Source organism: Anomaloglossus baeobatrachus, chromosome 5 (assembly GCF_048569485.1).
Source record: "Anomaloglossus baeobatrachus isolate aAnoBae1 chromosome 5, aAnoBae1.hap1, whole genome shotgun sequence".
Taxonomy (NCBI): Eukaryota; Metazoa; Chordata; class Amphibia; order Anura; family Aromobatidae; genus Anomaloglossus; species Anomaloglossus baeobatrachus.
In genome coordinates, this window is record NC_134357.1 from 528,715,619 (window position 1) to 528,998,815 (window position 283,197).

The window sequence follows — 283,197 nt, forward strand, 5'->3', positions numbered from 1 at the left end:
TGGGTGACATATATCCTGTGCTCTCCATGGTGCATTACATTGAGGTTTCGGTGTAGATCCCGAGAAAACACGATTTAGACAAAACGCCCTTTGGAACTACTCACTATAATGAGGAAGATGGAGACACTTTGGACTCCGTCTGGTCTCTGTTCCGGCATTGTCCCATCATTTTTGGTGTCTTTTTAGCGCACAAATGTAGACAACCACAGCTCTGCGCACACCTAAAAATGGACAGCAGCAAAATAGACGCCAAACAGAATCCAAGGTATGTCCATCTGCCTCATTAGAGTGAGTGACTCTGTCTGGAGTTTTATCTGAATCACATTTTTGGGGGATTGACATGGAAACCCTGATGTAAGTTCTCAGTGCAGAACACAATGTAATCCCAGCCTTATACTGAAATGTTCTGTAGTGTTATCAATAAAACCCCTAACTTATCCCACACAAACCAAGCTCCCATTCAGATCCCCCATCTGTCACTGGAAATTTACAGGGTTTCCATGTTACTTTACGAAGACTGTGAAAGCAAGATGGCTCCCACCCCGCAAAATAAAATCCAGTGACATCTGCGCTCCCTTATCCAAATGTCCACCTCCTTCTGAGCCCCCGTGGGAATAAACTGCAGTAGTCGGCCACATATATGGCATTATTGTAATGTGGAGATCACACTTAATTTATGAGGTCTCCAGAAGCACAAGCTGGTCACAATCTATGGGGGCGCTGCAATATATGGGGGCACAATGTATGGGCACCAAACTGGCATATTTGTAATTCGCCAGAAAAACAGTGTGGTGTGGATGCTACAACATAGTCGCTGCAGCCAGAGAAAATGTCAAAAAGTTGCCGTTTCTACAATGGGGTCACTTTGGGGGGTTTTCTGCTGTTTTGGCACTTTAGGGGTCTGAAAATGTCACCCGCAAACAATTCTTCCATAATCTGTGCTCTAAAAGCCATATAGTTCCATCCTGTTCAACCCTGTCGTGTTTCCAAACAGTAGTTTCTCATGACATATAGGGCATCACTGCGTTCGGGAGAAATTGTATAAAATTGTGGGGTCATCTTTTAACCCTTTTGTAACTGACAAATTAGCAACAACAAAAAAAAATACATTTTTTACCACTAACATGTTATATTTCCACATCCCAATGTTATAAAATTCTGTGAGGCACCTGTGGGTTCAAAATACTCACTATATCCCTAGATGAATTCCTTACATAATGACATTTTGACATTTCTAATATGGGGTCACTTGTGGGAGTTTCTGGCACCTCAGGGGCTTAGGTAATGGAGACCACAATCTATGCAAACCAAATCTGCTCTATAAGTACCAAGTTGCGCTCCTTCACATCTGATCCCTTCCGTGTACTCAGTAGTGTAAAACCACATATGGAGTAATGCCATGTTCAGTAAAAATTGGATAATAAATTATCCTGTCCATTATCTTCTGTTACCTTCTGTGTGAATTAAAATGTTCAGGCTAAAGTAACATTTTAGTGGAAAAATCCTATTTTTTTTTTTTCATTTTCACTGCACAATCTTATATAATTCGGTGTAATTTGTGGGTTAAAATATTCACCACACTGTTAAAAATAGGATTGGCGTGAATAATTAGCCCAGTACGTAAGGATTATTAGGAGAGGAAAAATGAGGTAAAACAAATGGATTTATCTAAAAGTCCAAAATCATTAAAAATGATACAGAAAAATAATGCTTTGTTAGTGAAAGATTGAGTATTTTAAAGAGTCCATTGTATCTTACATATAGCTGTGATGTCACGGCAGTGGTGCTTCTTAGCAGTGTTCCATCAGTTCTTTGTGAGAATGGTAGAGCATTCTGACCCCATGAGCCGTGGCCCAGCTTATATACTATTTTGCCATTTGCTCTACTCACCACTCGTGACTAAACATGGTTCTTCAATGAGCTTCAGAACACACCTGTGGCGTTTCTGCTGCTTAGATATCTTAGGGGCCCTGCAAATGCGACAGGGTGCCTGCAATCTATTTCAGACAACTTTGCTTTATAACATTCAAATATTGCTCTTTGCAAATTTTTGTTAAATTGTAAACTTTCAATACGACGACCTACTGTTATCAAATTCTGTGAAGTACCTGAGGGTTTAAAATGCTCACTATACTCCTGGATATAAACCTTGAAGAGTCTAGTTTCCAAAATGGGGTCACTTGTGGGGGTTTCTGCTGTTTAGGTACCTTAGGGGCCTGGCAAATGCGACATGGTGCCCGCAATCTATTTAAACCAAATTTGTGTTCCAAAATTCAAATATTGCTCCTTCCCTGAAGAGCCCGGCCGTTTGTCCAAAAAGAGGTTTCTGACCACATGTTGGGTATCAGTACGCCTAAATGAAACTGGGTAACAAATTTGGGGGGCCATTTTGTTAAGATATTTCTTGTAAAAGTGAATAAATTGGGGCTGAAGCAACATTTTTAGTTTAAAATATCATTTTTTTCATTCCACTTTGCACTAATTCCTTTGAAGCACTTCTTGGATGTGGTTTTGAGCACTTTGGCAGGTTCAGTTTTTAGAATAATGTCACTTTTGGGTATTTTCTGTCACCTAGGCCTCTCGGAGTCACTTCAGATATGATGTGGTCCCTAAAACAAATGATTTTGTAAATTTTGTTGGGAAATTACTGATAAACTTTGAAACCTTCTAACTTCATAACAAAAAAAAAATATGCTTCAAAAATTGCGCTGATGTAAAGTAGACATGTGGGAAATGTTATTTATTAAGTATCTTGTGGGACCTAACTCTGGTTTAAGGGCATAAAAAAATCATATTTTGAAATTGCAAAATTTTCGACAAACTTTGGATTTTTTTCACAAGTAAACGCAAAAAAAATCTGCTAATTTTACCACTAACATGAAGTACAATATGTCACGAAAAAATGTTCTTAGAATCACTAGGATCCGTTCAAACATTCTAGAGTTATAGCCTTATAAAGGGACACTGGTCAGATTTCTACAATTTGGCCTAGTCCTTAAAGGGAACCTATCAAATGTAATATGCACCCAGAACCACAAGCTGTCTTGGGTGCAGATTGCTAATCCCTACTTAACTGTCCCAGCATCTAGTAGCATACATAAAGATATCTTTAGAATATGCTAATAGGCACAGGAACTAGTTGCAAGGGTGTCAGTTGCCTATGCTAGTTGACCCCCTTAGTATGTTAGCACGCTCCTGTGGATGTGCTACCATGCTAATGAATGCACAGGGTCAGATCTCACCACTCTCTGCTAACACTGTGCCCAACGCTGGATTTTGGCTCAGTGCGCATGATCAGAAGTCCCGGACTTCTGGTCATGTGTTCTATGATGCCAGGTGTACGAATCCCAGCTTCAGACTGGTGTAGCGCGCTTGACCGGAAGTCCGGGGACGTTGTCGTCATGTGCCCTGAGCTGAAAACCAGCAGTTACAGCAGAGGTGAGAACGACCGTGCCTCTGATGCTGCGCATTCATTAGCATGTTAGCGTGCTCACAGGGGCGGGCTAACATGCAAGGGGAGCGACTAGCCAAGGGAACTAACACCCTTGTGACTAGTCCCCTTGATCATTAGCATATTCTAAAGAATCTATAGAAATAGTTTTTCTAAAGATCTCTTTATCTATGCTACTAGATGCTGGGACAGTTAGGCAGGGATTAGCACTATGCACCCAGAACTGCTCGTGGTTCAGAGTGCATATTGCACCTGATAGGTTCCCATTAAGGTCAAAGTTGTCTTCTTCACTAAAGCATTTAGGGTATATGCACACCAATTTGTTTTTAGGCAAGCTGCTTCAAGAAACCCCCGAAAGTCTTTTGCCTGAAGAGGCTTTATTAGTGGCTTTGCTGTCATTTTTTTCAGCGCCGCTGGTGTCTTTTCTCTGTCCTTTCTTGTACAATGACAAGCGGCTTCCTAACAAAAGGCACCAGAAGAATAAACATCCAAACCAGAAAAAGGGAAAAATCCAGTGTCCATGAAATTAGACTTTTTATTCAAAAATCTTTAAACACTTTCAATCCATAGTAAAAGGCAAACTACAATGATCAAGAAGGTTCCTAAGTTCACTCATACGCCTTTCGTATCATCTATCCTTATTTGTTGTATAGCAGTAAACATGTGTCCTTGGCATTTTATCTCATATCCTGTCTGTCACATGTCAATTGACAGCCAATCATCTCGATCCAACAGGTCCTGCATAAGTCTCAAAACATATTCACAGAATATATAAAGAACATGCAGACTATCCAAAATATTCTTATATACAAATATATCATGAGCAAGAGAAACATACATAAGAAAAAATATGCCAACTAGTGTTGAGTGAGTAGTTAGCTATTCGTACTCAGTATGCTGTTAGCGAGTGCTGTCCGCTATTCGCTTCTTCGTTACGAGTAGCGGGCACAATGCAAGTCAATGGGAAATACTCGCTAAGTAACGAGTAATACGAAAGCTGTACTTTTCGTGCGAGTAGCGAATAGTATGGCTTTCGGGTTACTCGCTACTTAGCGAGTATTTCCCACTGAATTACATTGTGCCCGCTATTCGTAACAAATATGCAAGTAGTGGACAGTACTAACTAAAAGCATAGCGAGTACGAATAGCTAACTACTCGCTCAACACTAATGCCAACCTATTCAATTATAATAATATATGAGCTCATGCCGTTTATTGAGTCCTTGTAGAGCTTGGGTCTGTAGGCAGTAAATCCACCATGACTCCCTATTAAATTGGATCCTCCTATGATCTCCTCCACGGGTAGGCATTTTAATCCTCTCTATTTCTTTAATATTACACATACTTGTATCCCCATTATGTACCTCCGAGAACTGTCTCGTGGCTGCCGAACATTTCACCATCAACTTCTTAGCGGCATCCGATAGATGTCTGCAGATACATACTTTTAATGGGCCCACGGTACATCCTACATATTGTAAATTACATTGTTCAAATGTCAGCAAATAAACTACAAATTGACTTACAATTAATGTAACTTTTAATTTTATATGTTTCTGATGTAACAGACGACCAAAAAAAAATCAGATTTCTCTGCATGCTGGCAACAAATACATTTTGAAAACCCGCATTTGTAAAATCCTACAGTATGCAGCCAGTTATCCCTGTTAGAGGAAAATTATAGGAAATATTATCTCCATATAAAAAAGGCCCGGTTTGCACTGACTGAATCCATTGCATGGTTCCATGAATGGGTGAGCAGACTTTCCTTCCTTGATTATATGAAGAATAAACATGTTACTACTTTTAACCTCTTTGCAGTTTCCGAACCATGAAGCAGATAAAAGAAGTGACATAAGGCTGAACGTGTGCACAGTAATCTTGTTTATACATTGCTGTGCACTATGTTCTTTTTGTGTGGCTTCTTGTAGAATATCCACCTGAAAATGACGTTGTGTGCACATACATAAACTTATACTATATTTATTTGCTTTCTTTACCATATTAATTAGTTCCTTGAGAGGACCTGAACATATGATCTTTTGATTGCTGAGATAATTGACCCTTCCAAGATGGATACGGACAGGGACAAGATGGCGGAGAGGATATTACATCTCACCTTAGAGATCCTCTTCCGGCTTACTGGAGAGGTGAGAGATTCTGATGACATCACATTACATCATTCTTATCTATGGGAATAACAGATGGACAGAACTGGAGAGGTGAGGACTCTGGAAATGTCTCTAGTGAGATTTATTAATGTGTCTCTCCATAACCAGGATTACACAGTAGTGAAGAAGACCTCTAGTGAGCGCTTTCAGGCCCCTGTGTTTGACGGATGGGGAAGACCCTTGAGCCCAATTACGGGATCTTCACCCCACTCCCTGACACATGAGGACATCAATGACCAGAAGATCCTAGAACTCACCTACAAGATGGTTGAGCTGCTGACTGGAGAGGTGACACTGCTGGGAATGCTGGTACATTTTAAAGTAAAGGCCACTTTACACACAGAGATAAATCTTTGGCAGATCTGTGGTTGCAGTGAAATCATGGACATATTGTTCCATTTGTACACAGCCACAAACCTGGCACTGATTGTCCACAATTTTACTGCAACTACAGATCTGCCACAGATTTATCTCTGTGTGTAAAGTGGCCTTAACACTATGAAGGGATTGGGGGATGACGGTATCATTGTATTTGTCAGGTTCCTATAAGGTGTCAGGATATCACTGTCTATTTCTCTATGGAGGAGTGGGAGTATTTAGAAGGGCACAAAGATCTGTACAAGGATGTCATGATGGAGGATCCCCAGCCCCTCACATCACCAGGTAATAGACAGGACTGAATACACACTGCCTATATTTATCTGTATGTAAGGAATGAATTCAGTCCCTGTATGTGTTTCCTCCAGTTTTATGCAATAAGAGGACAACACCAGAGAGATGTCCCCGTCCTCTTCTTCCACAGGACTGTAAACAAGAAAATCCCAGTGTTCCTGAGGATCATCAGGTAGATGGAGAAAAGGTGTCATGAAATCTCCCTATGATGTGTAGATGGCTGTGCAGGTCTTGGGCTCAGTCTTGTTTTATCTACCAGTATTACCGTATTTTTCGCTTTATAAGACGCACCTGCTTATAAGACGCACCCCCAAATTTGGTGAAGGAAAAGAGAATTATTTTTTTTAATGTTAAATGGGGTCCATCTTATAATGCCAGTGCCCCTCTAACAAATCATATAGGGTATATGTCCCTCATAGCCCCCATCCTAAAATTAGCCCCCCTTAATCTGGATATGGCCCCCTTATATTGAATATAGCCCCCTTGTGATGGCACACGTTCCCCTGTGCTGCCCATGGCCCCTATAGATCGCACAAGTCCCCCTGTGTTAGATATCACCCCCATAGTGCTGCCCATGGCCCCTATAGATCGCACAAGTCCCCCTGTGTTAGATATCACCCCCATAGTGCTGCCCATGGCCCCTATAGATTGCACAAGTCCCCCTGTGTTAGATATCGCCCCCAGGCTGCTGCCCATAGTAAAATAAAACACTCTTTCCTTACCTCCTCCAGCGCTGAGCTCCCTCCTGTCTCCCTCCGTGCTTCTCTTCCTTACTTCCTGGTTCTCAGTGCGGTCATGTGATCGGCACAGCAGACTGAGATCTCTGCGTGCCTGATCACAGTGGAAGCAGGGACACCAGGGAGAAACGCTGGAGGGGGCAAGTAAAGCTTTTTTATTTTAGTATGAGTAGCAGTGAAGCGACCGGTGGTAGGGCCACGGGTGTGTGTGTATGCTCTATTCCAACAAAATCCCCATACTCAGATTTTACCGGTAGTCACATTTCTTTACTAGGAAACATATTTATAATACAATCAACCGAACTATCTGCGCACATGAGTATAGTGGAGTCCCTGGATTTTCACTCCTTCCGGGTACGCAGCAAGAAGAAAGGAAAAACAACAACAAAGAAATGGCGGCAACTTTCCCTAACTTTCCCTACAATCACGTACCAGTCTATCCCAGAAGAAGATGCCGCTCCCACGTCGCAGGCCTGGAGTCTCACGATGCTGGGTCCCGGTGCAGCGCTGAAGGGATGCAGCTCCTCGGTCTTTTCCTTTGATCTTCCCCCGCTGGTAACGGATTCTAATCAGTCTTTTAGTCCCGGGGCACACCGGGCAGAAGAAGGGAGGTCACGGCCCCTGCACTTACACTCTGGTTGCGATGCTCTGCAGTCCGGTTAGATCCTTGGTGAAAACAAAGTCCTGCAGACCGGGAATGGCAGAAACCACTTCCACAGGGTGATTTCTCCAAGACTCCGGTGGCAAAAGAGCCCTCTGTTCAGGGAGACCACACGCAGCTCTCCTCTGGCTGAGCTCTGGAGCTGAACAACCTTCCCGCACTTTTTTTTCTTCCTGGTTTTCACACACAAGCTGCAGTAGGGGATTTCCCAGCTCTGTGTTTGTGATTGCACAGTCTGACACTGCCCCCTTGTGGGCAATTGCTGAAACAGTATTCAAATCCATTTCTACATTAATGATGCAGTCTGAATTGTTGATCCCATTACATACCCCCCCACTTAAAGGTTGGCAGTCCCTGTCAACTACCGTCGGTTCCCAGGCAGCGATGACTGCAGATGTCACAGGGGTTGGTTGAGAAGTGGGCCATACATACTGGTCCCTGTAAGACCGCCCGGGCGGGATCCCAGCAGTGGTGCGGTCAGTGCGTCTCAAGGGTCGGTTGTTCCCCTCCCTGTCACTGTCTTTACGCCCCACTTCAGTCAGCACTCCGGGGGAAGAACTGGGTTGTGTAGGTGGGTCACCGATCTCAGAGTCAATGTGATCACTATGCTGGGAAACGTCCGTGACGTCAGTCGTGTTGGTAGCGTCACCCCCTCCGGGTACTGTGGTAGGGGAGTCAGGCTGGGATCGGCAGGGTCGCAACATATTTCAGTGCACAGTGCGGATGCTGCGACTGTCTTCACCCCGCACTCGGTATACATGCCCGTTGGGGTAGGGGCGTTCGATTACCCGGTAGACCTCAGTCTCCCACTTGGCTCGAAGTTTCCCTTGGGGCTTCTTGATACGGAGCAGGACTAGCTGTCCCAACTTCAAGGGCTGCTCTTGCACGGGGAGTGGGTCAGCATGTATCTGGCCCCGGATTTGTTGGCTCACCAGCCGGTGTACAGTCTCCATCTTCTGTCGGTGAGCATTTAGCCAGGAGGGGTAGTTATGGCAGACATCATCTCCAGGGCGGAATAGGTTCAGGTCATGGACCCCTTTTCCGGGGCGGCCAAAGAGAAGGGTGTGTGGATTGTAGCCAGTCACAGAGTGGACCTGGTTGTTGTAGGCCCATACTAGATCAGGAAGGAATTGGGGCCATTGGTCTTTCTTATCATCGGCCAAGGTGCGGATCAGCTGGAGTAGGGTCCGGTTGAAGCGTTCACATGCACCGTTCCCTTGTGGGTGGTAAGGAGTGGTCCTCGACTTCTGGATCCCATACATCCGATGCAGCTCTTCAATGACTCGGCCTTCGAAACAAGCCCCCTGGTCGGAGTGCAACCTCTCCGGGCACCCGTAGACGTGGATGAACTGTCGACAGATGGCCCGAGCAGCCGATTCAGCCGTCTGGTCTTTGGTAGCGACAGCGACAGCGAATTTTGTGAAGTGATCCACCATGACTAGACAGTACTGATAGCCACTGCTCGCCGTCCCAATCAGCAGATAGTCCACCATCAACAGCTCAAGGGGCCTGGATGTTTTAATTGTCTGAACAGGTGCACGCTGCTCAGGGGACTTGTGTAGTTCGCAGGTGCGACAGGTCTGGCAGACGTCTTCAACCAGCTTGCGGAGCCCCGGACAATAGATGGACTGTTGAATCCACCGAAAGGTCTTGTCTATTCCGAAGTGTCCATTCCTTTTGTGGGCTTGGGCCACCATCTCACGGGCCAATTGATCAGGCACCACAACTTGTGTGCATTCCTCCAGCATGTGCGACAAGAGAACCTTCCGGTATAGCACTCCTTCTCTCAGAATCAGCCGGTCCCACTGACTGAGCAGGGTCAAGGTCCCGGTAGACAGTCGTGCCCGTATATCGGCGGGAGGCTTCTGCTGCCGCTTCACCCATTGTTTGAGTAGAGCCCATTCAGGGTTCTGGTCCTGGATCCTGCACCACTCCTGGGGTGGCAAGGCGACTCCCACTGGAGTTCCAGCTTCGCCCACAACGAACTGGCGGTAATCCACCATCTGTTGGGCGAGCTTTGCAAAGTCAGGCGTCTCGTCCCCTTCTAATTCTTCATCCCGGTCTCGGTTGAGTAAGGGGTATGACACTCTAGACAGGCTGTCCGCATTTTGATTCTCAGCTCCAGTCCTATATTTGATCTTGTAATTGAACTTGGAGAGCCGAGCCATCCAACGCTGCTCCATGACTCCGAGCTTCGCATTTTCTAAGTGGGCCAACGGGTTGTTATCGGTCAGGACTAGTACTTCGGTCCCCGTGAGGTACCCTGCAAATTTCTCCGCCATAGCCCACGTTAGGGCCAACAGCTCCAGCCGGAACGAGCTATAATTGGTGGGGTTCTTCTCGCCCTCATGTAGGGACCGACTGGCATAGGCTATGACCCGTTCCTTGCCTTCTTGTACCTGTGAGAGTACTGCCCCTAGACCCTGTAGACTGGCATCGGTGTGTAGTTGAAAGGGCAGGTTGTAGTCCGCATATGCCAGGATGGGGGGAGACGTTAAGACACCCTTTAGGGCTTGGAAGGACTCTTCCTGGCTGGGTCCCCAGCTGATGGGTCGTCCTCTGGGGCTGTTGGTGGTCCCTCGAAGCAGGTCATGCAAGGGTGCAGCAAGTCGGGCGAAGTTTTTGACGAACCGGCGGTAGTAGCCGGCCAACCCCAGGAAAGCCCTGACCTCCTTGACGTTTGTGGGCTGCGGCCAATCCCGTACGGCGGCTATCTTCTCTGAAGATGGCTGGACACCTTCGGCTGAGATCCGGTGGCCCAGGTAATTGATCTCGGGCTGCAGAAGACGGCACTTGCTGGGTTTCAACTTCAGGCCATGTTCTCTCAACCTACTGAACACACGGCCCAGCTGCTGCAGGTGTTCTTCAAATGTGGCCGAATAGACTACAATGTCGTCCAGGTAGATGAGGGTGAAGTCGAAGTTGAAGTCTCCCAAGCAGCGCTCCATCAGCCGCTGGAAAGTCCCCGGCGCGTTGTTCAGACCAAAGGGCATCCGGTCGAACTCGTACAGGCCCATGGGTAAGATGAAAGCAGTCTTCTCTCTATCTTTCTCATGCATAGGTACCTGCCAATATCCGCTGGCCAGATCCAACGAAGAGAAGTATTTGGCTTTCCTCAGGGCTGTCAGGGATTCTTCGATCCTTGGCAAAGGGTACGAGTCCCGGATGGTGCAAGCATTCAAACGGCGGTAGTCCACACAGAATCTCAGGGATCCGTCCTTCTTCTTGACTAACACTACCGGAGCCGCCCAGGGGCTCTGGCTTTCTCGTACCACTCCCGCGTGTAACATGGAATTCAGGAGATTTTTCACTTCTTGGTATTGCTGGGGAGGAATTTGGCGGTACCTTTCACGGATAGGAGCAGTGTCACCGGTGGGGATTTCGTGCTTGATACTGGTGGTGCACCCAAAGTCGGTGTCATGCCGGGCAAAGGACGCCTGATGCTCTTGAAGTAGCTCTTCCACCTGGGACACCTCCCGTTTGGAGTATTGGGATACGTCCAACTGACACTTCTCTCGTAGTTCTCGCCCCGCGTTGGTGTCACCCGCGACAGCGGCCATGGCAGAGACCGTCACTGTCCAATCTCCCTCTGTAGACGGTACAAACTGGAGGGGGCTCATAGGGTTCACCTCTTCGGTTAGAGCGTAGACTCGGGCGAGCTGTGTCCCGGCTTCTAGGTCAACGCTCACGTTAGCCGTGTTGCCCAGCCTGACAGGAATTCTTCCCTTTCTCACTACTGCTAGAGTTCGAGCGACTAGTGGATTCAGCTTCCCTTCCTTCGGGGAGCGCGGCTCAATCAGCACCTCCACGCCTTCAAGCTGTCTCATTGTGCTAAGGGGTAGTGAGATAACTGTCTCTTTCCCAGCTGGTAAGGTGATCCTAGTATGGCGGGGTACGGTGACCGTGGCCAGCGGCAGTTGTTCTTCTGTCATTCGCTGGAGGTTGCAGGTCCGGACCACTTGCTGAAAGGCACGGCGGGTGGCCCTATGTGCAGTCACTTCTTGCCAGTACTTGGGCCCCTTCTTGGTAAACAACACCAGATTCAGGTCTTTCAAGATGTTCATCCCAATAATCATGGGCGTTTCTGATCCAAAGCCTTCCCTGACCACGATTATCCCTCTCTTCCCGAGATCTTGGCCACAGATTTCGGTGTTCATCCAGGCAACTCCCGTCACCGGAATGGGTAGATTATTGGCTGCTTTGATCTTGATGGCGGTATCAGGGTCATAGGCAACCCGCGGCTTTAGACATTCTTCGTAGAACTGCTCGGAGATGGTGGATACCTGAGACCCAGTATCCATTAACCCTTGTACGGCGATCCCTTCCAGGAATACTTCCAGGGTGGGGCTATTTGATGCAAGTTTGTTCCGTGGCTGGCTCTGTTTTCCTACACCCCTCTCTTTGGCATCCCCTGCCGAGTGAGCCTCTTTGGCAGGGGCGTCTAGTTTAAAGGCGGCCACTGATGTGGGACATGACTTGCTGGTTCTGGTAGATCGGACTGTGGAGGAGCTTGAAAGTTCTGGGGGCAACGGTTGGCTCTATGGCGGGGATCGCCGCATGTCCAGCATCTTCCCATCGGCCGGCTGGGTTGTTGTCTCGCTTGCCGGCCCGCCTGTTGGTCTAAGGTGAGCTGTAACACCTGTTTCTGCAACTCTGCCACCATCTGTTTCAGTTCTTCCGTGTTGCTGTTCGGAGTCCCGATACCAGATATGGACCTGCAAGCCGCGGTATATGTCTGTGTCTCCACGACAGGTCCCCTTGAACGTTCTATAGCTTCTTGTTTGGCCTCAGCGAACGTAAAGGCCGGATTTATCCGGAGTAGATCTTGCAATGAGCGGTTAAGGTACGGGTCTCTCAATCCGGTCACGAACTGATCTCTCAACACCAGGTCACGGGTACCCATACTAGCTATCTGTTCTTCGTTTCTACCGATTTGTTCTAGTAGCACTTGAAGGGCATTTGCATATTGAGGAATGTCCTCCGACTCGAGTTGAGTACGCCGGAAGAACATATAGCGCAATGTTCCCGCATATGTGGTCGGCCCATAGGTGTTCTCCAGCACCCGCACCAAGTCATCCAACGTACGCTGGCCCCTAACCGTCTCCAGCCTGACTGTCGTCCACGCTTCCCCTTCTAATGTTAGCATGGCCATTTCTGCTAAGGTCTTAGGATCAGTGTTATACATTTCCCCCACTATCTTAAGTTGTTCAGTCCATTCAGTTACAGGATAGTTCCGTCCGTCAAACTTCCTCACCTGATTGACAATAGACGGCGGAGGAGCTGTCCGGTTATAAGTTACTACCGGGGGATGATTTTGTTGGTCACACATCCTGCCGACTACGCCACATGAAGCGACCGGTGGTAGGGCCGCGGGTGTGTGTGTATGCTCTATTCCAACAAAATCCCCATGCTCAGATTTTACCGGTAGTAACATTTCTTTACTAGGAAACATATTTATAATACAATCAACCGAACTATCTGCGCACATGAGTATAGTGGAGTCCCTGGATTTTCACTCCTTCCGGGTACGCAGCAAGAAGAAAGGAAAAACAACAACAAAGAAATGGCGGCAACTTTCCCTAACTTTCCCTACAATCACGTACCAGTCTATCCCAGAAGAAGATGCCGCTCCCACGTCGCAGGCCTGGAGTCTCACGATGCTGGGTCCCGGTGCAGCGCTTAAGGGATGCAGCTCCTCGGTCTTTTCCTTTGATCTTCCCCCGCTGGTAACGGATTCTAATCAGTCTTTTAGTCCCGGGGCACACCGGGCAGAAGAAGGGAGGTCACGGCCCCTGCACTTACACTCTGGTTGCGATGCTCTGCAGTCCGGTTAGATCCTTGGTGAAAACAAAGTCCTGCAGACCGGGAATGGCAGAAACCACTTCCACAGGGTGATTTCTCCAAGACTCCGGTGGCAAAAGAGCCCTCTGTTCAGGGAGACCACACGCAGCTCTCCTCTGGCTGAGCTCTGGAGCTGAACAACCTTCCTGCACTTTTTTTTCTTCCTGGTTTTCACACACAAGCTGCAGTAGGGGATTTCCCAGCTCTGTGTTTGTGATTGCACAGTCTGACACTGCCCCCTTGTGGGCAATTGCTGAAACAGTATTCAAATCCATTTCTACATTAATGATGCAGTCTGAATTGTTGATCCCATTACAGCAGCATGGGGGCCATATCTAACACAGGGGGGGGCATGTGCCATCACAGGGGGTTGCAGGGACAAATAATATGCACCGCTCCCCCAGCCCGTCACTGCGGTGCGATTTCAGCACCACCGGAGATGGACAGCGGCTGTGCATATTATATGAGCGGGAGCAGGAGATCTAACGCTACAGCCCACAGCATTCACCTGCCCAAAATTTGGGGGAACAAAAGTGCGTTTTATAAAGCGAAAAATACGGTATATGTTTTATACTTGTATAATGAGAATGGTGGAGATGGCAGGATTAGAGCTGATCATAAATGCAACTTCTCCATCTGTCTGTGACTTTTACCATATTTGTTTCAGGGTGAAGATCTGACTCATAATAATACTACAGAGACATATGTGAGGGGTCATGAGCAGTGTAAAGAGGAGATTCCAACATATGGATACCCAGGTGAGGAGGAACCACTTAATGTCGATAAGTCACAGGTCCTTATTATACACTGGCTGTAGTTGCTTATCGGTGATGCCAAGATATTCTGATTTAACCTCTTCCCAGTGCAGTCAGTTTTGGTGGTCCTAACTAGAGATGAGCAAGCCCCCTAGTGTTCGAGTTCGGTTTGTCGAACGGCGGGTGTGTTTGGCGAACGTTCGACGAACACCTTCGAACCCCATTGAAGACAATGGCAGGAAAACACAAACACATTATACATATACACATACAGTTAATAAACATTGCCGTTATACTTACAGGTCCCCGCGACGCGTCCTGCAGTCTGTCTCCCGCCACTTCTCCTTCCAATCATCGCTGCATCCTCCCGGTAACCAGCACTGATAGGACCTTCCGTGACGTCATAGCATGTGACCAGTCACGTGTGTATTATCTCATTGGCTACAGACTGCTCACATGGCTATGATGTCATGCTAGGTCCTGTCAGTGCATCTCTCCGGTACGTGGTGCTCGTTTGAGCATCTCCGTGTACCGGTGAGATGCTCTGGCACATGGTCGGCTCCCCGTCCCTGCATGTCGGCGCTCTTTACAGAGTTAGCCCACATGCAGGGACTGGATGCCACAGCTGGTGAATAGCGGCGCTGGGAATCAGGTGATCGGAGATCACCGTTGCTATAGTAACCCGCCTGTCAGGTTACTATTGTGACGTCATCGCCTACCAACCCACAGCCTCTGCTCACTCATTGAGTGATTAGACTTGCCGGGGAGCAGCAGCGTTCTTCCTCCCATGCAGTGCTGTCTGATGTAGCAGAGCTGCATGGGTTGAAGGAGAAAGAAGACAGAAGACCAGGATCGTATAGGGGTGAGAGGGAGTAATAAACATGTAGTCTCTAAGTTTGTCTGTGTATTTATTTCTAATAAAGTTTTTTTTCTCTGTGTGGTGTCTTTTTTAACCCTTTATTGGAGATTCTTAATGGCTGGGTCAAACTTGCCTGACATTAAGAATCTCTGACTTAATACTAGCTAGTAAAACAAAGCTAGTATTAACCCTTATTACCCAGCGAGCCACTGGGCATCAGGGCCGCTGGAAGAGTTAAATACAGCGCCAGAAGATGGCGCTTCTATGAAAGCGCCATTTTCTGGGACGGCTGCGGACTGCAATTTGCAGCGGAGGGGCCCAGAAAGCTCGGGCCAACCTGTGCTGCGGATTCCAATCCCCAGCTGCCTTGTTGTACCTGGCTGGACACAAAAATTGGGCGAAGGCCACGTCATTTTTTTTTTTATTATTTCATGAAATTTGTGAAATAATTAAAAAAAAAAAAGGGCTTCCCTATATTTTTGGTTCTTAGCCAGGTACAAATAGGCAGCTGGGGGTTGGGGGCAGCCCGCAGGTGCCTGTGTACCTGGCTAGCATACAAAAATATGGCGAAGCCCGTCATTTTTTGGGGGCAAACAACTCCTGCATACAGTTCTGGATGGTTTATGCTGAGCCTTGTAGTTCTGCAGCTGCTGTCTGCTCTTCTGCATACACTAGTGAATGGAGCATGATGAGCCTTGTAGTTCTGCTCCCCCTGTCTCTCCCTCCAGCATACAGTCCTGGATGGAGGATGCTGAGCCTTGTAGTTCTGCAGCTGCTGTCTGCTCTCCATACAGACAGACAGCAGCTTCAGAACTCAAAGGCTCAGCAGGCACCTATGGGCTGCCCCCAACCCCCAGGTGCCTATTTGCACCCAGCTGGGAACCAAAAAATATAGGGAAGCCCTTTTTTTTTTTTTTTTTTTAATTATTTCACGAATTTCATGAAATAATTTTAAAAAAAAATGACGTGGGCTTTGCCCAATTTTTGTGTCCAGCCAGGTACAACTAGGCAGCTGAGGATTGGAATCTGCAGCGCAGGGTGCCCAAGCTTTCTGGGCACCCCCACTGCAAATTGCAGTCCGCAGCCGCCCCAGAAAATGGCGCTTTCATAGAAGCGCCATCTTCTGGCACTGTATTCAACTCTTCCAGCTGCCCTGGTGACGGGTGGCTCACTGGGTAATAATGGGGTTAGGGCTAGCTGTATATTATCAACTGGCCCTAAGCCCGAAATTCATGGTGTCACGCCAATATTAGACATGGCCACCATGAATTTCTAGTACAGATAAAAAAACACAACACATAGAAAAATATTTTTATTAGAAATAAAACAATACAAATAGTGACTCCATCTTTCTTGAAATAAAGAACCCCACTCCGCAGTAATCCTGGGTCAAGGGTCCCGCGCCGTCCAATCCAGATCCAATATCATCTGATCGGTTTGCTGGAAGGCAAAACTACACACTTCTGTGCAGACACCTGTCCGACGGCATCAGCAGATAGTTTAGCCGGGCGGTAAAAAGCCGGCCTCACCGCTTGACTTATAGTGTTGAGCTGATTCCGTCAGGTGACCGCATCAGCTGATCATCGCTAGGTCTGAGAGAGAGAGAGAGAACAGAGAGGAGAGAGAGGAGAGAGAGAAGAGGGAAGAGAGAGTGAGAGAGAGAGACACACGCAGGCACTACTGCCCCCATCATCATCCCCGCACACACCCCGACACTACCGCACTCATCAACACCGCACACACCCCGACACTACTGCACACATCATCATCCCCGCACACACCCTGACACTACCGCACTCATCTTCATCACCACACACACCCCGTCACTACCGCCCCCATCATCATCCCCGCACACACCCCCGACACTACCGCACACATCATCATCCCCGGAACTACCGCACTCATCATCATCCTCGCACACACCCCGGCACTAGTGCACACATCATCATCCCCGCACACATCCTGACACTACCGCACTCATCTTCATCACCACACACACCCCGTCACTACCGCCCCCATCATCATCCCCGCACACACCCCCGACACTACCGCACACATCATCATCCCCGGAACTACCGCACTCATCATCATCCTCGCACACACCCCGGCACTAGTGCACACATCATCATCCCCGCACACACTCCGGCACTACCGCACTCAACATCATCCTCGCACACACCCCGGCACTTCTGCACACATCATCATCCCCGCACACATGCAGGCACTACTGCACTCATCATCATTTTTGCACACACACCGGCACTACTGCCCACATCATGATCCCCACACACACGCAGGCACTACCTGAGTGAAGTCTCCGGTGACAGCGCGGCTCACTTCAGTTGCTGCGTGGAGCTGACACAGAGCGCTCGTGTTTTACGGCGCTCCCTGTCAGCTTCATGTAGCAAAGCTGAAAGCGTCGTGTGGATTACTTCGGACCTGGATGGGTGTTTGGGGATTAATAAAGAGGTAAATGAGGAGGGTTTTTTTTGTCTTTTATTCCAAATAAAGGATTTTTTTTTGTGTGTTTTTATTTACTTTCACTTACAGGTTAATCATGGAAGGTATCTCGGGGAGACGCCTGTCATGATTAACCTAACTTTATTACCCCGATTGCCACCGCACCAGGGCAATTCGGGATGAGCCGGGTAGAGTCCCAAGACTGTTGCATCTAATGGATGCGGCAATTCCGGGCGTCTGCTGGCTGATAATGTTAGGGTGGTGGGCTCCCCATAACGTGGTGCTCCCCATCCTGACAATACCAGCCTCCAGCCATGTGGCTTTATCTTGGCTGGTACCAAAATTGGGGGGAACCGCAGGTTTTTTGTTTTTTTTTATTATTTATTTATTTTACTGCACAATATAGACCCGCCTGCCGGCGGCTGTGATTGGTTGCAGTGAGACAGCTGTCACTCATCATGGGGGCGTGTCTGACTACAACCAATCATGGGCACCGGTGGGCGGGGAAAGCAGGGAATGCCAGATTGAATAATGATCGGCAGCCATTTTCAAAAGAGGAAAAGCCGCCGGAGCTTTGTGACAGCTGTGCAGCTGATCGGTGAGTAGGAAAGAGAGAGGGATTTTGCTGGGGACCCAGGATGCATGCAAATATGCAACGTGCGCACATAGCCTTACTGTGAAAAGCCACGCTTTTGGTGATCGAACCGTTATCGGACGGTAACTCGAACTGTCGAACATGAAGCAAATCGTTCGAGTTCGTTGAACGACTCGAACACCGCCCAAAACAACTCGAATTTGAAATTGGCGAACGGTTCGATTCGAACATCGCTCATCTCTAGTCCTAACTTCCCTATTTCTCAAATCTGCTAAGGTTGTTTTTTCTTTTCCGTGACACATTGTACTTTTTCTTTGCTTCCTGACAGCTTAGTCCTGGTTCTTACAGCCAGGGACAGAGCAGGGACCGTCCCTGGCCATTTAACCCGCTAAATGCAGCAATCGATATCAAGCGCAGCATTTAGGGGATTGGGAGAGGGATCTCGCTCCTTATACTCTCCGATCACTGCCCCCGCGATGTAATCGTGAGGGTCCGATCATTGCCAGGGTGACTTGAGGTCATCATAACGATCTCTGAATCATCCAAGCTATGGCAAGCACTTGGGATCATGCCAGGACCATGATCCCAGGTGCTTGTGTCATTATGAAACTGAAAGTATAATGTATTGCAATGCAAGTAATGTCCCATATAGGGACTAAGTGAAAAAAAAAGTGTAAAAATATTTTTTTGAAAAATACATACAGTACAGACCAAAAGTTTGGACACACCTCATTCAAGGAGTTTTTATTATTTTCATGACTCTGAAAATTGTAGATTCACATTGAAGGCATCAAAACTATGAATTAACATATGTGGAATTAAATACCTAACAAAAAAGTGTGAAACAACTGAAAATATGTCTTATATTCTAGGTTCTTCAAAGTAGCCACCTTTTGCTTTGATTACTGCTTTGCACACTCTTGGCATTCTCTTGATAGGCCTCAAGAGGTAGTCACCGGAAATGGTCTTTCAACAGTCTTGAAGGAATTCCCAGAGATGCTTAGCACCTATTGGCCTTTTTGCCTTCACTCTGCGGTCCAGCTCACCCCAAACCAACTCGATTGGGTTCAGGTCTGGTTACTGTGGAGTCCAGGTCATCTGGCGTAGCACCCCATCTCTCTCCTTCTTAGTCAAATAGCTCTTATCCAGCCTGGAGGTGTGTTTGGGGTCTTTGTTCTGTTGAAAAATAAATGATGGTCCAACTAAACACAAACCGGATGGAATAGCATGCCGCTGCAAGATGCTGTGGTAGCCATGCTGGTTCAGTATGCCTTCAATTTTGAATAAATCCCCAACAGTGACACCAGCAAAGCACCCCCACACCATCACACCTCCTCCTCCATGCTTCACGGTGGGAACCAGGCTTGTAGAGTACATTTGTTCACCTTTTCTGCGTCGCACAAAGACACGGTGGTTGGATCCAAAGATCTCAAATTTGGACTCATCAGACCAAAGCACAGATTTCCACTGGTCTAATGTCCATTCCTTGTGTTCTTTAGCCCAAACAAGTCTCTGCTGCTTGTTGCCTGTCCTTAGCAGTGGTTTCCTAGCAGCTATTTTACCATGAAGGCCTGCTGCACAAAGTTTCTTAACAGTTGTTCTAGAGATGTGTCTGCTGCTAGAACTCTGTGTGGCATTGACCTGGTCTCTAATCTGAGCTGCTGTTAACCTGCAATTTCTGAGGCTGGTGATTCGGATAAATTTGTCCTCCGCAGCAGAGGTGAATCTTGGTCTTCCTTTCCTGGGGCGGTCCTCATGTGAGCCAGTTTCTTTGTAGCGTTTGATGGTTTTTGCCTCTGCACTTGGGGACACTTTCAAAATTTTCCCAATTTTTCGGACTGACTGACCTTCATTTCTTAAAGTAACGATGGACACTCATTTTTCTTTACTTAGAATTTGTATTATGGCAAGAAAAAAGCAGCTAACAGTCTATTCAGTAGGACTATCAGCTGTGTATCCACCAGACTTCTGCACAACACAACTGATGGTCCCAACCCCATTTATAAGGCAAGAAATACCACTTATTAAACCTGACAGGGCACACCTGTGAAGTGAAAACCATTTCCGGTGACTACCTCTTGAAGCTCATCAAGAGAATGCTAAGAGAGTGCAAAGCAGTAATCAAAGCAAAAGGTGGCTACTTTGAAGAACCTAGAATATAAGACATTTTCAGTTGTTTCACACTTTTTTGTAAGGTATTTCATTCTACATGTGTTAATTCATAATTGTGATGCTTTCAATGTGAATCTACAATTTTCAGAGTCATGAAAATAAAGAACACTCTTTGAATGAGAAGGTGTGTCCAAACTTTTGGTCTGTACTGTATGTATAAAAAAAAGTATACATATTTGGTATCACCACATCTGTAACAACCCAATCTATAAAACTGTCACATTAGTTGACCCCTTCAGTAGGTCAACTAATGTGGTAGCAAAGGTAGCAAAAAATGTCTTTTCTTCATACAGCTGCCAAAAAAGTGGAATAAAAAGCAATAAACAAAAAAAAAAAATCATAAATAAAAATGGAACCGCTAAAAATGTCATCTTGACCTGCAAGAAAAGAAACCGCCTTAAAGCTCCATCAGCGGAAAAATAACAATGTAAAAGCAGCAACAACGTTAAAAAAAAACCCTATAGAAATATGACCGCTGTTATCGTACTTACCCAAAGAATAAAGCTGGCTTATCAGTTTTACAACACGGTGAACAGCATTAAAAAAAATAAATCCTGATTTGCTGTTTCTTCTTGATTCTTTGATTCTTGATTCGGCCTTACAAAAAGCAGAATAGAAAGCGATCACAACATATTACCGTATTTTTCGGACCATAAGACGCACTTTTTTTCCCCCAAATGTTGGGGGAAAGTTGGGGGTGCGTCTTATGGTCTGACTATAGGGCTGCGGCCGGGAACGAGGGTGCTGCGATGGAGCGGGTCATCGGGGGCACGAGCAGGCAGCAGCAGCGCCTGCCGTGACCACGTGGGCCCGCTCATTACATATGCACGCCCATCCTCCCGCCCATCTCTCAGCGCTGAAGCCGGCGCTACAGGTGGGCGGGAGGATGAGCTGGGACACGCGCATAGTAAAGAGCCGGTCCGCATGATCACCCCTGGCAATTACAGCCTGGAGTGATCATGTGCGGCTGTATTCACTGCCCCCCGCGCGTCATCATCAGCGCGGGGTGCAGTGAATCAGTACACTCACCCGTCCCCGTGTGTGGAGCCGTCCCCCTGCAGCACGCGATGTCTTCCTGTCTGTGCCGGTCAGCTGATCTGTGCTGATCAGCTGATCGGCACAGACAGGAAGACATCGCGTGCTGCAGGGGAACGACTCCACACACACAGGTCATTGCCGCTGAGAGGAAGATGATCGGTGCTGGAGGGAGTGAGGAAAAGGTGAGTATAAACATTTGTTTTTTTTTCTCTGTGCTATAGGATACAGGCTATATACCAGGATGGTATATGAGCACGATGGGGGCATATAGCAGGATGGGAGTATATGAGCAGGATGGATGGGGGGTATATGAACAGGATGGGGGTATATGAACAGGATGGGAGTATATGAACAGGATGGGGGTATATGAGCAGGATGGGGGTTTATAGCAGGATCATATACAAGGCAGGAGGATCATTACCAGGATGGGGTACCTTAGTAGAGAATTTGGGGACATTACCCCCATAACAGTGTCAGCAGCAGATCCTCGCCCCATAACAGTGTGTCATGACCACATTTTTTTGCTTAAAGTTTTATTTTCCTATTTTCCTCCTCTAAAACCAAGGTGCGTCTTATAGTCCGGTGCGTCTTATAGTCCGAAAAATACGGTATTCGCCGAAAATGGTACCAATCAAACTTTCAATTCATCCTACAAAAAACAAGCCCTCACATGACTCTGTTGGCAGAAAAATGAAAAAAACAAAAAAAAACAAAAACCTATGGCCTTCAAAAGTCACTGATTAAAAAAAACACAAAAACTCATGGTTCGGTAGGATCAGTGCCCTCAGGATGACAGCCCTGCCCAGACTGCTCTACTTACTCCAGACGGTCCCGGTATATGTCCCGGCGTCGTATTGGGTAAAGTTACAGCGCCTGTTTAATCAATTTGTGTGGTCCAAGGGACGGTCCCGACTCGGGAGGAATGTCCTAACTAGGACCAAGGGGGCGGGAGGGGTGGGGCTGCCTGACTGTCGGCGTTATTATCTGGCTGCTGCCCATGCAAGGGTCTTAGACCTCTTACATAACTCTGGATCGAAGCTCTGGGTCCGCCTGGCACACGACCTGTGCCCCTTATCTATTCTATCCATGCCATGGAACTGGCCACTTCTTACCAAACATAAGATAGGAATGTCCTACACCACTAAACAAACATTACAATCAGTACACTCAATGCCACGGATTAAGCGCCTGCTCCAGACTCAGGGACCCCTCATGCCACTGACGGATAACCCTGACTTTTTACCAGGGGCATCGTCTAATAACTTTTTGGGAAGCTCAAAACAGAACCCCCTGAGACTGGGACAGGTGGCACCAGAAGGGGTTCTTCTCCCACTTCCGGACATTGTGGGGCAGAGAGACTTCAAAATGCGGTTCTACTTTGAATATGCCCAACTTAAACACTTCATAACCACGCAGGGGCTAGACCTAACTTGTCCCTCATCCCCAACCCCTTTTGAACTTATCTGTACAGGGATACCCGACACTAGACATGCAATATCAAGGATTTATGGGATCTTGACAGCAGCAGCAGAAACACCACTTCCTCGCTTCTGTACTGCTTGGGAGGCAGAGCTCGGCCAGACATTCTCCAGGGATCAATGGGAACGATGCTTCCGCCTGACCCACAAGTCAGCGGTTGCAACGAGAATGCAAGAGACTTGCTACAAAATTCTCTCCAGGTGGTACAAGGTCCCGTCATCCCTTCATAAGTGGTGCCCCGAAATCCCTGACACATGCTGGCGGTGCGGAGCACAGGGAGGTACCATGGCCCATATCTGGTGGTACTGTCCGAGCTTGGCGGCCTTCTGGAGCAAGGTGCTGGTGGGCATCCAGGAGGTCACAGGGATCTTAGTCCCCAGTCGCCCCGAGGCAGCCCTATTGTTTATGTTTAAAATACCAGAAAAGGTGTATAAAAAGTCTCTTACCGGACATCTACTCCAGGCCGCCAAGACAGTAATCCCACGACATTGGAAAGACCCTACCCCCCCGTCCATAGAGGAATGGGCGACAGAAGTAAATGTAGTACACCGCATGGAGATGGTAATGGCTCAATCACGAGGCCAGCTAGTGGAAGCCTCCTCTAAATGGTATCAGTGGGAATCTTTTCTCTCTGACCCAAGGTTTCTTGCCCTCGTTGACCCTCAGTAAATAAGACTCTCAGCTAGCCACACCTTCCATAGTCATTTGCATTCTTTTCAGGTTCACGCCCAATAGACGGGACGCCAGCCTCGGCCAACATACTCCTATCCACATCTTTCCCCCTACGGTTCTCCCCCTCTTGTCTCCCCCACCCACTTCTGATCTACTCTTTTCCTTGTTCATCCTTCTTTACCTTTACTTTGGTTTCTTGTTCTCTATTAGTAAGTCATGTTGTTTGATTATTTCCTCAACGACAGTTGTAAAGATTACTGAGCCTGTGGCCTTTAGCCGCCGTGATGGCTCCTTGTTTATCAAAATTGTATTCAATGGTTTGCAATGTTGTTGTACTCTTTCCTTTGAAAACCAATAAAACTTTAAATTGGAAAAAAAAAAAAAAAACACAAAAAAAACAACCAAACCCTTTATTTTGTAAAAAAGTGTGATAGTAGGCAGGTTTAAAAAATTGCCATAAATCGTACTGCCCAGAGGAATAAAGCTACCTAATCACTAATACTGCAAGGTGAACGGCGTAAAAAATGTAAGTAATTTTTTCAACTGCTGTTGATTTGTTCATTCTGCCTCCCAAACATCGCAGTACAGCACAGGTGATATTTAGCCTGCACTCTACGCTGAGTGCTTATGCCAGGGATTACGTGTAAGTCTCTGAAAAATTTGATTCAGACAAGATTCCCAATGGAAAATTCATTAATGAGACAGAGGGAGTCGCTTTGAACTCCCTTGTGGCCTATAGATCTGCGGTGTCCATCGTTTTACGGAACTTTTTAGGCGTGCACAAAAGGGCTGTCAACAACAGTTTGTTCACCTTTGAAAAGACTAACACCACTGAACAGAGACCAAATGGAGTACGGAGTAACTCTGCTGCCTCATTATAGTCAATGTATCAGCCTGTGGTTTCACCTGAATCACTTATTTAGAGAATAAATATAAACTGATCTGAAATGTTCTGTACCAAAATTGACACATTCAACTCAACTCACAAAGAAAAGTCCCCACTCAGGTCCATCATCTGTTCATGGAAATATAGGGGCTTTCATGTTATTGGTAGGCTCTGAAAAAAAACTCTATGCCCCCCCCACAAAAAAAAGAAAAACAGCAAAATCTGCTCTCCCAAATCCAAATACCCCCCTCCTCTCTGAGCCCCACAATGTGCTTAAACCACAGTTAACATCCCCATGTTTGGCATTACGGTAGTGAGGAGAGCCCACTTAATTTGCGGGGTGTGTGTCTCCAGAAGCACAAGCTGGGCACAATGTACGGACACTACAATGTACTGGGCACTACAAGGGATTATTTGCAATTTTAAATTCTACAACATTCATCACATTTGGTTCCATGGGTGTTTTCCAAATGACTAAATCATCGCTACAACCGTAGATGAACTCCCAGAGGGGTGTAATTACCAAACTGTGGACACTTGAGAGAGTTTTTCTTGTTCTGACACTTAGGGGCTCTGCAAATGGAGTCAGTCCACAAACTATTCTAGGAAAATCTGTGCTCCAAAAATCAAATGGCGCTCCTTCCCTCCTGAGCCCTGCAGCACAGTCAAACAGTACTGTAAAGTCACATGTGGGATATTGCCAGATTCAGGAGATATTGTATAACACATTATTGGGCATTTATACCTATTTCCCTTGTAAAAATTGGAAATATGGGGTTAAAACAACATCTTAGTGGTAAAAATGTAATTATGTTTTCTTCACCACCCAATAGTATAAAATTTTGTGAAACACCTGTATAATCAAGAAGCTCATTGCACCCCTGAATAAATACATTGAGGCGTGCAGTTTATAAAATGGGGTTAGTTGTGGGGGTGCTCCACTGTTTAGGCACCTTAGGGGCTCAGACGTTCAACCTGCAAACTATTCCAACTAAATCAGAACTCCAATATGGCGCTCCTTCCCTTTTTCACTTTGTATTGTGCCTCAAAAGTAGTTTTCCACCACATATGGGGTATTGGCATACTCAAAAGAAATTGCACAGAAAATTGTATGGTACATTATCTACTGTTACCCTAGTGAAGTTGAAAAATTTGGGGTTAAAGTAACATTTTTGTGGTTACTAGGAACCGGTCATGTCATTTTTTGATATTAAACCACCCTCAATGTATTTTAAATGATACCTTGGGTTTTGGTCATATGGGCGGCCAAATATGGATATTGGAAAACTCATGAGAAATTGCACAAAAAAAATGGATGGTGCATTATCTCCTGTTAGCCTTATGAAAATGAAAGATTTGGGGTTAAAGCAACAATTTTGCAGTTAAAAATGTACTTTTTTGTTTTGCAGCTCAATGCTATAAAATTCTGTGAAGCACATGGGTGTTCAAGGTGCTCACCAAACATCTAGATAAATTCTTTGTGAAGTCTAGTTTCCAAAATTGGATGACTTGTGGTGAAGCTCCACTATTTAGGCACAACAGGGGCTCTCCAAATCTGACATAGCGTCCACTAATGATTCTTGACAATTTTGTGTTCAAAACGTCGAATGGCGCTCCTTTCTTTCTGAGCCCTGACGTGCACCCACAAAGTCAATTTCTACCACATATATGGTATTGGCATACTCTGCAGAAATTGCACAGCAAACTGTACTTTGCATTTTCTCCTGTTACCCTTGTGAAAATGAAAGATTTGGGGTTGAAGCAACATTAATTGTGGTAAAAGTGTATTTTTTTATTTTTACTGCTCACTGTTATAAAATTCCTTAAAGCACCTGGGGGGGTTCAAGGTTACATAGTTAGTTACATAGTTACATAGGTTGAAAAAAAAGACCTTAAGTCCATCTAGTTCAACCTTCCTCCACCAGTTCTACATTTTGTCCCTAAGTCACTTATAACCAACAATGTTGTGTGTAGTGAGGAAATAATCCAGCCCTTTTTTAAAAGCTGTTATAGTATCTGCCATTACTACCTCTTGTGGTAGGGCATTCCACAGTCTTACTGCTCTAACTGTAAAGAACCCTTTCCTATTTAGCTGTCGGAATCGCTTTTCTTCCATTCGCAGTGAGTGCCCCCTGCTCCTTAGTACTGTCTTTGGAAGGAATAAGTCATGTGCCAGTCCTTTTATATTGACCACACATGTATTTATACATATAAATGAGATCTCCTCTGAGACGTTTTTTTTCTAAGCTAAACATATCTAACTTTTTCAACCTCTCATCATATGGGAGGTCTTCCATTCCCTGTAGTATTCTAGTTAGCCGCCTTTGAACTGATTCTAACTTTTATATGTCCTTCTTAAAATGCGGAGCCCAAAACTGGATCCCATATTCCAGATGTGGCCTTACAAGTGATTTATAGATGGGTAACAATACATTGGGATCCCAGGATCTAATCTCTTTTTATACACCCTAAAATCTTGTTTGCTTTAGCAGCTGCTGCTTGACATTGAGAGCTGCTGCTCAGCTTATTTGTAATGAGAATACCCAAGTCCTTCTCCTGTTCTGTAGTCCCGAGTTTACTTCCATTTAATGTATTTTTTTTTAAATCAGGTTCATTTTTATTTAACAGCAAAATTATACAACACATAAAATAATTCCCTCCATAGAAATATCACAGAAAGGGAAAAAACCTTTAGTCAATAAGAAAAACCACACAAATAACATAATAAACAATGCACCCGCAGTCCACGTCTCATTTCAATATGGGTCTCAAAGTGCATATTATTTCCCAATATATTCTCCATAGTATAGCTTACCCAGCATCATTATGACATTATATATATACACATATACATACACGCACGCACACACATATACATGCACACACATATACATACACACCCATTCCAGCAGTACGCATATCACCCTATTTGAGGAAATTTGTTAACCGGTCAGAAGGAGAAGGACCTGGTCGCTCGCACTGTCCTGCAGTAACGCCGAGGAGGGAAGGCCTGGAGTATCCAACCATGCCCCCCAGATCTTATAGAACTTTTTCAATGCATTTCTTTTAAGGTATACTCCTCTCTCCAGTCGAAGTATAGCGTTTACTCTTTCCCTAAAATCCCCGATGACCGGAGGCGCTGGGTCCAACCAGTGGTAGGCCAACAGTTTCCTAGCCTGGTACAGGAGACGTGTAATACCGACCATTACCGGCGAACTCAAGTCCACCCCCCCTTCCAGTAGACCCAGGATACATATAATAGGTCTTGGCTGTAGACGGATATTGAAAACTTGTCTAACCAATTCTAGTACTGCCCTCCAGTAATCTTCAATGTTCCCACAGGACCACATCATATGCATCAGATTAGCACCCTCCTGTCCGCACCTAGGACACAGATCATCCATCCTAACTCCCATCTTATGCAATAGACTAGGTGTCCTATATACTCTATGTAACAGGAATAGCTGTGACAGTCGTTGGCCTTCAGATACAGCAAGGCTTGAAGTCTGAGACAGGACCTCACCCCACTGTTCCTCTGTCATAGGGCCTAGGTCCCTCTCCCACTTTTCTCTAGCCTGCAAAGGGAATTTGTCGAGGTGTCTAGATAACATCACTGTATACAACCTAGAAATAATACCATAGGAGCGATCAGATGTCAACAAATCAGTAAGGGTGTGATTCCGCTCTATCCTAATGTCCATACGACGTGTCTGTGTCTCATAGGCATGACGGAGCTGCAGGTATTGGTAAAAGGAACTGTGCGGTATCCCAAACTCAGCTTGAAGCTGGTCAAATCTTTTAAGTATATTATTCTGAAGAATCTGAGACACCTGATGCAACCCCCTGTTCACCCACATTCTCCAACCCGGGAGTCTCTGCAGTTCCGCCAGTCCACGATTATGCCATAAGGGCCAATACTCAGTCATTCCTGATATTCCCAGCAACTGCTTCCCTCTATCCCACACCTTGTACATCAATGATAATGTTGGATATAATGTTCCTCCTCTGGGTGAGTATCCTGCGTCCAAAAAAGCCACTGGGTATCCCCATTCTGCAAGGCCCCTCACCAATTTGCCCCCAGCGTCATATGCCTCATCCTTTCCCCACCCTCTGAAGTGCTGCATCTGTGCCGCAATATAATAAACCCACGGGTTGGGGACTGCCAGACCCCCATCCTCCTTCCCTCTCTGCAGGGTCTCAAGGCGGATTCTAGCCTGCTGCTTTTTCCACAAGAGTTCCCGAAACAAAGTGCTGATTTTACGGAAAAATTTCCAGTGGATCCATATTGGGGCGTTGTGGAGAAGATACAGAAGTTTGGGCATCAGTACCATTTTTAGTAGATTAGCACGGCCAATAAGGGACAGTGGGAGTCGACACCAGGCATCTATCTTGTTCCTAAACTGAGCCAACACTGGTTCCAGATTTTGAGAGTAGTAATCACGCGGTCGGGCACTAACCACAATCCCCAGGTATTTAAATTTATCCACCGTCGGAATTGGCAGCCCCAGAGTACTAAAATTAGATGGGAGTGGATCTATAGGGAGCAGGGCCGATTTCTTCCAGTTTATTAGGAGTCCCGAGCGCCTACCAAATTCTTTAATAATATTCATTGCTGGGCCCACCGATGTCCCCACCTCCCTGAGATACAGCAACAAATCGTCCGCATAGAGGGAAACCTTATGCTCCAGACCGCCTATCTCAAACCCCTTTACGCCAGCGGATGCACGAAGCATAGCCGCCAATGGTTCGATTGCCGCTGCAAATAGTAATGGAGAGAGAGGACAGCCCTGTCTCGTGCCCCTGGCCAAATTAAAAGACGAGGAGGTACAACGATTAACTCGAATCCTGGCCCTCGGAGAGGCATATAACAATTTGACCCAGCCAATAAATCTGGAGCCAAGACCCAATTTCTCCAAAACTACCCATAGGAAATTCCATTCAATACTGGCAAAGGCTTTGGCTGTATCTAATGACAGGACTGCTATCTCCTTGTTTCTCCCCTCAGAACTTAGCTGTATCCCCAGGAATAAACGTCGCAAATTAATGGAAGTAGATTTATAGGGGATGAATCCAGTCTGATCCTCGTGGATCACTGACGTGATCACCCGGGACAATCTGTTAGCTAGAATTTTAGCGATTAATTTAATATCTAATGTAAGCAGCGAGATTGGGCGATAGGAGTCAGGCGCGGTCGGATCTTTCCCGGGTTTTAAAATCAGAACAATAATAGCCTCCCTCATGGATGCAGGGAGGGACCCCTGCTCCTCAGCATCTCTGAATACATCCAAGAGTCTTGGCAGCAGCAGATGGGTATATAATTTGTAGAATTCACCCGGGAGTCCGTCCGCACCTGGGGCCTTTTCATTTTGGATTTGACCGAGCGCCTCCTCCAGCTCCTCCAGGTCTATATCTCTATTCAGGGATTCTCTCTCACTATCTGACAGACTGGGGAGAGTGATCTCCTCCACAAAGTCCCGCAGTTCCTCATCCCCATAATGCGATTTAGAGGAGTATAATTGGGTGTAATACTGTTGCATGACCTCCACAATCCTCCCGCTGTCCCTCACCTCCTCTCCAGTGTCAAGTTTCAATTTGGTGATATAGGTCAATCCCTCCTGCGCCCTAGCAATTGTAGCCAAGAGATGTCCCACACTCTCCCCCTCCGTAAAGTACCGCTGCTTAAGGAAAAAGCGTTTGTTAGTGGCCAAGGAAGTCATATGGTCTCTCAGAGCTCTCTGTGCCCTCTCTAAGTCCCGCTTGGCATCATCTGTAGGGTTAGATATAAGAAGTCGTTCTGCATCACCTAAAGTGTCCGTCAGATACTTAGTGCGCTCCCTTGTTTTCGCCTTTCGGGTGCAAATTTCCCTAATATATGTCCCACGAACATACGCCTTCATTGCGTCCCACACTATATGTTTAGATGCAGTACCGTCATTTGTCACAAAATATTCCCGTATAGTGTCAGTCAGAGTGCCCCCTATCAGTTGTATCCAAAAAGGGTTGAGCCGCCACGGTATCCCCGCCAGCCGGTCTGGGTCCCCAAGCCTTAGACGGACCTGTAGTGGGGAGTGGTCAGACACCCCCTGGCCAGGTACGTGACTGAAGCTACACAAGGCAGCAGCTGAGCATTTCCAATGGCCAGGTCAATCCGGGACAGTGAATGATGAGAACTAGAATAGCATGAATACTGCCGGACCTGCGGGTTTCTAATACGCCAAATATCTACATATCCCACCTCCTCCATCAGTCTGGCAAGGGATGTAGCTGCCGCCCCCACTGAGATATTCCCTGTATGTAACTTATCCCAATACGGGTGCAAGTAATTATTATAGTCTCCTACTAATAGGGTGGGGACCTCAGGGAGGGAAGCAACAAAATTGAGGATACGTTTCAATGGTTCCCCTGTGTATGGCGGCGGAATATAAATTGCAACTAGAACACAGCGCACATTATGAAGGACACAGTAAAGACATACAAATCTACCCTCCTGATCCACAGAAGATTTAAGACACTCAAACGGCACTATAGTAAGCGAATATGTCTGGCTCACAATGATGTAAGTAGGTGCCCAGAAAAAATCGTAGACAACCAATATAGTAATAATTCTGGCACACTGGAAAAATTCATGACATGTGGAACACTTCTTTGAATGCTAAATCAGTTTATTCGTGCACAAAGTTGACGATAATTCATCCAACGTTTCGACCGTACAATAATGGTCGTTATCAAGGATCAATTTATTTAAGATTCACAGAAAATATGTACAGAAAAAAGAAATTAATACAAGGTATAACATAGAAAATGTGATTTCATACACAACATGCATCATAAATCTAGTCATGTAATGCACATAATAAACATGAGGATATGCGAAAAAGAAAAAATACATAAGGTATACAGAAACCTATCCGGCTGAGGAAATGCATAATGATAATAATACGAGTACAGCAAGCACCCACCTATATCAACAATGTGAGGGTATACGTTCAGTGATAAATGGTCATCGCCAATAAGTATAATGGGATCAAACAATTGTGATCCTAAGTATAAAAATACAAAAGAAAACTACGTGAGACAGTCATCCAGGAACAATATCTTTTCATTACATAACATCTCCACAAGATGATTACAAAAAATATGTATGTACCTCATGAATATGTCAGTCGACAATGAAAAGGGTGGTAATTACCACAGGACTTGAAATGACATATATCAATGGTTGTTTCTAAATGAAAATCAATGATAACATTATAATAAGGGTGTGCAAAAAAGGCATAAAATAGTTTTGACTAAGAGAAGCACACTACCTGGATTAATGAACAGTGACCATTGGAACAAATGTTTGGATTATTCTGAGTCCCTCACTGAGAGATTCTCAGTTGCCTCCAACAAGATAAATGCTAGAGATGAGAGATATGCAAGAACAAGATCATATATGAGATTATACCATCAGTATAAGATACAATGATCAAGGGATACTAAGAATGAAATCTCCATATTACCTTTTTGCAGCGTTTTTAGACATTAGCTATTAGGCACTATTTTCATAGGGAAAAGATGCGCATGTCTCTTTAAATTCTGTGAAAGACCATATAAAGAGTGTAACTCAATGAAAAGGAAGTGTAGGTAAAAGAGCACTAGTAGACACACATACCTGAGGTATATGAAACAACATGCAACAAGTTCCCAGTTGGAGTGAGGGAGAGAAAATCTGGGAGGAAGCATAGATCGGAATCAGTGGAGATATTATGAAGTGCCAGTCAGAGTGAACCGTAATCTAACACATACCTGTAAGGTGTTGGCATAGGGTATAGGCCCCTGGACAGTGCGCAACCTACCCTGGCAGGGCAGCCTTATATAGTGCATACCGATCAGCACCATCAGTCCCACTTCCTGGACGTGGAACGCAGCGTGCTGCCCGTGGAGCGCACGCCGCGGTAGGTTGCGCACTGTCCAGGGGCCTATACCCTATGCCAACACCTTAGGGTACCTTCACACTTAGCGATGCAGCAGCGATCCGACCAGCGATCTGACCTGGTCAGGATCGCTGCTGCATCGCTACATGGTCGCTGGTGAGCTGTCAAACAGGCAGATCTCACCAGCGACCAGTGAACAGCCCCCAGCCAGCAGCGACGTGCAAGCGACGTTGCGCTTGCACGGAGCCGCCGTCTGGAAGCTGCGGAGACTGGTAACTAAGGTAAACATCGGGTATGGTTACCCGATGTTTACATTAGTTACCAGTGTGAGCAGGGAGCAGGGAGCCGCGCACACTAAGCGCTGGCTCCTTGCTCTCCTAGCTACAGTACACATCGGGTTAATTAACCCGATGTGTAATGCAGCTACATGTGCAGAGAGCAGGGAGCCGCGCACACTGAGCGCTGGCTCCTTGCTCTCCTAGCTGCTGTACACATCGGGTTAATTAACCCGATGTGTACAGCAGCTACATGTGCAGAGAGCCGGAGCCGGCAGCACAGGCAGCGTGAGAGCTGCGGAGGCTGGTAACTAAGGTAAATATCGGGTAACCACCTTGGTTACCCGATGTTTATCTTGGATACAGCTTACCGCAGCTGTCAGACGCCGGCTCCTGCTCCCTGCTCGCTTCATTTGTCGCTCTCTTGCTGTCACACACAGCGATCTGTGTGTCACAGCAGGAGAGCGGCTTTGAAGAAAACGAACCAGGGCTGTGTGTAACGAGCAGCGATCTCGCAGCAGGGGCCAGATCGCTGCTCAGTGTCACACACAGCGAGATCGCTAATGAGGTCACTGCTGCGTCACAAAAAGCGTGACTCAGCAGCGATCTCGGCAGCGAGCTCGCTGTGTGTGAAGCACCCCTTACAGGTATGTGTTAGATTACGGTTCACTCTGACTGGCACTTCATAATATCTTCACTGATTCCGATCTATGCTTCCTCCCAGATTTTCTCTCCCTTACTCCAACTGGGAACTTGTTGCATGTTGTTTCATATACCTCAGGTATGTGTGTCTACTAGTGCTCTTTTACCTACACTTCCTTTTCATTGAGTTACACTCTTTATATGGTCTTTCACAGAATTTAAAGAGACATGCGCATCTTTTCCCTATGAAAATAGTGCCTAATAGCTAATGTCTAAAAACGCTGCAAAAAGGTAATATGGAGATTTCATTCTTAGTATCCCTTGATCATTGTATCTTATACTGATGGTATAATCTCATATATGATCTTGTTCTTGCATATCTCTCATCTCTAGCATTTATCTTGTTGGAGGCAACTGAGAATCTCTCAGTGAGGGACTCAGAATAATCCAAACATTTGTTCCAATGGTCACTGTTCATTAATCCAGGTAGTGTGCTTCTCTTAAGCGGGCTTTACACGCTACGACATCGCTAATGCGGAGTCGTTGGGGTCACGGAATTCGTGACGCACATCCGGCCGCATTAGCGATGCCGTTGCGTGTGACATCGATTAGCGATTTTGCATCGTTGCAAAACAGTGAAAAATCGCTAATCGGCGACACGGGGGTCCATTCCCAATTATCGTTACTTCAGCAGTAACGAGGTTGTTCCTCGTTCCTGCGGCAGCACACATCGCTGCGTGTGACGCCGCAGGAGCGAGGAAGCTCTCCCTACCTGCCTCCCGGCCGCTATGCGGAAGGAAGGAGGTGGGCGGGATGTTACGTCCCGCTCATCTCCGCCCCTCCGCTGCGATTGGGCGGCGGTTCAGTGACGTTTCAGTGACGTCGCTGTGACGCCGCATGGACCGCCCCCTTAGAAAGGAGGCGGTTCGCCCGTCACAGCGACGTCGCCGGACAGGTAAGTATGTGTGACGGCTGTGGGCGATGTTGTGCGGCACGGGCAGCGATATGCCCGTGTCGCGCAACAGATGGGGGCGGGTACCCACACTAGCGATATCGGGACCGATATCGCAGTGTGTAAAGTAGCCTTTAGTCAAAACTATTTTATGCCTTTTTTGCACACCCTTATTATAATGTTATCATTGATTTTCATTTAGAAACAACCATTGATATATGTCATTTCAAGTCCTGTGGTAATTACCACCCTTTTCATTGTCGACTGACATATTCATGAGGTACATACATATTTTTTGTAATCATCTTGTGGAGATGTTATGTAATGAAAAGATATTGTTCCTGGATGACTGTCTCACGTAGTTTTCTTTTGTATTTTTATACTTAGGATCACAATTGTTTGATCCCATTATACTTATTGGCGATGACCATTTATCACTGAACGTATACCCTCACATTGTTGATATAGGTGGGTGCTTGCTGTACTCGTATTATTATCATTATGCATTTCCTCAGCCGGATAGGTTTCTGTATACCTTATGTATTTTTTTTCTTTTTCGCATATCCTCATGTTTATTATGTGCATTACATGACTAGATTTATGATGCATGTTGTGTATGAAATCACATTTTCTATGTTATACCTTGTATTAATTTCTTTTTTCTGTACATATTTTCTGTGAATCTTAGATAAATTGATCCTTGATAACGACCATTATTGTACGGTCGAAACGTTGGATGAATTATCGTCAACTTTGTGCACGAATAAACTGATTTAGCATTCAAAGAAGTGTTCCACATGTCATGAACTCAAACGGCACTGTCCTGTGTATCAGGACACTCACCCCCCTGGAATGTGTGGTATATACAGAGTGATACTCATGGGCTATCCATTTTTTGTGGAGCAAGTGGAGCCGCTCCTTCACCAAGTGCGTTTCTGATAAGAATATTATGTCTGGCTTAAGCTGCTGTAGAAACAGAAAAACTGCACATCTTTTAGTGGCTTCACCCAATCCTCGCACATTCCAGGCCACTATATTAACCTCCTTCGCCATAAGGGTGAGTGCACATATGCAACAGCAGGGGGCAGCAAGCAGGGACCCCCGGACCCATCTGCAGCAGTTCCCATAGATGAGCATAGACCAAACAGGTGCATAAAACAAAAAGGTCAAACAACATAAAAACATACACAGTAAACCAGGACATTCCTCTCAAACAGAGGGAAGTGGGGCTAAACGTAACCCAAAGAGCACCTAACGGTTTAAATTCCTGAACAGTCATCAACTGCATAGTAACCTATCTGGGTGGCTCCTGCCAACCGTCCATAAGTGTTCCAGCTGGGAAACATAGCAAGTTCACCTCAGCAAGTCCAACAGCAAGGAATCCGCAATAATCGTCAGCGGTGATTTCTGCGCAGTCCTTTTTCATTGGTATCGAGCCATGCGGCTGCATCCTTTGGAGTGTCAAAAAACTTTGTCCCACCATCCGCCACCACTCGCAGCCTGGTAGGGTATAACATTGAGTAAGAGATCTGCAGCTGCCTCAGGCGTTTTTTGACATCAATAAATTGCGCTCTCCTCTGCTGGATTTCAGTGGAAAAATCCGGGTACAATGAGACCTTATGGCCGTCAATAGCCAGATCCTTAATCTCCCGGGCTCTGCGGAGCGCAGTGTCCCTGTCCCTGAAGTGCAGTAGCTTGAGGAGGATAGGACGAGGGGGTGCCCCTGGTGGTGGGGGTCTAGTGGGGACCCTATGTGCCCGCTCAATAGTGAAGAAAGGAGAAAACAGATCCATGCCCAAAGTCTTAGGGAGCCACATTTCAAAAAAGGCTACTGGATTATTGCCTTCTGCCTTTTCTGGTACCCCAACCAGACGGAGATTGCTTCTGCGGGATCTGTTTTCTAGATCGTCCACCTTAGCCCTAAGCAATGAGATATTGTGGATTGCTCTGCCAAGGTCCCGAGTCAGAGGGGGAAGCTTATCCTCTGTGGCACTGACCCAGTCTTCCAGGGCCCCCACCCGTACATTGACCCCCTGCAGCTCGCGCCTGATAGATGAAATGTCCATTTTAATTCCTCCCATCTGTATGTTCAAAGTGGCTAGCATATTGTTGCAGGTGTTTACTGCTGCAAGCACATCACTGAGGGTGGGCTCTGCTCTCCCAGGATCTGTGTTTTCATCTGCAGCTCTAAGGTTGTCCCCCTGCTCCACATTATTGGCAGCAGCCAACATACTCACAGCTCCCTGCTGCTCTTCCTCCTCCATCAGTTCTTGTCCTGGGATCTGCAGCTCCTCCACGCTGAAGTCAGACTGCTTAACAGCTCCAGGTATCTCAGGCTGATCTCGTGCAAACTTGCTGAGGCGAGCTATTGCATCAGACGCCCTGCCCCCACATGAAGCTCCAGCGTCCATGAGTGTGGCCTGTGTCCCACGCTTCTTATCAGCCCGAGTTCTGGTCATATCACTCAGGTCTTTGAAGCCCCCTCCTCAGTCTAGGAGAGGTCACCACTCCAGGAAAGCAGTAAAACAAACTTTAACCCCAGCTGGACAGGATTATACAGGAGTTTTTTGCAGGAGCTCTCTCTGCACAGGTCTTCCTCACATGCTGCTCAGGCCACGCCCCCCACTTACATTTAATGTATACACAACTATTGGATTACTCCGTCCTAGGTGCATTACTTTACATTTATCAACATTAATCTCATTTGCCAAGTATCTGTCCATTCTGACATCTTATCCAGATCCTTTTGTAATATTGTACTATCAAGGTCAGTTTTTAATATTCTACATAGTTTGGTGTCATCAGCAAAGACTGACACTTTACTATCAATCCCATCCACAAGGTCATTAATAAGGAGATTAAAAAGAATCGGTCCTAGCACAGATCCCTGCAGTCCCCACTACTGACTATACCCCATTTAAAGAATGTACCATTTATGACTACTCTTTGTTTCCTATCTTTTAGCAAATTCCTTACCCAAAGTAACCACCAAAAAAGGAAAATGCAGGCCATATTATATATAGCAATTCATCTTTATTATCAACAATAATTATTAAAACCACATAACAATTAATGGATCAGCCCAAGAGGGACGAATGGAATAATGTGGACACCGGGCACTTGTTGTTATACTGTCATCAATGGAATCCATACATATGGATGGTATGAAATGTTATTCTGTTCCAACAATCATAAATAGCTGCAACCTTTTCCCAGTAATAGATATCAAATAATGTATAGGAAATAACAAAGGTATGGTTTACAGTACAGTAGGTAGATTAGTACAACACAACATTAAGTTAGGCAACATAGGCCTCATATGGTTGTTGTGGCTATTGGCCTCATATGGTTGTTGTGGCTATTGGTGTATTTGGGCCTCATATGGTTGTTGTGGCTATTGGTGTATTTGGGCCTCATATGGTTGTTGTGGCTATTGGTGTATTTGGGCCTCATATGGTTGTTGTGGCTATTGGTGTATTTGATGGCCTCATATGGTTGTTGTGGCTATTGGTGTATTTGATTGGCCTCATATGGTTGTTGTGGCTATTGGTGTATTTGATAAATTCCTTACCCAGTTGCATATAGTTTCCCCTAGTCCTTGCTTCTGGAGTTTTAGTATAAGGCTATTATGTGGTACAGTATCAAATGCCTTTGCAAACTCCAAATAAATCACATCAGCTGCATTACCAATATCCAGGTTTGCACTTACCCCCTCATAGAACCCCAACAGGTTGGTTAGACACGATTTATCTTTCATGAATCCATGCTGTCTGTCACTTATTATATTATTTTCTGCAATATATTTTTGCATGTCATCCCTTAAAATAACCCCCAAAAACTTTGCATACTACTGATGTCAGGCTTACTGGACGATAGTTGCCTGGATTCACCCTCTTACCTTTCTTAAATATCGGTACTGTTACGGGGGGCTGTCTGATAATAAAACCCAAAGGAATATCAGACAGTCAGGGTCCACCGTGCAAAGACTCTGCTGCAGACTATGGCAGAGGATAAGGGGTATATAAGTCTGCCACTGTAAATAGTAATAGCATAAGTGCAGAGTGCAATACCTCTGTTAAACTCACAGAGGAATATAATTAGAAAATAAAACAATTCCTCCCTTACTTGGAGGGTGTGTGGTATGGTCTCTGTTAATGGTCACAGAGACAAAAGCAGTGAGTGTGAAATGGCACCTACCTAGGTCCGTTCCTCTAGCGGTGCCAGGAGACGGACAGCAGCGTAAGCCGCACAAAGCTCCTACCTGCGTTCACTCCACTAGTGTGCGAGGACACGAACCACTAGATATGGCACCTGCCTAGGTCCGCTCCACTAGTGGTGCAAAAGAGACGGACAGCAGCATAAGCCGCACAAAGCTCCTACCTATGTTCGCTCCCCTAGTGTGCGAGGATACGAACAACTGCCAGACGCAGTATAAGGAACATTACCCTAGCGGCAACGTCCACCTACGAGTAGAATCACAAGGCCCAGCCGGACCATGTGCCTCAGGCACCTGCCTATGTCCGCTCCACTAAGAGGTAAGGATACGGACCGCAGCCGAAGCTGTAAGGTATAAGAACGCTACCCTGCCGGTAGCGCTCACCTAACATAGACAGAGAGATGCCTAGAGGGACGTGCACAGAGCGTCTACTCTCATGCATGAACCAAGAGGACTGAGCGCCGGGCGGCGTGCGTCAGGGTCTTATATAGACTCTGTGCCTCATCCAAGATGGAGGACACCAGAGCCAATCCGCTGCCAGAAAGGCCAGCGTGACGTCATTGCTGTCAATCACCGAGCAAAGCGTCACAAGCACATGACCAGCGACCAATCGGCATAGAAGGTGTCAGAGACATGTGACTACGTGTCACAAGCACATGACCAGCGGCCAATCAGCTTAGAAGGTGTCAGAGACATGTGACCTCGTGTCAGCGATGATGTCACCCGCACATGTGCAATGGCTCCAAGATAGGACTTAGTCTCCAGCGCTTGCACGTGCAGTAGCAAGGAATCCAAACATAGTCTCCAGTGCTCGCACATGTGCAGTTGCAAGAAATCCGAACATAGTCTCCAGTGCCACAGCAACCGTAACAGGTACCACATCAGCAATCTTCCAATCCTGAGGCACCAACCCTGTGACAAGCGAGTCTAAAAAGATGAGATACAGCGTTCTGTCGATTACGGAACTCAATTCCCTCAATATTCGTGGATGAATGCCATCTGGCCTGGGGGATTTGTCAATGTTTAATTTACTCAGACGCAGGCATACTTCTTCTTGTGTTAAATTAATTATATCGGGTGGTGAACTTTGATTTTTCACTTGTTGAATGATCCCTGGAACAGTCTGCTCCTTGGTGAACACTGATGAGAAGTGCCTATTTAATATCTCAGTCTTTTGTTTGTCCGCTATAACTAACTTGTTATTATATTTTAAGGGACCGATACTATCCTTTATTTTCCTTTTTGCATTAATGTATTTATAAAAGATTTTTGGATTTATTTGGTGCTCAACAAATATTCCTTTAGGGGGTCTAGTTTCCAAAATGGTGTCATTTATGAGGGAATTCTGCTGTTTAGGCACATCAGGGCCTCTCCAAACACGACATGGCATCTACTATCTATTCCAGACAATTTTGCTCTCTAAAATACAAATAGGGCACTTTCCCTTCCAAGCCCTTTCGTGCACCCAAACAGTAAATTTCTGTGTTCTCAGGAATAATTGCACAACAATTTTTACTGTGCATTTTCTCTTGTTGCCTTTGTGAAAATGCTAAATTTGAGGCTAAAGTAACATTTTTCAGGGAAAAAACAAACATTTTTATTTTTTCATTCCTCATTGCTTTAGTTCATCTGAGGTACCTAAAGAGTTAATAAACTTGTTGGATGTGGTTTTGAGCAGTATGAGGGGTGCAGTTTTTAGATTGGTGTCATGTTTGGGTATTTTCTGTCACCTGGGCCTCTCAAAGTCACTTGAAATGTGATGTGGTCTCTAAAAAAATGTTTTTGTGTGTAAATTTTGTTGGAAAAATTAGAAACCGCAGATAAACTTTGAACCCTTCTACCTTCCTAGCCAAAAAAAAAAGTTAGTTTTCAAATATTTTTCAAATATTGCACTGATGTAAAGTAGACATGTGGGAAATGTTGCTTATGAACTATTTTGTGAGACATAACTTTAAGGTGTAAGGGTATAAAAATTAAAAGTTTGTAAAGTGGAAATTTTTTGCCAAGTTTCTAATTTTTTCCCATATAAAACACAAAAGTAATCATCCAATGAAGTCCAATATGTCATGAAATAACAGTCTCAAAATCACTGGGATCTGTTGAGCGTTTCAGAGTTATTAGCTCATAAAGTGACACTAGTCAGATTTCTAAAAGTTGGCCTAGTCATTAAAGTTAGAATTTGCTTGGACACCAAGGGGTCAAGGATATGTGCACTTTTTAATTTTTTTTCTAGGCAAGCTACTTAAGAAAATTCCCGGTTGTCTTTTTCCTTAGGTGGCATTACGGATGGTTTTCCGTCATTTTTTTTTAAAGCGTTCCAGAGTCATAACCTCACAAAGTGACACTGACACTGGTCAGAATTGAAAAAAAATGGCCTGGTCGTAAAGGTGGAAATAGGCTGAGTTGTGAAGGGGTTAAACAACATTTTTCTTTTGGACCAAAGCATTTTTAAAGTGACTGATGGCTCTACAATACCAGTCAAATGTGTGGACACACCTGTTCATACAACGCTTTATTATAATATGCACATTGTAGATCCTGAAGATGGCAAACAAAACCCCACAAAGATCAGCATATGGAAACAATGAGTAAAGAATCGGGTGTGAACCAGTCCAGAACATGTGTTATACCATAAAGTTCTAAATGTACTTTTCTTTTACTCTGATGATCACTTTACATCCCCTTGTCATTCTCACAAGTAGCTTCATCAGGTGTCACCAGAAATTACTTTACAACAGTCTTGAATGAGTTCCTGGAGATGCTGAGCACTTTTTGGTTACTTTACCTTCACTCTGTATCCAACTCATCCCAAACCAACTCAGTTGGGTTGAGATTGGGTGATTGTGGAGGTCATGTTATCTGATGCAGCCTCTCACCCACTCCTTCTTGGTCACATAGCCATTAGAAAGCCTGGAGTATTTTTTATTTCATTCTTTTATTTCAAAACAGATAATGGTCACACTAAGTGCAAATGCAGTGCATTAAATAAGTATTGAAAACAGCACCAATTTTCTAAGTAAATATATTGGTATTAATTTCTAACCAGATGTCGGTAACATCCCATCCAATCCACACAGGCAAAGAAATAAAGCTATAAATGTTCATAAGTTTAGTGATTTGTAATAATGAGAAATGACTCATTTGAAATGAAAAAGTATTGAATAAGCTTACTAAAATGTATTTAATACTTAGTTCAAAAGCCTTTTTTGGAGATGACTGCTTTAATCTGCCTTGTATATGGAGAAGCTAGTTGCATGCATTGCTCAGGGGTGATTTTCGTCCATTCTTCCACACAAACACTCTTCAAATCCTGAACGTTCCATGGGCTCCTTCTATGAACTATGAGCTTTAGTTGATTCTATACATTTTCTATTGGATTCAGGTCAGGTAATTGGCTGGCCCATTCTACCATTCTAGCTGCTTTATTTTTTTTCTCTGAAACTGAGAGTTTCCTTGGCTGTGTGTTTGGGATCATTGTCTTGCTGAAATGGCCACTGTTGTTTTATCTTCATAATCCTGGTAGATGGCAGTAGATTTTTATCAAGAATGTCTTGGTATATTTGTCCATTCATATTTCTTTCAGTGATACAAAGCTTGCCGATGCCATATGCTGAAAAACAGCCCCACACCATGATGTGTCCACCTCTAAAATTTACTTTTGGTATGGTGTTTTGGGGGTGATGTGCAGTGCCCTTTGTCCTCCAAACATGGTTTATATTAAGAGATCCAAAGAGTTCAATTTTGGTCTCATTTGACTATAGTCTCCCAGTATTTCACAGGCTTGTCTAAATGTTGTTGAACAAACTTCAAATGCGATTCAACATGCTTTTTGTTCAGCAATAGAATCTTGTGTAACGAGGGTACATACAGGCCATGGAGGTTGAGTGCATTTCTTTTTTATATTTTGAAATAATTGTACCTGCTTTTTCCAGGTTTTTCTATAGCTCTTCACAGGTGTTGCTTGGCTCTTTGACAGCTCTTCTGATAATTCTGTTCACTCCCCTGTCTGACCTCTTAAGGGAAGCACCTGGTTGTGGCTGGTTTATCGTGAAATGATGTTCTTTACAGTTCTGGATTATGGCCCCAACAGTGTGCACTGGAACCTTCGGTAGTTTAGAAATTCTTCTGCAACCAATGCCATCAGTATGTTTTGGCAACAATAAGGTTGTGAAGGTCTTGAGACTACTCATTGGTTTTACCCATCATGAGAGGTTTCTTGTATGGCACCTTAGTAAAGAGACACCTTTTATATAGGCCATCACTTGAACCAGTCAATATTATTTTCACTAAGTGGCAGAATTGCTTTGATAGATTTCAGCTGGCATCATGACTTTCCACGGTTTTTGCACTTCTCTTTCTTGTGTTCAGTACTTTTTATCTGTGTAATTTTTCATTATTACAAATACCTGAATTTCTGAATATCTATGGTTTGATTTTTTTTTTAATTTGTGTGTATTGAATGGGTTGTTATTAACATCTCGTGAGAAATGTCAATGCCACCTTTAGAAATATATTTACTTAGAAAATGTATCTATGCGTGGGTTTAAATTTATTGTTTGTACTTTTGGTAATAATTTTGTATTGTTCCGTATTATTTTTATATAGGAGATTTTGTTTCTTTTTTTTTTTTACATGCTTATTGAATGTAAATATTATATGTCTATCTGAGCTTCGAGTGAGGAGCAATACGCATGCCTGAGGACGTGGTGTGTCCCTGAAACGTTGTATTAAGTTGGCGTTTTGTTCTACACATTAAAACTTTTTCCGCTATCTGCAGTATTCACCGATATTACAGAGTTATGGCGCTTGTAAGAATCGTTTTCAAAAAAGCTATTATGATTGCCTGTTTTGGGTGAATATAAAATATTCAATTTTTTACACTTACGTAATGTCTGCACTCAGAAGATAGACATAGAGTATTGATTAAAAAATATTTACCGCTTGGTGGTGTTCTTGTTGGTGACTAACTTGAAACCATAGGCACTTTCTAGAAATTAGCACGTAGTGTATGTTGCACAGTGAAAATTGAAAATATGCCATGTTAGTGGCCAATACGTAGTGACCAGATTACGGGAGACACATACACCGTAATTTAAGTGGGTTATTCCTGCTTTAGCAATGCCAAAAATGTGGACACCAACTGTGATTGGGCACACTGCAAAGCTCAGAGAAGGAGGGACATTTGGCCTTAAGAGTGCAGATTTTGTTGTGTTGGTTTATGGAAGATATGTTGCTTTTCATGAGCTATTGGGCAACAGATTTATGTGGACACCCTCTATTTTTGTTTGATAAATGAATGTCTTTAAATGGAACAAGTAGCGTCTGTGCTGCATTCTATAAAGGTGCATGTTAGCCCCATACTCGCCCTGTACACCCCTCAAATATTGAAAATCTCCCACGCTGTGGGTCCGGTCCAATGGGCATCCTTGGTTGCGGCTCCTGTTCCTCCTCTCCATGCTGATCTCCATCATCTGCTGATGATTAACGGGATGACGCCTCCTGCTCGATACATGGCGCCGGGCAAAATCTCTCTCCTGTGCACAGATATTGCTGGCTCACCCGGGTGCACATCATGCTGCCCTACTGCCGGCAGAGCCGGATACATAGGTGCACCTGCACAAACTGATGAAGTCTCTGCGCAGGCTCGAGACGTAGCCTGCGCAGAGACTTTCCCAGTTTCCTCATGCGCACCTATGTATTCGGCACTGCCTGCAGAGCAAAGTGTGCCTGCATGAGCCTGCAATGTCTCTGCGCAGGTGCGAGATTTAGCCCAGGTACGCGGATGACACAGGAAGTGTCATCCACATCAATCATGAGCAGAGGACGGCGATCTGCAGGAGGAACAGGAACCACAACCGAGGACACCTATCGGACCAGACCCAAGGATTGCCATACAGAGAGGGAGATTTTCAAAAGGTATTTGTGAGGTGTACAGGGGGAATCAGGGGATAATATCATGTACATGTAAAGAGGAAAGTTCCCCTAGCCAAGAAAGCTCCTCTATAAATATTGAACAAAATTAGGAGATAATAAATCCCCTAAGGAACCAAAAACTTGCAATAAAATAATGTTACTGATATAATAAAATGTATAGAATAAAAAAGTACAGAAATAACATATAAGGAACCTGAGGAACTGTAAAAATATTGTAGTCTGCCAGACTGTCAAATATAACACCATTCAAGTTGAAGAACAAACTTCATCAAATCTCCACAAAACAAGAGGGTAAGGTGACTGTTAATAAAGTGACCAATAAATATGCACAAAATACAATACTGGGTACATAAACTACCCTATAAAGTGCTAGATGCTGCAGCAACACAACTTTATAAAAATAAAGAAATTTTACAGGTTGCACTATCACATTATGGCCACAGGGTGGCAGCATTACTCTCTTAACATGACTCACAATGAGAGCTGAATTACATACCGTAGTACATACACCACCATTAAGATGAAGGTAGAGACTACGTGGGCATAACCTAGTCAGTTATACAATTTATGCATCTCATCAATAGGTAAATGGGACATGGTAAGGAGTAGAACTTACTTAGGTACTGCCAGAGTGATGAATAAACCTCAGATCCCTCCAACCTGACGTACGTTTCACTTCCTGCTTTTTCAGGGGTGTGTAGTTTTTTTTCCTATACATTTTATTATGATAGCAATAAAATTATTTTATTCCAAATTTTTGGTTCCTTTTCTTAAGAGATATATTATCTCTAATTTTGTTGAAAAAACTGGTGACAGGTTCCCTTTAATGGAGGCTTGTATTTTTGTGAGATGATTAGGCTTTTATTGATCTAATTTGGGGTTCTTTATTTCTTTATGAATTTTTATTCCAATATTTTGTAGGCAGAATGAACAAAACAACTCAAACATCTTGCTTTACTGGTCCTTGCTTTGAATGGAAGTCTACTGCTGTGTTTTCTAACTGTTTTTTTTGCTTAAAAAAAAATTGAATTGTTACAGAACTTGCATTTTCTAAGTACATTTTATATAGAAAAATTGTAAGAATATAATTTTTAAGGATTATTTATTCAAAATAGTAATTGGTTTTATTCTTGGCAGATGACTGTACCAGGAGATCAGAGGGACAGCCGACATCTTCTATTTTTAAATCAGATGACTTTAATATCACACAACATACAATTGAGATGAATGCCATTATTCCAGATTTACCATCATCCCTTCACAGCAAAGATCTATCATCTGATCCTTTTAAACAGGTCCTACCTTCTGATTTTTTAGAGGTTATTAAGAAAAATAAAAGTCACAATGGGGTAGAGAGTGGGAAAAATTTCAACCAGAAAATGGATCTTGTTAAACATGAAAGAATTCACCCAGTGGAAAAGCCATTTTTTTCAGTATCTGGACAATGTTTTGAAAAGAAATCCACTATGGTTAAACACCAGAGTACTCCTGAAGGGGAAAAGCCATTTTTATGTTCCGAATGCGGGAAATGTTTTACACAGAAATCATATCTTTCTTCACATCATAAAACTCACACAGGGGAGAAGCCATTTTCATGTTCAGTATGTGGGAAATGTTATGTACATAAATCAAATCTTGTACTACACCAGAGAAGTCACACAGGGGAGAAACCATATTCATGTTCAGAATGTGGGAAACGTTTTGCAGATAAACCACATCTTGTTTTACACCAGAGAACTCACACAGGGGAGAAGCCATTTTCATGTTTAGAATGTGGAAAATGTTTTTCAGACAAATCAAATCTTGTTAGACACCAGAAAATACATACAAGGGAGACCTCTTTTCCTTGTTCAGTATGTGGTAAATGTTTTGCACATAAATTTCATCTTGTTACACATCTGAGAAGACACAGAGGGGAGAAGCCATATTCATGTTCAGAATGTGGGAAATGTTTTGCAGACAAATCAAATCTTGTTAGACATCAGAAAGTTCACACGGTGGAGTAACCATTTGAATGTTCAGAATGTTGGAAATGTTTTAAATGTTATCTTCTTGAGCATTAAAAATCTCACAGGATAAACCATTATACCTAGAAAGTGAGCAGGTTTACCTTAAATATCATATTTTGTTGATCTTTAAACACAAATTCACATGGAGAGAAGCAATGTATTTAAATTAGAAATTGTACAAGAAACCATGTAACAGAGATAATCAAAATATAGACAAATAAATTACAAACTGAAAGTAATTTAGAAATTGTGTAATGAGTGTATCAGGGGTACTTCTCACATAGCGAGATCGCTGCTGAGTCACAGGTTTTGTGACGTACCAGTGACCTCCATCAGCGATCTCGCTGTGTGTGACACTGAAGGGGGCTTTACATGCAACGATATCGCTAAGAATATGTCGTCGGGGTCACGGAATTCGTGACGCACATCCGGCATCGTTAGCGACGTCGTTGCGTGTCACACCTAGAGCGAGCGTTAACGATCATAAATACTCACCTAATCGTTGATCGTTGACACGTCGTTCATTTTCAAAAAAATCGTTGCTGGATGCAGGTTGTTCGTCGTTCCTGAGGCAGCACACATCACTACGTGTGACACCCCAGGAACGACGAACAACAACGTACCTGCGTTCTGCCGGCAACGAGGTGGGCGTGTCGTTAATGCGGCTGGTCTCCGCCCCTCCGCTTCTATTGGACGCCTGCTGTGTTACGTCGCTGTGACGCCGCACAAACCGCCCCCTTAGAAAAGAGGCTGTTCGCCGGCCACAGCGACGTCGTTAGGAAGGTATGTGTGACGGTTACTAGCGATTTTGTTCGCCACGAGCAGCGTTTTGCCCGTGACGCACAAACGACGGGGTCAGGTGCTTTCACGAGCGACATCGCTAGCGATGTCATTGTGTGTAAAGCCCCCTCTAGCAGCAACCTGGCCCCTGCTGTGAAATCGCTGATCGTTACACACTGTTCTGGTTCATTTTTAGGTCGTCGGGCTCCCGCAGGGCAGCACGCATCGGTGTGTTTGACACCTTAACCAACCACCTCGTTCGCGACTCACATAGGCGTGCATCTTCGTTGTTTTCCGCGCCCTCTCTGTTCCGATTGGTGATTGCTACTGCATTCGAATTGGCCGCTTCCATGCTCTGTTCTGGCTTGTAGATCGTAGTACATTTAGAGGGCCGAATTCAGTTGTCCCGGACCGCGTGTAGCAGCAGATCGTAATACAGTCCATTCTGCATCGGGACTCTAGGCTGGACAAGGATGGAAGCGCTATTATATTGTCTTCTCTAAAGGCAAGGCCACCCAGTCACAACGCAGTTACGACCACCAGTCGGAGCAGAGGGGGCGCTTAAAAGGCAATGTAGATGCACGCCTATGTTACTAATCAAGATTTGAATCGTGCTGTGTGACAGGGTCCCAGCGACCGCTGTATCATTTCTGCGTCGTTGGGAAGATCTGACTGTTTGACTTGACAGCTCACTAGCGACCCTGTAGCGACGTACCAGCGATCCTGACCAGGTCATATCGTGGTCGGAATCACTGGTACGTTGTTTAGTGTGACGGTAACCTCACGGCCTGATGGGATCTTGGGGTTATCTGGGATCAGAAGGTCACACTGTATAATTGATTTCAGATCCTCTTAGTGCCCATTCATCATTTACCCTGAGTTGGAGCTTATTTAATTAGATCCGGTGCTGAAGGGGGGGGTTCAGCCATGGGTAGTGACTGGATGAGATTGCCACTAGTCAACACCACTAAAGGCCCAGTCACACTAAACAACTTACCAGCGATCCCAACAACGATACAACCTGATAGGGATCGCTGGTAAGTTGCTAGGAGGTTGCTGGTGAGCTGTCACACTAAGCAACGCTCCAGCGATCCCACCAGCAACCTGACCTGGCAGGGATCACTGGAGCGTCGCTACATGGGTTGCTGTCACACAGGCTGGTGAGCTGTCACACAGGCAGATCTCACCAGCAACCTGTGACCAGCCCCCAGCCAGCAGCGCCGCTGCGCTTGGTAACTAAGGTAAATATCGGGTAACCAACCCGATATTTACCTTGGTTACCAGCGCACACCGCTTAGCGCTGGCTCCCTGCACACCTAGCCACAGTACACATCGGTTAATTACCCGATGTGTACTCTGCTACGTGTGCAGGCAGCAGGAGCCGGCTTCTGCGGACGTTGGTAACCACGGTAAACATCGGGTAACCAAGAAGCCCTTACCTTGGTTACCGGATATTTACCTTCGTTACCAGCGTTCGCCACTCTCACACTGCCAGTGCCGGCTCCCTGTTCCCTGCACTCCTAGCCACAGTACACATCGGGTTAATTAGCCAATGTGTACTTCAGCTACGTGTGCAGAGAGCAGGAAGCCTGCACTGGCAGTGTGAGAGCGGCAGACACTGGTAACGAAGGTAAATATCGGGTAGCCAAGGTAAGGGCTTCTTGGTTACCCGATGTTTACCGTGGTTACCAGCGTCCGCAGAAGCCGGCTCCTGCTGCCTGCACTTTTAGTTGTTGCTCTGTCGCTGTCACACACAGCGATGTGTGCTTCACAGCGGGAGAGCAACAACTAAAAAATGGTCCAGGACATTCAGGAACAACCAGCGACCTCACAGCAGGGGCCAGGTTGTTGCTGGATGTCACACACAGCAACATCGCTAGCAAAATCGCTCCTACGTCACAAAAGTTGTTCCTTTGCAGCGATGTTGCTAGCGATGTTGCTTAGTGTGACGTGGCCTTAAGACCTAAAGAACACACAGGGAAAACAAACAGGGGAGTGCAAACAGACAGCTTATCTGCAAGATGAATTTGAGAGAATAACAGCATCATACAGCAATGTGTTATGACAGGAGATTTCAAGCCGACTGCTTGCTGCCTAGACAGCATAGGCGTAAACTCTATCACTGGCAACAAACCAAGGGGAAATGCAGGTATATATAGACATCGGGAGTGGGAGTGAGCTGAACTGCCAAGATATCTGCTGGGTTCAAAAGGTAAGGAGTCAACCCTAACAAGGAAGATGCATATAACTCCTTTCACACTAAGAAAGAAGGAATAGAATATCAAGGAGCAGTTTGTGCACCACAGGGTTGTCTGTCAACTGTTGGATGGGATGCATGAAACGAACAACCAACCTTGTGGCATTCACATCCAATGCATATTGGACGCACATCGCATCCTCTCCTCTAGTCCGTAACTTCTCCAGTGTTCCATGTATTGAAGGGAACAACGTAGAAAGCAAGAATCAATAATCTTAACTATTTGGAATTCCAAATTACCATCAACCATGACCAGGGACGACTTCAAAGGTACAACATACTTCTTGAGCAGTAATCTGTAGAAGACATGATGGATCTTAAGAGCCTAAGGTAACTCCAGACAAAACGCCACTGGGTTAGTGATGGCGATAACTTTATAATGACCAATATACCTAGGGCCCAGCTTCCTGGAAGGAACTTTCAACTTAATATTCCTAGTAGATAACCACACTCAGTCATTCACGCCTAGGTCTGGACCTGGCAAGTGTCTTCTATCAGCCATACATTTGTATCTGTCCCTCATAAGCTTCAAATTATTCTGAACCCCTTGCCATACAGAAGAGAGCAATGAGGCAAAGCGCTCCTCTTTAGGAAACCCCAAAGCCAGCCTGCCACTAAAGGTGCCAAACTGCGGATGAAAACATATCCCTTGTAGACTGTGAGCTCTCGCGGGCAGGGACCTCTATCCTCCTGTACCAGTCTGTTCCTTGTATTGTTTATGATTATTGTACTTGTGCCTATTATGTATACCCCTTTCACATGTAAAGCGCCATGGAATAAATGGCGCTATAATAATAATAAATAATAATAATAACATGGACCAAAAAATGGTGACTTACTAGTAGACTCTTGGTGACAATTGTTTATAGCGTATTCGGCCAACGATAAATAAGATGCCCAAATTTTTCTAGTTCTCAACAAAACACCTATGGTAAGTTTCCAAAATTTTGATTGATAGATTTGGTCTGGCCATTCAACTGAGGAGAAAAACAACTGAACCCTCAGACAAGCACAAAAATCTTTCCAAAATATGGAAGTAAACTGGGTTCTTCGATCTAAGACCACACCAGAAGGAACCCCTTGAAACTTCAGAATTTTATTGATTAACACCTGAGCTAGAGTCTTGGCTTTCAGTAGTGCTGGTAATGCGATGAAATATACTGAACCTATCCATAACTACCAAAACCATAGTCTTCCCTGAAGACAAAGGTAGGTCAGTAATGGAATCCATAGATAAATGCAACCATGGTCTACTAGTGGTAGCCAAAGGTAGGAGAGATCCAGATGGACAAGTATGCATCCCTTTGGAACGTGTGCAAGTACTGCAAGCAGACAGTCCATCACATCTTGATACAACCTCGGCCACCAAAAACGACGAGAAAGAAGGCCCAAGGTTGCTTTACTACCTCGATGGCCAGTAAGTGCGGTATTGTGATGCTTCCGAAATGAGGAGACATAAATAACCCCCCTGAAGGGCAGGAGCCCGGGGTGTTTTCCTGAGCCTCCAACACCTGCCCCTCCTAGATTTGGGTACAAGGCAAAACCAGATGAAAATGCAGGTAAGGTCTCTGTAGAGACCGCAGAGAGGGATGTGTTCAGGCAGTAGTGGAAACAGTAATCTTCCCACTCCACAATTTCCATGAATTGCTAATCCATTACATGATTATGGTTCACCAACAAGGATAGCCTCAGTGCAATAGGAGTGGGAAGGCCCTACAAGACATAACAGGAAATGATCTCATAATGCAGGGTTCTTACCCTCAGTCTTATATCGTGTACAATCTGCTTAAAGGTAAGGTGTCAGTTTTTTATTTTTGTATTAATAATAGTGATTATGAAATAAAGTATTTTTAATACAAAATTAAACTCAATGTTTATTTAGTTTTTATTTAATTCTAGTTTTTCTGAAGAACTGAGGGCTGCCATCATGGATTTGGTGTTACCTCCTTTATGGCAGCCCCCTGGGCATAGAGGACAGTGGTTGGAATCCGACCCCATTTAGTAACATTAGACAAGGCGTCTGCTGTGAAATGGACGCGCCCCCTGGGCTGTCCAGATCACAGCAGAGGGAGGAGATCAGTACCATCTTTGTGGAGCACACAACGTGTGCACTTTCCCCCTGTCACCCGCCGGGATGGATGGGGTGAGTGTCGGCGCCGGGCAACGGTGATTGCACCGTTACTGATCCTGGCGCGCTGCTCCCCACTCTGCTGTTCACCCCCCGCACTCGTCGCGACCCCCAGTCCCACACTCTGCCGCGGACCCCCTCCCCTGCACTCGACCGCGACCCCCGCCCCCGCACACTGCCACGGACCCCCCTCCCCGCATGTGCTCACCTCAGGTCTCCGCTGCTCGTACTGTGATGTCTTACAGGACAGGCTGCCGAGGCGCAGGTCTGAGGTGAGTGCATGCGACATTGGAATACAGTCAGCGAGCTGAGCGAGGTATTGGGAAACCAGTCAATAGGCAGTGTGAGGCATTGGGAAACAGTCAGTAGGCAGTGTGGGGGCATTTGGGATACAATGTGGCCTGGGATACAGTGGAACACTATGCAGCTGTCCTTGGTGACACTTTAGACATATTAGGATCACTCTGTGGCCACCAACAAAATGGCTCTGCACTGTGATCCTAAACTTCTTTCTCTTATCCTTTTGGAAACACCCAGATTGGGAGGGGAAGGTGACATCACACACAGGAGAGCAGATTCTGCCCACTTTTACTGCAGCTGTAATGTGAGCTGTTTCTACAGTACTTCTACAGTCGGATTTCAGCAGCTGCTCGCCCTAGTGTTTAAGAGTGGAATATATCAAACTCTAAAAAAAAAAGTCATATTTTTCTCAATTAAAAACAAATATTATTATTTAAACATAACATTAAAACATTAATACTTTAAATTTTTTCAGTTATTGAATTTTTTTTTAACAAAACCTTCCCTATAAGGCATCCCTGAGCAAGTGGCGCTGAGTTGATGGCAAAATGGATATTGGTTTAGTGAAACGGAACTGACCATCAGGATTTGCACCTATAAATTAAAAACACACCCCGCCTGTTCACCCAACCAAGGGTGAGTCCCAGATGCACCTCTTTGCTTAGGAACCGAGGTTTTACCTCAGTTCTTTCTTACCAAAAAATAAACACTTTTTTTTTTACGACGGATATCAGTGGAATCATACAAACGAGTAGCTCTCCCTAAATGGGCTCCTCCAAACCCATGAGTGATGGTTCACATGACAAAAGGTTCTAAGAGTTATGTCATTTCATTTGCTATAAGTTGCCCATCTATGAAATTCCAATACAATAAAGGCGGCGTCACACGCAACGATATATCGTGCGATCGCATTAGCAATCGCCCCCGTCGTTTGTGCATCACTGGCAATTAGTTGCCCGTGGCGCACAAAATCGTCAACCCCCGTCACACGTACTTACCTCCCTAAAGACGTCGCTGTGGGCGGCGAACATCCTCTTCCTGAAGGGGGTGGGACGTTCCGCGTCACAACGACGTCACAGCAGCCGCCCAATAGAAGCGGAGGGGCGGAGATGAGCGGGACGTAACATCCTGCCCACCTCCCTCCTTCCGCATTGTCGGCGGCCACAGGTAAGCTGCAGGTCGTCGTTTCCGAGGTGTCACACGTAGTGATGTGTGCTGCCTCGGGAACAATGAACAACCTGCGTCCTCTACAATCAATGATATTTTAAAAAGGAGCGACGTGTCAACGATGGACGATAAGGTGAGTATTTTCCATCGTTAACGGTTGTTCCTTGCTGTCACACGCAACGACGTCGCTAACGATGCCGGATGTGCGTCACGTAATCCGTGACCCCGGCGATATATCGTAGATCCGTCGTTGCATGTGACGGGGCCTTAAGTATCTGCTGACCGATCTCCCTGTTAAAAGTAACGCAGCCTGGACAGAATGTCAAAAATTGTCTCTTTCCTCAAAAAAACCTGTCTGGGAGAGCAATCTTGGACTCAAGCTGGACCTGCTTGCCTGTAGAATCTCCGAAGGCTGGAGTATGTGATTGTTGCTGCTGCTCAACAGCTGGCCGAAGGTCTGCTACCTCCAGAGACAGACCCAAAAAGCTGTTCAGTCAGAACAGTGACAGGATTTTTTTTTGTTTTTTTGGGGGGGGCTGGTCAGTGGCCTAGCACCTGCTTTTGCCGATCGGGGCGGTTGTCAAATTTGCCGTCCTCCTCCGTTGGCCATCGATAATCCAGAAACCTTCAAAAAGCCGGAAAGCCATCAAAATATTTATTTTTCATAGAACTACAATCAAATTTGGATTTCTTTGTGCGACGCGAACCCAGCTCGCATTGGGCGTGGTTAACCTCTTACTATGAATGGAATTTAAAGATGTTAAAGAATGCAACTGCAGATGGCCCTTTTCTATAAACTAATATGTAAATTATATGCAGCCCAAGGTCAAGCATGGGTGGCAAATCTTACTTAGCCTTTTATTACTTAGCTCTTTATTTCTTCTATATTTTTCTATTTTCTATTTTTTACCTCCAAAAAGCCGCTTCCCTGACACGTGCCGACCGGGGTGGACCGCCCCCTCCACCCCCCCTTTGCTACGCCACTGGGGCCTGTGATAATGTCACACTAGGTATGGGGGGGACACCAGATGAATGGCAAAAGCAGTGGGGGAGGGAAACCCTGTCTCTAGGAAGATGGGGACAACCTTGTAAAATCTACCTCTGTCCCCTGGCTCCCTGACATACCTAGATAGGTTTCGCACCTACAGTTGAATTCAGAATTTTACATACATTATTTAAAAAGATACAAATGCATGTTTTTCTCACTATCTGACATGAAATCAGTATAAATATTTCCTGTTTTAGGTCAATTAGGATTACCAAAATTATTTATATTTGCCAAATGGAGAGCGGGAGAGAGAGAGGGAGAGAGAGAGAATATGTTATAAGGCATCTTTATTAATTTCTGCAAAGTCAAAACAATATGGATGCTTCTGATAGGTTTACTGGCAACATCTGAGTTAATTAGAGACACACCTGTGGATGTATTTTAATGCACACCTGAAACGCACTGCTTCTTTGAGTAGTATCATGATAAAGTCAAAAGAAATCAGCCAATATCTCAGGAAGGGAATTGTGGATTTGCACAAGTCTGGTTCATCCTTGGGTGCAATATGTGCAAATAGGCCCTTGGTAGTGACCGTAAGGGATGAGCACTAGTCAACCCCACTTAGGCTATGTGCCCACGGGAGATTGCACCTGCGGATACAGGTTTCCCGCAGCTGCTGGCCGGAATCCGCAGTTATTCATTGCTGCGGGATTCCAGCGAAATATCTGCAGTAAACCTGCGGACATTTGTGCGACTTACCTGTGGAATTCCCACCCCGTATCTTCATAGTGGAGGACCGGGAATTCCGCAGATATTTCCGCATGAATAATTGACATGCAGTTACGTGCGGCTGCATATTCCGCAGCCGCACATACCGCACCATTGATACAGCACTCCCCAAATCCCGTAGGATAACGTGGGGAGTGTCTGTACTTGCTAGAGCCTGTTTCACCAACAAGAGATACATATATAAAGGCAAAATATTACTATGACCATTTTTTCTACACTGTAGATGCAGGCAATGAGATTAGTACTCTGATAAACCATCCAAAATTATATCAAATGTGTTTAGAAATAAAGAAAAAACATACATAATTTACAAATTTGTTGTGCCATTTTTGCCCACTCTCTTTTTTAAGGCAATGAATAGATTAAAATCTGCAAAACAAAAAAAAAAAACAACATGTAAAAAGCAGCAAATCTGCACATATCCTAACATCACACTGAGCTATTAGGAAATCTGAGTACAGGTTGTAATTTGTAGTTTATTGGTTGTAATTTGTAGTTTACAAGTAGAAAAAGATCTTTACACCTCCAGGAGCAAAAAGTAACAATGCACTGACATGTGTACTCATTTATACTTAGCACTGAACCTTCTGCAATCCAAAGTGCATATACTCAAGAATAAAAGTCTCCCAGTTATTTTTCATATTTTAAAATTCCCATACTTATATTTACCTATTTGTAACGCCCGTACCGGTGTCCCCACACTGTCCTGCCAATATCCCCTGGTGGGGATGACTCACCCACCCCAGGGCTATGGGACACCCGGTGCCGGGCCGGACTAGTCCGGAGGGTCGTCAGTGGTGGCTGGGCCCGACTCCGTACCCTGGTGGGGTCAATTAATATGACTGGTGACTTGGGGGTGATTAAAGTTAGTATTCGTGACGCCACCTGTGGTTTGCGGCTATTAAGCCGCCGCTGCTGTATGAGGCCTCCGGGGTGATGGAACGGCAGCAATGGTGTTACTGCTCCCCACAGGTGGAGCGGTGCCCCGGGGCAACAGTTGGTGCTTGTAAGTGTCGATGTAGTTGCGGTGTAGTGCAGGGCCGACAGGGCGGTGAAAGGACCGGACACAAACAACAGTCTTTTTACCTTCTTTTCTTTTACTGGCAGCCAGTCGTCCTGGGAGACCGTTACAGGTGGTAAGGTGATCCGGCCGGCCTGGAAGTAGCTGGGGGGGTGATCCCTTGGCCACTTGAGTATTGAGGCCTACTCCCTGTTCTTCCTTTGTTTTTACAGGAACCTGCACTCTGGATGTAGCAACGTCCCTCTTCCTGCTGGGACCGGTGGTTCGTCCCTTTTTCTTAGGATAGGCTGCGCAGATCCTCTCTGATGTTTCCCCTCCGTGGTCCGCATCGGGCCCTGGTGATGCAGCTGCACCTTAGGTTCGTTTTGGGGCCAGGAGACCTGCAGTCCTCCTGCCCTTCGGATTCGGCTACCAGGTAGGATTTTAGGCCCTGGCGGCCACAGACTCCGATGTCTAGTTCTCCTCTGCGCCTCTCTGCCAATCGTGCTTCACTGGGCCAAGCTATTCCAGCTCCAGGCCACAGTCCACAGGACAGCACTACTCTGCGTCTTCACACTCCAAACTTTCCTCTCAGACTGAACACTAACTCCTCCCTCAGGTCAGGCTTGAGGAATGCTCCCTGGAACTCCAGGTTCAGAGCTCCCTCTGCTGGCCTGAAGGAGAAACTGCGTTGGATGTTGGTACCTACTGGCCAATGATTTCCCCAATTACCTCCAGGCTCAGCATTAACCCTTTGGAGGGGCAATGCTGTTGTGGCGACCAGGTCCTGGGGCGCCACAGGGACGCCGCCACCTCACCCTGCCGACCTCGCTGCTCCATTTCCAGACCCTGCTGCTGTCCCCCGGGGCTTGGGCATGCTGCACAGACCTCCTGGAAGTGTCCTTAGGCTGTGGGCATGTACACGCCCCTTTTGTTAAAGGGCCAGTATGCCCCAACCGGATGCATCTCTCAGCCTATGGCTGAGAGGCATCTGGTATTTAAGGCATCGTCCCCTTTAGGGAGGTGCCTGGGAAACTTGTTAATAACGTTGCTAGTTCTCAGGTCCCTTTGTGCTGCCATTGCAGTTATTGTGCTGTGTGCTATATTGCTGATGCTTTTCTGTGTTCCAGTGCATGACTACTCCGTTGCTGGTGCACAATCCGTAACTACTATTGCTGCTGCAATTGTCCACACCGGTCGCTCCTATGATGCCAGTCGCCGCTGCTGCTCCTACCCATCTGAGCTTCCGCAACTACCCATCTCAGCAGCTGCTGCATCTACCCGTCTCGGCAAAACCTACAGTATGTGCTGCTGCCGCCCCTACTATCAAAAACTATTTGTGTATAGTCTAAGCGTCTACGGGATATTTGCCAGTGCCTCAGATGGAGAGGATGGGCTTGGCTGCCAACAGACTCCAGGTGCCTCTCCGAAAGACATGTCTGGGGCTGTGATATCTGACTCTCGGGGGTCACAAATGCAGGTATGGACTCAGGTGCAGATAGATACAGCCAGGATGGCTGATGCTGACTGGATGGCTGGTTGAAGCAGGTATGGAGAGTAGGGGAGGTACTGACAGGTATAGTAGGGACTAGGTGTAACGTCTGCCCGTGACCACAGACTCAGGATGGCTGTCACGGACAGACTAGGGGCTAGCCGTCAACTCAGCAGGATCCCAAGAACCCAGAAATCCTTTAAGTCCTGCACAGTGATTTGGAATTATACAAGGTCCAGGAGATCGCTGCCTATGGAAGGCTGCAATCCAGGAAAGAGTAGTCGTCAGACAGGGTCCAAACCAGGATGTACAAAAGGAACAAAATTGGTAGGCAGGAGCGTAGTCAGGAAATCAGATTGAGGTCAAAACCGGAGATGGCAGCGAGGTACAAAAACGGCAGGCAGGAGAGTAGTCAGAGAGCTCAGAGGTCAAAACACAGGGATCAATAGTCAGAACAGAGCGGGAACCAGACACAAGCAGGAATACAAAACTATATCTGGTAGTGACCAGCAGAAAGGAGGGGGAATTATAAGGGTGTGGTGTCTTCCTATTGGCTATAGCTGAATGGTGGTAACGTCAGCTGGAAAACACACGCCACCTACAGTCAGTCAGTGGTACTGCAGGTAACAGGGAAACTCAGCTTAGTGGATGAGGAGAGCCTGTGTACACCGGAGCCTGTGTACACCAGAGCCACTGGCACCGAATCATCTCCTATCACCAGCACAGTCCTTGGCGAGAATACGGCAGCATCTGGTGACCAAAGCAGAAGTCGCGAGAGTGGACTCCGGTGAGGACGTGACACTAGAAAACAGGGTGATGGGACCTGACAATTAGCTAGAAAGCAAGCAAGGACCCAACTAAACACAATGTTCAGGCACATCCACTAGGGGGAGGATGCTTAAACCCCTTCACCCCAGGTCACTACAACACCCTAATGACCAGGCCATTTTTTGCAATTCTGACCAGTGTCACTTTGACAGGTATAGCTCTGGAACACTTCAGAACCACTTGCAGTGGTGTGGTACTACAAATACCAGCAGGGGCACGGTGCAGAGATGCTGGGGGAGGGCTCTCCAGGCCAAAACAAGCCTGGGGTGGGCAGTCACCGCCAGGTCAGACCGCTCCCACTGCACGTTGATTGGAGCGTTTGCGCATCATAGTACGATCGCTCCAATTAGTGCTGCTGGAGGGGGGGTGCTGTGTTTTTGCTGGCTTCCAACCTATGATCTGCTGCAGCAAATCATAGCTGGATGTCACCGGATTGCACTGTTTGGGCATTTTTTTAGCCGAAAACAGTGAGATCTCTGTGATTGGTGGATCAGATTTGAACAGCCAATGACAGCGATCGTGAATGATCAAGCTGGGGCATCATTGGAAAGCCGTTGCTAAGGCCATGGCAATCAAATGAATTTTAGGCAGTAGAATTACGTCCCTGGTCGTTAAGCCACGTAAATAGGGATTAAATACCTAGTGCCTCTCAGCCGTAGGGTTGTTTACCACTTGCAAACCGCTTTCTGAAGCGAGAGCATCGGAAGCGATATGCTAATGACCCTCTGCTGCGGTGTCAGCCAAGGGTCATGCACCTGTGATGCGATCTTGCGATCGTATCACAGGAGCGGAGAAGATGGAGGGAGCACTTTCTCCCCATTTCATCCGCTGTCTGTCTCTGCATGCACCGCACTGCAGTCACATAACATGCGAGTGCAGTGCGATGTTGGGGTGCGTGAGCTGAGTCTCGCTGCAAAACGCAGCATGCTGCGATTGCTCTGAGAGCACGATTCATGTGAAGAAATAACAGGAAAGAGGAAACTGGCTCATTGATAAACACTGGTGTGAGTGCAATCCGATTTTTTATCGGATTGCACATGCAAATCGCAGGTGGAAAAGAGCCCATAGGCTGAGAATTACTTCTGGGTAGCTGTGCACTCCTTGAGAACTTGTGCAGCGTGCGCAGTAAGCAACAGAGGAACACATGGACATTCGTGGAGAGGCGGTGGTACTCATGGTGATGAGTAAGGCGGCTGAAGGGGAGAGGCAAGACAGTGCAGGGACGCCGATGCTACTTCACTCCACACGTTATACAGACGACTTTGCATGTACACATTGTACACAACTCTCTGCTCCGTACACCTCATACATACACGGCTCCGCTCCATACACCTCGTACACACATGGCTCCCTCCGTACACCTCATACACACACGGATCCACTCCGTACACCTCATAGACACACAACTCCGCTCTATACACACACGGTTCTGCACCGTCCCCGTCGTACACACACTGTTCCGTACCATTCCCGTCGTACACATACAGTTCCGCTCCATACACCTCGTACACACATGGCTCTGCTCCATACACCTCATACACACATGGCTCTGCTCCGTACACCTCGTCCACACACGGCTCTGCACCGTCCCCGTCGTAAACACACGGTTCCGCTCCGCACATATCGTACACACACGGCTAGAGTTATGATTCAGGGACCGAGGAGAATCAAAAAATGCGGAATCCCAAAAAAGGTAACAGAGTTGCTGGAAACTTAACGGACTGCAGACCTCATCCTGACACACAAACAGTAGCCGTGGGGCGAGCCTACGATGACCTGGACGCCTCAACAAAGCCGAAGAACTAAATAATCTCACAGATAGAAATATAAGAAAGCTACATTATCTCAGAGTAGTTCTCAAAGATAGATAGCCCCCCACATGTAAAGGCTACGGTGATATAGAAAAAAAAAACAATACAAAGCCAGAAAAGACAGATTCAGCAAAGGTGAGGCCCAAACTATCTTTATAGGAAAGGATAGGAAAAAGCAACTGTCTGCAGCTGTAAAAACCCTAATATAAACTAGCACTTCTGATATGGAAAAATCCTGAGGTCACACAACCTCTCCCCCACTGTATCAGCACTGATGTTACTGGGATCCAAAAACACTAATACAGATGAGGGACTGAATTAATACCAAGCATGACAAACACAAACCTTGCAGAATCATGGGGCTAAGTATACAGACAGTCTCAACAGGGAATGATCCCATTCCACCAAGAACTCCACACAGACAAAATAGGAATCATGCATTAGTATCAAAGCAGAAAAAGCAACAAGAGAGTGGAAAACAAACAGCAGAGGTACAAAGACCACTTATCTGAGAGGAGTTCTGGCTGTGAGCAGAGCTGGTTACAGAATGTCCTTAAGACCTAACACACACTTCTGCATAAAAAAACGTCCGTGTGACACGGTCCGTTTTTCGGGTCCGTGTTCCGTTTTTTTTGGGCGTTTCTCCGGTACGTATGGCATCCGTGTGATGGCGTATGCGAGCCGTGTGTACGTGTAAAATGTCCTTGTTTGTGTGTAAAATGCCTGTGTATGTGTACGTGGAATGTCCGTGTGGAATGTCCGTGTGGAATGTCCGTTTGTGTGTTGCACAATGTCGTTGATACATATCGGCTGACAGCAGACAGAGTTGCGCGATGAGAATGAACTCGGGTGAACTTCACCCAACTTCATTGTCATGCCGCGGCTCTGTCTGTGTGCCTCGTACTGATTAGCGGTCACCTGTGAAGGATTCACCATTTTACTGCACAGTATAGACACGCCCACCGGCTGCTGTGATTGGGTGCAGTGAGACACCTGTCACTCAGCGTGGGGGGCGTGTCTGACTGCAACCAATCACAGGCGTCTGTGGGTGGGGAAAGCAGGGAATACGAGATTGATTATTGAGCGGCCGGCATATTCAAAGTAATTGTTGCCGCGTATTCTCTGCACAGCTGTTCTTCGCAGCGCTGGTGATCGGGGAGCGGTATGCGCCGGGGGAAGAAAAAAACAAGCGCCAATGTAAGTATGACTGAGAACAGCAGAAAAAAAGGTAAGTATACTGAATTTAATTTAAAAAAAAATAAAAATAAGATCGCTAGTGTAAAAACGCACACGCACGAAACGTGCTGAACACGGACATACTCCGTGTGCAGTACGTGCAGGCACGGACCCATAGACTTTAGCGGGTCCGTGCCTGCGTGCTGCCGGCCAAAAACGGACATGTCCGTGCATAAAAGCGCACACACGTACTTACGATACGGACACACGTTCCGTGTGATTTTACGTGTGTGTGCCATCTACCATTGAATAACATGGGTGCAAATACGTACCGCACACGTACAAAAAAAACGGATGTGTGTTGCGGGTCTAACACACAGGAGACCATTGAGCACCGGCAAGTAACAAGAGAAAGCTATTAAGTTAAATAGCCCAATCTGACCCACCAGTCCTCCACAGGTGTGTGGCTTTCATTCCACACATCAACTACACTGCCAGCACTGATCACAAGAGGGAGCCCCAAACTGGAAAACGTATTCACAACAGGCTCTGCTCCATACACCTCATACACACACGTCTCCGCTCCGTACACCTCGTACATACGCGGCTCCGCTCCGTACACCTCGTACACACGCGGCTCCGCTCCGTACACCTCGCACACACGGCTCTGCTCCATACACCTCATACACACACGTCTCCGCTCCGTACACCTCGTACACACGCGGCTCCGCTCCGTACACCTCGTACACACGCGGCTCCGCTCCGTACACCTCGTACACACGCGGCTCCGCTCCGTACACCTCGTACACACACGGCTCCGCTCCGTACACCTCATACACACGCGGCGCCGCTCCGTTCACGTCATACACACACGGCTCCGCTACGTACACCTCGTACACACATGGCTCCGCTCCGTACACCTCGTACACACGCGGCTCTGCTCCGTACACCTCGTACACATGCGGCTCCGCTCCGTACACCTCGTACACACGCGTCTCTGCTCCGTACACCTCGTACACACGCGGCTCCGCTCCGTACACCTCGTACACACGCGGCTCCGCTCCGTACACCTCATATACACGCGGCTCCGCTCCGTACACCTCGTACACACATGGCTCCGCTCCGTACACCTCGTACACACACGGTTCTGCTCTGTACACGTCATACACACACGGCTCCGCTACATACACCTCATACACACACGGCTCTGCTCCGTACACCTCGTACACACGCGCCTCCGCTCCGCACACCTCGTACACACACGGCTCTGCTCCGTACACCTCGTACACACACGGCTCTGCTCCGTACACCTCATACACACACGGCTCCGCTACATACACCTCATACACACACGGCTCTGCTCCATCCACACTGTAAATCCCTCCTGACCCCACACATAGCCTTCCCCTCAGCTCCATGACACCCAGCACAGCACAGTCCTGCACACACTGAGGAGCTGATCATGTGACCCCTGACTCCTCCCCTCCATGTGACATCATCACAGGTCCTGTAAGCACAGAGCAGCCATATCTCTAGTGTGCGGCTCTGCAGGTGGAGGTATGTGGAGATTCCCCATCACCTGGCGCAGGCGGCATTAACCCATTGAGTGTGGAGAATATTTCAATGCGTTTGGTGTCACTTTCAAAGAATAATGACATTTTTTGTTCCTTTTCCTCTTATAGATACAGACGACCCAACTATGAAAGACCGGGAACATGGAAACATGCATCTATACATATATATAGCAGAAAATCTGTGCGTGGTAGTCCGTTGAATAAAAAAACCACAGATTTCACCCTATGTAAGTGAAATTTTGCACTGCCTGTCTTTAACACCAGACTAAAAATACTGTGAACAATAAAACTCGTAATCTCCCCCCTTCACAAGATTTGACCCCATTCATTTAGACTCTATAGAAATAAAGGAAAAGCTGGGTGTCTGTGGGTTAAATGTAAAACTACAGTTTTTGCCCAAAAGCTCTTAATTTCCTACAGCCACTGCAGAAGTAACTGGGGCCTCATTTATGAGAATTGCCTCACAGTAAGCTTGTTCTGGTTACCTATAGCCATTACAAAAGTAACTGGGGCCTCATTTACGAGAATTGCCTCACAGTAAGATCATCTGGTTGCCTATAGCTACTATAAAAGTAACTGGGGCCTCATTTACGAGAATTGCCTCACAGTAAGATCATCTGGTTGCCTATAGCTACTATAGAAGTAACTGTGGCCTCATTTATGAGAACTGCCTCACAGTAAGATCATCTGGTTGCCTATAGCTACTATAGAAGTAACTGTGGCCTCATTTATGAGAACTGCCTCACAGTAAGATCATCTGGTTGCCTATAGCTACTATAGAAGTAACTGTTGCCTCATTTATGAGAACTGCCTCACAGTAAGATCATCTGGTTGCCTATAGCTCTTATAGAAGTAACTGTGGCCTCATTTTTGAGAATTGCCTCACAGTAAACTTGTTCTGGTTGCCTATAGCTGCTACAGAAGTAACTATGGCCTCATTTGAGTATTGCCTCACAGTAAGCTCGTTCTGGTTGCCTATAGCCACTGCAGAAGTAACTGGGGCCTCATTTATAAAAATTGCATTACCGTAAGATTGTTCTGGATGACTATAGCAACCAGAGTGCAGCTTTCAGCATTGAAGCTGCTGAGGTAAAGTGAAAGCTGTGTTCTGATTGGTTGTAATGCACTACTAGAACAGTCTGACTGTGAGGCACTTTTCATAACACACATTTTTTGCTTTATATCTATATAGACTGTATTTTAAAATGCTGCTCAAAAAACTATTGACTATTGGGCAAGTTAATTCATTAAGCTAAGAAAGCAAAACTGTCTCAAACAGCTGAGACAAGTGAACAACCAACGTTATTGAAGCCACTATTCTTATGGGGACTCTGAAATGGGAGACAATGGTTACATTCTGCGTATCCCCTTGCTACCAAACAACATGCCCTTCCATTTTAACCCCTTAAGGACGAAGCCAGTTTTGTACTTAATGCCCAGGCCATTTTTTGCAATTTTGACCAGTGTCACTTTATAGGGCTATAACTCTGGAACGCTTCAATGGATCCCGGTGATTCTGAGACTGTTTTTTCGTGACATATTGGGCTTCATGTTAGAGGTAAATTTAGGATATTTTTTTATTTTATTTGTGAAAAAATCTGAAATTTGACAAAAAAATTAAAAATGTTGCAATTTTCAAACTTTTAATTTTTATGCCCATAAACCGGAGAGTTATGTCACACAAAATAGTTAATAAATAACATTTCCCACTTGTCTACTTTAGATCAGCGCAATTTTTGAAACATTATATTTTGGGGTTAGGAAGTTAGAAGGGTTCAAAGTTCATCAGCAATTTCCCATTTTTTCAACAAAATTTACAAAACCATTTTTTTAGGGACCACATCACATTTGAAGTGACTTTGAGAGGCCTGGGTGACAGAAAATACCCAAAATTGACACCATTCTAAAACCTGCACTCCTCAAGGTACTCAAAACCAGATTCAAGAAGTTTATTAACCCTTCAGGTGCTTCACAGGAACTAAAGTAATGTGGAATGAAAAAAAATAAAAATTAACATTTTACCTAAAAATGTTACTTTAGCACTAATTTTCTTACTTTTTCAAGAGGTAACACCAAAAATTGGACCTCACACTTTGTTACCCACTTTCTTATGAGCGCGCCGATACCCCACATGTGGTCAGAAACCTTTGTTTGGGTAAATGGGAGAGCTCGGAATGAAAGGAGCAATATTTGAATTTTGGAAAGCAAAGTTGGCTGAAACAGATTGCGGGCACCATGTTGCTTTTACAGATCCCCTAAGGTACCTAAACAGCAGGAACCCCCCTCAAGTGACCCCATTTTGGAAACTAGACCCCTTAAGGCTTCTATAGAGGGGTATACTGAGCATTTTGGACCCACAGGTACTTCACAGATTTTGATAACGTTACTTTATTGAAAATTGTAATTTTTTTCTCAAAAATGTTGCTTTAGCATCAATTCTCTCACTTTTTCAAGAGGTAATTCCAAAAATGTGACCCAAATGTTTGTTACCCACTTTTTTATGAGCACGGTGATACCTCACATGTGGTCTGAAACCTTTGTATGGACAAATGGGAGGGCTTGGAACGAAAGGAGCAATATTTGAATTTTGGAAAGGAAATTTGGCTGAAAAAGCTTGCGGGCACCATGTTGCATTTGGAGGACCCCTAAGGTACGTAAACAGCAAAAAAACCCACCACAAGTGACCCCATATTGGAAACTAGGCCTCTCAAGGAATTTATCTAGATGTTTGGTGAGTACCCTGAACCCCCAGGTGCTTCACAGAAGTTTATAACGTTGAGCCATGAAAATAAAAAAATAAAATTTTACCACAAAATTGTTACTTCAACCAGGTAGCTTTTTTTTATCACAAGGGTAACAGGAAAAAAATCACCATGAAATTTATTGTGCAATTTCTCCTGAGTTTGGTGATATCTTATATGTGGTGGAAATCAACTGTTTGGGCACACGGCAGGTCTTGGAAGGGAAGGAGTGCAATTTGACTGAACATTTGGCTGGAATAATTAGTGGGCGCTATGTCGCATTTGGAAAGCCCCTAAAGTGCCTAAACAGTGGAGGCCCCCCACAAGTGACCCCATTCTGGAATCAAGACACCTCAAGGCTTTTATCTAGGTGTATATTGAGCATTTTGAATCCACGAATACTTCACAGAATTTGATAAGCTTAGGTTGCCATATTGAAAATTTTCATTTTTTTCACAAAAATGTTTCTTTAGCATCACATTTCTCACTTTTTCAAGAGGCAACAACAAAACGTGGACCCCACAGGTTGTTATCCAATTTCTTGTGAGCGCAGGGATACCCCATATGTGGCCAAAAACCTCTGTTTGGATATATGGGAGGGCTTGGAATGGAAGGAGCAAGATTTGAATTTTGGAAAAGTTGAAATAAATTGCGCGCACCATGTCACATTAGCAGGGCCTCTTGGGTACCTATACGTTAGAAACCCCCCACAAGTGACTCCATTTTGGAAACTGGACCCCTCAAGGATTTTATTCAGGAGTATAGTAAGCATTTTGAATCCACAGGTACTTCACAAAAATGTTGCTATAGCAACAAATTTCTCACTTTTAGGCTATGTGGCCATGATCCAGCGACACGGCGTCTAGTACACAGTGTCAGCCTTCCTGCAGAGATGTGAGTGTTGTCCACGGGAGAACGCAGCTGCCCATGCCCACGATTTGGGTTCAGGCTGCTGTGGACTTTAGTTCTATGCTACCTGCAGAGCACACTCATCTCCGCAGCATAAATTGACATGCTGAGGCTCGGGAAGCTGCGCAACAGGTTGGTTTATGCTGCGGAGAAAAGAAGCACAGTGGGCACGGGATTTCTAAAAATCCTTCCACTGTGCTTCTACTGCACAACGCAGCGTTATGGACGCAGGGAAAACACTCTGCGCCCAAAACGCTGCAAACCCTGATTGTTTGTACATAGCCTAAAATGCTACAATGGATGAATGGATAGATGTCAAACATATATAACGTCCCATCCCCCTGCATATTCTAAGCTGGCGCCCTTTAGTGCCTTTCATGTGGCACTAAAGGGTGCCTAGCCTTGTATTTAGCCCAAAAAGAAAAAAAAATAATTAAAATAAATGACGTGAGGTCCCCCCTATTTTTGATAGCCAGCTAGGGTAAAGCAGACAGCTGTAGCCTGCAAACCACAGCTGACAGCTTCACCTTGGCTGGTGATCAATTTGGAGGGCTCCCCAAGCTGTTTTTTTTTTTTTAAATTATTTATAAATAAATAATTAAAAAAAAAAAACCAAACATAGGGTCCCCCCAAATTAGATCACCAGCCAAGGTGAAGCTGACAGCTGGGGTCTGGTATTCTCAGGGTGGGAAGAGCCATGGTTATTGAACTCTTCCCAGCCTAAAAATAGCAGGCCGCAGCCGCCCCAGAAGTGGCGCATCCATTAGATGCGCCAATCCTGGCGCTTCGCCCCAACTCATCCCGCGCCCTGGTGCGTTGGCAAACGGGGTAATAAATGGGGTTGATACCAGATGTGTAATGTCACCTGGCATCAAACCCAGCAATTAGTTATGTCACGGCGTCTATTTGATACCAGACATAACTAATTGACAGTAATAATAAAAAAAAATTGACAACAAAAAAAAATTTATTTGAAAAAACACTCCCCAAAAACATTCCCTCTTTTGGCCAATTTATTGAAAAGAAAAAAAAAAATCTGGTCCCTGCTGTAATCCATTGTGAAAGTCCCGCGGCGATTCTGGACCTTCTAGAATATGGGGGGCATGTTCAGGGAACGTATCCCCCATTTTCTAGGAGGGCAGACCATCCATTTGAGGAGAGTGGGTGCAAAGAATTTGCACCCACCCTCCCCGGGTCACAGCTGCAGACTCTGTGCAAGCAGCAGCAGCAGCCAGCGTCTGAGTCAGACACAGGAAGCTGACAGCCGCACTCTGCACGTGTGACCGGCGTGCACTGTGAAGGAGGAGGGGGCCGCGGGGGATCAGAGCTGACAGGTACGGGGGACACCGGGGTGGGAATAGGGGGTGACCTGGCAGGGCCTGGGGAGAAGGTTTCTGTTGTATGTGTCATAGCACATGCGACAGAAACCATAGGAAAGGGGGAAATGCGGCCAGCGCGCTGCTGTGCGCGCCTGTATGTGCAGCGCCATGTTAGATTTTCGGGAGGGAGGGGGGTGGGGGGACACTTTGGGGATACCGGGGGACCCGAAAGGACCGGGGGAGGAGATTTATCTCCCATCTGACATGTTTGTTTATGCCAGATGGGAGATAAATGATTTTTTACCGGCGCGGTCATTTACTGTAACCTCATCATCGGTATACGGTGTATACCGGTCATCAGGTGAGCGGGGACCGGAAAAACCGGCCAGAATCATGATCTCCAGGGTCTCAGCTACCCCCGGCAGCTGAGACCCCGGAAATTTTCTGACTCTGGGGGGCGCTAGACCCTTTTTTCCGACCGCCGTTAAAAAGCGGCGGATCGGAAGAAGTACCCTAATTTGTCGCCGTTAAAAGGCGTATCGGCGGTCGTTAAGGGGTTAAGTGTATACAGTTCCAAATCTGGCTTCCATTTCCTATGACTATGAACAAAGCGCAATCATCAGGGTCCTTCACTTAAGGTAGTCAGCATTTGTTTGAAGAACCCGTGTTTTTCACATGGTCAATTCTACGTTGCTTTCTCTAGTGCGGTTAATCCCAAAAATCTTTTTCGTATACGGTATGCACTTGAAGGTAAAATGAAAAACGTTGTTTACCAAAAAGTCCTACAATGGCCAGTTGGGTATCTGTAAATGAGTCTTACTCCTTTGTCTGTTAACCACTCATAGGTTACACTGGGGAGGGAGGTGAAGGATAGTGCTATGCTGTCCCCTTTATAATTTTTGTTATGTGTTTGTAAAAAGAGAGTAAATTTGAATAAATTTAATAAAAATGTATTAAAAAAAGTAGTTGTTCCCCGACTGACTTCCTTCCCTCCTCTTTACCTACTCCACTTTGTTCTTCCTTTCCTCTCTTCTGTATATTTCTTGCTGCTCTTTACTCTTTCTTATCTCCTTTCTTCTTGAAGTCATTAACCTTTCTTGAAGATACAAATAATATAATATTTTATAAGCTATTTTGTCCTAGTGAACCAATTCAACCAAATGTTGATATTTTCTGCTACATTCCTAACTTTGGACGGACTCACCTAAACAAGGTCATGTTGAATCTTTTGTGAGGTTCGGAATGGGTGGAAGTGATTCGTGTCTTAGGACACAAAAGGACATAACTAAACAGTTCGTTACATTTCTTTGTTGAAAATGTGTAAATGTTTTCAATATACGCTCATGTTTATTATTGTAATTCTGAAAATATACTTAATAAAATAGATTGAACATAAAAAAGTAGTTGTTCGCCTCAGTTACGACAAATTTGTAAAAATAAACAACTGTTAATGCCAAAACTAAAAAAAAAAATAATAAATTTTAAGATGTCAACTGCATGGTGAAACTGAAAATTTAACCTTAGCAAGATAAACCAATAATTTAACATAATTTTCCGTGATCTAAGCTAGCTTTGCTAGTTGCTCATATAGTACAGTGGTCCTTTCTTGGCCTTACACAGTGTATTGCCCCGTCAGTACTACCATTCCCCCCCACACAATATAATGTTCTCATAGTTGCGCCATTGAGAGCATGGAGGAGGTGTCTTAGTAAGATATTCAACTTATGTCCTGAGAATATGAGAGAATACAACATCTACATTTTTTATCTTTTGATATATTTCCTGCCACGCTGTACTGAGAATTTACTGAAGAAGGTGGAGATACAGCTTCAGTGTGCAGTAAGCAGACAAACCACTAGAGACTGACAGAGTAGTCAGCAAGCCAGGTATGTAACAGGAGGTCTCATTAATAGCACAGGAGAAAGCAGAACGGGGTCAGGTGATAGCCAGGGGTCAGAATCTGGGCGGTCACGTAAACAGGAGAACGGAGAGATGGTGCCGAGGTCAGGAACGAAAATACAGAGGCCGGGAAATCAAAGTAACGTACAAGGGAGGAGGAGTGACGAGTTGGTACTGGGGTAAGACAGACAGGACTTGGGTAAACAGCAGGCAGGAATGTGGAGTCAGTGAGCGCGATGGACGAACAGAAAGGAAGACGCAGGTCAGGACAAGGTAGCAGGGAGGCAGGACAGATCAAAGTTAACTCACGAGAGCCAGGCACGCACACTGCAGAGCAGGAACTATTACTGGTGATTTTCCGGAGGAGCAGCGCTAGGATATAGCAGCCTGTCCTCCGGAACGAGGTAGAATGGAATTAACCCCTCCAATGACCTGTTACCCTATGATAGGATACAAGCAGCAGCTGAGCCAGATATGGATCATGACATTTCTCTTATTATCTCTAGTGACTATTACATGGGATTATTTATGATGTTACATCGTCATCTTTTTCCCATTCAGGTCCGTACAATATCAGATCCTCCCAGTGGAAACCTTCTATATAAGAGAATTTTTCTGATGGAGTCATCAAGGATGGATAAGGACAGGGACAAGATGGCAAAGAGGATATTACACCTTGCCCTAGAGATCCTCTTCCGGCTTACTGGAGAGGTGAGAGATTCTGATGACGTTACATTACATCATTCCTATCAATGGGAATAACAGATGGACAGAACTTGAGTGATAAGGAGTAATGATGAGCGAGACTGCTTGCCACTGCTTGATACTCGATCGAGTATCGGAGTGATCGAGTAAGGTCGATTGAGTAACGCGGGTGCTCGGATGTGTCCATCATGAACAACCTGGCACAAAGAGCCGTCTCCCCTCAGTCAATGATGGTAGCTGGCACCCCAATGATAACCGCTTACAGTTTCTGAATGGCTCTCACTGGGCGTAAAAACAATGTGCTCGGATGCTGACCTTCCTCCCCTGGAAATGCTCTGTTTATGGCTGGCTGTATGTGGACAGAGAGCCGAACTGCCCAATAATTGACTTCTATTACATTTGTTACTCGTGTCAAGACAGTCAGAGCGTCCAACCTACTTGACTCGAGTAAAGAGCACTTATGAGCTTGCGCATCACTAGTGAGGACTCTGGAAATGTCTGTAGTGAGATTTATTAATGTGTCTCTCCATAACTAGGATTACACAGTAGTGAAGAAGACCTCTAGTGAGCGCTGTCAGGACACTGTGTCTGAGAGATTGGGAAGATCCCTGAACCCAATCACAGGGCCTTCACGCCACCCCCTGATACATAAGGACATCAATGATCAGAAGATCCTAGAACTCACCTACAAGATGATTGAGCTGCTGACTGGAGAGGTGACACTGCTGGGACATTATACAGTAACGCTATGAAGGGATCGGGGGATGACTGTATCATTGTATGTGTCAGGTTCCTATAAGGTGTCAGGACGTCACCATCTATTTCTCCATGGAGGAGTGGGAGTATTTAGAAGGAAACAAAGATCTGTACAAGGCCATCATGATGGAGGTTCCCCAGCCTCTCATATCACCAGGTAATGGACATAACTAAATACACACGGCCTATAATTATCTATATGTAAGGAATGAATTCAGTCTCTGTATGTGTTTCTTCCAGATCTTTTCAGTAAGAGGACAACACCAGAGAGATGTCCCCATCCTCTTCTTCCACAGGAATGTAAACAAGAAAATCCCAATGTTCCTCAGGATCATCAGGTAGATGGAGAGAAGGTGTCATGAAATCTCCCTATGATGTGTAGACGGCTGTGAAGGTCTTGTGTTAAGTCTTGTTTTATCCAATCAATATTATATGTTTTATACTTGTGTAATGAGAACGGTGGAGATGGCAGGATTAGAGCTGATCATAGATGTGACTTCTCCATCTGTCTGTGACTTGCCCAATATTTGTTTCAGGGTGAAGATCTGACCCATATTACTACAGAGACATATGTCAGGGGTGATGAGCAGAGTATAGAGGAGGTTACTGCAGATAACAGCCCTGGTGAGTAACAACCATTAAATCAAGTTTCACAGGTGCTCAAGCGCCATGTTCAAGTCCCCGCCCTGCATGTTTCGCATCTGTTAGACTTTCATACATATTATACACTTGCATCCTTTTTTTTCACATGGCACTGAAGGGTGTTTTTAGTCTACCTAATAAATAAATCATTTATAAAAACAGCATGGGGTGCCCCCTATTTTTGATAACCAGTTAAAGTAAATCAGACAGTGGCAGCAGATATTTCAGGCTGGGAAGGTCCATGTTATTTGGCCCTTCCCAGCCTAAAAATATCAGCCCACAGCCTCCCCAGAAGTGGCGTATCACATTAGATGTGCCAATTCTGGCGCTTCTCCTTGGCTCTTCCCGATTGCCCTGGTGCCTTGTCAATCAGGGTAATGGTTTATGGGGTTGATGTCAGCTGTGTAGCGTCTGCTGGCATCAAGCCCTGATATTAGTAATGGGGAGGCACCTATCAGACACCCGCATTACTAACCCAGTCAGTAAAAAGAGAAACAATTCACACAAAAATACTTTGTTTTAAAAAACACCTACCGAGCCTTGGCCTGGTTCACCAATTTCTTTAAAAAAAGCCATGAAGGTCCAAACTAGTCCACCGAATCTGACGTAGTCCACAAATGGGAACATGAAAGGCATAAAAAGAGAGTGGTAAAAAAATAAAAACAAAACAGTCCCTTGTTCACCAATTTATTATTAAAAAATTTCCCCACTGCTCCGATGTAGTTCAAGGCATTCTCACAATGTCCACCGATTCTGTAGCACAACCTACAGTGCCTCTTTTTGGGAATGATGCGTCCTAGGTTACCTCCAGTCAGGCTGCGCTGTGCTATACACAGCAACTGTGACTAACGGTGATGACAAAAGTAATATTACCGGTCATGACCGGTCCCGCTAAGTCACACAGAGGGCAGCGCAAGACCCAGACTGTCTCACGAGCAGTGACTTCACTAACTCCGTAACATCCCCGCTCACCAGACATTCCAGGTCTCACACTGCCCTCTGTGTGACTATGCGACAGTTACTCACGTCATCATTGCTTGTCACAGATTCAGGGGAAATTGTGGGAATTCCATGGACTACGTCGGAGCTGCGGGGGTGTTTTTTTAATAATAAATTGGTGACAAGGGACAGTGTTTTGCTTTTATTTCCTTATTTCTCTTTTTATGTCTTTCAAGTTCCCATTTGTGAACGTCAGATTTGGAAGACCTCTTCGGACATTTATGACTTATTTTTGTTATAAATTGGCAAATCAGGACAAGAGTCGAGGGTATTTTGTGTTTTTTTGTTTTTTTTTAAATAAAATATTTTTGTGTATATTTATTTTCACTTACTGGGTTAGTAATGAGGGTGTCTCTACATTACTAACACCAGTGCTTGATGCCAGCTGACACTACTCAAATGACATCAACCCCTAAACCATTACCCCGATTGCCAATGTACCAGGGCCATTGGAAAGAGCCGAGGTGAAGCACCAGAACTGGCACAACTATCGTGATGTGCCACTTTCTGGGGTGACTGTGGGCTGCTTTTTTTAAGCTGAATTAGTACTACATTCATGAGACCAGCTATCAAAGTAAAAAAAAAATCATGTGCCACAGTGAGTCTAAGGCTGGAATCACACTTGCGAGTGTAAAATCGGTCCGATTCTCATGCTGGAAAGTCGGACGATTTTAGTTCACTTTTCATCAGTGTGCTGTCAGTGTGCAATCAGTTTTTACCCTCAGCAGCTGCTATTCATGTACTGTTATGTACAGGAGTATTTACATTGTTCTCTGCTACATGCGTGAAATGTATTGAGAAAAACGGATGTCACTAGGATGGTGTATGTGCCGTCTGTGTGACATCCGTTTTTTTCACGCACCCATAGACTTGCATTGAAGAGACTTGTGCGAGAAACTCACCAAAACGCAGCATGCTGCGATTTTATTTTTTTTTTCTCAATCCGATTTGGACTGAAAAAAAAATAGCAGATGGGAGCTGCCTCATTGATTAACATTGGTCCGAGGGCAATGCGAGATTTTCTCGCATTGCACTCGTGCGAGTTAATCGCAAGTGTGAAGCTGGCCTAAGTGAAAAAGTAAAAAAAAAGTTAATTAAAATATGTAATAAAGTATGGGGATTCGGCCTACCCCTGAGCTTGCCCTTTTGTCTCTAAGTGAGCTCTCCATTGTTAAATACAAGAAGAGCATCCTTAGGCATTTTCTGGCAGCCACCAGCAGGCTGATCCCCAGATGGTGGAAACAGGTAGAGACACCTTCTAAATCTGATCTGGTTTCAGAACTCAATGAGATTTTTAGGATGGAGGAACTTATAGGACAGGCAACAGACACTTCGGAAAGGGTGCTTAAAGTGTGGACCCCTGGATTATGTACAGAGAATCTGTGGAATTTGGACTGTGGATTGCAAGTTAGTGAACCATGTCTAGTATGGGGTGACCGAGAGAAGTGAGGCTTGAACCTCTAATGCAGGGCTCTGTTTTCTTTTTCCCTTTTTCCTCTTACTTAACGTTTTTAATCTATTCTATTCTTTTTCTTCTTTTCGCTATTCCTACTAGCTCTTCGATAATGCTTTAATTTGAAAATAGATCAATATCACTGTTTTTACTCATATATTGAGATCCATGTATGGTTTTACCTGCTAGATATGTCATTCTCGGTTTCCTTTTTCTTGGATCTCTTTAATAGTCTTATGTAGTCACTTAAAAAATGTTTTGTATTGACTACATTTTCTTCAATAAATCTTGATTTGAACAAAATATGTAATAAAGTAAAAAAAAAAAAAAATCACATACAAAAGCGCAGAAAAATCTCAAAAAGCCATTTTGCTACTAAAAACACAGCTTTTGAGTTAAAACCAAAATAAGCAATGAAACGTACACCTAATTGATAATGCCGTGTCCCAAACGAACCGATCTGTAAAACTGTCATGTTATTTATTCCGTACGGCAAATACTGTAAAAAAAAATTTGAAGAACACCTTTAAAATGTCAATTTTTCATCATACTAACACACAAAAAAATGTAATAAGTGATCAAAAAGCCATGTGTAAAAAAGAAACCGGGAAAAAGGTATGAAATGCCAAATCGTCTTGCAAAAAAAGCCCTAATATCGCTCAATCAGAAAAAAATAAAGTTACAGTTTTTTGAATATGGCGATGCAAAAACAAATTCATTTTTGCAAAATTTAGTTTTTAGGGAGTAAAAGTAGCAAAACATAAAAACTATATAAATCTGGTATCGCTGTAATCCTATTGACCCAAAAAAATAAATTGGTCTCATCACTTTTAAAAAATATATATAAAAAAAAATAACTGGATTGGTAGTTTGTCCATTTTGCATCTGAAGAAAATGTGATCAAAAACGTTATATACAACAAAATTGTACCCAAGAAATCTCCAACTTGTTGTACAAAATAATAAACACTCATAGAGCTCTTTTCGCTAAAAAATAAAAAAAGTTACATCACTCTGAATTTTGCGATGGAAAACTATTATAAAAAAAAAACAAACCATTTTTGCCGTGTGATAGTAATGAAATAAAAAATAAATATATATAAATCTGGTATCGCTGTAATCGCATCAACTTCAAGAATAAATCTGTCCTATCACTAATACTGTGTAGCTCAATAATAAAAATAAGAACTATTCTTGCACTGCTGTCTATTTGTTCATTCTACCTCCCAAAAATCGGAATAAGGCTTGGCTGAAATTTATCCTGCGCTCACCACTGAACACTTACATCGTGGTTTCCATGTAGATCCCAAAAACTGCAAATCAGACAAAACCCCCAACAGAATCACTCACTATAAGGCCGGGGCCACACGGGGACTACTGCGATCCCCTTGCATGAGACTCGGCTCGTGCTGGCAGTACAGCAGAGCCGAGTCTCATGCTTGTGTCCTTGCAACTGAGGTCCGTTCGTGCGAGCAGACCTCAGCTGCGGGGGGCGGGCCGGCACTCAGGAGGGGAGGGAGGGATTTCTCTCCCTCTCGCCTGTGTAGCCGGCTATAGACATTCTCGCTCTGCACGCACGGTACACCGGTGTACCGCGAGTGCAGTGCGATTTTTCTCTCGCCCCATTCACTTGAATGGGTGCGAGAGAAAGAGTCTCGGATTACAATCGCAGCATGCTGCGATTGTTTTCTCGGTCCGATTAGGGCTGAGAAAATAATCGCTCATGTGTGCTGTCACACAGGCTAGAATTGGTCCGAGGGGAATGCGATGTTTTATCGCACTTAACTCGCACCGATTTTCTCGCCGTGTGGCTTAGGCCTAACGATGCAGATGGGGACACTTTCCTTGATGCATCTAGTTTACAAATTGAGACAGGAGAAGAAGAGTTGCTGCATATTTGGATCAACCAATGCGTTTTTGTTCAATTCAAAAAATTATTTTATTGGTACAAAAATTTGTGCATACATAGAATCCACACAAGACAGTGATGGGGTTAAAAACATTTAAAATATGTATAATCAACGAACACCCCAATACATGGTTCCATGTCAGGAACCGGACACCAAAATTCCGAATACCACTATACTAGATGTACCATACAATAATAAATCCAGGTGGGATACAGAGCATAAATGTCATCAGTTACTGCAATCATATACCCAATAGTACATAAAAGTATAGCATACTATCTGACACCACCATTGTTAAATACAATGTAATAATTATAGACCACCAGCAGGACAAAAAAAAAACCCTTATGTAAAGGAAATCAGCGTACAACAGACACCGATTTAAGTAAGGTAAAACACCAGCTAACCAAAGGCATCCGAGATGAAACACCAGGTTATATTACCACCTGCTGAGGTCCAGATTTAAAGCAGTGCAAGGTCCCAGGATCGGTGTGGGTATGGGGTGTTGCCCCACGCGTATCGCCACAGAGAATGTGGCTTCCTCAAGGGCCAAAAAATAAAAAGGTTTACAAATTGGGATAATTTGTGGGGGTTTCTAATGTTTGGTACCTCAGGGGCCTCTTCAGTTTAAGGCTATGTGTCCACGTTGCTTTTTACCTGCTTTTTTGCTGCTTTTTCAACTGCAGCGTTTAATGCCGAAATGGATGTGTTCTGCTTTTCAAGCAAAGTCTATGGGAATTTGGGTTTCTTGTGCCCACTATGCAGTTCAAACTGCAGCCTTTTTCTGGCAGAAATTTGGGCAAAAACTCAGCTTTGCAGTGCAAAACTCAAATGGCAAAAACAATTGACATGTCAATTGTTTTTGCCATTTGCGTTTTGAACTGCAAAGCAGAGTTTTTGCCCAAATTTCTGCCAGAAAAAGGCTGCAGTTTGAACTGCATAGTGGGCACAAGAAACCCAAATTCCCATAGACTTTGCTTGAAAAGCAGAACACATCCATTTCGGCATTAAACGCTGCAGTTGAAAAAGCAGCAAAAAAGCAGGTAAAAAGCAACGTGGACACATAGCCTGACATGGTGACCACAGATGGGGTATCAGCGCACTCAGAAGGCACTGGGTAACAAACTGTGGGGTCCATTTTGTCGTGCTAACGCAACATTTTAGAGTGAAAATTACAATGTATTTAGTTTCTTTTATATTCCAATTTGCATCCATACAGTCAGGGCCAGAAATATTTGGACAGTGACACAAGTTTTGTTATTTTAGCTGTTTACAAAAACATGTTCAGAAATACAATTATATATATAATATGGGCTGAAAGTGCACACTCCCAGCTGCAATATGAGAGTTTTCACATCCAAATCGGAGAAAGGGTTTAGGAATCATAGCTCTGTAATGCATAGCCTCCTCTTTTTCAAGGGACCAAAAGTAATTGGACAAGGGACTCTAAGGGCTGCAATTAACTCTGAAGGCGTCTCCCTCGTTAACCTGTAATCAATGAAGTAGTTAAAAGGTCTGGGGTTGATTACAGGTGTGTGGTTTTGCATTTGGAAGCTGTTGCTGTGACCAGACAACATGCGGTCTAAGGAACTCTCAATTGAGGTGAAGCAGAACATCCTGAGGCTGAAAAAAAAGAAAAAATCCATCAGAGAGATAGCAGACATGCTTGGAGTAGCAAAATCAACAGTCGGGTACATTCTGAGAAAAAAGGAATTGACTGGTGAGCTTGGGAACTCAAAAAGGCCTGGGCGTCCACGGATGACAACAGTGGTGGATGATCACCGCATACTTTCTTTGGTGAAGAAGAACCCGTTCACAACATCAACTGAAGTCCAGAACACTCTCAGTGAAGTAGGTGTATCTGTCTCTAAGTCAACAGTAAAGAGAAGACTCCATGAAAGTAAATACAAAGGGTTCACATCTAGATGCAAACCATTCATCAATTCCAAAAATAGACAGGCCAGAGTTAAATTTGCTGAAAAACACCTCATGAAGCCAGCTCAGTTCTGGAAAAGTATTCTATGGACAGATGAGACAAAGATCAACCTGTACCAGAATGATGGGAAGAAAAAAGTTTGGAGAAGAAAGGGAACGGCACATGATCCAAGGCACACCACATCCTCTGTAAAACATGGTGGAGGCAACGTGATGGCATGGGCATGCATGGCTTTCAATGACACTGGGGCACTTGTGTTTAATGATGACATAACAGCAGACAAGAGTAGCCGGATGAATTCTGAAGTGTACCGGGATATACTTTCAGCCCAGATTCAGTCAAATGCCGCAAAGTTGATCGGACGGCGCTTCATAGTACAGATGGACAATGACCCCAAGCATACAGCCAAAGCTACCCAGGAGTTCATGAGTGCAAAAAAGTGGAACATTCTGCAATGGCCAAGTCAATCCCCAGATCTTAACCCAATTGAGCATGCATTTCACTTGCTCAAATCCAGACTTAAGACGGAAAGACCAACAAACAAGCAAGACCTGAAAGCTGCGGCTGTAAAGGCCTGGCAAAGCATTAAGAAGGAGGAAACCCAGCGTTTGGTGATGTCCATGGGTTCCAGACTTAAGGCAGTGATTGCCTCCAAAGGATTCGCAACAAAATATTGAAAATAAAAATATTTTGTTTGGGTTTGGTTTATTTGTCCAATTGCTTTTGACCTCCTAAAATGTGGAGTGTTTGTAAAGAAATGTGTACAATTCCTACAATTTCTATCAGATATTTTTGTTCAAACCTTCAAATTAAACGTTAGAATCTGCACTTGAATTCTGTTGTATAGGTTTCATTTCAAATCCAATGTGGTGGCATGCAGAGCCCAACTCGCGAAAATTGTGTCACTGTCCAAATATTTCTGGACCTAACTGTACATGAGTAGCACTTAAGGGTTGAAATTCTTACTGACAGCAGTTTTGAAGTACGAGGAGTGTGTTGGTTTTTTTTTTAAAATATCACTTTTGGGAGTTTCCAATATATCAGCCCCTCAAAGTCTATTTAAATCTGAATAGGTCTCTAAAGAAATAGCTTTTGTAAATTTCTTGAAAAACAAAGAGCGAATTTGCTGCTAAAATTTAAACTGCTTTTAACATCCTAAAAAAATAAAATAACATTTGGAAAATGATGCAGATGTAAAGTAAACGTATGGGAAATGTTATTTATTGATTTATTTTGTTAAACAGTCAGATACCCTTGGTCCGCACCAGTTCTAAGGGCATGTGCGCACATGTGCTTTTTTCCTGCGTTTTGAACTGCACCGTGTCAATGACAAAATGCATGCGTTGTGCTTCCTCAGCAAAGTCTATGAGAAGTCAGAAAATTCCATGCGCACGTTGCTTTTTTTAGGCAGCGTTTTGTTTGTCAAATATTTGTCAAAATAGTTGCATAAAAAAAGCAGCATGTCACTTCTTCATTGCGTTTTGTTGCTTTTTCCATCCATTGAAATGAATGAGGTATGTCTCTCTCACTCTCTGTGTCTGTCTCTCTCTTATCAGTATTGGTCTCTCTCAGTCCCGGTCTGTCGGTGTTGGTCGGTTTCTCTCTGTGGGTCGGTCGGTCTCTCCCTCTCTTTTTCATACTCACCGATCACTGGCGCGGCGCTGCACAGCTGTCACACTGCTCCGGCTGCTTCTGAAAGTGCCTGCCGCTCATTAGGCCACCTCATATTCACTGCTTCCCCCGCCCACCGGCGCCTATGATTGGTTGCAGTCAGACGAGCACCCACGCTGAATGACAGCTGTCTCACTGCAACCAATCACAGCCGCCGGTGGGTGGGTCTATATCGTGCAGTAAAATAAATAAATAATGAAAAAAAAAACGATGTGCAGTCCCCCCCAATTGATACCCAGCCAAGATAAAGCCACACAGATTCTGGCTGGTATTCTCAGACTGGGGAGACCTATCATTTTTAGGCTTCCCCCCAGCCTAAAATTATCAGCAGCTGCCTGGAATTGCCACATCCATTAGCTGTGACAGTCCCGGGACCTTAATCGGCTCTTCCCGAATTGCCTTGGTGTGGTGGCAATAATAGCCCATAGGTGCCACTAAGTCCTAAGTTAATCATGGCAGGCGTCTGAGACACCCCCCATGATTAATCTGTAATGGAAAGTAAATAAACACATACACCCAAAAAATCCTTTATTTGGAATAAAAGACAAAAAAAACACCCTCTTTCACGACTTTATTAATCCCCAGACACCCCTCCAGGTCCGACGTTGTCCACATAAGGTCCCACGATGCTTTCAGCTCTGCCACATCGGAAGCTGACATCGAGCGGCCATAGAGCACGATCGCTCCCTGTGAGCTCCACGCAGCAACTGAAGTGAGTTGCACGATCAGCGGTGCCCTCACTCAGGTGATGTTACGGTTGCTGCGAGCACTGGAGACTAAGTCCAGATTTCTTGCTACTGCACATGTGCGAGCGCTGGAGACTAAGTCCAGATTTCTTGCTACTGCACATGTGCGAGCGCCGGAGACTAAAGCCTGCTTTACACGGTACGACCGATTGTGCGATTTCACAATCGATCGTACCCGCCCCCGTCCTTTTTGCGTCACGGGCAAATCGCTGCCCGTGTCGCACAAAGGTAGTAACCCCCGTCACACATACTTACCTCTCGTGCGACCTCGCTGCGGGCGGCGAACGTCCACTTCCTGGAGTGGGAGGGACGTTCGGCGTCACAGTGACGTCACACGGCCGCCGGCCAATCAGAGCGGAGGGGCGGAGATGAGCAGGATGTAAACATCCCGCCCACCTCCTTCCTTCCACATAGAGCCGGCGGCGGCCGCGGGAGGCAGGTGAGCTGCTCATCGTTCCCGTGGTGTCACACGGAGCGGCGTGTGCTACCACGGAAACGATGGTCAACTAAATTAAACGATTTTATGGAACCTAACGAGCAGTACCCGACTCACGATTTGTGAGCGATACTGCGTCGCTAGGAGGTGTCACACAGGCCGGCATCGCCAGCGATGCCGGATGTGCGTCACAAAAACCGTGACCCCGACGATCTATCGCACGATAGATTGCCTGGTGTAAAGCAGGCTTTAGTCCTATCTTGGAGCCATTGCACATGTGCGGGTGACATCATCGCTGACACGAGGTCACATGTCTCTGACACCTTCTATGCCGATTGGTCGCTGGTCATGTGCTTGTGATGCCTTGCTCGGTGATAGGCCAGCATGACGTCACTCCTGTCGTTCTGGCAGCGGATTGGCTCTGGTGTCCTCCATCTTGGATGAGGCACAGAGTCTATATAAGACCCTGACACACGCCGCATGGCGCTCAGTCCTCTTGGTTCATGCATAAGAGTAGACGCTCTGTGCGCGTTCCTCTAGGCATTCCTCTGTCTATGCTAGGTGAGCGCTACCGGCAGGGTAGCGTTCTTATACCTTACAGCTTCGGCTGCTGTCCGTATCCTTACCTCTTAGGGGAGCGGACATAGGCAGGTGCCTGAGGCACATGGTCTGGCTGGGCCTTGTGGTTCGACTCGTAGGTGGACGTTGCCGCTAGGGTAACGTTCCTTATACTGCATCTGGCAGTTGTTCGTATCCTCGCACACTAGGGGAGCGAACAGAGGTAGGAGCTTTGTGCGGCTTACGCTGCTGTTCGTCTCTTTTGCACCACTAGAAGAGCGGACCTAGGCAGGTGCCATATCTAGTGGTTCGTGTCCTCGCACACTAGTGGAGCGAACGCAGGTAGGAGCTTTGTGCGGCATACGCTGCTGTTCGTCTCTTTTGCACCACTAGAAGAGCGGACCTAGGTAGGTGCCATTTCGCACACATTGCCTTTGTCTCTGTGATTATTAACAGAGATGATTCCACACACCCTCCAAGTAAGGGAGGAATTGCTTTACTTACTTATTATATCCTTCTGTGAGTTAACAGAGGTATTGCACTCTGCCATAGTCTGCAGCAGAGTCTTTGCACGGTGGACCCTGACTGTCTGATACTCCTTTAGGTTATCAGACAGCCCCCCCGTAACAGGTGATTTGCGGTCTCAGATGGAGGACTCCAACTGTGGCCGCAGGTAACCTGAGTGACGGCACCGCTGATCTCGCGGCTCACTCAGGTAATTTGCGGTCACAGGTGAGTCCTCACCTGTGACCGCAAATCAAGCTGGGACAGAGCCGTGCAATGACAGTGAACTCGGGTCACTGCTGCAGACCCTGCACTGACCTCAGAGGTTCACCTGAGTTTACTATCATTGCGCGGCTCTGCCTCTGTGTGCTGTCAGGAATCATGACAGCACACAGAGACAGAGCCGCGCGATGATAGTGGACTCGGGTCACTGCTTTGGACCTCGCACTGACTTCAGGGGTTCACCCAAGTTCACTATCATCGCACAGCTCTGTGTCTGTGTGCTGTCATGAATCATGACAGCACACAAAGACAGAGTCTCGCGATGACAGTGAACTCGGGTGTAGCTCTGAAGTCACAGCTGCGGGGCCCCGCAGTACTGCTTGTGTCCTGGCACTGACCTCAGAAGCTCATCTGAGTTCATTCTCATCTCGCTGCTCTGTCTCGGTCTGCTGACCGCACTGTCAAAATGCATCCAAAACGCATAGAAAACACATGCAAAATGCATCCAAAACGCATGCGTTTTGGATGCATTTTTTTTGTCAAACACAGTGTTTACAGTTGTTAAAGTCTGCCAGAGGGTGCATTATTTTGTCAAATCAAGAACGTAGTGTGCGGACATACCCTACGTCAGCTGCTAGGCGGGGCGAACCTGGTGGGACGGGAAGGAGGCGGCGGAGAGGTGCCCGCCGTAGCCAGGGCGATCCACGGGAAGGGCCCGACGCGTGTCCATAGTTGCCGCTGCCGCCTGCCAGTACCCCCCGCCCAGCTACTCGTCCCCGTGACTCCCGTGGGCCTTGTGGGGATGGGGACGGTGGCTTAGAGCAGGCCAGAGGTTGATTATTTTATACAGCATGACTGACTGGTTTGCGGATTTAAAAATTGAAAGTTTAAAAATTGCAACATTTTCTAAATTTTTACCAAACCAAACTTACAATATTTTCACACATAAAGGGAAAAAATACGGACTTAAATTTACCATTAACATAAAGCACTATGTGTCACGAAGAAACAATCTTAGAATTACTGGAATTCGTTGAAGCGTTCCAGAGTTATTACATCATAAAGTGACTCTAGTCAGACAGCAGCCATCGAAAAGATAAATGGATTCCAAAGCCAACTCTGCAAGCAGGCTGATGAGCTAATCTCGGTGGGATTTCCTACGAAAATTGATGAGTTAGACAAACTTCTCAGTTCTCCAGAACTGAATGTTTCTGATTTGACAACATTAAAAGCTGAACTAGATATACCAATCCTAGACCCTGGGAAAGAAAAACAAAAGGAGAAAGAGAAGAAAGAAAAAGATGAAAAAAAGAAAGATGATGACGAGAAGAAATGCCCTCCTTGTGGCCCAATTTCCAGTAATGAGAAAATCACATGGCGTGTTGTGCTACACATTGAAACTTTTCACTAGCTACACTATTCACCAATTTTATAGGGTTATGGAGCTTGTAAGGATCCTCTTGTCTTTGGTGTATGCGTGCCGGTGTGCACACCACCGTGGAGTGCACCAACCTATTTTTTTTACCATCCTCACTCAGGTTTCATGTTTTCCTCTCTTCGGCGTGCATTCCATAGTGGAATTAACATTATGTGCCCTGTCATTTGTGTCCTGTGGCTATTTTCACTTTGGCATTCATTCCACTGTGAAATGCACGCCTGTCTTCATTGGTACACGCAGTGATACATATGGTTTCTTTCCCTATTATCTGTTAAATCTCTATTTTATATCTCATGGTCTGGTCTCCATGTGAAACACATCTCCCATTTCTTTGTCCAATCAAAAGTTATCTATACATCTGCACTTTATCTATCAAAATTGCTAAATGCCTATTGGATAAGACAGCATTTGTAAGATCTGTAAATCTGTATCCTATTTACTCCTTGAGAAAGCCTTGAGTGAAACGCATGTCCGAGTCTCTGGGCTCTTTACTTCTGTGGTGTTTACTATTTTATGGTCTGTTCTTTGTTTGATATTGCAATTTATGCTAGATTTCATATCTACCATATTTTTCATTTTATAAGACACACTCCAAATTTAGAGATAAAAAAGGTAAAAAAAAATAAAAATGGGGTCCGTCTTATACTCCAGTGTTGTCTTACCGGAGGGGGCAGCAGTGGTGGTGAAGCGGGGTCACAGGAGGCAGAGGCTGGGCTAGCCTCGGCGGCGGCTCAGTGGCGTCAGCAGTGGCGGCTCAGTGGTGGAGCAGGCCGGTGCGGTGAGCGTCACAGTCTGTTCGCGGTTCCGTTCAAATGATGGCGCCTGGAGCGACGCATGCGCAGATGGATCTCTCATCCAAGGGCTTAATCTGCGCACGCGCTGACTCCCGGCGCCATCATTTGAAACTGGGACCGCGGACACACTGGGACACCTGCTGTGCAGCCGCCCGCCCGCACGCACAGAGTGGCAGCCAGCAGGCCGCCCACCTGCACAGAGAGGCAGCCGACATCCAGGACAGAGAGGCACTCGGCTGCCCACACGCAGCCACAGGCACCTGGCTGCCCGCAATCAGCCACGCAGCCGCCCGAACGCACCCGGTCACTGCACAGACAGCCCCCCGGTAAGCTACTGTATATTCGGATTTTAAGATGCACCCCTCATTTTCCTCCCAAATTTTTGGGAGGAAAAGTACGTCTTATAATACAAAAAATACAGTATATATACAATTTATGTGATATACCTAATTATTATTTTATGCTATATTTTACTCATTCTGACTACTATATGTATATTCATTACAATACCACTGTGCCCCGTTTCTGATACATCCTTTTCATGAACTTACTTCTGTGTATCTGCCCCATACTATTTTAATATATATTTTTATAACAATTTCCTTTGTGGTTCTTCACCCTCCTTTCTACTGTTATATTGTAAAACGTTTTTTTTTTTTTCCCTTAGGGAATTATTTAATTACTTTACAGAATTTGCAATTTCTCAATACATATTATATGGAAATGATATAAGAATATAATTTTTAAGGATATTTTGTTCAAAATAATTGCTTTTATTTTTGGCAGATAACTGTACCAGGAGATTAGAGGGACAGCTGACATCTTCTGTTTTTAAATCAGATAACTTTGATATCACACAAGATACAATTGAGGAGAATGCCATTATTCCAGATTTACCATCATCCCTTCACAGCAAAGAACAATCATTACATCCTTTTAAACAAGTAATATCTTCTGATTCATCACAGACTATTAAGAAAACTAAAAGTCACAAAGGTGTAAAGAGTGGGGAAATAATTAACCGTAAATCAGATCTTGTTAAATTTGAAAGAATTCACACAGGGAAGAAGCGATTTTCATGTTCAGAATGTGAGAAATGTTTTGCACATAAATCAAATCTTGTTCTACACCAAAGAACTCACACAGGAGAGAAGCTTTTGTCATGTTTAGAGTGTGGGAAATGTTTTGTAAAGAAATCATATCTTGATAAACATAAGAGAAGTCACACAGGGGAGCAGCCATATTCATGTTTAGAATGTGGGAAATGTTTTGCAGAGAAATCAAATTTTATTAGACACCAGAAAATGCACACGGGGGAGAAGCCATTTTCATGTTCAGTATGTGGGAAATGTTTTGCACATAAAATGCATTTTGTTACACACCAGAGACGGCACACAGGGGAGAAGCCATATTCTTGTTCAGATTGTGGGAAATGTTTTACAGACAAATCAAATGTTGTTAGACATAAGAAAATTCACACAGGAGAGAAGCCGTACTCATGTTCAGAATGCGGAAAATGTTTTCCTCACAAACGGTCTCTTCTTGAACATCAAAAATATCATACAGGGGGGGCGTGGCCTGCTTGCTAATGGCACCGGTCACCTAGCTGCTGAGCTCCAGCCACCTCGACTCCTAACCGGCTCACTGCGGCTCACCAGTGGCACCAATCTCTCTGCACACGGGGGGAAAGTGCTGCGGAGGTACCCAGGAACGTGGCATGCCAAGGGGAAAGTCCCAGAAGAAGCCGTCCCCGGCGAAAGTTACAGACTTCTTCTCCAGCACGGGAAGAGGGAAAATGGCAGCAGCATCCTCCTCCACAGCTTCCTCACGCTCATCCAGGAGGGGATCCACAGCAGGCCCAGACTTGGACACAGACGCTGCAGATATACCGCTTACCAAAGGTACCATGCAGAAACTGCTCAGTGCCCTCCGCTCATCACTGCAGCAGGATTGGAAAGATATGGTGGCTGAGCTGAGGGGAGATATCACTGCCATAGGCAGTCGCACAGCACACATTGAAACTAAAATGCAGGAGCTGACAAAGTCACACAATAGCCTCATTGATGCCAATGCAGCACTGGAGGAACAAGTGCAAAAGCTCCATACCAAGGTCTTGGATTTAGAGGACAGGTCCCGCAGAAACAACATAAGAATCAGAGGAATTCCAGAGGCCATACCAGACAAGGGGCTGCAGAGCTTTCTAGGCTCCTTGCTGCAGGAGCTGCTCCCAGACCTGTCTGCAACTGATTTCCTGGTGGACAGAATACACAGAGTCCCTAAGCCTAAATCCCTCAGTGCTGATGCCCCCCGGGACACTTTGGCTCGCCTGCACTTTTACAAGACCAAAGAAGCCCTGCTGCGAGCCCTGAGAAGGAGGCCGCCTCTGTCTGAGCAATTCCGGCACCTGTCCATTTTTCCGGATCTGTCTGCAGGAACCCTGGCAAAAAGGAGGGAATTTGCCCCTTATACCAAAATTCTCAGGGATGAAGCTATATCCTATAGATGGGGTTTCCCTGTAAAGATCCTGCTTTTCCGTGCAGGAAACACCCACGTCTGCCATTCCCCACAACAGTTGGCAAAGCTCCTATCCTCATGGAACATGGCAAATCTCCCGGCCAGATCTCCAAGAGCCACAGGATCATCCCAAAGGGATAAAGTGAATGAAGATTGGTCCGTCGCGTGAGTTATGTGATATGTCTGAGTCGCGGCTGAGACTTAGTTGCTACTTTTAAGGTCCGCTGGTTCTGTTCAACCAGGACCCTGAGCCCCCATGGCGGTACATTTCCACCATACCGCAGGCCCCCTTTTTGGGCTTTTTTCTATGTGGACTGATGCTCCCTACATCAGTAATGTTAGTGATGTTAATGTTGTCAGTGTTACCTCTTTCCTGCCTAACCTTCCTTTCTCCCCCCGCAGCTCTAGGCAAGAGACTTTTTTTCATGTACAATGGTACTGAACTGTATGTCTATAAATGTTAGGGGCCTGAACTCGCCGGCCAAGAGATCCATGTTTTGGCGAGAAGTGGTTAAATCCAAATGTGACGTGATTTGTGGTCAAGAGTCTCATCTCCTCCAGGGGGACTCGCACAGGTTAAATAATGCTAAATTTCCTTTCATACTGCTGGCTTGTGGGAAAAAAAAAAAGGCTGGAGTATTCATTTGTGTAAAAAATACTGTTGCGTTCACACTACATTCCCAACATTTAGACCCTGAAGGTAGATACGCCATTATTAATTGCTCCATAAATGGCTCTAAGTATACTATTGCAACCCTTTACGCCCCCAACTCTGGTCAGATCAGCTTTCTGCGGAGGTTTCTTTCCAAGCTTTCATCCGTTACAGAGGGTAAGCAAATAATCTGCGGGGATTTTAACATGTTAATGTCCAGCACTCTGGATTGCTCCAATACTGCTGTAAAGAGGAAGGAAATGAGCACAATAATTTCAGAAAGGCATCTCCATGATATATGGAGATACCAACATGCAAATGAGAGGGACTACACATTCTTCTCACCTCGGTTCACCTCATACAGCAGATTGGACTACTTTCTGGTTGAAAGCTCACTTATTTTGGATTGCTCAGATTCAAAAATTGGACTTATAGCTTGGTCGGACCATGCCCCCATATACCTGACAGTCCAGGAGCAAAGCCGCACGCCCGTTTTTACCCGGTGGCGCATGAATGACTCCCTCCTGGCCTGTAGACAACTCTCTGAGGAGTTGCAGGCCGACCTCGCAGAGTTTTTTAAATTTAATGACAACAAGGAGGTGACAGAGGAAACGCTATGGTCTGCACACAAGGCCTTTATTAGGGGGTCATTCATCAAAATTGCCACTAGGGAGAAAAGGAGGCGTCAGGCAACTTCCAAAGCTCTACTGTCCCACATAGCGCTTTTAGAAGCCCACAATAAATCTGCCCCAAACATGTCAACATCTGACGAACTCAGGAAACTAAGAACACAGCTCCGCCAATTGCTGATGGTAGACTATGAGAAAAATTTAAGATCCCTCAAACAGCGGTACTATATGATGGGTGACAGGGCGGGTGCCTTACTAGCCAGGAGGGTTAAAAAACGAGAAATGCAAAACAAAATTGAATACCTCGTGACGGGTTCTAATGCCACAATACGCAACCCAACGGAAATAGCCAATGCATTCGCTGATTTTTATCAGTCTCTCTACAACCTTAAAAATGACCCCAATGCCCCAAAGCCTACCCAATCGGCAATTAATTCCTTCTTAAACAATATTAATCTTCCTCGGTTATCTACAGTACATCTAGAGCAACTAAATTCCCCTTTCTCCCTGGAAGAGGTTCGCCAGGCGGTGAGCACAGCCAAAAGAAATTCAGCTCCAGGCCCAGACGGCCTCACTAACTCCTATTATAGGCAATTCACTGAAACCCTGTCTCCTTTCCTCCTGAGACTTTTCTCCTCTTGGCGAGCCACAGCAGATATTTCACCAAATAATCTAGAGGCCATTATAACTACCCTGCCAAAGCCAGGAAAACCCCCTATTTCACCAGGAAACTTCAGGCCAATATCCCTCCTAAACTGCGACTTAAAATTATACGCCAAAATAATCTCAGCTAGAATACATAAAGTCCTTCCATCACTGATTTCCCCGGATCAAGTGGGGTTTGTGGCGGGGAGGCAGGCGAAAGATGGGACGAGACGTATGCTGGACCTGATTGCGGTGGCTGAGGGGAGGAAAATCCCCAGTGTATTCCTGTCCTTGGACGCAGAGAAGGCGTTTGACAGGGTGCACTGGGGATATCTGAAATCTGTACTGGCCAAGTTTGGATTTGAAGGCCCCATACTTACCGCCATAATGGCACTATACTCTAACCCTAACGCCAAAGTTCTGGCATCCGGATTTATATCTCGGAGTTTTGAATTATCCAATGGGACACGCCAGGGGTGTCCGCTCTCCCCTATCATCTATGCCCTTGCTATAGAGCCTCTGGCGCAGACTATCCGTGAATGCCCTCGGATCTCGGGGATTCGAGTGGGGAGTACAAACCATGTGATCAGTCTATATGCGGATGATGTGATTTTATCCTGCACTAATGTAGAGGTGTCCCTAAAACATGTAATGGAGATCCTGTCCTCCTTCGCTCAAGTCTCGTATTACAAGCTTAATATTACCAAGTCCTTAATTTTTCCGCTCTTCCTGCCCGCCTCAACTAGAGCCACTCTTTCTCATCTTTACCCCTTCAAATGGGAAGACGAGGGTATCCCCTACCTGGGTATTATACTGGCCCCGCTACACTCCGTGATCCGGAAAAATCTGCTGACCCTGCACACCTCACTGGATAGAGAACTTACTCGCCTTTCTCTTCTCCCGCTCTCTTGGGTGGCGAGAATGCAGACCTTTAAAATGATCTGCCTCCCAAAAATTATCTACTTACTTCGGTGCCTGCCCCTAACAATTCCGCAATGGTATCTCACCAAAATTCATTCGATAATGAGTAAATTTATATGGGCTGGGAAAAAACCTAGAATAGCCCTGAGATGCATGCATGCCCCGTTAAGTGGTGGAGGAATGGGTATTCCTAATATTCTAACATACCACAGAGCCGCTATCCTGGAACCGGCTCGAGATTGGTGGAGGAATGATTCAGACTTAAGATGGTTACAGATTGAGTACACCTGGGCACAGGTCCACTCCCCTAAACAATTCATAGACTCCCTGCTCCTAACCCCTTCGCCCCCCGGCGATCTTCTACCCACCACAGCAGCTCTAAAGAAAGCTTGGTCCTTGTGGAGCAAGCCAGTGTCACATGCTTTAGGTCCCAGCATTCCCCTTAGATCGCTAGAAGCCTTCATTCCGAACTTGAATCTTGCCGCCTGGACACGTGGAGGTCCAATCACCCTAGCAGATCTCTATAGAGAAGGCGTCCTACTCCCGTACTCAGAAATGTGTGATAAATTTAACCTTCCCCGACACAGTCTATTCCAGTTTTTTCAAATACGTCACTTTCTTCAGTCCGCTCCTCATCTCCCGGCTCCCACGACAGCTGACCACGCCTCAATTAAAAAATTCTTTCAAAATAGCAAAATCAAAGGCCTTTCATATATCCATAATATGCTAAACTCCCCACAACCGGACAAACAATTGCCGTATATGCTCAAATGGGAAAAAGATCTAGCTTCTCCGCTTCCGCCGCAAGAATGGTTCGCGGCCTCAAAATGGATCCACAAGTTCTCTTCTTGTCTCAATCATATAGAGCAATTAAAAAAGGTTCATCTGAGGTGGTACAACTCCCCTACTAAACTGGCTTCTTTTTCCCCACATGTGTCACCACTGTGCTGGAGGGGCTGCAACCACAGGGGCACCTTATGTCATATGTGGTGGTTTTGCCCTAAGTTATCTAACTTCTGGCAGGAGGTGTTCAATCTAATCCATGAGGTTACTAGTCTCCGCCTTTCTCCAAACCCAACCTTAGCGGTGCTACACATTGGCTTAGATGGGATCCCGGATCTTTTAAAAAACATCATTTCTCACATTCTCATAGCTGGCAGGTACTGTGTGGCATACAAGTGGAGGTCGGTGAGCCCCCCTACAAAAAGAGATCTAATTGAGAGGATCAACCTACACTGGCTATACGAAACCAACTTGGCCCCCAACCTAGAGAAGAGAACGGTGAGACTTAAACAATGGCACCCGTGGGCCACTTCCCTTTATGCAACGGCCCTCCCCCAGATACCGACACCTACACCATAAATAAATTGATTATGCCTAAGAATGTCTTGTAGAGCTGCTTCCCCCACCCCCTCTCTTTCCCCCCTCCCTCCCTGCTCCTATGTTCAGGTTGTTGTTGTAAGGGGTATTTAATGTCCCAGATTGATATTCTGATAATGGCTCGAGGCTATTCCACCTCTTGCTACTCAATGCTCCTGTTCTTGATGTTGTTGTATGAGAAGTTTGTATTTTTCTGAAAACTCAATAAAAACCTTTATGATAAAAAAAAAAAAATATCATACAGGATAAGTTGTTATCTTACCTAGAAAGTGAGAGGGTTTACTTTAATATCATATATCATATTTTGTTGACTATTCCCAGAAAAATTCACATGAGGAGAAGCTACAAATTGTACAAGAAACAATGTATAGACAAGTAAATGACAAAATAAAGTAATTTAGAAATTGTGAGTTAAAAATGTGTCGTTACTAACAGACATCAGTTATCCAAAAGGCAAATAAAAACCAATATTCCACTCTTATATTTCTGTATACAATATGTAGCAAAAGGAATGCACCAATCACAGACAGCAGGACTGGCGGTGGGCAGGGGAAGCAGTGAATATGCATGAAGGTAAAAGAATGTCTCCAGAAGAAGAGTGAGCGGCCCTAAAGCAGCTACAGCCGCACCAGAAACTCGTTAATATGGTGTTAGGATTTTTTTTGCTGCTGCGCCGTTTACTAATCAGATTAATTGATTTTATATATAAAATTTTATATATAGATTTTTGAACGCGGCAATACCAAATGTGTGTATATTTTTAACCCTTTAATTTTCAATGGGGTGAAAAGGGGGTGATTTGAACATTTAGTATTTTGTTTGTTTTTTTTACTTTACTAGTCTGTTGATCACAGCTACACAGCTCAGATCAGCTGAAATGTTCATCTCTTGTAACAGGCAGCACTCTGCCAGCTGTTACAGTCATGATAGCTACAGGAGTCCTCACATGAACGTGTGCTACCATGGCAATCATCGGCTCCACGTGATCACATCTCGTGACTTCCGATGGCAGCAGGTAAGTAAACATTTACCACGGCAGGCATTTAAATTGTGCTGTCACATTTTGACAGCATGATTTAAGGGGTTAACAGGTGCAGGTGGATCGCGGATGCAGCTACGTCTGGGAGGTACAGATATCAGCTGTTCAAATCAGATGACATGTGCAGGACTCACCTCTGGCTGTCTGCAGCAGCCGCAGGTGATTACACCTTGATGGTTTAAGGCGTACGGCCTGTGGTCATTAAGGGGTTAAAAAGATGTATTAATTTCCTTAATTATCTGACAAACCCTGTTTAAGAACATTTGTTGTGAAAGCCTATTGCAGTGATCAAACCTCATTAGCAGAAAGAATCAAAAGGCTAGAACAGAGAAGTGGTCCACAGTTCATTTTAGTAATAAAAGCAAGTTTAATTTGTTTGGGTCTAATGGGAAACACTATGTTCATTGACAAACTGGGGAAAGACAACCCAAAGTGTGTTAAGAAGTCAGTGAAAGGTGGTGGAGACAGTGTCATGCATGGTTTGGGGAATGTATTCTGCAGCAGGAGTTGAACCTCTCATACAGCTACATGGCAGAGTGAATGCAATTCTGTATTGGAACCTTCTTCAACCCACATAGTTCGTTACTTGCGTTCATTAGTCAGCCAGCAATTTTCATGCAGGACAGTGCACCCTGTCACCCAGCAAAACTGGTAAAGCAGTTCCTTGAAACAGAAAACACTGAACAATGAAATGGCCAGCCCAGAGTCCTGATCTAAACCCAATAGAAAACCTCTGGAAAATCCTTGGTGACAAAGTTATGGCCAAGAAACCCACAACAGTCAGAGAACTGTGGAAGAGACTGGAGGAAGAGTGGGCTAAAATCACACCAGAGCAGTGTGAGAGACTAGTGATGTTCTGTGGCCACAGATGTGCTGAAGTCATTCACAGCAAAGGCCTGTACACTTCCTACTGAATGGTGATTGTTGTTACGTTCAGAAAATTGAGTTACAATCTTTCTCTGTGCTACAGTCATTGTTGATCTCTAATTCTGATCATCATGTTTTGGACAAAATAAAAGTTTAATGCTGATAAAGTTTGGATCTTCTGTAAAACACTGTTCTAGTGGCATGGTGCACCCCTTACAAAAAAAACCCTTCAGATGGTGATCAATGTAGATTACGTTATTTCTGAAAAAAGCAAGTGATCATACATTGTCCTCTAATTTTGATCTGCAGTGTATATTATATTCCGTGTGCTTTTTAGGTAGGGAATGAACATGTAATATACACCGCGTGTAGAATTATTAGGCAAGTTGTATTTTAGAGGATTTTTTTTATTATTGATCAACAACTATGTTCTCAATCAACCCAAAAATTCATAAATATCAAAGCTTAATATTTTTGGAAGTTGGAGTGGGGTTTCTTTAGATTTGGCTATCTTAGGAGGATATCTGTTTGTGCAGGTAACTATTACTGTGCAGAATTATTGAGCAACTTAATAAAAACCAGATATATTCCCATCTCACTTGTTTATTTTCACCAGGTAAACCAATATAACCACAAAATTTAGAAATAAATATTTCTGACATGCAAAAACAAAGCCCAAAAAAATTAGTGACCAATATAGCCACTTTTCTTTATGATGACACTCAACAGCCTACCATCCATAGATTCTGTCAGTTGCTTGATCAGTTTACGATCAACATTGCGTGCAACAGCCACCACAGCCTCCCAGACACTGTTCCGAGAGGGAGGTGTCCTGTTTTCCATCCCTGTAGATCTCACATTTTATGAGGGACCACAGGTTCTCTATGGGGTTCAGATCAGGTGAACAAGGGGGCCATGTCATTATTTCTTCATCTTTTAGACCTTTACTGGCCAGCCACATTGTGAAGTAGTTAGATGCATGTGATGGAGCATTGTCCTGCATGAAAATCATATTTTTTCTTTAACGATACCGACTTCTTCCTGTACCACTGCTTAAAGAAGTTGTCTTCCAGAAACTGGCAGTAGGTCTGGGAGTTGAGCTTCACTCCATCCTCAACCTGAAAAGGTCCCACAAGTTCATCTTTGATGATACCAGCCCATACCAGTACCCTACCTCCATCTTGCTGGCGTCTGAGTCGGAGTGGAGCTCTCTGCCTTTTACTAATCTAGCCTATGGTCCATCCATCTGGCCTATCAAGAGTTACTCTCATTTCATCAGTCCATAAACCTTTGAAAAATCAGTCTTAATATGTTTCTTGGCCCAGTCTTGACGTTTTCTCTTATGTTTCTTGTTCAAAGGTGGTCGTTTTTCAGCCTTCCTTACCTCGGCCATGTCCCCGAGTATGGCACACCTTGTGCTTTTTGACACTCCAGTAACATTGCAGCTCTGAAATATGGCCACACTGGTGGCAAATGGCATCTTGGCAGCTTCACGCTTGATTTTCCTCAATTTATGGGCAGTTATTTTGTGCCTTTTTTACCCAACACGCTTCTTGCGACCCTGTTGGTTATTTGCCATGAAACGCTTGATTGTTCGGTGATCACGATTCAAATGTTTGGCGATTTCAAGACTGCTCTATCCCTCTGCAAGACATCTCACAATTTTTGACTTTTCAGAGCCCATAAAATCTCTCTTCTGACCCATTTTGCCAAAGGAAAGGAAGTTTCCTAATAATTAAGCACACCTTTTATAGGGTGTTGATGTCATTACACCACACCCCTCCTTATTACAGAGATGCACATCACATGATTTACTTAAATGGTAGTTGGCTCTCAAGCCTGTACAGCTTGGAGCAGGACAACATGTATAAAAAGTATCATGTGATCAAAATACTCATCTGCCTAATAATTCTGCACACAGTGTACAGTGTGTCTAGCCATATCCTGTCCACCGCCATTAACTTGAGAACGGCGGCAGCTATAGGCATAGAAGTGGTGTCTAGGTATAGTAAAGTAGCCATGCGCTACGCAATGAAACCACCTATAGCGCCACCTTGTGGAAAACAATGGAGTTAGCATTTTTATCTCAAACGGAATGAGAGAGAAAAAAAGTGAATTCAAAAATTGTAGGGCATCATCAATTCAATACGAATCGACACCTTGCATACAGAAATGCTTATGACATGAAACCCATGACCCCCCAAAAACATTGAATGCTAGTTACCCATATGGCACTCATTTAACTTTGATGCTGAAAGTGGCCACCGTCAGCTGCAATGCACATCTGGACTCTGGTCAGCATACTGTATCTTGCTGCACGTTGTGCAATATGGTAGGTGACACTTTTGCACAAGCATCTGTGATACGTCGTCATAGGTCCTGCAATGTTGGTGGAGGGGTCGCATACACCTGCTGTTTGATGTGACCTCACAAAAAGAACTCCAATGGGGCCAGGTCAGGTGAGCGTGGAGGTCACTCCACGCAGCCACCATACCCAATGACTTGTAGGAATGTCTCCATGAGGTATCGCTTCACGTTCGCAGTCTTGTGAGTTTTACATGTTCTAATCATAGCATTTCTGTATGCAAGGTGTCGATTCGTATTGAATTGATGATGCCCTACAATTTTGTAATTCACTTTTGTTCTATATCTCGTTCCATTTTCGAGATAAAAATGCTAACTCCATTGTTTTCCACCAGGTGGCGCTATAGGTGGTTTCATTGCGTAGCGCATCGCTACTTTACTATACCTAGACACCAGTTCTATGCCTATAGCCGCCGTTCTCAAGTTGATGGCGGCGGACAGGATATGGGTGGACACACTGTATGTAGATTACAGGGGAAAGAACAAATATCCTACACAAACAGGTGTATATTTTATTCCCTGTCTTAGGTGGGGAGTGAACATGGAATATACAGTATATATATATAATAGGGAAATTAACACATATCCCATATAAACAGGTGTATATTATATTCCCTGAGCTTGTTAGGTGGGGAACAAACATGGAACATATGTAGATAATAAGGAAATGAACACATATCCCATATTAACAGGTGTCTATGTATTTTATTTCCTGTGTTAGAGAGGTGGGGAATGAACATAGACTATAAGTACAGTGAGGGAAATAATTATTTGATTCCTTGCTTATTTTGTAGGTTTGCCCATTGACAAAGACATGAACAGTCTTTAATTTTAAGGGTAGGTTAATTTTAAGGGTAAGCAAACACGGCAAGTAAAACGGAGCAAGTGGAATGCGATTAAAAAAAAATAAAAATATTGCATTCCATCTGGACCCATGTTACTTTATGGGGCAGCTCCCATGAGCAATTTTTTTTTTCTCAGCCCTAATCGGACCTAGAAAACAGTCACAGCATACTGTGGGTAGAAGCCGATTCAGTTTCACTCGCACCCATACAAGTTTATGGATGCGAGAGAAACATCGCATTGCACTCGCATTACAGCGGTATAATGTGAGTGCGGTGCGAGAATCGCATCAGCTGATAATGGAGGAGATGGGGAGATAAATCCCTCCCCTTCGCAGCATCCGCCCCTCTCCTCCACAGCTGTGTTGTGATCGCAGCACAGTGGCATGACAATCGCATGACACTCTGCTTACACTCCAGCAGAGCGGGAACCGAGATTTATACGATTGTGTTGCATTAATGCTCGGGTGGCCCCAGCCTTACACTGAGAGATAGAATATCAAAAATAAAATCCAGAAAGTCACATTGTATAAATTATATACATTTATTTGCATTTTGCAGAGAGAAATTATATTTGATCCCTCTGGCAAACAAGACTTAATACTTAGTGGCAAAACCCTTGTTGGCAAGCACAGCAGTCAGATGTTTTTTGTAGTTAATGATGAGGTTTGTGCACATTTCAGGAGGAATTTTGGTCCACTCCTCTTTGCAAATCATCTCTAAAACATTAAGATTTTAAGGCTGTCTTTTGGCAACTTGGAGCTTCAGCTCCCTCCATAAGTTTTCTATGGGATTAAGGCCTGGAGACTGTGTAGGCCACTCCATGACTTTAATTTGTTTTTTGAGCCACTCCTTTGTTGCCTTAACTGTATGTTTTGGGTCACTGTTGTGCTGGAAGACCCAGCCATGACCTATTTTAATGTCCTGGTGGAGGGAAGGAGGTTGTAACTCAGGATTTTACGGTAAATGACTCCATCCATTGATGCGGTGAAGTAGGTCTGTGTCCTTAGCAGAGAAACACCCCCAAAACATGTTTCCACCTCCATGCTTGCAGTGGGGACGGTGCTCTTTGGGTCATAGGCAACATTTCTCTTCCTCCAAACATGGCGAGTTGAGCTAATGCCAAAGAGCTCAATGTTTGTCTCATCTGACCACAGCACCTTCTCCCAATCACTCTCAGAATCATCCAAGTGTTCACTGGCAAGCTTCAGATGGGCTGCACATGGGCCTTCTTGGGCAGTGGGACTTTGTGGAAACTGTAGGATTTTAAGCCATTGCGGTGTAATGTGTTAGCAATGGTTTTATTGGTGACAGTGGTCCCAGCTGCATTAAGATCATTAACAAGTTCTCCCCGTGTAGTTTTAGGCTATCTCACCTTCCTCATGATCCTGGATAGGTGAGATTTTGCATGGCGCCCCAGATTGATGTCGATTGACAGTCATTTTGTATTTCTTCCATTTTCTTACTATTGCACCAACAGTTGTCTCCTTCTCAGCCAGCATCTTACTTATGGTTTTGTGGCCCATTCCAGCCTTGTACAGGTCTATTATCTTGTCCCTGACATCCTTAGAGAGCTCTTTGGTCTTGCCCATGTTGTAGAGGTTAGAGTCTAAATAATTGAGTCTGTGGACAGGAGACTTTTATACAGGGGATAATTTAACACAGCTATCTGTAAGGCCTAAAACACACTTCCGCAAAAAAACCGTCAATGTGACACGGTCCGTTTTTCGGGTCTGTGTTCCGTTTTTTCGGGGCGTTTCTCCGGTACGTATGGCATCCGTGTGATGGCGTATGCGAGACGTGTGTACGTGTAAAATGTCCGTGTTTGTGTGTAAAATGCCCGTGTATGTGTACGTGGAATGTCCGTTTGTGTGTTACACAATGTCGTTGATACATGTCGGCTGACAGCAGACAGAGTTGCGCGATGAGAATGAACTCGGGTGAACTTCACCCGACTTCATTGTCATGCCGCGGCTCTGTGTGCTGCGTACTGATTAGCGGTCACCTGTGAAGGATTCACCAGTGACCGCTAATCCCCCGAGTGACTGAAGTGAGCAGCCCTCTCTCATACTTACCGCTCCCCGATCACCAGCGCGGCGAGGAATCTAGGACTTATTAGCAGCTATGGGCTGCCAAAAACTCCTTATTACCCCGATTTGCCAACGCACCAGGGCAAATCGGGAAGAGCCGGGTACAGTCCCAGAACTGTCGCATCTAATGTATGCGGCAATTCTGGGCGGCTGCTGACTGATATTGTTAGGCTGGGGCGCTCCTCATAACGTGGAGCTCCCCATCCTGAGAATACCAGCCTTCAGCCGTATGGCTTTATCTGGCTGGTATTAAAATTGGGGGGGACCGCACGCGGGTTTTTTTAATTATTTATTTTACTGCACAGTATAGACACGCCCACCGGCTGCTGTGATTGGGTGCAGTGAGACAGCTGTCACTCAGCGTGGGGGGGCGTGTCTGACTGCAACCAATCACAGGCGCCTGTGGGTGGGGAAAGCAGGGAATACGAGATTGATTAATGAGCGGCCGGCATATTCAAAGTAATTGTTGCCGCGTATTCTCTGCACAGCTGTTCCTCGCCGCGCTGATGATCGGGGAGCGGTATGAGCCGGGGGAAGAAAAAAACGAGCACCAATGTAAGTATGACTGAGAACTGCAGAAAAAAAGGTAAGTATACTGAATTTAATTTAAAAAAAACAAAAAATAAGATCGCTAGTGTAAAAACGCACACGCACAAAACGTGCTGAACACGGACATACTCCGTGTGCGGTACGTGCAGGCATGGACCCATAGACTAAAGCGGGTCCGTGCCTGCGTGCTGCCGGCCAAAAACGGACATGTTGTCCGTGTAGAAAAGCGCACACACATACTTACCACACGGACACACGTTCCGTGTGATTTTACGTGTGTGTGCCATCTACCATAGAATAACATGGGTCTCCGTGTGTACGTGTCTCCGGTACGTGAAAATACGTACCGCAGACGTACAAATTAAACGGATGTGTGTTGCGGGTCTAAGGCAGGTAACGAGTTGATTAGGAGCATCTAACTGGTCTGTAGGAGCCAGAACTCTTAATGGTTGGTAGGGGATCAAATACTTATTTCTCTCTGCAAAATGCAAATAAATGTATATAATTTATACAATGGGATTTTCTGGATTTTATTTGGATATTCTACCTATCTCACTGTTAAAATTAACCTACCCTAAAAATTATAGACAGTTCATGTCTTTGTCAGTGGCAAACTTACAAAATCAGCAAGGAATCAAATAAGTACTTCCTTCACTGTAAAAGGGATATGTGTTCATTTCCCTGTAATCTACATATATTCCATGTTTAAGATGTCTAACAAACCTAGTATACATCTCCATATTTTTGACCAATAAGTTACTATGTTCATTATTTTAATTTATTTTCTTCATTCTTTTTAGTATGCTCCCTCCGCTCCGTACACACACGGCTCCTCTCTATGCCTCGTACACACACACGGCTCCTCTATGCCTCGTACACACACACGGCTCCTCTCTATGCCTCGTACACACACACGGCTCCTCTCTATGCCTCGTACACACACACGGCTCCTCTCTATGCCTCGTACACACACACGGCTCCTCTCTATGCCTCGTACACACACACGGATCCTCTCTATGCCTCGTACACACACGGCTCCGCTCCGTAAACACACGGCTCCTCTCTATGCCTCGTACACACATGGCTCCGCTCCGTACACACACGGCTCCTCTCTATGCCTCGTACACACACGGCTCTGCTCCGTACACCTCGTACACACACGGCTCCTCTCTATGCCTCGTACACACACGGCTCTGCTCCGTACGCCTCGTACACACACGGCTCTGCTCCGTACGCCTCGTACACACACGGCTCTGCTCCGTACGCCTCGTACACACGGCTCTGCTCCGTACACCTCGTACACACACGGCTCTGCTCCGTACACCTCGTACACACACTTCTCTGCTCCGTACACCTCATACACACACGGCTCTGCTCCATACACCTCGTACACACACGGCTCCGCTCCATACACACATGGCTCTGCTCCGTACGCCTCGTACACACACTGCTCCTCTCTATGCCTCGTACACACACGGCTCCGCTCCGTACGCCTTGTACACACACGACTCCGCTCCGTACACACACGGCTTTGCTCCATACGCCTCGTACACACACGGCTACGCTCCGTACGCCTCGTACACACACGGCTACGCTCCATACACACACACACGGCTCTGCTCCGTATGCCTCGTACACACACGGCTCCGATCCATACACACACGGCTCTGCTCCGTACGCCTCGTACACACACGGCTCCTCTCTATGCCTCGTACATACACGGCTCCGCTCCGTACGCCTTGTACACACACGGCTCCGCTCCGTACACACACGGCTTTGCTCCGTACGCCTCGTACACACACGGCTACGCTCCGTACGCCTCGTACACACACGGCTACGCTCCATACACACACGGCTACGCTCCGTACACACACGGCTACGCTCCGTATGCCTCGTACACACACGGCTCCGCTCCGTACGCCTTGTACACACACAGCTCGGCTCCGTACACCTCGTACACACACAGCTCGGCTCCGTACGCCTCGTACACACACGGCTCTGCTCCGTACGCCTCGTACACACACGGCTCTGCTCCGTACGCCTCGTACACACACGGCTCTGCTCCGTACGCCTCGTACACACACGGCTCTGCTCCGTACGCCTCGTACACACACGGCTCTGCTCCGTACGCCTCGTACACACACGGCTCCTCTCTATGCCTCGTACACACACGGCTCCGCTCCGTACGCCTTGTACACACACGGCTCCGCTCCGTACACACACGGCTTTGCTCCGTACGCCTCGTACACACACGGCTACGCTCCATACTCCTCGTACACACACGGCTACGCTCCATACACACACACGGCTCTGCTCCGTATACCTCGTACACACACGGCTCCGCTCCATACACACACGGCTCTGCTCCGTACGCCTCGTACACACACGGCTCCTCTCTATGCCTCGTACACACACGGCTCCGCTCCGTACGCCTTGTACACACACGGCTCCGCTCCGTACACCTCGTACACACATGGCTCTGCTACGTACACCTCGTACACACACGGCTTTGCTCCGTACGCCTCGTACACACACGGCTACGCTCCGTACGCCTCGTACACACACGGCTACGCTCCGTACGCCTCGTACACACACGGCTCCGCTCCGTACGCCTCGTACACACACGGCTTTGCTCCGTACGCCTCGTACACACACGGCTCTGCTCCGTACGCCTCGTACACACACGGCTCTGCTCCGTACGCCTCGTACACACACGGCTCCTCTCTATGCCTCGTACACACACGGCTCCGCTCCGTACGCCTTGTACACACACGGCTCCGCTCCGTACACACACGGCTTTGCTCCGTACGCCTCGTACACACACGGCTACGCTCCATACTCCTCGTACACACACGGCTACGCTCCATACACACACACGGCTCTGCTCCGTATACCTCGTACACACACGGCTCCGCTCCATACACACACGGCTCTGCTCCGTACGCCTCGTACACACACGGCTCTGCTCCGTACGCCTCGTACACACACGGCTCTGCTCCGTACGCCTCGTACACACACGGCTCTGCTCCGTACGCCTCGTACACACACGGCTCCTCTCTATGCCTCGTACACACACGGCTCCGCTCCGTACGCCTTGTACACACACGGCTCCGCTCCGTACACACACGGCTTTGCTCCGTACGCCTCGTACACACACGGCTACGCTCCATACTCCTCGTACACACACGGCTACGCTCCATACACACACACGGCTCTGCTCCGTATACCTCGTACACACACGGCTCCGCTCCATACACACACGGCTCTGCTCCGTACGCCTCGTACACACACGGCTCCTCTCTATGCCTCGTACACACACGGCTCCGCTCCGTACGCCTTGTACACACACGGCTCCGCTCCGTACACCTCGTACACACATGGCTCTGCTACGTACACCTCGTACACACACGGCTTTGCTCCGTACGCCTCGTACACACACGGCTACGCTCCGTACGCCTCGTACACACACGGCTACGCTCCGTACGCCTCGTACACACACGGCTCCGCTCCGTACGCCTCGTACACACACGGCTTTGCTCCGTACGCCTCGTACACACGCGGCTCTGCTCCGTACACACGCGGCTCTGCTCCGTACGCCTCGTACACACGCGGCTCTGCTACATTCACACTGTAAACCCCTCCTGACCCCACACATAACCTTCCCCTCATCCAGCACCATGACATCCAGCACAGCAGAGTCCTGCATACACTGAGGAGCTGACCATGTGACCCCTGACTCCTCCCCTCCATGTGACATCATCACAGGTCCTGTAAGCACAGAACAGCCATATATCTATCGTAGATGATAGAATGTATGGGCTTCTTCCAGGTAAAGAAGCCTCTCTTGTATGATTAGTGTGGCAGGAGGAAAATTGCCACGCCCATTAACATGGAAGGAGCCCATATATTCTAGGTTTAACCGCTCTGCAGGTGGAGGTATGTGGAGATCCCCCATTACTTTTGGCAGGGGACAGCAGCCCCTTCAGTGCTGAAACTATTTCAGTGGTTTTTGGTGCCACTGTGTTTAAGCATTATAAGGTTTTGTTCTTTTTACCTCTGATAGTTACAAATGACCACCTAGCTATGAAAGGCAGGGAACTTGGAAACCTGTATTGCTTGTATAGTATACTGCTCATATGTTGGCCTCACACACAGTATAATGTTCCCACAGTACTGCCATCTCTCCACACACAGTATAATGTTCCCACAGTACCACCATCCCCCCACACACAGTATAATGTTCCCACAGCACCGCCATCCCCCCCCACAGAGTATAATGTTCCCACAGTACCGCCATCACCTCCACACACAGTATAATGTTCCCACAGTACCGCCATCCCCCCCACAGAGTATAATGTTCCCACAGTACCGCCATCCCCCCCACACAGTATAATGTTCCCACAGTACCGCCATCACCTCCACACACAGTGTAATGTTCCCACAGTACCGCCATCCCCTCCACACAGTATAATGTTCCCACAGCACCGCCATCCCCACCCACAGAGTATAATGTTCCCACAGTACCGCCATCACCTCCACACACAGTGTAATGTTCCCACAGTACCGCCATCCCCTCCACACAGTGTAATGTTCCCACAGTACCGCCATCCCCCCACACACAGTATAATGTCCCCACAGTACCGCCATCCCCCCACACACAGTATAATGTCCCCACAGTACCACCATCCCCACACACACAGTGTAATGTTCCTACAGCAATGCCATCCCCCCCACACACAGTATAATGTTCTCATAGTACCGCCATCCCCCTCCACACAGTGTAATGTTCCCACAGTACTACCATCCACACATACAGTATAATGTTCCCACAGTACCACCATCCCCTCACACACAGTATAATGTTCTCACAGTATCACCATCCCCCCCACACACAGTATAATGTTCTCACAGTACCACCATCCCCCCACACACAGTATAATGTTCTCACAGTACCACCATCCCCCCCACACACGGTATAATGTTCCCACAGTACCACCATCCCCCCACACACAGTATAATGTCCGCACAGTACCGCCATCCCCCCACACACAGTATAATGTCCCCACAGTGCCACCATCCCCCCACACAGTATAATGTCCCCACAGTACTTCCATCCCCCCCACACACAGTATAATATCCCCACAGTACCACCATCCCCCCACACAGTGTAATGTTCCCAAAGTACCGCCATACCCCCCCACACACAGTGTAATGTTCCCACAGTAACGCCATCCCCCCACACAGAGTATAATGTTCTCACAATACTGCCATCCCCCCACCACACAGTATAATGTTCCCCCAGTACCACCATCACCCCACACACAGTATAATGTTCCCACAGTACCATCACCCCCCCCCACACAGTATAATGTTCTCACAGTACCACCATCCCCACACACACAGTGTAATGTTCCTACAGCAACGCCATCCCCCCACACACAGTATAATGTTCTCATAGTACCGCCATCCCCCTCCACACAGTGTAATGTTCCCACAGTACTACCATCCACACATACAGTATAATGTTCCCACAGTACCGCCATCCCCTCACACACAGTATAATGTTCTCACAGTACCAACATCCCCCCCACACACAGTATAATGTTCTCACAGTACCACCATCCCCCCACACACAGTATAATGTTCTCACAGTACCACCATCCCCCCACACACGGTATAATGTTCCCACAGTACCACCATCCCCCCACACACAGTATAATGTTCCCACAGTATCACCATCACCCCACACACAGTATAATGTTCCCAAAGTACCACCATTCCCCCCACAGACAGTATAATGTTCCCACAGTACCACCATCCACCCCCACACACAGTATAATGTTCCCACAGTACTGCCATCCCCCCCACACAGTATAATGTTTGCGCAGTACTGTAATCCCCCACAGTATAATGTTCCCACAGTACTGCCATCCCCCCACACACAGTATAATGTTCCCACAGTACTGCCATCCCCCCACACACAGTATAATGTTCCCACAGTACCATCATCCCCCCCCACACAGTATAATGTTCCCACAGTACCGCCATCCACCCACACACAGTATAATATTTTCACAGTACCGCTATCCTCCCACACAGTGCTGTCATCCCCCACAGTATAATGTGCCCACAGTACCGCCATCCCCCCACACACAGTATAATGTTCCCACAATACTGCCATCACCCACACACACAGTAAAATTTTCTCATAGTAACGTCCTGTCACACACAAACAAGGACCAACCAACCACCTCCTAGACCAGTTTCCCCAGTGTGAAATGTGGATCCGGCCTGTCGGCAGGGGCTATAGATGAATGAGGAGCCGATATCTGCGGTCTGAGCTATACATTGCATTTTAGGGTCGTATTATTAGAGAAGTAGAATATTGCATCTCAGAAGTTCACAAAAGCAATTTGATCGACGCTATTCTCAAAAAGGAAATAGTTATCTAGTTGTGCTCAAAACTGGTGTGCTGGAACCATTCACAGTGGAGTTACACTATATGAAACCTGTGAAATTCATGCATAACAAACATCTGGCTTTTTTTTTTTTTTGAGCACTCTTTTTTTAAGTTTTTTATTGTTAAAATTGGTATTTTTTTTTAACTTAAAAGGGAACTGATCATCAGGATTTACCTATATGAAGTAAAGACAATGCCGTACTGGCAGTAGTATGGACAAATCATACCTTCAGTTTCCAGACTGAATGTTTGATAGCTGAAAAAAAAAGGGTTCTCAAAGGTCCAGAAGAGAGTGCATTGCTTGACTGGCCTGTGCATCTGGGCGGGATTTTGTGGGTCGGGTACTCTGTATAGATTCCTCCTCCTGAGTCCTCCTGGCTTGTTGTCTTCATTAAAATGGTGCCGGAGTCCGCACATGCGTGTGCAGACAAATATAAGTGGCATCGGCGCATGCGTAGATTGTTTTTTTTTTCATCTGCGTATACGCCCCTGACACTCATGGTCATCTTCAATAAAATGGCGCCGGAGATCATGGTACATACACGCTCTGACTCCGGCACCATGTCAATGACGACAACATCACAATAGCAATACGCACGTGCCGCCAGCATCAGCAATGACGGAGCAAAATTTAAATAAAGAAAAGGGAGCAAGCCACAAGGAGGAATATATACAGAAGACTCGACCCACAAAGACCCGCCCTGCTGCAGATGTTAATCAATCAATGCACTAATTTCTGGATCTTTAAGATATTATTTGAAAAAATAATGTAAAAAAAAAAAAACAGCGTAGTATCCCCCCAATTTTTTTTAAAATAAGCCAAGGGACAGCAGACAACTGTGGGCTGATATTATTAGGATGGGAAGGGCCATGGTTATTTGGCCCTTCCCAGTCTAAAAATAGCAGCCCACAGCCCTCCCAGAAGTAGCACATCTATTCGATACGCTAAATCTGGCACTGTACTCTGTTCGTTCCGTTGCCCTGGTACTTTGGCAAACAGGGTAATATATATTGTTGATGCCAGCTGTGAATTGACAGCTGGCATCAAGTCTTGGTATTCGTAATGGGTTGGTCTTAAGCAGTCACCAAATTACCAATCCAGTAGTTGGAAACAGATTTTTTTTTTATATATTATTTGAATAAACACCTCCCAACTTCAGCTTTCGTACACCAATTTATTTAAAATTTTAGTAAAAAAATTTCCACCGTAATCCATATGACAGTCTCACGACGCTCCCTAAAAGTGAACCTAAAAGATCTATAAAGAGAAAATTAATAAAGAAATAAAGACAATAGATATCCTCATTCACCATTTTTTTTCCCTGCAAAATCCCTTATCCAGGTTCACCATAATCCATAGCGAGGTCCGACGACTTTCCTAGGCTCCATGTCCCAGGTAATGAAGAACAGAATTTTCCCCTTTGGCTGGGACAGCAACCACTACAGCCTCAAACACTGCTGTGTGAAAACCACGGCAGTGACCTGCTGTAATCTTATGAGGTCACCACAGGTCACAGCATGTGGGTCACACAGTAACGTCTGACCTGCCGCCGGCAGTGATGAGCGGTGACTTCATCAGTTGAACTCAGCTCATTGGCCGTTGCGGTTCTTGCACAATGTATCTCAACAGCCAGCAGCATTGAACTGTGGTGAACTTATGTCACCGCACGGCACAGCAACCGGCTGAGCTCACTTCCTGTTGATTAACTCATTTGGTCCAAAGGCAGAGAGAAGCTGGCGCTGATTTGTCACGGGGCTCGCATGACGTCACAACCCCATGTGAGCCGCGGTACCCCTGCAACTGCCCCAGTACAGTAGAAGAGTATAGTCTTTATTATTTTTCCTGGAACAAACATATTGAATGAGAAAGAGATATCCTAGTAGTGGACAACACCTTTAATTGACGATTTTGATAGAGCATGGTTCTCCAAACATTCAATAACAATATGTTCCTAGCTAGAATATTAATTATTTGTTATCCTGTGAATATCTTAATAATGTTGCTTCTTTTACCCCATTCAATTTTTCCAAACCATGAAGCAGTTAAAAGAAGTGACTGAACATGTGCACAGTAATGTCATTTTTACATTGCTGTGCACTGTTTTTATTTGTGACACTTCTTGAGGTGGATTCTTCGAGAATATCTGCCTGAAAAAGATGTTGTGTGCTCATAACCTTAAACATTAATAATTAGTTCGTTGAGAGGACTTGAACATTTGATCTTTTGATTCTGAGATGATATACTGAACTTCTTAAGTAGTAGGTTATTGTCCAACCTGTCAGGCTACATGTTAGTGAAACACTATCTCACCCCACCTCCGGTAGGATCTAATAAGCTGCCAGACATAAAGGCCATTGCCAGTCTCTGTATTTCCTGGTCAGTACCGACAACATGATCCATAAAACCAATCAATGGATGAAGCCGTGATTAAAGTGACTGCCAGCACTTAATGACGGTTCGAACCAAGCGCAGGCGCTTGTGCATCGTGGTGGGGCTAATCATTTAAATATACCTTCCCACCTGCTAATTTTTCATCTACCCCCTCATTTCTCTGGCTATATGAAGTCAAGGCTGTCAATCAAAGAAGAGAGGAGGGTAGAGATAGGTGGATAACAAGAAGGTGCGAAGGTGTATATACGGTAAATGATTTACCCCTCCGTGATGTATGAGTTCCTGTACTTGGTTTGAGCAGTCGTTCTGTGCTCAAAGAGTCCCCTAAACATAACAGTTAGTGAAAGCATGGAGGAGCTGTCTTCGTAAGATATTCAACTTGGGGGGCGTGTCCTGACATGGAAGCGTGAGGACGCTGGATCCCAGAGCTCCTGCGCCCACAGCCTAAATATACTAAATCCTGCAGCCCCCACTTACCCAGGATGGCCCCCAAGAAGAGACCGGGGGTAGCGCCCGCTTCTGCCTCCCCGGGGACGAGTCAGAGACCCCAGGGGAGCCTCACAAAGTTTCTGACGGCGCCGGGCTCTGAACCTCCGCAGGCGGCCCGAAGCAAGATGGCGCCGGCTGGCGCGCGGCGTCCTCCAGCGGGGGATTCCCCAGGTGCCGCTCGGCATTCTCCCACAGCCTGTGCAGCGGAGCAGGGGACCAGCAGTGCAGAGAAACGGAGGTCGGAGGCGGCGGTGGCATTGGACGGAGCGGGCCCAGGTACAGAGGACTGGAGGAGGGGGGAGGCTGCTCAGCCTGCCTTGCAGCACGCTGCTGTGGATAGTGGGGGGGCCCTGAGGGGATCATCAGACCCGGGGATACCGGCCATGCTCTGCACACAGGAGCCCCCCCCGCCCACGGGGCACACAGAACCTCAGGTGTTACTAAGCAATATGCATGCTGGCCCCCCACTGGGGGACATACAAGCCCTGAGAGAGCTCATTTTGGCCCTCCCCAGCAAGAAAGATTTGGAGGATGTTGTGGCTAGAATTGAATCCTCCCAGCAGATGGCGCTGTCTGCCCTGAGGGAGGAAATGGTGGTACTGGAGGACAGAATTGAAGCCACAGAGCAGGCTCAGGAGTCCCTGGAGAGCAGAATGGAGAGGATTGAGAGAGACTGTGAGTCATCCAATGCCCGCATCAGAGATCTTGCCCTGCTCTTGGATGATCAAGAGAACAGGGGCAGAAGAAATAACATCAGACTCAAGGGTATACCGGAGGACTGGCCCCAGGAACTTCTGCGTACTAAGGTCTTAAACATCTTTAACCGGGTCACTGATCGCCCCTTGGAGGCTACCTACCTCTTCGACAGAATTCACAGAGTCGCAAGGTCGGGCCCTAGATCTGCCCCCTCCTCTAGAGATGTACTATGTCGTTTGCACTATTATGGAGACAGAGAAAGGATCCTACAGGGAGCTTGGTCATACGGTCCGGTGGAGATGGATGGGGCCATGGTGAAGCTATTCCCTGATGTCTCCGGCCGCACACTATATATGAGACGCCTGCTTCATCCTCTCCTGCTCGGCATCAAAGAAGTAAACGCCTCATATAGATGGGGCCATCCCTTCCATTTGATAGTACGCAAGGGGGACTCCGTGTTTTTGCTGAAGAGGCACTCAGAGCTTCCTGATCTTTTTGCATTCCTGGGAATACCAGACTGCTCAATTCCGGACTGGTTGGAGTGGGAACCCCAGGCACCCCCGAGGTCGCGGAGGAGGAAGGGAGGCACCCGTCCTGCTCAAAGCGGCGATCCTTGAGGGTTTTGGCATGTATTGGATGCTGCTGGGAGGAGGGAGTGGTCCAAGTTGTGAGACGACGGTGATTTCGATGAGAGACGGAGTCAAAGTACGGGGAGCTGGGAGGCTCTCTCTTGTCTCTACGACTCCTGAGCAGGAGTCCTGGCCTTGGGCTAGTTTTTTCTGGACATAGTTTACTGCCTAAAGTTTTTGAAAATTCTATTTCTTTGGCAATGTCTAGTTTAAGATTGGGGGGAGGGGGTGGGGGGGGATGTTTTTCTTTACCGCGTTCATCCTGGGTGGTGGGGTGTGTGGGTGGTTAATCGGCTGACCCTTCTTCTCCGTCGGAGAGAGGGGTCATTTAGTGCTAATAAGAGGGGCGCGGGTCTGCGCTCTGGCCGCATGTCAGTTCTTGTCCCTATCCTTTTCTTAGTAGTCCCTGGGCTGGTCCCTGGTGCTGCGAGCGGCAGTCTCGCTGCTTTTCCTCTCTCTTGTTCTCTTCTCTGATCTTCTTGCCTCTCTCTTTTCCCCCTGCTAAAGGGTCTCAGCTACTTCCCTCTTTGTCAATACTTTTTCTACCCCTCCTCTCTTTTCACCAGCTTTCCCTCTCTTTTTTTTTTTTTTTTTTTCTCTCCCCTTCCCCTCCTTTCTTTTGATTTGCTCCTCTAGGACCTCGCGACAGAAAATGGTGAAACAGAGGCAGGCCAATCTGCGGGTGGGCTCATTGAATGTCAAGGGCCTTCATAGCCCGGAGAAAAGATCTATCCTGCTGAACCTTCTTTGGAGAAATCGAATTCAGGTAGCCTTCCTCCAGGAGACACACTACTGTGAAGCTAAGCCTTACAGACTCTCGGACAGAAGGTACCCCACTGTGCACCACTCACCCTCCCCTGATCCTAGATCTAGGGGAACGAGCATCCTCATGTCCAGCACGCTCCCGTGGGAATTGTTAGACTCTCAGACAGACGATCTGGGTAGGCTTATGATGCTCAAGGGACGCATAGCTACTCAGATGTTCACATTTGTGGCAGTATACTTGCCTAATGCGGGCCAATGTCCCACCTTGTTGCGGTACCTTGAGAAGATAGAGGAATTCTCGGAGGGCACTTTGGTTCTCGGGGGTGACTTTAACGTAGTCTTGGAACCGTTGAGAGACAGTTCAAAAGGGGTGTCTGGTATGCCACACATGACGCTGCGCCGGATGAGACGGGGATTACATGACCACCAACTGATAGACACTTGGCGATTGCTGCACCCATCAGACAAAGACTTTTCATTTTATTCTGCAGCGCACAACTGCTATTCTAGGTTGGACCTCTTTTTTATTAAACATGGGGACCTACACTCTCTGGTGGATGCGTCAATTGAGTGCATATCTTTTTCTGATCACGCACTGATTACGGTCACTCTGTCCCTTGAATGTCCCATCGGGAGGCAGGGTCAGTGGCTATTGAACACCTCGTTACTCAATGAGCCGGTGACAATGCAAGAAATAAGGGAGGCCCTGAGGGAATACTTTGACTGTAGTGGGGGGGAGGGGATGTCCCCCAACATTGTGTGGGAAGCTCACAAATGTGTCGTGAGGGGATTATTCATCAAACATGGGGCCCGTCTGAAAAGGGAACGGGAAGCTGAGGTTACATCTCTACTAGCAGACATAAGGGAGTTGGAAGCAGTACATAAGGGGTCTTTGGGAGGGAACGTGGGCGCCAATCTGGCCAGGAAGAGGGAGGAACTCAGGTCCTTGCTATATCAAAAGGCCAAGGGAGTGCTAGCTAAATGCAGGCGGCATTTTTATGAATATGGCAATAAAAGTGGGAGGACCCTGGCTAGAGCCCTCCGGAACCAGAGGGCGAGGGGATATGTTCCTAGAGTGCACATGTCTGGCGACAGGTGGGCCACTCTTCCGAAAGACATTGCCTCCGCCTTTAAAGACTTTTACGCCTCTCTCTACTCAATAGATGGGGGGCGGTCGGAGAGGGCCAGGACGGAACTACGGCAGCGTATCCAGAAGTACATTTCTAACTCCGGGTTGAAACATCTTAAACCTGAGGATGCGGACGCCCTGGAAAGACCCATCTCAGAGGAGGAGTACTTGGCTGCAATTAAAAATTCCCCTACTGGTAAGGCCCCTGGTCCGGATGGATTTCCCCTGCTTTACTACAAAAAGATGGGCTCCATGTTGCTTCCCCCATTTCTCTCGGCCTTTAACAATATCTCACTCTCTGAAAAAGTTCACTTGCCGAGAGACTCTCTGGCCGCTAATATAGTAGTCATCCCTAAAGAGGGTAAAGACCCTACCTCTTGTTCTAGTTACCGACCCATCTCCCTCCTCAACACAGATTTGAAGCTCTTCGCCAGAATATTATCAGAGAGACTCTCTCCATTGCTGGGGGAGATTGTCCACCCTGACCAGGCTGGGTTCATGATGGGAAGGGAAGCGAGAGACAACACCACTAAGGCGTTGAACTTAATCCACAGGGCTAATTCGGAAGGGTTGCCCCTGATACTCTTGTCGACCGATGCAGAAAAAGCGTTCGACAGAGTCAATTGGATATTCATGGAGGAGGTTCTGCGGGAGGTGGGGTTGGGGAGGATGATGTTCAGGTGGATTTGCTCTCTGTATAGCAATCCCTCTGCTGCGGTCAGGGTGAACGGTCTCCTTTCAGATAGATTTTCCATTCTTAACGGCACAAGGCAGGGATGTCCCCTCTCACCCCTGATCTTTATCCTGACCCTGGAACCCCTGCTTTGCCGAATTAGAGGTAACATTGACATTTCCGGCCCTACAGTTGCGGGTTCCACCTACAAAATCGCGGCGTACGCGGATGATTTACTTTTCTTTATTACTAACCCTCGGGTCTCCCTGCCCAATTTACTGAGAGAGCTGGAAACATACTCCTCTCTTTCTAATTTTAGAATTAACATGTCAAAATCGGAGGCTATGAATGTATCTTTACCCCAAGATCTTGTTATTGCGCTTCAATCTGCGTTTGGGTTTAAGTGGGCTAATCATTCTTTGAGGTATCTGGGGGTCCAGCTGGCAGCGGACAATAGCCAACTATATAAGCTGAACTATCTCCCTCTCCTGCAGTCCATTAGAACAGATTGCGCAAACTGGGCGAGGGGTCTTTTCACATGGTTTGGGAGGTGTGCAATATTGAAGATGAACATATTACCACGGCTTCTCTATCTCTTTCAGGCCCTGCCAATTAAGATCCCGAGCTCTTTTTTCAAGGAAGTGGCCTCACTATATACTAAATTTATTTGGGCAAATAAGCCGGCGAGGCTTTCCCGTTCCCTACTGTGCAGACCTAAGCGTAGGGGTGGGCTGGGAATACCTGATATGAAAAAATATTACTGGGCCACACATATGGTTAGGATTCTGGATTGGTGCCGTCACTCCAGGATGAAACCTTGGGTCGCCCTGGAACAGAGCTTCTCGGAGGTACATTTACCAGCCATGCCTTGGGTCGGGAGCCTGTTCCCGGCCTCTGTGAGATCTCATCCCACCATTGGCGCTACTCTGGAATGCTGTTCGAGGGTAGAGGTTCGGCGCCTTCTCCTGCCGTTGCCTTCTCCCATGTCACCAATTATAGGAGATCCGGATTTCCGTCCCGGCCTCTCAGATCCAGTTTTTCGGAGCTGGGTACAGGGGGGCAGATTCAGAGCTTACCAGATGGGAGGAGAGGGTGACTGGTTGTCTCTTTCGGATATTTGTGGTCTCCTGCCGCCGGACCCCATGGGGAGATGGAGGGCAATGCAGTTGAGACACTTCTTGAGCTCCCTTCCCTGCTTCGCCCGGTATGCTGGGCCTCTCACTAGATTCGAAAAATTGTGCTTGGGAGAGGGGGCCCTGCGGCACTCACTTTCCCTGGCATACAATCTGCTATCAGACCCGGGTGATTTGCCCACCCCGGTTTATTTGCGGCAGTGGGAAAGGGACCTTGGGACGACCTTGTCAGACACGCAGCGAAACAACGTCCTAATGTTGGCACATAAAACCTCGGTCAGTTCCAGAATGTTGGAGGCCAACTTCAAACTTCTGACCAGGTGGTATAGAGTCCCGACCAGGCTTCATAGGATATTCCCCTCAGTCGATCCCGTTTGCTGGAGGTGTGGTTCGGGGGAGGGTGACTACGTGCACATCTTTTGGTCTTGCCCTTCTTTACAACGGTTTTGGTCAGGAGTGAGGGAGGTAACTAGACTGGTGACCGGCACGGCTGAGACATTGGGTCCGGAACTGTATATCTTACAGCTTTCGGAACTCCCGGCTCATAGATACAAGCGCTCTTTGCTTAGGTTTATGGTAATGGCCGCCAGGTCTTGTATCCCGCTTGGCTGGAAGTCTACTACCCCCCCTACACTGGCACAGTGGGTTGCAAGGGTTAATGACCTAAGGCACATGGAGGACCTGACATCCTCTCTCAATGACAGTCAGGAAGGTTTTCGCAGGACCTGGCTCCCATGGTTGGAGTTCACTTACTCGGCGGATTACGCCAGATTACTCGCTCCTCCACGGCTGCTGTGAGGCTCTGGTGGAGCATTCCCTCACCCCCCCCCTTTTTTTTTTTTTTTTTTTTTTTTTTTTTCTCCTCTCTCTTCTCCTCTTTTCTCGCTTTCCCTTTCTCTCACCTCTCTGCCCACTATCTTCTCCTACTCTCCCCTCCCCTTTAATCTCTCTCTACCTTTTTCTCTTATCCTGGTTCTAAATTCTTTTCGGGCTTTGCCCTCTCTTTCTATGTTCTGTATTCTACCCATGTTGGGTTGGTTCATAAAAGGATTAAAATGGGACTGACTCGAGCAGTTGCAGTTATTAGATATGTACAGGAGAGCGGAAGGGTGGGATATATGTCAATGTTAAATATTTGAAATCTGTTTTTCTGCTTTTTGTGGAACAGTGGTTATTTTGTATGTTCTCGTGTCGGTCTTTAAAATAAAGAATTTAAAAAAAAAAAAAGATATTCAACTTGTGTTCCTGTCCATACGAGATGAGAGAATAAAACACCAGGACATTATATCTCATCATATGTTTCCCCTTATTATCTCCAGTACTTGTATTATTACAGTAGACTCTTTATGATTTTCCATCGTCCTCTTCTCCCCATTCAGGTCGCTATAATGAATTCTCTCAGTGGAGATCTTCTATGTAAGAGAATTTTCCTGATTGAGCTGTTAAGGATGGGTAGAAACAAGGACAAGATGGCGGAGAGAATATTACACCTCACCCTAGAGATCCTCTTCCGGCTTACTGGAGAGGTGAGAGATTCTGATGACGTCACATTACATCATTCTTATCTATGGGAATAACAGATGGACAGAACTGGAGAGGTGAGAACTCTGGAAATGTCTGTAGTGAGATTTATTAATGTGTCTCCATAACCAGGATTACACAGTAGTGAAGAAGACCTCTAGTGAGCGCTGTCAGGACCCTGTGTCTGAGGGATGGGGAAGACCCCTGAGCACAATCACAGGGCCTCCACCTCACCCCCCGATACATGAGGACATCAATGACCAGAAGATCCTAGAACTCACCTACAAGATGATTGAGCTGCTGACTGGAGAGGTGACACTGCTGGGAATGCTGGGACATTATACAGTAACGCTATGAAGGGATCGGGGGATGACAGTATCATTGTATGTGTCAGGTTCCTATAAGGTGTGAGGATGTCACCATCTATTTTTCCATGGAGGAGTGGGAATATTTAGAAGAACACAAAGATCTGTACAATGAGGTCCTGATGGTGGTTCCCCAGCCCCTCAAATCAGCAGGTAATAGACAGGACTAAATACACACGGCCTATAATTAGCTGTATGTAAGGAATGAATTCAGTTTTTGCATGTGTTTCCTCCAGTTCTATCCAGTAAGAGAACAACACCAGAGAGAGGTCCCCAGCGTCTTCTTCCACAGAACTGTAAACAAGAAAATCCCAATGTTCCTCTGGATCATCAGGTAGATGGAGAGAAGGTGTCATGAAATCTCCCTATGATGTGTAGACGGCTGTGAAGGTCTTGTGCTCAGTCTTGTTTTATCTTCGAGTATTATATTTTTATACTTTCAGGGTGAAGATCTGAGCAATATTAACCCCTTAACGACCTTTGACGTACTGGGTACGTCACGGTGACATGGTGCTAAACGACCCATGACGTACCCAGTACGTCATGGCGAAATCGCGGTCCCGGAGCCCCGGGGAGTCCAATTTCTTTGATTACACGGTAGATTCGGGAAGGAGGAGACCTCTGCCTGACCTCAGGAGGGGTGGTGCCTCCTCCCCGAACCTACAGAGGCTGTGATTGGCTGACAAACGCCGCTCAGCCAATTACAGTCACTGTAATGTTCCAGCCATTGAAAATGGCTGGAACATTTAAATCCAGCCCTGATCAGTGCTGCTGTAGCACTGGCCATTGGCTGGAGCTGGGTGATCGGTGCTTCACCCGCCCCCAGCTCTGATTGGAGAGACCGGTCTTGTGACCGATTTCTCCAATCAATGTGGATCTGGGGCCTGTGACCGTCCCTGGAAGCCGAGGAGAGCGGTCTCTGCGGGTGCCCATCGGTAAGTTACTGCCCCCGCCGCCCGCCCCTGTCCCCGATCGCCCTGCCACCCCCGCCCGCCACCGCCGCTGTCTCCGATCGCCCCCGCCAGCCCCGTCCGCCACCGCCGCTGTCTCCGATCGCCCCGCCAGCCCCGCCCGCCACCGCCGCTGTCTCCGATCGCCCCGCCCGCAGCGCCCGCCACCGCCAGCCCCTCCGCGGGTCTGATCGCCACCACCAGCCCCGCCACTGTCTCCAATCGCCACCGCCAGCCCCGCCGCTGTCTCCGATCGCCCCGCCACTGCTACCGATCCACCGCTGTCCCCGCCGCCACGCTCGCCACTGTCCCAGCCGCTGCTCACGATCCACCGCTGTCCCCGCCGCCATGCTCGCCACTGTCCCCGCCGCCACGCTCGCCACTGTCCCCGCCGCTGCTCCCGATCCACCGCTGTCCCCGCCGCCACGCTCGCCACTGTCCCCGCCGCCACGCTCGCCACTGTCCCCGCCGCCACGCTCGCCACTGTCCCCGCCGCCTTGCTCTCCACTGTCACCGCCACCGCTCCCGATCCACCGCTGTCCCCGCCGCCACTGTCCCCGCCGCCGCGCTCGCCACTGTCCCCGCCGCCTTGCTCTCCACTGTCCCTGCCGCCACGCTCGCCACTGTCCCCGCCGCCGCTCCCGATCCACTGCTGCCACTGTCCCCGCCGCCGCTCTCGCCACTGTCCCCGCCGCCGCTCTCGCCACTGTCCCCGCCGCCACTGTCACCGCCGCCGCTCTCGCCACTGTCCCCCGCCGCCGCTCTCGCCACTGTCCCCGCCGCCACGCTCGCCACTGTCCCTGCCGCCGTCGCACCCACCTTTTTCAGCCGCTGCTGCTCCCGAATCGGCCCCCACTGTTCCCGATCGGCGGCCGCCGCCTCCTTCATCGGCTGCCCCTTCTCCATCGCCACTACACCTCCTATCCCTCCATGTGCTGCAAGCCACCCTCCCCCCACATGTGCTGCAAGCCACCCTCCCCCCTCCATGTTCTGGGGGCCACCCTCCCCCTGGGGCCCCCCTTCCTCCATGTGCCATCTCTCTCTCCCATCAGACTCTGCCCCCCTCCCCGATCTGCTGCCTGCTCTCTCCCATCCTCTTCATCTACTGCCCCCTCTCACCCTCCTCAATCTGTTGCCTCCTTCATCTGCTGCCTCTTCTGTCTGCTGTGATCCTGCTGCCTAGATCCATCCTGTAAGGTAGGTATCCCCATCTCACCTCCCTCCCCCCCATCCTCCGCCGCTCCTCCATCCGCTGCGCCATTTCCCATCATCCATCCGCTGCGCCCTTTCCCATCCTCTGCCGCTCCTCCACCCGCTGCGCCCTTTCCCATCTTCCATCCGCTGCGCCCTTTCTCATCTGCCGCCCCGCCCTCTCGCATCGCATTATCCAGCGCAGTTGCTCGCTTCCAGACTGGAGTGGATGATGCGATGCGAGACTCGTGCATTGCTCTCACGTTTGGCACTGGTCTTAGTGGCAGGCGCTCATATTTTTTTTTCTTTTCTATTCATTTTTTTTTTTTTTACTGATGTCTGTATTTTTTATTTCGCCAAACTAATTTTTTTGTATGGGGGGGGGGGGGTCTAGTTTCCAAAATGGGATCACATGTGGGGGAGCTCCATTGTTTAGGCACCTCAGGGGGGCTCCAAATGCAACATGGCGTCTGCTAATAATTCCAATCAATTTTACTGTGAAATGGCGCTCCTTCTCTTCTGAGCCCCGCCGTACGCCCAAACAATTGATTTCCACCACATATGAGGTACCTGTGTACTCAGGAGAAGTTGCACAATACATTTTATGGTGCATTTTTTCCTGATACCCTTGTGAAAAAAAAGCTACCTGTTTGAAAAAACAATTTTGTGGTAAAAAAAAGAATAAAATATTTTCACGGCTGAACATTACAAACGTTTGTGAAGCCTCCAGGGGTTCAAAGTGCTCACTAAACAGCTAGATTAATTCCATGAGGGGTCTAGTTTCCAAAATGGGGTCAATTGTGGGGGAGCTCCATTGTTTAGGCACTTCAGGGGGGTCTCCAAAAGCAACATGGCGTCCGCTAATAATTCCAACCAATTTTGCTGTGAAATGGCGCTCCTTGCCTTCCCAGTCCTGCTGTGTGCCCAAACATTTGATTTCCACCACATATGAGGTATCTGCGTACTCAGGAGAAAATGCACAATACATTTTATGGTGCATTTTTTCCTGATACCCTTGTGATAAAAAAAGCTACCTGGTTGAAGCAACAGTTTTGTGGTAAAAAAAAATGTTTTTCTTTTCACGGCTCAACGTTATAAACTTCTGTGAAGCCCCCAGGGGTTCAAAGTGCACATCAAACATCTAGAAAAATTATTTGAGGGCTCTAGTTTCCAAAATGGGGTCACTTATGGGGGAGCTCCATTGTTTAGCACCTCAGGGAGTCTTCAAACCCGACATGGCGTCCGCTAATGAGTGCAGCTAATTTTGCACTCAAAAATTCAAATGGCGCTCCTTGCCTTCCGAGTCCTGCCGTGTGCCCAAACATTTGATTTCCACCACATATGAGGTATCTGCGTACGCAGGAGAAAATGCACGATACATTTTATGATGCATTTTTTCCTGATACCCTTGTGAAAATACTAATTTTTATGGCTAAAGTAACATTTTTGTGTTAAAAAAGTAAAATTTTCATTTTTTCTTCTACATTGCTTTGGTTGCTGTGAAGCTCCTAAAGGGTTAATAAACTTCTTGGATGTGGTTTTGAGCAGAGTGAGGGGTGCAGATTTTAGAATGGGGTCACTTTTGGGTATTTTCTGTCGCCTAGGTTTCTCAAATCACTCCAAATGTGATGTGGTACCTAAAAGTTTTTTTTTTGTAACTTTTGTTGGAAAAATGAGAAATTGCTGATGAACTTTGAACCCTTCTAACTTCCTAACGGAAATTTTTTTTTTCAAAAATTGCGCTGGTGTAAAGCAGACAAGTGGGAAATGTTGTTTAGTAACTATTTTGTGTGACATATCTCTCAGATTTATGGGCATAAAATTTCAAATTTTCAAAATTGCAAAAGTTTCGACAAATTTCCGAAATTTTCACAAATAAACGCAAAACATATCGGCCTAAATTTACCACTGACATGAAGTACAATATGTCACGAAAAAACAATGTCAGAATCGCCAGGATCCGTTGAAGTGTTCCAGAGTTATAACCTGTCAAAAGTGACACTGGTCAAAATTGCAAAAAATGGCCGGGTCTTTAAGGTGAAAACAGGCTGGGGGCTGAAGGGGTTAATACTACAGAGACATATGTGAGGGGTGATGAGTGGTGTAAAGAGGAGATTCCTACATATGACTACCCAGGTGAGTAGTGACCACTAAATGCAGAGAAGTCACAGATTCTTCTCAGTCACTGGCTGTGGATGCTTTATCGTTTGTGATGTCCCCCTTTATCACTATGAGATGGTCACCATATTGCCACTAGACCACTGCATACTCCTCCACCCAAATCTGTTCTCATTACTCTGGCACTTCTCAGGTTTAATATTCTTGGTAGTGATAAAATATGTTGTATTTGTTTACTACATTTTTATCTACAGGTTTGCTGTGTATGACGTGATTGTGAGGTTATGGTCTGCAAATCCACCGTAGACTTTTAAAATCTATTTACTCTGCCCTAAGAAGTAGAAACTCATCTGACAGAAAATATTGGCCCTCAACCCCTTCACCACTTGGCAATTTTCCGTTTTTCCTCTCTTCCTTCTAAGAGCCATAACTTTTTTTTCCCCCCGCCAATATAGCCATATGAGGGATTGTTTTTTTGCTTCACAAGTTGTACTTTTGGACTTTTGAATGACACCATTCATTCTGTCACATATTGTACTGGAAAACAAGCAAAAGGAAAGCTGTTTTTTAGGTTTTTAAAATTATGATGGTTAGTAAATTGTAAAACTGACCTGGCATTATGATTCTTCAGGTCAGTACGAGTTCGTAGATACCAAAAATGTATATATTTTTTTTTTATTTAAGTGGTGAAAAAAATAATTGACAAAAAAAAAAAAGAATTACGCTTTTGTTGTCATTTTGTAAAACCCGTAGCGTTCTCATTTTTTGGGATTAAATCCCTTTGTCAGAGATTGACAGGGGGATTTAACTAGTTAACAAGCGTGGGTGGATCTCTGATCCACTTGCATCTGTTAGATGCACATGTCGGCTGATAAGACCAGCTGATGTGCTGGGAAACATGGGCTTGTCACACATTAAAGGGACACATATGACCTTTGACACCGGTACGTCATAGGTCGTGAAGGTGTTAACATAGTTTGGATTGCCAAGAACTACCATCTCACATACTCCAAGGATGTTTCACCACTAGTTACTAAATCATTCACAATAAAGACTGTCACAGTTGGATGTGATAACTGTTATTTTTGTTGTCTACAGTAGTTGGTGTCCAAGATGTTCTGATTTAACCCCTCTCATGGTGGCTAATTTTTGTGGTGCTAACCAGGCCTCATTTCTCAAAGGAAAACTAACAAAGAACACAAGGGAAACATGGCGTAAAGAAACTCTCGTGAAACAAATGAATTTGTTTTACATTTCTAAAAGTACCCCCATTTTACTCTGATTACAGCTGTACACCCCCTTGTCATTCTGACAGGCAACTTTATCAGGTGTCACCTGAAATGGTTTTACAATGGTCTTGAAGGAGTTCCCGGAGATGTTGAGCACTTAATGGCTGCTTTACCTTCACTCTGTATCCAATTCAATGTATCCAAAACCAACTCAGTTGGGTTGAAGTTGGGTGATTGTGGAGGTCAAATAATCAGACGCAGCCTCTATCCCATCCCTTATTGGTTACATAGCCCTTACAAAACCTGGAGTGTGTTGGATCACTGTCCTGTTGCAATACAAATGTTGGGCCCACTAAGTGCAAACCTATTTGACTGGCACAGTCACTGCAGAACACTGTGGTAGGCACACCACGCCATCTCATCTCACCCTCCATTCTTCACGGTGGGCACTACACATATAAAAATGAATGACTAATATTTTCTGCACCTCACACAAAACTAAAATTTTGACTCTACAATTCACAGTACAGATTTTCACTGATACAATGTCCAGTCTTTGTGTTGCTTGACCCAGTCCGCAGTAGTAGCCTCTTTGCAGAAATTTGTATATATAAGCCTGTCGTCACGATTCCGTTATGCAGAACATTCTGTATTGTTCTGCCATGCTCTCCTGCAGAGCCGGTATATGTTGCCTATGATGCAGAGTGTTTTGCAGGATGCATGCTCTGCTGGTTGTTTCACAGTACTGGGTTTCACGCTGTCCTGGGATGTGCCCTTGCAGATGTTTCTCGTTCCCAGTGATTGCTCTGCTTCTTTAGGGAGCGTGTTAGCTCAGGACGCTGACTGTCATACTTCCTGTTTACAGCTGTGCTGTTGGCTCTCTTGATTCTCAGTGTTCAGATCTTGGTCTCTCGACTCTGGACTGCTGTTTACTAAGTATGATCGAATATCACAAATATTCGGCTTCACGAATATTCGACAAATAGGTCGCCGCTATGCGAATATTTGATGCCAATGTAAGTCTATGGGAAGCCCGAATAGTTGCTATTCGGCAACAATTCGGGTTTCCCATAGACTTACATTGCACACCGCATATTCGCAAATAGTCGAATAGCAGCGACCTATTTGTCGAATATGGGTGTAGTCGAATATTTGAGGTATTTGATCATCCCTACTGTTTACCCGTCTCTGCCTGTCCTCCCCTGTTTCTGTTGAGACTTCCCGGCTACTGACCTCGGACTTCCTCCTGACCGCATCCTCACCTGCTCCCTGTATCTTGTATGTACTCTCCTGGGACCCTGACCTTCGGCTTGTATCTCAACCTCGTCTCAGTTTGCCACCCCCCCCCCCCTCCTGTGCACTGTCGTGATTTCCTGGTTTATGATCTCGGCCTGTCTGTCTGACTGACTACCTTTCCATTTACTGCATACTAGTGTGTCTAGCACCACCTTGTGACAGTCATCGCATTACGACTGGCCTAGACTTGTTTTTTTCACTTATTGATCCTATGCACACGCTCTGCAAGTAGGTTTCAAGCCTGACGCAGCTCGTTTAGGACCTTGCAGTGGAACATCAGAAGTTGGCCTCCTCTCAAACACAGTTGCTGGGACAATTTTCCTCTGCTTTAGGAACCTCCCAGAACCCCTCTCCTCTGACTACAGGTAGCGTATCTGAACTGACTGACATAAAATTGAACAATCCTGACACCATGGTAGCGCTGCCAGATAAGTTCTTGGGAGAAAAGGATCAGTTTATAACTTTCAGGGAGAGCTGTAAACTGTTCTTTAACCTACAACCCCGGTCTTCAGGGAATGCGTCCCTACGGGTGGGAATTGTTATGTCCCTGTTAAGGGGTGGGGGATCATCAGACGTGGGCTTTTTCCTTACCTCTTGCTGAGTTTGCCTTTAATAGTCGGATCAATCAGTCTACTGGGACCTCAATTTTTTTTTTCCTGCAACTACGGTTTTCATTCCCATTTTGAAGAATTTTCTAGATTAAACTCTAGGTGTCCTGTGGCAGATGTAGCTGTAGATGTCTGGAGGGAGGTGCAGAGGAATATGGATTTGGCCCAATGTCGCCAGAAACGGACGGCTGATAGGAAACACTCTTCAGGACCCATTTTTAAAGAAGGAGATAAGGTGCGGTTGTCCGCCAGGAATATCAAACTTAGGACCTAATTTAGCAGAAGGTACCCTAAGTTTATTGGGCCATATGAGATTTTGGAGGCGGCCAATCCCGTGGCTTTTAGAGTAAATCTTTCTCAGTCCCTACATATCCCTAATGTTTTTCATAAGTCCTTGCTCAAGCCCTTCGTTACTTTTGTCTTATCTTCCTTGTCCCCACTTCCTCCTGCTTCCATTGATAGAGGGTTAGAGTATGAGGTACAGAGGATTCTGGACCCTCGGAGGGTCGAGAATTCTCTCCAGTATCTAGTTCATAGGAAGGGATACGGATCCGAGGAGCGATCATGGGTGCCAGCCTGTTCTGTGAGGGCCAATCGATGTGAGGGCCTTCCATCTGAGGTTTCTTGGGAAATCTGGGGGTCCGGTGGATCCCCCTTGCAGAGGGGGTATTGTCACAATTCCATTGTGCAGAACATTCTGTATTGTTCTGCCATGCTCTCCTGCAGAGCCAGTATATGTTGCCTATGGTGCAGAGTGTTTTGTAGGATGAATGCTCTGCTGGTTGTTTCACAGCACTGAGTTTCACGCTGTCTTGGGATGTGCTCTTGCATAGCTTCTCATTCTTGGTGATTGCTTTGCTTTTTAGGGAGCATGTTAGCCTAGGACGCTGCCAGTCATACTTCCTGTTTACAGTTGTTCTGTTTGCTCCCGTGCTGCTCAGTGTTCAGATCTTGGTCTCTCGACTCCAGACTGCTGTTTACCCGTCTCTACCTGTCCTCCCCTGTTTCTGTTGTGACTTCCCAGCTTCTGACCCCGTACTTCCTCCTGATCGTCCTCGCCTGCTCCCTGAATTTTGTATGTACTCTCCTGGGACCCTAACCTTCGGCTTGTATCTCGACTTCGTCTCTGTCTGCCCCCCAGTGTACTGTCGTGCGCTTCTGTTTTATGATCTTGACCTGTCTACCTCTCCATTTACTGCATACTAGTAGTATCTAGTGCCACCTTGTGACTGTCATCACACCTGTTTTTCGCAGTCTCCCCGGGATAGTTGATGTTGAGATGTGTCTGCTACTTGATTTCTATGCATCATTTATAAGGGTTGTTAGCTGAGGCATAGTCATTTTGCATTTCTGAGGCTGGTAACGGTTATAAAGTTATCCTCTGCAGCAGCAGTAATTCTTCTTCTTCCAATCCCTGGGGGTCCTTCTAACAGCCAGTTTCATTATAGTAATTAATGGGTTTCACAACCGCATTTGAAGATGCCTTCAAAGTTGTTGCAATTTTATGGATACTATATACAGCAACGACAGTGTTTAATATGTGCTGTATATATACCAATCCCAGGGTCTCCTATGTGATGTATACACAGCAGTTTGGAATAGATTCTGGAATCTCGGAGAAGGTTAAAAGATTCTGATTTAAGAGGCAGCAGATATTTATTATTGAATGTAATCTGATTGAGATCCTTATAGTCTATACATGGCCAGAGAATTAAGCTCCAGCCAGAGAAGAGAATTTCTGGATAAATCCTCTTGCCAGATTCTCCTTGATATAGTCGGACATGGCTTGCGTCTCCACATGGGACAGAGGGTAGATTCGACCACGAGAAGGTAAGAAACCCAGAACAGTCATATGGCCTATGTTGGGGTCACGTCCCTGCTTACTTTTTGTCAAAGATGTCCTCGTAGGACCAATAGGCGGTTGGCCGAGCTGGAAGACTAGATGGAGTGGCTGGTCGGGCAGAATGGACAGGAACTATACATTTCTCTTGACAGAACTAACCCCATATGAGCACCTCACCATATCTCCAGTCCAACACAAGCTCATGGTATTGAAGCCATGGCAGGCCCAGTAGCAGTGGATGTGACAGACGTGGTAGCATGTGGAAGGCAATCTTTTTTTGAGTGCAGCATTTTTACCTGAAGCGCCACTTGCTTAGTGATTAACTGGGCGGCCATGGTTAGGGCTTTTTCGTCAACGGATGACACCACTTAAAGTCGCTGAATGGAAGCCTGATAACGATCCACTATAACCTGTTGCACAAAGCTCCCTGATGAACTGGAGTCCAGATAGGCTGACTTAGTGAATAGCGTGTTGTCATAGGATATGGATATTGACAGAGTCAAAGGCGGAGAGGAGTTGTTCTCACCCAGAGTGACCCCTCCACCTGACCCAAGGCTCGAGTTTCCCGGCTTCTCAAGACAGGTGTGGATGACATGTTCGGGACCGCCACAGTAGAAGCACCTCCCTTTGTTGCGATGGACCTTCTGACGATGTTCAGCCAGCTTCACTCGGTCAACTTGCATTTGTTCAATTGAAACTGTCTAAGAGGGGGGTGGTGGAACAATTGGCCTCAGGAATGTGGATCCAGACACATCGACCTTCTCTCTCTGTTCACCTCTCTTATACATACCTGAAATCTGAGGTCGAATCAGATAGCCAAGGAAACCAGGTCATCTAAGGAGGTGAGGATATCACGACAGTCCCTTCCAGAATGCCACTACCAGCGCTTCAGTGTTCCAACTAAGCTCTGGGAACTGGATGTGGAAAAGGATGGCATACTGTATGACTTCCCTGATGCAGTCCAAGGAGAGAAGATGCAGCAGAGGTGACACAACCTGGCTCATCAAAAACTTAGAGTAGAAATTGGCATAAATATCTGCATATCGTAAATTCAAATAAAGTAATATACATAGACCTACATAGATCATATATATAGCGCAGAAGGACTATGATGCATGAACCAAATCGCTAAAGGAGCAACCAAAACAAGGAGAGAGGAGGCGATCAACAGTTCAATAATATTTTTATTTTATATTAATATTCATAGAACATGTGGACAAGTGAAGGGAGGAAACAACGGTATACATCACCGCAAACAATCTAGGTATAAGATAATAGTGTGCCAATTATATCCAAAATACAAGATATAAAGTCATATCCAACAAGGGTAGGGGTCCCATAATTAGGAGAAGGGACCACATCAGGTCGACCCCTCAATCCACTCCTGCTAGAATATTTTTTATATAAGCAAAATCTGCTATATCTATAACAGTCTATATAGGTTTTCAAGCAGGAGGGGATGAGACAAGACCTAGGATGTGGAGAGAACTCCAAGATGTTATAAATTTAATATGCTGTAAATTACATAGTAATAATATGTAGTAATAGTAATAATATACATCCATATATTCACGCATCACATAGGAATTTTACTCATGTAATAGTCCGTAGGAAAATGTGTTCCATGTAAGCTCTGTTCTAAGGCCATAACATACAGGCCCCATATGTGACAATAGAACATCAAAAGATGGTTTATATATGTGTAAAAATAAATTTCACACAGAATCAATACATATGGAGGAACAGCGGCACGAGCAGTGATATGGGGATACCTCACAGAATGATAATAGACATACCAGTGCACAAACGCGCTATAAATCCCATATGTTAGTGTACATCCATATGTTTACGCATCGCAACAGGAAATACCATGTATTAATCCATAGGAAAATATATTCCATGCGAGCTCTGCTCTAAAGGCCACAGCATACAAACCCCGTATGTAATAATTTATATGTATGTAGAACGAATTTCACACGAGATTAATGTATATGAAGGAACAGTGGCACGAGCAGCAATATGGGGATACCTCACATGATGATTGAAAGCATGCAAGTGCACAAATACACATTGAATCCCATATGGAAATCAATAATTAAGTCCTTCATGGAAGTCAATGCGTGTATCATACAGCATAAAACACGGAAGTTAATAGTATATACCTATGTATATGGATGTGTTTAAAGGTGAAGCTGTAGCAAGAGGACACACACAGGCCATAGTATCACGACATTGTGTAAGCAGAACCGCATACACATGACCTCACAATAATTACCAATCGTGTGCTCCCCTCGCGGTGACGGTGATACTCAGCAGACCACAAACCACAGCATGTGCAAGTGTTAGTGCAAGAAAGACATATAGCACCACGGGGCACTAGGGCCAATAGTGCCACCGGGTAGCAGAAATTAAAGCACCGACACTACACACGTGCTAATGGCTGGCGACCGCGACCATGAGAATACAGCCAGAAAAAATAGGGAAGTAAATTCCCACTAGGGACAAAACATACTCTCTGGACCAACCAAATAGAGAATAAGGCATTACCTAAGATATGTGGTTTGCAAATGGAATGCGCCCGATGCGCATTTCGGAGTGCACCTTCGTCAGGGGGCGTGACCGGAACATACGGGGGTGCCGTTAAAATAGGCCTTCATCCCCCAGCTGATTGGGCAGACCATCAGACGCATCCGCCGCCGGCCGACCGGAAGTCCTGCCCCACAAGCGCGTCATGGCCCCACAGGACGCCGGGTAGTAACACCCGGCGTCCCCGTTGCCATAGAGACGCACCTGCGGGAACAAGAATCCCAGGCAAGCGGCGCATGCGTCAACCACCCAGTCAGGAGGGGGATAAAAATAGAAATAGAAGATATAGTCTATCGAGACTGCTGTGCGGGGAAAAGAATACGGAAGGAGGCCCACATAGTAACCTCAGCAAAACATGGATATAACACCAGTCCCATCTCAACAGAAGTTATATAGTAATAATATCATTACAACAATTGCCATACAAGATAAAACATACACATAATATACAGCACATCTATAAAGGCAATTACACAATGTACAAGTTACATATATGCACATAATGCATGGATAAGAGTAGGTGTATGTTTACCATAGCAAATATTAGAAGAAAAAAAGGAAATATGTAACAAGACTAATGGAAGAGACATGAGGAATATCCAGATGATACGCTGCAGTCAGAGGAAGTCCATCCACGTCAGCATCCCATATACACAGCAATGATGACCAAGAAATCAATCGTCAATACAGATGACACGTACCAATGCATATACTACCAATAGGCCTAAAAAAATAATAAAATTAAAAACAATTAAAATCAAAAGAAACACCACAACAGTTACAAAAATGAAATAAAACTCATGTTTTCATTAAGGCCTTGGGGCTGCACCGTACGAAGACGCCAAATCCATTACGTCTCCAACTGTGCCAGTCGCTGACTAACTCTACCTCCACGAACATCCACTTCCAAGGTATCAATTCCACGGACTAAAAACCCCCTCGAATCGCACTCATGGAAGAGCTTGAAGTGCCGTGGAATTGTCTTAAGAGTGGAGATGTCAGCATGTTCTCGTGCGGCTTCTATTCCCAGCACGTGTTCACGAACCCGAGTTTTCAACTGTCGGGTCGTGAGCCCGATGTAAATCTTGGGACAAGGACAAACTCCATAATAGATTACAGATTTGGACTCACACGTGATCCTCTTCCTGATTGTATAATTCTTCATGGAAGAAGAATCACAAAAAGTATTTGTCCGCAATACGTTAGGACAAGCCACGCATTTACCGCACGGAGAACAACCAGTCCTGATGGCTGGCACATTGGAGAACATTGAAGGTGGACTATTTTCATGAAGGCTGTGAACAAAATAGTCCTTTAAATTTTTGGCTCTGCGTAAGGTGATCTGTGGTCTTGAGGGTAAGATTTTGGCCAGTATGGAATCAGCCTGTAAAATCGGCCAAGATTTTAACAAAATTTCACGGATGCCAGAATGTGCGGAGCAGTAGTTGGTAATAAACCTAATAGTTGAGTCACTGTTCCGCACCTTCTTGGAATACAGCAAATCATTCCTCACAGAATATTTGGCTCTATGGTACGCACGTTTAATCGTGCGTTTGCTGTACCCCCTTTCAGAAAAACGTTTAGGTAATTCGGCCGCCTGAAATTCAAAATCGCAGTCACTAGAACAGAGACGGCGGATACGGAGAAATTGTCCAACAGGTATAGAACGGATCATATGTGGGGGATGAAAAGATGACGCATGAAGTAACGTATTAGTCGCTGTAGATTTACGATGTAAATTGGACTGTAAACAGTCCTCAGAATCCCTGTACACCAGCACATCCAAAAACGCCACGGAATCAGCAGAGCTTTGATACGTAAGGCGGATGTTGCGGGTGTTGGAGTTCAAATCGTCAACAAACAATAAAAATAAATCTAAAGACCCCTGCCAGATAAGGAAAATGTCGTCGATGTACCGAGTCCAAAAAAGGACTCGGCCCATCGACGACTCCAAATCCGACAGGGGGAGGTCCCTCTCCCACAGCCCCAGGAACAGATTTGCGTACGCTGGCGCAAAAGAAGCGCCCATCGCTGTACCCTGGAGCTGGAGATAAAAGTACCCCTTAAAAATAAAAAAGTTATGTGTCAACGAGAACTCCAACAGCCGCAACACCAGATCCACAAAGCTAGATGACAAATTACTCATACTTAGATAAAATCTTGCTGCTCTGATTCCGTCAGCATGTCGGATACTGGTGTACAGGGATTCAACGTCACAAGATACTAGAAGAGAATCCTTACCCACATATAATCCGTCTCAGAAAATCACCCGTGTCTTGAATAAATGAGGGAAGATTCCTAACAAGTGGCTGAAGTTGGTCATCAAGCCACTTATTGATGTTCTCAAGGAAGTTCCCATTTCCTGAAATGATCGGGCGACCCGGAGGAGAGGAGGAATTTTTGTGTATTTTTGGTAATAGGTACAATGTAGCAATCCTAGGCTCAGGTACAATTAAGGCCGACGCCAACTCAGGGGAAATAATACAGTCATCTTTAGCAGCATATATAATCTGCTTGAGTTCCTCAGCATACTTATTGAGGGGGTTGAATGTTAGTTTCTTATAACATACATTGTCCCTTAATTGGCGGAACGCCTCTTTCTCATATGCAGATATCGGCCAGATGACTATATTTCCCCCTTTATCCGCAGGCTTCATTGTAACATCTGGTAGCCGTTGCAACTCCTGAAGACGAATGCGTTCATCCTTAAGCTGGGTTTACACACTGCAACATCTCAAACGACATCGCTGTAACGTCACCGGTTTTGTGACGCAATAGCGATGTTGTTTGCGATGTTGCAGTGTGTGAAACCTATCAGCGACCCGGCCCCTGCTGTGAAGTTGCTGGAAGTTGCTGATCACTACAAGTCGTTCAGGACCATTCCTAGGTCCTTTGTTTCCCGCTGTGCAGCATGAAGTTTCAGTGTGTGAATCCTTTTCAGCGACTTTGTTAGCAACTTCCCTTTCAAAAGGCTGCTTATCAACGTCCCCAACAACCAGCTAGGTCGCTCTGCAGGTCCGGATCGCTGGTAAGTTGTTGGCCAGGTTTGCCGGGTTGAACGCTCACCAGAGACTTAGCAGAGACTTATGGAGATCGCTATTGCGTCACCAAACCGGTGACGTTACAGCGATGTCCTTTGCGATGTTGCAGCGTGTAAACCCAGCTTTAGATAAGTTGTCAACCCTGACCCGGCTAGACAAATTTTCGAGGTCTTTAGATACCACCTGTACAAACAAATCAATATTTGCACAGGAAGATAATGGTAGAGATCTTTTAGAAGAAGGTTTAATACAAGATGGTACCTTACCTCCCTCACCAGCTCTATGTTCAGATTCTAACTCAGATAGTATGGCTAGTGCCGCTTGTTCTTTTTCTGTGGGAAACAAAATTCGAGATGTATCATCGAAAAAGTACCTTTTAAATAAAAGGGATCGAGCAAAAAGATGTAAGTCTTTAGTCAGTGTAAACAAATTTAGCCCTGCCACTGGTGAAAAGGATAAACCTCTAGACAATAGGGATAAATCGGATTTACTAAGTATATGTGAACTTAAGTTAATCACCTTATTGTCAGTGTTGATGTTCGGTCCTTTAGGTTTTTTATACCAGGGAGGCTGATGTCTAGGGAAACCACCACCGCCATATGTCGCTCCCGATCTAGTACTGGAATCAGATGTTTCAGATACTTCACTCAAAGAGGATGCATTGGAATGGGCAGAGGGGCGTCTCATTCCCTCCTGCATGGCATATGGTTTACGCCAGAAGTAAACCTTATTTTCAGAAAAATCCTTCTGGTCTCGTCTAAACTTCCTCAGATGAACATCTCGAATTTGTTTCACAAGGGAGTCAACCTTCTTCGTAGCCTCAGAGTCATATTTGTCAGCCTTGTCAGGGGGACAAATAGACCGAAAAGAGGTCTGTTTTTGATCAATAACAGAATCCATCTTGGCAATATTAGAAGTGTTTAAGTCTATCAGGAGTTGCATAAGATTGAAGGAACAACTATTGCACATATCCTCCCATTTTGATATAAAATCTTGATCTTCAACCACAAAGGTTGGTGTTAATCTCACCCTAAGACCACGTGGTATTAATTTTTTATCAATATATTTAGTCAGGAGTAACCTGCTCCACCAAAGGCGTGTACGTTTGCTTAGAAGAGAGGTAATCTCAGAGAACATGAGATCTAAATCCGGTCCACAGCTAGTCTCATTATCCGTAGAGACCTCACCAAACACTTGGTCCACTTGATTCAGCCATGAAGATTCCATGGCCTTATAGTCCATTATAAATATACCTAAATCTGTGCATAACACAGTGAAGAGAACAAGAGTAGAAATTGGCATAAATATCTGCATATCGTAAATTCAAATAAAGTAATATACATAGACCTACATAGATCATATATATAGCGCAGAAGGACTATGATGCATGAACCAAATCGCTAAAGGAGCAACCAAAACAAGGAGAGAGGAGGCGATCAACAGTTCAATAATATTTTTATTTTATATTAATATTCATAGAACATGTGGACAAGTGAAGGGAGGAAACAACGGTATACATCACCGCAAACAATCTAGGTATAAGATAATAGTGTGCCAATTATATCCAAAATACAAGATATAAAGTCATATCCAACAAGGGTAGGGGTCCCATAATTAGGAGAAGGGACCACATCAGGTCGACCCCTCAATCCACTCCTGCTAGAATATTTTTTATATAAGCAAAATCTGCTATATCTATAACAGTCTATATAGGTTTTCAAGCAGGAGGGGATGAGACAAGACCTAGGATGTGGAGAGAACTCCAAGATGTTATAAATTTAATATGCTGTAAATTACATAGTAATAATATACATCCATATATTCACGCATCACATAGGAATTTTACTCATGTAATAGTCCGTAGGAAAATGTGTTCCATGTAAGCTCTGTTCTAAGGCCATAACATACAGGCCCCATATGTGACAATAGAACATCAAAAGATGGTTTATATATGTGAAGATGTAATTTACCCTCTCACTGTATATGCTGTGATACTATGTCATGCCCTGGTTGTATTAGTTGTAATTCATGTATTTCCTTGGGGGAGCTACTGGTCTCAATGTGTCTCTCTCATACAATTGTAGTCTTGGCATCTAATGTGATTATGTAAATAGCCTGTCCTCTTCTATCCAGAGTTGTGCATCTAATCTGTAATTGCATTGGCCAGTGAAGGAATAGTCATTGTGCTGCACAGCAGGGGATCCCTTCATCTACTGTGGCTGGCAGACATATTGGAGCCCTGTGATGGACCAAGCCATTGATGATAGGATGTGTGACCCCTACCCCCTGAACAAACATGGTGGGCTGGTCAAGGAGCACAGACAATGCATTTCCCTTTTTTGTAACTTCAGAGTGAGCTGAAACTTGAAGAGAGCAGGAGCCCCAGCCTGGGTGGCTGTGGACACGGACGGAGATAGGCCTGTGTGGCGGCCCGTGGGATTGTGTGGAACTCTTTGGACTACTGTAAGGACGATTGCTTTGTTATCCGGTCCGAGGATTGTCGGGAAGGGCCCCCGAATCTGTTTTACGTGGACTTATCGTGTGCTGTTCCAGTGTTCTTGTGAATAAACCTGTTGGATCATCCCTCGGCCTCGTCCATCCTTTGCTCTGATGTACACCCCGTCACAAACTGGTGGCAGCGGCGGGATCAGAGCAGAAAGAATGGAGGACAACGGCCCATTAACATCTGGAATCAGAACCTCAGAGTACAAGAACTGGACTGTGGTGAGCCTACAAACAATGGCCCGTGAATTAGGAGTCGGTTACAAAGGACTCTCTAAGGAGCAACTAATTGAGGCATTGGAAAACGCTTGCCTGCAAGATGGCACCGATGAAGGATTTCCACAGCAAGGGGAGGAAAGACGGGAGCTGGAGGTAAATACCCAAAAAAGTCAATGGATTGTGTGGTATGAGGAGGAAATGGCACTGCTTGGAGATGAGGCCACCATAGAAGATAAGAGGGAGGCCATGCGTGGAGCTAAAGAGAAGGAGCGCAGGATGGAGGAGATGGCATTGCTGGATAAGCAGCTCGCTGTGGAAGCAGCTAGAGGCTCCAGACAGACTGTAACCCCAGCACCCACCATGAGGGAACTTCCCAGGGTGTCCCGCAAAGACTTTAAGCCGTTTAATGAGGCTGCAGGCGACATTGAGGGCTTCTTCCAGGACTTTGAGCATCAGTGTCGATTAATGGAAGTCCCGGACAGGGAGCGTGTCCGGCATCTGGTTGGGCTCCTAGAGGGGGGAGCTGCTGAAGCCTATAGAGCTCTGGACCCTCGGTGGAACTGTGAGTATGAGGATATTAAACAGACTATTCTAGAACATTATGCTGTGACCCCAGACACTTACAGGACTCAGTTCCGTGCTTTAGCCTGTGATGGGGAAGTGTCTTTTAAGATATATGCTCATAGACTCAAACAAATATGTAATCGCTGGCTGGAGGCAGAGGAGGCCTTATCTTGGGGGACCTTCCTGCAGGTCATCCTAAAAGAGCAGTTCTATGCCAGGTGCCCAGCGGAAATCAGAGAATGGGTGCGTGAGAGAAAGCCGTCAACTGTGGAACAAGCTGCTGCTCTCGCTGATGAGGTGCTCACCATCAAGCCTCAGTGGAGGGTTCTGTTGGAGGATGGAGAGACGCCTAACAGCTCCACAACACCGGATGCCCCCAGTTATTCTGTCCCCATTGTTCCCCGTTCCTCTAAGCCACCACATGTTGATACCCGTGTTAATGTGCCTCCAGTTGCTTCTACTGCACTTTCTGGAATACGCCGGGGAGAGGAAGTAACAGAGCGCAGGTGTTATGTTTGTAGGCATCCCGGGCATTTGCAGGCCTCATGCCCAGCCAGCCCATGGAGGAATCATCCTCAAACCCCTACAGCACCTTCAGGTGGGAGCCGGCCTCCAAGTTCCCCTACCCCTTACCCAAGAGGACGCCTTGGATGGAGGGAGACCCAGCTCAGATGCTATCAATGTGGACAGCCAGGGCATCGGCAAGTCTCCTGCCCAGCTGTTCAAATGAGGACTGATCCTGCACCCAATCGGATTGTTAATTATTTACAGCCCAGTGCCATGGAGGAAGATGTGGCACCGCTATGTGAGGACTGGGCTAGTGACTCAGCCCCCCATGTTGCACCACCAGGAGTTTACGGGGTGCGACCCGCAGTTATGACGACTTCTGCTCATCGAGGTAAGCACTTGCAGGAGGTTGTGCTGGATGGACAGAGACTTGTTGGATTTTGTGACTCGGGTGCTTTCCTCACACTGGCTGATCCCCGAGTGGTTCGGCCTGAGGCAATCCATAGAGGACCTGGAATTGTTATTGAACTGGCTGGTGGACAATGGAGGACTATTCCCACAGCCACTGTGGATCTGAACTTTGGTTTTGGGGTCAGGCGATGTGTGGTTGGGGTGATGGGTGGTCTGCCTGCAGCTGTTCTCCTGGGCAATAATGTGGGAGAGCTACGATGCCAATTCGTGGCTGCATGAAGCCACATGTAAGTAACGCTCTGCTTGTGTGTACTTAACCAGTGACCTGTAGAGGTCCCTAGTACGTACACAAGTTGGGAGGGGGAGGGATTGTGAAGATGTAATTTACCCTCTCACTGTATATGCTGTGATACTATGTCATGCCCTGGTTGTATTAGTTGTAATTCATGTATTTCCTTGGGGGAGCTAATGGTCTCAATGTGTCTCTCTCATACAATTGTAGTCTTGGCATCTAATGTGATTATGTAAATAGCCTGTCCTCTTCTATCCAGAGTTGTGCATCTAATCTGTAATTGCATTGGCCAGTGAAGGAATAGTCATTGTGCTGCACAGCAGGGGATCCCTTCATCTACTGTGGCTGGCAGACATATTGGAGCCCTGTGATGGACCAAGCCATTGATGATAGGATGTGTGACCCCTACCCCCTGAACAAACATGGTGGGCTGGTCAAGGAGCACAGACAATGCATTTCCCTTTTTTGTAACTTCAGAGTGAGCTGAAACTTGAAGAGAGCAGGAGCCCCAGCCTGGGTGGCTGTGGACACGGACGGAGCTAGGCCTGTGTGGCGGCCCGTGGGATTGTGTGGAACTCTTTGGACTACTGTAAGGACGATTGCTTTGTTATCCGGTCCGAGGATTGTCGGGAAGGGCCCCCGAATCTGTTTTACGTGGACTTATCGTGTGCTGTTCCAGTGTTCTTGTGAATAAACCTGTTGGATCATCCCTCGGCCTCGTCCATCCTTTGCTCTGATGTACACCCCGTCACAATATATGTGTAAAAATAAATTTCACACAGAATCAATACATATGGAGGAACAGCGGCACGAGCAGTGATATGGGGATACCTCACAGAATGATAATAGACATACCAGTGCACAAACGCGCTATAAATCCCATATGTTAGTGTACATCCATATGTTTACGCATCGCAACAGGAAATACCATGTATTAATCCATAGGAAAATATATTCCATGCGAGCTCTGCTCTAAAGGCCACAGCATACAAACCCCGTATGTAATAATTTATATGTATGTAGAACGAATTTCACACGAGATTAATGTATATGAAGGAACAGTGGCACGAGCAGCAATATGGGGATACCTCACATGATGATTGAAAGCATGCAAGTGCACAAATACACATTGAATCCCATATGGAAGTCAATAATTAAGTCCTTCATGGAAGTCAATGCGTGTATCATACAGCATAAAACACGGAAGTTAATAGTATATACCTATGTATATGGATGTGTTTAAAGGTGAAGCTGTAGCAAGAGGACACACACAGGCCATAGTATCACGACATTGTGTAAGCAGAACCGCATACACATGACCTCACAATAATTACCAATCGTGTGCTCCCCTCGCGGTGACGGTGATACTCAGCAGACCACAAACCACAGCATGTGCAAGTGTTAGTGCAAGAAAGACATATAGCACCACGGGGCACTAGGGCCAATAGTGCCACCGGGTAGCAGAAATTAAAGCACCGACACTACACACGTGCTAATGGCTGGCGACCGCGACCATGAGAATACAGCCAGAAAAAAACTTAGCAGAATGCCTCCAGGAAGGTTTGCAGGTTCAAGGTCACCTCTCTCCCATAAGGGGTTGAGCCACGCAAGGGCCTCTACTCCCAGGTGGGACATAATGAATGCTAACTTGCCCCAGTCCAAGGGAAAGTTCAAAGTGCACTGTGACTGATTCATGAATCTATGGCATTACTTGTGGTCTCTGTCAAACTGTGGAGGAGCAGACAAACTGGGTAAAGAGCTAGGAACTGGATTTACTGGCTGTGCTGGAACCAAAGCAGATGAAGCACCTTGCAGCATAGCATTCAACGAGGTATTCACGAACTGCAGGTAGACAGAATTTGATCCTGCTGTTCTCGCTGGTGGGTCATCTCCTGATGCAACGCATGAAGTATAGAGGAGGTGAGATCAGCGGGTCCATGGCCTGAGAGAACTGTTACGCTGGTGTGTTTGGACCCACCGTACCATGGGACCAAGTCACCCTGGAGAGTCGTGACTAAGCAACTACCTCGTCTTCACTAGAGCCTCTGATGGTGAGGATAAGCTTGTGCTGAAAGGTAGCCACCAGGGCCTACTCCACTGCATCTGTCAGTACAATAGCAACTGACTCCAGGGGTCAGGCAGGCACGAGCGGACTGCTGAAGAGCAGACTGGACGGCTGGTGCAGACTGGACGGCGGGAGCAGGCGTGCAGTTACTGGCAGGCAGGTACAGTTGCACAGGTACAGGAGCACACGTACTGGCAGGAAGGTGCAGGTACAGGTGCGCAGGTACTGGCAGGCAAACACAGGGAGACTGGTTCAGACAGGTAGGTCCTGCAGGCTACAGGTATGAGTTAGCAGCCACAGGATAAGGGACCTGACAACTAGCAAACAGGCAACTGAATGAGCAATTGCTTAGGCACCTCATATAGGGGGAGGATGCCTTAAACACCTAGTGCCTCTCAGCCGTTGACTGAAAAGGCACTTCCGGGATAGGGCACCCTGGTCTTTTAACACTAGAACTACTGGACTCGTGACACCTATATAGAAATATCATGCAAAGTAGTCAAAATGACTACCTCAGTAGTTCTAGTGTTAAGAGTGAGGAGGAGCGCCCTCCCAGAAGACCTGTGCAGCGTGTGCAGTCCTGACCTGTGCAGTCCGCAGGTGCAGGTGGCAGTAATGGGAGCATAAGCCACTGCTGAATGGTCGGGTGGGTGAGTGCACAGTCGTCCCTGCTGGGAGGAGGAAGTGGGACAATGCGGGGGTAACGGAGTTAATCTGCACTTAGATGTAAAGTATTGAAGAAATAAGATTTACCTCTTGGTGATAACTATTTGTATAGGCACTTTCCAGAAATATGCCATGTTAGTGGCCAATACATAGTGCCTACTTCTGCTCCAGGGAACACACACACACACACACACCGTAAATTAAGTGGGTTGCTACAGGAATGCTAAATATATCTCACACAGGACAAACGATTATCATACCTTAAAAGTGAGAGGGTTTACTTTAAGATCATATTTTCTTGACCATCAGAAAAAACCTCCCATGGGTAGAAGCAATATACTTAAAGGGAAACAATCACCAGGATTTTCGTATCTAACCTACAGCCGTAACCTAAAGCCAGTGCTAAGCTGGCACTATCAGGCTGATTCTATACACACATTTAGTGGTCAGCTCGGATATATAGGTTTTGAAATCCAAGAAAGTAAAGTTTATAAAGTCATCAGCTTCTTGAGTGACAGCAGGTGAGGAACAGATAATATCGATTTAATTTTTCACTAGCAGGACCTGTGGTGAGGTCATAACCATGTGACTAGAAGGGGCAGGGCCTCAGCCAACAGCTGATAGCAGGAAGTAACATTTTTCTGTTGGCTGAGGCCTCACCTCTTCTGGTCACATGGGTATGACCTTACACAGGTCCTGGTAGCGAAAAAGTAAGTCAATGGTATAATACTTATGCTATTGCTAACAGAGGCAGGGGATAACTATGAATCCCACCCACCCACTCCCCCCCCCCCGATATTATCTGATCCTCAGCTGCTGTCACTCAGGAAGGTGCTGATTTTAGAAACCTTACTTTCTTGGATTTCAAAACCTATACATCCGAGCTGACCACTAAAGGTATGTAGAGAATCAGCCTGATGGTGCCAGTATAGAACTGGCTTTAGGTTATATAGTAAAATCCTGGTGATTGGTTCCCTTTAAATCACAAATTGTATAAGGATCCATGTAACAGAGAAAGTCATCGTATAGACAATTAAATGTCCAAAGGAAAGCAATTTAGAACTTATGAGAAGCAAAAATAAATGTAAATATAACCAGACATAAGTTATCCAAAAATCAAATAAACAGCAATACTTTGTCTATTGCATATTTCACTCTGTTATATATTTATCTATATACATTATATGGACAAAAGTAGTACATCTCCCAACTTAAAAAATAAAAGAAATATTAAACTATACAACCCCCCCCCCCACCACCACCAATATATCCCCCTTTCTCTTTGTACTTCCAATCTCACCCATTTGCCATTCATTAAAGGGGTTTTTCCAATAACAAAGTTAATTTTAAAGTTAATTTTAATCAATAGATCTTGGAACATGTTCCAAAATTGGATGTGTTTCAAAACATGTTCCTGTGCTGAGATAATGTTATAAATGTGCCCCTGCTATGTACTTTTCAATAAATGTTGAACAACTGGAGAGAAGGGGGTAATCCACGCTGCCATAGGAATGGAGAAGGAGTTGTTTATACTCCAAAACGCATTTGCAATAAATCACTATCCAGAATCTGTCCTTCTTGGTCTCCATTCTTATGGAAACGTGGATTACTCCCTTCTCTCCAGCTGTTCAGCACTTATTTCACTGTACGGCTGTTAAAAATATACTCTTAAATATATTTTTCTTCAAATACGTAAAAGCGCATGAAAGAAAGGACTTCAAAAATGTAAAAAATAAATGTATTTTATCTATTTAAAAATGGTTGCCAGGGTTCAGTTACAGAAAGGAAAAATAATATACTTTGTTAGCTTACGTAAAAAGAGTTCATTTAGTCCATACTGATCAATGGGAAATCTTCATCCATCTCTCCTTGGGTTCTGAATGGCAAAGCAGGGGTTTTATCCCCTAGGCTGGACAGCATGTGTTCATCTTGCAGCCTCGGAGCCTTCTGGGCAGCTGACAACGTGTAGGAGCGAGCCAGTAGCCCCCTCCATCGTGTGTTATATACCAACTGTTCAGTCCATATAGGGTGTTTTAGTTGAACATAGTTCCATATGACATAATCTTCTAGAAGCTTCTAGAAGATTTATATATATCCTTCCATGTCAGTACTCAAGTATATTCAATATGGATATTTTAATACTTATTCCTTATAAAAACTTTATTAATAAACTATGCCCTCCAACATAAACAGAACTGTGAACATATATGTCCTACTATAAAATATTTGATAACTAGATGTATTAATTTTAATGTTTTTACAATCCCCCCTTGAAGCGGGCGAAGTAACCCCGAAAATTAATTAATACATCATTAAAATAACAAATCTTCTTTCCTTATTTGGCGATAACGGATTAATATCGATAATAATGATGAATAATAATTAATTTGCATTATTCATGTTGTAAGTTCAATAATATAATAATGTGGATTCATGTTATGGTAGGCCGTGACTGATCAATCATATAAAAATATATATCTATACTTTGCTAGACCTAAAAAGAAATGCAAAAACAAATCCGGTCACCATATGATGTCCTCTGAGTTGATGTCTTCTTATCTCCGATGTAATCTGGCATAAACACAGTCTCTTAGAAATAAATCCTTTGATAAAAAAAATGAATGGTTACCAATTTAATACAGTCCCGTATTGCGTTTATCATCATTAGATCAAAGTCCATAAACTTTATTCTTTATTACAAAGTCCATAGCCAATGTTGATAAACCACAGTTCATGAGTGTAGAAGAATAGCAGAAGTCTTTGATGTCTGTGCAGTGTAATTTACATTAGTCACCTTTATCCTCCATGCTGCCTGTTGTCAAATCCTGGAACAGATGTTAAGACGTTTTTGGTCAGCACGACAGGGGTTAACTTTAACACGTCATTGCTCTTCTTAGTAACTTTGGTGAGGTCTTAATGCACAGACCATGTGTCATTGTCCATCCTTGAACCATAGGATCACTGTGTTTCTGAGGTGCAAACGCGGTAAGTGTATTTTGTATGTTTCACAGTCTTATTTGAGACGTTACCTTTTGGACCTTTTTGCAGAATCCCTTTTAACTTTAGGAAAATTATAAAGTCTTTTTTATCTTCTGTAATCTTGATTGAAGACTTCATTCCCTAATCTAGATACCAAATATGGCAATAACTATCACTAATAAATGTCACAGCGTATCATAACTCTAATACTATAATACCATGTCATTATTATTATCGTAGAAGTATTAATATAATTGATACTTAGAATGATAAAATACTGCATAATGGTATAGACAATAGTATTCTCATGTAATGACCTTTATTATCATTGGTGTATTACCCTTCCAAACCCATAGGTGGCAATGTGTTGAATGTAACCAAAATATAATATAAAATATGAAACAATATAATGTGTACCTATAACATGTATCATATTATAAATATGAAAGGCAACAATGTAGCTTATTTAGTTAGATCATTTGTAAAATTATAAACCAAAGCAAATAACCTTTTAGGAAAGACTGGATGATTCCATCAAAACACAATAATACCCATTATAAATTATTTTTGATTAAAAATATAATATATATTATTTGTAAATATAGGAAGGTAAACCTAGATGTACCTCGATCTTCCATCTTTATTACTCTAATTTAATTTATTTGATTTGTCTATTATTTATTAAATAACCTACTATAAGAAAATGTGTAACTATAAGTAATATTTCATCCTTATTGTGTTAACATACTAATATAAAAATAATGTATTACTAAAAGTAAACAATTGTATATATTGATGAAGGAAGTATCTTTTCTTCCAAAAAAAGTGGAACTTTTCCCTTTTAATATGATTCATATTTAATAAAGTAATATTCTTATATTAGATATTACTGAACTAAATATTGAAGTGTTTTCTCAATTGAGATATTTAAAATTTGAAGGAAAAATAAAAAATTGTGGAATTAAAATTTTGATTAAAAATGTGAATATTAAATAATAATTAATATAAAAAATAGGAATAAAAGGAAAAATGAAAATCGGAATAAAAATAAAAATTGAAATAACAATAAAGCCTTCTATGTATATAACCCCTATGTCTTTAATAATACATAACCTTAATGTTACCAGTATCTTATAGGATTTCCATACCTATCATATCAGTAACCTATAAAAATAATTAAGTCATGTAACCTTGCAAATAATACTCTTCTCTTAGTATATAAATGCATTATGATATACTTCAAATATATTTTTTTTTATTCCCAATTCTTCCTTTGTACTTGAAATATTAATTATTAAAGTATCCTGTGAACACATATATTTATCAAATATAAATGTGTGATTGAGACCAAACCTTTCCCTTTCAATATCATGAAATATGATATTATAAAAATTAATATGTCAAGATTAAATTAAATTAAAATTTATGTTGTATATCTTCAAGACCATATTATAAATATCACTTCCATATTTGAAAAGAAAAATGATTACCAATCTATGTATCAATAAAAGAAGTGACTAACACAAAAGATCCTAACATCTCTATATTAAAGAAATATGTCTAAGAATAAGATATATTCAGTATAAATTCCTCCATTTATACTTATGTACTATAACTTATTTATTCTAATAGTATACATACATATATTATAACCTCGAAGTTAAAACAAAAATTCCCTTTTTTTTTTTTCCTGGATCCAAGTACTTGACATTGGCAGCTGCTCAGACAATCAATCATTCATAGACACATCTATGCACACAAGACTGTCATGGTTCTTTAACATATACTTCTACATAGAAACATTGACAGACACATATCCCTTTTTTCCAATATTCTATGCGCATTTCAAAAATTATGTTACTAATTTGAAGTACTTCTTGAAAAAAATACAAATTCCAATGTATTACATACTGTACATTTGACCATAGAACAAACATTTATTATTTGCTTTAGTAATTCAAGTCACACACACATGCTCTGGTTACGTGCAAAGAACACCATTCCAAAACAGCAAGCAGTTTTACTACACTCCAAAGCTCAGATTACATTTCTAATAACTCTAAAGAAGATATATATATATTCATAAAAGAAACGTTAAAGTAATAGTTCTCTGGCAATTGGTACCTGAGAAAATAATGATTATTATTAATCATGCTTTCGCGATTAACCTTACACAATAAGATATATGTTACCTGATTGAGGACAAGAACAAATGTATAAATAAAAAATTAATACTTCATCAATCTGCTTTACTGATAAATTCTGAGGGAAATAAAAGAATAAAATTATCATATTTATGATAAAAATGAAACACTTAGAATCTGTTACTTTCTCTTATTATTTCATTTTAAATATTATTATTCATATACAGAGATCAAATTATTAATTTATGACATAAAACTATCATTTTACTAAATGAAAATATGACCTTGATTTACTATCACTACCTTTAATATATATATATGCATAGATTCACTGTATATGAATAATCATATTTATCAAACAATAAAATTAATTTACCCAGAAATCCACTTTATTTAGCTGAAGACCAAACCTAAATTTTTCTTCAAAGATTCGATTTATTAGATTCATTTTAAACTTATAGGAATCTCTGAACTTATGTAACTCAAGTTTTTTTCTTAAATGAGAAAGACTGTCTCTCTCTGAAAGACCACCCAGCTGTTGCTGGCTGTCAAATTCTAACCCAGGGAAAGAATCTGCACAAGACACCTGTTTCTGTCTTTCAAAGTTTTTACTCATCATTTGTCTGAGATCCTCAATCCCAGTGACCAATCCCTCTACTGGAGACAAGGGTTTTTCCTGTGGAAAAAGATTTTTAGATGATAATAATTGGGATGGATTGTATGGTTTATAACACGTATGCATTTTCCTGCGAATTTCATATATCCTGTCACAGAAATATCTGGATCTGGGAGACACTGTTGGTTTTTCACAGAAACTCTCCCTTTTTTGTGTTGGTTTTTCAGAATTAATTAATTTCTGTTTTGATTGACTTTGGTGATTTCTAACAAAATCGATAAATGTCGTACATTCGAATAGGGACTTTTTATTAAATGCCACCGCACAAGCTGCATTATCAAGGAAATTAAATTTCTTGATGAATAAATGTACCATTCCATCCAATCTGACATTTGGAATGACCGCCCTATACAAACGTTCAAAAACGGACATAAATGAGAACGTACTCTCATTCTGTTCAATTTGTAATTCCTTTAACATCTCATAATTTGGATCAGATTCATTCCTTGCACAGAAGATGAGATTTTTCAGCCTTATGATATCATTATCATTTGAACAATCAAATGTCTCATTGTCAGAAGACTTTTTTAATGCCAATTGTCTAAAGAAATGCTGAGGTATCCACATACGGAATAACTGATTCGTCTCACTATTGGTTAATTTTAATATCTCAACGGAACTTTCAAATATCTCTGAATTTCTGCAAACATGTATTTTAGGATTATATGCGGGAATTAATTTGCATATGTCCAATAGACTCTTTCTAAGTTTAATTCCTAACAGTCTGTTCTATTTCTTTAAACTGATCGTCGCCATTTTCTCTCTGCACGTGTCCTTTCTGCACGTGTCCCACTCTGGCTCCTCCCCCTTCTGGCTTCACTACGTCATTTCCTGCTTCTTTCCCAGTATGCTGAAAATCACCTTGAATACACAGCACATGTCTGCCGCCATTATCAAGATTCTGATTTGAATTACAGTCTAAATCTGACTTATCATTTCCAACATTACAGTCAGAATTCACAATATTACTGACTGACATTCCAAGTTCTAAGCAGTCTTTGGATTTCTCTATCACTGACTTTCCTGACAATTCAGGTTGTCTATTTCCACCATTTTTTACATTTTTCTACGATTAACTTGTGAAAATCATAGACTAAATGACAGACATTTCTGATTTTCTGTTTCTCTCTATTAAAAGACCTTGCACATTCTATACGTGAATTCTCAAGTTCACACTCCCCATAAAAGCGTAACCAAATCTCTTCCACATTAGAAATATCTGAATAAGTGAACTGAAGTTTACTTTGCTTAACATATGAAGAGATAAAATCCATTTTCTTACCTGAACTGATCAGATGATCTGATGGATGATCCTCTAAGACTTGATTCACCTTGCTCAGCACGTCCAATACTTCTTATGGACTGACTTTATCTTTCTTGCTCAAAAAATACGTCAAAAGTTAACTTCTGTGGCTTTCTAAAGTCTTTAAAGTTCATTTAAAAAAAACTTTCATGCAACTTGACTTATACGTATTTCCTAGGTTCTGCGTGATTTTTATAAATTGTCGATTCCCTATCACTTTGCAGGAGGCATATGTCTCTGATGTCTCTGACTGTCCCCCCTTATGCAAAGTGAAGGAAGAAGCACAAAAATGAAAAAAAAAAACACGAATGACTGAGCTCACCAAAATGTTAAAAATATACTCTTAAATATATTTTTCTTCAAATACGTAAAAGCGCATGAAAGAAAGGACTTCAAAAATGTAAAAAATAAATGTATTTTATCTATTTAAAAATGGTTGCCAGGGTTCAGTTACAGAAAGGAAAAATAATATACTTTGTTAGCTTACGTAAAAATAGTTCATTTAGTCCATACTGATCAATGGGAAATCTTCATCCATCCTTGGGTTCTGAATGGCAAAGCAGGGGTTTTATCCCCTAGGCTGGACAGCATGTGTTCATCTTGCAGCCTCGGAGGCTTCTGGGCAGCTGACAACGTGTAGTGATAAGGCCGTAATTTAGGTTGATGCAATCTAATCATGCATCCCTCTTAAACTGTCTGCAGTCCAAATTATGAGTCACTCGTGGTAGCATGCATAACCACTATCTTTCACACACACCAGAGAGACGTGCTCAGATATGAATAGAAAGTAAGACTGATTTATTTCCGGAAGTTGTACAAATATATATAACCTTATTGGCTAGGTGCCAAGAATACGTAACACGTCTCCTATTGGATAAAGTAGAACAGCTTATTCTGTGATATACAATTTACTGTAATGTGCTTGGTTCCTCATTTATATTAAGCAATGTCAGCATGATTCACTGGTCACAAGAATAGCCCAGACTGTCTGTCTGAGTCTTATGCCAAGAGATATGTGGGGTACAGTTCAAACAACATCTTAAATCTTGTTCTTTATGGATATCTCCATGTAACTCCTATATACTCATAATAATGATAATCTTGTCTATAACAGTCCCCCCTTTGGAGATAGCCAAAAAGTCTTTCCTTACTTTTCCCGAGTCTATTGATCTGTCCTAATGCCGATGGTTACCTCACTCACATACGAGATACCCCATCCCTTGTGGATGAACCTTCCCACCCAACAGACTATGCATAGGAAGCCAGATCCTGACCGTATTCTCTAGACTGTCCTCATGGCTATGTTCCGCTGGCACACGTTATTCAGGAAGGGGGAACGTGGCAGTAGTCCTTTAATCGACTAATATTTATCAAGGTTGGGTTCACTCAGAGTCTCATGCTCCTCAGTCCTCAGGCGGTAATGGTGGGACATCAAAGGTGGGATGTAGAGTCGTCTTCCAGTCCACATGCTTAGATATCATCATCCTGGCACAAAGTATCGGGTAGAAGAGGGAAGACAGCCATCTCCTGGTCTCAGGCAGGTCCGACATCTCTTTGTAGTGGAATGCATGGATCTTCGTCCGAAAGAAAAAGAGTGAGAGAAGAGAGAGAGAAAGAGAGAGAGAAAGATTGAGAAGAGAGGGAGAGAGAGAGAGGAAAAGAGAAAAGAGAGAGGAAAAGAGAGAGGAAAAGAGGAGAGAGAAAAAGAAAAGAGAGAGAAATCTAGATCTGGTTGGATCTGGAGGAGAAAACTCAAAAACGTGTATTAGGCACATGTTTAAACAAACAACAAGCTTAGTTGAAGTATCTGGGGGTACTTCTAAACAGGATTTCATAGGGTCTCAACCTAGTGATCCCTGCTGGGGTGTGTCTGACACTGAACAATGCAAGCGAAGACTCTCATGCCCTTGCCTTCTACACTGCCCCATCCTCCCAACCTTCCCTCTATTCTGTGGCTGGTATGGGGTGTGTAGAGTCAGTTCTGTGTCTAAGGCCTGCCATATCTCTTTGGATGGCAGTGAAAGCAGGTCACTAGCCACTTTCTATGGTCTCCGGGAGCCCGCAGCTGCACCCTATCTCAGTCCTCTTCTTCTTCTGGGACTTGCTCTTGTAGGGTCAGGACAACGTTTTCTCAAGACTTTCCATCCTTCCTTTCTTCTTCACATCTGGGTCATTCGAAAAGCACAGATTGACTGACTGTTTCTCTCGTAAGTGGTCTTGGGGCTTCTTTGGATGTTCTGTCAGTGAGGGCACTTCTTACTGCTTCCCTTGACTCCTCCAATGTAGGCCTCAACCCTGCTCACCGCGACTCTGTCTGGCAATAGCAAAGCTTCCATCCGTTCTTCTATGGCCTCATGGCGGCGTACAGTTCCATTGGCAGTGATCAAGTCTCTTGTCTTCCATACAGAGTAGATGCTGGCTGCCATCTTGCAGGCTTCAGCGAGAGCACATACATCTGCTTCTTTACAGACAGGCATGCGGGTAGCGACTGCTCTATCAGCACAGCGTCTTCTGCTACCAGCACCATACCCATGTTGAACCGTCTTCTTGATGCACATCTTGATCCATCCGCAAAGATGTTAAGTCAGGGTCCAAAGGTGTTAAGTCAGGGTATCGAATCCAGAGTTTCAGCTATGCCAGAGTCGACTACCTCTTCCACCAAGGTGTCAGAGGTGGGACACTCCCCCCTTGGAAGAGGGAGAAGTTCAGCAGGATTAAGGACCCCACACCGGGAGATGGTGACTTTGTCAGGGAGCAGTGATGTCATACGGGCACTGATCTTCAACTGGTGCTTTAGGTAGGTGTTCAATCTGGCTGAGTAGTGTTCAAAGGGCTGCTGTCTTACTCCATGGCAAACATGTAGAATGACTTCTGGGCTGGAGATAACGTGATGATACTCTTCAGGTGACTGTGACTGTAACTCAGGTGACTGTGACTGTAACTCAGGTGACTGTGACTGTAACTCAGGTGTTACCAGCTGTAGTTTGCATGTGGGCTCTCGGAGACCTGATACAAAGGACTATACCCAGGTTTGTAAGAAAGAGCAATGGGTGTAACTTTGGGGTCAGGAGAACACTGAAATTCTAAAAACTAAAATCCCCTAAAATCCCGGGGAAAGAGAAAAGAGCACAAGAGGGTTTGGAAACTACCAAGCAGCACCCCCTGACTACATCTACACAACTAGGAAAAAGCAGTGGAGCGTATCTACTCTACCTCTCCCGTGCTGACCCTGTAACTCGGGGCCCTGCACTCTCCCTCATCCCGACGGTAGACCTGATGGTGGTCAGGGTCGAGCCTCCAGCGTATCCCTCTCTCCTGTCAGACCCTGTAAACTAAGACACAAAGGATTACTGGGTGCTGCCAACGAAAAACTCTAATATATGTCAACTCCTGATGATCAATGTCCCCTTGGGACCACATGAACCTCCACCCTCTCTATCAGGGAACTGAGATTGTGCAAGATATCAGGCAGGATAACATACAAGTGAGAATATCTCAAACCAGGCTAAGCAGCAACTGCCATAGGCAGAAAAATATTCACTGTCCACCAGGACTAATAGTGAGCAGTCTATATGGTCTATTAAACACTGTATACTAGATACAGCAAAAACAAACATGCAAAAGTGAAGGGAAAAGTTTCCACAGGACTATCAGCAATAACCTCTGCTAAGGTTCATTAGTGGGAACACAATGGGGAACAACTGCATATATGACCAAAAACGGAGTGTGTGTTTCAGGTCCCTGTCTCCCCCCTCTGCAGTCCCTGCTATGTCAGCAATAAACAGAGCAGTGGCTGTGGCTGCTAAAACAAAAATGGGGAACTGGGTGTCGGCTGGACTAAAATGGCGTCCTAAAATGAACTATGTAGTGTCTGAGTTAAAACGTCCACTAAAGATAATTACCGATAAGAAACAGCCGCTAAAAGAGGAAGTAGGTGTTGGCCAAAAATGGCGTCTGAAGAGTCCTGGGAGGGAGTGACATGTATTGTGACATCTACATTCAGGAGGTATTCAATCTGTCACTGGGAATACGGATTATATAGGGACCCCTGGGCTGACCCTGTAACTAGGGACCCTGTACTCGCCCTCATCTCGACGGTAGACCTGATGGTGGTCAGGGCCGAGCCTCCAGCGTATCCCTATCTCCTGTCAGACCCTGCAATAATATCCCCATACCATACCCCACCCAGGGCTGAGTAAAACACTGAGTGACAGAAAGAAATCTACATTCAGAACAGAAAATAATGGGGTGGGCTTACGTGGACACAGTGCTCCACAGACAGGTAAAATACACATAGTGCAGTTGCTAGATTCAGAATTACTCATCAATTCTCATCTAGAATTCTCCATTTCAACATACGTGTGTCATTTACAACTAAACTTCACAGAATTTCATTCACAGGACTGAAATGGAAACTAACACTTCCCTGGTTTTTTTTTTTTTTTTCTTTCCTTTCAACTCTCCTACGGTGTTTCACACCAAAAACTGCGTACATTATACATAAAACATCTTCCAGTGTCACTTGGGTGATAAGGTACACGCACCCTCACTGTAAACCTGCAAACCTGGCTTCATTACTTGCCAGAAAGAATCCCCAGCTTTAATCTGGGTGAAAACATCTTTCAGGGAAAACTATATATGAGATATTATGTCAGAGAGAGAATTCACGATATACATACACCTCCATGAGAACGGTCTATCGACTACTCAATAATTCCGATTAAGACCAAAGTTTAGGGGTCTTCCCCAATGTATTCAATTCTAGGTAAGAATACATTGACATCCACTAAAACAAGACCAGTGAGTACGCATACAACGTTCAACTCACTGCTTAGCAGGAAAACCGTACCAGGTAACAGTCTAACAGTCAGGGCTCTTTCACCCACTTTTTCCTTAACACTGCACCTGTACATCAGGTCCAAGGTATCAAACATCAATTATTGATGACACGTCACTCATAGGTGTATATATCTCAGTGTTCCTTCACAAGGACTGCAGCCTCTTGGGGCTTCCATGTCACATATTTAGGGCGTTCTTGTCTGGGACTATCGGAATAATGGTGCGATGCCATGTGTGGCCTGACGTCCTCAAATAAGGACAGCACCTGTGGTTTACCTCTACTAGGGACAGTGTTGGTGGTGGGGTGGATCATTGTTAAATCATTGTCATCTTCCTGCCCCCCCTCGGTGGCTTCTGTTGCTCCAGCAACAAATAGGCCAGTGGCCTTGGGACTGAAGATGGCTGGAAAAGGGAACTAGGTGCGGCCCAACCTGAAATGACGTCTGGGCAGGCTAGGGAGGGCGTTTGGTGGGCAGGGGGACAAACTACACAAGTCCAACCCTCTGAGGATGACATATAGGGTGGTGGGCATTGCTTTCTAATGGGCTTGGCCACTTCCTGAGGAGCCATTTTCTGAGCTGGTGCAATATAGAAATATCTACCATCTCTATCCCATTCCTCTTTCCAGGCCAATCTTTTAACGTCCTTTGACGTTCTATACCATGCTTCAGCATCCATAAGGAGATCTTTATCTTTCAAGATCCCTCGCTTGTTTAACAAAACATCTTTCCATTCCTTCTCGTTCGCTTACTAATTCTTCTGCCGTTAACTTGACAGGTGTGGACTGATTAGACCCCATGCTTCAAGGGTATACGACCCAAAACTAACACGTCAATCTGGATGTCTGCTATGCCGTAATCCACTTCCTCTTCTGGACCATAGACTATACACATCCACAGAATACACAGAATTTCTACCTCAGTCCACAAACCACAAACACAAACGGGCTGTCCTACCAGGAAGTGTCACGTGGGTGATAGATACTAAATTCACCCTCACTATCTCTTACTTCATGTACTAGTAACCTCTGTTCACACTATATACACCTTCTTTGAACAAATCCGTCCAGAACATCAATACTCAATGATTAAGCCTGACATCAAGGGTTTTCCCCAGTATATTCAATTCCTAGGTAAGAATACACTGACATCCACTAAAACAAGACCAATGAGTACAACTTAAACTCACTGCTTAGCAGGAACACCGTACCAGGTAACAGTCAGGGTCAGTCCCCCACTTTTGTAACTTTATACAAGACTGCACCCGTACATAGAAAACCCTTCCAAATCTATCCCCGAAGATCAGGTCCGTCCAAGGCCTTATCAAACATCAACTATCGAGCGAACTTGCCACACATCAGTATCAGTGTATCTCATAGAAGAAACCAGATTCAATATATCAAATTATATCAAATATATTCCCGTGACACAACTTCCTCTTTTTTCCCGTAAACCAGCAAGTACGAGCGAACAAAGCACATAGAACTTCACGGTTCTCGTAACCAGCAAGTATTCCACCTGCTGCAAATAGACAGACATCTCAACAGGTAGACACAGGTCAACACAATGACATAACAATAAGGACACTATATACACCATCCAGGTGGCTGATCTCACCTGGAGATATAACCATATATATTCATATATGCAGCGTATATAACAACTTCCTCTTTTTCCCTTGCAGTTGTCAGAGAAAAATAAAACATAGAACTTCTGCTTTTCTCCTAGAGCAGACAAAAACCACATTACATTTCATGTGATTTACAATTACATTACATAAATTACAGACAGCTTAAGGTGAACCTGACCACCTTGGTGTGAGATCTCTTAGGACGGCTTATCTCATGCGAGATGGCGGTCATTAGGTGTCTAGACTGGGACAGCCCAACCCCCCCTTCGAAATGCAAGTACACGCATGAGGTTGCAAGGCGAGATCATACAAATGTGCTCACCTGCAGCTGGAGTTGCGCAATTCTCCACCTCTCGCGTAGTTGCCTTTCGACTGAAGGTGTCAGCACGGCCGTCCGCCATCCAGAGCTCCGTCCTAAGGTTCGTTGGGCGCCAAATGATAAGGCCGTAATTTAGGTTGATGCAATCTAATCATGCATCCCTCTTAAACTGTCTGCAGTCCAAATTATGAGTCACTCGTGGTAGCATGCATAACCACTATCTTTCACACACACCAGAGAGACGTGCTCAGATATGAATAGAAAGTAAGACTGATTTATTTCCGGAAGTTGTACAAATATATATAACCTTATTGGCTAGGTGCCAAGAATACGTAACACGTCTCCTATTGGATAAAGTAGAACAGCTTATTCTGTGATATACAATTTACTGTAATGTGCTTGGTTCCTCATTTATATTAAGCAATGTCAGCATGATTCACTGGTCACAAGAATAGCCCAGACTGTCTGTCTGAGTCTTATGCCAAGAGATATGTGGGGTACAGTTCAAACAACATCTTAAATCTTGTTCTTTATGGATATCTCCATGTAACTCCTATATACTCATAATAATGATAATCTTGTCTATAACAGTAGGAGCGAGCCAGTAGCCCCCTCCATCGTGTGTTATATACCAACTGTTCAGTCCATATAGGGTGTTTTAGTTGAACATAGTTCCATATGACATAATCTTCTAGAAGCTTCTAGAAGATTTATATATATCCTTCCATGTCAGTACTCAAGTATATTCAATATGGATATTTTAATACTTATTCCTTATAAAAACTTTATTAATAAACTATGCCCTCCAACATAAACAGAACTGTGAACATATATGTCCTACTATAAAATATTTGATAACTAGATGTATTAATTTTAATGTTTTTACAACGGCTAATGCAGCCATATCATGCTTCTTCAGTAGTTGTGATTTTCACACCTTTTACAGGTGAGCATGTTTCCTAAGGTTTTTCACCTTTTCTATCATAGATAAGACCATATTTTGTGCTATTTGTCTCCCCAGTTGCTCTACATTATGTACTGTGTAATAATTGTCTATTCGTACAGGGACATGGTCTGATCATAGCAAATGTCCTGGGCTGGGATTAGTTAAATGCTTATACAAACAAGCCCCCCGAGGAAGATAGCGAAACGTGCGCGTCGGGGCACGTTTAATATCACCCAGTGCATCCATCATGGGTAAGTCTAGTCAAAGTGCTCCGTTTTGACTTCTTATTATTGATATATGGAGCACTTCTCCCAGTGACCTTCAGTGCCATCTAGTGGTCCTGGATGGTATTGGAGGCCTCATCTATTAGTGCTTGCTGGAAAACGTTAGATCTATATTAAAGATTTGTTGCATGATTTTTATTTGGGCTGCACCTTTCACCATGGGGTTCACTGACTGGTAATTTTCTTAGGATTCCCTGTTCACTTGGTTCTCCGCTTCATTGTATTATTTTTGGTTATTTATTCCTCTTGCTAAATAAATTGTATTGTTAATAAAAATATTTCTACTTTTGCAAAGAGGCTTTTTTGGTGTGTATTATTTTTCTGATTATTATGGCCTTCATTACATTTCCACTTTTCCTCTGTGGTTGGTATCTTTTGAATCTTTGGGAGTAGTTTTTGGCTATTTTTTAATATGGTCCCCACATTGCCCTTGTTCGTGTTACTTATACAAACATTACAGCATGGGATAATAGCTGATCCTTTTTGTAAGATAAAACATTTCCCTGCCTGTTTTAAGAAATGTTTTTAACTCAAAGAAATAATTATTAGTGATCCGTGTTGTAATGTTACCATACTATTTTACTTCCTCTATGGTCCAGGTTATGTGGTATGATGAGACCATGTACCTGTACGGTCAGACATGACCATTTGTAGCGTTGGCGTCTCTGCAGAGACGCCGACTTACTCACCACCCTGGCCGAGTCGTACCCTCCCCGCTGCCATCCACGTGCTCTACTGCTTCCTTCCCATCCCGGGAGTGTTCCTAAGACATGCGCACACACACTGGCCCTCCTTTTAAAGGTCCAGCATGCCATTTCCAAGAAATTCCTCTCAGCCTATGGGTGAGGCGCTGTGTATTAAAGGCTGCTTCCCATTATGGGAGATGCCTGCACAATGAATCTAATTAGTCAGTCAGTCTCCAGTCTGCTACCTAGCTAGTTCTCAGATCCAGAGTTTCTGTCCTGTTAACCCTGTATTCGCCTCCTTTACCTGCCTTCCCATACCAGTGTACCCCTGCCGTGCCCACCATTCCTGTCCGTACTCGCCCGTCCAGCCTGCCTCAGTCAGTCTACCTATACCTGAGTCCGTCACCTGTCCTGGGTGTCAGCTGCCACAGTCATGGCCACTTCCCTAGGAGTGATATCTGAGGTATACCTCGCGGTGGGCGCTTAGTTAGGCATCTCCCACTAAAAGGTTAATCCCGAGGTCCCCCTGTAGTCCAGTGAGTCCACTAACCCCGCTCACTGCCTCTACACCGGCTACGAGCTTGACACCATATGTATGGTAGCAGGGACACCTAGAATCATAGAATATTAGAGTTAGAAGAAACCTTCAGGGTCATCTGGTCCAACCCCCCAGCAGGATTCGCTTTATCATCCCACACAGATTTCTGTCCAGTCTCTGAATACTTCCATATGAGTAGAACTTACCACCTCTCATGGCAGCCTGTTCCACTCGTTGATCATCCTCACCGTCAAAACGTTTTTCTAATATCTAATCTGTGTCTCCTCTTAATGACAGCTCTTGAGATATTTGTAGACCACTATTAAGTTTCCTCTCCGTCTTCTTTTTTTTTGCAAGTTAAACATTCCCAAATTCTGTAACTGTTCTTCATAGGACATTGGTTTGTAGATCGTTCACCATTCGGGTTGCTCTTCTCTGAACTTGTTCCAGTTTGTTTATGTTTATCTTTTTTAAAATGTGGTGCCCAGAATTGGAAACCGTATTCCAGCTGAGATCTGACCAAAGAAGAGTACAGGGTAATAATAATTTCACGTGATCTAGAATGTATGCTTCTGTTAATACATTCCAGAATTGTGTTTGCCTTTTTTGCTGCTGCATCACACTGTTGACTCATGTTTGGTCTGGAATCTATTTGTATACCCAAGTCTTTTTCACATGTGCTGTTGCTTAGCCCTAATCCTCCCATTCTGTATATGCCTATTCTTTTTTTTTTGCCCAGATGTAGGACTTTGAATTTCTTCCGTTTTAAAAACCCTTCTGTTAGTTATTGCCCATTGTTCCAGTTTGTTTAGATCTTTTTGAATCCTCGCTCTCTCCTCGAGCATTAGCTATCCTTCCTAAATTTGTGTCATCAGCAAATTTAATCAGTTTACTTTAAATTCCTTCATCTAAATCATTGATAAAGATTTTGAACAACACAGGTCCCAGGACAGAGCCCTGTGGTACCCCACTTGAGGTATTCTTCCAATTGTATTGTAATTCCAATCGCTTTGCAGTCACCAATAAAATGGCTCCGCACTATGATCCTAAACTTCATCCTCCCTTATGTTTTTGCAAAAGCCCAAAAGGGAAGGAAAGAAGTGACATCCCACACCTGGAGCAGACCCCGCCCACATTTACTGCAGTCGTAATACATGCTAGTTGTACACTGTTTCGTGGCAAATTTCAGCAGCTGCACCCCCTAGTGTACACGTAGGGCTCTCCTCCATACAAGTCGTATGCAAGCAGCTTCGCTCCATAGACCTTGTACACACATGGCTCCGCTCCGCACACCTCGTACACACACGGCTCCGCTCCGTACACCTCGTACACACACGGCTCCGCTCCGTACACCTCGTACACACACGGCTCCCCTCCGTACACCTCGTACACACACGGCTCCGCTCCGTACACCTCGTACACACGCACGGCTCCATCTCCATACACCTTGTACACACACGGCTCTGCTCCATCTCCATACACCTTGTACACACACAGCTCTGCTCCGTACACCTCGTACACACACGGCTCTGCTCCGTACACCTCGTACACACACGGCTCTGCTCCGTACACCTCGTACACACACGGCTCTGCTCCGTACACCTCGTACACACACGGCTCTGCTCCGTACACCTCGTACACACACGGCTCCGCTCCGTACACCTCGTACACACACGGCTCCGCTCCGTACACCTCGTACACACACGGCTCCGCTCCGTACACCTCGTACACACGCACGGCTCCATCTCCATACACCTTGTACACACACGGCTCTGCTCCATCTCCATACACCTTGTACACACACAGCTCTGCTCCGTACACCTCGTACACACACGGCTCTGCTCCGTACACCTCGTACACACACGGCTCTGCTCCGTACACCTCGTACACACACGGCTCTGCTCCGTACACCTCGTACACACACGGCTCCGCTCCGTACATGTCGTACACACACTGCTCCGCTCCGTACACCTCGTACACACACGGCTGTGCTCCGTACACCTCGTACACACACTGCTCCGCTCCGTACACCTCGTACACACACGGCTGTGCTCCGTACACCTCGTACACACACTGCTCTGCTCCGTACACCTCGTACACACACGGCTCTGCTACATCCACACTGTAAACCCCTCCTGACCCCACACATAACCTTCCCCTCATCCAGCCCCATGACACCCAGCACAGCAGAGTCTTGCATACACTGAGGAGCTGACCATGTGACCCCCTGACTCCTCCCCTCCATGTGACATCATCACAGGTCCTGTAAGCACAGAGCAGCCATATATCTAGTGAGCGGCTCTGCAGGTGGAGGTATGTAGTCATTAACCCTTTCAGCACTGAGACTATTCAGGTAATTTCATGTTGCCATCATCCAAGAATCATTGGCATGTTTGTTCCTTTTCCTCTGATAGATACGACCCAACAAAGAAAGGCAGGGAACATGGAAACCCGTATTGCTCACACAGTACTGTGCTCTTTTCTTGCCCTCATACACTGAGAAGCCCCTCATGCACTATAATGCTCACACAGTACTGTCACCCCTCCCCCACACATTGTTCCCATAGTTCCGCCCCTCCCCAAACACACATTTTGACTGGAAACAATAGGCTCCGCACACCTTTAGTATTGAATAATGTACAGGTGCACAAATCCGCTATGTGGCCAATATAAAGACATATAATGAATACATGGACTCCAATATTGCTATAAACGTTAAAAATGTAAGGTTCTTAGTTAGCATATTTGATCAGAGAGCGCAAAAGCCTCCTTCAACCACATCAAGGTGTACCTAAATATGGATGGTCCATAAACTACATTGTCCTACCTCTCCATGTGCCAAACCAGCCTCATCTGAATGGGGCGGTGAAAAGTGAACCAGGCAGTGCTCACAATTAAACCCTTGTGTGGGACGGATGGGTTAATCCCTTATCGACATAGGACGTATTATGGCTTGTAAACACTTTTTGTAGCCGCCAAGAGTCTTTCAATTCTTGTTTTAGGGATTTTCATCCATTCTTCCTTAGAAATATCTTCCAGTTGTGTGAGATTCCTGGCTCGTCCTGCATGCTCTGCTCTTTTGAGGTCTAGCTACAGATTTTCAAAAATGTTCAGATCAGGGGACCGTGAGGGCCATTGTAAAACCTTCAGCTTGCGCCTTTTCAGGTCGTCTATTGTGGATTTTGACTTATGTTTAGAATCATTATCCATTTGTTGAAGCCATCCGCTTTTTCACCTTAGCTTTTTTACAGATGGTATCTTTGCATCAAGAATTTGTTGAAATTACATTTAATCCATTCTTCACTCAACCCGTGAAATGTTCCCCGTGCCATTGGCTGCAACACAAACCCAAAGTATGATTAATCCACGCCCATGCTTAATGGTTGGCGAGATATTCTTTTCTTAAAATTCAGTGCCCTTTTTTCTCCACACATACCTTTGATCATTGTGGACTAGGAGTTCTATTTTAACCTCATCGGTCTTGTCTTATCAGAACTTGTTTCCACAATGCATTAGATTTGTTTAAATGTTCTTTCGCACACTTCTGATGCTGAATTTTATGGTGAGGACAAAGGAGAAGTTTTCTTCTGATGACTCTTCCATAAAGGCTTTATTTGTGCAGGTGTTTCTGAACAGTAGGACAATGTACCACAACTCCAGAGTCTGATAAATCTTCCTGATAGTCTTTTGCAGTAAGCGCGGTTTTGATTTGCTTCTCTAGCAATCCTATGAGTAGCTCACAGAAATTTTGCTTGGTCTTACAAGTTCCTTCAACTTCTCGATCCGTTAACTCCTTTTTCCCTTGTTTCCTTCAAACCCATGTGCACCCATCAGAGCCTATTGACTCTTGACTCTCCTATTGACTCATTGCTTCAAATTACCTGTTTCCAATCTTCTATTGTCCACTTTTCTGCAAACGCTTCTTATGATACTGAAGTCACTACAGTTCTGGCACCCCAATTTAAGAAAGACATCGATATATTGGAGCAAGTCCAGAAAAGAGCAACCAAGAGGGTAGAAGGTCTGCAAACCATGTCTTATAAAAAACGGCCAAAAGAACTAGGGATGTTTAGTTTGAAAAAGAGAAGGCTGAGAGGAGACTTAATAGCGGTCTACAAATATCTGAAAGGTAGTCACAGTGCAGAGGGAATTACCCTCTTCTAATTAGCACAAGGAAGTACAAGAAGCATTGGGCTGAAACTTAAAGGAAGGAGATTCAGATTAGACATTAGGAAAAACTTTCTGACAGTGAGGGTAGTCAGGGAGTGGAACAGGCTACCACGGGAGGTGATGAGCTCTCCATTAATGGAAATCTTTAAGTGGAAACTGGAGAAATATATAGCTACTATGATTTAGGAAAGCCTGCACTCGCAGGGGATTGGACCTTGAGGTTCCTTCCAACTCTACCATTCTATGATTTTATGATTCTAAGTGGAGGCTTCTTCACCTTTTTTGAGGCCACCATTCCAGACTTGTGTAATGTGCATCGCACAGTGCTTTCATAGTGATTTTAATATTACAAAGCATACGAGCCCCCTCCATTGCTGTATTTGTTGCACCAGAAATGATAAACTTTGATGAGCTGACTTTTAGACTTCAATATTTTGCCTGGACGTGCACCTCTTGGCTTTTGAATGGGTGGACAGACTTCATTTCTTATTCTTCTAACTGTCATAGCACTCATATGATGCAGTTTGTTAATTTTCTTGACTGAGAGACCTCTATCGATGAGCCGGATGATGCTATTCTTTGGAAATCTTCTTCATGGCTGCTCCTTGATTTGAAGCAGTGATTTTCGCTTGGAAATCAACTTAATAACGCACTGAGCTATTAGGGAATGTGAGAAAAGGTTGTAATTTGTAGTAGACAGGACCCAAACTGTAACAATGGAGTGACATGACAAGAATCTGCATAACTAATTATATACTAAATAGCTGCAAGTCAAATTTATGTATGAGATAGATAAGATGATTGTTTACAAAATGATAGTCTCACGCTCAAAGCTGTAGTGGATGGTGAGATATGGAGCCTGAAAATCAAAGGTTAAAAACAGTGTTACCCTTTTGCTTGTCACTCTATACAGTATGTGTTTAACATATTTGTTGAAAAGGAGTACTATATGCTTTACTTTATGTTGATATACAACTCTGTGGGTACCAATTTTATTTTGTAATATTTTAACACTTTTTTCTTTAGTTTTTAATATAATGTATGAAATATGAAAGAAAAAAAAGACATCATACCAGAGTAAATAAAAAAAGAAACCAACACAAAATAAAATGTATAAGTCTGTATATTTAGATTGGGGCATCAAAAAACTCCTGTCCGCTGTGTTTTTGCAAATAAAACTTGGAAAAATGCCTCAAAGGTATGTGAATCAGACGATATGTAACGTGATAGGAGATTACAGCCCAAGGAAGATGGGAAACTTTCATATAGGCGGCTTGTGGGGATGGAGTCAGTGATGGACTCTGGCCAAACATGTTTATAGAGACATAGTAGGAAATGAAGATGTCGACCTCACGATGAAGTCGTTATTTCTCATTTCCCCTGTAATGAATACCTCCTGCAGTATTGCTAATGCCGATTCCAGTGTCGGTAAATGAGACGAAAATTAGCATTATGGAAGATGAGTCTATGAGAAATGTCTCCAGCTGCCGACTACGAGGAAGAAACTGCTTGTTGTGAGTGTGTGTGTGTGTGTGTACTGTATACTGTATACTGTAAAATAATATAAAGTTGATATTAAAGGGAACCTGTCAGGTCCCTTATGCGTTCTAACCAGGGTGTTGTGTGGCCTAGTAACCCCTTCCTACCCATCCCTGCGTTTTTTTTATGCTGAACTGCAATAAATAATATAGATAATAGATAGATAATCGATAGACAGATAATGGATAGAGGGAAAGATGGATCGATAGATAGAAGAGAAAGACCTATATAATGTCCCACCTCCCTGCATATTCTAAGCTGGCACCCTTTAGTGACTTTCATGTGGCACTAAAGGGTGCCTAGCCTTGTATTTAGCCAAAAAATAAATAAATAATTAAAAAAAAAACGACGTGAGGTCCCCCCATCGTTTGTAGCCAGCTAGGGTAAATCAGACGGCTGCAGCCTGCAGACCACAGATGGCAGCTTCACCTTGGCTGGTAATCCAAAACAGAGGGCACCCCACGCTGTTATTTTACATTAAATAAATAATTTAAAACAAAAAACGTGGGGTCCCCCCCAAATTGCATCACCAGCCAAGGTAAAGCGGACAGCTGGGGTCTGATATTCTCAGACTAGGGAGGTTGACTGTTATTGGACACTCCCCAGCCTAAAAATACCAGAAGTGGCGCATCCATTAGGCGGGCCAATCCTCGCGCTTCGCCCCAACTCATCCCATTGCCCTGGTGCGGTGGCAAACGGGGTAATATATGGGGTTGATGCCAGATGTGTAATGTCACCTGGCATCAGGCCCTGGGGTTAGTGATGTCACGCATCTATCAGGTACCCGACATCACCAACCCAGTCAGTAAGAAAAAAAAAATAGACAACAAAAGTTTTATTTGAAAAAACACTCCCCACATTCCCTCTTTCACCAATTTACTGACAAGACAATCAAATTCGGGTCCGGCGTAATCCATACCATAGTCACTGTCCCAGTCAATGAAGAACAGAATGTTCCCCATTGGCTGGGAGAGCAATGCAGTGACCTGAGCTAACATCAATAGGTCAGCCCAGGTCACTGCAGGGGATGCCGTGCGCTGCCATCAGGAGGCTAGATGAGTCCATTACCTGCTGTGATGATCTCCTGCACTGCTGACGTCAGCGCTGACATCCTTCTATGCCCGCCGCGTTCTCGGCAGTATCGCGAGAGCCCGTGACGTCACCGCTAGTGACAGTCTCGTGCCGCCCGCGAGACGGGCATAAATGGCAGTGACAGCGGTGACGTCAGCAGAACAGGAGATCGTCACAGCAGGTAATGACTTCATCTAACCTGACAGCAGCGCTCGGCATCCCCGCGGCTGCACGCATTGCAGGGTGACAAGCTTCTGACACTGCGGGCAGACACTGACACTGCAGGGCGGGCAGCCGCGGGGCTGCAGCAGGACACAGACTGCACGGGCACCTGGAGGTCACACGGAGGTGCTTCTGTGCGGCGTCCAGGGAGTGTGATCTGTGTGTTTACTCTGCTCCGCTTCCTCTTCTGTCATAATGGCATCACTTCCTGCAAAACCGCAGGCAGCGATGAACATTACCGCGGTAAATCGCGGCTATACCGGGGGTGTACCGCACATCATTTGCTACCTGCGGTATACCCCCGGTATTTCGCGATTGCATTACAGTGAATGGAGTGAAATACCGGGGGTATACCGCAGCTACCTGCGGAAAAGAAGTGACATGCACATTTTCTCAAGAAATTTTCTCAAGAAAATCTTCAGAAAGAATTTTCTTGAGAAAAAAACGCAGTGTGCGCACAGCTATTTTTTTTTCTCAAGAAATTTCCGCAGCAAAACCGCGGGTTAATCCGCGGGTAAAAACGCCTAGTGCGCACAGGGACTAAGTGTGAAAAGTGGAGTTGCACTTTGCAGTCTCACGAGTGCAGTGAGTGTGTGGTGTATGATCCAAGAATGCAACATCTACACATTATATCTCCTCATATGGTTCTCCTCATTATCTCCAGCAATTGTATTATTACATGGGCTCTTTATAATGTTACATCGTCATCTTCTCCCCATCCAGGTCCCTACAATATCGGATCCTCTCAGTGGAGATCTTCTATATAAGAGAATTCTCCTGATTTACCCGTAAACATGGATATGGACAGGGACAAGATGGCGGAGAGGATATTACACCTCACCCTAGAGATCCTCTCCCGGCTTACTGGAGAGGTGAGAGATTCTGATGACGTCACATTACATCATTCTTATCTATGGGAATAACTGATGGACAGAACTGGAGAGGTGAGGACTCTGGAAATGTCTGTAGTGAGATTTATTACTGTGTCTCTCCATATCCAGGATTACACAGTAGTGAAGAAGACCTCTAGTGAGCGCTGTCAGGACCCTGTGTCTGAGGGATGGAGAAGACCCCTGAGCCCAATCACGAGGCCTCCACCTCACCCCCTGACACATGAGGACATCAATGACCAGAAGATCCTAGAACTCACCTACAAGATGATTGAGCTGCTGACTGGAGAGGTGACACTGCTGGGAATGCTGGGACATTATACAGTAATGCTGTGAAGGGATCGGGAGATGACGGTATTATTGTATGTGTCAGGTTCCTATAAGAAGTCAGGATGCCACCATCTATTTCTCCATGGAGGAGTGGGAATATTTAGAAGAACACAAAGATCTGTACATGGACATCATGATGGAGGTTCCCCAGCCCCTCATATCACCAGGTAATAGACAGGACTAAATACACATGGCCTATAATTATCTGTATGTAATAAATTAATTAATTCCCTGTATGTGTTTCCTCCAGTTCTATTCAGTGAAAGGACAACACCAGAGAGATGTTCCCATCCTCTTCTTCCACAGGACTGTAACCAAGAAGATCCCAATGTTCCTCTGGATCATCAGGTAGATGGAGATAAGGATTCATGAAATCTCCCTATGATGTGTAGATGGCTGTGAAGGTCTTGTGTTCAGTCTTGTTTTATTTTTTTTTTAATCGAACATAAACATGTGTCCATTGGATGTTCTATTATTCATGTATATGTACACAGGGTGAAATAATAATTGAACATATCACCAGTTTTCTCAGTAAATATATTTCTAAAGGTGCTATTGACATTAATTTTTCACAAGAAGTTGGTAATAGGCCAGCCAATCCACAAGGGCAAGAAATAAAACCATAGATGTCCATTAATTTAGTGATGTGTATTAATGATAAATGACAAAAGAAAAAAGTATTGAACACCTGAAGAAACAGATGTGCAAAAAGCCATGGAAATTCATGACACCAGCTGAAATCTGTCAGTATCTTTAAAAAAGCAATCCTTCCACTTAGTGAAAATAATATCAGCTGGTTCAACTGATGGCCTAAAAAAAGGTTTCTCATTACTAAGATGCCACACAAGAAACATCTTATGATGGGTAAAACTAGTGAGCTGTCTCAAGACCTTTGCAACCTTATTATTACAAAACATACTGATGGGATTGGTTACAGAAGAATTTCTAAACTATTAAAGATTCCAGCAAGCCCTATTGAGGCCATAGCCCGGAAGTGAAAGAACATAATTTCACCATTAACCAGGTGCCCCCCGTAAGATTTCAGACAGAAAAGTGAAAAGAATTTTCTGAAGAGTTGTCAAAGAGCCAAGAACCACCTGTCAAGAGATACAGAAAGACCTGGAATCAGCAGGTACAATTGTGTCAAAGAAAACAATAAGTAATGCACTCACCCTCCATGGCCTGTATGCACGCTCACCATGCAAGACTCCATTGCTGAACAAAAAGCATGTTGAATCACATTTAGTGTTCCCTCAACAACACTTAGACAAGCCTGTGAAATACTGGGAGAATATAGTCTGGTCAGATGAGACTAAAATTGAACTCTTTGGATGCCAGAATACACATCATGTTTGGAGGTCATTAACACCATAAAACAGTGAAGTTTGGAAGTGGGATCATCATGGTGTGGGGCTGTTTTTCAGCATACGGCACTGGCAAACTTCATGTAATTGGAGGAAGGATGAATGGACAAAAGGTCAGAGACATTCTTGATAAAAATCTGCTGCTATCTATCAGGATGATGAAGATAAAATGATGATGGATGTTTCAGCGATACAATGATGCCAGACACACAGCCAAGGAAACTCTTAAGTGGTTTCAGAGAATATAAAGCTGCTAGAATCGCCCACCTCAGTGGTTAGCACTACAGCCCTGAGGTCCTGGTTTCAAATCCCACCAATGACGATATCTACAAGGAGTTTATATCTTCTCCCCATTTTTGTGTGGTTTTCCTCAGATTAGGGATAGGGAATTTAGACTGGCGCCCCAATGATAGTATTAATGATGTCTGTAAAGCGCTGTGGAATTAATGGCACTATGTAAGTGAATCAATAAATAAGTAAAAATAAATCACTTGATCTGAAACCAATGGAAATTTTATGGAGGGAACTATGAAGCTCAGAGTTCATAAAAGTACCCCACGGGACCTTCAGGATTGAAAAAGTGTTTGTGTGGAAGAATGGTCCAAAATCACACCTGAGCAATGCAGGCAACCAGTTTTTCCATGCAGAAGGCATCTTGAAGCTTCATCACCAACAAGTATTACATACATTTCAGTAAGGATGCTCAATGCTTTTGCCCGGTGTTATTTCTCATTATTACACATCATTTAATTTATGGATAAATTGTTTGATTTCTTTGTCTGTGTAGATAAGATGGGTTGTTACCGACATCTTGTGAGAATTTCATGTCAATAGCACCTTTTTTAGGATAGGGTTCCAGCAAAAAGAGGTACACCTTGTCGTTGGCTGTCGGGCTTACACGAGTTGGCCAATTTATAAACCAGGTATCTCATTTTTTCCAATAGCAGTAGTGTAAAAATTTCTATTTTCAGTGTTAACATATTTTAGCTTTTCTGAGTGCTGCTCTGGATATTTTTTGTAAAATTTTCAGCGTGCAACTGTTCAAACCTAGTGGATGTGCTGGTCAGTCATTTTATATTAATACCACTTTTTAGAGATATATTTAGTTACAAAATCGATGATTTGTTCAATACTTATTTCCTTATTTCACCTACTGTATTCTGAATGACCTATTTTGTCATTAATGGTTGGAGGTGTATGCCATGTGGAGTTTAATTTTTATGCCTGTAGGAATATATTTTACAGTCTGATTTATCATTATCACTATGTGACAGTAGCTATTCCCAGTCAATGTTCTGAAGTGCAGCCTTCAACCTCGGAAAATTTGTCATTTTTTTTTTTAAAAAATGAAGTATTTTTGCTCACCACATCTAAGTATACCCCTTTGCCAGCAAGCGCTAAAAGCTACTGACAGAGATTGACAGCGGCATTTAACAGGCTAACAACCACCGGCAGAGCGCTACACCCAAGGCACTTGTCAGTGATTAAATCAACCGACGTGCAGGAAAGGATGCGGGCTCGGCAAAAGCAGGGAGACGTCGGATGACATGACATGTATAGCACGTCATTCATCATTAAGGTGTTAAATGCCTAAGGCATCACAATTCCTTGTCCTGACTTTGACAGGATGAGTTGTATTTTTTCACCATTTTGGGGTATATATATAATGCTCTGACCGACCTTTAGTAACAAATTTTGTAAAATAGAAGCGACAGTAATTACTTGATTATTTTTGTATTTTACATGTACAACTACTTTATCAAATATGCATAAAGACTTTTATCACATACAATTTTCCACATTTTCTGAAGACAAAAAAAATGAATTTTTAAGTCAATGCTTTGAAAAAGCAGAAACTGTTATATTTTTTCTGGCTACAATGGCAACAATTAATACAGTCACCACATAAAGATTTACCAATGCTCTGTTTAATCGTCTATATGTGACAGTCGCTATTGATCACAGCATTTTAGAAAAAAAAAAATACACATTTTGCATCCCTTCAATACATGTCATGTAATCAAGGTGTGCAAACTGCCTGAGTATTGGCTCATCTTCTTCCCATTCAGGTCCCTATAATATCGGATCCTCTCAGTGGAGAACTTCTATGTAAGAGAATTTTCCAGACTGACTTGTCAAGGTTGGATAGGGACAGGGACAAGATGGTGGAGAAGATATTACACCTCACCCTAGAGATCCTCTTCCAGCTTACTGGAGAGGTAAGAGATTCTGATGACATCACATTACATCATTGTTATCTATGGGAATAACAGATGGACAGAACTGGAGAGGTGAGGACTCTGGAAATGTCTGTAGTGAGATTTATTACTGTGTCTCTCCATAACCAGGATTACACAGTAGTGAAGATCTCTAGTGAGCGCTGTCAGGACCCTGTGTCTGAGGGATGGGGAAGACCCCTGAGCCCAATCACAGGGCCTCCACCTCATCCCCTGATATATGAGGACATCAATGACCAGAAGATCCTGGAACTCATCTACAAGATGATTGAGCTGCTGACTGGAGAGGTGACACTGCTGGGAATGCTGGGACATTATACAGTAACGCTATGAAGGGATTGGGGGATGACGGTATCATTGTATGTGTCAGGTTCCTATAAGATGTCAGGACGTCGCCATCTATTTCTCCATGGAAGAGTGGGAGTATTTAGAAGGACACAAAGATCTGTACAAGGACGTCATGATGGAGGATCCCCAGCCCCTAACATCACCAGGTAATAGACAGAACCAAATACACACGGCTTATAATTATCTGTATGTAAAGATTTTATTCAGTCCCTGTATGTGTTTCCTCCAGTTCTATCCAGTAAGAGGACAACACCAGAGAGGTGTCCCCGTCCTCTTCTTCCACAGGACTGTAAACGAGAAGATCTCATTGTTCCTCAGAATCATCAGGTAGATGGAGAGAAGGTGTCAAGAAATCTCCCTATGATGTGTAGACGGCTGTGAAGCAGGGGTGGGATTCAAATTTTTAACAACAGGTTCTCTGTAAACCCCGCCTATTTGAAAACCCACGCCCATTCTGTAACCACACCCATTTTGTTAGCCACACCCACTTTCACACAGTTTCCTCAACCAAAAAATACAAGTAATTTAAAGTAAAATCTCCTTCCCCTCCTATACCGTCACTCTCCTGTCCAGTACCAGTTGTTCCAGTCATATTGTATTAAATGGTTTTTCTATAGTTTTTAAAAATTATTACTAAAGGAGCCCTGCTAAAATTGGAATTGGCGGCCTTCCCCATACAGATCCCATCCCATGTGACCTCTTTCCCCAGCAGATCCCATCCCATTATGGCCTCTTTCCCCTGCAGATCCCATCCCATTATGGCCTCCTTCCCCCTGCAGATCCCATCCCATCATGGCCTCTTTCCCCCTGCAGATCCCATCCCATCATGGCCTCTTTCCCCCTGCAGATCCCATCCCATCATGGCCTCTTTCCCCCTGCAGATCCCATCCCATCATGGCCTCATTCCCCTGCAGATCCCATCCCATCATGGCCTCTTTCCCCTGCAGATTCCATCCCATCATGGCCTCTTTCCCCCTGCAGATCGCATCCCATTATGGCCTCTTTCCCCCTGCAGATCCCATTCCATCATGGCCTCTTTCCCCCTGCGGATCCCATCCCATCATGGCCTCTTTCCCCCTGCAGATCCCATCCCATAATGGCCTCTTTCACCCTGCAGATCCCATCCCATCATGGCCTCTTTCCCCTGCAGATCTCATCCCATGTGCTCCTTTTCCCCTGCAGATCCTGTCCCATATGGCTCCTTTTCCCGTATAGCTCCCATCTTATGTGGCCCCTCTCCCCATATAGCGCTCCCACCTTATGTGGCCCCTCTCCCCATATGGTTCCCATCTTATGTGGCACCTCTCCCCATATAGCACTGCCATCTTATGTGGCCTCTCCCCATATAGCCACATATAGCTGCCATCTTATGCGGCTCCTCTCCCTGCATCTTCGGCTCACTGAGCGCTTACCTGCTGCAAGCACCTGCAGCTTCTCCTCTGTCCTCCGTCCTCCTCCGCGGCTCGTCTCTGCACGCTGACAGACGGCAGGAGGAGGAGCTTCCTCCCCACGCTGCTGTGACCTCTGTAGCGTCAGCGCGTCGCTGCACGCCGTGTCAGGGAGCAGACAGGCTCCACTGTACCCGGAAGTGTGGCGCGGAGGTGCGGGGATTTATCTGTGTCAGTGTCTTAAAGAGACACTAACACAAATGAATACAGGGAACCGGGTCGCCGCAGCTGTTTCTTGCCGGTTCTGGGAACCGGCTGCTATTTTAACAACCGGTTCTCCAGAACTGGACAGAACCGGCTGAATCCCACCCCTGCTGTGAAGGTCTTGTGTTCAGTCTTGTTTTATCCTCCAGTATTATATGTATTATACTTGTGTAATGAGAGCGGTGGAGATGGCAGTATTAGAGCTGATCATAGATGAGACTTCTCCATCTGTCTGTGACTTATACAATCTTTGTTTCAGGGTGAAGATCTGACCCATATTAATACTACAGAGACACATGTGATCGGTGATGAGCGGTGTAAAGAGGAGATTGATACATTTGACTACCCAGGTGAGTAGTAACCAGTAATTGCAGAGAAGTCACAGATTATTCATGGTTACTGGCTGTGTCTGGATTACTTGCGGTGTAGTCCGGCAATGTCACAATCATGCAGTCACTATTCTGCTGCTAAACCAACTCTTCCAACCAATACTGTCCCCATTGCTTTGGGCATTGTAAGTCCTTCTGCTGGAGTGAGACCTGTTCTGGCGAGAAATTAGAGCCTTTACTAACTTATTTTTTCCCTTGAAATTAGAAGATCTTAACCTTTAGATGCCCAGATCTCTAAACTGTAAAGCCAATGACAGCGTACGTAGAATGTGCTGACAAATTAGAAAATCATGTGAAGAAAAATATAATCCATATGGTAGGCCTTGCTTTTATGACAAATCACCATTCATTGTGCAGTGGGAGCATAGTGTGAATTTCTTTTTTTCCATTATTTTCTTTTTCTTTATATTCTTAAATATGAACAGTAGACACATAAACACAATAAAGAGAATACAATGAAATATATTTTTTTCTATTTAAACCCTTCCCTGACATCCACTCACTTAGAAGAGAATATTTCTAGAAGTTATCCAGCTCCTAACCATAATTTGCCTTGCAAATAATAATAGGGAAGTAATTAGCTCCTTAGTAGGACAGTCCATCTTTGCTCCTATAGAGTAAAGGCCGCTTTACATACTGCGATATCAGTACCGCCCCCATCGGTTGTGCGACACTGTCAAATCTCTGCCTGTGTCGCACAACATCTCCCGGACCCGTCACACGGACTTACCTTCCCTGCGACGTCGCTGTGACCGGCGAACCGCCTCCTTTCTAAGGGGGCGGTTCGTTCAGCGTCACAGCGACGTCACAGCAGCGTCACTGAACCGCCGCCCAATAGAAGCGGAAGGGCGGAGATGAGCGGGACGAACATCCCGCCCACCTCTTTCCTTCCGCATTGTGGCCGGGAGGCAGGTAAGGAGAGCTTCCTCGTTCCTGCGGTGTCACACGGAGCGATGTGTGCTGCCGCAGGAACGAGGAACAACTTCGTTACTTCTGCAGTAACGATATTTGAGAATGGACCCCCATGTCACCGATGAGCGATTTTGCACGTTTTTGCGACGATGCAAAATCGCTCATAGGTGTCACACGCAACGGCATCGCTACAGCGGCTGGATGTGCGTCACAAAATCCGTGACCCTAACGAGATCGCTGTAGCGTGTAAAGCCCGCTTAAGGAAATAAAAAAAGAATGAAATGACAAAATAATATTCAGCCTCTCAGCAACAAAGGCAATAACCTTTTCCCAAAATGCTCTAATTTTCTGGCAGTCTCAAAACATATGAAATAGATCTGTACACTTGGGACATTTATAACTTTTAATATATCTGATCTTATGCATAAAATCCAGGGACGGTATAACCTGTGAATAACCATAAATTGAAATGTTCTCTCAAGTGACGCAGAGTTATGAAAATTAGCAAAATTTAGAATTATTTCCCATTGTTTGCGGTAAATCTAAGTTTTTATTTCCAGAATTTATTCTCTTTTTTTTTTTAAACCAAAGATTTTTATGGTTTTCAAACAAGAAGAAAGACATTACAGAAAAGAAAGGCATAACATCATACAATGCCGAGACATCAACGCCCTAACGGGCGAGTCAGGGCCACATGAATCTTGAACACTGGAAAAGGGGGGGGGAAGGTATGGGTGGGAGAGGGGGGGGGAAGGTAACGTACAACAATACACGAAGTTAACTTATTGCATAAGGAAACAGAATTGGTCTGAACGACACGTTATATGACTTCCCGTCCAACCTACTACACAAGCAGGTTGTTACAATTTTAGAGGGGGTGAGGCCCTGGGAGAGGCTGACCACATCGCTTAACGCTTTTGAATTTTTAAGGACAAGGAGGCGTTACTGGCTAACAGAGTTTCATAATGGAAGTGCGTGTTGATTCTAGCTATCACTTCCTCCATAACCGGTATCTCAGGGGATTTCCACCTAGCTGCGATACACTGTCTGGCTGAGATTAGGATATGAGAGATGCACTGAGCAATGGGGGCTGGAAAGGCGTCTAAACCCATATGTAGAATCCCCATTTGAGGTGAGGGAGGGAGTCTAGTCTCACACACTTCTGCTATTAGGTCGAAGACCCGATTCCAAAAGCTGAAAATTTCCGAGCAAGACCACCAGAGGTGCCCCAGTGTCCCAGTCATGCCACAACCCTTCCAACAAAGGGGAGAGTAATTTTCCGCAAACCTAGCTATCTGAGCAGGACACCTATACCATCCCATGTGTACTTTCTTAATCTGCTCCAAATGGTTGAGGCAGGCGGAGGACCAAAGCACCACCCGGAAGGCCGCATGACACTGATGGGCTGGCAAGGAGAGGGATAACTCTCTTTCCCACTTTGTCATGTATGGTAGAGTCTGTCCTACCGATCGAGAGGTGAAGTGGCGGTATAATAAGGACATGCCTCTGACAGATGTCGAGTCCTTCAGAAGAAAGTCTGCCAAAAACTGATGTCTTGATGTTGATGAACAAAGGCGGAAAGTGCTTAACAAATGCCTAATTTGAAGATATTGGTGGAAGACCTGCCTGGGAATGTTGAATTTAGACAACAGCTCAGAAAAAGGTAAGAAGGACCCAATGTCAAATAAATTTGACACTCGAAGGGACTCAATTTGTCCCCAAGCCCTAATGTCGACATCAGGAACAAAAGCTTTAATGTCCTTAAAGGGTAGCCTCCATATTAAACCGGCCATCCGAGGACCAATCCCTCCAGCGCCACTTCACCGCCTCAATCTTGCCCAGAAAGTAATGTGGGACTGCCTGATTTTGAATCAATGCCCCCAGCAGCTTTTTTTGTGGATCCAAATGGATTGAGGTATCCCTCAATCTGCAGCCATCTATGATCCTCCGCCTCTCTCCACCAGTCCCTGACTGACTCCAAAACAGCCGCCCTGTGATATGACACCACATCAGGCACACCCATTCCGCCTTCTCTAAATGGGGGGTGAAGTGATTGTAAGGGTATTCTTGATTTCTTACCAGCCCAAATATATTTGCGGATGAGGCTTTGTAGACCTGTCAGGGAGTATCCCGGAATTTTCAAAGGGAGGCATTTAAAAAGATATATCAACTTTGGAAGGTATAGCATTTTAAAAGAGTGTATTCTGGCCAACCACGACAGGGGCAGTGCAGAAAAGCACGAGAGCTCTTTTCCTAGTTCTTTACTCAGCTCTGAAATATTTTTCCTTACCAATTGTTTAGTTGTTGTGAGATGGATTCCTAAATAAGGAATACTGTGGTCCTCCCATCTAAATGGCAATGTTGTGGCGAGCCTCTCCCTTTCGACCCGGGGAACAAAGAAGGGAAGAATTAAGGATTTATTTGCATTAAGTTTGCAGAATGAAACAGCAGAGAATTCCTTAAGAACCGATAAAACATTATTTAAAGAACCTTGTACTTCTGAACAGGAGCATATCATCAGCATACAATCCCACAACATGCTCAACTTTACCTACTGACACCCCCACAATACCTTTATGCATCCGGATGTACTCCGCCAGGGGCTCCACCACCATAGCAAAAATTACCGGGGAAAGGGGACACCCCTGGCGGGTACCATTGGATATAGAGAAGCTGCAAGAGGCGAGAACCTTGGCGTTAGGGTTAGAGTACAGGGACAGAATTGCTGTTAAAATTGGCCCCTGAAATCCAAATTTCTCCAAAACACTCCTTAGGAGCCCCCAGTGCACCCTGTCGAACGCTTTTTCCGCGTCTAGGGACAGGAGAACACTGGGGACCTTTCTATTCTCTATCACAGCTATAAGGGTCTATCAACCGTCTGGTCCCATCCTTAGCCTGCTTTCCGGCTACAAACCCCACCTGATCTGGAGCTATGAAGGAGGGAAGGACCCCATATAGACGGGAGGCCAAAATTTTTGCATAGATTTTAAGATCACAGTTGAGCAGCAAGATAGGGTGGAAGTTACCTGGAGGAGTGGGGGGCTTCCCCGGCTTAGGGAGAGTAGTAATTATGGCTTCTAAGTTGGAAGGGGCGACCGAGGAGTTATTTTGCCAAAATGTAAATGTCCTGCGCATATAAGGGCCCAGGATATCCACAAACTGTCTATAATATGAATTAGAAAAGCCGTCTGGGCCTGGAGCAGAATGCGTTTTAGTAGATCTGACGGTTTTTTGGATTTCTTCTAGAGAAAATGGGGCATTTAGAACCTCCAAATCCGCTTGAGACAGGCTTGGCAGCTGTAATTTTCCCAGGAAGGCATTAATAGCTGCCTCTGTTGGCTGCGGGATGTTCGGGTCATCTTATAAATTGTAAAGCCTTGGTAGTAATATGCAAAGGCATTCTGGATAGGATTTTTGATTATGGAGCCCTCCGGGGTTTGCAAAAATTAAATTCTGGACTTAATTTCCCGGCTTTTAACCCTCCTTGCTAAAATGGATCCGGCTATATCTCCCAAGGAGTAATGTTTGATTTTTAAAGCTCTTAAGATTTTTTTCATATTTAGAGCTAAGAATTTGCCTTAGCTGTGACCTCAGCTCTTTTAATTGGGCCGAACACGAGGGTAAGGGGGCAGTTTTATTTAGACATTCTAAGGTTTGGATCTGGGCAAGGATATTCGCTGTCAACTGTTCTCTTTTCTTTTTTTTCCATAGCAGCAATTTTAATACAAATTCCCCTAATTACCGCCTTATGAGAGGACCAAAGGATCACATCCGAGACTGAATTGTTATCATTCAGGAGGAAATACTCTGATAACCCCTCAGTTATTTCTTGTATAACATGCTGTTTGGAGAGTAAGAAATCATTTATTTTCCATCTATGAAAGATTGGGGAATTATGGCGCTCATTAATTGTTAGGGAGACGGGCGCATGGTCGGACCATGATATGACTCCTATTTGAGATTCTGTGCATTCTGCAAGGAGGCTACTATCCACCAAAAAATAGTCTATGCGGCTGTAAGAGGTGTATCTAGTTGAATAATACGTGTAGTCCCTTTGTTCAGCATGGGTGTATCTCCAAATATCATGTAAGTAATGCTGTGTTATAAGCTGGCCAATTTCTTTTCTGTGGGCAGTACTAGTGGAACAGTCTAGCTGTTTTGAAACAGGGACTTTGAAATCTCCACAAATCACTTTATGGCCCACTGCTATTTGGTCTACGTTTTTCAGGAATTTCCGCAAAAAACTGCTTTGTCTTATATTAGGAGCATAAACCCAGGCCAGTGTATACTTCACATTGTTCAGGGAGCACACTAAAATCAGGAACCTGCCTTCTGAGTCAGAATGCACAGAATCTAGCTTAAACGCCACCGTATGTTTTATAAAAATACTAAACCCAGCCCGCTTTTTACTAAAGTTAGCATGAAAACTATGAGGGAACAACCGATTGTTGAGCCTGAAATTGTCTGCTGCAACAAGATGAGTCTCCTGGATGCATAGTATATCACAATGTGTCTTGTGGACCTCTTTCCATAACATGTTACGCTTGGCCGAGGAGTTTAACCCTTTAGTGTTCAATGACAAGAATTTTAACCCCATTACAGTTTGTTTAGAATATTCATGTTATCGGAAGGGAGGGAGGTGAGGGGAGGGAGGAAGGAGGGGGGGAGTGGGAGTGGGGAAGGGGGAAGAGCAGGATAAGTAAAAGAAAAAGACCAGTAAATGACAAGAATAACATGTAGAAAACAGGACTTAAAACCAAAATACAGTAAACCTGAACAGTTAAATACACAGCTTTATCAGAAAAGCTGTTTCACAACCACCACAAAGGGGGGTAGCTGGTGGCTGAAAATGAAACTGAGCCACTTGGGGGCACCTGGTAACAGAAAAAAAAAACCAGACCAAGATCTTGAGCAACGGTGAGCTGGCTCTTTACATCAGGATTGGATCCATTCCTCTGAGATCTTTACCATCTGGAAATTGCCCTGCGAATGGCTTGCAGGCCCAAGTTGTGGGAGAATGTTCCAGGATTCCATCAATTTTGCTAGTTGGGCTGGAGACCGACAAACATGGAGGGCACCATTATATGAAACTGAAAGACTGACTGGGAAGCCCCAACGGTACTTTATTCCAGCATCTCTGAGAGCTTTTATAAGTAGAGCATATTCCCTTCATTTTGCAAGTGTCCCTGCGGATAGATCCGGGAAGACCACAAGGGCGGCGTACTTTTGGGGTAGATCTGGCTGTCTCCTCAGGGCTTGTAAGAAGGCTTCTTTAGACTTAAAAAAATGAAGTCGGGCTAGGGTATCTCGTGGGATGTCAGCTCCAAGCGATCTGGGCTTAGGCACCCTGTGAACCCGATCCACCATTAGTTAAATGTCACCAGGGCTGTGGAGTCAGTAAGGCAAATCTCCAACTACTCAATTTCTCTGACTGCGACTCCAACTCTGACTCCCTCATACAGTTGAAACCAGAAGTTTCCATCCACTATCTATAAAGACACATCTGCATGTTTATCTCACTATCTCACATGAAATCAGAATAAACCTTTCCCGTTTTAGGTTAATTAGGAACCAAAATTATTTATATTTGCCAAATGCCAGAATAATGAGTGCATGTTTAAGGCATTTTTATTACTTTCTCCAAAGTCAAAAGTTTCCATCCATTTTAGTAGTATTTGGTAGCATTGCCCTTATCCTGTGTGACTTGGGTGAAACGTTTTGGATCTCTTTCCACAAGCTTCTCACAATAGTTGGTAGCAATTTGGACCCATTTCTCCTGACAGAACTGGTGTAACTGAGCCATGTTTATAGGTAGCCTTGCTCGCACCGGTCTTTTCAGCTTTGCTCATAAATTTTTAATAGGATTAAGATAATAATATATGATATTTATTCACATAAAACACTATTAATTCCATAGTGCTTTACATACATCAGCAACCAGGGCTTTGTGATTGCCGCTCCAAAACATTGACTTTGTTATCCTTAAACCACTTTGTAACCAGTCTGGCAGTATGCTTCGGGTCTTTGTCCATTTGGAAGACCCATGTCTGCCCAAGCTTTTAAGTTCCATGCTGATGTCTTGAGATGTTGCTTCAGTATTGCCAGATAATCTTCTTTCCTCATGATATCATCTATTTTGTGAAGGGCACCAGTCCCTCCTGTAGCAAATAATCCCATATCATAACGATGGTCATTATCGCCAAACAGTTCAATTTTGGTTTCGTCAGACCACAGGACATGTCTCCAAAATTTAAGCTTTTTGTTTCTGAGCACATTTGAAAACATTAATCTGTCTTTTTTATGTTTCTTTTGGAGTAATGGCTTCTTCCACGCAGAGTGGACTTCAGCCCATATTGATACAGTACTGATTTCACTGTGGATAATGACACAAACTTACCAGCTTCTGCCAGCATCTTCACAAGGTCTTTTGCTTTTGTTCTTTGGTTGATACATGTCTGACCAAAGCACGTTCATCTCTGGTGCACAGAACCCATCTCCTTCCTGAGCGGTATGATGGTTGGACATTCTCATCTTGTTTGTACTTGCATATAATTGTTTGTAGAGATGAACGAGGCACCTTCAGGTATTTGGAAATTGCACTCAAGAATGAACCAGACTTGTGCAAGTCCACAATTTTCTTCCGGAGATCTTGGCTGATTTCTTTTGACTTTCCCATGATGCTACACAAAGAAGCAGTGTTTTTCGGGTGTGCATTAAAATACATTAACAGGCGGGTCTCTAATTAACTCAGATGTTACCAATAAACCTATCAGAAGCTTCCAAACATATGACATCATCATAGGGGCTGTTCCATATTGTTTAAAGGCATAGTACTCTTAGTGTATGTAAACTTTTGACTTTGCAGACTGTAATAAAAATGCCTTCAACTCTCTCTCTCTCTCTTTCTTCCCCTCTCTCTCTCATTATTCTAGTATTTGGCAACTATAAACAATTTTGTCTCCTAATTGACCTAAAACTGGAAAGGTTTATTCTGATTTCATGTCAGATAGTGAGAAAAACATGCAGATGTGTCTACAGACAGTGTATGTAAACTTCTGCTTTCAACTGTACATGACTCATGTTTGTGATAAAGTTACTGTAGTAAAATGGAAGCATCACTACTTATATCATGTAGCTGAAGTGCAGCACAGATTCATCTCAACTAAAAGCCAAGATTCTTTGATCAGGAATAGTATAGACATTTTTAGGACATTTCATAACTTTCACAAATTCTTATGAAAAAATATTCATTACATACTGGATTGTACCCAATTTATTTTATATTTTAGGACTCAGAGTCCGTCCACTTTATACCGACTCCAACTCAACCAAAATGGACACTGACGCCACGACTCTGACTCAACAGCCCAGAATGTTACACACCTTTTGTTTCAGATACTGCTATGCATCTTCATAAAACACTGATCTATATAGACAAACGGAAGCCGTTTGACACATAATGTAGTTATATATAGTGGTTTTTCAAATTTCTTAAGTAGAAATATACAGCCACAATTCAATAAGGTTAATTATCAAGAAACTTTTATGACTCTCACCACGTAGTAACAAAGTCCATAATTACAAGGTGTAGACGAAGTGGAAAACGCTGTTCCAATTAGAACAGAGATGCTGCAAGATGGGCATGAAATCCATACCCGTGGAAACATTTCAGGGGTCTAGGTGTTTGAAAAAATATACACACAAATTGGTTTTGCAGCTTTTCCTGAATCTGACATTGTCCTACTGTTAGGATTCATGACAGGCATCAGAAATGAATGAGTGCTAATTGGCTAGTGAAACAAAGATTTTGCTGGAAAAGTTTGCAGGAATGATTATGTTTTTTTTAATGGTTGAAATAAAAAAATGTTTATAATATAAGAAGTCCGGAATGTCATTATATACTACTACTGCGGGAGCTGGATTTCTTTTTTTCTCCTCTTGAAACCACTCAGGGAGACTTGGTGTATGGATACTAACAGTCTCTCATAAGTCATATGCAGTTGGGATGGCTGATGTGGCAGGCACAGCCGGTATGGGTATATGCAACATGTAAACGGCCGGTACTTTGAAACAGGTGTAAGCAGCAGGTGGAAACAGCAGCAGCACATATTTAAGGGACCTGAACAATGAGCAGCACATCTCTAAGATAGACCACATTGCCTTGGCACCTCCTAGAAGGGGGCACTTCCAGGTTAGGATGCACTGGCCCTTTAAGAAGAGGTGTGCACGTGCCCTAGGCGTGCTCCCAGGAGGCAGGTCCTATAAGCTGGTGGCAGGGAATAGAGCAGCCACTGCACAACAGCCAGAAGGGTGAGTGAGTTGGCGTCTCCGCCTGGGGAGGGAAGCAGGACAGTGCAGGGACGCTAGTGGCAGCGTTACATTTGCTCAGAGGTCTACTATTGGATTGTGAACTGATTTTGAAAATAATTGAATTCTGCTACATAACGTGACATTTGTATGAATATTTTAGAAAGTGTATAAAAATATAATTATGGATATTTTATTACAAAAAAATCTTTATTCTTGGCAGATAACTGTACAAGGAGCTCAGAGGGACAACTGTTATCCAGAACATATGATGTAAAAATTGAAGATGTCATGCCAGATATAACTGAAGTGTATTCCATAACACCAGAAATATCATCATTCCTTCACAACAAAAATCTATCATTTGATCCTTTTAAACTGGTCCTATATTCTGATTCATCTCCGGTTATTAAGAAAAATAAACGTCTCAAAAGAAGCATCAAATATCAAGCTGCTGTTACATCAAAGAACCAATTTCCAAGAGCAGAATGTGGAAAAAGTGTTTCCCACAAAATGTATTTTGTTACACATCCAAAAATTGACATAGAGGATAAAAGAGTTTCATCTTCAGAGTCTGGCAAAAATTTCAACCACAAATCAGGGCTTAATACACCTGAGAGAGTTCATGCAGGGGAGAAATCATATTCATGTTCAGAATGTGGGAAATGTTTTGCAGATAGAGCACATCTTGTTATACATCAAAGAACTCACACAGGTGAGAAGCCATTTTCATGTTCAGAATGTGGCAAATATTATACAGCTAAATCATATCTTGTTACACATCAGAAAACTCACACAGGGGAGAAGTCATTTTCATGTTCAGAATGTAGGAAATATACAGCTAAATCATTTCTGGTTACACATCAGAGAGCTCACACAGGGAAAAAGCCATATTCATGTTCAGAATGTGGTAAATGTTTTGCAAATAAATCACATTTTTTTAGACATCAGCGAACTCACACAGGAGAGAGGCCATACTCCTGTTCAGAATGTGGGAAATGTTATACAGATAAACCACAGCTTGTTACACATGAAAGAACTCACACAGGAGAGAAGCCATATTCATGTTTAGAATGTGAGAAATGTTATGCAGATAAATCACAGCTTGTTACACATCAGAGAACCCACACAGGGGAGAAGCCATATTCATGTGCAGATTGTGGGAAATGTTTTGCAAAAAAATCAAATCTTGTTAAACACCAGAGAATTCACACAGGAGAGAAGCCTTTTTCCTGTTTAGAATGTGGAAAATATTTTGCAGATAAATCACATCTTGTTACACACCAGAGAACTCACACAGGGGAGAAACCATATTCATGTTCAGATTGTGCAAAAAGTTTTGTAGATAAATCATCTCTCATTAGGCACCAGAGAATTCACACAGGAGAGAAGCTTTATTCATGTTCAGAATGTGGAAATTGTTTTGTAGATAAATCATCTTTTATTAAGCACCAGAGAATTCACACAGGGGAAAAGCCATATTCATGTTCAGAATGTGGAAATTGTTTTGTAGATAAGTCATCACTTGCTAGACATCAGAGAATTCACACAGGTGAGAAGCCTTATTCATGCTTAGAATGTGGGAATAGTTTTACAGATAAATCGTCTCTTATTAACCACCAGAGAATTCACACAGAGGAGAAGCCATATTCATGTTCAGTATGTGGGGAAGGTTTTGCAGATAAATTACATTTTGCTAAGCACCAGAAAATTCACACAGGGAAGACATCATATTCATGTTCAGAATGTGGGAAATGGTTTGCAAAGAAATCAAATCTTGTTAAACACCATAGAATTCACACAGGGGAGAAACCTTTTTCTTGTTCAGAATGTGGAAAGTTTTTTGCAGATAAATCACATTTTGTTACACATCAGAGAAGTCACACAGGGGAGAAGCCATATTCCTGTTCAGATTGTAAGAAATGTTTTGTAGATAAATCATCTCTCTTTAGACACCAGAGAACTCACACAGGAGAGAAGCCCTATTCATGTTCAGAATGTGAGAAAACGTTTGCAGATAAATCATCATTCATTAAACACCAGAGAATTCACACAGGTAAGAAGCCCTTTTCATATTCAGAAAGTGGGAAATGTTACCCACAAATTGCATTTTTTTGAATTTCAAAAGTTTGATACATAAAGACTGCGTCATCATACCTAGACTGTGAAAAATGTTTTACTTGAGAATCATATTTTATTGATAATAAATCAAGAAACCATGTATGTTGACAAATTGTACAAGAAAATGCATAGTCGAGATACAGTCAAAGTAAGGAGAGATTAGTAAAAGCAAAAACATAAGCAATTTAGAGTTTACATTACATTAAAATATTGTACTTACTTATAGATATCTGTTATCTAAAGGGTAAAAAGCAATATTCCATGTGCATTGTTGTCTATATAATGAATATATAAATGAGTATTACAATCTCTCTTCCCACACCCTCCAATAAAAAATATTAATTACTATTATTTTCAGCACAAAATCTGTCTGAACAAAGTCTGTAACTTCTCTATACTCTATAATAAACATGTTCATGTTAGAAATTACTATTTACATCTACGATCCATTCCTACCTTGTAAGAACATCTCTTGTGATTCATTCTTTTTTTAAAAAAACTTTCCAGTTTAAGATAGTGAAAAAACTACCATTAAAAAACTATCATTGGGTACTGATTCCATTCTCTGCATCCCAATTTACATATTGCATTTAAAGAGGCTTTGATTTTAAAGGAAATTTGCCTTCAGGTTTTTATAACCCAAATTAGTGTCATCTATGTTAAGGTGCCGTATTGCTGATTACATCTATAACTTTATTTTAGAAATCTCAGCTTACGTTTTTAGAGAAATTTATTGTTGATTTGAGATGGGCGAACCTACAGATGTTCGGATTCGGCGGGTCCAGCCGGACTTTAAAAAAAAAAGAAAACTCCAGTTTGGAACCAGATTTAAATCCGAACATCTGCCCGGATTCCGAACCCCATATAAGTCTGTGGGGACGCGTACATTGTGCTGTAAAGTAGTGGTAGAAAGGGCTATGGGGCTGAATAGCAGAACAGTTATACTTACCGAAGTCTCCCGCACGGCTGTCACACTGCTTCCATGTCTGCTAATTAACTTTCATAAATATTCACTGTTTTCCCCTGCCAAAGTCAGTCCTGGTGTCTGTGATTGGTTGCAGTCAGACTGTGTCTCTAACCTGTGTGACAGCATCTGTGATTGATTGGAATCACACATGCTGTCTTTGTCCCTATAGTGATGTAAAAATAGATAAATTAAAAAAAATGGCATAGTGTCCCCCCATATTATGATAACCAGCGCAGATAAAGCCGACTGCCACAAGCTGCAGCCCACAGCCATGTGCTTATCTTGCCTGTGGATCAAAATAAGAGGGACCCTATGCAGCCCTTTTTAAATAAATAATTTAAAAGAACGGCATTTGGTCCCCTCCCCCAATTTTGATATCCAGCCATGATTAATATGACAGCTGAGCGCTAGTATATTCAGGTTGGGGAAACCTATGATATTGGCCATCAAAGGCTAAAAAAGCAGCCAGCAGCCACCCAGAATTGTTCCATCCATTAGATGTGACAACTCTGGCACTTTACCCGAATCATCCCGATTGGTGCGGCAGTAATCGGGGTAATATTAGTGGTTAATGACAGCTTACAGCTGCCCCCAAGCCCTAGAATAGTAATAGGTAGTGTTCTATGAGACCCTCCCGTTACTAATCCTGTAAGTGAATAGAAACACAAATGCTGAAAAAATCCTTTATTTGAAATAAAATGCAAAATAATCCCTACCGTCTTTCTGCAATTTAGTAACTCCCCTAAACACCCAGGTCCAACGTAATCCACACGAGGTCCCACAATGATCTCAGCTTTGCTAAAAACTGAAGTCACAGCGTGTGAGTACATTAAGAAACATGACAGCCCGCTGCGGCTATAGGCAGACACTGAAAGAGCTGCAGCTGTGAGCGGTGATATCACTGAGTTTCCTGCGATCACAGGTGGGGTACCGTGGGAACTTCCAGCTGTGACTGCAGGTAAACTCAGTTTTTCCTTCTTTTTTTAATTTCTATCATTAGCTGGGTGGCCAAATCCAAACTTCTCAGGGAAGTCCATGTTTGGAGGTCCGTGCACAGACACTAGGTATCCGATACAGACCCCAAACTTTACAGTTCGGGTTTGTCCATTACTATTGTTGATGATATGAGAATGAGCTGTAAGTGCAGTGGTCAAGGACTTCACTTATAGTTCTGCTTCCTTTTCCCCCTATTTACCATTCGCTGCCTGTCTTCTACCATCATTCTTCGAGGTGGTGTATGCATAGTAGTACCCTATTTGCAGATCTCGCCAGACACTGGCAGTCCTCTTCACTGGTATGACCAATGCAGGAATGAACAGCAGGAGTGAAGAAGACAGTGTCTGGTGTGATCTGCAAAACATGTAGATGGTGCCAAACTCTGAACTCTGAACAGATACCAGGATTAATGAGGGCTCTAATCACATACTTACAATCTATGAAGAAGTTGGGAGACACAAAAAATTAAGTACCTTTTGTGTATGGTCCAGACATTAATCTAATAGAGGCATTTAAACAACACTGCAAGAAACAACCTTCTGACAATAACTGTATAGGTACAGAAACAAAGTGCTACTGAATGCATGGAACATGTGCATGATAGGAGGGACCAGACTTTGAGGGAAACAATTGGAAATCGCGAATAGGGAATAGTTAGGTTAGTGAGGTGATAGGCCTATGTAATGAATTGTGTTTTAGAGAACACAAATGGTAGATATTGGGAATTAATCAAATTGTCTGGGGAAGTGCATTCCAGAGAACTAGCAGCAGAAGAGAAGTCTTAGAGATGGGAATGAGAAGTTTGGATTAAAGAGGATGTTAGTTTAAGGCCATAAATAGAATGTGGAGCATGTGTTAGGTGGTAGCTAGATATTAGGGAGGGGATATAGGGTGGTGCAGAACTGTGGAGGATTTTGTATGTTAGGGTGATAAGTTTATGTTGTACTCTGGCCAATGGAGAACCAGTGCAATAACTGGCACAGAGTGGTGACATTGGTGTAATAGCTCGACAGAAATATGATCCCAGCTGCTGCTTTCAAGAAACATTGCACAGGGAAGGTTGTAGTAAGAGTGAAACTGATTAGTAGAGTTACAATAGTCCAGACAATAATGAATCACAGCAACAGTAAGGCCGGCGTCACACGGGATGATCTATCGTGCGATCACACGAGCGATCGACACATCATTCTTGATAAAGGTAGTGCTGGAGTCAGATGCTTCTGATTCATTAAGACATTTGTGCCTAGCCACAAATCTTATTCAATTCAGTAGCGTCACATCCCCGTCCATTTTGGATGAGTTGGGCAAAACTGGCAAATGTTTTCTGCAACTTGTTTACATCTATTTCTGAGAATGTAAAACCATGTCCACAACCAACTGTCCAACCCACATCAGCCCATTTTAAAGGAAATCTGTCATGTCCCAAAACGCTATTAACCCACAGAAATGGGATTCATCTGCAGGTTAATCACACGTAAAATTCAGCTACAGGGGGAAATGAACTTTATTCCTCCCAACAGCCTCCGGCTTTCAGTCATGGAGGTGTGGCTTCAGTCACTGTTTAGTACATAGTGAGCGGCAGCTGTAACCATGCCCCAGCACTGACTGACAGCCAGCTCTGTATTGATGCACTGCTTAACTGGCTGTCAGTTGCTGGGGTGAAGTTATTGTTACGCTCATCAGTGATGAGGCAACAAGCAGGAGTGGACCCAATGGACCACAGTTCGGAACCGGGCTTAACTAAGCTTTCATGTATACGCCAGAATTCCACATGGTGAGAATGGGCTTGGCTGCCTGTAGATGGAAGGTGCCAGCGCAGTGTCCAGGACTGTGGCAGTTGACCTCCCAGGGAAGGGATGGGCTCAGGAATGGATGGTAGAGTTTCTAGTGAAGGCAGGTACAAGCGGGTAAGGCTGATGTGAACAGAACAGCTGGTACAAGCAGATACTGACGGTTATGGGAAGGCGTGCACAGGTTAATGTAACGGATACAGAGAAATTGGATCTGACAACTAGCTAGCAAGCAGGTACCAGACTAAAATTACACAGGCACCTCCCCTAGTGCCATAGACTGAGAGGCACTTCCAGGTAATAGTGCACTGGATCTTTAAGCACATGGAAGGAGCTCATGTGTGCCCTAAAAGCACTCCCAGGGAACATACACTACAGTTCAAAAGTTTAGAGTCACTTAGATATTTCCTTATTTTTGAAAGAAAAGCACATTTTTTTTCAATGAATATAACGATATATTAGACAGAAATACAATCTATACATTGTTAATGTGGTAAATGACTATTCTAGCTGCAAACGTCTGGTTTTGAATGCAATATCTACATAGGTATGTAGAGGCCCATTTCCATCAACCACTACTCCAGTGTTCTAATGGTACATTGTGTTTGCTGTGTTAGAAGGCTAATGGATGTTTAGAAATCCCTTGAAAACCCTTGTGCAACTATGTTAGCACAGCTGTAAACAGTTTTGCTGATTAGAGAAGCTATAAAACTGACCTTCCTTTGAGCTAGTTGAGAATCTGGAGCATTACATTTGTTGGTTTCATTAAACTCTCAAAATAGCCAGAAAAAGAGAACCATCATGTGAAACTCAAAGGCAAAGAACCTGTGGAAAAAAAGCGCATAGGGTCTTACCCTGATAAACAGGGGGTATACAAGAGAGTAATCCTACTCACCGATTAGGGTTGTGAAAGGCACAACTCCTGTAACCGCATATATATGGATCAACGGCAGCAGTACCCCAAATGGCAGATAACAGAGAGAGATAGTGGAGAGGGGCTTTATAAAACCGCGCCAGAGATCCCAGATGTAAGCTTGAATCAATGTATTTTTATTTCGGCATAGGTCTACGCGTTTCAGGAGTCTCAGTCCTCAGGACCAGCAAGCACAAGATACATCAAATCTTCGTATCCAAGAAATTGAAGACTTCACAAGCCTAGAAAGGTCCGCCATTTTGCTGTGAGCACACACCTTTCTAGGCTTGTGAAGTCTTCAATTTCTTGGATACGAAGATTTGATGTATCTTGTGCTTGCTGGTCCTGAGGAAGGGAGCTGAGACTCCTGAAACGTGTAGACCTATGCCGAAATAAAAATACATTGATTCAAGCTTACATCTGGGATCTCTGGCGCGGTTTTCTAAAGCCCCTCTCCACTATCTCTCTCTGTTATCATGTGAAACTCGACAGTCTATTCTTGTTCTTAGAAATGAAGGATATTCCGTGCGAGAAATTGCCAAGGAACTGAAGATTTCCTACAACGGTGTGTACTACTCCTTCAGAAGAGAGCATAAACAGGCTCTAACCAGCGTAGAAAGAGAAGTAGGAGGCCCTGCTGCACAACTGAGCAACAAGACAAGTACATTAGAGTCTACAGTTTGAGAAATCGACGCATCCCCGTTCCTCAACTTGCAGCTTCTTTAAATAATACTTGCAAAACGTCAGTGTCAACTTCTACAGTGAAGAGGCGACTCCGGGATGCTGGCCTTCAGGGCAGAGTGGCAAAGAAAAAGCCATGTCTGTGACTGGCTAATAAAAGGAAACGATTAATATGGGCAAAAGAACACAGACATTGGACAGAGGAAGATTGGAAAAAAGTGTTATGGACAGACGAATCGAGGTATGAGGTGTTTGGATCATACAGAAGGACATTTGTGAGACGCAGAGCTACTGAAAAGCTGCTGGAAGAGTGCCTGACACCATCTGTCAAGCATGGTGAAGGTAATGTGATGATCTGGGGTTTCTTTGGTACTGTAAAGTGGTAAAGTAGGAGATTTGTAAAAGGGATTTTGAATAAGGAAGGCTATCACTCCGTTTTGCAATGCCATACCATACCCTGTGGACAGCACTTGATTTGAGCCAATTCCATCCTACAACAGGACAATGACCCAAAGCACACCTCCATATTATTCATGAACTATTTAGGGAAGAAGCAATCAGCTGGTATTCTATCTATAATGGAGTCACCAGATCTCAACCCTATTGAGCTGTTTTAGGAGCAGCTTCACCGTATGGTACGCAAAAATTGCCCATCAAGCCAATCCAACTTGTGGGAGGGTCTTCTAGAAGCATGGGATGAAATATATCCAGATTACCTCATCAAATTAACAGCTAGAATGCCAAAGGTCTGCAAAGGTGTAATTGCTGCAAGGGGGGCATTCTTTGACGAAAGCAAAGTTTGAAGGAGAAAATTATTATTTCAAGTAAAAAATCATTATTTCTAACCTCGTCAATGTCTGGACTATATTTTCTATTCATTATGCAACTCATTTGATAAATAAAAGTATGATATTTCATGGAAAAGACATAATTGTCTGGTTGACCCCAAACTTTTGAACTGTAGTGTATGCGGCTTGCTCAGGCCCTGGGGGCAGGAGCACAGAGGAAGAGAGGTGGAGAAGTGTGTAAGTTAGACACGCTGGTATGTCAGCAACCTGCTACAGAGACTGGCATTACAGTTATAGCCGTTGCTCACTATGTACTGAGTGGTAACTGCAAGCAGATGGTGGCTGGGAGATATTAAGCTCATTTCCTTCCGGTAGCCGGGCTAAAAGTGCAGTGACCGCAAGTTTGTGGAACGCTTTTAACCTGCAAATGAGTCCCATATATGCAAGTTAATGTTTTGGGACATGACATGTTCCCTTTAATATTGTCACTAGCTACAATTGCTACTACTGTATATCACTGGTTTGCTATTTGTCTTAATTATCTATATTTCTAATATACAGTATAATCCAAGAAGAAATGATCCAAGGCTCCCAAGCTTCGTAATACCTGCCTGAAATTTCTCTATGGAAACATATTAATTTCTCACATGGGCACAATATATTTATGCAGGATATCCACTTGTCAAAAAAGACTGAGCATTTTCAATTATCCATAATCAAGCAATAGATTTTCTGCTCTGAAACATGGTCTCATGTAAGAAGGTGGAATTTTATTTCTGATAAATAGGATAGGTCAGAAAGTTCTAGTAAACAACATCTAGGGTCTAGTGACACTGTTGTACCCACGAGGTCATTTAGAAACTGAATACTTGAGCTCAGATGCTCCAGATCTGTGGTAAGTTCCACAGCAAGTGAAAAAAGGTACCAAACATTTGGCGACATTTGAGACAGATTTCTCTATATCGATTATAGATATGGGCTAGTCTCCTTTTTTGAGATGTATGTCTATGTATGTTATATAATCCTATATTAACACTAGAACTACTGAGTTAGTCATTTTGACTACTTTGCACCATGTATTTCTATATAGGTGTCACGAGTCCAGTAGTTCTAGTGTTAAAGAATATCCCTGAAAATATCACCAGACGAATGTAGTGGCCTTCAGAAGAATTAATAGTAGAAATGAATATTCATGTGAAGTTTCTTTATTGTTTAATAACAGAGCAACCAAACTTGAATAAGACCTACGTTTCGGCCTTGCGGCCTTTCGCAAGGTCTCTAAGTAGAGGTTGCTTGGGGTAAAGTGTCAGGCTAGAAATGAGGAATCTTAACTTGCCTTGGAGCAGTCCCCAAAGAAATAGCAAGCCCCCAACTGTTAAATGATGGTGATGTAAGAAAACACAATACACAGATAGAAAACATAGATTAGCAAAGGTGAGGCCCGGCTTACTACATACAACAGGATATTAAAGATTAATTAATTCCTGTCATGATTTACTCCTGGCTCAGCTGCAGCTGAGCCTTTTTTTTAGTTTCACTTCTGATACAGGTTTAGGGGTTAATCCTTCCTGCCTCATTCTGGAGGTCAGGCTACTTTTATTAGGGCACTGTTTCTCTGGGACTACGCCAGTGATATTTCTGGCTCTTCTGTGTTCTGCTCGTGAGTGACCTGTTGTCTGCTCTGCTCCCCTCCTGACCTCCATGTTCACCTGACCTGTTGTTAGTCTCCTCTGTTCTCTGTTTCCATCTTGTCAGTGTCTCTCCCGCTGTCTCCATTCAGCTCCCTGCTCGTCTATCTCCCTGTTCGTTCCTTTTCTGTTTACCTTGATTCTGTCCTTGTCTTCCCATTCTCCCTCGCTTCTGAGTTCTGACTTCCCGGCTACTGACTGGTTGCTTCCCCCTGACTACGTCTAGACTTTGCCCCTGTGTATTTACAAGACCTCATGTTGTGACACGGCTTTCTGACAATTCTACTGCCATCTGGTGGGCTTGACTAGTATTACCTCTGCTAGGGAATTCTCTGCTCATACGTTTACTCCACTCTAACGCCCCCTAGTGCCTTACCAGCTAACTACCTTCTCAGGTAGTGTCAGGACTCCTCTCTGTCCCACATTACTGTGTTGTACTGCTATTGTACCTCTAAGGGCAGCTTTGCACACTACGACATCGCAGGTGCGATGTCGGTGGGGTCAAATCGAAAGTGACGCACATTCGGCGTCACTTGCGATGTCGTAGTGTGTATATCCTAGATGATACGATGAACGAGCGCAAAAGCGTCATTATCGTATCATCGGTGCAGGCTCCAACATTTCCATAATGCCGGTGCCGCGACAAGTACGATGTAGTTCCTCGTTCCTGCGGCAGCACACATCGCTGTGTGTGAAGCCGCAGGAACGAGGAACATCTCACGGACCCGGGGGTCACGTCGCTCTGCAAGGGAATTGGCGCTACACGCAGGGACTTGACGGGGAGTTCCACGGCCGGGGCCATGGTGGTTTGACTTTGGGTATAAGTTTGTGGCGCCACGCACGGGTTGTGGTGAAAGGATGGACACCACCGATGCCGTTAACTAGGCCTCCCGGGAACGGTGTTGCGCAGCTTGGTGTTGACCCCTCTGTGAGTAGGGGAGCGATGGTCCCAGGGGCCCGAGGAAAGTGCTAAGATGTGGGAGCGGGTGCGTGCTGGGTGCTGATGCTGTGCGGCGCGGTGTGCGGCCCGAAGGCACTGGTGTACTCACTATGACACAATACACTGGAGTCTCTGGTAAACCAAACGGGGTGATGAACGGGACCCGCACCCGCTAAGTAGCACTCCGTAGATTGTCTTTCTCCCGGATTGTGCGGGCAAGGATCTCTGCTTTCCTCCTCACACAGGCCTCAATCTCCCGGCCCAGTTGGTTTGGCCGCCGCTCCCAATACGGGGTGTCTGCGTGCCCGGGGTCTCTACGGGTGGGGGTCTGGCCCAGCTGGAGTTCCCCGGTGGCGGCCATGACTGTCACCCTTTGGGGGGAACCCCGCTGCATCATGGCCGGCTCTGCTGCCTTGCAGCGGCCTCCCCTCGGAACCTCAGCCGAGGTCCTAGACCCGGGAGCGGCCTGCCTCACCTTCGGAGCCTTCTTCCGGGTGACGCTCTCCCCCTCGGCCGGGCGGACTGCCGGGGCCTCTCTGGGCGTCGCCTTCACCGAGACTGGCGGGATCACGTCCGGGACGGGCACCTTCCAGGGTAATGGGGTTGGTGCGGGCCGGGAATACGGCCGTCCGCGAGCCGCGTCTACAGGCGGGTCCTCATGGGCAGTTGGGACGGGTTCCACCGCCGGTGTCGGGGGCGGCGGACCAAGCGGGAGGGCAGCCGCAGCTGGAATGGGCTGTGGAGGAGGTGACAGGGAAAGCGGGGGCCGACCGGGTCCGTCAGCCACAGCGACCGGTCCCTCCAGGACATAGGGGCGTGGGTCGCCCACTTGCTCCTCCAAATTCACCTCCATCTCACGCGCCCGCACAGCCGAAGCTATCTCCCCCATCTCGGTCGCCCACTGCTCCATTAAGTACCTCACCTGCACTTGTAGGCGGCAACACATAAGAGTCGTCCGGGCTTCCACCCATGCCGCTGTTCCGGGCGCAAGCTCCGGGAATTCGGGCTTCTCAAACGGGGCGGACATGTTGCACTCTCGGGATCTAGGAACACAACGGGTGGCAGAGTCCTGGAGTCCCTGCCCTTTATCTCCTCAGTCACATGAGGCTGAATCTTCACCCACCCCCCCTCGGTCTTTTTCGAGCACTCTCCTTGCTTTCTGCACCGCTCTGTTCTCGGGGAGTGGGACTTCGCTTTTCACGCCCTTTCTGTTCAGGGAAGACGGCTCGGGCAAGAACTTTTCGCGCCCAAGATGGCGGATTCTGCAATTTTTCAGCGGGACGCTGCTAACAATTTCCAAGGCGCACTTCCACAGGTAAGTGGACGGTTCTATCCTGTTCACAGTGCCAGAAGAGTCAATGTGTACCGCCCCGCGGGTTCGGCTGCGACTGCTGAGCCGCTCGAATCCGTGCTCGTACGGTGAATGGTGGCTCGAAGCTTCTCACGGACCCGGGGGTCACGTCGCTCTCTGAAAGGGAATTGGCACTACATGCAGGGACTTGACGGGGAGTTCCACAGCCGGGGCCGCGGTGGTTTGATTTGGGGTATAAATTTGTGACGCCACCCAAGGGTTGTGGTGAATGGATGGACATCACCGCTGCCGTTAACTAGGCCTCCCGGGGACGGTGTTGCACATCTTGGTGTTGACCCCTCCGTGGGTAGGGGAGCGATGGTCCCAGGGGCCCGAGGGAAGTGCTGAGGCGTGGGAGCGGGTGAGTGCTGGGTCCTGATGCTGTGCGGCGCGGTGCGCGGCCCGAAGACACTGGTGTACTCACTATGACACAATACACTGGAGTCTCTGGTAAACCAAACGGGTTGATGAACGGGGCCCGCAGCCGGCTGCAGCTTCTCCCAGAATAGGTTGGTGGTTTCCACCTTTCTCCTGCACCTCTTTGTATGAATGTTTGACTCCTATGCCTAAGCAACGGTAGTCCGCTCCCCGACTTGTGTATGCCGTAGGAGCCCGTTTGCCCGCAGACGCTGGCCCTTTGGGTCTCTATACCTGGAGGGTGGTGACAAGGGTTTCTTGGTTGGCTGCTGTCACCTATCCTAGGGACGGTGTGTGTGTGTGTATGTGTTATATATATATATATATATATATATATATATATATATACATACAGTGCCTACAAGTAGTATTCAACCCCCTGCAGATTTAGCAGGTTTACACATTCGGAACAACCTTGGCATTGTGACATTCGGACTGTAGATCAGCCTGGAAGTGTGAAATGCAGCAAAAAAGAATGTTATTTCTTTATTTTTTTTTTAAATTGTGAAAAGTTTATTCAGAGGGTCATTTATTATTCAACCCCTCAAACCACAAGAATTCTGTTTGGTTCCCCTAAACCTAAAGTATTAAGAAGTATTTCAGGCACAAAGAACAATGAGCTTCACATGTTTGGATTAATTATCTCTTTTTCCAGCCTTTTCTGACTAATTAAGACCCTCCCCAAACTTGTGAACAGCACTCATACTTGGTCAACATGGGAAAGACAAAGGAGCATTCCAAGGCCATCAGAGACAAGATCGTGGAGGGTCACAAGGCTGGCAAGGGGTACAAAACCCTTTCCAAGGAGTTGGGCCTACCTGTCTCCACTGTTAGGAGCATCATCCGAAATTGGAAGGCTTATGGAACTACTGTTAGCCTTCCACGGCCTGGACAGCCTTTGAAAGTTTCCACCCGTGCCGAGGCCAGGCTTGTCCGAAGAGTCAAGGCTAACCCAAGGACAACAAGGAAGGAGCTCCGGGAAGATCTCATGGCAGTGGGGACATTGGTTTCAGTCAATACCATAAGTAACGTACTCCACCGCAATGGTCTCCGTTCCAGACGAGCCCGTAAGGTACCTTTACTTTCAAAGCGTCATGTCAAGGCTCGTCTACAGTTTGCTCATGATCACTTGGAGGACTCTGAGACAGACTGGTTCAAGGTTCTCTGGTCTGATGAGACCAAGATCGAGATCTTTGGTGCCAACCACACACGTGATGTTTGGAGACTGGATGGCACTGCATACGACCCCAAGAATACCATCCCTACAGTCAAGCATGGTGGTGGCAGCATCATGCTGTGGGGCTGTTTCTCAGCCAAGGGGCCTGGCCATCTGGTTTGCATCCATGGGAAGATGGATAGCACGGCCTACCTGGAGATTTTGGCCAAGAACCTCCACTCCTCCATCAAGGATCTTAAGATGGGTCATCATTTCATCTTCCAACAAGACAACGACCCAAAGCACACAGCCAAGAAAACCAAGGCCTGGTTCAAGAGGGAAAAAATCAAGGTGTTGCAGTGGCCTAGTCAGTCTCCTGACCTTAACCCAATTGAAAACTTGTGGAAGGAGCTCAAGATTAAAGTCCACATGAGACACCCAAAGAACCTAGATAACTTGGAGAAGATCTGCATGGAGGAGTGGGCCAAGATAACTCCAGAGACCTGTGCCGGCCTGATCAGGTCTTATAAAAGACGATTATTAGCTGTAATTGCAAACAAGGGTAATTCCACAAAATATTAAACCTAGGGGTTGAATAATAATTGACCCACACTTTTATGTTGAAAATTTATTAAAATTTAACTGAGCAACATAACTTGTTGGTTTGTAAGATTTATGCATCTGTTAATAAATCCTGCTCTTGTTTGAAGTTTGCAGGCTCTAACTTATTTGCATCTTATCAAACCTGCTAAATCTGCAGGGGGTTGAATACTACTTGTAGGCACTGTATATACCTGGGAAAACCTGACTAGTCCAGGGCGTCACACATCTTTTCTATTATTGTTCTACATGGTGTGGAAACCTATGAGAGCACCCCAGCTACGATTTTTATGGTAGAAGTGCCTTATGTCATACAATTTATTGGCAGAGAGAAGCATGAAGTGCTCTAAAATTTCCTGGTAGACGGCTGCGCTGACTTTGTTCTTGATAAAACACAGTGGACCTACACCAGCAGGTGACATGGCTCCCCACACCATCACTGACTGTGGAAACCTCACACTAGACCTCAAGCAGCTTGGATTGTGGCCTCTCCACTCGTCCTCCAGACTCTGGGACCGCGATTTCCAAATTAAATGCAAAACTTACTTTCATCTGAAAACATCAACTTGGCCAACTGAGCAATAGTCTAGTTCTTTTTCTCCGCACACCTCGTACACACACGGATCTGCTCTGTACACACACAGCTGTGCTCTGCATACATGATACACACAGCTCCGCTCCGTACACACACAGCTCCGCTCCGTACACACACGGCTCCGCTCCGTACACCTCGTACACACACGGCTCCGCTCCATACACCTCGTAAACACATGGCTCCGCTCCGTACACCTCGTACACACACGGCTCCGCTACGTACACCTCGTACACACACGGCTCCGCTCCGTACACCTCGTACACACACGGCTCCGCTCCGTACACCTCGTACACACACGGCTCCGCTCCATACACCTCGTACACACACGGCTCCGCTCCGTACACCTCGTAAACACATGGCTCCGCTCCGTACACAAACGGATCCGCTCTGTACACACACAGCTCTGCTCCGCATACATCATACACACAGCTACGCTCCGTACACACACAGCTACGCTCCGTACACACACGGCTCCGCTCCGTACAAACACGGCTCCGCTCCGTACACACACGGCTACGCTCCGTACACACACGGCTACGCTCCGTACACCTCGTACACACACGGCTCCGCTCCGTACACCTCATACACGGCTCTGCTCCATCCGCACTGTAAACCCCTCCTGACCCCACACATAACCTTCCCCTCATCCAGCACCATGACACCCAGCACAGCAGAGTCCTGCACACACTGAGGAGCTGATCATGTGACCCCTGACTCCTCCCCTCCATGTGACATCATCACAGGTCCTGTAATAAGCAAAAATATTGTTTTTTTTCGTCTGGAAACATCCGGCTGCATTTTGTACACGCCCCTTTCATGTAACAGGAATGACGTCATACCTGGAAGGAGCCCGTACACTCTAGCATCTATCGTCTAGTGTGCAGCTCTGCAGGTGGAGGTATGTGGAGACAATGTCAGCCTTCCTATGTCATCACATCACTACTATAGGTGTATGAGGGGCCGTTATCTGCGGTCTGAGCTGTACATTATAATAGAGACATTCTGGGGACAGAATATTCCAGAAGTAGAACTTTTTATCAAGTGAATTTAGTTGTATTTTATCTTGTTTGCTTTTTATATTTAAAATATACAGCAGAAACTCTCCCACAAGTGACCCCATTTTTGAAAGTAGACCCCCTCAAGGATTTTACTCGGAGTATAGGGAGCATTTTGAACCTACAGGTACTTCAAAAAAATGTTTTTATATTTAAAGGGGTTGTCCACTACTTTTACATTGATTGCTGATCCTTAGGAGAGGTCATTAATGTCTGATTGCCTCGCACCCTCGCCGATCAGCTGTTCTCTGTGCCAGCTCCAGTAGCAGGCAACCTGCAGTGCTCAGTTCCGGAGCTGCTCATCTTCTGCCCCGGCACTATTGATTTGAATGGGAGGCGGATGTGCAGTATTCAGCTGCCGCCGGTATCAGAAGACGGGCAGCTCCGGAACTGAGCAATTCAGGCTGCCTTCTGCTGCCACTGGCACCTAGTGATGTGTCAGTGATCCAACACAAAGATCCGGCTCCCTGCTGTGACTGACAGGAGCCGGCTCCCCAGTGAGAGCTACTAAATTCTCTAAACGGCTCTCACTGGGCGTAAAATATGGGTGTTTGGTCGTCGAAACCCCGCCCACCTGAACAAAACCCCGCCCACCTGAACAAAACCCCGCCCACTCAGCAAATCAATTTGCTTGTTGTGGGTAGGCGGAGTTTAGCCGCGGATGGGCATGGTTTCGGCGGCATTAACACAATATTAAATATATGTGTTGACCTGCGGTGAATACATATTTAGTAGGGAGCCAGGAACGAGCCGGCTCTTTTTGATGAGCGAAGCCATGGGAACCGGATCACCCAAAAGAGCCGGATTACCTATCACTATGCGCATCGGAAGAAGCTGATCGGAGGGGGTGCGGTGGGGGTCAGACCATGGGCAATCAGAGATTGATGATCTAATCTAAGGGGTACTTTGAACGCTGCGACATCGCAAGCCGATGCTGCGATGCCGAGCGCGATAGTCCCCGCCCCCGTCGCAGCTGCGATATCCTTGTGATACCTGCCGTAGCGAACATTATCACTACGGCAGCTTCACATGGACTCACCCGCCCTGCGACGTCGCTCTGGCCGGCGACCCGCCTCCATATTAAGCGGGCGGGTCATGCGGCGTCACTGCGACGTCACACGGCAGACGGCCAATAGGAGCGGAGGGACGGAGATGAGTGGGATGTGAACATCCCGCCCACCTCCTTCCTTCCGCATATCCTACGGAAGCCGCGGTGACGCCGGTAGGAGATGTTCCTCGCTCCTGCGGCTTCACACACAGCGATGTGTGCTGCTGCAGGAGCGAGGAACAACATCGGACCGTCGCATCAGCGTAATTATGGATTACGCCGACGCTGCACCGATGATACGATCACGACGCTTTTGCGCTCGTTAATCGTATCATCTAGGCTTTACACACTGCGATGTCACATGCGATGCCGGATGTGCGTCACTTTCAATTTGACCCCACCGACATCGCACCTGCGATGTCGTAGTGTGCAAAGTCCGCCTAAGGATAGGCTATCAGTGTAAAAGTGGTGAACAGCCTCCTTAATGACTCGTCGTGTACTATTGCTGGACTCCTGGCAAAATATTGGGAAGTGTCAAAAGGAGTCCCCCCTCTATATGCCTCAGATATAATGGAAGAACGTTATCTGTCTCTGCCTCAGAAAAATAATGGCTCCTCTCTTTTGGTTACCTCTGATATATGGATGATGCCTTTTCTCTCTTAACCCCATAATGATGGAGCCAATTTTGTCCCTAAAGCCCATGCCAAATTCTAGAAATCTGACCACTGTCAATTTAGGAGGTTATAACTCTGGATCGCTTCAACGGATCTCGGTGATTCTGACATTGTTTTTTCGTGACATATTGTAGTGGTAAATTTAGGATGATAGTTTTTGCTTTTATTTGTGAAAAAATTGTAAATTGACGAAAATGTTTAAAATTTCACAATTTTCAAACTTTTATTTCAAATCTGTTTTATTGATGAAACTGTTGTCAACATACAAACATATCATTTGTGCAATTACAATACATAAACATCATTTTCTCAATGCCGGGATAACATCCAGAAATTATTACATTACTAAATTTCTTGGAATTCTTCAAATTATCTTTGTGCTATTACCATACAACCACTTATAAATTATAGGTCAGAATTCCCACTTCTTTTGACTTCCCGTATCCTAATAAGTAGATTTTGGGTACTCACCGTAAAATCTCTTTCTTGGAGCCTTCATTGGGGGACACAGAGACCATGGGTTGTATGCTGCTGCCACTAGGAGGCGACACTAAGCAAAACAAGGAAAACTCCTCCTATGCAGTATACACCCACCAACTGGCAATTGTACCTCAGTTAGTGAGAAAGCAATAGGAGACAACAGTAGAAAAAACGAACAATCGTACAGAAGTGGACATTAAACTCAACATTCAACAGAAACATTGAACAGTAACATATGTCCAACACAAGGGCGGGTGCTGTGTCCCCCAATGAAGGCTCCAAGAAAGAGATTTTACGGTGAGTACCCAAAATCTATTTTTCTTTGTCGCTCCATTGGGAGACCCAGACAATTGGGTGTATAGCTTCTGCCTCCGGAGGCCACACAAAGTATTACACTCAAAAGTGTAACCCCTCCCCTCTGCCTATACACCCTCCCGTGCATCACGGGCTCCTCAGTTTTATGCTTTGTGTGGAAGGAGGCACACATCCACTCACACATCTCCATTTTAGTCAGCAGCAGCTGCTGATTGTATCGGTTGGAAGAAAAGAGGGCCCCCACGGGGCCCCCGGCATGCTCCCTTCTCACCCCACTAAGTCGGCGGTGCTGTTAAGGTTGAGGTACCCATTGCGGGTACGACGGCCGGAGCCTCATGCCGTGTTTCCTTCTCCATCCCTGAGGGCTCTGGTAGAAGTGGGATCCGAAGCGGTCATCCAGGTTCTGGGACCGTGCTCCCTCCGCAGCCCCTGAGGGAATCTGCTGGACAGGAGCTTATCTATCCTCAGGGACAGGGCCCTGCATCCACGAGGTACTCTGTGTCCCCATGGGGACTGTGTATGGAGCGCCTGGTTTCCGGACGCTGCAACTGACTGCTGAATTGTGAAGACCGGGGACTACCGCGCTGACCGCGCCTGCTTGTCGGCCGCGGTATTAAATTTAGTCCCCGGCTTCATCGCGGCCTAGTGGCAAAACTCCCGCCCCCGGACCTGTCTATCAGAGATAGGGGCGGGACAGCCGACCTGACGTCGGATGTGGGGGCCGGGGCATCCTGTATGCTCCCTCCCCCCTCACTGATCACTGTGGGGACCCCAGATTCCCGCACTTTTCCTAACGCCGCCCCTGGCTTCACTCCTCCCCTAAGAGATCCGGCAGCCATTTTTAGGACATTCTGCCGGTGGAGAATCACAGAGAACAGCTCTGCAGCTCTGGGAGACCAAGGCAGGGAATCTGGAGCACACACACCCCGCTTTTTAGCGGTCGGTAAGCCGCACCGGTCACTCGGTGTTGGTCCCCTCTGGTGCCGGTATAGATACGTATATATATACCTTTCTGTTCGGCCGGGTTGTATACCCTTTTTTCTATATACCCTCAGTGATCACGCTCCTAGGACATAACAGCATGTCGGCCACAAGGAGCAAGGGCACTAAAGCACAGGGTTTTTTTGCGACATGTACCTCTTGTAGGGCTATGTTACCTGCGGGTTCCACCTACCTTCACTGTGAGCAATGCTCAGCCCCTGTTACGCTTGCTCAGCTGGAGCCTCGGTCACTTGTGGGCCCCCCGGCTCAGGCAGACCCCCCTGCTTCCACTGTCCAGGTGGCAGCGACAGAGTTTGCAGTTTTTGCTGATAAGCTCTCAGAGTCACTCTCACAATCCATGGCTCAGTCTATGGACAAATGGTCTGCCAAGTTGCTGGAAGCCCTGCAGTCCAGACCGGTCCTTACACAGGCCCCGGACCCTGTTAGGTCGGCGCCTCCAGGTCCCTCTCGGTACACCCCGGCCGGGGTGGGCCCCAGGTCTCACGTGGAGGACTCCTCCACGGACCACAGTCCCAGACCAGCTAAGCGGGCTCGCTTGGAATCTTCCCCGACTTCCTCACGCTGCTCGGGTTCCCAGCTTGAGGACTCTCTGGAGGACGAGGTGGAGGTTGCAGCTCAGTGCTCGGACCCTGATGTTGCTCTCAATCTTGATACACCTGAAGGGGACGCCTTAGTAAATGATCTTATCTCGTCCATCAATCAGGTGTTGGATCTATCTCCCCCGCCTCCACCTATAGAGGAGTCGGCCTCTCAACAAGAGGTTCTTAACCGGTTTGCCGTTTTCTGGCGAGAGATTTTTTGGCGAACGATTGGACGAGATTATTAAGGAATCCAAGGGAAAGGACTCCTCCTTACCCCAGTCCAAACCTAAGAGACCTCAGCAACGAAAAATACAATCGAGGTTTCGGTCCTTTCGTCCCTCCGCCAAGCCACAGTCCTCTTCGTCCAATAGACAGGACAAAGGCCAGAGGAACTCCTATGCGTGGCGGTCTAAGTCACGCCCCCAAAAGACCGCCGGAGGCACTGCTTCCAAGGCGGCCTCCTCATGACTCACGGCATCCCCGAACCGCATCCTCGGTCGGTGGCAGGCTCTCCCGCTTTCGCGACGCCTGGTGGCCACATGTTCAAGACCGATGGGTGAGAGACATCCTGTCTCACGGTTACAGGATAGAGTTCAGCTCTCGTCCTCCGACTCGTTTCTTCAGAACCTCCCCACCCCCCGCGCGAGCAGACGCACTTTTTCAAGCAGTGGACGCTCTGAAAAAAGAAGGAGTCGTGACCCCCGTTCCCACTCAGGAACAGGGTCGCGGTTTTTACTCCAACTTATTCGTGGTGCCAAAGAAATTTTGTTTACTTACCGTAAATTCCTTTTCTTCTAGCTCCTATTTGGAGACCCAGCACCCGCCCCTGTTCCCTTCGGGCTAGTTGTTCTTTTGTGTACACATGTTGTTCATGTTCAATTGTTTCATGGTTTTCAGTTCTCCGAACATCCTTCGGATTGAATTTACCTTAAACCAATTTATAAGTTTCCTCCTTCCTGCTTTTGCACCAAAACTGAGGAGCCCGTGATGCACGGGAGGGTGTATAGGCAGAGGGGAGGGGTTACACTTTTGAGTGTAATACTTTGTGTGGCCTCCGGAGGCAGAAGCTATACACCCAATTGTCTGGGTCTCCCAATAGGAGCTAGAAGAAAAGGAATTTACGGTAAGTAAACAAAATTCCCTTCTTCTTTATCGCTTCATTGGGTGACACAGAGACCATGGGACGTCCTAAAGCAGTCCCACGGGTGGGTCTAATGTTACTCTCAGGGCTGACCTCGGTCCACTGCAGCCTGCAGAACTCGTCTACCGAGGCTCGCATCGGAAGATGCGAAAGTGTGGACCCTGTAGAACTTTGTGAAAGTGTGGAGCGAAGACCAGGTGGCCGCTTTGCAAAGCTGCGACGCTGGAGCGTGGTGACGGACCGCCCACGAGGCTCCCACCGCCCTGGTGGAATGGGCCGTAATCCTGAGTGGGCGCTTTCTCCCTCTTACCCGGTAGGCTTCCAGTACGGCAGAGCGAATCCATCGCGCAATGGAGGACTTGGAGGCAGGTAGGCCTCTGCGCGGGCCAGACGGAAGTACAAAAAGGGAATCCGACCATCTGAATTGAGAGGTCCTGGAAATGTACAAACGGAGAGCTCTGACCAAGTCCAGCTTGTGGAGAAGAATCTCACGAGGGTGCGAAGGATTCGGACAAAAGGAGGGGAGAACAATGTCCTCGTTAAGATGGAAAGAGGAAACCACCTTGGGCAGAAAGGACGGAACCGGACGGAGGACTACCTTATCCTGGTGGAAGACAAGATATGGAGAGCGGCAGGAAAGCGCCGCTAGTTCAGATACCCGCCTGATTGACGTGATGGCAACTAAGAAGGCGACCTTCCAAGAGAGGAACGTGAGGGACATCTGCATAGGTTCGAAGGGGGAATTCTGGAGAACAGACAGAACCAGGTTGAGGTCCCAGGGCTCCACCAGAGGTTGAACGGGGGGCGCCGCATGCACGGCCCCCTAAATGAATGTGCGAACCTGTGAGCGAGAGGCAATCCTCCTTTGAAAGAGAATGGAAAGAGCAGACACTTGACCCTTGAGGGAGCTGAGTGCTAATCCAGCATCCAGACCAGACTGTAGGAATGACAACAGAACTGTCAAGGAGAATGTCATGGCTGTGACCTGGTTAGCTTCACACCAGCGGAAATAGGCCTTCCATGTCCGGAGGTAAATGCGGGAAGAGGTAGGCTTCCGAGCTTTGATCATTGTCTGGACGACCTTTTCTGAGAATCCCGCGGAAGTTAGTACTGCGGCTTCAACAGCCATGCCGTTAAATTGAGCGACTGTGAATTCTGGTGAAGAAAAGGCCCTTGAGTGAGAAGGTCCTGGACGTCTGGAAGTCTCCACGGAACGTCGGCGAGAAGGTGCACGAGCTCTGCGTACCACGGGCGACAAGGCCAATCTGGGGCCACGAGAATCACCGGAACTCCCTCCGCCTTGATCTTCTTGACTAGCTTGGGTATAAGCGGAAGTGGAGGGAAGGGGTACGGCAGAGAGAACTGCGTCCAGGGGATCGCTAGGGCGTCCGTTGCGAGCGCTAGTGGGTCTCTTGCCCTGGAGACGAACTGGGGGACCTTGTGATTCCACCTGGAGGCCAGGAGATCCACGTCGGGGGTCCCCCACCTGGAACAGATCTGCTCGAAGATTCTGGGATTGAGGGACCACTCTCCCGCGTCGAGGCCCTCTCGGCTGAGGAAGTCGGCGGCCCAATTGTCCATGCCCGGGATGTGGACGGCCGAAATCGCTGGGATGTTCTGTTCGGCCCAGTCGAGGATTTGAGATACCTCTCTCATTGCCGCTCGGCTGCGTGTTCCGCCTTGATGGTTTATGTAGGCTACAGTGGTTGCATTGTCGGACTGCACCCGAACTGGGTGTCCGCGAAGCAGAGCCTTCCAATGAAAGAGAGCTAGGCGAACTGATCTGAGTTCCAAGATGTTGATGGGAAGTTTGGTTTCCGGCTCGGTCCAGCGACCCTGAACTGTGAGGTCCTGGAAAGTGGCCCCCCATCCTAGCAGGCTGGCGTCTGTCGTGACAACCCTCCATCGAAGGGGAAGAAATGATCTCCCTTGGAGGGTGAAGGGAGAGCATCTCCACTATTCCAATGACTCTCTGACTCGAGGAGGGATCGCAATTGGTCAATCCAGGGAGTGAGGGGACTTGTCCCATGCTGCGAGAAGGAGACCTTGAAGGGGGCGAGTGTGGAATTGACTGTAGGGCACCGCTTCCATTGACGCCACCATCTTCCCGAGAATGCTCATGCAGTATCGAAGGGAGCAGCGAGGTGCGCGTTGGAGCTTCCAAATCCCCCTGAGAATAGCTGTGAGTTTGTCCTTGGGCAGAAGAACCTTCGCTTGCGTGGTATCGAAGATCATGCCGAGGAATGAGATGCGTTGAGTCGGGATCAGAGATGACTTTGGTCTGTTGATCAACCAGCCGAGACGGGATAGAGTATCCAGAGTGATGTTGAGACTGTCGCGGCACTCCGCCACCCAGGGAGCCTTGATCAAAATGTCGTCCAGATACGGGATGGCTAGAATTCCCCGGGTCCGAAGAATAGCCATGACAGTAGCCATCACCTTGGTGAAGACTCTGGGAGCTGTCGAGAGCCCGAATGGGAGGGCAATGAACTGGAAGTGATGCCCCTGAACCATGAAGCGTAGGAATCTCTGATGAGCTGGAAAGATCGGGATGTGGAGATAGGCGTCCTGGATGTCCACCGAGCAAAGGAACTCCCCTGGTTCCATGGACGCTATCACTGAGCGCAGAGACTCCATGCGGAATCGCCGGAGGCGGACCCGCCTGTTGAGGCGCTTGAGATCCAGGATGGGGCGGACTGTGCCATTCTTCTTCGGTACCACGAAGAGGTTTGAATAAAAACCCCGGAATCTGTCTTGAGGGGGTACGGAGATGATGACCCCAGAGTCTCGCATGGCCTGAATGGCTGCGAAGAAGCCCTTTGTGAGGGAGGGATCCTTGGGGGGTTTGGACTGGACGAAGCGTGAGCGTGGGAGCGAAGAAAACTATCTTGTAGCCGTGAGAGACGACGTCTCGAACCCAGGCGTCGTCTATCACGGAAAGCCACGTGCTTCTGAACATGCGGAGACGACCGCCGACCCTGGATGGGGACCCGGTGACGGGAGCCCAGTCATGCGGAGGAAAATCTGTGGGATCTGGACCTGGAGGACTTGGACTGCTGGCCACGGGAACGCCAGGAACGCCAGTGGGGTGTTGCCTTAAAGGAGGGCTTCCGTCTCTCCTGACGCGCTGGGGACCGCTCCCGACGTGAGTTGGTGTTGGTGGAGAATTGACGAAAGGGGCGAAAGGGAAAAGGCCGCCGCTTTGGAGGGGCACGAGGGGTCCTCTGTTGGGGGAGGAAGGTACTCTTGCCTCCCGTAGCCTCAGAGATGATCTTGTCCAGCTCTTCTCCGAAGAGTCTGGCACCGACAAAGGGAAGACTGGTGAGAGACTTTTTGGATGCTGAGTCCGCGTTCCACGCTTTAAGCCACAGGGCTCTGCAGATTGCAGTAATGTTGCCGGCTGCCAGGGCAGCGGAAGCAGCAGAGTCAAGGGACGCAGCGACTAGATATTTTCCGGCATGAGTGATCTGATCTGCCAGATCTGCCAGCTCTGGTCTGGGAGCGTCAGTCAGGATACCACGCCGAAGGAGATTTGCCCAGGCGGAGACAGCCTTGGAAACCCAGGTGGTTGCAAAGGCTGGAGTGATGGCAGAGCCGGAGGCTTCAAAGGCCGACCTGGCTAAGGATTCTATGGTCCTGTCCGAGGGATCCTTCAGGGAGGCGCCATCAGACAGCGGCAAGGTGGTGCTGGACGAGAGTCGGGAGATCGGAGGATCCACTGAAGGGGCCACTGACCACTTCTGAAGAAGTTCCGGTGGGAAGGGATAAAGGACCTGAGCCCGCTTGCGCTTCTGGAAACGCTTGTCGGGATGTTCCCACTGTCTGGAAAAAATATCCTCAAACTCCCTGTGGTTGCCAAAGCTTCTTGGCAGCTTCTTGGCTCTTTTGAAAGGGACTGATTGACAGGTAGGCGCTGGATCAATATCCTGTACCTCTAGGGTCTGATTGACAGCAATGACCAGACTGTCCATCATACCGGTCAGCTTGGATATATGTTCAGAGTCCAGATCGGAGTCAGAAGCAGAGTCCTGCTCCGAATCTGGAGCTGCCGCAGAAGAGGCAGGAGACAGCGAGCGTGATGCTCTGGCGGCCATAGCAGGGCTAGAGGAGCTGGAGGATGACCCAGAGAGGGACCGCTTCCTAGACCTCCTGTGGGTTCTGCCTTGCCGGGCTGGAGGCGCTGCGGGCTCAGACTCGCTCTGGGTCGCCGGGGGGACTCCAGAGGAGGAGGCGGACAGACGGTCTATGGACGAGGCTAAGGATTGAGACATGTTAGGTTGTCCACGGACTGGGAGACAGCTGAGGCCCACCCAGGCATGGGGGCCGAGTCCTCGTTACGGGCGGTGGGGGGCTCCGTAGTAGTCATGTTAGGGGTGCTACAGGCTACGCAGATGGGGGAGGACTGCCCTGAGGGAAACTTCTTTAGGCAAGAAGTGCAGGCGAAGTGAAGCACTATGGCCTGTGGCTGAGAGCGGGTCGCTCTTGTGCTGGACATGGGACAGAAGAGAGGGAATGAGGCAAGGGAAGAGAGACAGGAGGATGCCAGGTGGATGAGGTACTGGGGAAGGAGCTGCCTCCCAGTGGCAGAGCTTACCCAGATTCTGGCGTCCTGTGTTTGAGCTGTGTCCTGTTCAGTTATGCATGCTGAGGGAGCAGAGGTGGGGGCTCCGAGGAGCTGCAGGGACGTGAGGCCAGTGGCTGCACGTGGAGCGTGTCTGCCGCACAGGAGATCGCAGGGCAGTGATTGCTGCTGAGAGCCCAGGCCGGAGCAGGAGCAGAAAAAGAGCGCGAAAAAACGGCGCGCAGGTTGCAGGTATCGGCCGGGAGAGAGAGAGAGGAGGCCCGTGGTTGGCTGGGAAAGGGCGCGCAGAGGCCTCCTGTGACTGGCTGCTGGAGCGGGCGGCCCTGCTAAAGTGAGGGCTCACGCGATAGGCTGGCCGGGAGGGGGCGTGGCCGGATGGGAGCTAGGCCGGAGGGAAGCCGGGGACTAAATTTTTGAGGTGAGGCCGCAGGGGGGGCCGAGGACGGCGCCGAGGACGGGGTCGGGGCTGTGTGGGGGAGCCGAGCGTACTGCCTGGAGGGGAGCTGACCCGGGGTAAGGAGCTAAGTTTGAAAGATAATCATTTAAAGAGACAGTTTTTTTTTTTTTTTAAAACGGAGCCCCCCATGACCCTGGACAAGGGATGGGTACCTGTCCCGGTGGCTGATAGTCCTCTTTGGCTTGATCTTGTCCTCCTTGGCTTGATCCTGGCCTCCTGGGAAGGACATAGGGAGACGGGAATCTTCCAATGATTTTTTGTCTCCCCTCCCTGATCAGGCCGGCTGTGGAGGGCGGGCGTGCAGGGGGAGGGGGGCAAGGACCATCCGCCTGTCCCTCTGTGCGGATGCCCCCCAAACAGTCTTGAGAGTGTTAGGGGGGTAGGGTCCTGCCAGACAGGCACGGAAGTCAACGGAAGTGGCGGACGGACCCCACTTCTGTGCGACCGGCCTCTAGGGGGGAGAGCAGGGTGAGCGATTACACCCTGTCGCCCGACGAGCTGTGTCTGAAACGAAAAAGGGGAAAAGATTAAAAATACAAACCTGAGGGTCTGGGAGCAGCCCCAAGTGTGTCCACCTCCTATGGACACTAAGCTTAAACTGAGGTACAATTGCCAGTTGGTGGGTGTATACTGCATAGGAGGAGTTTTCCTTGTTTTGCTTAGTGTCGCCTCCTAGTGGCAGCAGCATACAACCCATGGTCTCTGTGTCCCCCAATGAAGCGATAAAGAAATACTCGTTCTCATTGTATGTCTATTGTCTTATGAATTATTGATAAATCTTTTCATATAAAAAATGAAACTAGAAAAATGCAGATTAATGTTCAGAAAAGAAAGAAAGAAGAGGAAAGATACAAGCATAAAGAAGAGGAAATTAGAGAGAAGGGGGGAGAGAGGGGGGAAAGCAAGAAAAGAAAAGAAAAAAAGAAAAAAAAGGGGGGGGGAAGGAATGAGACTCCCCACCGTTTCTCAGTTCAAAAAGTTCGCCAAACTCTCCACAAACTCTGGGGACTCCATAAACATAATCCATGGTCCCCAAACTGTAGTAAATTTTTCTGTGCTCCCATTTAATTCTGCTGTCAGCTCCTCCATTCTCTGGAGGTTTGTCATCTCCTCCAACCAATCCAGCACCGTAGGGCATCTAGTCTGTTTCCAAAATCGTGGGATAACCATACGGGCAGCCGCCAGGCAAAATCGCAACAAGTCCCTTTTTTGTGTTTTAATAGCTCCTGGGAGCATAGAAAGAAGGGCAACCTGGGGGGACTTTTCTATTTCACCTCCGCTCATCTTTTTGTACAGGTAGAACACTGAGTCCCAAAAGGGTTGCAGCTTAGTACAGATCCACCATATGTGTAGCATTGTACTGTGTCTGTGCCACACCTCCAGCACACATCAGACACAGAGGGAAATATAGCATGTAATTTAGTCGGGTAATGGTACCACCTTGAGAGAATTTTATAACTTTTCTCTTGAGCGGCGCACGCCAAGGAAAGCTTGTGGGTCCACAGGTACGCTCTGCTCCAATCGTCCTCTGAAATATCCTCTCCCAGTTCCTCTCCCCACCTACAGACATAGTGAGGTTTATCCACCCTATTTCTCTGGTTCAGCATCTTATAAATGAGTGAGATGCCATGTCCAGGTGATGACCCCAGTAAAAATACTTTCTCAAAAGGAGTGGGGGGTGTCCTCATCTTTCTCTCCCTGTCCTGGTACGAGATGAAAGATTTCAACTGCATATATTCCATCCAGGAAATCTCTCTCCCTGTGGCCTGCATGGAAGTATAAGTTGGTAGGGTGTGTCCATGGAGTACGTGACCAAAACGAGTATTATCCACCCGGGTAAATCCCCCGAATCTATGGGGGTGGAGTCCCGGGGGGAACTTCTTATTACCGAATACAGGGGTAAGTGGGCCCTGCTCTTGAGAGAGATATCCCTTTTTTATCTCTCCATCCCACATTCCCATCGCTGTCCGCGTGAACTCCATTTCCTTTTCTATCTGAATCCTACTTTCTTTAACCATGGGAGTAAATGTAAGGGAGTTCCCAGCATATCCTGTTCGATCACCACCCATTGTTTCGAATTCCTATGAAAATGCCAGTCCAGTAATCTCGTTAGGATAGCTGCTTTGTAATATAACTGAAAATTTGGGAGCCCCGCCCTCCATCACTTTTGTGTCTGGTCAGAGTTTTAATTCCTGTTCGGGGTCTCCTGTTCCCCCAGACAAACCCAGACAAGGCTGTCCGGATCTTGGAGAAGTAACTTAGCGGTAGCTGTATGGGTATTGTCTGAAACAGGAACCTCGGTAACACATCCATCTTTATCGCGTTTATACGCCCAAACCACGTCAATCTCTTTTTGTCATATTTCTTTAAGTCCCTGACTGTTCTCTCTAATAAGGGGAAAAAATTGTGATGTGCAATTTTTGCTGGATCCCTAGGTACCATAACTCCCAGATATTTTAAAACTGACGGTTGCCACTTAAAAGGGAAGTTTTGTGATACTCTTGCAAGGTCTTCTGCCGATAAAGTCACGTTCATGGCCTCTGATTTGGAAAAATTGAAGTTGCTTAAGTTGCCAAACTCTTCGAACTCCTTGAGTAAGGATGGGAAGGATATGTGTGGTTGGGAAATTAACATGAAAAGGTCATCCGCGAATAGAGCCAGCTTACGGTTCTCCCCCCCACCTCTATCCCGTGGATGCTTGTGTTGTTTCTCAGAGCGACCGCAAGGTGCTCCACGACTATGACATATAACAGTGGACATCCCTGTCTCGTTCCATTGTGGACCGGAAAGGATGATGATCGAAACCCATTTGTCCTGACTTTTGCTGAGGGTCTCGTATACAGGGCCGCAATTCTACCCAAAAATTTCTGACCCAAACCCACCTGTCTCAAGGCTGCTATCATAAAGCTCCAACTGACCCGGTCAAAGGCCTTCTCTGCGTTCACTGAAAGTAAACACATGAGGAGAGACTGAGCCTTCGACCGAGCCATCAGGAGAAACAATTTGTTGGTGTTGTCCCGTGCCTCCCGGCCTTTTACGAATCCCACCTGGTCCGTATGTATTATCCCAGGCAGGGACGGGGCAAGTCTGTTGGCAAGTGCTTTAGAGAAAATTTCAAATTTAAATTAATCAGTGAGATGGGTCTCTAATTTGTAACCAGCAAGTGGTCCTTTCCTGGTTTGGGGATAACACATATGTGTGCTTCAAGAGACTGTGCTACCCACTGGGAGTTTTCAGATATGGAGTTAAATACTTTGGTCATGAACGGGGATAACTGAGTCTGAAAATTTTTATAGAACTTAGGGGTAAATCCGTCCGGACTTGGGCTTTTGCCTGAGGGAGAATCCCTGATAACAGATGCCACTTCTGTGTCTGTAAAGTCTGCTTCTAGGTTTTCAACCTCAGTATTGGGTATAGTCGGCAGGGCTGTTTTAAGTATGTAATCATTTATTTTAGTCTCCAAAGCTTCTTGTGGCATATCCCCAAATTTGCCCCTTATGTCGTAAAGGTCACTATAATATTTTTGAAACTGCTCCGCTATGGGGATTGGGTTCTGAGTCAAAAGGCCGTCCGATTTTTTGATCTTAGGGATGTGACTGGGGTCCCCCCTCGGATGTAATAACCTAGCTAGTGGTCTGCCACATTTGTCCGCATATTCATACATAAATCATTTTAGTCTATTACTGTATCACTCGTATTGTCGGTCCAGAACGGATTTAAGTTCCTCTCTGTTTTTAACTAGCTCTGTCAGTATCACCGGGGATAATGTCTGCTCATGGATCTTCTCTAGGTCTGAAATATTTTGAAATAGAGACAGAATGGTTTGGGCTCTCTCCCTCTTAATCCTAGCCCCATGTTTGATCAGAATCCCTCTCAACACACACTTGAGTGTCTCCCATTGAACAGGTAGGGTAGTAGTGTCTCCTGAGTGTATCTCCAAGAATTCATCTATTGTGTTCTGCAGGTCTTTCAAGCATCCCTGGTCCCTCAGCAGACTATCATTCAGCCACCGAGACCACGGCCTCCCAGGCCGTCCGGGATAGTGAGGCTCAGAAATATGGGGGCATGATCTGACCAAGAGATACTGCCTATAGAGGCCTGTATCTGCCATGTCAGGACCTTCTGACTTATAAGGAATAGGTCTATGCGGCTGTACGAGGAGTGAGCCGGGGAAAAATATGTGTAGTCACGGTCTACTGGGTGTAGTGTTCTCCATGCATCCACTAATCTGAGTTCCTGTATACAACGTTTAACCTTTGTTAGTTTCCTTATTGAGAGAAAGTTATGTCCCGATGTTGTGTCTACCTTAGGGTCCAAAGTTAAGTTTAAATCACCGCCCACGATCACGGTCCCTTCTGCGAATTCATCCAGTGATGACAGGAGAGAGGAGCAGGTCGTCGCCGGATCTCTAGTCGGTAGATACCAATTGACAATGCAAAAAATGGATGAGTTAACATTAATTTTTTGAAGAATATAAATCTTCCCTCTGTGTCCACCCGTGTATCCATAAGTACCTGTGTGCACCAGGGACTTATGGATGCCTATGGACACACTCCCTTGGATTTTGACTCTGGGTTGGAACTGTGGACCCAGTTAGTGTAATATCTGTCTCTAAAGATGGGGAGGTGGCCCGTTTTAAAATGTGTTTCTTGGATCAATAGTATATGGACTCTTTTTTTGTGCATGTCAAAAAATATCTGGGAGCGTTTTTGCGGGACATTAAGTCCCCTCACATTTAGTGAACCTCAATTAATCTGCGTCATTCCAATGCGGAGGAACAGTGGGGACTCTAGGGATAGGTTCAGGGATTAGGGAGAGAGAGAGAGATGTGCAGGCAAGTAGGATAGGAAGAGCAGGGAAAGAGAAGAGGAAATAAATGAGAAGAGGTAAGAAGGTCGAGAATACAAAAGAAACTACCAACAAAGCAGTAGAAACCACAGGCAAGGAGGTCAGAGTGCCTCCCGCCTGCAAGGTCACAACAAGACCCTAACGTCGGGTCTAAAAAGACTAAAAGTAACTGTATAGGTATAAGAGAATACCAAACTGTCTAACCTAGGGATGGTGAGACTACGCCACTCCTTTATGGCGTGTTATCCCAATCAGGGAGGGAACTTTCTACAAAGGAGCCCCCTGCCCCGGACTAATAATAAGCAATTATTCAACTTAGCTTGTCAGCCAGAACCCTATATAATGTGGGGACACAGAGTCTAGAGAGAATATTGTGTTATACACCGTCAAGGGGTGCCTCCCCCCGCCCCCCCTTCCAGGAAGGTGGGAGGGAACCCCCCTCCCTCATAATCAGAAAGACTTAATCCCCCCTGGCAAAAAAATTGGCAAAACTGGGAGGTACATTCTATTGAGAAACAACCCAATGAATTTCTGTTTATAAACCAATAACTCCTCAAACATCAGACTGGTCTTCCTCTTCTTTCTCTTTGAGGGCCACACATCCGATCACCATCTGGGGCAGCACCCCCTCCCCCCATTGGAAACACCGGCCATTCCTCTATAGGCACCAACGGAATGTCCAGGGCTGCAGCAAACGTTGGCATATCAGTCGGGTTCCTAAGAACATGCATTCTTCCCGCGTGTCGGACCTGCAGGCGGAAGGGAAATCCCCAGCTGTATTGAAACTCATACAAACGGAGCATGTCCAGGAGAGGTTTCAGTGTTCTCCTCCTTTGTAAAGTGAAACGGGATAAGTCTTGCAGAATCTGGACTTGGCTCCTCTCGTATGATGGTGAAACTCCACTGCGCAGCTAAAACAGGATGGCCTCTTTAAGGACATAACGGTGGACCCTGCAAATCACATCTCGAGGTCTGTCATTCTGTGTAGGTCTAGGGCCAAGCGCTCTATGCACTCTGTCTAGCTCCAGGGGTTGGCTTGATGGTTCACCCAGGATCTCATTAAACATCACTTGGAGGGCTCTCTGGAGATCCTAAGGTTCAACAGACTCTGGTAAACCCCGGACCCTTAAATTGTTTCTCCGGCCTCTGTTTTCAGCATCGTCCATTGCTTCCACCATATATTGTATTTGGCTGGAGTGTTGATCCAAAATGGCCCCTTGTGCCTGAGTGGTGTCTTCTATATTCTGTATTTTAGCTGCCTGTATTTGGTTCTGAGTGTCCACTCTTTCCACCTCCCCCCTCAGGGCCGACAGCTCTGTGCGGTATGCCTGTTCCAGCCTTGCTATATATGTCTCCATATCTTCTCTGGTGGGCATAGAAGAGATATGTGCCTGGATTTCATTAAGTTCTGTTAGCACTCCTGGTTCATGTGATCTTATTGTACTTGTGGCAGGCTCTAACTCTGCTTGCATTTCCATATCATACACACTTTGACTCAGGCTGTGTCTCACTGAAGATAGGGGATTACCACTAGCAGGACCCTGTTCCCCATTTGCAGCATTAATAGCCTCTGCTTGAGATTTGTTATTGTCCTCCTTCTGTGACAGGGTTAAGGGCACCTCTCCCCCCTCTTGAGGCCTCCCCACTGCAGGTCTGCAATCAGCAATGGTGGAGGTTGTACCCATGCTCCCTGCTCCAGGGCTCCCGTGTACCTGAGACCTTGCACGCTGGCTGTCTGGGGTTATCAGCTGCCTCTCCTCCGCTGCCCGGGTGGTTTCCTCCCTCTGTCTCTGCTGCTGCTGGGGCTTCCCCTGCCTCTCCATCTTGGTAGTTGTCTGCGGTGCTGTCCTCTGCTTCGGCCTGGTAAGGAAGCCTCTGATTCCCTTCTCCTCTGTCCGTGCCGCCCCGCTGCTGGGCCCCTGGGATCTCTCCCTTCTTCTCCGCTGCATATCCTTTTCTTCCAGGCTCTTGGGCTGGTTTAATCGTCAGTAGTGTAGTCCGGTGGCAGGAGCTGAGACACATCCTCACTCCTCCATAGCCAGGACACGCCCCACAATTTTCAAACTTTTAATTATTTTTGCCCTTTAACCAGAGAGTTATGTCAAACAATATAGTTCATAAACATATAATCACTGTATTTTTCGGATTATAAGGCGCACTTTTCCTCTCAAAACTTTGGGAAGAAAATGAGGGGTGCATCTTAAAATTCGAATGTAGCTTACCGAGGGGTTGTGCAGAGGGGTCAAAGGAGGCAGGGGTAATACTATGTTGTGTGCTGCCGGCGCAGCTCTTCTGTGCATTGGGCGGCGCCGTTCTGCTCTGTGTGGGGCCACTCTGCTCGGCACTCGCCTGCTCCGTTCTGCTCGGCGCTCGCCTGCTCCGTTCTGCTCGGCGCTCGCCTGCACCGTTCTGCTCGGTGCTCGCCTGCACCGTTCTGCTCGGCGCTCTCCTGCTCCGTTCTGCTCGGCGCTCGCCTGCTCTGTTCTGCTCACCTGCTCCATTCTGCTCGGCGCTCGCCTGCTCCGTTCTGCTTGGCGGGCGGCTGTCCGTTCTGCTCGGCGGGCGGCTGATCTGTGCTGTGTGCGGTCATTCTGAAGATGTCGTCCATCAGGGGTTCAAATAATTGCGCCTACGGTTAGTGCGTGCGCAGATAGAGCTCTCAGCTCAAGCTCTCATCGGCGCACGCACCGACTCTGACCGCAATTATTTGAAGTGTTCACCGCCGACTGCCAATATCTTTAGAATGGCTGGTGACTCACCGCCCCCTGCACACAGCAGCCGCGTCACCGGCCCCGCACAGAGCAGAGCGGCGTCACCGACCCCGCACAGACCAGAGCACCGTCACCGGCCCCACACAGAGCAGAGCGGTGTCACCGGCCCCACACAGAGCAGAGCGGTGTCACCGGCGCCGCACAGAGCAGAGCGGTGTCACCGGCCCCGCACAGAGCAGCACCCGCAGTGAGTATCTGCGCCCCCCTCTATACTACTCGCGCAGTACTCCAGTACTGCCCCTGCCTCCTGTGACCCCCGCTCCGCTGTTGCCCCCTCCCTGGTAAGACACCACCAGATTATAAAACATACCCCATATTTTTTTTTTTTTGCTGTTTTTCTCCCTCAAAATTTGGGGTGCGTCTTATAATTCGGTGCGTTTTATAAAACGGAAAATACGGTAATACATTTACTTAATAAATAAATAACATTTCCCACATGTCTACTTTACACCAGCACAATTATTGAAACATAATTTTTTTTCGTTAGGAAGTTAGAAGGGGTCAAAGTTCATCTGCAATTTCTCAATTTTTCAACAAAATTTACAAAACTATTTTTTTAGAGACCACATCACATTTAAAGTGACGTTGTGAGGCCTAGGCGACAGAAAATACCCAAAAGTGACACCATTATAAATACTGCACCCCTCACACTGCTTAAAACCACATCCAAGAAGTGTATTAACCCTTTAGGTGCTTCACAGGACCCAAAACAAAGTGAAATAGAATAAATAAACAAATTATAATTTTTACCTAAAAATGTTCTAGCCCCAATTTATTCACATTTAGAAGAAATAACATACAATATGGACCCCAAAATTTGTTGCACAGTTTTTTCTGCGCGCGCCGATACCCCACATGTAGTCAGAAACCTCAGTTTGGACAAAAGGGAGGATGCGGAACAGAAGGAGCAATATTTGAATTTTGGAAAGCTGAATTAGATTGCGGGCACCATGTCGCATTTGCAGGCCCCCTAAGGTACCTATACAGCAGAAACCCTCCCACAAGTGACCCCATTTTTGAAAGTAGACCCCCTCAAGGATTTTACTCGGAGTATAGGGAGCATTTTGAACCTACAGGTACTTCACAAAAATGTTGCTGTAAACACTTTTAGGCTATGTGCCCATGATCTGGCGACACTGCGTCTAGGACCGTACACCGTTTTTTAAAATTATTTATTTACATTTTTTTTTAAAAAGGCCCATGAGTATTTTGATATTCACCTTGTTAGTTTCAGTGTTTCTGATGTCTGTTAAGCGTTGTGGAATTAATGGCACTATATAAGTGAATAAATATTATTAATAATATTGATTAAAAAACCTGCGTGGGGGAGCCTCTATTTTTGATAACCAGTCAAGATAAATCACAAAGGTGGGGGCTGCTATCCGTAGCTGTCTACTTTACCTGCGCTGGTTATCACAAATAGGCGGGGGACCGCACGCCAAAGGGGTGTAATACTCTGACAACATTGTTCCCAGAAGCGAGTTGTGTTTCAGAGAAGCATCTGGGCATATTCCCCATGCGGTTCTTATTCTAGTTCAGCACTTTCCCATCCATTTCAGCATTTTTACAGCCCCATCAGACATCCTGAGAGGGTCTGACAAAAATTATTCGAGTTTCCCATTGACTTGCACTAGATTTGTTATTCATGACGAATAATACTAAATATTCGAGACGAATAATCTGAACCTGAATATTTCACTATTCGCCCATCACTATTTGTGACATTCCAGAGTATATGATCTGAGAATAAAACAGTTACACCTTAAATATCATTATAGGTTTCCTTTTATCTCCAGTAATTGTATTATTACATAGGATTGTTTATTATTTTAATTTGCCTATTCTACTTGCCATTCAGGTCACTACAATGTCGGCTCCTCTGTGTGGAAATTTTCTATATTGAGAATTTTCATGTCTGAGCCATCAAGGATGGATAGGGACAGGGACAAGATGGCGGAGAGGATATTACACCTCACCCTAGAGATCCTCTTCCGGCTTACTGGAGAGGTGAGAGATTCTGATGACCTCACATTACATCATTCTTATCTATGGTATAACAGATGGACAGAACTGGAGAGGTGAGGACTCTGGAAATGTCTGTAGTGAGATTTATTACTGTGTCTCTCCATAACCAGGATTACACAGTAGTGAAGAAGACCTCTAGTGAGCGCTGTCAGGACCCTGTGTCTGAGGGATGGGGAAGACTCCTGAGCCCAATCACGGGACCTCCACCTCATCCCCTGATACATGAGGACATCAATGACCAGAAGATCCTAGAACTGGCCTACAAGATGATTGAGCTGCTGACTGGAGAGGTGACACTGCTGGGAATGCTGGGACATTATACAGTAATGCTATGAAGGGATCAGGGGATGACGGTATCATTGTATGTGTCAGGTTCCTATAAGGTGTCAGGATGTCGCTGTCTATTTCTCCATGGAGGAGTGGGAGTATTTAGAAGGACACAAAGATCTGTACAAGGACATCATGATGGAGGATCCCCAGCCCCTCACATCACCAGGTAATAGACAGGACTAAATACACACTGCCTATAATGTAAGGAATGAATTCAGTCCCTGTATGTGCTTCTTCCAGTTCTATCCAGAAAGAGCACAACACCAGAGAGATGTCCCCGTCCTCTTCTTCCACAGGACTGTAACCAAGAATATCCCAAGGTTCCTCAGGATCATCAGGTAGATGGAGAGAAGGTGTCATGAAATCTCCCTATGATGTGTAGACGGCTGTGAAGGTCTTGTGTTAAGCCTTATTTATCCCCCAGTATTATATGTTTTATGCTTGTGTAATGAGAGTGGTGGAGATGGCAGGATTAGAGCTGATCATAGATGTGACTTCTCCATCTGTCTGTGAGTGTGTACATGTGTATGAATTTGTGTATACACACAGATGCATATGGTAAATGGCTTTGACTGACAGACATTTCTCTCGATTCACCCATAATCAGGAACATTTGTCTGTATTAAAGAGGCGATAGTAGACTTCTGTGTCTTCTTATCTTTCAGAGAACAAAATGATTGTTGTGTTCCCCAAGTCACTTTTCTCAGTACAAGTCTTTGGGACTCAGAATTCCCATAGACTTGTATTGAGAATGTAGTGCCCCTGAAGCCGTCAGGAGCTACAAGGAACTGCATCCTGTCAAAGATGAAAGGCCTACCCCCAGGGACCCAGAAGACCAGTGCCGGTAAAACTAAAACATTCATTATAATCCCTGTTCACCAACCCAAAAATTGGTGATTGGCTAGGGTTGGACCCAATAGGTGGAACCGATACAGTCCACTAGACGACAACCAGGGAGGCTGGGTCAGACAGTCAGTAAGTGGAAGGAGACAGACGTACGGTAACAGTGCTGACGGAAAACAGTGACCTGTCAAGCGGAGGCGTGTGGTTGCTGAAGGAGTACAGTGGAGTACTCTCGGAAGCATAGCACCGACGGGGTTCAGAGCCCTAAGTCAGGAAAATGCTCCAGGCAGACCTGATAAAATCTGCATGGTGAGGGGACCATCCAGGACTTCACCGACCGTAAAGTCTGGGGCACCAGCAGTAACGGGAGAACCAGGGACCGTAACAGAGCACCGACCCTCCAGGGTTCAAACTGTCCGCCATACGGTCTAAAGGCCACTTTACACACAGAGATAAATCTTTGACAGATCTGTGGTTGCAGTGAAATCATGGACATAGTGTTCCATTTGTACACAGCCACAAACCTGGCACTGTTTGTCCACAATTTTACTGCAACCACAGATCTGCCACAAATTTATCTCTGTGTGTAAAGTGGCCTTAAGACTGAAAGATGACCAGGAGGGGACCCACAGACGCTCCAAGCCAGGGGGACCTACCAACCAGCGACAGGTGCAGGGGAAAGAAGTTACCAGGTCACCCCATCGGCACTGGAACTAAGGGGACCAGTGGTGAGCACCAGCCTCCATCGGGTTGCAAGCAACAGCTCAGTGGGTAAAGAACCAGTTACACTGCAATCCCTTGTGTGGCCTACCTTCTTTCCGTGCCCAAACCATCATCTGTCCCCTGGGGCCTGGCTCTACTTGCGGAGGACCGCAACATCCATTAACATCAGCCCCAGTGGTGAGAGTCTGTGCAGTGGTGGCTCCATCTCTATAGCTGCAACCCGCAAGTGGTGTCACGACAAAAACTTTATTGTAAATACCCTCTTTTTAAAAGCGACCCACAGGGTCACGGAACTGGGCACCGGCCATTACACCCATGACACTTCCCCAGTGAAAACCAGGCCCGGGACCGAGTACCCCATAGCCCTGGGGTGCGACAAGAATATTTAAGAAAGTGACCTCCGATTCATACCACAACTACTGTGAGATTTAGCAAATCACAACTGCAGTCATTGCAGGACTGAAAATGGCTATCGGTGAGTATGTAAGGCTATGTGTGCACTGAGGTTTTCATGAACAGTAACATTTACAACAAGCTCTGCATGGTTAGAACATCACTAACCAGGGCCGGCTCCAGGTTTTTGTGGGCCACGGGCGGAAGAGTCTAAGTGGGCCCCATCCACACGCAGACATGCAAATACACAAATATGTACACATACAGGCACATATTTGAAGACAAACTTATAAACAGACAAATATATACAACGTCATCTACAGTGACATACATAGATACACATCATACATGCATGCATACAGACACATTCTCACTTGTCTCCATCCAGCTCCTCCTGGGCATGTGGCTGTGCTGCATGATGGCCGTCACTAACAGACATGGCCGCGCACAGTGCACACTGACACTGCTGTATATACATCACAGGTGGGGCTGGGGGCTACAGTATATACATCACAGGAGGGGCAGGGGCATAGACATTACTAGAGGGCATAGATGTTACTGGAGTAGCAAACAGCTCTGGGGGTATACACATTACTGGGGTGGGTTGCATAGTGCTCTGGGGGGCTGCACATACGGCTATGGGGTCCGCACAGATGGCTATGGGGGGACCACACGCATAGCTCTGATCCATATATACACACTCACACAGCTGTGCTACACACACACACCCTGTTAGCACTATTGCACACATCTCTGCTGTATATATACATACAGACACAAACACACACACAGCTTTGCTGCATATATACATATAGCTCTGCTGCACACATACACATCTCTGCTGTCCAAAGATTATATATACACACAGCTTTGCTGCACACATCTCTGCTGCGCTGCCCAAACAGCACATATTCACAAAGCTCTGCTGCACACACAGCTCTGCTGCCCAGAGTAAATACACACTCTGCTGCCCAAAGATTATATATACACACAGCTCTACTGCACGCACATCTCTGCTGCCCAAAGAGTATATATACACACAGCTCTACTGTACACGTCTCTACTGCACACATACACAAATCTCTGCTGCACACAAACACACATAGATCTGCTGCACACAGAAACACACACACAGCTCTGTTGCACACAGACACTCAGCTTTACTGCAGACAGACACACACAGCTTTTCTGCACACACAGCTCTGCTGCACACAGACACGCACTCGGCTCTTCTGCACACCCACACGCACTCGGCTCTGCTGCACACAGACACGCACTCGGCTCTGCTACACGCAGACACGCACTCGGCTCTGCTGCACACAGACACGCACTCGGCTCTGCTGCACACAGACACGCACTCGGCTCTGCTGCACACAGACACGCACTCGGCTCTGCTGCACACAGACACGCACTCGGCTCTGCTGCACACAGGCACGCACTCGGCTCTGCTGCACACAGACACGCTCTTGGCTCTGCTGCACACAGACACGCTCTCGGCTCTGCTGCACACAGACACACACACTGTGTTGTAGTTATCTCCTTTTAATGCAGGGGTTTGTCGCTTATGATGGAGCAGCTGAGAAATGTGCACACGCAGCTCTTGGGGAACCCACACACGGCTCTGGGGGGCCCAAACTCACAGCTCTGGGGGCCAGCACATACGGCTCTGAGGGGGGCCAGGACATACATCTCCGGGAGGGGCAGGACATACATCTCGGGGGGGGGAGCCCATACAGCTCACTGGGGCCCACACAGCTCGCTGGGGCCCATAAATCAGGGGGCAGGGAGGGCACATACAGATCGGGTGGGGAGGAGGAGTGTAGAACATACCGCTTAAATCACGGTGGAGAGGGGGCCCACACAGCGCTAGAGGGCAGTGCTGTGCTGGGGGTCGCTGGCTGGCACTTCCCTTCCTCTCTTCATCTGTGGGACTGAAGCAGGACGCCGCGCGGTAGCTCTGCCCACAGATGAATTTCAAACCAGGAGGACACAGCGGATGCTGTGGACTGTGCGCCTTAAAGGTCGGCAGCCACAGCTTCCTGCTGAGGACTGTGGTCCCTGGAACTCGGCCCGGGGGCAGCAGCACTGACGAAGGCGAATGTGCCCCCGGCTGTACAGGGCCCCGGCATTTCCCCCGGGTGTGTCGGGTTCTGACGCCGGCTCTGTCAGTAACCATGCAGAGCTCCTCAGGGAAGACCACTTCTCATGTGGTCTTCCCTGGATTGGTCTGTCCGGCATCAAGCTGAGGTATTTTCTCCCCTTCCATTTGGAACTGAACCATGACCCTTAAGGCCGCTTTACACGCTACGACATCGCTAAAGCGATGTCGTTGGGGTCACGGAATTTGTGACGCACATCCGGCCGCGTTAGCAATGTGGTTGCGTGTGACACCTATGAGCGATTTTGAATCGTCGCAAAAACGTTCAAAATCGCTAATCAGTGACATGCCCCCCTATTCCCAATTATCGTTGCTGCTGCAGGTACGATGTTGTTCGCGTTCCTGCGGCAGCACACATTGCTATGTGTAACACCGCAGGAACGAGGAACCTCACCCTACCTGCAGCTGCCGGCAATGAGGAAGGAGGAGGTGGGCGGGATGTTACGTCCCACTCATCTCCGCTCCTCCGCTTCTATTGGGCGGCCGTTTAGTGACGTCCCTTAGAAAGGAGGCGGTTCGCCGGTCACAGCGACGTCGCTAGGCAGGTAAGTAGTGTGACGGGTCCGCGCGATTTTGTGCGCCACGGGCAGCGATTTGCCCGTGACGCACAAACGATGGGGGCGGGTACGCACGCTAGCGATCTCTCTAGCGAGATCGCAGCGTGTAAAGCGGCCTTTAATAATAAGTGAGTAGTTAAAATCTTCCATAATCACTACTATACTGGCCCGCACCATCTGATTATGAGCCAACCTTCCAACTTCTCAGTGAAGTTGGGGGGGTCTATAAATTGCACCAAAAATTACCTTTTCAGCATTTAATTCACTAAGTTAATTCCAACCACAATTGCATCTGTCACACTTTATTTCATATGACTCCTAACATAGACATACTTCTCTTTCTCCTTTTCTATTTGACCGGTCTTTCCAAAAGATCGTAAACCCCTGAAAAGTTAAGGCCGCTTTACACGCAACGACATCGCTAACGAAATGTCGCTGGGGTCACAGAATTCGTGACGCACATCCGGCCTCGTTAGCGACGTCGTTGCGTGTGATACATACGAGCGACTGCTAACGATCCAAAATATTCACCACATTATTGATCGTTGATACGTGGTTCATTTTCAAAATGTCGTTGATCTTCTGGGATGCAGGTTGTTCATCGTTCCTGAGGCAGCACACATCGCTACGTGTGACACCCTGGAAACGACGAACAACAGCGTACCTGCGTCCTCCGGTAACGAGGTGGGAGTGACCTTCATCTGGCTGCTCTCCGCCCCTCCACTTCTATTGGTTGCCTGCTGTGTGACGTCGCTGTGACGCCGCACGAACCACGCCCTTCGAAAAGAGGTTGTTCGCCGGCAACAGCGACGTCGTTAGGCAGGTAAGTACGTGTGACGCGCATTACCGATTTTGTCCGTCACGGGTAGAAATTTGCCCGTGACGCACAAACGACGGGGCGGGTGCGATCGCTAGCGATGTCGCAGAGTGTAAAGCACCCTTTACAGTCTGATAATGTAAAAAACATGTCTCAGCCACATCAACTACATCAATGTGCTCCTCCAGGACCAATACCACAAGCACTCGCATTTTGCTTCTGTTCGTGAATATATATTTTAGGTTTCATTCCAGTTCCCCACATTTACTTTCAAAAACTGACATTTTTGTGGACACATTTATCTTCCCTCTTTGTTAGTAAAACATTGCTTTCCTCATTTGTTGATATAATGCTCCCTCGGGAGCCCAATTCTCCACTTTCCAGTAAAATCTGACCCCTCTTTAACCTACCTACCACTTTACTTTCTGTTTTGTCCTTCCCCTTTTCCGTAGCTGTAGAATTTATATTGTATCCCAAAGAAAAGCCAGCCTGGTGATATAGGAACTCAAGTCCTTCTTCTCTGGGTGAATACTTAAGTTATGTATTTATTGTATCTTCCTAAGTTTCCGTTGTCTTTCTTGTGATGCGCTTGGCACAGACAATTTTCAAAAGAAGACTACATGTTAGGTTCAGCATCAGCTTGCAGCCTAGTTCTTTAAAATTATTCTTAAAGAAGTTAGCCAGTACCCTAACTAATTTCATTCACCATTTGTGCTATTATGTGCCACTAAATGCATCCATACTCTTATTATAGTAATATAAACCTTTAATCATGCAGATAGCATCAGTGTCTGCAGCTCTGATGTGTACATCAATAACCCTTACCCCAGGCTTAATGTGCTCTAGAACTACAAGTTCCATCACACATTACAGTAGCCTGTGTGCCAGCACTTAGCTCACCCCTGCCATTCTCCGTCCTGCGCTGTGAAAGATATTGGGTGATACCAAGTGTCACAGCAGCCCAGGGTAGGTACCAGCACATCTGGCAATTGCAAGATGGGTCAGTACAGCCCTGTCACTGTGTTTTTGTTATGCAAATGTTGTCGCTTTTCAACTGTCCATGTTGGTGATTGGATTACCTAAAGCCTTTGCGTTTGAAATGCAGATCGCAGCACTTCACTAGCAAAGGTGTCAACCCCCTTCTGTTATTGCTGAATGAAACTGTCAGCTCAGCTTGCGTGAGCAGACTAATTATGACTTCAGGGCACATGCTCATGTAGCTGTTATTCACTCCAGAATGTCTACATCCACCATCAGGAGCCCAGTGACTACTTCCTTTCTTTGGATCTCTGTACTGAAAAAGGAAGTATCAAAGGAGGAAAATGAATCTGCATAGCAATCTAGTACTATGTGATCCCTGCTGAGATGCACTCATAGAAGTCATACATCTAATACAAGTATATTACAAAAGGTATTGTTTTGAAGAGCTATGATATATGACAAGTAGGAGAAAAACTAGTGGTAAACCCCTTTAAGGAAGGATCCTTCACCTACCACTTATTCTGTCCTTGGTTCCCACTTGGACCAGAAAAGATGGATCAACACCATTTGTCTGAAGTAATTCATGAACCCATTCAACCACATACCGAAACCCGGCTCCAGAGACACCGTAAACCAACTGGTTTAGGCAACCTTGGCAACAAATTATTCATTCTACCTGTTTGTAGAATCCCCTATAAATACTGTCTTACCCTTCCTCCATTACCCTTACTCTGGCTATTAGGCTATGTGTCCACGTTGCTTTTTACCTGCTTTTTTGCTGCTTTTTCAACTGCAGCGTTTAATGCCGAAATGGATGTGTTCTGCTTTTCAAGCAAAGTCTATGGGAATTTGGGTTTCTTGTGCCCACTATGCAGTTCAAACTGCAGCCTTTTTGTTGCAGAACTTTGGACAAAAACTCAGCTTTGCAGTGCAAAACCCAAATGGCAAAAACAATTGACATGTCAATTGTTTTTGCCATTTGCGTTTTGAACTGCAAAGCAGAGTTTTTGCCCAAATTTCTGCCAGAAAAAGGCTGCAGTTTGAACTGCATAGTGGGCACAAGAAACCCAAATTCCCATAGACTTTGCTTGAAAAGCAGAACACATCCATTTCGGCATTAAACGCTGCAGTTGAAAAAGCAGCAAAAGAGCAGGTAAAAAGCAGGTAAAAAGCAACGTGGACACATAGCCTTACATGGGCTGATCTATGATCTACTGGCTGTTAGGGAAAGCAGTATTCACTAGGGTTGCCAGTTCTGAGATTGACCTGCTTGCATCATTCCCAATGTGGCAATTTTGTTAGGAAGTAGAGAAACGGGAGCGACCTTTCTTTTCTTTGATCCTTTTCTACTCCCTTTTACTACATAACCCAACTTTGTGCCTACTGATCCAGATCTCTACCACCCTTATCCTTCCCAAAAATTGCTTGCTAAGTGAGCGCATGCTCCTCGCAAGATTGTCAATTGCGCTCAGTGTTGCATTTTGCTCTTTTAGATGTCTAATAACAGCTTCCAGATGACCAACATGCTCATCTCTGCAATAGAAATATTCACCCTGGAACTTCTGCTCCTGTACAGTTAAAAAAACCTTTAAATCCTGTTATCCATTATCTAAGCAAACAAAGAGTATAGTATAGTGTATAGTATAAAATATTAGAAAAATTAAATACAAGTTTTCAACTGCTTTTGTAAACTCCTGTTTTTTAACTCCACTTGTTTGCAAGCCACTTATTGAGCAAGTCTCAAAATTGAGCAAATTCTGGGGGCCCAAAAGTTCTATTTCTGAAGTGTAATTTTTACCAGCGGAAGCAATAGGATAAGAGGCTAAAGCAAGTAAAGGTCATTGGCATGGTCTTTCACTAAAGATGCCTGGACTTAGGGGAATTATATAATTTATTTCAAATAAGGAAATGACAGCCAATCATAGTGTGAAACGACTTTACAATTGGTTGTTGTAGGTGGAAGAGAGAAGTTTCCATTTTACATATCTGCCTAGGGCATCACAATACCTTATCCCGACCGTGAGAGTATTAATTGTATTTTATTACCATTTTGTGACAATAGTTATTGATCACAGCATATAAGGAGTTAAAAATCCAGCATTTGAGCCCCTGCTATTAGCATCATGTAATAGTACACAAAGGTATGTAATATGCCTCAGTATTGGTTTCTATTGGTTCCTCTTTTTCCCATACAGATTCCTACAATATCGGAACCGCTCAGTAGATATTTCCTATATAAGAGTATTCATCTGATGGAGTCATCAAGGATGGATAGGGACAGGGACAAGATGGTGGAGAAGATATTACACCTCACCCTAGAGATCCTCTTCCGGCTTACTGGAGAGGTGAGAGATTCTGATGACGTCACATTACATCATTCTTATCTATGGGAATAACAGATGGACAGAACTGGAGAGGTGAGGACTCTGGAAATGTCTGTAGTGAGATTTATTACTGTGTCTCTCCATAACCAGGATTACACAGTAGTGAAGAAGACCTCTAGTGAGCGCTGTCAGGACCCTGTGTCTGAGGGATGGGGAAGACCCCTGAGCCCAATCATGAGGCCTGCACCTCACCCCCTGATACATGAGGACATCAATGACCAGAAGATCCTAGAACTCACCTACAAGATGATTGAACTGCTGACTGGAGAGGTGACACTGCTGGGAATGCTGGGACATTATACAGTAACGCTATGAAGGGATTGGGGGATGACTGTATCATTGTATGTGTCAGGTTCCTATAAGGTGTCAGGATGTCACTGTCTATTTCTCCATGGAAGAGTGGGAGTATTTAGAAGGACACAAAGATATGTACAAGGACGTCATGATGGCGGTTCCCCAGCCCCTCATATCACCAGGTAATAAACAGGACTAAATACACACAGCCTATAATTATCTGTATATAAAGAATGAATTCAGTCCCTGTATGTGTTTCCTCCAGTTCTATCCAGTAAGAGGACAACACCAGAGAGATGTCCCCGTCCTCTTCTTCCACAGGTCTGTAAACAAGAAAATACCAGTGTTTCTCAGGATAGATTTGACTTCTTCATCTGTTTGTGACTTTTACAATATTTTTTCAGGGTAAAGATCTGACCCAGATTAATACTACAGAGACATATGTGAGGGGTGATGAGCAGAGTAAAGAAGAGATTTCTGCAGATAATCAACAAAGTGAGTTGTAACCACACAATGCAGAAATATCACAGCTTCTTCTCAGTCGCTGGCTGTTGCTGCTTAACACTAGAACTACCACATGTTTCATAATACCTATAACTACCATTAGTGGTCATTTTGACCCCAATTCAAAAGTACTGATTCTGGAGTAAAAATAACTTTTTTGCTGCCAACAAATTAAAGAACATTTATTTTAACTTAGTAGGAACAGTGTTAAGATGAAGTACAGCAGTTTAAACGCATTTTCCTTTTACATGGTCATAGCATGTGGTGTCCAACAGGAAATATCATGAGGAAAATATTCTTCATCTGACTCTGAGTCTATTTGTTCCTGATTTTCTTCTTCTGACTCATTTTCAGATAAATTCTGAAGATATTTCAAAATGTCATCACTTGTCAGACCCCTCTGCTTACTCATGCTTCAAATATACGTTGCAAAAAGGGACTAGTAAGATCGCAGAAGTAATAGAATGACACTGTACAAACATGCAGAGTTGTAGCTTTAGGCTCTGTGCGCACTGGGAAGTGGAATTTTCTTGAGAAAATTCCGCATGCCCTCAAAGATTACCGCACCCGCGGTAAAAAACCGCGGGAAACCGCACCCGAAAACCGCATGCGGTTTGCCGCGGTTTGCTGCGGTTTTACCGCGGTATTATTTGCGGTATTGCCGCGGTTTTGCCGCGTGCGGGTTGGGATGTGCTTTATTGCATTCAATGCAATAAAGCACATTGAAGAAAAAAAGAAATAAAAAAAAAAAAAAAAGTCATTTAATTCTGAGAGTAGATAGACAGAAGAATAGATAGAGGGATAGATAGATAGACAGAGGGATAGATAGATAGAGAGATAGAGGACAGATCGCTGCATTTCCCACGGTCGGCAGTGAGTTCACATTACCGGCCGTGGGAAATGACCGGTAATTACCTCTGCTGCATTCAGCCTGTGTCTGTGACAGTCGCGGCTGGATGTCAGCAGTGCAGGACGCAGGAGCCGGAGCTGTGGATGTCGGAGCTGTGGATTACGCCGGAGCTTTGGTGCGGGAGGGGTTAATAAAATGGTGAACGAGGCTTGTTTGTTTTATTTAAAATAAAGGATTTTTCTGTGTGTGTGTTTTTTTTCACTTTACTTACGGGTTGATCATGTCAGCTGTCACATAGACGCTGCCATGATCAAGCCTGGGGTTAATGGCGGTGGTCCCCCACCATCATTAACCCCTTGTATTACCTTGCCACCACTGCTACACGGTGGCAAGAAGAGCCGAGGACACGCCGGTATTGTCGCATATTGCATGCGACAGTGCCGGGGCAGCTGCGGCTGATATTCTCGGCTGCCGGAGGGGGAGTGAGGCGGGGGACATTATTCCTGCCCCTCTCCCTCCCCAGCCTGAGGATACCGGGCCGCCGCTATGTGCTTACCTCGGCTGGAAGGTAAATATGCAGCGGAGCCCACGTTCTTTTTTTCCTATATTTCCGTTTTCTTTCTATGTGTCTGTGTCTATGTGATCTATGTGTCTGTGATGTGTGTGTGTCTGTGATGTGTGTGTTTACTCTGCACGGCTTCCTCTTCCTGTAATGACATCACTTCCCTGCAAAACCGCAAGCAAGTGATGCACATTACCGGAGGTAAACCGCAAAATACCGCAGGGAATAACGCAGGAAAACGCAGTGAACCGCACAGAATTTGCTGCCTGCGTTATTCCCTGCGGGATTTCTTGATTAACATTGAGTCAATGGAGAGAAATCCCGCAGCGCTGTGCGGAAAAGAAGTGACATGCACTTGTTTTTGCTGCGGGAATCCCGCAGCAAAACATGCAGCTGTCAAATTCCGCCTAGTGCGCACAGGATTTTTTTTCTCCATAGGATTTGCTGGTGATTCACTGCAGAGATGTTATGAACATTTTCTGCAGCGAAACAGGCAGCAAATCCGCGGCAAAATCCGCGAAAAATCCGGTAAGTGCGCACATAGCCTTAACTGTAATGTTTGCTACTGAAGTGCAGACAGAAGTCGCTACAAGAGACATGGATCAAACATGTTCAGACAAGTTTAGACAAAACAAAATGCTGAATCATCCCTGATATGCAAAGATACAATTACACTCTACAACTAGGGAGAAGCACTGTGATTTTCTGTACTCTGTAATATTAGGTGACTTGCCTACTATTACTTTTATGTATGGGGTCAAATTGACCCCTTCAGTACTTATAGGTATGAATTGTAAAATCTGGGCCCCTGAAAAAGTTACAATTCATTTTTGTGTCCTAAAATATACACTACCATGAATAAATAAAAGTCACAAAAACTCAGAACTCATTTGATAAAATTTTAGAAATTATAGGAAAAAGAAATAGCAAAAGGGTCAAAATGACCCGTCCGGTAGTTCAGTGTTGTTGTCTGCTCATATCACAATCAAGTGCTCACTATTCAGCAGCTCCTCCACTCAAACTTGTCCTTTTACTTTGGGCACTATACAGGTGTAGTGTTGGATCTCTGTCCCAAACACAATTTCTTGTTAGAGATGGGTTTTTTTAATTATATCTCATATATTAATTAGTTTTATCTAAATGTGTAATATTTCTTTAAGAATCTTAGCTGAAAAAAAGTACTAGCTCTTGAGATAGTTTAGATTTATGAGAGCTGTTATCTGAGGTTCTGTCAGTTTGCATTTTCTGAGGCTGCAAACTGTGATGAACTTATCCTCTGCATCAAAGTTCATTGTTGGCCTTCCATTCCTGGGAAGGTCCTCATCAGAGCCAGTTTCATCATGGTAATTTATGGATTACAGAACTGCACTTGATGATACCTTAAATGTTTTAGCAATTTTATGGATTAATAGATCTGAATATCTTAAAGTAATGATGGATTGTTTCCTTACTTAATTGAGTGTTTTTACCATATTCTGGCTGAGAACAGATGATGAATATGGCTCAACACTGCATGGCATTGTACAACAATACTGCCTCTGGAAAATGCATCTATTGGTCACAAACACTTTCTGAAAGCTGGTGACTCCACAAATAAACTTCTGAAAACACATACCTGTTCATTGAAAGCCATACTGGGGATATCCCTTGATTAAGAGATTTGCTTGAGAGATTTCCAAGGGGGAATATAGCTGTTATGAGAGAAAAAGAGGAGGGAGTACCTTCAGTCTGACTCTACAAGGTTCAAATTCCAATAACGACAAGGAAAGACTTTGCAGGAACAGATGTGTCCAAACTTTTGACTTCTACTTTAAATTTTAGAAAATGTGAACTACTTATGCTATCAAAAACTCCATTCAGGATGTTTGTTAACCTTTTAGGGTATATGAACACGTCTGTTTCAGACAAGAAGTGATGTGACCATTCTTCATGCAGCTTCTGCTTAGAAGCCGCACAATAGTTTGTACACTGCATGTAAAAAAAAAGACATTGTAAAAAAACAACCAAAAAGTTGCTGCAAAAGGCACTTCATTAAAAAAATATTGGCGTTATTTTACTGAAGTGTCTTCTGCTTTAAAAAATGACAACAGCAGAAAAAAACATAAAGATATCCGTTTTGGAAATTTTTCCCCTTACTTAAGGTACCGTCACACATAACGAGATCGCTAGCGAGATCGCAGCTGAGTCACCGTTTGGTGACGCAGTAGCGATCCCGTTAGCGATCTCGTTATGTGTGACACCTACCAGCGATCAGGCCCCTGCTGTGAGGTCGCCGGTCGTTGCAGAATGGTCCAGGCCATTTTCTTCAAAGGCGATGTCCTGCTGGGCAGGACACATCGCTGTGTTTGACACTGTGTGACAGGGTCACAGTGACTGCTGAGATCGTTATACAGGTCGCTACTGCGATCTGTATTGTTCTGCATCGCTGGTAAGATCTCACTGTGTGACATCTCACCTGCGATCTCACAGCGACTTACCTGCGATCCCTATCAGGTTGCATCGTTTTCGGGATCGCAGGTAAGTCGTTATGTGTGAAGGTACCTTAAATCTATACTTAGTGACTATTTTGGCTCCTAAAAATTAGCATCCAGTGTGTCTGTTCTGTGGTTGTTTTCATTGTAAGGCTCAGAAGGAGAGGAACATGTGGCTATTGTATTTTCTAATACAATACTAATGTTATCTTTAAATGGGGATTAAGGAGTCCTTTCAGGATCAGCAACTTTTATTGCTGTACCATATCCTGTTATTTTGTTGCAAGCTCTATAGAATTCAGTGTTTCGTGCACCCTAGTGAAGTGTATGTAAATACAATTTGCATGTTCACTGCTCCCCCTTCCCACCTCTCAGTGCTGGCATCAGTGATAATAAGCCTGAACTGATTTTGCACTGCTGCCTTCACCCACACTCCCTCCCACCTCTCAGCAGTGAGTGAATGCACTGAGAGGTGGGAGGGGGGAGCAGTGGATATGCAAATTGTATTTACATACATTTGACTAGGGTGCAAGAAACGTTGAATATATTCCAAGCTTACAACAAGATAACAGGATAAGATATAAAAGTTAGGCTGGGGGTCACACAGCGACGCAGCAGCGATCACGACGGGCGACCTGACCTTATCAGGATCGCTGCTGCGTCGTTACATGGTCGCTGGTGAGCTGTCAAACAGGCAGATCTCACCAGCGACCAGTGACCAGCCCTCAGCTAGCAGTGACGCGTGAAAGCGATGCTGCGCTTGGTAACTAAGGTAAATATCGGGTAACCAAGAAAAGCACTTCTCTTGGTTACCCGATATTTACCTTAGTGACTAGCGTCCGCTGCTCTCACGCTGCCAGTGCCGGCTCCCTGTTCCCTGCACTCCTAGCCAGAGTTCACATCAGGTTCATTACCCGATGTGTAATCCGGCTAGGAGTGCAGGGAGCCAGCGCTAAACGGTGTGCTCTCATGCTGCCAGTGCCGGCTCCCTGCTCACGTAGCTGGAGTACACATCGGATAATTAACCCGATGTGTACTCTGGCTAGAAGTGCAGGGAACAGGGAGCCGGCACTGGCAGCGTGAGAGCGGCGGACGCTGGTAACGAAGGTAAATATCGGGTAACCAAGGAAAGGTCTTCCCTTGGTTACCCGATGTTTACCGTGGTTACAGCTTACCGCAGGCTGCCAGAAGCTGGCTCCTGCTCCCTGCTCGCTTCAGGTCGTCGCTCTCTCGCTGTCACACACAGCGATGTGTGCTTCACAGCGGGAGAGCAACGAGCAAAAAATGAAGCAGGACATTCAGCAACGACCGGCGACCTCACAGCAGGGGCCAGGTCGTTGCTGGATGTCACACACAGCGACAGCGATGGGACGTCGCTGCTACGTCACAGAAAATGGTGACGTAGCAGCGACGTCGTTGTCGTCGTCGCTGTGTGTGACACCACCATTACTGACCCTGAAAGGTCTCCTTAAGCCCTCTTTAAATATAATATTAGTATTTTACTAGAAAATCAAATGACAGATTCCCTTTAAGGTGGAAACCCTATTTTTTTCTGTTGGACCAATGCTTGACATTAGAGGGGTCTTGTGTTTTTTTGCAGGCTTAGAAGATTTTATTGCTATAAGTTTGAGCTATACCATTTTTTTAGTGGCTTATTATTTCAATATTTGGAAGGCAGAATGAACAAAGAGCTGAACATTATGCCCTACTGGTCCTTGCCCTACGGTTTATTGTTAGATTGTGAAATTATTTTTTTCCCCTCACCCATGACAGCACCACGTGAGAGAGGGATCCGCCCAGCGAGGGCAGGAAACCATTCTGAATAAAAGGGCGGTACGTCTCCCTTTCATCAGTTGGTGTCCTGTCCTTGATGGGAGACCTTGTTTCTGAACACGTAAGGTTCCATGGACTTTCAAACTAGCCTATGCCTTTTCTCCAATTGTCATGCTACCAACAGTTATACAGAAGATCAGGGAAGATCAGGCTAGGGTCCTTCTCATCGCCTCCTTCTGGCCCAAGAGGCCATGGTTCTCTCTCCTGAGGACAATGTCGGTCACGGATTTATGGGTTTTGCCAGACCTTTTAGTGCAGGGACCAGTATTCCACACACAGGAGAAGGGATTCAATTAAACAGCATGGAACTTGAGAGGTCACTGCTGATGCGCAAGGGGTTCTCCTCTGACCTGGTCTCTACATTGCTGAAGAGCCGGAAACCATTTACCACAAAAATCTATGGGAGAGTGTGGCAAAAGTTCTTTACATTTGCAAATATTCCCTTGGGTACGGAGGCTCCCATTCCATCCATTTTAGAATTTCTGCAGAAGGGGTTTGATCTAGGGCTGGCAGTAAACACTCTAAAGTTTCATGTTTCTGCCTTAGGGGCCCTATACAATTGTAACTTGGTAGCCAACCAGTGGCTTAAATGGTTTTATTAAAGCTTGCGATAGGAATAAACCAATAGTCATGCCTCGAGTTCCAGCGTGGGATCTTAATTTAGTTTTAGATTCCCTCACAAGTCATCCCTTTGAGTCCATTGCCGAGATCTCCCTAAAGTTACTAACATTAAAGACGATTTTACTAGTTGCCTTGTCGTCAACTCGTAGAGTTAGTGACTTACAAGCCTTATCGGTAGTTCATCCCTACACTCAGATACTAGATGATAGGGTCATGTTAGGCTGGATCAGGTCTGCTCTCCCAAAGGTCGCCTCTCGATTCCATAGGATGCAGGAAATAGTTCTGCCCTCCTTTTGCAGCCATCCCACGAATCCGGGGAAACGCAGATTTCACACGTTAGATGTTAGGAGGGCCCTACTGCAATACATCTCATTGACCCATAGTGAGAGGAAAACCCAATCCTTATTCATAGCCTTTCAAGGTAGTAGGAAAGGTCTTGTGGTATCGAAGGACACTATCTCTAGGTGGATTAGGGAGGCCATTGCTTTAGCATACTCATCTGGTGGTGCTGCCATCCCTGATGGCATAGGGGCCCATTCCACCAGAGCGGTGTCGACCTCCTGGGCTGAGAAGGCACAGGTATCTATTGACCAAATTTGCTGGGCCGCTACCTGGTCCTCACAATCTTTTTTTCCAACACTATCGGTTGGATCTATCTTCCTCGGCTGACCTCTCATTTGGTAGAAGGGTGCTTGAGGCGGTGGTCCTTCCCTAATAAGTTATTCTCTGAAAATCTCTCACGTGGTGCTGTCATGGGTGAGGGGCAAACACCAAGGTTACTTACCGGTAGCCGGTTTTTCCAGAACCCATGACAGCACCCATCTAATCCCTCCCTTTCTCACCCTTGTGCACTATTCTGGGTGTGCATGTGTGTTATAGTTGGCGACGGAGTTAAGTTCAAACGATTGTTGGAGGTCTTCTCATTCTTGCTAAACCAACTGATGAAGGGGAGAGGTACCATCCTTTTATTCAGAATGGTTTCCTGTCCTCGCTGGGCGCATGCCTCTCTCATGTGGTGCTGTCATGGGTCCTGGAACAACCAGCTACCGGTAAGTAACCTTGGTGTTTCTTATTGAACAGTTTAATTTTTCTACATCATTTACAATTTCTAAGGACAGTTTATATAACAGTGTTGTAAAAATATATTTTTTAGAATCTTAAAAAAATAATTGTTTTTATTCTTGGCAGAAGACTATACCAGGAAATCAGAGGGTCAGTTGACATCAGCAATTTTGAATTCAGATGACCGTGATATCACTCAGGATAGAAATGAAGTGTATGCTGCTAACCCAGGTGTGCCATCATCACTTCACACCAAAGATCCATCAGCTGATCCTGCTAAAAAGGTCCTATCTTCTGATTCAACACAGACTGTTAAGAAAAATAAACAACACAAAAGGAAAGTTAAAAAAGTAAATAAGTCTTTTTCACATTCACCATATGGAAAGAAAATATTTTCTTGTTCAGCTTGTGGGAAATATTTTAACCATAAATCAGATCTTGCTAAACATGAGAGAAGTCACAAAAGTGAGAAGTCATATTCATGTTCAGAATGTGGGGTATGTTTTAAAAATAAACTGCATCTGAAAAAACACCAGATCATTCACAAAGGGAAAAAGAGTGTTTCATGTTCAGAATGTGGGAAATGTTTTGCACATAAATCACATCTTGCTACACATCAGAGAATTCACACAAGGGAGAAGCCACATTCATGTCCAGAATGTGGAAAATGTTTTGAAAAGAAATCAAGTTCTATTACACATCAGAAAACTCACACAGGGGAAAAACCATTTTCATGTTCGGAGTGTGCTAAATGTTTTAATAATAAGAAAAGTCTTGTTCAACACCAGAGAACTCACACAGGGGAAAAGCCATATTCGTGTCCAGAATGTGAGCAATGTTTTACAATGTATGGCAGTCTTCGTAAACACCAGAAACTTCACACAGGGGAGATGTCTTATTCATGTTCGGAATGTGGTAAATGTTTTGCAGATAAAACACACTTTGTTACACATCAGAGAATTCACACAGGGGAGAAGCCATTTTCTTGTTCAGAATGTGAGAAAAGTTTTGTAGATAAACGACATCTTGTTACACATCAGTGGACTCACACAGGGGAGAAGCCATTTTCATGTTCAGAATGTGATAAATGTTTTGCTGATAGATCAAGTCGTCTTAAACATCTAAAAATTCACATAGGGGAGAAGCCATATTCATGTTCCGTATGTAAGAAATGTTTTGCAAAGAAATCACAACTTGATAAACATCATCAAACTCACACAGGTGAGAAACCTTTTTCATGTTCAGAATGTGGGAAGTGTTTTGCAAATAAATATCATCTTGCTTCACATCATAGAACTCACACAGGAGAGAAGCCATATTCATGTTCAGAATGTAGAAAATCTTTTACTCACAAATGGCGTCTTCTTGAACATCAAAAATCTCACACAGAGTAGAAGCCATTATCATCCCTAGAAGGTGAGAAATGTTTTACTTGAACATTATATTTTGTTGACCATCAAAAAACCTTCACACAAGGAGAAACCATATATTATATTGACAAATTGTACAAGAAAACATGTAACATCTAACAAAATATAGACATAAGTAAAACAGAAAGGGAAAGCAATTTAGAACTTGCATTAAAATTTAAAATACATTAAGATACTAATAGACGTCTGCTATCCAAAAAGCAAAAACAAGTAATATTTCATGTTTATTATAATAATCTGCACTTTAACCCTTTCACCACCCACCTTGTTTTCACTTTCCTGATCAGGTCAATCTTTTTCAATTCTAACCAGTGTCACTTTATTAGGAAATAACTTTGGAAAACTTCAATGGATCCCAGTGATTCTGAGATGGGTTTTTTTTGTTACATATTGTTCTTCATGTTAGTGTTAAATTTAGTAATATACTGTACATTTTGTGTTATTTATGAAAATAACTTGGCAAAAATGTTGCAAATTTTTAAATTTAATTTTTATGCCCTTTAAACTAGAGAGTTATCTAAAACAAAATAGTTAAGTAATATTTTCCACAAGTCTACCTTACATCAGCATCATTTTTTAATTGTATTTTTTTTTGTTAGGAAGTTAGACGGGTTACAAATTTATCAGCAATTTCCAATTTTTCCAATAAAATTTACAAAAACTTTTTTTAGGGACCACATCAATTCAAGTGACTTTGAGAGGCCTTTGTGACAGAATACACCCAAAAGTGACATCGTTCTAAAAAATACAGCCCTCAAACTGCTCAAAACCACATGCAAGAAGTTTATTAACCCTTTAAGTGCTTCACCGAATTTAAAGCAATGTTTGAAGGAAAAAAAATTAACTTTTTCCCACAAAAATGTTACTTTAGCCCCAAATTTTGCATTTTTATACGGGTAACAAAGAAAAAAATGCACCATACAATTTCCTGTGCATTTTTTCCGGAGTGTGCCAATACCCTATATGTGGTGAAAAACTACTGTTTAGGCGCACAGCAGGGCTCGGAAGGGAAGGAGTGCCATTTCGTTTGCAGATGCTATATCATTTTTGGAGAGTCCCTGGTGTGCCTAAACAGTGGAAACCCCCCTTCCCCTCCCTCACAAGTGACCAAATTTTGAAAACTAAACCCCTCAAGGAACTTTTATCTGTAGATGTGGTGAGCACCTTCATCCCAGAGGGACTTCACAGAATTCTATATTGTTGAGCCTTGAAAATAAAAAAAAACATATAATTTTTCCCACAGAAAAGTTACTTTAGCCCGAGGAGAAAATGCACCGTACAATTTATGAATTTTTTTCTGTGTACACTGATACCCCATATGTAGTGGAAAACCCTTGTTTGGATGCTCGACAGTACAGAAATATTAGGGCTACAGCAATGTCACATATGTTATACAGAAGACTAGCGTTATCATAGAATGTTAGAATTGGATGTGACCTCTAGGGTCATCGTGTCCAACTTTCTGCTCAATTGACGATTTACTAAACCATCTAAGATAGATGTTTGTCCGGCCTCTATTTGAAGACTCCCAATGAAGGAAAATGCACCACTAGTGATGGGCGAACCCCCCCAATGTTCGGGATCGGGAGCCTTGCCCGAACTTTTTGTAAAGTCTGTGTTCGGTGTTGGAGATAATGCGAACTTGCTTCTGAACCTCGAGCTTGGACTTTACAGTTATTTTCTAATCAAATATTTTTTTCTCTGTGTTGTTGTTTTATTTTACTGATAAAACAACAGACAATCTCAGACGCTGTCACAGAGTGGGCGTCTGTGATTGGATGCTGGAGTAACCTGAAAGCAGCCCATACATTCTAGCATCTATTTCGGCTCAGTACGCACGAGTTTGGGTCATGCACACTATGAAGCTGGGTGTACGCGTCCTGACTTCAAACTGAATTAGTGCGCATGACCCAAACTCCGGGGTCATGCACACTGAGCCGAAATCATTCGTCGGACACGATGGCGGTGGAGAGGTGATTGAGATCATCATCTGACGCTGCACATTCTTTAGCATATTAGCTCGTCCACATAGACGTACTAACAGGCTAATGGAGCCGATTAGCCAGGGGAGCTAACGCCCAGGGGACTAGTCCCCTTGCTCATTAACATACAGTAAAAGCGCTTTAGAAATGCTTTTTCTAAAGATCTCTTTATCTATGCTAGTGTATACAGGGACGGTTAGGCAGGAAATAGTAATATGCACCCAGAACTGCTCGTGGTTCTGGGTGGGTGCATATTGGACCTGACAGATTCCCTTTAAAGGATTTTTTCCAAGAAAAGATTTAATTGTAAAGTCAATTTTATTGAATAAATCCTAGAATGATAATAAGTTCCACAATTAGATGTGATTATAAAAAATATTCCTGTTCTGAGATTTTAGAAATGTGCTCCTGTTGTATACTGTGTAAAGGCTGTGTATGACCGTACAGGGACATGGTCTGATCATACCACATTCCCTGGGCCGGGGTGGAAGTAAAAGATTATGAAAACATTACAGCATGGGATCATAGTTGATTCTTTTTGTGAGGTAAAACATTTTCCTGCCTGTTTTTAAAAAATGTTTTACTTCAAAGAAACTATCCCGTTGTGATGTCTGTATTCTCTTTTTGGCATCCTCCCAGGACCAGAAGCTGTGGCATAATCAGACCGTGTCCTTCTACGGTCAGACACAGCCATTACATAGGTACAGTTGTGCTCAAAAGTTTACATACCCTGGCATATTTTTTGCTTTCTTGGCCTTCTTTCAGAGAATATGACTGATAACACAAAATCTTTTTTTCCACTCATGGTTAGTGGTTGGGTTAAGTCATTTATTGTCAAACTACTGTGTTTTCTATTTTTGAATCATAATGACAACCAAAAACATCCAAATGACCCTGATCAAAAATTCACATACCCTGGTGATATTGGCCTGATAACATGCACAGCAGTTGACACAAATGGGTTTGAATGGATGATAAAGGTAACGTCCTCACCTGTGACCTGTTTGCTTATAATTAGTGCATAAAAGCTGAGTGAGTTTCAGGGATCCAGACAGACTCTTGCATCTTTCATCCAGTCACTGACATTTCTGGATTGTGAGTCATGGGAAAATGGAAGGGATTCAAGAAGATATCCAAGGAATTGATAATGAAAGTCAACAGTGTTCAAACTGTGATTAACAAATGGAAATTCAGAGGCTCTGTGAAAACCAAACCACGATCAGGTAGACTAACAAACATTTTAGCCACAACTGCCAGGATATTAGTTTGGGATGCAAAGAAAAACCCAGAAATAATATCAGCTGAAATACAGGACTCACTGAAAACTAGCAGGGTGGCTGTGTCAAGATGCACAATAAGGCCAGAGTCACACTTGCATATGACTCGGCGAGTCTCGCAACGGGATCACCCGGGGCGGCCACACACTCTGAGGACCGGAGCTTTCAGCTGCATGTATTTCTATGCAGCTGACCCGCTCCTGTCTGAGAGTGTGGGGTTGTGTCGGGTGATGCCGATGCGAGACTCGCCGAGTCATATGCAAGTGTGACTCTGGCCTAAGGAGGCACTTGAAGGAAAATGAGCAAATGTAAACTTTTGAGCATAACTGTACACAGCAGGGTCACATATGATTATCTCAGCACAGGAACATTTTTTTTTTTTAAACAAATCCAATTATTTTTCTTCCAAGATCTTTTGATTAAAATAAATTTTGTTCTTCAACAATCACTTTAAATAAATTGTATGTCTTTTCGATCAGTGAGTCTCAAGCTCCGGGAACAAAGACCCACGTCTCGTACTAACACGCTGAAAGACCGAAGTCTCCAGCCCCAGAGCCCATATTCTCTCATTTTTGGCACTAGCATTATTTTTAGAATAAATCGCTTTCTCACAGTCTTGTAATGACTTTGCTAATCATATTTTGTAGGACTGTTTGTCTGAATCCATTTAAATGTTATAAAATAATGAGCAAAAAAACAATAAACTTTCTACAACAGTTTCACCACGTGTGTCCAGTGTCAGTTCTTCTTCATACCCTAATATAAAACCTAGGAGTCACCAACCAATCATGCAGAATATGATTTTACAATTTTAGATAGGGCTACTCTACACTGTCAGTGGAAAATGAGAATATAACCCTATCTCCATTTTTATCTGATGGGATCTGAAGGCTTACTGTATTCAGTCGGTTGGTCAGTACTTTTGTCAATATCTTGACATCACCTATCAAAAAAATAGGCCTATATGAATCTGGTAAAATGGCAACTTTCCCAGGTTTAGGCAAGATCACAACTACTTCCTCTTGCTTTGAGGCTGGCAAAAATCCCTAAAACAGATCGATTAATTGCTTCTCGACATTGCCAATTTCCATTTTTGCATTTTAGATTTTTTTCTGCCTTTTTTTCAAGAGCCATAAGTTTTGTTTTCCATGTACAAAGACGTGTTAAGGGCTTGATGCTTTGCTGGATGAGTTGTACATTTAAATAACAGCATTCATCTTACCACATAGTATGCTGAAAAAAATTCCAAGTGTGGTGAAATTGTGGAAAACACGCAATTCTGACATTGTTTTACAGAATACACTTTGTTACAAATTACCTAACATCATAAGTGTCCAGGTCAGTACAATATCAGTAGTACTAAATTTGTCACTTTTTGTTTTATACATTTTAGTAAAAAGGAAAAAGTAGTTGGTTAAAAAAAAAATAGTTTGTAACCATTTTCCAAGACACGTAGCATTTCCATTTTTCGGTTGCTGAAGTAGTGTGAGTGTTTGTTTTTGTGGGATTAGAGGATGTTTTATTGATTCCATTTTGGGATAGGTATGTCACTTTAATCATGACATACGGCATTTCCCCCTGTTATGGACATGATTATATGAAGATACCCAAAATACAGGACAAGATGGCGCTTGCACCCATTGCACAGAGAGACATTTAAAGACTGTCTGGATCTTTTCTTGTCAATTAAGCTTGGAAATCACCGAATGAAGAAACGTGTATTTTACTTCTCCTTTTCAGTGTATTAGAAAAAGTACAAAGTTAAAAAGTATTAGGAAATATGTCTCTTCTATTTCTTTACTTCCTTTGTCTGATGCTTAGAGCTGCTTGAAATTTATGATAAGGAATTGTGCTCTTTGGAAGGATTCCATATCTTTCAAAGAGATTATTTTAAAAACATTTAACTTCCTTAAATTAAACAGTCTTTTTCCTGCTTTGATCAGTTTTTATGATTATTGATCACTGTGTAGTTATTGTATGCATACATATATCAGACTCATAATTTGGATTACAGACAACTAAGACTGTTTGTGCATGATTTGATGTGCACCCCCAAATCAGCTGGCACCCAACAAAGCCTCTATTTCCCAAACAGACCACACGAGGGGAGATATTGCGCAACTCCACGAAAGGTAATAAAACTACTTATCTTGCCTTTTAAACCTCCTGTGTTTCCGAGTGGGAGAGGGGGTGTCCTCTGCCAGACTCGGACATTAGATGACGACAGATCTCTGACAAGTTCTAGCCTGAACCTGGTCATAATCTTAATTGTCTGTATTGAATGCTGTGGTTATATGGTTATATCAGTCTGCGGAGAGCACTGTCGTTTTTTTCTGGATTGCCGAACTGTTGCAGATTGTAACTGATCGGGAAAGGTTTTAATTGTTGATTGAATGTGGTGCAGTCATTTCTTTCAGGTTGAAACTTTAATGGGGTTGATGATTTTGGTTTCCTACCACTGCCTAACTAACAATTAATGCCCCAGTTGTAATGGTGGAGGTATTTTCTCAATACTCCTCGGTAAAGGGGAAAACAGGATTATTGATTGTAGTGATTGTGATTGCTTCACCTCCCTCTTATGAAGTGTCTGCAGTGCAAACAGGCTGTGGAATTTGCTATTACCCTGCACGAATGGTGCATCATGAGAGTACTTGAAAGGCCTTGGTATTCTTGTGATACTGGATATGTGTCCCATTCTGCAGCTTTTCCAGAAGTTAATTTGTTTAGATTGAACATTCATGCCGCTTTATCTGACCCTGTGGGATTGTGGTTGAGTGAAGTTGAGTCCAGACATCTCAAGAACCCAGTGGGTATTGCTGGGTTCTAGTGTAGAAAGAACCAGGGAAAGCCTGAGAGTTAAATTGAAATTGCAAAAAGAGAAGCATTGGCTTTGAGATTTGAAAACCTGTGAAATTGGTTCAAAATCAGTCAGCACCCAGCAAGTTTAGCGCAGAAGAGTTAGTAGGTAAGAAGCATGTTGAAAATATTAAAATTCTCCTCAGGGTAGCCGGAATTGGTGCACCAGGGGGATATTAGATGAGAAGGAATGAAAAGATGTGATATTGAGTAATTCAGTAAGAGAAGCCTCCGACCGGATAAGAAGGTTTTAGAAGACGCTGATGCATGGTATAGAACGGCAAAGGAAGTTAAGAGTTTGAAATGGGTTGAAGTATGTAATTCTGAATCTGGTAAATATACAGTGTGTCCACCCATATCCTGTCCACCGCCATTAACTTGAGAACGGCGGCAGCTATAGGCAAAGAAGTGGTGTCTAGGTATAGTAAAGTAGCCATGTGCTACGCAATGAAACTATCTATAGCTCCACCTGGTGGAAAACAGCATTTTTATCTCGAAAACGGAACGAGATAGAGAAAAAAGTAAATTACAAAGTTACAGGGCATCATCAATTCAATACGAGTCGACACCTTGCATACAGAAATGCTATGATATGAAGCCCATGACCCCCCCCCCCAAAACATTGAATGCTGGTCACGCATGTGGCGCTCATTTAACTTTGATGCTCAAAGTAGCCACCGTCAGCCGCAATGCACATCTGGACTCTGGACAGCATACTGTATCTTGCTGCATGTTGTGCAATATGGTAGGTCACACGTTTGCACAAGCATCTGTGATACGTCGTCGTATGTCCTGCAATGTTGGTGGAGGTGTCGCATACACCTGCTGTTTGATGTGACCTCACAGAAAGAAGTCCAATGGGGTCAGGTGAGCGTGGAGGTCACTCCATGCAGCCACCATACCCAGTGACTTGTAGCAAGTTCTCCATGAGGTATCGCTTCACGTCCGCATTCTTGTGAGTTTTACACGTTCTAATCATAGCATTTCTGTATGCAAGGTGTCAATTTGTATTGAATTGATGATGCCCTACAACTTTGTAATTCACTTTCTTTCTCTATCTCGTTCTGTTATCGAAATAAAAATGCTAACTCCATTGTTTTCCACCAGGTGGTGCTATAGGTTGTTTCATTGCGTAGCGCATGGCTACTTTACTATACCTAGACACCACTTCCATGCCTATAGCTGCCGCCGTTCTCAAGTTAATGGCGGTGGACAGGATATGGGTGGACACACTGTATGTAAAGTGCACCATCTGAGAAAATTGCGGTGTAAAAAGTTGACACTCCTAGACCCATATGCAAGCATCACCCTCCCTCCTATTACCCATCTCCAGAGGGTTGGACTTGTGTAGTATACCTGACACACAAAATGCAGATTGGCATGAGACATGTACAATCTGTAGAGCACCGCGCCCATGTAAACCAACTTCCCTATTTCCAGTCCTGAATATAGATGGCACTCCTTTGTCACCTCCTCCTCGCATTCCCCTTTGGCAGCCATTTTAACTTAGTCAACACCTAATTCCCCAATGTATTTTGTTATTTTCACAGCTCAATATTATAAAATTCCGTGAAGCCCGGGGGTCAAGGTTCTCACCAAACATCTACATAAATTCCTTGAGGGGTCTAGTTTCCAAAATGGGGTCACTTGTGGGAGGTTTCTGCTGTTTAGGTACACTAGGGGCCCTACAATTGTAACATGGTACCCGAAATCTTTTGCAGCCAAATTTGCTTTCCAAAATTGAAATATTGCTCCTTCTGTTCCGGACCCTCCCATTTGTCCAAACAGAGGTTTCTGACCACATGTGGGGTATCAGCGTGCTCATAAGAAACTGAGTAACAAATTTTGGGGTTCATTTTGTTGTGTTCTTTCTCCTAAAAATGAATAAATTGGGGCTAGAGAAACATTTTTAGGTAAAATATTTTTTTTTTTCATTCCACATCGCTTTAGTTCCTGTGAAGCACCTGAAGGGTTAATAAACTTCTTGGGTGTGATGTTGACTACTTTGAATGTGGTTTTTAGCAATCTGAGGGGTGCAATTCTTAGACTGGTGTCACTTTTGGGTATTTTCTGTCACCTAGGTTTCTCAAATGCACTTAAAAGGTAATATGGTCCCTAAAAAAAAGATTTTGTAAATTTTTGGGGAAAAATGGGAAATTGCTGATGAACATTGAACCCTTCTAACTTCCTAACCTCAAAAAATGTAGTTTGTTGTTTCAAAAATTGCACTGATGTAAAGTAGACAAGTGGGAAATGTTATTTATTAACTATTTTGTGTGACCTAACTCTCTGGTTTAAGGGCATAAAAATTAAAAGTTTGAAAATTATGAAATTTTCGTCAAAATTAGCGATTTTTTTTATTTTATTTTTTTTCACAAATAAAAGCAAAAAATATCATCCTAAATTTATAACTATCATGAAGTACAATATGTCACGAAAAAACATTCTCAGAATCACCGGGATCCGTGGAAGCGATCCAGAGTTATAACATCATAAAGTGACACTGGTCAGAATTGTAAATTTTGGCCTTTGCATTAAGTACAAAATCGTCTTCATCCAATTAATAGATGGAAATTACCTGGTGTGTTTATGTACATAAATATTGCTATATTATTTTTTTTTTATACCTTTCAGTCACTGTAGCACATAGTCACTTTTCATTGTTACAGATGGATAATAATTGAGGTGCAAGTTCATTGAATTTGTTACAGGCATTTGTTGTTCATTTTCTCCCCACTAGGTGGCAGTATTTACTCATTTCTCATTTTGAATGCTTGTATCAAATATTTGGGCTTAATTTTTTTGTACATGATGAACTGTCAGATATAACAATTTTTGAAAAACTCATATATTTTTTTTTACTCTGCACACTAGTTATATAATTATTATTGTTTGTGTGTGTGTGTGTGTGTGTGTGTGTGTGTATATGTACAGTATATATCAGTGGAACCTTGGTTTACGAGAACAAACCGTTCTGGGAGTGTGCTTGTAAACCAAGTTACTCGTCTAGCAAAGCAAAATTTCCCAATTTCCCATAGGAAATAATGCAAGCTCAGACAATTCGTTCCACAACTTGTTAAAGGGAACCTGTCATCAGAAATTTAGCTTGAAACCTAAAAGTTTCCCCCTCTGCAGCTCCTGGGCTGCATTCTAGCAAGGTTCCTGTACTTTTTGTGGCCCCTTTTAAACCAAATTAAATACTTTATAAACTTGTACCTTTTGCTATGTAAATTTTGTAAATCGTCCATGGGGGCGGGCTCTCTGCTGACCGTTGCTGTTCCTCCAGCACATTGACGCCGTCCCCCCACGCTCCATTTCATCCATCAGGACGCCGGCCACTGCGCCCGAGGTGCCGCCCACGCCAGGATCGCTGGTGACGTGTGTCACAAGCACGAGATTATGGGCGGCGCTGTGATTGCATCGCAAGTGCCCGCCCATAATCTCGTGGACGCGCTTTCCCCCACTGCCTCCAGCGTTCTGCGCAAGCGCTCGCCGGCCAAATGACCCGACGTCACCTCCTTCCCATCTTACCCTGCAGCAGGGCAAGATGGGAACGGGGTGACGTCGAGTCATCTGGCCAGCAAGCGCTTGCGCAGAACGCTGGAGGAAGAGGGGAAAGTGCGGTCACGAGGTTATGGGCGGCACTTGCTGATGACACTCACAGCGCCGCCCATAACCTCGTGCCTGCGCAAAACGTCACCAGCGGTCACACGTGCACACAGTGCACAGTCCCGCTACAGTCGCACAGCGCATGCGCGGGACCACGGGCGCCCAGGGGCGGCGTCCTGAGATATGAAATTCAGCATTGGGGGGCGGCGTAAATCTGCTGGAGGAACAGCAACGGTCAGCAGAGAGCCCGCCCCCATGGACGATTTACAAAATTTACATAGCAAAAGGTACAAGTTTATAAAGTATTTAATTTGGTTTAAAAGGGGCCACAAAAAGTACAGGAACCTTGCTAGAATGCAGCCCAGGAGCTGCAGAGGGGGAAACTTTTAGGTTTAAAGCAAAATTTCTGATGACAGGTTCCCTTTAAATGTCCCATCCTGGTCCCCTATTGTGCCATTCAACACATGCACAAACACACACGCACACACACAGTATGCTCACCTTACCTTCCGTTCCATCGACGGCCTCCCAGTTCTTGTAGTTCACCGGTACAGGATGTGTACCAGGTAACCATTGCTACCGATGCCAGAGCTTCCGCTGCCAGAGCGCTGTCGTGAATGGTATGAGCCGCTTGCCTCTGATTGGTCAGCGTGCTGCCTTTGAGAGGCGGCTGACAGCGGAAGTTCCTCCATCGGTGCCATGGTTACCAAATACACATCCTGTACCGGCGGACTACAAGAACCAGGAGGCCGGCGATGGAATGGAAGGTAAGGTGAGCATAATATGTGTGTGTGCGTGTTTGTGCGGACTGCAAGAGCGGGTCAGAGCGCGGTGAAAGTATTGAACCGGAAGTGTGTGCGGTGAGTATTTGCTCCTACAGCAAAACTTGCTCGCAAACATATACAAATTTACAGCAAGCTTTGCTCATATAGTGAAATACTCGCACACCAAGTTACTCGTAAACCGAGGTTTCACTGTATATGTATGTATACTGTATGTGTGTGTGTGTATGTATATATATATATATATATATATATATATATATATATATATATATATATATATATATATATATATTACAGATTGGTGCAGTGGGAAGCTCTACATCTATTATGGGATTCCGTTGTAGCATTTTGATGATTTTTTTTATTATAATAGATTTGTTCTCCCTTTTATGTATGTATTATAATATGGATTTGTAATAAATAATGTACATGAATATTTTGATATTTCTATAGTCCCAGTGTTTTCTTTTTGGTTTTCTAATTGGCAATGAGGACAATGCAGGGACCTGCATTGCATGATCTCCACCCTCCACCTCCTCCTCTGCAATAGGATATTGGCAAGCCGAATCCACATATCACTGCACCGTGTTACATAACACAACACTTAAGCAAGCCAGCGGCCCTACTCCTACAATACTCGTGAAAGTGAAAATTATTCCTTTTCTGGTGGATAGTGGTGCAGCCAGAAGTGTAATTAGGTTGGCTGGTACACCAGACCCAGACTGTCTTGCAGATGAAGTGGTTCCAGGTGTAGTATTTGATGGAACCACCCAGCATACCCCTATGATGGGCCCACTAAACCTCAGTCTATAACCTACCCACAATATGCTTTCACAGCTAGTGGTGTCTACAACCTGCCCAGTCAATCTATTGGGGACAGATCTACTCAGGAAATTACATACTCGTATCTCATTCAATTATGATGGTACTTGTCTTTTTAACAATCCTTTTGGACCAGGATGAGGTCTCACAAGTGTTTGATCGTTTTTTGTATATCCGAGAATGATGTAAAGCCCGCAGATGCCACATGGCTGGCACACCTTATGGTATCAAGGCCTCGAGGATATTGGAAGACTCCTAGTTCAGCCATTAGAAGTAAACCTCAAACCACGAGTCCTACTTCCCTGTATCTACGGGTGTTTGTGGGGTTTTTTTTTTCATTTTGTTCTGTTTATTTTCTTGGAAGTGAGGATCTGGCTCTCTGCTATTTTTGAGAGGGCAGTTCCTTCAGCAAGAAAGGGAGTTTCTCCCTGTTCTGAATTTGATTATTTGCACTTTTGAGTATCATTTGTTCTGTGATTTTGTTCCTTCCCACTATATCTGCAGTTCTGTTTAAAGTGTCTGCACAAGAGTACTTGATATATTAGGGGAAAACTGTATGCTCTTAGGGCTTTTTTCTATCAGGAGTTTGGTATTTTTTGCAGGGTTTTTTGCTGGCCGCAATCAGTTATCTTTCCTGTTCTGTTGTATCTGGTAAGTCGGGCCTCACCTTTGCTAATCTATATTTTCTATCTATGTATTTTGTTTTCTTACATCACCATCGTTACATGTTGGGGGCTTGCTATTCCTTTGGGTACTGCTCTGAGGCAAATTAGGATTCCTCATTTCTATCTTTGAGGTGTAGCAAGTTTCTCCGGCATTGACGAGGTGTGTTAAGAACATCCCACTGCTACTTCTAGAGTTGTCCGATAGATAGGGGATTGCGGTCAGCTTAGTTTCCAACTACTCTTGTGGTTTGTTTTTTCCTGATTAATGAGATTTTTTGTGATCGTCCACGGTTACCAGTTCATAGCAGACTACTGTACTGGAACCTTGGAGAATGACCCATCCCACTGTTGTTCTTCAATATGTTGTTGACCTCCTTCTATCCTCAGACTCTTTGGGAGAAGCCAACACAACTCGATTGCATAGCTACAGTTCCTAGCACAACGGCTGCAAGGCCTCAAAGGAGAAGCTGCAGTTCTGTCGGCACAGAGTCGTGTTCTTAGGACACTGTATATCCCATCAGACAAAACACTTTACTAAAGATAGGAAATCAGCAGTAGAGAAGATGTCTGCCTCAGAATCCTACCCAGCCTTAGTATTCACCATCTTCCAAGGTGTGGTCCTTAACCCTGCTATGCAACACTCCTCCCTCTTTCAAAGGTGGAATGTCCCACCTCTGACACCTTGGTGGAAGAGGTAGTCGACTGTGACTTAGCTCTATGTGTTTGTCTTGCTCTCATGTGTTTGATACAGTAATGGGTACACCCTTGGAAAACCTTGACCTAACCATCTTTGTGGAAGGATCAGGATATGCAAATCAAGAAGGACAATTCCACACGGGTATGGTGGTGTTAACAGAAGACACTATGCTAATAGCACATCCGCTACATGCATCCCTGTCAGCACAAGAAGCAGAGATACGTGCTCTCACTGAAGCCTGGAGGATGGCCGTGCAGAAAACTTAACATTTACTCTGACTGCCGATATGCGTTGACAGCACCCATGACTATGGGCTTATATGGAAGGCAAGAGACTTCATCACCGCCAATGGAACACCAGTACGCCACCACAAGGCCATAGGAGAACTGATGGAGTCTTTGCTATTGCTAGACAGAGTCGTAGTGATCAAGGTCCACACTGGGGGAAACTCATGGGAAGCAGTAGGAAATGCCCTGCTGACAAATCAGCCAAAGAAGCAGCAATGCAACCACTTACCACAGAAACAGTCAATTTGTGCTCCTTAACTGACCATGACGTGAAGGAGAACGATAAAGATGGAGAGTCTTGGGAAAATATGGTTCGGACCCTCCAGAAGCAAACTTCAATAAAAGAGGACAAGTGGATCCAGAATGAAGGCGTACAGAACGAAAAACTTCTCATGGAGATAGTGTGTAGATATGGGCTCCCAGAGACCAGAGAAAGTGACCAAGGACCTGCTTTTACTGCCAACTTGACAAAAAAGATATGGCAGGCCTTGGGCACAGAGTTGGCCTTACACACCACAAACCACCCACAGAGTAGTGGGAAAATTGAAAGGTTAAATGGGACATTGAAAGCAAAAATGCTAAAGACAGCACAATAAACAGGGAAGCCATGGCATGAAAGTCTCCCTCTTGCATTGTTCAGTGTCAGACACACCTCGACAGGGAAAACCAAGTTAAGTCCCTATGAGATCCTGTTTGGATGTGCCCCTAGGTTAGGATTGTACTTCCCACAACAATTGTCTTTACAGTATGATACTTTAAGTTTGTTGTTGAACTAACTAAGCATGTGACTTAAATATGTTTTCAAGTTTTCTCCTCTATCCCAGACCCCCAGGACCTAGAAGACACACACAGGTCACTGGGTCCTCATCAGGAAGTTCACCACATGAGCCCTTGAACCCAGATACGACGGACCCTTCCAGGTTCTTTTAACAACCACTACTGCTGTAAAGGTTGAAGGAAGACCTGCATTCATCCATGCATCCCTCTGCAAAAAGATGCTGGACTCAGGGCCAGGACACAGCTATCTTCCCTCTTCTACCTGATACATATTTTTTTTCCTAATACCTGGGGTTGTTGGTCAAGGTGCTATAACTAAGAAAGACGGCTTGTATGGCTTAGGTACACGGCAACCGGTAACAATAGGTCATCTTGTATTGTTTGTGTGGCAGCTAGACCTCACCTGGGTACTGTAGCGTTCCCCATAGATCCTAGAACAGAGGTTTTAAATGCATATTATCTTTTTACTCTAACCAGACAACTCTCACAAAAAGATGCTAATTTCTAGCCCACTTATATCCTTCCTATTGTAAAAGGGAACCCAGGGAACTACGCTTGTTTTGAAAGCACTGTCCTTATGCCATTAGTACAACCAACTTCATCTTGAATACAAGTGTCCTCTCCTACCAATTCCATCAATTTAGATCTCTTCAGGTATTTTTTTTACATATCCACCCAACTTATATAAGCTAGCACAGTAGTTTTCTATATTTTAGTTATAGGAAGAGATTAATTTCAGTTATTTATTCCAAAGAGTGTGCAACCAAATATTACGTTGAGGGTGCCAACAATTCTGTCTGGCCCATATTTGTTGTTTTGTGTGAAATTATGTCCAATTTTGTCTCTTTTTTGCTGTGTTGTTCTGGTGAACTTTCCAGGGTGCCAACACTTTCGGCCATGACTGTATGCATGTCTATATATTTTTTTGTGAGTTGAATAGAGATGAGTGAACTACAGTCAGGTGGAGACAGAAAAACTAAACATTCAGTTCACAGGCAACAGCTCTAGTGGACATTCCTGCTGTCAGTATGCCTATTGCACACTCTCTCAAAACTTGTGACATCTGTGTCATTGTGCTGTGTGATAAAACTGCACAGTTTAGAGTGGTCTTTTATTGTGGCCAGCGAAATGCACACCTGTGCAATAATCATGATGTCTAATTAGATGAGCGATGGGTTATCTCGGCAAAAGAAAAGTGCTCACTAACACAGATTAAGGCCTCCTTCACACGTTTGTGTTTCCGGTCCATGTGACATCCGGTTTGATTTATACTGGAGACACAGACACACTGACCCATTAAAATCAATGAGTTTTCGCACACATGCATGTTTTCACACATATCGTGTGTCCATGTGGAGCATACGTGTGTCCGTTAGTGATGTGTCGGTCGCGAACGATCCGACACAAAGATCCGGCTCCCTGCTGTGAACGACAGGAGCCGGATCACTAGTGTTAGCCACTAAAAATATCTAAACGGCTCTTTTCGCCGTCAAACCCCGCCCACCCGCGGCTAAACTCCACCTACTCAGCAATCTAATTGGCCGCTTTGGCGGCCTTACTATAATCTTAAATATGTGTTCACCTGGGGTGAACACATATTTAATAAGGAGCCGAGAACGATCTGAAAGATCCGGCTCTTTTTGGTGAATGGAGCCATAGGAACCGGATCACCAAAAAGAGCCGGACTGCCCATCACTAGTGTCCGTTTTCCTCAGGTAGCACGGATGTCACACAGCCTACACACTGAAGTGATCCGTGTGACACATACCGGAGAAAACACGTGCCTGTGAAATAAAAAAATTGTCTCTCCAATAAAGGAGACAAACTCTAGCACAGCGCCACCTATTGGAAGTAGCGATCCTAAAAGTCACAAGTGTATTTTTAACAATCCTTTGCAATATGACTTAGGGTATATGCCAGATCAGAATCCCAATTTGCAGACACAGTGTTTCAGGGTGCTTGCCCCTCGTCAGTGCAAAGTATGGGGTGTCTGATCTGGCTCATGAGAAATCTATGTGGGGACCACGGGGGAACACTATTCTCCTTAAGGAGACTTTGCAAGCCAGTCTGGCTGCCAGTAAGGGGACTTATAGCTGCCACGCCCCTCTGGGAAATATTCAAATTGTCTCTCCAGTAAAGGAGACAAACTCTAGTGCAGCGCCACCTATTGGAAGTAGCGGTCCTAAAAATAATAAATAAATATGTGAAATAAAATTATTTTCTATACTCACGGTCTCCAATGCTGCTGTCTCTGCCTCTGCTGTCTGTTGCTTCTAGGCCGGCTAATTTTGCTCATGAATATTCACTGCACCACAGACCCAGAAGTAACAGCAGCGGGGAGTCAGCAGGGTCGGAGACCGCGGAGCGTAAGACATCAGCACTATGGAGAGCAGCGCCAGGGACAGGTGAGTATAAAGTTTCTGTTTTCCGAATATTTTCACAGAGAGTACACGGAGAACACTCATATGTCAAAATCACGGCACACAGAGGGCCATATGCACCTTTAACATATCCGTGGAAAAAACGTGTGTGTTTTTCATGGACATATGAAAGAGGCCTAAAGGCCTCTTTACACGCTGCAATATCGTTACCGATATCGCTAGCGTGCGTACCCACCCCAATCAGTTGTGCGACACGGGTAAATTGCTGCCCGTGGCGCACAACATCGCTCAGACCCATCACACTACTTACCTGCCTAGCGACGTCGCTGTGACCGGTGAACCGCCTCCTTTCTAAGGGGGCGGTTTGTGCGGCGTCACAGCAACGTCACTAAGCGGCCGCCCAATAGAAGCGGAAGGGTGGAGATGAGCGGGACGTAACATCCCGCCCACCTGCTTCCTTCCTCATTGCCAGTGGAGGCAGGTAAGGTGAGGTTCCTCATTCCTGCGGTGTCACACATAGCGATGTGTGCTGCCGCAGGAACGATGAACTACATTGTACATGCAGCAGCAACGATAATTGGGAATAGGGGGGCATGTCACCGATTAGCGATTTTGGATATTTTTGCGACGATTCAAAATCGCTCATAGGTGTCACACGCAACGACATCGCTAAAGCGGCCGGATCTGTGTCACAAATTCCGTGACCCCCAACGAGATCGCTGGAGCGATGTCGTAGTGTGCAAAGGAGAAGGAGAGATCCGCCATCTTGGGATAACAGACTGGCCTCCTGCGAGTTAACCACGAGTGCTGTATCTGTGTGGCTAAAGACATCGAAAGAAGTCTGTGAGTTATAATTATTGAGAGACCGGTCAATGTGTGTTAATAGTTAGATAGGGACAGTTATTTAGAGCAAAGACTCCTTATAAATAAAGACTACTGTTAAAGAGTTGTTTACAGAGAAAGGACTGTGCTAAATGAAGACGTTTTGCATTAATCCAGAAGGTATATAAAGTGAAACTGTGTTTTACTCACAGCAGAGGACTAAAATTGTTTGACTGTTTTCTTTCTGATTCCTCCCACTGCCCGGAGGCAGCGAAAGATAAAATTATTACATGAAAGTACAAATATCTATCTATCTATCTATCCATGTATCTATATATATATATATATATATATATATATATATATATATATATAAGAGTTTTCTTTATTTTCATGGCTCTGAAAATTGTAGATTCACATTGAAGGCATCAAAACTATGAATTAGAACATGTGGAATGAAATACTTAACAAAAAAGTGTGAAACAACTGAAAATATGTCTTATATTCTGGGTTCTTCAAAGTAGCCAGCTTTTGCTTTGATTACTGCTTTGCACACTCTTGGCATTGTCTTGATAAGCTTCAAGAGGTAGTCATCGGAAATGGTCTTCCAACAGTCTTGAAGGAGTTCCCAGAGATGCTTAGCACTTGGTGACCCTTTTGCCTTCACTCTGCGGTCCAGCTCATCCCAAACCATCTCGATTGGGTTCAGGTCTGGTGACTGTGGAAGCCAGGTCATCTCGCGTAGCACCCCATCACTCTCCTTCTTAGTCAAATAGCCCTTACATAGCCTGGGGGTGTGTTTGGGGACATTGTCCTGTTGAAAAATAAATGATGGTCCATCTAAATGCAAACCGGATGGAATAGCATGCCGCTGCAAGATGCTGTGGTAGCCATGCTGGTTCTGTATGCTTTCAAATTTTGAATAAATCCCCAACAGTGTCACCAGCAAAGCCCCCTCCACACCATCACACCTCCTCCTCCATGCTTCATGGTGGGAACCAGGCATGTAGAGTCCATCCAGTCACCTTTTCTACAAAGACATGGTGGTTGGATCCAAAGATCTCAAATTTGGACTCATCAGACCAAAGCACATATTTCCACTGGTATAATGTCCATTCCTTGTGTTTTTTAGCCCGAACAAGTCTCTTCTGCTTGTTGCCTGTCCTTAGCAGTGGTTTCCTAGCAGCTATTTTACCATGAAGGCCTGCTGCTCAAAGTCTCCTCTTAATAGTTGTTCTAGAGATGAGAAGGTGTGTCCAAACCTTTGGTCTACACTATATATATATATATATATATATATATATATATATATATATATATATATATATATATATATATATAAAAATAATTTTATTCATTTATATAGCGCTACAAATTCCAAATTCCACAGCGCTTTACATACACTGGCAACACTGTCCCCATTGGGGCTCACAATCTAGAGTCCCTATCTGTATGTCTTTGGAGTGTGGGAGAAAATCGGAGAACCCGGAGGAAACCCATGCAAACACGGGGAGAACATACAAACTCCTTGCAAATAGTGTCCTTGGTGGGATTTGATATATATGTGTGTTTTCTGTAGAGGGACTTAAGGGGAGAATTGTCCGGGTACCCTGTGTGAATTGTGAATATAAGGGGGGTGGCGGTTGTAAGATTGTACTCTTGGAGAGACCACGTACCGCAACCCGTAGTAGCACATCCTTGGTAAAACCCCCATTAATATTTAAGGGAGGGAGTAGATAGCCGGAGAATATAGTCCTCACCCTCTCTACGGGCCGGTACTTCACATTATCTGAGCTGCATAGATTGTAAATTGTATTGTTCGGGCCGTTGTGGCCTATAAGCTGTAAGGAGCTGTGATTGTTCATCTTAGGCTAAGTTCACATTTCCGGAGGGGAGCACGACGGTACCGTTTCGCACCTCTAGGGGCGCTTTCACGGGTCCATACGTCCAAAGCGCCCCTAGAGGTGCGAAACGGTACCGTCGTCATGTCTGTTACACCTGTCAGCATCGAAAAATAAAGCTGTCTGAAGCTACCTGCAGAGTGCTGCCCGCTCCTTTATTTTCTATGAATTGATGGCTTCGTCTGGGCAATAGCACCATGGTTGAGACAGCAGCTTCCATCATACCAGGAATTTTTTCAGGATTGTGCCCGATGTCACAAAGCAACAACCACACTGCTTAGTGGTGAAACGGGATCATCTCACTACCTCTTGAAAGGGTAAGGAGTGCTGTGCACTTTTCCTTCTGTTATTTCAAATTTATGTGTGAGTGTGTGTGTGCACATGCAGAGTGCGGGAGAGGGCAGAGCCGAGCGGGGGGCGGGGCCAGACGAGGGTGTCAGTGGCAGTGCTTGTCTGCATGGCTGGGGACAGGTGTGTGTGTACACACATGTGCGGAGTGCGGGAGGGGGCGGGGCCGAGCGGGGAAGTGTCGGCCTCCCTGCACACGTAACCAGACTAAATATCGGGTAGCAAAGCACCCGATGTTTACCTTGGTTACCCGATATTTACCTTGGTTACGGGCCTACACCGCTTAGCGCTGGCTCCTTGCACCGTAACCAGGGTAAATATCGGGTAACCAACCAAAGCTGGTGACGTGTGCAGGGAGCCAGAGAGCATGCGCAGCGAAATTCGACGGATCGCGCTGCTCAAAAAACGTTACATGCTGCGTTCCTCCCACCCGGCGGTCAGTTGTTCCACGACTGATCAGTCGGGCGGAGGGTGCAACGCAGCATCATCAGTCACAATCCGCTGCTCATACAAGTCTATGGGAGCAGCGGAATCCGCTAAACGGATTCCGTTGTTTACAAGAGCAGCGGATTGTGACTGATAGATTTTAGCGGAAATGTGAACTTAGCCTTAATTGAAACACATAAAGCAAAACTGTTATTTATCATCATTGTGTCTCTGAGTCCTCCATAGCACCACTATATCTATCTACCTACAACACTCATTGTGTTATGCACACACAGCTCCGCTCCGTACACCTCGTACACACACGCACGGCTCCGCTCCGTACACCTAGTACACACACGGCTCCGCTCCGTACACCTCGTACACACACGCACGGCTCCGCTCCGTACACCTCGTACACACACGGCTCCGCTCCGTACACCTCGTACACACACGGCTCCGCTCCGTACACCTAGTACACACACGGCTCCGCTCCGTACACCTCGTACACACACGGCTCAGCTCCGTACACCTCGTACACACACGGCTCCGCTCCGTACACCTCGTACACACACGGCTCCGCTCCGTACACCTCGTACACACACGGCTCAGCTCCGTACACCTCGTACACACATGGCTCCGCTCCGTACACCTCGTACACACACGGCTCCGCTCCGTACACCTCGTACACACACGGCTCCGCTCCGTACACCTCGTACACACACGGCTCCGCTCCGTACACCTCGTACACACACGGCTCAGCTCCGTACACCTCATATACACACGGCTCAGCTCCGTACACCTCGTACACACATGCACGGCTCCGCTCCGTACACCTCGTACACACACGGCTCAGCTCCGTACACCCACGGCTCCGCTCCGTACACCTCGTACACACACGGCTCAGCTCCGTACACCCACGGCTCAGCTCCGTACACCTCGTACACACACGGCTCTGCTCCGTACACCTCGTACACACACGGCTCTGCTCCGTACACCTTGTACACACACGGCTCCGCTCCGTACACCTCGTACACACACGGCTCTGCTCCGTACACCTCGTACACACACGCACGGCTCCGCTCCGTACACCTCGTACACACACGGCTCAGCTCCGTACACCTCGTACACACACGGCTCCGCTCCGTACACCTCGTACACACACGGCTCCGCTCCGTACACCTCGTACACACACGGCTCCACTCCGTACACACGCGGCTCTGCTCAGTACACCTCATGCACACACGGCTCCGCTCTGTACACCTTGTACACACATGGCTCTGCTACATCCACACTGTAAACCCCTCCTGACCCCACACATAACCTTCCCTTCATCCAGCCCCATGACAACCAGCACAGCACAGTCCTGCATACACTGAGGAGCTGATCATGTGACCCCTGACTCCTCCCCTCCATGTGACATCATCACAGGTCCTGTAAGCACAGAGCAGCCATATATTTTGAACACGCCCCTATCACGTGACAAATGAGGTCATACCTGGAAGGAGCCCATACACTCTAGCATTTACCATATATATCTAGTGTGCGGCTCTGCAGGAGGAGGTATGTGGTGATTTCCCATTACTGAGCTCAGGGGGCATTAACTCTTTCATTACTTACTGCCCCATACACATTCTATAACTCTAGGCCATACCATCACAGGCTGCTATCCCTCACACACACACATATATATATCATGCATACCTCCCAACCGTCCCGGATTCTGCAAGACTGCCCCGATGCAGCCGGGAGCCCATGAACTGTGAGCTCATTGTTCCAAAGGCAGCAGCTTTACCACTGAGCCACTGCCTGTATTGGTAACCATAGGAAGATTTGGTAATCTTGACCTCTATATTGCAGTAGAGCAGATTATTTAGCTGAAAAGATGGTTGGATGATAGAGGGAGATATATATATATATATATACATACACATGACAGATATTAGATACATACATGATAGACAAATAGATGGACATATGGATAGCATACCTCCCAACCGTCCCGGATTATGCGGGACTGCCATGATTTTAGAGGTCTGTCCCGCACTCCCGCGGCTCACAGCTGATGTCCCGGCTCCTCCCCTCAGTGGAGTGAATAAATTAAATTATCATCGGCTCTTGATTTTCGTGGCGGCCGGGACTCGAACCCGTGGAACTGTGAGTTCATTGTTTCAAAGGCAGCAGCTTTACCACTGAGCCACTGCCTGTATTGAAACCAATAGTAAGATTTTGTTATCTTGACCTCTATACTGCAGACACCAGAAGCAGATTATTCAGCTGCAAAGATGGATGGAGGCATGAATGGAGGGATAGAGGGAGGGATGGATGATAGAGGGATGAATGGAGGGATAGAGGGAGGGAGGGATGGATGATAGAGGGGTGAATGGAGGGATGAATGGAGGGATGGAGGGATGGATGGATGATAGAGGGATGAATGGAGGGATAGAGGGAGGGATGGATGGATGATAGAGGGATGAATGGAGGGATAGAGGGAGGGAGGGATGGATGATAGAGGGATGAATGGAGGGATAGAGGGAGGGAGGGAGGGATGGATGATAGAGGGATGAATGGAGGGATAGAGGGAGGGATGGATGGATGATAGAGGGATGAATGGCGGGATAGAGGGAGGGAGGGATGGATAATAGAGGGATGAATGGAGGGATAGAGGGAGGGATGGATGGATGATAGAGGGATGAATGGAGGGATAGAGGGAGGGATGGATGGATGATAGAGGGATGAATGGAGGGATAGAGGGAGGGATAGAGGGAGGGATGGATGGCTGATAGAGGGATGAATGGAGGGATAGAGGAAGGGATGGATGATAGAGGGATGAATAGAGGGATAGAGGGAGGGATGGATGATAGAGGGATGAATGGAGGGATAGAAGGAGGTATGAATGGAGGGATAGTAGGAGGGATGAATGGAGGGATAGAGGGATGAAAGGAGGGATAGAGGGAGGGATGGACGGATAATAGAGGAATGAATGGAGGGATGAATGGAGGGATCAATAGAGGGATGAATGGAGGGATAGAGGGATGAATGGAGGGATGAATGGAGGGATAGAGGGATGAATGGAGGGATAGAGGGAGGGATGGATGATAGAGGGATGAATGGAGGGATAGAGGGAGGGATGAATGGAGGGATAGAGGCAGGGATGGATGGATGGATAATAGAGGGATGAATGGAGGGATGAATGGAGGGATAGAGGGAGGGATGGATGGATGATAGAGGGATGAATGGAGGGATAGAAGGAGGGATGAATGGAGGGATAAAGGGATGAATTGAGGGATAGAGGGAGGGATGGATGGATGATAGAGGGATGAATGGAGGGATAGAGGGAGGGATAGAGGGATGGATGGATAATAGAGGGATGAATGGAGGGATAGAGGGATGAATGGAGGGATAGAGGGAGGGATGGATGAATGGATGATAGAGGGATGAATGGAGGGATAGAGGGAGGGATAGAGGGATGAATGGAGGGATGAATGGAGAGATAGAGGGAGGGATGGATGGATGATAGTGGGATGGATGGATGATAGAGGGATGGATGATAGAGGGATATATAGATACACGACAGATAATAAATAGATAGAGATAGAATCATAGATAGAGATAGAATCATAGATAGAGAGATAGATAGAATCATAGATAGATAGATAGAGAGAGAGATAGAGAGATAGAATTATAGATAGATAGAGGGATAGATAGATAGAGGGATAGATAGAGAGATAGATAGAGAGATAGAATCATAGATAGATAGAGGGATAGAGATAGATAGAATCATAGATAGAGGGATAGAAATAGATAGATAGATGGATAGATATAGATAGATAGATAGATAGATAGATAGATAGATAGATAAATACTGTATCTCAATGTAGGTGAAAGAGTCAGATTCATTTGTTCCCATAAAACTACTATAAAGAAATGAGGAAAAAAATACAAATACAATTTTTTATCTTCACCACCTTGGATTCAAACCAGCAACGTTCAAAACTTGTGTCCAGCAACCTCCTGGCTTTCCTAGCTGCTCTAGCTGTTGAGCCACTAGGATTGATGATGTCAGAGGGAGGATTTCACATAAATGAACCTACAATGCAGCCTCTTACACAGCAGATTACACAGGACACAGCTACATTGTACAGAGCAGCATCTCTATGTCCTGTATTCTAGAGGGAGAGGAAAAGAGGAATTTTTTTTCTTCTAATAAAGTTACTAAAAATAATAAAACAAATAGAATAATGTAATTTTATTACACTTTTTTATAAAATAATAAACATCACAAATCAGCAAATAACATGGACATATTTGGTGTCCCTGTAATCGTAATGACCTGAACAACCCAGCGATCAGATTATTTATGGGGATCGGTAAATGGCGGGAAAAAAAAGGCGCAATTTATTATTTTTCTTTATTAAAACCCATAAAAAATGTAATAAAAATGGATTACTGAGGCCGTGTTCACACATAGCGTAAATGCGGCATTTTTTCTGCAGGTGTCCGCGCCACGAGTGCAATAACAATGTTCTCTGATTATTGCGCGTTTGCGGTATTTTTTATACATTGTCCCCCTTATTTGATACATGTTTGTTGCTGATGTGAATCCTGAAGCTTATAAAGAAAGAAACACCAAATCCGCAGAGTGCAGCGGCGTCTTTCCACGCACCAGGGGCGGAGATTTCAGGACGTCTCATCCACTTTGCTTGGACAATTAGTCCATATTCACATGTAGTGTAAATGCTGCATTTATTTCTGCTGTTTTTTGCACATTTATTCTCCTGTGTTTAATTGTCCAAGTAAAGTGGATGTGATTCCATGAGAAGACGCCGCTGAATTCTGCGGTTTTCGGGGAGGGGGGGGGTTCTCTGGAGGTTTCTATGTGGAGCTTAAAAAAATGCAGGAAAAAGCTTCTCTGTACAATAAAAACACTTAAAAACGCAGATTCACATCTGAACCAACAACACATTAAATAATGGAGAAAAGGCAGAAAAAATGCAGCAAAAATGGAAAACACAGAGAAGATTGTTTTTGTGTAGTTTGGTGCAGACAGAAACAAAAAGAAACAGAATTTATGCAATGTGTGAACACGGATTGATAGGCACAAATAAGCAACATGTCATATAGTGACACAGAAATATAAAAAAATTCTGACTGCTATAAATATGAATGAACAGTCCGGGACATCTGCTGAATGACCCTTACTGCTAAATGGGTGTGGCTAGGGGTGTGGCTAGGGGGCGTGGTCAAAATACTTTGTCCCTCTTTCCTTTCTTGAAAAGTTGGGAGGTATGGGATAGATACATGATACATGATAGATATAATAGATTCAGGGATAGATAGATAGAATCATAGATAGATAGATAGATAGATAGAGGGATGGATAGATAGATAGATACATGGATAGATAGATAGATAGATAGAGGGATAGATAGATAGATAGATAGATAGATAGATACATGGATAGATAGATAGATAGATAGATAGATAGATAGATAGATAGATAGATACATGGATAGATAGGTACATAGATAGATAGATAGATACATACATAGATACATGGATAGACAGACAGAAACAGACATAGATACATAGATAGAGGGATAGATAGATAGATAGATAGATACATGGATAGATAGATAGATACATACATACATACATAGATAGATAGGTACATGGATAGATAGACAGACAAATAGACACAGATATATAGATAGATAGATAGATACATGGATAGATAGATAGATACATGGATAGATAGATAGATACATACATACATAGATAGATAGGTACATGGATAGATAGATAGATAGATAGATACATGGATAGATAGATAGATAGATACATGGATAGATAGATAGATAGATACATGGATAGATAGATAGATAGATAGATAGATAGATAGATAGATAGATAGATAGATAGATAGATACATGGATAGATAGATAGATAGATACATGGATAGATAGATAGATACATGGATAGATAGATAGATACATACATACATAGATAGATAGGTACATGGATAGATAGACAGACAAACAGACACAGATATATAGATAGATAGATAGATACATGGATAGATACATGGATAGATAGATAGATAGATACATGGATAGATAGATACATACATACATAGATAGATAGATAGATAAATAGATAGAGGGATAGATAGATAGATACATACATACATAGATAGATAGATACATGGATACATAGATAGATAGATAGATAGATACATGGATACATGGATAGATAGATACATACATACATAGATAGATAGGTACATGGATAGATAGACAGACAAACAGACACAGATATATAGATAGATAGATATTGCATCTCTTTGTAGGTGAAGGAAAGAGTCAGATTCATTTGTTCCTATAAAACTACTATAAAGAAATCATAAAAAATACAAAATTACAAAATACAAATTTTTGTATGTTCACCAACTTGGATTCGAACCAGCAACTTTCATCTTGTGTCCAGCAGTCTCCTCCTAGGCTTTGATGATGTAAGACAGAGGATTTTATATGAATAAACCTACAATGCAGCCTCTGATTACACAGAACATAAAGCTCCATTGTACACAGCAGCGTCTCTATGTCCTGTATTCTAGAGGGAGAGGAAAAGAGATTTTCTTCTAATAAAATTACTAAAAAATAATAAAAAATAGAATAATGTAATTTTATTACACTTTTTTATAAAATAATAAACATCACAAATCAGCAAATAACATGGACATATTTGGTGTCCCTGTAATCGTAACGACCCGAACAACACAGCGATCAGGTTATTTATGGGGATCGGTAAATGGCGGGAAAAAAATGGCGCAATTGATTATTTTTCTTTATTAATACCCATAAAAAATGTAATAAAAATGTATTGTTGAGGCCGTGTTCACACGTAGCGTAAATGCTGCGATTTTTCTGCAGGTGTCCACACCACGAGTGCAATAATAATCTCCTCTGATTATTGCGTGTTTGCGATATTTTTTATGCATTGTTTCCCTTATTTGATACATGTTTGTTGCTGATGTGAATCCTGAAGCTTATAAAGAAAAAAAACACCAAATCCGCACAGTTCAGTGATGTATTTAGACATAAAAGGGGCGGAGATTTCAGGACGTCTCATCCACTTTGCTTGGACATTTAGTGCATGTTCACATGTAGTGTAAATGCTGCATTTTTTTCTGCTGTTTTTTTGCACATTTATTCCGCTGTGTTTAATTGTCCAAGTAAAGTGGATGTGATTCCATGAAAAGACGCCGCTGAATTCTGCGGTTTTGGTTTTTTTTTTCCTCTACAGGTTTCTATGTGGCGCTTAAAAAAACGCAGGAAAAAGCTTCTTTCTACAATAAAAACACTTAAAAACGCAAATTCCCGTCTGAACCCAAATTGCATTAAATAATGGAGAAAAAGCAGAAAATGGAACAATCAGAGAAGATAGTTATTGTGTAGTTTGGTGCAGACAGCGGCAGAAACAAAAAACAGCATTTATGCAGCATGTGAATGCGGCTTTATAGGCACAAATAAGCAACATGTCATTAAGTGACACATATAAATATAAGAAAGTTCTGGCTGCTATGACTATGAATGAACAGTCTGGGGCATCTGCTGAATGCCCCTTATTGTCAAATGGGTGTGGCTAGGGGTGTGGCCAAAATTTGCCGCTTACTTTGTCCCTCTTTCCTTTCTTCAAAAGTTGGGAGGTATGCGTATATGTGACTCTTCCTGTTTACCATCAGTTACACAGGAGCACCATGCGCCTCAGGATTATTCATACTCTTTTACAACCATTGTTGGTGCTAATTTTGCTTTTCTAATATTTTAGCTCCTGCCTTTTTTCTGGTGATTTTCATTTAATGTGCGAAAACCTAAAAAAAAGCCAGAAAAAAAGCATCCAACAAATCTAGAGTAGAATAAAACATAACACACTGTACATGGAGACTTTGGCATCGAATATCTCCTGTGCTCGGGGGGGTTTCCAAACAAAATAGCGGTAAAAACCCCTCAATCTTCTGTGTGTGAGTCAGACAAGATCTAATGTGCAGGGGGCGTACATAGAAATCATCGGGCCCCATAGCAAAAGTCTGATGCTGAGGGAATCTGAGTCACTGAGGACAATTCATTTCAGGGAGGGGGCAGAGGCTACCATAGTGACCGCAGCCGCTGCCCCCTGAGGATGTCATGTTTGAGCCTCTTAGCATGCACTCGGATTTTCAAACGAAGCGACAACAAAGAGAAAATATAAAAAATAAAGCATTTATAGAGGGAGGGAAGGAGCGATAGGAAATTTTTAATTAGAGTATATTGTGGGGATCCATCTATTGCCCGACTACAGTGTTACAGCATTGTACATTGATGTGAATAGAACAATATCTGGAATACCTTCAAAAACCTCTTAGAAAAGTACAAACCAGCGGCAGCCTAAGCAGCAGAGCCTGACGCTCGCTGAGCTCCGCGGGGCCTGACGCTCGCTGAGCTCCGTGGGGCCTGACGCTCGCTGAGCACCGTGGGGCCTGATGCTCGCTGAGCACCGCGGGGCCTGACGCTCGCTGAGCACCGTGGGGCCTGACGCTCGCTGAGCACCGCGGGGCCTGACGCTCGCTGAGCACCGCGGGGCCTGACGCTCGCTGAGCACCGCGGGGCCTGACGCTCGCTGAGCACCGCGGGGCCTGACACACCGCAGTGCCCGCAAACCGTGGAAACAGTCGCCGTCAACAAACCAAAGAACGCCAGAGTAAACATTTGTAAAAACTAGCCCTTCCAAAGTATCAAACAGTAATTACTGATACATTTACTGCCACCATAAAAATTATTAAATAATACAAATCTATAAATATCTACATTTCTTTTTAGTAATGCATCAACAAAATAGCCATATAATTTAGAAATAACACATGCTATATATTTTTACTGAATAACATCCACCATATCAAGACCAATAATACTACTTAATTCATTGGAAAAAATGCTGCCACACCATGACCAAATATTATTACCATATAGAGTCTGAATATAACCACCATGCTACTACTGAGCAAAGTCCACTGCACAAAGACCAGTGGGTTCACACCGCAAATCCCCCATAAATATGCAATGTGTATTTGGCCAAAAGTAGCGGTTGTCCTTCTTTGTGCCCCTCACCGCACACAATATACATTTTCACATCTGTCTCCGCTATATAATGGTAACGATTATGACCCCCTTTATAGCCTTAGGAAATATAGTAAAACTGCACAGTACAGGGGTAATACACAGTGATGTCACCGTACAGGGATAATACACACAGTGATGTCACAGTACAGGGATAATACACAGTGATATCACAGTACAGGGATAATACACACAGTGATGTCACAGTACAGAGATAATACACACAGTGATGTCACAGTACAGGGATAATACACACAGTGATATCACAGTACAGGGATAATACACACAGTGATGTCACAGTACAGGGATAATACACAGAGCGATGTCACAGTACAGAGAGAGCAACCACAATTATGTCACATTACAGGGATAATATACACAGTGATGTGACAGTACAGAGATAGCGACCACAGTTATGTAACAGTACAGGAATAATGCACACACTGGTGTCACAGTACAAGGATAATGCACACAGTGATGTCACAGCACAGGGGTGATGCACACGGTGATGGCACAGCACAGGGGTGATGCACACGGTGATGGCACAGCACAGGGGTGATGCACACGGTGATGGCACAGCACAGGGGTGATGCACACGGTGATGGCACAGCACAGGGGTGATGCACACGGTGATGGCACATCACAGGGGTAATGCACACGGTGATGTCACAGCACTGGGGTAATGCACACTGTGATGGCACAGCACTGGGGTAATGCACACGGTGATGGCAAAGCACTGGAGTGATGCACACGGTGATGTCACAGCACTGGGGTAATGCACACTGTGATGGCACAGCACTGGGGTAATGCACACGGTGATGGCAAAGCACTGGGGTGATGCACACGGTGATGGCACAGCACTTTTCCTTCTGTTATTTCAAATTTATGTGTGAGTGTGTGTGTGCACATGCAGAGTGCGGGAGAGGGCAGAGCCGAGCGGGGGGCGGGGCCAGACGAGGGTGTCAGTGGCAGTGCTTGTCTGCATGGCTGGGGACAGGTGTGTGTGTACACACATGTGCGGAGTGCGGGAGGGGGCGGGGCCGAGCGGGGAAGTGTCGGCCTCCCTGCACACGTAACCAGACTAAATATCGGGTAGCAAAGCACCCGATGTTTACCTTGGTTACCCGATATTTACCTTGGTTACGGGTCTACACCGCTTAGCGCTGGCTCCTTGCACCGTAACCAGGGTAAATATCGGGTAACCAACCAAAGCTGGTGACGTGTGCAGGAAGCCAGAGAGCATGCGCAGCGAAATTCGACGGATCGCGCTGCTCAAAAAACGTTACATGCTGCGTTCCTCCCACCCGGCGGTCAGTTGTTCCACGACTGATCAGTCGGGCGGAGGGTGCAACGCAGCATCATCAGTCACAATCCGCCGCTCATACAAGTCTATGGGAGCAGCGGAATCCGCTAAACGGATTCCGTTGTTTACAAGAGCAGCGGATTGTGACTGATAGATTTTAGCGGAAATGTGAACTTAGCCTTAATTGAAACACATAAAGCAAAACTGTTATTTATCATCATTGTGTCTCTGAGTCCTCCATAGCACCACTATATCTATCTACCTACAACACTCATTGTGTTATGCACACACAGCTCCGCTCCGTACACCTCGTACACACACGCACGGCTCCGCTCCGTACACCTAGTACACACACGGCTCCGCTCCGTACACCTCGTACACACACGCACGGCTCCGCTCCGTACACCTAGTACACACATGGCTCCGCTCCGTACACCTCGTACACACACGGCTCCGCTCCGTACACCTCGTACACACACGGCTCCGCTCCGTACACCTCGTACACACACGGCTCCGCTCCGTACACCTCGTACACACACGGCTCCGCTCCGTACACCTCATATACACACGGCTCCGCTCCGTACACCTCGTACACACACGGCTCTGCTCCGTACACCTCGTACACACGCGGCTCCGCTCCGTACACCTCGTACACACACGGCTCCGCTCTGTACACCTAGTACACACACGGCTCAGCTCCGTACACCTCGTACACACATGCACGGCTCCGCTCCGTACACCTCGTACACACACGGCTCAGCTCCGTACACCCACGGCTCCGCTCCGTACACCTCGTACACACACGGCTCAGCTCCGTACACCTCGTACACACACGGCTCCGCTCCGTACACCTCGTACACACACGGCTCTGCTCCGTACACCTCGTACACACACGCACGGCTCCGCTCCGTACACCTCGTACACACACGGCTCAGCTCCATACACCTCGTACACACACGGCTCCGCTCCGTACACCTCGTACACACACGGCTCCGCTCCGTACACCTCGTACACACACGGCTCCACTCCGTACACACGCGGCTCTGCTCAGTACACCTCATGCACACACGGCTCCGCTCTGTACACCTTGTACACACACATGGCTCTGCTACATCCACACTGTAAACCCCTCCTGACCCCACACATAACCTTCCCTTCATCCAGCCCCATGACAACCAGCACAGCACAGTCCTGCATACACTGAGGAGCTGACCATGTGACCCCTGACTCCTCCCCTCCATGTGACATCATCACAGGTCCTGTAAGCACAGAGCAGCCATATATTTTGAACACGCCCCTATCACGTGACAAATGAGGTCATACCTGGAAGGAGCCCATACACTCTAGCATTTACCATATATATCTAGTGTGCGGCTCTGCAGGAGGAGGTATGTGGTGATTTCCCATTACTGAGCTCAGGGGGCATTAACTCTTTCATTACTTACTGCCCCATACACATTCTATAACTCTAGGCCATACCATCACAGGCTGCTATCCCTCACACACACACATATATATCATGCATACCTCCCAACCGTCCCGGATTCTGCAAGACTGCCCCGATGCAGCCGGGAGCCCATGAACTGTGAGCTCATTGTTCCAAAGGCAGCAGCTTTACCACTGAGCCACTGCCTGTATTGGTAACCATAGGAAGATTTGGTAATCTTGACCTCTATATTGCAGTAGAGCAGATTATTTAGCTGAAAAGATGGTTGGATGATAGAGGGAGATATATATATATATATATACATACACATGACAGATATTAGATACATACATGATAGACAAATAGATGGACATATGGATAGCATACCTCCCAACCGTCCCGGATTATGCGGGACTGCCATGATTTTAGAGGTCTGTCCCGCACTCCCGCGGCTCACAGCTGATGTCCCGGCTCCTCCCCTCAGTGGAGTGAATAAATTAAATTATCATCGGCTCTTGATTTTCGTGGCGGCCGGGACTCGAACCCGTGGAACTGTGAGTTCATTGTTTCAAAGGCAGCAGCTTTACCACTGAGCCACTGCCTGTATTGAAACCAATAGTAAGATTTTGTTATCTTGACCTCTATACTGCAGACACCAGAAGCAGATTATTCAGCTGCAAAGATGGATGGAGGCATGAATGGAGGGATAGAGGGAGGGATGGATGATAGAGGGATGAATGGAGGGATAGAGGGAGGGAGGGATGGATGATAGAGGGGTGAATGGAGGGATGAATGGAGGGATGGAGGGATGGATGGATGATAGAGGGATGAATGGAGGGATAGAGGGAGGGATGGATGGATGATAGAGGGATGAATGGAGGGATAGAGGGAGGGAGGGATGGATGATAGAGGGATGAATGGAGGGATAGAGGGAGGGAGGGAGGGATGGATGATAGAGGGATGAATGGAGGGATAGAGGGAGGGATGGATGGATGATAGAGGGATGAATGGCGGGATAGAGGGAGGGAGGGATGGATAATAGAGGGATGAATGGAGGGATAGAGGGAGGGATGGATGGATGATAGAGGGATGAATGGAGGGATAGAGGGAGGGATGGATGGATGATAGAGGGATGAATGGAGGGATAGAGGGAGGGATAGAGGGAGGGATGGATGGCTGATAGAGGGATGAATGGAGGGATAGAGGAAGGGATGGATGATAGAGGGATGAATAGAGGGATAGAGGGAGGGATGGATGATAGAGGGATGAATGGAGGGATAGAAGGAGGTATGAATGGAGGGATAGTAGGAGGGATGAATGGAGGGATAGAGGGATGAAAGGAGGGATAGAGGGAGGGATGGACGGATAATAGAGGAATGAATGGAGGGATGAATGGAGGGATCAATAGAGGGATGAATGGAGGGATGAATGGAGGGATAGAGGGATGAATGGAGGGATGAATGGAGGGATAGAGGGATGAATGGAGGGATAGAGGGAGGGATGGATGATAGAGGGATGAATGGAGGGATAGAGGGAGGGATGAATGGAGGGATAGAGGCAGGGATGGATGGATGGATAATAGAGGGATGAATGGAGGGATGAATGGAGGGATAGAGGGAGGGATGGATGGATGATAGAGGGATGAATGGAGGGATAGAAGGAGGGATGAATGGAGGGATAAAGGGATGAATTGAGGGATAGAGGGAGGGATGGATGGATGATAGAGGGATGAATGGAGGGATAGAGGGAGGGATAGAGGGATGGATGGATAATAGAGGGATGAATGGAGGGATAGAGGGATGAATGGAGGGATAGAGGGAGGGATGGATGAATGGATGATAGAGGGATGAATGGAGGGATAGAGGGAGGGATAGAGGGATGAATGGAGGGATGAATGGAGAGATAGAGGGAGGGATGGATGGATGATAGTGGGATGGATGGATGATAGAGGGATGGATGATAGAGGGATATATAGATACACGACAGATAATAAATAGATAGAGATAGAATCATAGATAGAGATAGAATCATAGATAGAGAGATAGATAGAATCATAGATAGATAGATAGAGAGAGAGATAGAGAGATAGAATTATAGATAGATAGAGGGATAGATAGATAGAGGGATAGATAGAGAGATAGATAGAGAGATAGAATCATAGATAGATAGAGGGATAGAGATAGATAGAATCATAGATAGAGGGATAGAAATAGATAGATAGATGGATAGATATAGATAGATAGATAGATAGATAGATAAATACTGTATCTCAATGTAGGTGAAAGAGTCAGATTCATTTGTTCCCATAAAACTACTATAAAGAAATGAGGAAAAAAATACAAATACAATTTTTTATCTTCACCACCTTGGATTCAAACCAGCAACGTTCAAAACTTGTGTCCAGCAACCTCCTGGCTTTCCTAGCTGCTCTAGCTGTTGAGCCACTAGGATTGATGATGTCAGAGGGAGGATTTCACATAAATGAACCTACAATGCAGCCTCTTACACAGCAGATTACACAGGACACAGCTACATTGTACAGAGCAGCATCTCTATGTCCTGTATTCTAGAGGGAGAGGAAAAGAGGAATTTTTTTTCTTCTAATAAAGTTACTAAAAATAATAAAACAAATAGAATAATGTAATTTTATTACACTTTTTTATAAAATAATAAACATCACAAATCAGCAAATAACATGGACATATTTGGTGTCCCTGTAATCGTAATGACCTGAACAACCCAGCGATCAGATTATTTATGGGGATCGGTAAATGGCGGGAAAAAAAAGGCGCAATTTATTATTTTTCTTTATTAAAACCCATAAAAAATGTAATAAAAATGGATTACTGAGGCCGTGTTCACACATAGCGTAAATGCGGCATTTTTTCTGCAGGTGTCCGCGCCACGAGTGCAATAACAATGTTCTCTGATTATTGCGCGTTTGCGGTATTTTTTATACATTGTCCCCCTTATTTGATACATGTTTGTTGCTGATGTGAATCCTGAAGCTTATAAAGAAAGAAACACCAAATCCGCAGAGTGCAGCGGCGTCTTTCCACGCACCAGGGGCGGAGATTTCAGGACGTCTCATCCACTTTGCTTGGACAATTAGTCCATATTCACATGTAGTGTAAATGCTGCATTTATTTCTGCTGTTTTTTGCACATTTATTCTCCTGTGTTTAATTGTCCAAGTAAAGTGGATGTGATTCCATGAGAAGACGCCGCTGAATTCTGCGGTTTTCGGGGAGGGGGGGGGGTTCTCTGGAGGTTTCTATGTGGAGCTTAAAAAAATGCAGGAAAAAGCTTCTCTGTACAATAAAAACACTTAAAAACGCAGATTCACATCTGAACCAACAACACATTAAATAATGGAGAAAAGGCAGAAAAAATGCAGCAAAAATGGAAAACACAGAGAAGATTGTTTTTGTGTAGTTTGGTGCAGACAGAAACAAAAAGAAACAGAATTTATGCAATGTGTGAACACGGATTGATAGGCACAAATAAGCAACATGTCATATAGTGACACAGAAATATAAAAAAATTCTGACTGCTATAAATATGAATGAACAGTCCGGGACATCTGCTGAATGACCCTTACTGCTAAATGGGTGTGGCTAGGGGTGTGGCTAGGGGGCGTGGTCAAAATACTTTGTCCCTCTTTCCTTTCTTGAAAAGTTGGGAGGTATGGGATAGATACATGATACATGATAGATATAATAGATTCAGGGATAGATAGATAGAATCATAGATAGATAGATAGATAGAGGGATGGATAGATAGATAGATACATGGATAGATAGATAGATAGAGGGATAGATAGATAGATAGATACATGGATAGATAGATAGATAGATAGATACATGGATAGATAGGTACATAGATAGATAGATAGATACATACATAGATACATGGATAGACAGACAGAAACAGACATAGATACATAGATAGAGGGATAGATAGATAGATAGATAGATAGATACATGGATAGATAGATAGATACATACATACATACATAGATAGATAGGTACATGGATAGATAGACAGACAAATAGACACAGATATATAGATAGATAGATAGATACATGGATAGATAGATAGATACATGGATAGATAGATAGATAGATACATACATACATAGATAGATAGGTACATGGATAGATAGATAGATAGATAGATACATGGATAGATAGATAGATACATGGATAGATAGATAGATAGATACATGGATAGATAGATAGATAGATAGATAGATAGATAGATAGATAGATAGATAGATAGATAGATAGATACATGGATAGATAGATAGATAGATACATGGATAGATAGATAGATACATGGATAGATAGATAGATACATACATACATAGATAGATAGGTACATGGATAGATAGACAGACAAACAGACACAGATATATAGATAGATAGATAGATACATGGATAGATACATGGATAGATAGATAGATAGATACATGGATAGATAGATACATACATACATAGATAAATAGATAGAGGGATAGATAGATAGATACATACATACATAGATAGATAGATACATGGATACATAGATAGATAGATAGATACATGGATACATGGATAGATAGATACATACATACATAGATAGATAGGTACATGGATAGATAGACAGACAAACAGACACAGATATATAGATAGATAGATATTGCATCTCTTTGTAGGTGAAGGAAAGAGTCAGATTCATTTGTTCCTATAAAACTACTATAAAGAAATCATAAAAAATACAAAATTACAAAATACAAATTTTTGTATGTTCACCAACTTGGATTCGAACCAGCAACTTTCATCTTGTGTCCAGCAGTCTCCTCCTAGGCTTTGATGATGTAAGACAGAGGATTTTATATGAATAAACCTACAATGCAGCCTCTGATTACACAGAACATAAAGCTCCATTGTACACAGCAGCGTCTCTATGTCCTGTATTCTAGAGGGAGAGGAAAAGAGATTTTCTTCTAATAAAATTACTAAAAAATAATAAAAAATAGAATAATGTAATTTTATTACACTTTTTTATAAAATAATAAACATCACAAATCAGCAAATAACATGGACATATTTGGTGTCCCTGTAATCGTAACGACCCGAACAACACAGCGATCAGGTTATTTATGGGGATCGGTAAATGGCGGGAAAAAAATGGCGCAATTGATTATTTTTCTTTATTAATACCCATAAAAAATGTAATAAAAATGTATTGTTGAGGCCGTGTTCACACGTAGCGTAAATGCTGCGATTTTTCTGCAGGTGTCCACACCACGAGTGCAATAATAATCTCCTCTGATTATTGCGTGTTTGCGATATTTTTTATGCATTGTTTCCCTTATTTGATACATGTTTGTTGCTGATGTGAATCCTGAAGCTTATAAAGAAAAAAAACACCAAATCCGCACAGTTCAGTGATGTATTTAGACATAAAAGGGGCGGAGATTTCAGGACGTCTCATCCACTTTGCTTGGACAATTAGTCCGTGTTCACATGTAGTGTAAATGCTGCATTTTTTTCTGCTGTTTTTTTGCACATTTATTCCGCTGTGTTTAATTGTCCAAGTAAAGTGGATGTGATTCCATGAAAAGACGCCGCTGAATTCTGCGGTTTTGTTTTTTTTTTTCCTCTACAGGTTTCTATGTGGCGCTTAAAAAAACGCAGGAAAAAGCTTCTTTCTACAATAAAAACACTTAAAAACGCAAATTCCCGTCTGAACCAAAAACGCATTAAATAATGGAGAAAAAGCAGAAAATGGAACAATCAGAGAAGATAGTTATTGTGTAGTTTGGTGCAGACAGCGGCAGAAACAAAAAACAGCATTTATGCAGCATGTGAATGCGGCTTTATAGGCACAAATAAGCAACATGTCATTAAGTGACACATATAAATATAAGAAAGTTCTGGCTGCTATGACTATGAATGAACAGTCTGGGGCATCTGCTGAATGCCCCTTATTGTCAAATGGGTGTGGCTAGGGGTGTGGCCAAAATTTGCCGCTTACTTTGTCCCTCTTTCCTTTCTTCAAAAGTTGGGAGGTATGCGTATATGTGACTCTTCCTGTTTACCATCAGTTACACAGGAGCACCATGCGCCTCAGGATTATTCATACTCTTTTACAACCATTGTTGGTGCTAATTTTGCTTTTCTAATATTTTAGCTCCTGCCTTTTTTCTGGTGATTTTCATTTAATGTGCGAAAACCTAAAAAAAAGCCAGAAAAAAAGCATCCAACAAATCTAGAGTAGAATAAAACATAACACACTGTACATGGAGACTTTGGCATCGAATATCTCCTGTGCTCGGGGGGGTTCCAAACAAAATAGCGGTAAAAACCCCTCAATCTTCTGTGTGTGAGTCAGACAAGATCTAATGTGCAGGGGGCGTACATAGAAATCATCGGGCCCCATAGCAAAAGTCTGATGCTGAGGGAATCTGAGTCACTGAGGACAATTCATTTCAGGGAGGGGGCAGAGGCTACCATAGTGACCGCAGCCGCTGCCCCCTGAGGATGTCATGTTTGAGCCTCTTAGCATGCACTCGGATTTTCAAACGAAGCGACAACAAAGAGAAAATATAAAAAATAAAGCATTTATAGAGGGAGGGAAGGAGCGATAGGAAATTTTTAATTAGAGTATATTGTGGGGATCCATCTATTGCCCAACTACAGTGTTACAGCATTGTACATTGATGTGAATAGAACAATATCTGGAATACCTTCAAAAACCTCTTAGAAAAGTACAAACCAGCGGCAGCCTAAGCAGCAGAGCCTGACGCTCGCTGAGCTCCGCGGGGCCTGACGCTCGCTGAGCTCCGTGGGGCCTGACGCTCGCTGAGCACCGTGGGGCCTGATGCTCGCTGAGCACCGCGGGGCCTGACGCTCGCTGAGCACCGTGGGGCCTGACGCTCGCTGAGCACCGCGGGGCCTGACGCTCGCTGAGCACCGCGGGGCCTGACGCTCGCTGAGCACCGCGGGGCCTGACACACCGCAGTGCCCGCAAACCGTGGAAACAGTCGCCGTCAACAAACCAAAGAACGCCAGAGTAAACATTTGTAAAAACTAGCCCTTCCAAAGTATCAAACAGTAATTACTGATACATTTACTGCCACCATAAAAATTATTAAATAATACAAATCTATAAATATCTACATTTCTTTTTAGTAATGCATCAACAAAATAGCCATATAATTTAGAAATAACACATGCTATATATTTTTACTGAATAACATCCACCATATCAAGACCAATAATACTACTTAATTCATTGGAAAAAATGCTGCCACACCATGACCAAATATTATTACCATATAGAGTCTGAATATAACCACCATGCTACTACTGAGCAAAGTCCACTGCACAAAGACCAGTGGGTTCACACCGCAAATCCCCCATAAATATGCAATGTGTATTTGGCCAAAAGTAGCGGTTGTCCTTCTTTGTGCCCCTCACCGCACACAATATACATTTTCACATCTGTCTCCGCTATATAATGGTAACGATTATGACCCCCTTTATAGCCTTAGGAAATATAGTAAAACTGCACAGTACAGGGGTAATACACAGTGATGTCACCGTACAGGGATAATACACACAGTGATGTCACAGTACAGGGATAATACACAGTGATATCACAGTACAGGGATAATACACACAGTGATGTCACAGTACAGAGATAATACACACAGTGATGTCACAGTACAGGGATAATACACACAGTGATATCACAGTACAGGGATAATACACAGAGCGATGTCACAGTACAGAGAGAGCAACCACAATTATGTCACATTACAGGGATAATATACACAGTGATGTGACAGTACAGAGATAGCGACCACAGTTATGTAACAGTACAGGAATAATGCACACACTGGTGTCACAGTACAAGGATAATGCACACAGTGATGTCACAGCACAGGGGTGATGCACACGGTGATGGCACAGCACAGGGGTGATGCACACGGTGATGGCACAGCACAGGGGTGATGCACACGGTGATGGCACAGCACAGGGGTGATGCACACGGTGATGGCACAGCACAGGGGTGATGCACACGGTGATGGCACATCACAGGGGTAATGCACACGGTGATGTCACAGCACTGGGGTAATGCACACTGTGATGGCACAGCACTGGGGTAATGCACACGGTGATGGCAAAGCACTGGGGTGATGCACACGGTGATGTCACAGCACTGGGGTAATGCACACTGTGATGGCACAGCACTGGGGTAATGCACACGGTGATGGCAAAGCACTGGGGTGATGCACACGGTGATGGCACAGCACTTTTCCTTCTGTTATTTCAAATTTATGTGTGAGTGTGTGTGTGCACATGCAGAGTGCGGGAGAGGGCAGAGCCGAGCGGGGGGCGGGGCCAGACGAGGGTGTCAGTGGCAGTGCTTGTCTGCATGGCTGGGGACAGGTGTGTGTGTACACACATGTGCGGAGTGCGGGAGGGGGCGGGGCCGAGCGGGGAAGTGTCGGCCTCCCTGCACACGTAACCAGACTAAATATCGGGTAGCAAAGCACCCGATGTTTACCTTGGTTACCCGATATTTACCTTGGTTACGGGCCTACACCGCTTAGCGCTGGCTCCTTGCACCGTAACCAGGGTAAATATCGGGTAACCAACCAAAGCTGGTGACGTGTGCAGGAAGCCAGAGAGCATGCGCAGCGAAATTCGACGGATCGCGCTGCTCAAAAAACGTTACATGCTGCGTTCCTCCCACCCGGCGGTCAGTTGTTCCACGACTGATCAGTCGGGCGGAGGGTGCAACGCAGCATCATCAGTCACAATCCGCCGCTCATACAAGTCTATGGGAGCAGCGGAATCCGCTAAACGGATTCCGTTGTTTACAAGAGCAGCGGATTGTGACTGATAGATTTTAGCGGAAATGTGAACTTAGCCTTAATTGAAACACATAAAGCAAAACTGTTATTTATCATCATTGTGTCTCTGAGTCCTCCATAGCACCACTATATCTATCTACCTACAACACTCATTGTGTTATGCACACACAGCTCCGCTCCGTACACCTCGTACACACACGCACGGCTCCGCTCCGTACACCTAGTACACACACGGCTCCGCTCCGTACACCTCGTACACACACGCACGGCTCCGCTCCGTACACCTCGTACACACACGGCTCCGCTCCGTACACCTCGTACACACACGGCTCCGCTCCGTACACCTCGTACACACACGGCTCCGCTCCGTACACCTCGTACACACACGGCTCCGCTCCGTACACCTCGTACACACACGGCTCCGCTCCGTACACCTCATATACACACGGCTCCGCTCCGTACACCTCGTACACACACGGCTCTGCTCCGTACACCTCGTACACACGCGGCTCCGCTCCGTACACCTCGTACACACACGGCTCCGCTCTGTACACCTAGTACACACACGGCTCAGCTCCGTACACCTCGTACACACATGCACGGCTCCGCTCCGTACACCTCGTACACACACGGCTCAGCTCCGTACACCCACAGCTCCGCTCCGTACACCTCGTACACACACGGCTCAGCTCCGTACACCCACGGCTCAGCTCCGTACACCTCGTACACACACGGCTCCGCTCCGTACACCTCGTACACACACGGCTCTGCTCCGTACACCTCGTACACACACGCACGGCTCCGCTCCGTACACCTCGTACACACACGGCTCAGCTCCGTACACCTCGTACACACACGGCTCCGCTCCGTACACCTCGTACACACACGGCTCCGCTCCGTACACCTCGTACACACACGGCTCCACTCCGTACACACGCGGCTCTGCTCAGTACACCTCATGCACACACGGCTCCGCTCTGTACACCTTGTACACACACATGGCTCTGCTACATCCACACTGTAAACCCCTCCTGACCCCACACATAACCTTCCCCTCATCCAGCACCATGACAACCAGCACAGCACAGTCCTGCATACACTGAGGAGCTGATCATGTGACCCCTGACTCCTCCCCTCCATGTGACATCATCACAGGTCCTGTAAGCACAGAGCAGCCATATATTTTGAACACGCCCCTATCACGTGACAAATGAGGTCATACCTGGAAGGAGCCCATACACTCTAGCATTTACCATATATATCTAGTGTGCGGCTCTGCAGGAGGAGGTATGTGGTGATTTCCCATTACTGAGCTCAGGGGGCATTAACTCTTTCATTACTTACTGCCCCATACACATTCTATAACTCTAGGCCATACCATCACAGGCTGCTATCCCTCACACACACACATATATATCATGCATACCTCCCAACCGTCCCGGATTCTGCAAGACTGCCCCGATGCAGCCGGGAGCCCATGAACTGTGAGCTCATTGTTCCAAAGGCAGCAGCTTTACCACTGAGCCACTGCCTGTATTGGTAACCATAGGAAGATTTGGTAATCTTGACCTCTATATTGCAGTAGAGCAGATTATTTAGCTGAAAAGATGGTTGGATGATAGAGGGAGATATATATATATATATATACATACACATGACAGATATTAGATACATACATGATAGACAAATAGATGGACATATGGATAGCATACCTCCCAACCGTCCCGGATTATGCGGGACTGCCATGATTTTAGAGGTCTGTCCCGCACTCCCGCGGCTCACAGCTGATGTCCCGGCTCCTCCCCTCAGTGGAGTGAATAAATTAAATTATCATCGGCTCTTGATTTTCGTGGCAGCCGGGACTCGAACCCGTGGAACTGTGAGTTCATTGTTTCAAAGGCAGCAGCTTTACCACTGAGCCACTGCCTGTATTGAAACCAATAGTAAGATTTTGTTATCTTGACCTCTATACTGCAGACACCAGAAGCAGATTATTCAGCTGCAAAGATGGATGGAGGCATGAATGGAGGGATAGAGGGAGGGATGGATGATAGAGGGATGAATGGAGGGATAGAGGGAGGGAGGGATGGATGATAGAGGGGTGAATGGAGGGATGAATGGAGGGATGGAGGGATGGATGGATGATAGAGGGATGAATGGAGGGATAGAGGGAGGGATGGATGGATGATAGAGGGATGAATGGAGGGATAGAGGGAGGGAGGGATGGATGATAGAGGGATGAATGGAGGGATAGAGGGAGGGAGGGAGGGATGGATGATAGAGGGATGAATGGAGGGATAGAGGGAGGGATGGATGGATGATAGAGGGATGAATGGCGGGATAGAGGGAGGGAGGGATGGATAATAGAGGGATGAATGGAGGGATAGAGGGAGGGATGGATGGATGATAGAGGGATGAATGGAGGGATAGAGGGAGGGATGGATGGATGATAGAGGGATGAATGGAGGGATAGAGGGAGGGATAGAGGGAGGGATGGATGGCTGATAGAGGGATGAATGGAGGGATAGAGGCAGGGATGGATGATAGAGGGATGAATAGAGGGATAGAGGGAGGGATGGATGATAGAGGGATGAATGGAGGGATAGAAGGAGGTATGAATGGAGGGATAGTAGGAGGGATGAATGGAGGGATAGAGGGATGAAAGGAGGGATAGAGGGAGGGATGGACGGATAATAGAGGAATGAATGGAGGGATGAATGGAGGGATCAATAGAGGGATGAATGGAGGGATGAATGGAGGGATAGAGGGATGAATGGAGGGATGAATGGAGGGATAGAGGGATGAATGGAGGGATAGAGGGAGGGATGGATGATAGAGGGATGAATGGAGGGATAGAGGGAGGGATGAATGGAGGGATAGAGGCAGGGATGGATGGATGGATAATAGAGGGATGAATGGAGGGATGAATGGAGGGATAGAGGGAGGGATGGATGGATGATAGAGGGATGAATGGAGGGATAGAAGGAGGGATGAATGGAGGGATAAAGGGATGAATTGAGGGATAGAGGGAGGGATGGATGGATGATAGAGGGATGAATGGAGGGATAGAGGGAGGGATAGAGGGATGGATGGATAATAGAGGGATGAATGGAGGGATAGAGGGATGAATGGAGGGATAGAGGGAGGGATGGATGAATGGATGATAGAGGGATGAATGGAGGGATAGAGGGAGGGATAGAGGGATGAATGGAGGGATGAATGGAGAGATAGAGGGAGGGATGGATGGATGATAGTGGGATGGATGGATGATAGAGGGATGGATGATAGAGGGATATATAGATACACGACAGATAATAAATAGATAGAGATAGAATCATAGATAGAGATAGAATCATAGATAGAGAGATAGATAGAATCATAGATAGATAGATAGAGAGAGAGATAGAGAGATAGAATTATAGATAGATAGAGGGATAGATAGATAGAGGGATAGATAGAGAGATAGATAGAGAGATAGAATCATAGATAGATAGAGGGATAGAGATAGATAGAATCATAGATAGAGGGATAGAAATAGATAGATAGATGGATAGATATAGATAGATAGATAGATAGATAAATACTGTATCTCAATGTAGGTGAAAGAGTCAGATTCATTTGTTCCCATAAAACTACTATAAAGAAATGAGGAAAAAAATACAAATACAATTTTTTATCTTCACCACCTTGGATTCAAACCAGCAACGTTCAAAACTTGTGTCCAGCAACCTCCTGGCTTTCCTAGCTGCTCTAGCTGTTGAGCCACTAGGATTGATGATGTCAGAGGGAGGATTTCACATAAATGAACCTAGAATGCAGCCTCTTACACAGCAGATTACACAGGACACAGCTACATTGTACAGAGCAGCATCTCTATGTCCTGTATTCTAGAGGGAGAGGAAAAGAGGATTTTTTTTTCTTCTAATAAAGTTACTAAAAATAATAAAACAAATAGAATAATGTAATTTTATTACACTTTTTTATAAAATAATAAACATCACAAATCAGCAAATAACATGGACATATTTGGTGTCCCTGTAATCGTAATGACCTGAACAACCCAGCGATCAGATTATTTATGGGGATCGGTAAATGGCGGGAAAAAAAAGGCGCAATTTATTATTTTTCTTTATTAAAACCCATAAAAAATGTAATAAAAATGGATTACTGAGGCCGTGTTCACACATAGCGTAAATGCGGCATTTTTTCTGCAGGTGTCCGCGCCACGAGTGCAATAACAATGTTCTCTGATTATTGCGCGTTTGCGGTATTTTTTATACATTGTCCCCCTTATTTGATACATGTTTGTTGCTGATGTGAATCCTGAAGCTTATAAAGAAAGAAACACCAAATCCGCAGAGTGCAGCGGCGTCTTTCCACGCACCAGGGGCGGAGATTTCAGGACGTCTCATCCACTTTGCTTGGACAATTAGTCCATATTCACATGTAGTGTAAATGCTGCATTTATTTCTGCTGTTTTTTGCACATTTATTCTCCTGTGTTTAATTGTCCAAGTAAAGTGGATGTGATTCCATGAGAAGACGCCGCTGAATTCTGCGGTTTTCGGGGAGGGGGGGGGGTTCTCTGGAGGTTTCTATGTGGAGCTTAAAAAAATGCAGGAAAAAGCTTCTCTGTACAATAAAAACACTTAAAAACGCAGATTCACATCTGAACCAACAACACATTAAATAATGGAGAAAAGGCAGAAAAAATGCAGCAAAAATGGAAAACACAGAGAAGATTGTTATTGTGTAGTTTGGTGCAGACAGAAACAAAAAGAAACAGAATTTATGCAATGTGTGAACACGGATTGATAGGCACAAATAAGCAACATGTCATATAGTGACACAGAAATATAAAAAAATTCTGACTGCTATAAATATGAATGAACAGTCCGGGACATCTGCTGAATGACCCTTACTGCTAAATGGGTGTGGCTAGGGGTGTGGCTAGGGGGCGTGGTCAAAATACTTTGTCCCTCTTTCCTTTCTTGAAAAGTTGGGAGGTATGGGATAGATACATGATACATGATAGATATAATAGATTCAGGGATAGATAGATAGAATCATAGATAGATAGATAGATAGATAGATAGAGGGATGGATAGATAGATAGATACATGGATAGATAGATAGATAGATAGAGGGATAGATAGATAGATAGATACATGGATAGATAGATAGATAGATAGATAGATAGATAGATAGATACATGGATAGATAGGTACATAGATAGATAGATAGATACATACATAGATACATGGATAGACAGACAGAAACAGACATAGATACATAGATAGAGGGATAGATAGATAGATAGATAGATAGATACATGGATAGATAGATAGATACATACATACATACATAGATAGATAGGTACATGGATAGATAGACAGACAAATAGACACAGATATATAGATAGATAGATAGATAGATACATGGATAGATAGATACATGGATAGATAGATAGATAGATAGATAGATAGATAGATAGATACATGGATAGATAGATAGATACATACATACATAGATAGATAGGTACATGGATAGATAGATAGATAGATAGATAGATAGATACATGGATAGATAGATAGATACATGGATAGATAGATAGATAGATACATGGATAGATAGATAGATAGATAGATAGATAGATAGATAGATAGATAGATAGATACATGGATAGATAGATAGATAGATACATGGATAGATAGATAGATAGATACATGGATAGATAGATAGATACATACATACATAGATAGATAGGTACATGGATAGATAGACAGACAAACAGACACAGATATATAGATAGATAGATAGATACATGGATAGATACATGGATAGATAGATAGATAGATACATGGATAGATAGATACATACATACATAGATAGATAGATAGATAAATAGATAGAGGGATAGATAGATAGATACATACATACATAGATAGATAGATACATGGATACATAGATAGATAGATAGATAGATACATGGATACATGGATAGATAGATACATACATACATAGATAGATAGGTACATGGATAGATAGACAGACAAACAGACACAGATATATAGATAGATAGATATTGCATCTCTTTGTAGGTGAAGGAAAGAGTCAGATTCATTTGTTCCTATAAAACTACTATAAAGAAATCATAAAAAATACAAAATTACAAAATACAAATTTTTGTATGTTCACCAACTTGGATTCGAACCAGCAACTTTCATCTTGTGTCCAGCAGTCTCCTCCTAGGCTTTGATGATGTAAGACAGAGGATTTTATATGAATAAACCTACAATGCAGCCTCTGATTACACAGAACATAAAGCTCCATTGTACACAGCAGCGTCTCTATGTCCTGTATTCTAGAGGGAGAGGAAAAGAGATTTTCTTCTAATAAAATTACTAAAAAATAATAAAAAATAGAATAATGTAATTTTATTACACTTTTTTATAAAATAATAAACATCACAAATCAGCAAATAACATGGACATATTTGGTGTCCCTGTAATCGTAACGACCCGAACAACACAGCGATCAGGTTATTTATGGGGATCGGTAAATGGCGGGAAAAAAATGGCGCAATTGATTATTTTTCTTTATTAATACCCATAAAAAATGTAATAAAAATGTATTGTTGAGGCCGTGTTCACACGTAGCGTAAATGCTGCGATTTTTCTGCAGGTGTCCACACCACGAGTGCAATAATAATCTCCTCTGATTATTGCGTGTTTGCGATATTTTTTATGCATTGTTTCCCTTATTTGATACATGTTTGTTGCTGATGTGAATCCTGAAGCTTATAAAGAAAAAAAACACCAAATCCGCACAGTTCAGTGATGTATTTAGACATAAAAGGGGCGGAGATTTCAGGACGTCTCATCCACTTTGCTTGGACAATTAGTCCGTGTTCACATGTAGTGTAAATGCTGCATTTTTTTCTGCTGTTTTTTTGCACATTTATTCCGCTGTGTTTAATTGTCCAAGTAAAGTGGATGTGATTCCATGAAAAGACGCCGCTGAATTCTGCGGTTTTGGGTTTTTTTTTCCTCTACAGGTTTCTATGTGGCGCTTAAAAAAACGCAGGAAAAAGCTTCTTTCTACAATAAAAACACTTAAAAACGCAAATTCCCGTCTGAACCAAAAACGCATTAAATAATGGAGAAAAAGCAGAAAATGGAACAATCAGAGAAGATAGTTATTGTGTAGTTTGGTGCAGACAGCGGCAGAAACAAAAAACAGCATTTATGCAGCATGTGAATGCGGCTTTATAGGCACAAATAAGCAACATGTCATTAAGTGACACATATAAATATAAGAAAGTTCTGGCTGCTATGACTATGAATGAACAGTCTGGGGCATCTGCTGAATGCCCCTTATTGTCAAATGGGTGTGGCTAGGGGTGTGGCCAAAATTTGCCGCTTACTTTGTCCCTCTTTCCTTTCTTCAAAAGTTGGGAGGTATGCGTATATGTGACTCTTCCTGTTTACCATCAGTTACACAGGAGCACCATGCGCCTCAGGATTATTCATACTCTTTTACAACCATTGTTGGTGCTAATTTTGCTTTTCTAATATTTTAGCTCCTGCCTTTTTTCTGGTGATTTTCATTTAATGTGCGAAAACCTAAAAAAAAGCCAGAAAAAAAGCATCCAACAAATCTAGAGTAGAATAAAACATAACACACTGTACATGGAGACTTTGGCATCGAATATCTCCTGTGCTCGAGGGGTTCCAAACAAAATAGCGGTAAAAACCCCTCAATCTTCTGTGTGTGAGTCAGACAAGATCTAATGTGCAGGGGGCGTACATAGAAATCATCGGGCCCCATAGCAAAAGTCTGATGCTGAGGGAATCTGAGTCACTGAGGACAATTCATTTCAGGGAGGGGGCAGAGGCTACCATAGTGACCGCAGCCGCTGCCCCCTGAGGATGTCATGTTTGAGCCTCTTAGCATGCACTCGGATTTTCAAACGAAGCGACAACAAAGAGAAAATATAAAAAATAAAGCATTTATAGAGAGAGGGAAGGAGGGATAGGAAATTTTTAATTAGAGTATATTGTGGGGATCCATCTATTGCCCGACTACAGTGTTACAGCATTGTACATTGATGTGAATAGAACAATATCTGGAATACCTTCAAAAACCTCTTAGAAAAGTACAAACCAGCGGCAGCCTAAGCAGCAGAGCCTGACGCTCGCTGAGCTCCGCGGGGCCTGACGCTCGCTGAGCTCCGTGGGGCCTGACGCTCGCTGAGCACCGTGGGGCCTGATGCTCGCTGAGCACCGCGGGGCCTGACGCTCGCTGAGCACCGTGGGGCCTGACGCTCGCTGAGCACCGCGGGGCCTGATGCTCGCTGAGCACCGCGGGGCCTGACGCTCGCTGAGCACCGCGGGGCCTGACGCTCGCTGAGCACCGCGGGGCCTGACACACCGCAGTGCCCGCAAACCGTGGAAACAGTCGCCGTCAACAAACCAAAGAACGCCAGAGTAAACATTTGTAAAAACTAGCCCTTCCAAAGTATCAAACAGTAATTACTGATACATTTACTGCCACCATAAAAATTATTAAATAATACAAATCTATAAATATCTACATTTCTTTTTAGTAATGCATCAACAAAATAGCCATATAATTTAGAAATAACACATGCTATATATTTTTACTGAATAACATCCACCATATCAAGACCAATAATACTACTTAATTCATTGGAAAAAATGCTGCCACACCATGACCAAATATTATTACCATATAGAGTCTGAATATAACCACCATGCTACTACTGAGCAAAGTCCACTGCACAAAGACCAGTGGGTTCACACCGCAAATCCCCCATAAATATGCAATGTGTATTTGGCCAAAAGTAGCGGTTGTCCTTCTTTGTGCCCCTCACCGCACACAATATACATTTTCACATCTGTCTCCGCTATATAATGGTAACGATTATGACCCCCTTTATAGCCTTAGGAAATATAGTAAAACTGCACAGTACAGGGGTAATACACAGTGATGTCACCGTACAGGGATAATACACACAGTGATGTCACAGTACAGGGATAATACACAGTGATATCACAGTACAGGGATAATACACACAGTGATGTCACAGTACAGAGATAATACACACAGTGATGTCACAGTACAGGGATAATACACACAGTGATATCACAGTACAGGGATAATACACACAGTGATGTCACAGTACAGGGATAATACACAGAGCGATGTCACAGTACAGAGAGAGCAACCACAATTATGTCACATTACAGGGATAATATACACAGTGATGTGACAGTACAGAGATAGCGACCACAGTTATGTAACAGTACAGGAATAATGCACACACTGGTGTCACAGTACAAGGATAATGCACACAGTGATGTCACAGCACAGGGGTGATGCACACGGTGATGGCACAGCACAGGGGTGATGCACACGGTGATGGCACAGCACAGGGGTGATGCACACGGTGATGGCACATCACAGGGGTAATGCACACGGTGATGTCACAGCACTGGGGTAATGCACACTGTGATGGCACAGCACTGGGGTAATGCACACGGTGATGGCAAAGCACTGGGGTGATGCACACGGTGATGTCACAGCACTGGGGTAATGCACACTGTGATGGCACAGCACTGGGGTAATGCACACGGTGATGGCAAAGCACTGGGGTGATGCACACGGTGATGGCACAGCACTGGGGTGATGCACACGGTGATGGCACAGCACCCGGGGTGATGCACACGGTGATGGCACAGCACTGGGGTGATGCACATGGTGATGGCACAGCAATCGGGTGATGCACACGATGATGGCACAGCACAGGGCAGTTTCTTTCTGTAGTGATACAGGCAGACATTTTAACATTATAATACTCACCTGTATGATGTTAGTGTCTCCAGCCTCCCTGCTGCACTTCCTGTGGGTCCAACTGGCTGTGTTCAGATCCTATCCTTTTTTTTTTCTTTCAGTTTGTTCTGTTCTCCGCGTCTATCCTCTTTGCTTTGCTCTCTATTTGCTCTTGCTTATTCTGCTCTATGCTCCTTCTCCCTCTTTGCTCTGCTCCTTCTCCAGCTCTGTGTTTTCCTTTAAATCTTTTCTTTTCTTGTGCTGTACTGAGCAAGCTCCGCCCCTCTCCTGATTGGCTGTTCTCTTTCTGGCATCTTTCACAGCTCTCTGACTGGAAGAAGATGCTGCTTGGCCACTCTCTCCTTTTCAGCAGAGGCCATGCACAGTGTGCAGTGTGGGCGAGTCTGCATCTCTATGTTGTGGCCGCTGGCCAGACTGCAGCTATACAAACAGTGCTCTCCCCTAGCAGCCTTAATCAGCTAGTTGCATTAAGGAATAACGTTTGGAACTCCATTCTATGTCTGAACTGGGTGCAGAATGGAGTTCCAAACGTTATTCCTTAATGTTAGTAGTTTTTCGTTTGTGAACCCTCCCCATACACACCTATTGCCAATCCACATTATACGCATATATAGCCTGGGTCTCAGCGTCCCATACACGGTAAGTTTTTTAACTGCATGAGAGGACACACACAAGCTAGGGACCCCAACGTAGAGAAATACTTTGGCGTAGTGTTGGGGCTCTTCTGCATTGATCAATTCAGTAGCTAAATTTCTCTTTATTCATATATTCATGGCAGTAATGCAGGTTCCATTTTTCACATTTCATTCTTACAATTAGCTATTGAATTTTTCATGTCAGTATTCACACAGCAGTTTCTGCTATTCCATGTATTCCCCTTCCATAGTCACTGGTGTGCATACCTTAATCAGCTAGTTGGTGACGCCCCGGGGGGCATGGTGCTGGGAATGATGAAAGTAAAAGTGCACACACTCTGCAGCCTCCGTCGGGCTGGGCCTCCCAGCTCATGGGCCCCATAGCAGTGGCGTGGCCTGTTTCTATGGCTGCTACACCACTGCTAATGTGATAGATTACAGCTCGGAAAACTTTCATATAGGAGACCCGAGGACAGTCTGTGTATAGTGCTCCAATCTTAGACTGATTTCTATGGATGTCGGAATGAGACTTGAGCAATTCAAATTATGTTCTAGTGTACATGGTACATACATGTACACATT

General features: G+C 45.1%; 3 protein-coding genes across 3 annotated transcripts; all 3 read left to right on the forward strand.

The window, feature by feature from the left end:
• Positions 1 to 5,493: 5,493 nt before the first annotated feature.
• LOC142312157 (uncharacterized) lies at positions 5,494 to 234,331 on the forward strand. The gene is made up of 14 exons (XM_075351059.1): positions 5,494 to 5,601; positions 5,731 to 5,910; positions 6,162 to 6,285; positions 6,369 to 6,466; positions 14,201 to 14,291; positions 45,522 to 45,679; positions 70,113 to 70,262; positions 70,793 to 70,972; positions 71,046 to 71,169; positions 71,253 to 71,350; positions 71,549 to 71,636; positions 85,107 to 85,784; positions 177,789 to 178,925; positions 230,697 to 234,331. The coding sequence occupies exons 1-14, from the start codon at positions 5,524 to 5,526 to the stop codon at positions 231,683 to 231,685; spliced, it is 4,173 nt and encodes a 1,390-aa protein (XP_075207174.1). The 5' UTR covers positions 5,494 to 5,523; the 3' UTR covers positions 231,686 to 234,331.
• LOC142310551 (oocyte zinc finger protein XlCOF29-like) lies at positions 155,777 to 172,400 on the forward strand. The gene is made up of 5 exons (XM_075348071.1): positions 155,777 to 155,848; positions 161,221 to 161,369; positions 161,499 to 161,678; positions 170,227 to 170,282; positions 172,331 to 172,400. The coding sequence occupies exons 2-5, from the start codon at positions 161,292 to 161,294 to the stop codon at positions 172,398 to 172,400; spliced, it is 384 nt and encodes a 127-aa protein (XP_075204186.1). The 5' UTR covers positions 155,777 to 155,848; positions 161,221 to 161,291.
• On the forward strand, positions 212,977 to 222,142 carry LOC142310552 (uncharacterized). The gene is made up of 4 exons (XM_075348072.1): positions 212,977 to 213,198; positions 213,281 to 213,404; positions 213,479 to 213,576; positions 221,906 to 222,142. The coding sequence occupies exons 1-4, from the start codon at positions 212,977 to 212,979 to the stop codon at positions 222,104 to 222,106; spliced, it is 645 nt and encodes a 214-aa protein (XP_075204187.1). The 3' UTR covers positions 222,107 to 222,142.
• Positions 234,332 to 283,197: the final 48,866 nt, after the last annotated feature.

Bases quoted from the DNA above. Each gene is read 5' to 3' on its own strand.
- LOC142310551 (XM_075348071.1), top strand. From the start codon at position 161,292: ATGGATATGGACAGGGACAAGATGGCGGAGAGGATATTACACCTCACC. The intron at 161,679-170,226 runs GTGACACTGCTG...CCTAATTTGAAG, and splicing joins TTGAGCTGCTGACTGGAGAG to ATATTGGTGGAAGACCTGCC. The intron at 170,283-172,330 runs GTAAGAAGGACC...TTTTTTCCATAG, and splicing joins AGACAACAGCTCAGAAAAAG to CAGCAATTTTAATACAAATT.
- LOC142312157 (XM_075351059.1), top strand. From the start codon at position 5,524: ATGGATACGGACAGGGACAAGATGGCGGAGAGGATATTACATCTCACC. The intron at 5,911-6,161 runs GTGACACTGCTG...TGTATTTGTCAG, and splicing joins TTGAGCTGCTGACTGGAGAG to GTTCCTATAAGGTGTCAGGA. The intron at 71,170-71,252 runs GTAATGGACATA...TGTTTCTTCCAG, and splicing joins CCAGCCTCTCATATCACCAG to ATCTTTTCAGTAAGAGGACA.
- LOC142310552 (XM_075348072.1), top strand. From the start codon at position 212,977: ATGTCTGTAGTGAGATTTATTACTGTGTCTCTCCATAACCAGGATTAC. The intron at 213,405-213,478 runs GTAATAGACAGG...TGCTTCTTCCAG, and splicing joins CCAGCCCCTCACATCACCAG to TTCTATCCAGAAAGAGCACA. The intron at 213,577-221,905 runs GTAGATGGAGAG...TTTCCCATACAG, and splicing joins AGGTTCCTCAGGATCATCAG to ATTCCTACAATATCGGAACC.